A 288,358-nucleotide genomic window follows, 5' to 3' on the forward strand; every position below is an offset into this window, starting at 1 on the left:
AATACTGGCAGCACTTTGTTTCTGTTTCCGGCTGATAGCTTTTCAATATTTTCTACTCATTGACTCTTTATATGGTCTAATAGCACTTTAAAACTTTTGCACCAGCCTGACTGGAAAGCCACTTCTATAAAGGAATAGCGAAGTGTTGGAATCGATGTGTCAAGAAGGCGATATCGATAATTTCGTTTGATTGAAATCATGCTGGCAATGAAGCTTTCGTCCACTTCGCGAAGGAAGCTGGCTGTGACGAGACACACCACCCGGACTGCAGTCGCCAGTCAAATTACCGACCTGTTACGCACAGGAGTTGTGGATTAGATTCTGTGCTGAGCTTGCTTTCAGTGAATGGCAGATTGTCGCATAGCCGGTGCCTTTCTACCAGATCCAATTGGCCACTTCTACGCTGCTCACTTCATTAACGGCTATCAGCTCCTTGTATGGTGCTATTTCCGCATTCAGACCTTTTCTTTCTTTTGGCTTGGGAGTTTCATTGTTGTATCTGATAAAGAACGGAACTTGTCCATTGTCCTCAATACGTTGCAAGAGTTCAGTCCATAGTAAGAACAGAGTCCTAAGTGTGTAGCTGTGAGTACTTCATGGCGGTTAAGTGAGATCGGAAAGTGACTGAGCTGAAGAGTTTTGGTGTTTTAAGATGCATCGTATTTACGACGTATAATTTATAAAGGGAACGCGCAATTTGGTAGGGTCTTGCTAAAAGAAATAACTTCCTAACTCGATCTGTAGATAGTTCCCATATTGTTGTCAAGATTCGTTTGATCATATATGGTTTAGCCGCTTTCCGTAACGCTTAAAATGGTTATAGTTGTCGGATACTTGTTTCCTTAGTTACACAGCTGCGCTGTGTCAAAGAGAAGCTTCATAGTCATATCATGGAGGCTGGTGTAACCCACTGTGGGGGAACAGTGCCCATCCAAAGAGAGAATAATGAACACTTAGAGGAATAATGGCCACCGACAGGGGAAGTTCTGCCCACTTAGGGAATGGTAGAAACGTATTACGGGAATGTTAGCCACCTAGGAGGAAAGGTGGCCACTGATAGGGACTGTTGGGAGAATGGAAGCCATCTAGAATGCTTATACGGTTGATTATTAATACGGTATATCGTCGTCGGTACTAGTCACGTAGTACACTGGAGATGTCTGTACATTCTGTGAGTGTGTGCATGAATTTAAAGGCAAGATGGTTTATCATACTAGGTGACGTCTGCTACATTTGCATAGCACTGACCAGTTCACATAATTTCTCGTCTCTAACTCAGCTGTTCACTAAATTTTGAACCTTTCCAATCTTGTACCCCATTTCTATTTTTTCATTAAAGTATAACGAGAATTTTTTATGTATGCTATTTCCACTGTTGGCCTGCAACAAGGTACAATGAAAAGTGTGCCTTGCCCGTCATTTTATAATGTTTTACTGTGTCTAGGTCTACGTACAAAACTGGCAACACATTTACTGTCAACATAAAGCACACTGCACTCGTGCTAACAACCGTTCCCTCTAAAATTATCTCTTCGCTAAAAGTTAGCCCATGGGGAACTTCATGTCACGCTATACAACATAACCCAAATAAGAGAACTCAGTCTTTAAACCATAGAAAGTTAAAAATGGAGCAGATTTAAGGGTATAATAAAGAACTGGAAAAAGCGGATTAAATATGCGGAGGAAATTGCTCCGAATAGTTTTGGTGAAGAATCTCGTTCAGTTTCAATTTAGTAAACTGCAGAATCTTGCATTGTACACAGGGAGGTAACAATTTGCCATTTAACTACTTGGAAAAGGTAACCATTTTCTCTTGATGCTTTGATTTAACTCATGTTCCCACATTCACTTTGGGACCCTTCACAATATATTGTACTTAACAGTCTGTGGTTATCTTATCAATCATGCACAGAAAATCGTGCTATTGTAAGTGACTTACCCTTCGGTTGCAGTTGGTAGCAAGAATACATCTTCAGTGAATTTGCATACAAGTAGAACTTTTTATCTGCCTGGACAAAAACGGTGTCGTCGTCTTCTTCCGTGTACGACGTCGCCACCAATGTTCTCACAGCCTGGATGGTGGCGAACGGTAGTTCCTCATTCTGGATAGTGACGGCGGTCGACTCTTCTAGTTGTCCGTGGACCACCGCAACTGCGACAAGTGCTGTTGAAAACAACGAACATTATTTCATATTTCAACTTTGTCTACTGTGACTGCTAGCTTTACAACGCCGAGATGCAGTACAACTCAACTGACTCGTGCCACAACACTGGCACTTGCTACTGGGTCTCCTCTGTATGGTAATTGTAGTCTGTCGTCTAATAGTCTCTAAGTTGTACATGAAATACAATGTAACTGATATTAGGGAAGCTGTAGTAGGAGAATACCGAATATCTGTGACACTTTTGTAAAATGTTTTTAGACGTACTGTACCACAACACAAGACTGTTTCCGTACCTAATTGCTGATATAACTGAATATATCGCTCTTAATGGAACAAAATAGGTAGTTGGAAAGATAATTTCAAGGGTACGATGAGGAAGTGTCACATGCCCACTACTGATCACAATACACACGGTGTAAAAGATAAAGTACTGCATATTTTGAGAGTTTATAGTTTAGATCAAACCATGAAAATATCCAGCACAAATGCGCTAAAAACTCTTACCGTAAGAGCTATGAGCAGTTGTTGAAACTGTAAATCGTATTCACAGTTCTCAATAAATTCACATACATTAATTCTGACGCAACCGGTATGTATTGTGAACAAATTGTGAAAACCATTTACATTGTAGTTTTATATCTGCAATTTCCAGCGTAATGGAAACCTGTTGTTACAGTCGGTGAATAGCAAACACCATATTGAGCACGTCCTTCAGCGATTACTTACAAATGCGGGTCGTTCGTAATATCCGATGTCTCATTCATTTTCCATCTACCTCCTTTCATGAGTTTATTATCATTTCTTGCAACTGCATATATTTATGAATTTAGTCACTAATTAGATTTTATCGATACGTAATACGTGCTCGATAAATAAATAAGAAATACACGCAACAAATCTTCTGTCTTTGGGGTGCAGTTGATTTTTTAGCAGCCCATATTTCGAAGTGAGGTTTCTAAGAATTGCACCCGTAGAACCAATTTGTCTCCTTAGATGAAATCATGGTACTGCACCCGAAAGCTCTGCATCACCCTGGTTCCAAGAACTCCTGAGGACAGACCTTGACTGTGGATATTGTATTAAAGACACAGTGCCTTTGGCTGTTTAGGGATGTCACTAAACCCGACCAAAGATCTAAACAACCATGCATGAGCAGCGCCTATTAGACGGAGGGGGTCCGACAGCCAATCTCTTCCAGTCATTTCACCAGGAAGGAAGTACACGGCTCGTCTGTAGTTCAACCATGTCTAGACAGCCAATACCGCGGCTCGATCGCGTCCGCATTTATAACTTTGGGCCAGGAAGGCCTCTCAACAAGGGAGGAGTCCAAGCGTCTCGGAGGGAACGAAAGCGATGTTGTTCGGACATGGAGGAGATACACGGAGACAGGAACTGTTGATGACATGCCTCGCTCAGGCCGCCCAAGGGTTACAACTACAGTGGATGACCGATACCAACGGGTTATGGCCCGGAGGAACCCAGACAGCACCGCCAACCTGTTGAATAATGCCTTTCGTGCAGCCACAGGACGTCGTGTTACGATTCAAACTGTGCGCAAAAGGCTGCATGATGTGCAACTTCACTCCCGACGTCCATGGCGAGGTCCATCTTTGCAACCACGAAACCATGTAGCGTGGTACGGATGGGTCCAACAACATGCCGAATGGACCGCTCAGGATTGGCATCACATCCTCTTCACCGATGGGTGCCGCATATTCCTTCTACCAGACAATCGTCGGTCACGCGTTTGGAGGCAACCCGGTCAGGCTGAACGCCTTAGACACACTGTCAAGCGAGTGCAGCAAGGTGGAGGTTCCCTGCTGTTTTGGGGTAGCATTATGTGGGGCCGACGGACGCCGCTAGTGGTCATGGAAGGCGCCGCAATGGTTGTACGATTCGTGAATGCCATCCTCCGACCGACAGTGCAACCATTTCTGCAGCATATTGGCAAAGCGTTCGTCTTCATGGACGACAATTCGCGCCCCCATCGTGCACGTCTTGTGAATGACTTGCTTCAGGTTAACGACATCGCTCGACTAGAGTGGCTAGTACGTTCTCCAGACATGAACCCCGTCGACCGTGCCGGGGATAGATTGAAAAGGGCTGTTTATGGACGACGTGACCCACCAACCACTCTGAGGGATCTACGCGGCATCGCCGATAAAGAGTGGGACAGTCTCGACCAACAGTGCCTTTATGAACTTATGGATAGTATGCCACGACTAATATAGGCATGTATCAATGCAAGAGGACGTGCTACTGGGTATTAGAGGTACCGGTGTGTACAGCAATCTGGACCACCACCTCTGAAGGTCTCGCTGTATGGTGGTACAACATGCAATGTGTGGTTTTCATGAGCAATAAATAGGGCGGTAATGATGTATATGTTGATCTCTATTTCATTTATCTGTACGGTATCTGGAACTCTCGGAACCGAGGTGATGCAAATCTTTTTTCGATGTGTGTAATTATGCAGATTGTTTTAGTAAATACGTTGTTAGTATCAAAGAAATTACATTCGACTAACACAAACAACATATTTGATGGAAAAATAACATCGTTGGCGAGAGAGTACGCAGTCCTATGACAAAGGGCAGAGATGAGTTGCGAAGCGTCTGTGGTGTGTTAGAGAAGTGTGAGTAGTCCCGAAAAAACCAAACGGAGATTGTTGTGGAAATTGTGTTATAATATGTATGCAACAAGGCAAAATATAAGTAAGGAAGCACATGTACGGACACGGAACTTGATCGCAAGAAGATTCTTCTGACTCTTTTGATGCGTCCCACCACGAAATTTCTCCTGGGTTAACTTTTTCATCTCAGAATAGCACTTGCAACCAATCTCCTCACTTATTTGCTGGATGTATTCCAATCTCTGTCTTCCTCCACAGTTTCTGCCCTCTACGGCTCCATTACAATGGAAGTCATTCCCTCATGTCTTAACAGATGTCCTATCATCCTGTCCCTGCTCCTTATCAGTGTTTTCCACATGTTCCTTTTCTCTCCGATTCTGCGCAGAACCTCCTCATTCCTTACCTTAGCAGTCCACCTAATTTTCAAAATTCGTCTGTAGCACCACATCTCAAATGCTTCGGTCCTCTTCTGTTCCGCTTTTCCCACAGTCCATGTTTCAATACGATACAATGCTGTACTCCAGACGTACATTCCCAGAATTTTCTTCCTCAAATTAAGGCCGATATTTGATGTTAGTAGACTTCTCGGGGCCAGGAATCCTCTTTTTTGCCATAGGTGGTCTGCTTTTTATATCCTCCTTGCTCGGTACGTCTTTGGTTATTTTACTGTCTAGGTAGCAGAATTCCTTAACTTCATCTACTTCGTGACCATCGATCCTGATATTAAGTTTCTCGTTGTTGTCATTTCTACTACTTCTCATTACCTTCGTCTTTCTTCGATTTACTCTTAGTCCATACTGTGTACCATTCCTCATAAAAACAGGCTTAAGACAAGGTGACTGCCTATCACCATTACTGTTCAACTGTGCACTGGAATACATAATGAGAGTACGGTACAAGGTCAATCCAAATATGATAAGAATTGGAAGTGCAAAAGATGATATTAGCTTAAACTGCTTGGGATTCGCTGATGATCTTGCTCTTCCAGCCAACACTGATCAAGAAGCCAGGCAACAAGTGAAATCACTACAAGAAATAGCAGAGACAGTAGGCCTTAGAATATCATTTGGAAAAACGGAGATTATGCTAACTGATCCACCACTTGCAAACAAAATTACAATAGGAGAACACGAAATCAAAATTGTTGATAACTTTAAATATTTAGGCGAAATAATAACATACAATCTAAATGAGAAGCCATCATGACAGAATAGAATAAAAAAACTGAACTACGTAAATTACATTACCAAAACTACATACAACAAAAAAGTCTATCTACAGATGCAAAATTAAAACACTATAAAATAGTTACACTACCAGAAATAACGTATGCAGCTGAAACTATCTTCAAAACAACTAATACAGCAGAATAGAGAGAAGAATAATTAGGACATGTATAAATAAACCATCAAATGAAACAATATATAAGAAAATAGAACCAGTCACGAGCACGATCAGGAAGAAACGCATCTCATTCTTTGGACATCTGAGGAGAACTCCAGAAAACAGAATTAGTAAAAAAATAATACAAAAATTGTCGAATAGCAAGAGCGACATTAAATGGATCACAGAAATTAAGGAAGATTTAAAAGAACCCCAAATTACAGTAGATGACCTAAAAAACAAGACAGAGAAATCTAGAATACTGCAAGACCCGCAAACCAGACATAAATAAAAATCAATAAAAGGAGTACAGGAAGATGGTCTAAGATGAAGAAAGAAAGAAAATATCTGAAAGAATTAAGAAATATTGAGCAGACAGAAGAGCAAAACATCTTTCATATAAGAATAGACTCTAATAATTATATTACCTAAATATCATATTAAGTTATTATTGAGCCAAATTGTATCCCTATCTAACAACTTGTTTACAACTTTGTATTTTTGATTAGAGTGATCCAATCAAGGCCATAAAATAATAAACAAACCATACTGTGTACTCATTAGACTGTTCATGCCGTTCAGCAGATCAAGTAATTCTCCTTCACTTCCACTCAGGCTATCAATGTCATCAAGGAATCGTGTGTTTGGTATCCTTTCACCTTGAATTTTAATTCCACTCTTGGACCTTTCTTTTATTTCCATCATTGCTTCCTCCATGTACAGATCGAGCAGTAGGGGCGAAAGGCTACATCCTTGTCTTACACCTTTTTTAATGCGAGCACTTCGTTCTTGCTCGCCCACTCTTATTATTCCATCTTGGCTATTGTACATGTTGTATATGGCCCGTCACTCCGTATAGCTTACCCATACTTTTTTCAGAATTTCGTACATTTTGCACCTTTTGACACTGTCGAATGCTTTTTCCAGATCGACAAATCCTGCGAACGTGTCTGGATTTATCTTTAGTTTTGCTTCCATTATTAGCCGCAACATGTGAATTGCCTCTCTCGCGCCTTTATTTTTCCTAAAGTCAAACCGATCGTCTAGCGCATTCTCAATTTTGTTTTCCATTCTTCTGTATATTATTCTCGTAAGCAACTTGGATGCATGAACTGTTAAGCTGATTGTGCGATAATTCCTGCTCTTGTCAACTCTTGCTGTCTTCGGAACTGTGTGTATAATGCTTTTGCGAAAGCCAGATGGTATGTCGCCAAACTCATTCATTCTACACACCTAAGTGAATAGTCGCTTTGTTGCCAATTCCCCCAATGATTTTCGAAATTCTAATGGAATGTAATCTATCCTTTCTGCCTTATTTAAGTCCCTCAGAGCTCTTTTAAATTCTGATTCTAATCCCGAGTCCCCTACCTCTTACAAATCGACTCCTGTTTCTTCTTACGTCATATCAGATCAATTTTCCCTCTCATAGAGGCTTCCAATGTATTCTTCTCACCTATCCGCTCTCTCGTCTGCATTTAACAGTGAAATTCCAGTTGCACTCTTAATGTTACCACCCTTGCTTTTCATTTCACTGAAGGTTGTTTTGGCTTTCCTGTATGCTGAGTCTGTTCTTCCTAAAATCATTTCTTTTTTGATGTCTCACATATTTTTCCTGCAGCCTTTTTGTCTTAGCTTCCCTGCACTTCCTATTTATTTCATAAAATAATCAGCAACTGTAATAAGATTACTACGACTATAACTAACACTGTGATATAATACGATGGGTTTCGTTTTCCTCACTGCCTCTCTGTTTACCCTTTTTTGAGGCAAGCTGGTATTTGGTCCACAGAGTGAATTTTTCTTTATGTTGATAGATCATCCGTGCAGTTGTTGTTGGTTCAGACGAATAATTGCTGAGTATACAGTAAGATATTACTTCTCTCATTGTCTGTTACATCGTTAACTTCTGTATTTAAAGTTCAGTCATTCGATTGGTTTGTAATCCTTCATCGCTCCCTATCTAGTGTTACCCTTTTCCTTTGGCAAGCCTGTATAATCTGGTATAGTCTGTTTCCCGTTATTTTCATCTTCACGTGGCACTACAAGCCTTCCCGTCTATTGCTCGCTACAATTCGTAGTTAACTACTCATGGGTATATAAGTGCTAGTCGCCGGCCGGAGTGGCCGTGCGGTTCTAGGCGCTACGGTCGCAGGTTCGAATCCTGCCTCGGGCATGAATGTGTGTGATGTCCTTAGGTTAGTTAGGTTTAATTAGTTCTAAGTTCTAGGCGACTGATGACCTCAGACGCTAAGTCGCGTGGTGCTCAGAGCCATTTGGACCATAAGTGCTAGTCCCTGACGCTTTACATTGGTAATTTCTCGAGTCCTACTACCAGACGACTCGAACTGTTGATATAGCCATCCTGAACACTTTTCGTCGATTATCTATGCGCTAGCACTGCTCAAGAGCACAAGCAAATGGAATAATGTTCCTAGAACCATGGCGATGATCAAAGATGTTTCCCATTTCTATTACTTTGCTAGTTGTGGCAGTGACCAATTCTTCGCCGAATGTATAAATAGTTTTTAACGCGAATTACTATCTCAGAAATTATGTAAAAAGAAGGTAGGAAATTTTTTTTTATGGTGAACGAAAATTTATAAATTCTGCCAATACTTGCCAGCATCGAACAACAGAGTAGCCTTCATTGTACTCGATAAGAAATAACTACTGCTCTCGGTCTTATATTTTCATTTGCATACATGGTCATTCATGAAGGTACGCAAATATTTTAATACGGTATTCCACAAGCGAAACTAAAAAAAAGTTCACATAAACATAGATCTGCAAACGTTTAACTGCTGAGTTAGGGCTAATAAAAGATTTGGCCTGAAATTTAGCGACTTCGCTTACGCTGTATGAAGCCTTCGCAAAACTGTACGAGTTTAAAGTAAAGCACGATTTCCACTTATCTCATTGTTATTGATCTGGTGAATCAAATAAAACATGTCCCACATGTTTATCTGCGGTCGTTTTCTAGAACATTCACAGAAGCAAAGACGTAATTTCGTAAAATTTTTAATTTATTAACTGCTTGGTGCAATGTGTTTTTTTAATTCCAGGTAATTGCACAAAGTTTTCAACGGAAGTTGTAGAGAATTTAATTTGGAAAAATGATGGTAATTATGTCAACTAAAACTGTATGAATGTGTCGGATAATCTGCATTTATTATTACCATAGAACACATGAATTCATGTTAATCCGGAAAAAAACAAAGCTCAGTGTTAAGGAAGCGTACATGCAATTTCACAATACATTCACAATAAATGTTCAAAAATGTCCTCACCGAGTTCAATGCATTTATCTGCACGTGTGTGAACAGATTTTGTTGTTCGTTTCAGTCTCACACGGTTGTTCTTTATTTCGTCTATTACATTCACAATGGGAGCAAGTAATGCCTCACGTGTATTGACTTTGTCCTCATAAACTATGTATGACATCCATCCTTGACATGTTTTATTCGATTCACCAGACCAATAACAACAAAATAAATGAAAACCGAGATTTACTTTAACCTCGTACAGTTTTGCGATTGCTTCATAATAACGAAATTGCTAAATTTCGGGCAAAATACGTTATTAGCCGTAACTCCGTAACTAAAAATTTACGGACCTATGTTAATGCGAACTTTTTTCTTTAGTTTTACTTGTAGAACAACATATGAAAATATTTGCATATCTTAGTGAAACACCCTGTGTCCGTAAACACCCGATGGCATCATCGAATGTTATCGTACCGTTCCTTGATTTTTCGTTCCAGGAACTGTGGTTGCAGCAACAAGCAGCAGATTGACTTTCCTTGTATTTGGAAAGATGTATAATCGTCCTCTCTGCCATAATTATTATCAAAACTATTTCAATAAACGTTGTCAAAAAGACGGGTTATCATACTGCACCGTTCACTTCTTTCTCAGTGGAAGGCGTGGTATACCGTCATCAGAGCCTATTCTGTTGATGGTGCGAATGGAGCGGTCTATTGCCCGTTGAATCTCTGGACCACTTCTGATGCGAAAGCCACGAAGTGGTTCCTTCATCTTCGGAATCAAGTCAAAGTCACAAGGACTTAAGTCCGGGGAGTATGATGGATGGTACAGCACTTCCCAGACCCATCGACCGAACAGGGCAGGCCACTGCTTGAGCTGAATGCGCCATCGCATTGTCTTGCAAGATGATGGGTGAGTTGAGCAAAGAGTGTCGCCACTACTTTCACAAAGCTGGTGGCAGGTGATGTTCCAAAAACGAACAGTAATAACGTGCATTGACGGTCTGCCGTGGAGGAACGTAATGCGTTAGGATAACACCATCACAGTCGCACACGAGAATTGTCATAACTTTCACCATACTGGGGCTCTGACGCACTTTCGACTTTTGCGGCGACCCATAGGAACCCCATTCGTTGTACTGGCGTTTCAGTTTTGGCTTCGTGGCATTCGCTTCAGACCTGTTCCAGAGATTCGACAGGCAGTAGACCGCACCATTTGCACCATCAACAGAACAAGCTCTGCTAAGGGTATACTACGCCTTCCACATCGCTGGCAACGGGCTCTACACAACACTGGTGACTATTTTGAAGGACAGTAACAGATGCAGACTTGTAACTCTTTTGTATTGGTTGCGAATAAATAGTTGCCACTATTTACGTTCCAACCCTCGTAGTATGTAAGTGATACTCTGACGAACTGAGAAGCCGGCCGCTGTGGCCGAGCTTGTCTAGGCGCTTCGGTCCGGCACCGCGCTGCTGCTACGGTCGCATGTTCGAATCATGCCTCCGGCTTGGATGTGTGTGATATCCTTAGTTTAGTTAGGTTTAAGTAGTTCTAAGTCTATGGGACTGATGACCTCAGATATTAAGTCCCATTGTGCTTAGAGCCATTAGAGTCACGAACAGAGAAAGGTGAGCTCTATACCGCTTTTTCCAAGTGTCATGGGTAAACGTGTTACAGCCTATGACATACCTGTCATGAAGTGACTGCAGTGAAAAAATCGGGGGTTTACGTGAAGGTTTCTCGATAAATAGACAAAGTATTGTCATTAGTTTCTATTGATGTGACCAAGATCTAGGTAATACTTCTTTAAAAGGTTTCACAAACAGAACAGGATGTTTTTTTCATGGGTTGTTAGAACCTAGAACTATCGGTGTTTAAATAAACACTCTTGTAACAAAACGGCAACACCCACCCCGAATGAAACACAGTTATGTGATACATTTCTTTCACCACTTGCATTCTTTCAGATAGCGTCAGACTAATATAGTCACCACTCAGCCCACTAACTGATGGCGGCATGTCATGAACCATTTCTTTGACATCAGACATTACTACTTTATATAATTAATTTGAGAAGTGGTATTGATAAGCCATTCAGGTAACTCTTTACTTAAATTAGCTTTGATTTTATTTACCTCTGACCTGACTGGTTCGTCTGAAGTTCCTCTCTCAGATAACAGATCAGAAGAAGATGTCTACACAACAGGTTGTAATTCTTAATATAGTGTTTCATTCATCTGAGTGCCCATATGTAAAACCAACATTGAAATTTGCTGTGTGTAACTTCCCCCTGTGGATCAAGCTGTTTCTTTAACTTAACCTCTTTTTCAGAAGTGAACTTATCCACTTTTCCATTTACCTCCCGAACATATAATTTTATATAAGTCTGTTCACTTGTTAATTTTCGTATGGCCTCGGCAATGTCATCGCATGCGATTTTCTACTTCAAAAATTCACTTGTGAGGGCATCCTGTTGCGATGACCATTTCGTCAGTTTAGACGACATTTTATATTGCTGTAATGATAAGTTCTCAAAATTCGTTTTTATCGTTGCCTGCAAATTTTGGCATAATGCCGTAAATGGGTCTTGTGTATGACTAGACTATTTGTTCACTCTTAGCCTTTGACTCCATTCCGCGCCCCTGAAGCGACAATATTTTTGACAGCAGCTTCACCGAATTCGCTAGCTTCAGCGTATGATTCTATCTTACTGTGTTCTTCAGATTCCTTTTTTATATATTTTTCTGTCTTTTCCGTAATACAGAGATGGCTATAATTACCTCCGTAAACTACGTATATTAGTTTAATAACAGCACACAAATAATATTAAAGCATAATGTGCACCCTTCAGTAAGAAGTTCAATTAATGTAACAGCGCTGTACCATGTTGCGCAGTTGCAACACAAAGTCAGCTAAATTACGCCATGTAACTTCATAAAAGTCGCAATTAATTCCCAAGAACTTTAAATAATGATACTTTGAAAGAAAATGGGTTGTCAACGAATAATTATACGCATATAATTAAATACATGGATACATGAGGTAAATAAGTAATGTTGTCCTTACCTCGAACGTTGTGTCGTAAAAAAAGCACGCATAATTTCAAAAAGTTTTAACATCTTTCGTTTCCGTCCATATTTTAGAATTTTCGTTCAGTACGGGAAACAGAAGAAACAAATTTCAATAACGTAAAGACAATAAAATTTCGTACACGATATATTTATAAAATTGTCCCGCAAGACTTTCGACAACGTAGTGTATCACCTCTCTGCCCCCGCATGGGTTTTGTTATTTTAAGACTGTTCATTAGAGTAAAATGTTATTTAGAAAAGGATACGTTACACTGCCAATAAGAAAAGAGAACATGTAATCATAAAAATTGGAAAGAAGATGTTGATTCTTTCACTTCTTTCTTACTAATAGATCTTGTAAAATATAGGGAGCTAGATTTCATTTTCATGAACAATTAGCAGCAGGCCAAGACGTCGTCGTTGGAATGAAGGGAGTTTGATGACAAGATATCGTCTTGTTGTTAACTGCCAACGTAGACTGATAGTTTTTGTAATAATAACTAGACTTCATTTAAAAAAATAGACTGCAGGTTCGAATTACTAGTGCTGAGTTCGGAAGATGATAGAGCATGTCACCATACTGGCTACAACAAACTGTGTGGAATGTAGAGTTATGCACTATACTGCAAAGTAATTAGGAAATAAATCAGACAGGATTACTGTTTCACAGTATAACTCAACTTACAGAAATGATACAGCCCTCTGGCAGCGAGGTTCAGCAAAGAAGAAAGAAACGACTATAATCTATTACTTTAGCATCAGAATGATTTTCACAGCAAAATGAGTACAAAGATGACGTTCATCATCAGCGATTTTATTTTTAGATTAAACGATTTTCTACAGATGCTAACACATAAAGAAATTAAGGGAAAAACCCTCACAACAGCATACTACCGAAATTACCTGACGAGGTTGTGGGAGGTTGTCGAGACAACGCAGGGTGGAATCATGTAGGTCGCTTCTTTTAGTTAATACAAGTGTCCTCCCCCTTGGTAATCTTCTTACATGGCAACCAGAGACTTGGTCCTCTTCGTTCGGATGAAGAAACGGTTCGCTGCAGGCATTGCCAGAGAGACGAAGAGTTGATTTTCGAGGTGTCAACGTTTCCTGAACAGCCATAAAGGAGACTTCTACAACCATACATCCTAGAGAAAACTGTGTCGCATCGAAGGGCGAAGTTGTTAAGGACGGACACCAAGTTCGAAATCGAAACATGATTTTTCGATGATGTAACTGACAATTTCGGACTATCCGTCATAGTTTCTGAAATTTGCATGGGAACCAATATATATCAGGACCGTTCAAGTGCTAGAATATAGTCTATATGCCTCTTCTAACTTTGTATGTGGATTCTATGTTACAGTACGAAAATTTTCTTGCCTTTTTGCCAATACAGACAGAACGAGGAGTGCTAGCAAATTAATGGGCAACAGAACTAGCGTTAAATAGAAAGAAATGGCAAGTGGCAGCTTTCATTTCACATATTTTGGTTACAGTACGTATTCATTCCAAAGACGTATTACACATTCTGTTAGAGTCCCGTCTCCAGATTGCTACCTACAGAGATTCATTATAATATTCGATGTCGCAGCCAACGACACATGTACTTTCACCGTTCCCAATTGGTGGACGGCGTGTCTAAGAGAGACAGCTTTGTCTCTTGGTCAGTGAGTCTGGTGGGTCTGTTTCGTAAAGTAGCTCGGTGACGTTGCATTGTGATAAGATGCCAAATGGTTGTACAAAATTCGAGTATAATCGAAATCAGGGTCTCCTCATCATTCGGAAACGTTGTAAGGATTACGAGAGTCTATTTTCATGTTTTCTACTGCAAGGCTTGTAGTGTTGAATTTCAGGACACTTTGAGAACTTTTAACATGTTTTTCTTCCTGAAATGTTACGCTCGTGACTTTGTGAATTCAGTCATGTACAGTGCACGGTACAGAATCAGAATATCCTTGCTATTATGTTCCAGTACGTATGATTTTACACCCAGCTGTTCTTGGTTAGCGATAGCAATTCATTCCACGTCCAGCACACTATGATTTCAGAAATGATAGCCGTGTCCCCGAGTTACTTTACGATCCACAATACACTACTCGTAGAGTAAGCAATCCTCTCCGTTCTTCTCAGCACGCCAGGACAGAATGTAAGTCAGTTCTTGTAAATGGCGGTGAAGTAGCGATTCACCTTTTCATATAAAGTGTAAGTACTTTACGTCTTGTATTGTGAGCTATGATAACAGCTTGAATACAACCTGCCTCGTACACAAAGCTGGGCTATAAACGCAGTTACATACATGTACTTCAAGTTAATTCAGATGTTTATTTCAACCTGTCAGTTCTGTGCAAACCAATGAATTCGTTACCATGCCCATTATAAATGTGTTGCGCAAGTGAGTCCCTCTGGTGACATGTCATATTTCCTTAACAATAAATTGAGACCGTGCTAACACACTAAGCTTTCTGTAAGAGAGGGCATTTCAAAATCATGAAATATTGTCGATGTACTTTAGTGTGTAATCTGGTTTCAGTTTTAGAAGAGTGAGCTCATATTGTTTAGCAAGTCATCGATTTATCTCTCATATGAGCAACTCAAACAAGCACTAGGCCATGAATGTTTTGTCCAGACTGTACTTTGCACAAAATGAAAATAACTCCAATACTTTGCTTCTCACTGGTAGTTCAGAAGGTTTTCATTTTTCGCTACTAGAGAGCCCTCTGCCACACTTGGATGTCGCGTGATAATTTCTCTAAGTCAACTCTGCTCCACAGTGTGTTGGACGTCTCACAAACTGCTCACACTTCGCAGAAGAGAATGAAAACCAAAGGAAAAAAAACTGCCCTTCCTGGGAGTGAATGAGACTTTTTATAAATATCTATCCCGTGACTTTAGATCACTGAGGTCTAGGAGTAGACTCCCGCTAGAAATCAAAATATCTTTGGTCCCAGTTTCTAACCCAGTCAGTGAGTAAAATTTGGATGAAAATCATCAGCGGAGACAGCCAAAGATTTCCAGTATAAAGCCCGACCTCGTTCTGCCAACAGCCTTGTCAAAAGTGGGTGGAGGAGCAAACAGAGATCTGGACATCACTTTGCCCTTTATGGCAGCAAGAGAGGGGAAGAAAACCAATGTGCACTCCATGTGCATACCGGGGGGAGTCATTCCAGATGTGGAAAGGGTCCTTCCGGATGCCATGAAGGGTACAGGGTGCACCCATCTGCAGGTGGTCGCTCATGTCGGCAGCAATGATGTGTGTCGCTATGGATCCGAGGAAATCTTCTCTGGCTTCCGGCGGCTATCTGATTTGGTAAAGACTGCCAGTCTCGCTAGCGGGATGAAAGCAGAGCTCACCATCTGCAGCATCGTCGACAGGACTGACTGCGGACCTTTGGTACAGAGCCGAGTGGAGGGTCTGAATCAGAGGCTGAGACGGTTCTGCGACCGTGTGGGCTGCAGATTCCTCGATTTGCGCCATAGGGTGGTGGGGTTTCGGATTCCGCTGGATAGGTCAGGAGTCCACTACACGCAACAAGAAGCTACACGGGTAGCAGAGGTTGTGTGGCGTGGGCTGGGCGGTTTTTTAGGTTAGATGGCCTTGGGCAAGTACAGAAAGGGCAACAGCCTCAACGGGTGCAGGGCAAAGTCAGGACATGCGGGCACCAAGCAGCAATCGGTATTGTAATTGTAAACTGTCGAAGCTGCGTTGGTAAAGTACCGGAGCTTGAAGCGCTGATAGAAAGCACCGAAGCCGAAATCGTTATAGGTACAGAAAGCTGGTTGAAGCCAGAGATAAATTCTGCCGAAATTTTTACAAAGGTACAGACGATGTTTAGAAAGGATAGATTGCATGCAACCGGAGGTGAAGTGTTCGTCGCTGTTAGTAGTAGTTTATCCTGTAGTGAAATAGAAGTGGATAGTTCCTGTGAATTATTATGGGTGGAGGTTACACTCAACAACCGAGCTATGTTAATAATTGGCTCCTTTTACCGACCTCCCGACTCAGCAGCATTAGTGGCAGAACAACCGAGAGAAAATTTGGAATACATTTCACATAAATTTCTCAAGATGTTATAGTCTTAGGTGGAGATTTCAATTTACCAGATATAGACTGGGACACTCAGATGTTTAGGACGGGTGGTAGGGACAGAGCATCGAGTGACATTATACTGAGTGCACTATCCGAAAATTACCTCGAGCAATTAAACAGAGAACCGACTCGTGGAGATAACATCTTGGACCTACTGATAACAAACAGACCCGAACTTTTCGACTCTGTATGTATAGAACAGGGAATCAGTGATCATAAGGCCGTTGCAGCATCCCTGAATATGGAAGTTAGTAGGAATATAAAAAAGGGAGGAAGGTTTATCTGTTTATCAAGAGTAATAGAAGGCAGATTTCAGACTACCTAACAGATCAAAACGAAAATTTCTGTTCCGACACTGACAATGTTGAGTGTTTATGGAAAAAGTTCAAGGCAATCGTAAAATGCGTTTTAGACAGGTACGTGCCGAGTAAAACTGTGAGGGACGGGAAAAACCCACCGTGGTACAACAACAAAGTTAGGAAACTACTGCGAATGCAAAGAGAGCTTCACTCTAAGTTTAAACGCAGCCAAAACCTCTGAGACAAACAGAAGCTAAACTATGTCAAAGTTTGCGTAAGGAGGGCTATGCGTGAAGCGTTCAGTGAATTCGAAAGTAAAATTCTATGTACCGACTTGAGAGAAAATCCTAGGAAGTTCTGGTCTTACGTTAAATCAGTAAGTGGCTCGAAACAGCATATCCAGACACTCCGGGATGATGATGGCATTGAAACTGAGGATGACACGTGTAAAGCTGAAATACTAAACACATTTTTCCAAAGCTGTTTCACAGAGGAAGACCGCACTGCAGTTCCTTCTCTAAATCCTCGCACAAACGAAAAAATGGCTGACATCGAAATAAGTGTCCAAGGAATAGAAAAGCAACTGGAATCACTCAACAGAGGAAAGTCCACCGGACCTGACGGGATACCAATTCGATTCTACACAGAGTACGCGAAAGAACTTGCCCCCCTTCTAACAGCCGTGTACCGCAAGTCTCTAGAGGAACGGAAGGTTCCAAATTATTGGAAAAGAGCATAGGTAGTCCCAGTCTTCAAGAAGGGTCGTCGAGCAGATGCTCAAAACTATACACCTATATCTCTCACGTCTATCTGTTGTAGAATTTTAGAACATGTTTTTTGCTCGAGTATCATGTCGTTTTTGGAAACCCAGAATCTACTATGTAGGAATCAACATGGATTCCGGAAACAGCGATCGTGTGAGACCCAACTCGCTTTATTTGTTCACGAGACCCAGAAAATATTAGCTACAGGCTCCCAGGTAGATGCTATTTTTCTTGACTTCCGGAAGGCGTTCGATACAGTTCCGCACTGTCGCCTGATAAACAAAATCAGAGCCTACGGAATATCAGACCAGCTGTGTGGCTGGATTGAAGAGTTTTCAGCAAACAGAACACTGCGTGTTGTTCTCAATGGAGAGGCGTCTACAGACGTTAAAGTAACCTCTGGCGTGCCACAGGGGAGTGTTTTGGGACCATTGCTTTTCACAATGTATATAAATGACCTAGTACATAGTGTCGGAAGTCCCATGCGGCTTTTCGCAGATGATGCTGTAGTATACAGAGAAGTTGCAGCATTAGAAAATTGTAGCGAAATGCAGGAAGATCTGCAGCGAACAAGCACTTGGTGCAGGGAGTGGCAACTGACCCTTAACATAGCCAAATGTGATGTATTGCGAATACATAGAAAGAAGGATCCTTTATTGTATGATTATGCGATAGCGGAACAAACACTGGTAGCAGTTACTTCTGTAAAATATCTGGGAGTATGCGTGCGGAACGATTTGAAGTGGAATGATCATATAAAATTAATTGTTGGTAAGGCGGGTACCAGGTTGAGATTCATTGGGAGAGTCCTTAGAAAATGTAGTCCATCAACAAAGGAGGTGGCTTACAAAACACTCGTTCGACCTATACTTGAGTATTGCTCATCAGTGTGGGATCCGTACCAGATCGGGTTGACGGAGGAGATAGAGAAGATCCAAAGAAGAGCGGCGCGTTGCGTCACAGGGTTATTTGGTAACCGTGACAGCATTACGGAGATTTTTAACAAACTCAAGTGGCAGACTCTGCAAGAGAGGCGCTCTGCATCGCGGTGTAGCTTGCTCGCTAGGTTTCGAGGGGATGCGTTTCTGGATGAGGTATCGAATATATTGCTTCTCCCTACTTATACCTCCCGAGGAGATCACGAATGTAAAATTAGAGATATTCGAGCGCGCACGGAGGCTTTCAGACAGTCGTTCTTCCCACGAACCATACGCGACTGGAACAGGAAAGGGAGGTAATGACAGTGGCACGTAAAGTGCCCTCCACCACACACCGTTGGGTGGCTTGTGGAGTATAAATGTAGATGTAGATGTAGGTGGAAACTGTCCCTAAAAGGCGGAAGAATCAGCGATGATCAACGTCATGAGAATGAAGAAGCCAATAGATATCACTGTGTTATGTATAGCCACAGAACATGTGGCCTTTAATTCAAAAAGTGTCATGATAATCTCTTCATTGAGAAGATATTCTGGAGCAGTCCCTTATGAGTCAGCGTGTGGAATGTCAGAATTTTGAACGTGAGGAATAGAAACCCTTATTCTAGGTACAGTGTGGGTCAGTGAAGTGAACTGCAAACACGAGTTTACGGTTTTATCAGCGGCAGTAGAAAATATTGTAAAGGTATTAGATTTCATCATGAATAGAGGACTATTCTCATCAAATGAGCAGCAATTCAGCGACAGCTAAATTATTTCTGGTATATATGACAACATCGCAAGGATAACAAGAAGAGACAGAAAAAGCACATGAGGACTTTGAACTGGTAATTCAGTATGTAAAGAGAGATGAGAAGGTAATAGTCATGGGGGACTGGAACTCTGTATTAGGAAAGCAAAAACAAGAAAGAGTTACTGGATAATATGGGCGTGGCAGTAGTAAAATGTGAAGTGAAAGTTTGTCTCACTTCTGCAATAAATAGCACCTAGTAATAACTAACACTGTTCAAGAATCTGTCGACTTACTCGTGGCATGGTGAGCAGCTCAAAAAACTGATATTAACTTCGAAGTGTGCACAGGAGCAGATATACATTCAGACCGTAACTTAATAATGGTGGATAGCAGATTGTAGTTTCAGCGTATTGGTCGCAGAAATCGAGGATGGACGAAGTGGGCTGCTGAAGTAGTGAGGAATGCTGTGCGTTTGGAATTCTCTATGACTGTAGATATTGTGACAACATATACGATAGTAGCTACTGCAATCAATGAGGAATGTGTAGCTCAATAATTGGCAAAGACAGATGTTGCACAAACATAGATACAAACAAGGTTAATGTAACGATAACTTGGGTAAGAGAAAAATACTTCAACTGATCAACGGAACAATCAAGTACAAAAATGATCTGGGATTGACCACACTTTCGTTAAATTAGTGACTTAGCAATGAAGGAAATGTGAAGGGCAACGGAGGTGACGTGAAATGGCTGCAGGAAAGATGTTAAGAAATCGATAAAGAAATAGTCGTCAGAGGGGCAGCTGCGTCAATCAAAAAGTGACAACAACCTTTGTTGTACTTAAAGGCTGGACGGAGTGGCCGTGCGGTTCTAGGGGCTACAGTCTGGAGCTGAGCGACCGCTACGGTCCCAGTTTCGAATCCTGCCTCGAGGATGGATGTGTGTGATGTCCTTAGGTTAGTTAGGTTTAATTAGTTCTAAGTTCTAGGCTACTGATTACCTCAGAAGTTAAGTCGCATAGTGCTCAGAGCCATTTGAACCATTTGATTTTGTACTTAAAGGGAAGAACAGTAACAATAACATGCAATGGAAATTCTACTCTCAAACACAGAGAGAAGAATGTGTAGGCGAAAAGACTACATTTAACCCTCTAGCTGACGCGCCTATGTATAAAGTGTACCAAGCACAAATAACATTGTCTTCTACTGTTCCATTGTTGTTGTACAATTGCGAGCTCATACCTTTTCCTACATTATTGCTTCACATAACGCAGTGATATTTTTTGTTTTCCTACGTCTAAGTGAGCACTATTAATATAAAATAGCAGCGAAATAGGCGAGAAAGAAATTACGGTCCGTGCAAGGAAAAGTGCTAGATTCTGAGCTAACAGCACAATACCACAGTGAGGCAGTTTTTTTTATGAGATACTGAGTAATGGAAGAAGCGTTTTTCTAGGATCTGATGCAATAGCATCGTTTAATGCTCAGCGTGGGTCACTACAGTGGGGTAATACTTGTACACAGCAACACAATTATACAATGAAAGTTTCTTTTATTAGTGTTTGGCTTAACAGTGGTGTTGTTTAACGAAAGTAAATTTTGTTTCAGTTCATACATGTTAGCCTGAATAACATAAAACAGGTATTCTACAAGGTGTACAAAATCCGCCAAGCACTCCCTCGTGTTTCAAAATGCGGCGTGCTAGTTCGAGTGTTAAGGCCTGTACTTCGATTGTGTGATGTGTTAAAAAAAAGACGTGGTAGCCAACGTGTGAGACGTAGAGGGTCAGTATTACAGTTCAACAGAGCTCTGCAAAATTTGACATCAAACGAGGTGGAAGATATCTATAAGATTCCATCCGAATTTCCAAAAACCTTAGGGTAATAATAACCAAACATATATTCAAGTTGATTAGTGGAAAATATTTCCTGTACATGTAGCATCACTTTCGGAAAAAGATCATCCACACTATGCCGAAGAAGTGTGAAAACCATGGTGGACTCGGGATACTGGGCCAATGTGAAAATTTCAACAATGTAAAACGATGCAACAGGTATGGAAATCTCAGAGCGATAGAAGTAAGCTATTTGGAAAGACGTATTGTATACAATATGTACAATAACCAAAGAGGAACAATAACAATGGAAGAACGTGAAAACAGTACTTGGATTAGAAACGATATAAGACGGGGATGTAACGTTTCTCCCGTCCTGTCCAATCTATACATCGAAGTTGCAATGACCGAAATAGAAGCAAAGTTCAAGTGTGGGATTAAAATTCAAGGTAAAAGAATATCAATGTTAATATTCGGTAATGGCATTGCTATCCTGAGTAAAAGAGGAATTAGAAGATCAGTTGAATGGAATGCACATTCTACTGCGTATAGATCATAGATTGAGAGCAAACTTAAGAAAGACTAAAGTAATAAGGAGTACGAGAAAGGAGATTGGCTACAAACTTCGCATCAGAACTACAGACCACAATGTAAAATGGCCGAAGGAACTTTGCTGTGTGGAAGGATATAACAATGAAGGAAGCAAGGAGGACATAAAAAGCTGAATAGCACTGGTAAAGAGGGTATTCCTGGCCAAAAGAAGTCTACCAGTATGAAACAGTGGTCTTAATTGGAGAACAAAATTCAGAGAATATATGTGTGGATCATAGCAGTTAATGGAAGTGAACCGTGGGAGATGAAGAAACTCAAAAAGAAGCATTTGAGACTTGGTGCTACAGAAGGATATTGAAAATTGGGTGGACTGGTAAGTTAAGGATTGAGGACGTTCTTTGCAGAATCGACAAGGAAAAGACTGTATGGAGAACGCTGACATAATGGACGATAGGACATCTGTTATTATATCAGGGAATAACTTTTGTGGTGCTAAATGCAGAGCTTAAAAACTTTAGGGAAAGACAGATTTTGTAAAATACACAACAACTAATTAAGAACTTTGTGTGCAAGTAGTACTCTGCAATGAAGAGTTTGGCACGGGCTATAGAAGGTATGCATCAAACCGGTTCTAGGACTGATGACCACAAAAATATATACGAGTTTCGTTAACCGCTGTAGTATGCATGAAGAGGGGTAGTTTGTACTCCTACACAGGTTATATGATAGGTGTCAGACGTATTTCATTGTGTACGATAGGTATCAGTACAAAAATTTATTAATGTGTTACGTGGAGTAGTTAGAAGCCATATTATGATATTGGTTGGTATAGACAGCTGAACACTCAACAAATACTGAGAGAGAGCTCTTCACATTGTCTAATAGGTGGTTTATAAATTTTACATTCAGGTCTCAGTCTTAAGAGAGCTTTTGTTGTCCTCCATAGCTTCAACATCTCTGAAGCTTATCACAGCAATCTACCACAATCACACTTTTTATCCTATTCTGAAGCTATTGATATAGACAACAGGCGTGCGCTAAATCTGGGATAAGGGGTTGGGCTGTAATCGCCAGCACTGTTTGTTTTGCCACGAGTAAGGGGCATAGCTGTCATAGTACGCTCCCAGTGTTCTGTTTTGCTATCAGGTTCTAAATATTACTTCATTGATTGTGGGAAATGAAATTATTACGACCGTCGTAGAAACAGTGATTTCATGTTAATCACTGTTTGAAATATAGTGTAATTGAGGTGATATTAAAAGAAAATTCTCTGTCATGAATAAATAATTGTCCTATATATTAAAACAATACATACCAGTGACAACTAACAGTACGACCTTCGTTGTATTCGGCAGGCTGTACTACTTCTCCTCAGTCATTTATAACCACTACCACTTTTTTAAGTCCCGCTGGCAATAACTTAGGCTGTAATACTTATTCGGTTATGTTTCATTGTTATTATTCTATTTCCCTTGGTAGCATGAAGTTCAGCAGACTACCCGTGAAATTAACAGAAAAAGACCTTCATCTACAGAAGTCATCCACCACAGCCAAGAGGAGTTACGATAAGCTGGCAGGTCACACGCGTGTAAGGGCAGTAGTTGGAACTGGTTGATTTCGCACACCTCCATTAATTTGCTAATGGCATTTCTGAACTCAGTGAAGTCAGTTAAATCTCCACGTAAATAGCAAATTACCTTGAGAAGTTTTACTCCTAATGTATCGAAAGATAATCAAAACGCTTAGATATTCGTTAAACACAATTTAGACAGAAACTTGAAAGTGAGATGTTGTTTCTACAAACAAAGCTGAATTTTCCAGTAAAACAAAGTTCAAATCATGGTGGATATTGATCATGCATTTCCTTCATTTTATGAATAATATTTCTACCATTTAGATTCATGGAAACCATCAGATAGTTTCACGGAATTAGAAAATCACTTTCCTACAGCCCAGTGTATTTGGTACAGGTAGCTGCCAATATACAGATAGTTCACCAAAGCAGTTACAACCTACTGGGGCCTTCGTTATGGCCATACAAGGAGGAAACGTTGCGCCAATGGTTTGCTCTTTAGAAACGGAGCATCATTTCAGTCTAAAGAAAAGGAACTAAACGTAGCCTAGTCATAATAACCACCGTAGTGAAACTACGAAAACAGTGAATTCACGTGGCTGGACGAGCATGTGAGCATCGTCCGTGCATTAGTTACTGAACCAGTTTGCATGTCTCCACTGGCTGTCAAATGCAAAAATTATGCAGATTGTTCTTCATTCTATATCGTATTATTGATTTTGAGCATTAACAACCTGTGCTTTTCCTGCTAGACAGACATACCATTAGTTCCATTTATCTGTACTTAAATCTCCTACAGTATAGAAATTTTCGATGTAAGAGAGATCGTTTGAATAAATTCTTTGTATTTAAAATAAGTTATTACAGAGCATTGCCTTTCAGGTTCATTAAAGCAGTTTCCACAGCTCGTCGATCCTATTGGCCTCTGTAGTTTATGTTCAGCTGTTGTTGCTTCTGACGAACGTTAATGACAACGAGAAATAAGGATGAACACCGTCAGTCTTGTAAATTCTTCATGTCTGAGCATCCTATCTAACACAGTTTCTATCATCTACAACCTGACTTCACTATAGCTACGTACCCAGCACGAGTAACAGTAGCCATATGGAACTCGTTTTTCTTGTTCCATAAAATGACATTATTGTCAGTTTGAACACAAAACGTTGATGAATATCGTTAGATAGGCCCAAAGACAGCACAATAATTTCACTTACATGTCTTTTCATTATACCAGGTCAAGTTTTAATATTAGGGCTTGTTGAAAAGTAATAGTTCCGAATTTTTCATGTGCAAACTCAAGCTTTCTAATTAAAACAAACTTTATTAACGTTCTATATGTTTATTCTTCATATCTACACGTTTACTCCTCAACATAGTCGCCCTGACGACAAACACATTACTCGTAACGGAAACCGGGATGTTGATACTGTCACTGTAGAATGTCTGACATTGTCGGAGTTATTACAATTTTTCCTGCACCACTTCATTGCTATGAAAGTGAAGTGCACAAAGATGTTCCTTTGGTTATGGAATCACATGAAGACAGGATGGGACAAAGTCGGAACTGAATGTACGATGATCGATGACAACGAGCCCGAGGCGTCGGCATGTTGCAGACGTCGCTACGCTCGTGTCTGGTCTGGCACCGTCACGATGAAGGGGAGGGTGCTCCGCGTGTCGACGAACACTTCGAATTTGTGATTTCATTTTTCTGAATTGTTGATCAGGCACTGACGAGGTTATGTCAGACAACGCCCTGTTACACATCACACTTCTTTGTCCTCTAGGGGCAGAAGGATGTGATTTCCATCAGCGAAGAGGAAAAGTTGACTAAATAGTATTCGTGAGGTAAATTTCTTTAGCTGATGTAGAGAATAGAATAAAAATTCTGGGAAATTACTTTTCAGCATGCCTTCGTAGCTGAGATTTATTGTCCATCTAAAGAAGGGTTACCATTCTGAGACGTTCTGCACTAGTTGGGTTGAATTTCGTAAATTCATTTTTCAATTTATAGCGCGACTTCTAATACAGTCTTCGAATACTGTGTACTCTCTCTGGGTTTCTTGTCTGTTTTATATACCGAATAAATCAAAACTGTTAGTAATCTGTCTTACATATGTTCAGCATTTATCTCCGACAACATTACTCAGCACGTGTTTAGCCAATTAGTATCTTCTTTCATTCATGGATTACAGCACTATTTTTAAACGTGTATTTCTCCTTTCTAAGTCTATAATTCAGGTCTACTTCATTTTTGACTGCTTTTAGTTATGTCTCACTCACATTAGAAACAATTCTTCATATACAATTTTCCACCTGTCATAGAATGCTGTGCTTTAGTCATCCAGTTTATGACTGTGATGCAGCTGTGATTGGTTCCGTATTTGTCCAATGGCCTTTAATTAAATAACAGCTGAAGAGTTGACAGAGATCCGTTATAAATACAACTGCATTTAAGTTTTCGTTAATTTCATAAACTGTCATTTAAGTATAGTACTTAAACACATGTGAAATGTAAAGAGAGAAATGCTAACTGGACCGCGTTCCCTGCCAAGGATGGGGGATGTGGAGAAAAGAAGGGGCGGGTCCTGTTGAAGATACAACGACTCTTTGTTAGATTTTTACTAATTCATAGAGCACAGACATTCTTATATATATACGCTCCATTTTCTGGCATGGTCCGGCGTTCACTCGAAATATTCCGGCATCTTAGCTGCATGTGTATACGTCTGCAGTTTGGGAGGCGACTTCTGATGGCAGGATGTGGCCACGTTGCTATCACGGGTGGCAACCAGGGGTTCTGTGACGCTGAAGATGGCGGCGTTCCAGTGGCACGGCGATGGCGTTGCCCAGAGTGCAGGTCTGGCCATCGGTGAGGAGCAGGAGCAGTCGGATGGCCACCCAGAGAAGACACCATTTTTCTGGCTTTCAACTATTTCATGTGTTTTCCAGGAAAGGCAAGGCCAAGCCACTGTGTCAGTCATAAGTCTCTGCTTTGACCATCGGCGTCATCGTTCCAGTCAACGTGTGAAGGCAGGAACCGGGTATCACATCCAAAGAAGTCATAATATCCCTGGTTGTAATTAAAGACAAGAGCAGTAAAAATACCATGCAATGGAAATTCTACCCCTAAACACAGAGAGAAGAGCGGGTGATGGAAAGACTATATTTAACCCCCGAGCAGGTGCGCCTATTTATAAAGTGTGCAAGGACAAATAATATTGTTTTGTACGACCCATTCTTGTTTTATAATTGAGAGCCCATACCCTTTCCTTCATTATTGCTTCACATAACACAGTGATAAACTATGTTGTCCTACGTCCAAGAGTGGGATTGAAATTTAAGACGAAACGATATCAATGACAATATTCACCAATTTCATTGCTATCCTGAGTGAAAGAGCAGGGGATTTACAAGATCAGTTGAACGGAATGCACAGTCCACTGCGTGTAGAATATGGATTGAGAGTAGACCGACGAAAGACTAAAGTAATGAGGAGTAGGAGAAATGAGATTTGCGATTATTTTCACATCAGAATTGCAGACTACAACGTAAAGAATCTGAAGGAACTTTGTTATGTGGAAGGATATAACAAACGACAGACAAAGCAAGGAGGACATAAAAAGTTGAATCGTATAGGTAAGGAGGGCATTCCTGGCCAAAAGAAGTCTACCAGTACGAAACATTGACCTTAATTGGAGAAAAAATTTCAGAGAGTATATATCAGGATTACAGTAGTTTATGGAATCGAATCATGGAAGATGAGGAAACCGAAAAAGAATCATTTGAGACTTGGTGCTGTAGAAGCACATACAAAATTATGTGTGCTGGTACGGCAAGGAAAGGAATATATGGAGATGGTTCAAATGGCTCTGAGCACTATGGGACTTAACATCTTAGGTCATCAGTCCCCTAGAACTTAGAACTACTTAAATCTAACAAACCTAAGGACATCACACACATCCATGCCCGAGGCAGCATTCGAACCTGCGACCGTAGCAGTCCCGCGGTTCCGGACTGCAGCGCCTAGAACCGCGCGCCACCGAGGCCGGACGAATGTATGGAGAATGCGGACATGAAGGACGATAGGAGATCCGCTATTACATCAGGAAATAACTTCCGCACTTCTAAACTCAGAGAGTAAAAACTTTAGGGGAAGGCAGAAATGTAAAATACAAAACTTCTAATTGAGAACTTTGTATGCAAGTAGTACTCCTCAGTTAAAAGTTTGGCATGGGCTATAGAAGGTAAGCATCAAACCGGTTCTAAGACTGATGACCACGAATATATATATATGTGTTTCGTTAACCGCTGTACTATACATGAAAATGGGTAGTTCGTACTGTTATCGTATCTGTGGTTTCCTATTGCAAGCTAGGGAGAAATGAGAATATTCCCTTGTAGGCATCGCCTGTTTTATCTTGCCGTTATGGATCCTACACAGCTTATATGATGGGGGCCAGACGTACTTCATTGTCTACGTTAGGTATTAGTACAAAAAAAATGTATATCAGTTACGTGGAGTAGTTAGAAACCATATTATGACACTGGCCTGCCCTCTGCCAAGTACACCATGTTCTGCTCAAGACAATTTTATGGAGCAGTATCAGGACATCGCTATAAGTTAACCAACAGTAGTTTACGAATATACCACTGAGTTCCTCATGCGTCCTGTGTATCTGCATATACTCGGTATGGATTGTCAGGAAATCAAAGACATCCGTTCGTATTTTTTTACGACAGGCCTCACATACACATTCCATTTCAGATATAGATATTACGGTACAGAAACAAGACTAAGATGCCTGAGGCTAGACGCTATAATATGATACGACAGATTTTTTACCACTCCGTTTCCCTTCAGGTATTTATAATTAAGCCGAGATGCCACCAACTCCACAAAGTCAGTTCTTGTTTATATCGATCTGACGTTGTTTATATTATTGGATGGCACAGACAGCTGAAGACTCAAAAAACGCTATGAGAGGGTTCTTCACATTGTCTAATGGATGGTTTATGAATTTTGCATTCACACCTCAGTCCTTCGAGTGTTTTGATGTCTCCATAGCTTCACCGTCTCTGCTGCTTATCGCTGGAATCTACCACAACCACACTTTTTATCCTGTTCTGAAACCACTGACATAGACAACAGGCGTGCGCTAAATCTCTGTTCGTTAGCACTGTTACTTTGGGTACAAGTAAGGAGCGTAACTCGCATCGTCCGCTCCCAGTGATCTGTTTTGTCATTAGGTTCTAACTATCGCTTCACTGAGTGTGGAAACTTCAAGTTTTACGTCCAATGTAGAAACAGTCATTTCATGTTTATAGCTGTTTGAAAAGCAGTGTAACTAAGAAGATACTAAAAGAAAATTCATTGTGGTAAATAAACAATTGTCCCATATATTCCGACAATACATACAAGTAAAAACTAGTAGTACGACCTTCGTTCTATTCGGTAACTTCTCCCCAGGAACTTATAACCACTACCACTATTTTAAATCGCTCTGGCATACGTCTACTTTTTTTTCATTGTTACTATTCTGTTTCCCTTGGTAGCATTAAGTGCAGCAGACGAGCTGAGAAATAAGAGCTTCAAACAAAGATGTCATGCACCACAGCCTAGAGCATTTCTGTTGAGCTTCCATGTGACATGCGTGTAAGAGGCCGTAGTTGGAACAGGTTGGTTTCGCAAAAATCGTTAAACTGCTAATGGCATTACTAAACGCAATGAAGTCAGAAGTAGTAAATTATCTTGAGAAGTTTTACTCTTACTGTATAGGAATGATGCAAAAGCTCTTTTTACGATTAACCATTGGTCGCTTATGTTGTCACCACGTTATATAAGTAACTGGGAAATATCCAGCCACTGTTTAAGCCTTATTCATATAATCAGTTATGGAGACTGGGCCCCTCACAAAAAGTAAACAAGAAAAAATGCTATTTGTAATTGAAGCTTTCACCCAAAATTACTGTGGAATGCATAAAAATGCTTTTGATGTCCTTGCACTAACCACACATATTTGGAACGCAGTTACAACCTACTAGGGCCTTCGTTATGGACATACAAGGAGGAAACGTCACGTCAATGGTTTTCTCATTAGGAACGGAGCGTCACTTCAGTCTATGTTATAAAGGAATGGAACTGAAAGTAGCCTAGTCATAATAACCGATAATAACCACCGCAGTGAAACTATAAAAATCGTGAATTCGCGTGGCTGGACGAGCATTTCAACATCGTCCCTGCATTAGTTACTGAACCAGTTTTCATGTCTTCCACTTCTTGTCAAATGCAAAAATTGTTATGCAGATTGTTCTTCATTCTGTATCGTATTAATGATTTTGAGCATTAATTACCTGTTCTTTTCCTGCCAGACAGAAGCAGCGATAGTTCCATTTATCTGTACTTAAATCGTCTACAGTATATACATTTTAGATGTAAGAGAGTTCGTTAGATTAAAGAGCGTTGTCTTTCGGCTTCACTAACCAGCTTCCACAGCTCGTCGATCCTACTGGCCTCTGGAGTTTACGTTCAGCTCTTGTTGCTTCTGAGGAACCTGAATGACAAAGAGAAATAAGCACGAACATCGTCATTCTTGTGAATTCCTCATGTCTGAGCATCCTTTCTGACACAGTATGTATCATCTAATACCTGGCTTCCAGATTCGGATTCATTTATTTTACGATGACTCATGGTCCTCTGGAAGAACGGAGTTGACGGCAGGTAATAAGATTTACCCATGTCTTTATTGTAGAACTCGGCGGTGCGAAATGTCCGATAAGCGATGATGTCCCGGCTATTAAAACTTTCTAGCCCTGGAACTTTGTACACTTTTGGTTTACAGACGAGGGCCACGGTAACCAGCCGTTACCATGCTGCAGGTTATCATTGCTGCTAATGGTAAAGTTAAGAACTCCAAGACCGAAAACTGTTGGACCATGCAGGACGACTTGTGCACCTACGTGGTTAGAGGTATTAATAGCAGTATTGTCTATTGCTTTATAGACTGTTAGGTGCATACGCCCTGTCCTCCAGTAACAGTAGCCATATGGAACTCGTTTTTCTTGCTCCATAAAATGAAATTATTGTCAGTTCGGACACAAAACGTTGATGAATATCGATAGTTAGGCAGGAAAACATGGATACAGCTCAGTAATTTTACTTGTAAGTCTTTTCATTGTAGTATATCAGCAAAACTTTTAGTATGAGGGCTTGTTGAAAAACAATGGCTCCGAATTTTTCATGAGAAAACTATTAAGCTTTAAAATGAAAACAAACTTAAGTAACATTCTACATCTTTATTATTCATATCTAAACGTTTACTCCTCAACGTAGTCTCCCTGACGACGACCGCATTACTCGCAACGAGAAACCAGTATGTTGATACTGTCACTGCAGAATGTCTGACATTGTTGACGTTGCTACAATTTTGCCTGCACCACTTCATTGCTATGAAAGTGAAGTCCACAAAGGTGTTCCTTCGGCTCTGGAAGCAGATGAAGACAGACTCGGACAAAGTGGGAACTGAATGTACGATGATCGATGTCGATGAACCCGAGGCGTCGGCATGTTGCAGACGTCGCTACGCTCGTGTCTGGTCTGGCACTGTCACGGTGAAGGAGAGGATGCTCTGCGTGTGGACGAACACTTGGAATTCGATTTTTCTGAGGCACCGACGAGGTTACGTCAGACAACGCCATGTTACACATTACATTTCGATGTCTTTTACCGGCAGTTTGAATGTGCGAAGCGGAAAACTCGACTAAATGATATCCGTGATATGTATTTCTTCAGGCGATGTAAACAATAGAATAACAAATTCTGAGGAATTACTCTTCAGCAAGCCCTTGTAACTGAAATTTATTCTCCATCTAGGGAACGGTTACCATTCTGAAATGTGCCGCACTAGTTGTGATGAATTTCGGAAATTCATTTTTTTATTTTTCATTTACATCGCCACATTCAATAAAGTCATAGCATTCTGCCTACTTTGCATGGGTTTCTTGTCTGCTTGATATACCGACTATATCAAAACCGCCAGTAGTCTGTGTGATTTTTTTTTTTCAGTTTTTATCTCCAATAACATTACTGCCGACGTGGTTCACATCTACCTGAGCATGTGTTTAACCACTCAGTATCTCCTTATATTCATGGATTGTTAAACGTGTATTTCTATATTCTAAGCTTGTAATTAAGGTCTACTTAATTTTTGTCGGCTTTCAGTTGTTATAAAATGCCTTGCGGCAGACAGCCAACTGAAGATTGTGGTGCAGTTGTGACTGCTTCCGTATTTGTCCAATGGCATTTAATTATATAACAGCTGAAATGTTCACAGACATCCGTTATAAATACAACTGCATTTAAGTTTCCGTTAATTTCATAAATTGTCATTTAAGTGTAGTACTTAAACATATGTGAAATGTAAAGAGAGAAATGCTAACTGGACCGCGTTCCCTGCCAAGGATGGGGGATGTTGACAACAGCAGGGGCGGGTGCTGGTGAAGATACAACGACTCTTTGTTAGATTTTTACTAATTCATAGAGCGCAGACATTCTTCTGTATACGCTTCATTTTCTGGCACGGTGCGGCGTCTCCTAGAAATATTACGGCATCGCAACTGCAGGTGTATACGTCTTTAGTTTGCGAGGCGACTTCAGATGGCAGGATGTGGCCGCGTTGCTACCACGGGTGGCAACCAGGGGTTCTGTAACGCTGCAGATGGCGTCGTTCCAGTGGCACGGCGATGGCGTTGCCCAGAGTGCAGGTCTGGCCATCGGTGAGGAGCAGGAGCAGTCGGATGGCCGGCCAGAGAAGACACCATTTATTCTGGCTTTCAACTATTTCATGTGTTATCCAGGAAAGACAACGACAAGGCACTCTGTCAGTCATAAGTCTCTGCAGTGTCCATCGGTGTCATCGTTCCACTCAGTGTGTGAAGGCAGGAACAGGGCATTGGGGTGGTCCAAGGTTAGCATGAATGGATGTAATGTATTGTGTATAATTAATACGCAGTTATACTTTGCCACTATTTATGTAAAGCTACAGATCAGGAAATGTATTCTACAAGTGAAATATAACAGTTGACGACATGAAAGTACAGTTTGATTGTGTCAGAATAAAACTATTACAAGGCCAACAGAATGATAAAACAGGCAAAACCATGTTTCAAATAATAATTTTTCCACTCAGTTTCTAGCCTGATTGTAAAGCCGAATTATTACATATCGGGTAGCAATCAGAAAGTATCATAAAAGAAGATAAGTTCATTCCACCGGTCTCTGTTACTAGTGAAAGAGGTAAGTTCTAAACTCTCGGAATTTCTTGCTTTCTGTGAAAGTTGTTGATGTCTTCAGTCAGCAGCACAGCCATCTCTCTTCACTCAACCCAGACGAGTCAGCTCCCCCAGGATGAGCCGACACACTTGCAATACTTCTAGTTCTTGGGACAGTCTGACAGGACTGGTTTACATAGACTCTTGGGTTTCACCACATAAAGTACAATAAACAGAAGGAATATATTTTAATAGAGTTAGAAACTATTAATAGAAATTTATACTATTTCACATTTACTACTGATAACACAGTGATAAGTCATTAACTTTTTATGTGGCATGAATTTCATTTTTCGCGCCATTATGGTCGCAAAACATTGAGGTTGTGGAAGACCTCTGTAACAGATGCACTACAGAGAATGTCGTTTCCACATGTACGAGTGATAGCTCGGTGGGGTCTCGTATTCGTTTAGATGTTCCCAGAACGGTAAGTACCTCTTCTTGTTCATGTGTTTTTAATAGGCTTCCTTTCAATGGGCTGGGAATTAGCTTGTCTGTTCTGAACCCAAATATTTATGAAGACATCTTTTAATAAGCAGCGACTGTTGTTACGAGTACTATAATGCTGGAGCAGGTGTCCTAACTGGTGACAAACGCCCTATGCAGGCATGATAGTAGAAAGATCTTTGGTAGGTGGACCCTGCGTGTAAATCTGAAGCTTGGTGCATTTCGTGAGAGTTAGGATGTCACTAGAATCAAGTTCTTCAACGACGGTAATGGACCCCATGTGCACGGCATTCAATAAGATACAAGTCTATCCTCCAACATGACAAGTCATCACCAAAGCTGGGCCTCAGTTTTGCATGCAAGTAACGGATTTCGCAAACCCGGAATTTGAGAGTTGGGAAATGGTGAGCAGCGACAGCCCTTGCAACCGTACTGCCATGCACTACGTGCTCAACCTAATGTAAGAACCGCGCATGCTAAGGCTTCACTAACGTTGAAATGAGCCAACGTGAAGCGGTACGAAGCGGTTACTCTGATCTACACATGCAGCACAGCTATTGAATTCCCCCGGCCACACATCTGCCCACCTACTACAGTGTAGATGGACTAAAAATATTTTATATGCAAAATGCGTACATAAGGAACATGGCCGACGAAAAATGTGTGTAACCAGTAATATATACCTGGAAAAATTTAAGCGTAGAGAATTCCATCTTTCTCTTAACAACTGAAGTGTCATTCCTTACTATTCAAGGGGAAAATTTATTTTCACATGGATACAATTACAATCCAGCAATCTCAGTTCGATAGTCTCAACCTAGTCAAAAAGTATTTAACTGGACGCTTCTGGATCTCTATAGCTCTTCCCCCTCTAGTCCAAGCGTATTATGATAGTCAAGAGATTTCAGGCGTGATCGTTAGAGCATGTAGACTAATCGGTTTTAACATTCCTTTCCCAATGAGGCTGTCGAAGGTGAACGTAATATCTGGCATTACCTTTGACCACGAGTCTCATATTAACAACAAAACTTTTACGCAATTTGAAGACAGTCTCTATATATACGGACTTTTCTGGAAGAGCATACTGAATACCATGTTAACAGAAGTCTGGCAAAAGCAGGGCCAAATGTTAAAAAAGCGAAAATTGTCAAGATACTGGCAGTACTTCCGAACTGTTGTGCACAGGATCTCTGGGTGACATTCCATGCTGAGTTTGCTTTCAATGAATGCTGGATTTTCACATAACTGCTGCCATTCTAGTAGATCCAACTGGACAGTTCTACGTTCCTCACTTCATTAACGACTATAAACTCGTTGTATGGTTCTACTTCCACACTCAGACCTCCTTTTTCTTTTGCTTGTTGTACTTGATCTCGAACGATACCTGTCCATTATCCTAAATATGTTGCAAGAGTCAGTCTGTAGTAAGAACAGTGTCCTGTGCATGTAATTGTGAGCACTTTATGAGGGAGCTAAGTGAGATTTCTATTTATTCATTAACGTATAACGAGTATTTTTTATGTACACTACTTACGCTGAAAGTACAACAAGCTACACTGAAAAGAGTGCCTGGTACCAACCAGGCAACATAATTACTGTCAAAATAAACCACACAGCACGAATATCTGTTGCCTATCAAAGTATCTCTTCGCTAAATGTTGAAACTAAAGGTCATGTAGAACTTCATGTCGCGATTTACAACAAAATTCAAATAATAGAACCCAGATTCAACATTGCAGAAAGTTAAAAAATGCAGCACATATTAGAGTCCAATAACAGGAAAAAGAGAATGAAATATATCCAGGAAAATGCTCTGAATAGTTTTGGAGAAGAATCTTGATGAGTTGCAATTTCGTTAGTGCCGAATCTTGCATTGCTCAAAGGGAGGCAACAATTTGCCGTTTAAGTGTGAGGTAAGGGTAGCCACTTTCCCTTAATGGTGTGATTAACTCATATTCTCACATTCACTTTGGAACCCTTCACAACATGTTATACTTAATAGTCTGTGATTATCTTCCGCACAGCAAAAGTGCTATTGGAAGTAACTTACCCTTCGGTAGCAGGCGGTAGCAAGAATACAGCTTCAGTGAATTAGCATACAAGTAGAACTTGTTATCTGCCTGGACACAAATGGTATTGTCGTCTTCTTCCGTGTATGACGCCGCCACAAACGTTCCAACAGCCTGGATGGTGGCGGACGGTAGCTCCTCATTCTGGATGGCGACGGTGATCGACCCTACTGGTTGTCCGTGCGCCACCGTAACTGCGACCAGTGCTGTAGAATACAGTGAACATTATTACAGATTGCAACTTCTTCTACTGGCTGCTGGTGCAACTTTACCATCTAGCACTCTAATACTGCTGTATGTTAATGTGACTGCCAGCTTGACAATACGGAGATACAGTACAACTCAAATGACTAGTGCCACAACTCTGTCACTTGCTAATGTGTCTCCTCTGGATGGTAACGGTACTCTGAGTCTGATAGTCTTTAAATTCGACATGAAGTCCAATGTACTGATTTAAGAAAGCTATGCCATGAGGTTACCGCATATTTGTGGCATATGTGTAGAATGTTTTAAGACGTGCTGTACCACAACATGAGTCTGTTTTCGGTACGTAATTGCTGATATAACTCAACAAGTCGCTCTTAATGGAACAAAGTCGATACTTGGAAAGATAATGTCAAGCGTTTGACGAGTAAGTGTCACATGCCCACTACCGATCGCAATATACTCGCTATAAAACAAAAAGTACTGCATATTTTGAGAAGTTGTAGTTTAGATCAAACCAAGTGAAATGTCCAGTACAATTGGGCTCAAAAACGCTTACCTTTGAGCAGTAGTGGAAACTGTAAACCATATTCATAGTTCTGGGTAAGTGGAGCACATACATTAACCCTAACTCAACCAGTACGTATTATGAACAGCTTGTGAAAACCATTTACATTGTAATATTTTCTCTGCATTTGCCTGAATAATGGGAGCCTCTCATCACAAAAGGTGAATAGCAAACATTATATTGAGCACATCCTTTAGCGACGACTCACAAATGCAGGTCATATGTGATACCTGATGTCTCATGTGTTTTTCAGCTACTTCCTTTCATGAGTTTGGAACCATTTCTCGTAACTATGTATTTATGAATTTTGTCATGAATTAAATATTATCAAAATATAGATTATGCCGAATGAATAAATAAGAAATAATTATGCTGATAGTTGTAGTAAATACGCCGTCAGTGTCAAAGAAATTATGTTGAACTAACATAAAGAACATATTTCAAGGAAAAAAACATCGTTGTCGCGAACGCATGCAGTCCTAGAACAGAGGGTAGAGATGAGTTGCGAAGCGTCTGTAGTGTGGTAGAGACACGTGTGTCGGCCCGCAAATGCCAGATGAAGATTGTTGTCGAAATGGTGTTATAATATACACGTGGTATGACAAAATAAATATACGCCAGGACATGTATGGACACAGAACATGATCGAAAGAAGATGTTGGAATTAATGAAAAGAGCTGTGAGCATAACTTTTATTTAAGCTGTTGACTAATTAAGAAGAGCCTACCACCAATAATGAATGTCTTACTAAAGATTAGATCGTATCAGAAGCAAAACATATCAAAGTAAGATATAACCAGTATTTTAATAGCTCCGTGACAGGTATGCCAGCTTAACTGTAAATTTTTGGGACATTCTTCAGAGCATACTTCCCAGATCCAGTTCGTTAGCCATCAAGAGTGTACTACTCTCAAACCATAGCTTTCGAGAAAGTCATAAGTAAAAGAAATAATTAAAAGAAATTCGATCCAGTTAGTGTTACAATTGATTTTCAATAAAATATCAGTGTAATTAAAAGCTGTAGTATTTACGGTTGTTCATACAGTTTTCCACAACTACCAGTCACTAAAAATTAGAAGTGATTCAAATGCAACCATATTTTATTGACAAAAGAATGCTGGCTAACAGATAGTCAAAGAAAGTTTACGATTTTATGTTGCGTTCCGTAAATGACTTTATTGCATACGTCTAAGTAGCATTAGTATTGGCAAATAACAGTTGCCATAAATGACGGTTGCTATGGCATCATTTGCGAAGTAACCAGTAAAGATTTATACTCTGTTCTGGTCACAATTTAACATATTTTCAAACAGGCAACAGTAAATTTAGGTACGTAATACAGTATAGTTTCTATGGAAAGTTCATAGTCGTTGCAGATTTATAATTAACATTATTGCAGGCTAAATTAACGTCTTCAGTGTTCGTGCTACACATGTTTTCGCAACTAAACTGTGTGTATTTCATTAATTTGCCCCATTACCTTTCTTGCCCAGTATTTGCGTGATTAAGTACTTACCAAATTTAATTTTTGGCCCTTTCTGGAGCTGAAGACCTCTCTATTCTGGAATCTAAATTCGTTCAGACGAAATTGGCATACCCAACTACGGCTAACGACATCTAAACTATATTTATTCCCATTCTTTTACATTTGTATCGGTGTTGCACCCAGTAAATACTCGTTTGTTAACGATCAGGTCGTAACTACCTGCGCCTTACCAGTAAACATTTATATGCGGATTACATATCTCGTTTCCATTTACTATGGAACAGTAGCTACGCGTGTCACAAAAAACGTTTATTTAGTCCAGGGATAATATGAGGAGTACATGCTGCTATAAAACAACAAAATAACGCGATCTCATTTGATTACTCATTCTTTATTACATTATGTGGATGATTCGAGATAGCAAACAGCTTATGTATATTTGAAGTATTTCAAAGTAGTAACGATGAACAAGTGCTCACGCCTATTGAGGTGTGCATTTCATAGTTCATGCCCAAAAGAATTTTTTCTTGTTTCCTTCCATATAACCATCTCTCAAAATTGTGCCAGTGACCAACTCTTCGCCGAGTGTATAAACAGGTTTTCACGAGGATAACTACACTCCTGGAAATTGAAATAAGAACACCGTGAATTCATTGTCCCAGGAAGGGGAAACTTTATTGACACATTCCTGGGGTCAGATACATCACATGATCACACTGACAGAACCACAGGCACATAGACACAGGCAACAGAGCATGCACAATGTCGGCACTAGTACAGTGTATATCCACCTTTCGCAGCAATGCAGGCTGCTATTCTCCCATGGAGACGATCGTAGAGATGCTGGATGTAGTCCTGTGGAACGGCTTGCCATGCCATTTCCACCTGGCGCCTCAGTTGGACCAGCGTTCGTGCTGGACGTGCAGACCGCGTGAGACGACGCTTCATCCAGTCCCAAACATACTCAATGGGGGACAGATCCGGAGATCTTGCTGGCCAGGGTAGTTGACTTACACCTTCTAGAGCACGTTGGGTGGCACGGGATACATGCGGACGTGCATTGTCCTGTTGGAACAGCAAGTTCCCTTGCCGGTCTAGGAATGGTAGAACGATGGGTTCGATGACGGTTTGGATGTACCGTGCACTATTCAGTGTCCCCTCGACGATCACCAGTGGTGTACGGCCAGTGTAGGAGATCGCTCCCCACACCATGATGCCGGGTGTTGGCCCTGTGTGCCTCGGTCGTATTCAGTCCTGATTGTGGCGCTCACCTGCACGGCGCCAAACACGCATACGACCATCATTGGCATCAAGGCAGAAGCGACTCCATTCGTCCCTCCATTCGTCCCTCCATTCACGCCTGTCGCGACACCACTGGAGGCGGGCTGCACGATGTTGGGGCGTGAGCGGAAGACGGCCTAACGGTGTGCGGGACGTAGCCCAGCTTCATGGAGACGGTTGCGAATGGTCCTCGCCGATACCCCAGGAGCAACAGTGTCCCTAATTTGCTGGGAAGTGGCGGTGCGGTCCCCTACGGCACTGCGTAGGATCCTACGGTCTTGGCGTGCATCCGTGCGTCGCTGCGGTCCGGTCCCAGGTCGACGGGCACGTGCACCTTCCGCCGACCACTGGCGACAACATCGATGTACTGTGGAGACCTCACGCCCCACGTGGTGAGCAATTCGGCGGTACGTCCACCCGGCCTCCCGCATGCCCACTATACGCCCTCACTGAAAGTCCGTCAACTGCACATACGGTTCACGTCCACGCTGTCGCGGCATGCTACCAGTGTTAAAGACTGCGATGGAGCTCCGTATGCCACGGCAAACTGGCTGACACTAACGGCGGCGGTGCACAAATGCTGCGCAGCTAGCGCCATTCGACGGCCAACACCGCGGTTCCTGGTGTGTCCGCTGTGCCGTGCGTGTGATCATTGCTTGTACAGCCCTCTCGCAGTGTCCGGAGCAAGTATGGTGGGTCTGTCACACCGGTGTCAATGTGTTCTTTTTTCCATTTCCAGGAGTGTATATCAGATATCATGTAAAAAAACGTAACCAAAAAAATGTTTGTGGTGAACGAAAATTTATATATCCTGCCAATACTTACCAGCAACAAAGAACAGAGCAGCCTTCATTGTACTCGATAAAAAAAACTACTGCTCTTGGTCTTACATTTTCATTTATATATGTTTAAACACCCGATGACTTCAACGTATGTTGTCGTACTGTTCCTTTCTGATTTTCCGTTCCAGGAACTGTGTTTGCAGTAGATTGACTTTCCATGTTTTTGGCAAGATACATTATCGTTCACTCTGTCATATTTATTACCAACGCTATTTCAACAACTACTGTCAAAAAGACGGGTTATCATACTGCACCGGTCACTTTCTTCTTACTCGATGTAGCCGCGCTGGGTAGCCGCGCGATCTGAGTCGCCTTGTCACGGTCCGTGCGACTCCCCCTGTCGGAGGTTCGAGTCCTCCCTCGGGCATGGGTGTGTGTGTTGACCATAGCGTAAGTTAGTTTAAGCAGTGTGCAGGCTTTGGGACCGATGACACAAGTAGTTTGATCCAAAAGACGTTACCACAAATTTCCAACTTTCATTCGATGTCATTGTAAGAAGACGGGTATCCTTAACCCTTCTCTCATTCGGTGTCATTCTAGTAGGGCCGAGAAAACAAAAAGACGTGTGTCCACGTAAGACAACTTCAAGAGCTCACCAACACAGCTGAGTAGATATCTGACACGCATCTTACAGGCAGTACTTGTTAAATGTGCAGTGAGAAGAAAAAGCTCCAGTAAAAAAGTGAGTTCCTACAAATAACTCATAAAGCTTTCTTTTAAATTAATAATACATAGTTTAGGCACAGGCTCGAAACGAAGATTTTTTTCTGTCAACGAAGCTTCTGATAATGCAGTACGGCTCAAATCCTGAAGAAATTAAATGTACAGATGCCACTGATCGTGCACTTTGCGATCTAAACAGCTTTCCATTTTGAAGGTGAGAGCTCTGTACCTAGAGGATAGTACACCTACGACCTAGGTGCGCTGCGATATTAAATACATACACTAAAGCGCAAAAGAAACTGACGTAGGCTTGCGTATTAAAACACAGAGATATCTTGGCAGGCAGTACGCAGCGCTGTGGTCAGCAACGCATGTATAAGCCAACAAGTGCCTGGTGCAGTTGTTAGATCGGTTACTACTGTAAAATAGCAGGTTAGCAAGATTTAACTGAGTGTGAAAGCGGTGTCATATAGACGGCGCACGAGCGTTGGGACGCCGCATCTGCGAGGTAGTGATGAAGTGGGGATTTTCCAGTAAGACCATTTCACGAGCGTACTATGAATATCAGGAATCCGATGAAAGATCAAATCTCCGACATTGCGGCGACCGGAAAACGGAAACTGGAACAACGACTGAAGAGATTCTTTCAGCGTGACGGAAGTGCCACACCTCGGCAAATTTCTACGGATTTCAGTGTAGGACCATGAACAGGTATCAGTGTGCGAACCATTCAACAAAATTCATCGATAAAGCCTTTTGGAGCAGAAGACCCATTCGCATACCCTTGTGATTGCACGGCACAAAGCTTTACCCTTTGCCTGGGACCGTCAAAGCTGACATTGGAAGGTTTATGAGTGGAAAAATGATGCTTGGACGGACGAGTCTCGTTTCAAATTGTGTGGAGAGAATCTCATGAATCTATGGAAGCTGCATAACAGCAGGGGACGTTCAAATTGGTGTAGGCCGTGTAATGGTATGGTACGTGGGCAGTTGCAGTGATATGGGACGCCTGATACGTCTAGAAACGACTCAGTCTAATGCCGTGTACTAGTCACCTGCATCCATTCATGTCCATTGTGCATTCCGATGGCCTTGGGAAATTCTAGCAGGACAATGCAACTCCCTACACGTCCAGAATTGCTACAGCAACGCTCATCTGAGTATAAACACTTCCACTGGCCACCAAATGCCCCAGATATGGATATTATTGAGCATATCTGTGATGTCTTGCAACATGCTGATCAGGAAAGATCTGAACCCTCTGGTACTCTTACGGATTTACGGACAGCCCTGAAGGTTTTACGGTGTCAGTTCCACGCAGCAGTACTTCAGACATGCCATGTCGAGTTGAGGCACTTTTGCGTGCGGGGGGGGGGGAGGGGGGGGGTCTCCACGATATTAGGCAGAGGTACCAGTTGTTTGGCTCTACACTGTAATATATATATATATATAGATAGATTAAATCTGTGAGCACTCTGTCAGATGGGGCATGTTAGATTCTTTTACACACCTATTTTGCCTGTAACGGGAATGAAACAGACGCTTTCTGTCAACACTAAGCGTCGCATGTAAGTAGAGACGAGTACCACTCGTTTGGGCTGATTCCAAGCAAACAATCAAAAACGTAATTGCAAATATCAGTAGAAAAGCAGTAGATAATGCTCCTGACGACTCTTCGGAGATCAGTTACATACAAATTTTAAGCGGCGAATCGATAGAGCGCTCCTAGATTTAATCTAGTGCGACACCCATTTTAACGATATGTGTTAACAGGGTCTTTGAAACTTGAAGAACAGCAAATGCCTGAGCAGCGACAGTATGGCCCTGTCATGCTTGCTGGCCGCGGTGGTCACTGGAATGAACGCTCGTAAGGAGACTAGGTTCCTGACCATCGTGTTTGGCGTATGGCTGGGGTATCGAACTGTATGTGCGTCTGCAGCAGCAATTTGATAGTTGGTAATGCAGTGGTACAACGAACTGTTAAAAATCAATTACTTAAAGAACAGCTCCGAGCTAGACGACCTCTGACGTACATTCCATTGAACCCAAAACACTGTCATCACCGAAATCAGTGGTGTGAAGCGAGAGATAACTGAAAGCAGGATGCAGGTCTATTACGTTTTCTGACGGTGAATGCCGTTGCCAACCGGTCTGCATACTAAACGTACTGGGTCTATACTGGGGGTTATGGTCAGGGGTGCGAGTTCCTATGATAGCGGATGCACTCTCACGATTAGCCCACGCATCCAGAATGAAAACTTGTAAGTAATTTGTTGATTCGGCCAGTTATGCTGTGTTTTCCAACAGAATAACGCTCGCCTAGATACCGCTTTTGCACCACAGCATACTATACATACTGTCGTCTAGCCCTGGTCTATCACCATATCCGTCTCCAATCGGGCACCATGAGACACAAACTCCGGCTTCATTCACAGCCAGCATTAACCGTCCCTGTACAGACGAACCAAGACCATAATTCAAGCACGTTTGCGTATTCGCATTCAACATTCTGGCTGTTACACCGGTTTTTAATGTACCAGCAATGGCACATCTCGCGCTTACGTTACCCTGTCATCATACGAATACAGTCACTTCCATACGTTGTCTATTCAAATGTATTCCAGAATTTTATATACTCTACTTTTAGATTTAAGTGTATTCCAGAGTTTTCGATACTCTACTTGAAGATTTATGGGGTTGCGATTTTTTCCCTCACTGTATATTAGATGTTACTCCAATAGTAGATCATTATTTTGTATATACACTCCTGGAAATTGAAATAAGAACACCGTGAATTCATTGTCCCAGGAAGGGGAAACTTTATTGACACATTCCTGGGGTCAGATACATCACATGATCACACTGACAGAACCACAGGCACATAGACACAGGCAACAGAGCATGCACAATGTCGGCACTAGTACAGTGTATATCCACCTTTCGCAGCAATGCAGGCTGCTATTCTCCTATGGAGACGATCGTAGAGATACTGGATGTAGTCCTGTGGAACGGCTTGCCATGCCATTTCCACCTGGCGCCTCAGTTGGACCAGCGTTCGTGCTGGACGTGCAGACCGCGTGAGACGACGCTTCATCCAGTCCCAAACATACTCAATGGGGGACAGATCCGGAGATCTTGCTGGCCAGGGTAGTTGACTTACACCTTCTAGAGCACGTTGGGTGGCACGGGATACATGCGGACGTGCATTGTCCTGTTGGAACAGCAAGTTCCCTTGCCGGTCTACGAATGGTAGAACGATGGGTTCGATGACGGTTTGGATGTACCGTGCACTATTCAGTGTCCCCTCGACGATCACCAGTGGTGTACGGCCAGTGTAGGAGATCGCTCCCCACACCATGATGCCGGGTGTTGGCCCTGTGTGCCTCGGTCGTATGCAGTCCTGATTGTGGCGCTCACCTGCACGGCGCCAAACACGCATACGACCATCATTGGCACCAAGGCAGAAGCGACTCTCATCGCTGAAGACGACACGTCTCCATTCGTCCCTCCATTCACGCCTGTCGCGACACCACTGGAGGCGGGCTGCACGATGTTGGGGCGTGAGCGGAATACGGTCTAACGGTGTGCGGGACGGTAGCCCAGCTTCATGGAGACGGTTGCGAATGGTCCTCGCCGATACCCCAGGACTAACAGTGTCCCTAATTTGCTGGGAAGTGGCGGTGCGGTCCCCTACGGCACTGCGTAGGATCCTACGGTCTTGGCGTGCATCCGTGCGTCGCTGCGGTCCGGTCCCAGGTCGACGGGCACGTGCGCCTTCCGCCGACCACTGGCGACAACATCGATGTACTGTGGAGACCTCACGCCCCACGTGTTGAGCAATTCGGCGGTACGTCCACCCGGCCTCCCGCATGCCCACTATACGCCCTCTCTCAAAGTCCGTCAACTGCACATACGGTTCACGTCCACGCTGTCGCGGCATGCTACCAGTGTTAAAGACTGCGATGGAGCTCCGTATGCCACGGCAAACTGGCTGACACTGACGGCGGCGGTGCACAAATGCTGAGCAGCTAGCGCCATTCGACGGCCAACACCGCGGTTCCTGGTGTGTCCGCTGTGCCGTGCGTGTGATCATTGCTTGTACAGCCCTCTCGCAGTGTCCGGAGCAAGTATGGTGGGTCTGACACACCGGTGTCAATGTGTTCTTTTTTCCATTTCCAGGAGTGTAGTTTGGAAAAGCACGGATTTTGTTGATCGCTTATATAAAGGTCTTTCGCGTTTCATTTATCGACGGAGCGTAGGCGGATTATTGGTCGTATGAATCTCTGCCAGCAGACACAACCTTCACTTTATGCTCAAAGTATCTGCGGCGATACATATAGGGATGGCAGACATTCACAGATTCTTTTCTATCCCTACATAGGAGTGACTAGGTTTCCACGGAAGTCCTGGCGTCATTGACAGAACGTTTGCCAGCGGAGACTAGTGCAGGAGGCTTCTGAAATTCACTGATTATTTACACCACCTTTCATTTATGTATTATTGACAAAACTTTACCACCTGGTGAGCAAGATGTATGAGACAGGGGAAATACCCTCAGACGTCATGAAGAATATAATAATTCCAATCACAAAGAATGCAGGTGTCGACAGATGTGAAAATTACCGAACTATCAGTTTAATAAGTCACAGCTGCAAAATGCTAACGCGAATTCTTTACAGACGACTGGAAAAACTGGTAGAAGCAGACCTCGGGGAAGATCAGTTTGGATTCCGTAGAAATGTTGGAATATGTGAGGCAATACTGCCCTTACGACTTATTTTAGAAGAAAGATTAAGGAAAGGCAAACCTTCGTTTCTAGCATTTGTAGACTTAGAGAAAGCTTTTGACAATGTTGACTGGAATACTCTCTTTCAAATTCTAAAGGTGGCAGGGGTAAAATACAGGGAGCGAAAGGCTATTTACATTTTGTACAGAAACCAGATAGCAGTTATAAGAGTCGAGGGACATGAAAGGGAAGCAGTGGTTGAGAAGGGAGTGAGACAGGGTTTTAGCCTCTCCCCGATGTTATTCAGTCTGTATATTGAGCAAGCAGTAAAGGAAACAAAAGAAAAATTTGGAGTAGGTATTATAGTCCATGGAGAAGAAATAAAAACGTTGAGGTTCGCCGATGACATTGTAATTCTGTCAGAGACAGCAAAGGACATGGAAGAGCAGTTGAACGGAATGGACAGTGTCTTGAAAGGAGGATATAAGACGTACATCAACAAAAGCAAAACGAGGATAATGGAATGTAGTCGAATTAAGTCGGCTGATGCTGAGGGAATTAGGTTACGAAATGAGACACTTAAAGTAGTAGAGGAGTTTTGCTATTTGTGGAGCAAAATACCTGATGATGGTCGAAGTAGAGAGGATATAAAATGTAGACTGGCAATGGCAAGGAAAGCGTTTTTTAAGAAGAGAAATTTGTTAACACCGAGTATAGATTTAAGTGTCAGGAAGTCGTTTCTGAAAGTATTTGTATGGAGTGTAGCCATGTATGGAAGCGAAACATTTCGATAAATAGTTTGCACAGTAAGAGAATAGAAGCTTTCGAAATGTGGTGCTACAGAAGAATGCTGAAGATTAGATGGGTACATCACATACCTAATGAGGAGGTATTGAACAGAATTGGGGAGAAGAGGAGTTTGTGGCACAAATTGACAAGAAGAAGGGACCGATTGGTAGGACATGTCCTGTGGCATCAAGGGATCACCAATTTAGCATTGGGGACAGCGTAGAGGGTAAAAATCGTAGAGGGAGACTAAGAGATGAATACACTAAGCAGATTCAGAAGGATGTAGGTTGCAGTAAGTACTGGGAGATGAAGGAGCTTGCACAGGATAGAGTAGCATTGAGAGCTGCATTAAACCAGTTTCAGAGCTGAAGACCACAACAACAACATTGGGTTAAACGTCGCCTGGTAGGACGACCTGATATGAACAAGTGCTCATGCCTATTAAGGCCTGCATTTCATAATCCATGTGCAAAGGAATTTTATTATTGTTTCCTTCCACATAACCATCTCTCAAATATGTGGCAATGACCAATTCTTTTCCCCATTTCCTCCACTTGGGAAATCCCGCAGACTTCCTGTACACCCCTTCACATACCCCTCTTGTCCCCAATCAGGATATTAGTGGGAAAAAGACTCACTTTGTCCTGAGAGAGGGATGTAAGATAGCGTGTTTATTTGTTTGCTTTTTTTTGGGGGTGTTGGGTTGTCCTCCACAATCCTCAGCCCCTCAACCCCATCCTCACATATTCCAATCCTTTGTGTATCCGGAATCTCAGATATGAATGCAACACCCCCTTCCACCACCACATGTGAATAGGCGGTAAATTGGATGGAGTGGAAGGTACTGTCTTTACTTTTGGTGGGAAATGTGTTCAGTTAAGATGTTGGTGATGGACAGACTGGATTTTAATACGTGTATTACCAGTAAGCATACAACTGAGGACTGCATTCTAAAGTCTTCTACGGAACGGATGGAAGGAACTGATAATGAATGAATATAGTGGGAATACCTTTCAAGAGGATATAGGACGATAGACTGAGAATGTATTTCGCAACTCATAAAGAATACTGACTGTGCTAGAACTGCTCCTGTTTTTTAAAATGGCCGGTCAGTTCACAGTGTTTAAGACAGATTTGTCCTTCTCCACTACCACAGACTGAATGAAGCTCGGGTGCTCACCTTGGAGTATGGGCTCAACTGGGGACGCTTGAAACGGATTTTCTCTCAATTTCGTGTGAATATACGTTCACTTTGCTGTGGACTCTAATCCACAATACTAGTCGAAATTGGCGGGGAAGTCAGAATAATTATCTCCAAACGATCTAAAAATGTATATCGCCTAGGGAAGTTGTATACAGACCCACACATACGTGGTAAGATCGGACAGGACATCAAAAAGCCACTAAAGTGTAGGACAGTAGCCTCCTACCGATCTACAATTGTATAGCTACTCCGAAACTTGTACACAGACACATGTTAAGAAGGGATAGAATAGCTGACTATCATCGAAGTGTAAGAACGCCAATACACACTACCACAACTCTTAAAAATAGTTCACTTCTCAAATTACTTACAGAAATTGTAAGAAAAAAACCGTCACTTGTGAACAATATGTCATAGTGCAACATATGCGCTAATTGTTGAGTAAAATCGTTGCAATAACACAGCTACTATAATAACTGAGCGTAAAATATATCGCCAGGACAGAGACAGTTTAGCTGCACATGTGTTCACCCGGAAGTGTTCATACAATCCAACCACCTTAGAAAAAAATTTTATCTCCTTCCTTACCTCCCCTCTCCCATCACCTACTCCTCCGATAGCTAGATGTAATGGTTTTCAAGCCTGTGCTACAATTTCCCTGTTGCTGAAGGTACACGAAGCTGTTGCAGTGAGACTCTTTACAAATACGTAATGTGTGAATACCCAAGCACAATCCAACACTCTCATTTCGCACGTCAATCGACCGCAAAGCACCAAGTGCTAAATATATTCATGATGTTGTAGGGATTGACATTTGAGAATTGAAGCGCAGTACACACACCACACATACGAACTTCTGTCGCTGCACAATCAGCATACTTGCTAGATCGCTATTCAGCTATCCAGAGGTCTCTGTGAGCACAGCCAAGAGGATTTGACACCAAAATTGCACCCAACAGCCGACTAGCTGGATTCTCTCCTTGTACCCGTCTGTTGCACGACATTAAGCACAACTTCCGATCGCATAATACGTGAAAACGACTTTGGTCCTCTGGCCATGGCACACTGCATGACAAGCAGGTGTGTCATGCAGTTACACCCTGGGACAGACCCTCCAGGAGATGCTCTTTTCAAGGAACACTATGGAGAACTGATATTTGAAGATGACTACTAAATGATTCTACTTGTACCAACACATACACTCCTGGAAATGGAAAAAAGAACACATTGACACCGGTGTGTCAGACCCACGATACTTGCTCCGGACACTGCGAGAGGGCTGTACAAGCAATGATCACACGCACGGCACAGCGGACACACCAGGAACCGCGGTGTTGGCCGTCGAATGGCGCTAGCTGCGCAGCATTTGTGCACCGCCACCGTCAGTGTCAGCCAGTTTGCCGTGGCATACGGAGCTCCATCGCAGTCTTTAACACTGGTAGCATGCCGCGACAGCGTGGACGTGAACCGTATGTGCAGTTGACGGACTTTGAGCGAGGGCGTATAGTGGGCATGCGGGAGGCCGGGTGGACGTACCGCCGAATTGCTCAACACGTGGGGCGTGAGGTCTCCACAGTACATCGATGTTGTCGCCAGTGGTCGGCGGAAGGTGCACGTGCCCGTCGACCTGGGACCGGACCGCAGCGACGCACGGATGCACGCCAAGACCATAGGATCCTACGCAGTGCCGTAGGGGACCGCACCGCCACTTCCCAGCAAATTAGGGACACTGTTGCTCCTGGGGTATCGGTGAGGACCATTCGCAACCGTCTCCATGAAGCTGGGCTACGGTCCCGCACACCGTTAGGCCGTCTTCCGCTCACGCCCCAACATCGTGCAGCCCGCCTCCAGTGGTGTCGCGACAGGCGTGAATGGAGGGACGAATGGAGACGTGTCGTCTTCAGCGATGAGAGTCGCTTCTGCCTTGGTGTCAATGATGGTCGTATGCGTGTTTGGCGCCGTGCAGGTGAGCGCCACAATCAGGACTGCATACGACCGAGGCACACAGGGCCAACACCCGGCATCATGGTGTGGGGAGCGATCTCCTACACTGGTCGTACACCACTGGTGATCGTCGAGGGGACACTGAATAGTGCACGGTACTTCCAAACCGTCATCGAACCCATCGTTCTACCATTCCTAGACCGGCAAGGGAACTTGCTGTTCCAACAGGACAATGCACGTCCGCATGTATCCCGTGCCACCCAACGTGCTCTAGAAGGTGTAAGTCAACTACCCTGGCCAGCAAGATCTCCGGATCTGTCCCCCATTGAGCATGTTTGGGACTGGATGAAGCGTCGTCTCACGCGGTCTGCACGTCCAGCACGAACGCTGGTCCAACTGAGGCGCCAGGTGGAAATGGCATGGCAAGCCGTTCCACAGGACTACATCCAGCATCTCTACGATCGTCTCCATGGGAGAATAGCAGCCTGCATTGCTGCGAAAGGTGGATATACACTGTACTAGTGCCGACATTGTGCATGCTCTGTTGCCTGTGTCTATGTGCCTGTGGTTCTGTCAGTGTGATCATGTGATGTATCTGACCCCAGGAATGTGTCAATAAAGTTTCCCCTTCCTGGGAAAATGAATTTGCGGTGTTCTTATTTCAATTTCCAGGAGTGTATTTCACGTAACGACCACAAAGACCAGCTACAAGATACTAACGCTCGAATAGGGGTTTATAGCAGTCTTTTTCTCTCTCGCTGTTCTTGCAAGTGGAATCGGAAAGGAAATGCCTAGTAGTGATACAAGCACATCATCTGCCAAGGCTTGCGAAGTATACCGATATAGATGTAAATTTAGCCTACTTATTAAGATGTCGGTCCCACCATTTATAGACAGACAAACCTCATGTTGCCCGTTATTTGTCAAGGAAGCAAAAGAACTTCTCCTGCTGACTGTCTCTCTATAAAAACCTTTGGGTTATAATATTCATAACAATACAGAAACATAGCACCTAAATTTCTTTGCCAATAATGATTGTCTATACATATTCCCTGCACTTGTCCTACACTGCTTTTTCACAGTACTACGATTACTGTGCTAGAGATACGAAAGTGTAAGGGTGTCAGAATCATTTATGACTGCGTAGTGTTCCGTGAGAGAAATGTCACTTTTCTTCAATTTGTGCATAACTCCATAATACGAATCTATCAGTAACACAGAGCTTCCATTACACTGTTGCACGAAAACTACAGTATCACACATCATACACTGATCAGCCAGAACATTATGACCACCTAGTTAATAGCCAACTTTATCATGGATAACAATTGTTACGTTTCATGGCATGAAAGCAGTAAGGCGTTTGTAGGTAAATGGATAGAGTTGGCACAACTTCTGCCCATACAAGTCACCTAATTCCTGCAAATTCGGGTGATGGGGGCAATGAGCTCTGACGCCATGTTCAGTCACGTCCCAGACTTGTAAGATTGGTTTCAGACCTGGCACGTCGGTGGGCCGGCACTTCAACTTGATCTCGCCACAGCGTTCCTGAAACCACTCCATCACACTCCTAGTATTGTGACATGGCGTTTTATCTTGTTGAAGTGTGCCAATGCAGTTGTGAAACATGATCGTCATGAAGGACTGTACATGGTCAGCAACCAGTGTGGTTACTCCTAGGCCATCATGGTGCCTTGCACGAGCTCCACTGAACCCATGGATGCCCACGTGAATGTTTCCCAGCATAATGGAGCCGACACGGCTGGTCTCCAGCCCACAGTACAAATGTCAACGAGCTGGTACTCTCGAAGACGACTGATTCGTGTACTTCCATCAACATGATGAAGGTTATCGGGATTCATCAGACCAAGCAACCCTCTGCCAGTACACCAGCGTCAAGTGCCGATGATCACATGCCCATTTCAGTCGTAGACGCTGATGTAGTGGTGTTAACTCTGGAACATGCATGAGTTGTTGGCTGCAGAGGTCCACAGTTAGGAGCTTGTGTACAAGATCGCCAATCTAGGAGATCTCGTGTTCCTTTAACTTTAGCATGCTTTTTTCGTTGTTTCTGCAACAGGGATCTAATTCGTTTTATGTACCAAGCGTTATCAGCACCGTCCTTTGTTAAATTATTTGGCACGAATTTTTAAATTTCTCTCGAACTATTTCTTTGAATTCAAGACACGTCTGGTCTACACTTACAATGTTAATTTGGAACAAGTGAAGATCGACTCTGAGGAAGGCATTGAAAAAAGGTGACATATTTGTCACGAGACACTATGCTGTCAATGAAAACTCTGTCACCATTACACTGTCATATTTCTGGCGTAGTAACCATAGAAACATAATAAAGGAGATTAGGCCACGTACAGGGTGACATTTGTAGGCACTCATTCGATATCGATGAATTGTAGGTGCTATGTGTCTGAATTCCTTTGTGCAGTCCACATATAATTTACATGGCTGTGACTATCATCCTATAAGACAGTGCAGTAGTTTTCTAGTTGTGGTAGCTTTCTACATAGTCAGTGATGGGCAGAGGACTAGACAGCCTGCTGAAATGGTTCAAATGGCTCTGAGCAATATGGGACTTAACTTCTGAGGTCTTCAGTCTCCTAGAACTTGGAATAACTCTTACTCGTTTACTCGTTGAAATCAGGTGGATTCAAACGTTATATATCAAAGACAAGAAGAAACTTGAGCTCTATACCGCTTTATTCGAGGTTTGTGAGTAAACTAATTACAGCCTCTGACATACGTCTCATGAACTGACTGCAGCGAGAAAACTGGAGGTTCACATGACGTTTTCATTGAGAGACGATCTGCAGCAGATGTTCTGTCTTTTGTATTCTTGATAAATAGGAGACAATATATTTCCATTGGTTTCTATTGATCTGACGAAGACTTAGGCAATACTTCCTTAATAGGTTTTACAAACACAGCAGGATGATTTTTTCATGGGTTGTGATAACCTCGAACTGTCGCTGCTTCAATAGACATTCTTCTAACAAAACGGAAACTCCCACCCTGTATGGAACACAGTTATGTGACACATTTATTTCACCACTTTGCATTCTTTCAGACAGCGCCAGACTAATATAGTCACCACGCCCTACTAACTGATTGCGGCATGTCATGAACCATTTCTTTGACAGCAGACAATACTAGCTTATATCACTAATTTGAGAAGAGGTATTGAAAAGCCATTCAGGCAACTCTTTACTTAAATTAGCTTTGATTTCATTTAACTTTGACCTGAGTGGTTCATCTGAAGTTCCTCTCTCAGATAACAGATCAGAAGAGGACCTTTGCCCAACAAGCTGTAATTCTTAATATAGTTTTTCATTCATCTGAGTGCCTATATGCAAAATCAACTTTTAAAAGTACTGTGAATAATTTTTCCCTCTGCATGTGAAACTGTTTCTTTAACTTATAACTTTCCCTCTACTGTTCTAACTGTTTCTTTAACATAACGTCTTTTTCCAGAAGTGAACTTATCGGCTTTTCCATTTACCTCCTGAACATATCCTTTTATATAACTTATTCCACCTATTAATTTTCGTATGGCCTTGGTATTGCCATGGTATTCAAAAATCGTTTTCACCATTGCCTTTAAACTTCGACATATTACCGTAAATGGGTACTGAGTATGGCTAGCCAATTTGTTCACTCTCAGCCTTTGACTCCAATTCACGCCCCTGACGAGACAATATTTTTGCCGGTCGCATCAACGAATTCACTACCTTCAGGGTATGATTCTACGTGATTATGTTTTTCAGATTAAATTTTTATTTTTTTTTTCTATTTTTACCATAATACGGAGATGGCTATAATTACATGGGCAAATTACATATATTAGTGTAATAACAGCACACAAGCAATGTTAATTAAAAATGGGCACCTTTCACTAAGAATTTCAAACAATGTAACAGCACTGTACCATGTTGCATATTCGCTACACATAGTCAGCTAACTTGCACAACATAACTATGTAACAGTGGCAATTAATTCACAAATAACTCAAATAATGCAAGTTTGATTGAAAATGGCCTGTCAATGATTAATTATATAATTAATTATATGCATAAATTAAGTAAATAAGTAATGTTGTCCTTACCTCGAACGTTTTGGCGTAAAGAAAAACACATAATTTCAAAAAATTATAACATCTTTTTCTTCGACTTCAGTCCGTTTCCGCCAATATTTTAGAGTTTTCGTTCAGTACAAGAAACAGAGATAAAAAAGTTTTAATAACTTAATGGCAATAAAAATTCGTATACATAATATTTATAAACTGTGCTGTAAGACGGTCGACAGTGTAATATATCACCTCTCTTCCCCCCCCCCCCCCCCCCCCCCCCCCCTGGGTTTTGTTATTTTAAGATTGTTCATTAGACCTAAATGTTATTAAGAACAGCGTACATCACACTGCGAAGATGAAAAGAGAACATGCAATTATAAAATTTAGGAAGATGACGTTGATTCTTTCACTTTTTTCTTACTGTCTAATAGATCCTGTAAGATACTGCGAGTTTGATTTCATTTTCATGAGCAATTAGCAGCAGACCAAGAAGTAGTCGTTGGAATGAAAAGAGTTTGATGACGACATATCGTCTTGGTGTTAACTGACAAAGTAAACTGATAGTTTTTGTAATAATAACGAAACTTCGTTTACAAACATAGATTGCAGTTTCAACTTACTATGTTGAGTTCAGAATACGATAGAGCGCTTACTGGGTCCGATCGTCATGTTACTAAACAGGCTGCTTCAGTCTGAACAGAATGCAGGACTATGCACTATACTGCAAAGTAAATAGGAAATAAATCAAGTAGAATTACTGTGTCACAGTATAACTCAAGTTACAGGAATGACACAACCCTCTGGCAGCAAGGAAGAAAGAAACCACTATAATCTATTACTTTAGCAAAACAAAATATCAGAATGTTTTTCTCAGGCAAAGTGTGTACAAAGATGACGTTTATCATCACCGATTTCACTGTTAGGTTAAATAATTTGCTGCAGATGCTAACAGAAAAAAAAATCAAGGGACAAACCCTCACAAGAGCTTACTACCGAAATTAACTGACGACATTGCAGGACATTCTCAAGACAAAACTTCGCAGGGTGGATTTACATAGGTATCTTCTTTTAGTTAATACAACTTCGCTCTCCTCTGGTAAAATCCTGATATGGTAAGCACTGTCATGTTTCTCTTCGTTCGGATGAAGAAACCGTTTTGCTGCAGGCATTTCCAGAGACACGACGAGAGGATTTTCGAGGTGTTACCGTTTCATGAACAGCCAGAATGCAGACTTCTACAACCATACATCCTAGGGCACACTGTGTCGCAGATGTAGAACACGAACACAAAGTTCGAAATCGCAGCATAACTTGTGCTCTTCTTGTAGCGAAGGATTGTCGCGCTGTCTTGGGAGCCTTGTCACGCTCCATGCGGCTCCACCCGTCGGAGGTTCGAGTCCTCCATCAGGCATGGGTGTGTGTGTTGCCCATAGCGTAAGTTAGTTTAAGTTAGTAGTGTATGGGCATAGGGACCGATGACCTCAGCAGTTTGGTCCCATAAGACCTTACTACAAATTGCCAATTTTCGACTTTGTAACTGATAACTGTACTATCGTAGTTGCTGTATCCTGCGTGGAAACCAATAAATATCAGGACAGTTCAATTGCTGTAATATAGGCTACATGCTATTTGTAAGAGTATATGTGGATGCTTTGTTACAGTAAGAAAATATTCCTGTCTTTGTGCCAATACAAACAGAAAGAAGTATGCTAGCAAATGAATGGACAACAGAAGTAGCGTTATATAGTAAGAAATGATATCAAGTGTCAGTTTACATTTCACACATTTTAGATACAGTACATATTCATTCCAAAGACGTATTACAAGTTCTGTTAGCATCCTGTCACAAATCCCACTGTAATATTCGATGTTGCACACAACGACACATGTATTTTCACCGTTCCCAACTGGTGGACTGCGTGTCTGAGTGAGACAGTGTTGTCTCCTGGATAGTTAACCTTGCGGGTCTGTTTCGTAAAGTAGGTCAGTGACTTTGTGTTGTGTTAAGATGCCAAATGGTTGTACAAACATCAAGTACAATTGATATCAGGGTCTCCTCAACATTCGGAAACGGTGTAAGGATCACGAGAGTCTATTTTAATGTTTTGAGCTGCAAGGCTTTGTAGCCGTGAATTTCAAAACAGTTTGAGAACTTTACAACGAATTTTTCTTCCTCAAATGTTACGCTCGTGGCTTTGTGAATTCAGTGGTCTACAGTGCACGGTACAGAATCAGTCTTTTACCCATTGGAATATTTGTGCGTTTGTGTACATCACATGCCCATTCAATGAGCACAATTACGTTTTCGGTGAGACTGTAAGGTTATGTAATAAAATATTTTCAAATCATTGGAATTTCCTTGCTTTTATGTTCCAGTGTTAACCATTTTACACCTAGCTGTTCTTTGTTACTTGTAGCAATTCATTCCACTTTGATTCAGAAATGATGTACATGTCGCTGAGTTCTTTCTACGATCCAAAAGACGCTAATTGTACTGTAAGCAATCATCTCTGTTCTTCTCAGCACACCAGGGCACAATATAAGTCAGTTGTTGTTAATGTAGGTGAGGCACCGCTTTATGTTTTCATATAAAGTCTTGTATTGTAAACTACGATAACAATCTGAATAAAACCTGCCTCGTGCACAAAGCTGAGCTATAGCCGCAGTTACATACATGTACTTCAAGTAAATTCAGGTGTTTACTGCAACTTGTCGGTTCTGTGCATATCAATTAATTCGTTACCGTGTCCATTATAAATGCGTTGCGCAAAGTGAGTCCCTCTCGTATCAGGTCATGTTTAATTGATGATTAATTGAGGCAACGCTAGCACATAAATTCGTGGGTCTAAGCTTTCTATAAGAGTTTTAGAAGACGAAACTTATACTGTTTAGCAAGTCATCGACTTATCTCTCATATGAGATAATCAAACAAGCCCTAGGCAATGAACATTTTGCCCAGACTGTATTTTCCATAAATGAGAATGAAAATAACTCCAATACTTTGCTTCTGACCGACCGGGAGTTCAGAAGGTTTGCATTTTTCACTACTGGACAACGCTTTGGTACACTTTGTCGTCTCGTGATATTTGTTCTAAGTCAACTCTGCTCCACTGTGTGTTGGATGTCTTACAAACTGCCCACACTACATTGCAGAGAATAAAAACCAAAGGAAAAAAACTACCCTTCCTGGGAGTGAATGAGGCTTTCTTTTTAAAATATGTCTTCCATCGTTCTAGATCTCTAAGGCCTAGGGGTAGAGATTTTCGCTAGAAATCAAAGTATCTTTGGTTCTGGTTTCGAACCCAGTCAGCGAGTAAAATTTTGATGAAAATCATTAGCAGAGACGGCCACAGATTTCCAGTGTAAAAGTCAGCCTAGTTCTGCCAACAGCATTATAAAAAGTGGGCAGAGAAGAAAAGTGAGATCTGGGCAACCTCTTGTGTTTTGGGTGGAAGCTGTCCCTAAAGGTCTGAAGAATCAGCGATGAACAACGGCATAAGAATGGAGAAGCCAATAGAAACCACTACGTTATGTACGTCCACAAACACGTCGCCTGTAATTCAAAGAGTGTCATGATAATCTCTCCATCGGCAAGATATTCTAGAGCAGTCACTTATGAGTCGGAGCGTGGAATATCAGAAGTTTGAACATTGTGAATAGGAAGCCTAATTCTAGTTACAGTGAGGATAAGTGAAGAGAATTGCAAACACGAAAACAGTGTCATTTCAGCGGCAGCAGAAAATGTTTCACCATGAGCAGAAAGGACTATTCTCATCAGAATCAATAGCAATTCAGTGTCAACAAAAATATTTCAGGTATATAAGACGACATCGCAAGAAGAAGAAGGAGAGACAGTAAAAGTATATGAGGGCTTTGAACAGGTAATCCAGTATGTAAAGGGAAATTAAAATGTAATAGTCATGGAGGGCAGAACCGCTGTAGTAGGTAAGGAAAGAAAAGAAAGAGTTAAAGGAGAATATGGGTGTGGTAGTAGGAACGTGTCAAGTGAAAGCCCGTCTGACTTCTGCATTCAATATAAGTTTGTAATAGCTAATACCCGCTCAAGAATCACAAGTGGATTGACTCTAGTTGAATTACTCATGGTACGTTGAGAAGCTCCAGAAATCAGGTATTAGATTTGAAGTGTACACAGGAGCAGATATACATTCAGGCCGTAATTTAATAATGTTGGATAGCGCATTGTACTTTGAGCGTATTGGTCGCAGAAATCGTGGTTGAAACAAGTGGGCTACTGAAGTACCGGTAGTGAGGAATGGTGTGGGTTTGGAGTCAGTGAGCAATGTATAGTTCTAAAATTGGCAAACGCGGAAGTAGCACCAACACAGATACAAACAAGGGAACTGTAAAGAGACCGTAGGTAAGACAAAAAAAACTTCTTCTGCTCAACGGAACAACAAAGTACATAAATGATCTGGGAATGGCCACACTGTAGCAAAATTACTGATTTAGCAATGAAAGAAATGGCAAGTGCGGAGGAACTGCGGAGAAATGTCTGCAAGAAATATGTGGAGAAATTGGAAAAGAAAATGTCGTCAGAAGGACAGCTGTCACATCCAAAAAAGTCATAACACCCCTTGTTGTAATTAAATACAATACCAGTAACAATAACGTGAAATGGAAATTCTACACTTAAACACAGAGGGAAGAGCAGGTAGGTTGAAAGACTAAACTTATCCCTCGAGCAGGTGCGCCTGTGTATAAAGTGTGCCAAGGACAAATAATATTGTTTTGTACGACCCATTGTTGTTTTATAATTGAGAGCCAATACTTTTTCCTTCATTATTGCTTCACGTAACACAGTGATAAACTATGTTGTCCTACAACCAAGTGAGGAGTATTAATATAAAATGACAGCGAGCTAGGCGCGAAAAAAATTACGGTCCGTGCAAGGAAATGTGCCAGGTACACAGCTAACATCACAATACCATAATGAGACAATTTTCGATGAGATAGTAACTGATTAGGCGTTTGGCTGAGATCTGATGCAATAGCATTGTTTAATGCTCAGAGTGGTTTATTAATGTGGGGTAATACATGTACACAGCAACACAATTATAAAATGATAGTTCCTTTTAGTATCGTTAGGCTTAACAGCGATTTATCTCATATGTTTATTTTATCTTTGTTCAGTGAACTAAAATTAAAAAGTGTTTCTGTTCATACTTGTTAACCTGAATAACATAAAACAGATATTCTACACATGTGTACAAAGTTAGCCAAGCACCCCTTTGTCTAATGAAATATAGCATGCCAGCACGACGGTTAAGGCCAGTAATTCGAGGCAGGATTGTCTGATGTCATAAAAGAAGAGAGGGTAGTCGAAATGGGAGACGAAAACAAAGTTACTTGCTAGACTAATGAACTAAAGAACGGAGATAAAAATTGGGGAACTGTTAGACGACAACCAGTTTGGGTGTAGGGAAGGTAATGGCACCATTAGAAACGATATAAGGAAAGGGTGCGTTCTTTCTCTCCTACTGTTCAGTCTATACATCATTGATACAATGATAGAAATAGAAGCAAAGTTCAATAGGAGGATTGAAATTTAAGATGAAAGGAAATCAATGCCAATACTCACTAATTTCATTGCTATCATGAGTGAAAGAGCAGGAGATTCACAAGATCAGTTGAATGGAATGCACAGTCTACTGCGTGTAGAATATGGATTGAGAGTAAACCGACGAAAGACTAAAGTAATAAGGAGTGGTAGAAATGAGATTTGCGACAATCTACACATCAAAATTGCAGACTACAATGGAAAAAACCTGAATTAAGTCTGCTATGTGGAAGGATATAACAAACGACAGATAAAGCAATTAGGAACACAAAATTGAATAGTACAGGTAAGGAGGGCATTCCTGTCCAAAAGAAGTCTACCAGTACGATACAGTGGCATTACTTGGAGAAAAAATTTTAAAGAATGTATATCTGGATAACAGCAGTTTATGGAAGTGAATCATGGAAGTTGAGGGAACCGAAAAAGAATCATTTGAGACCTGGTGCTGTAGAAGCATATAGAAAATTAGGTGGGCTGGTAAGATAACGAATGAGGATGTTCTACCCAGAATCAGCAAGGAAAGGAATGTGTGGAGGACGCTGACATGATGGACGATACGAGGTCTGCTATTACATCAGGAAATAAATCCCACCGATATAAATACAGAGGGTAAAACCTTTAGGGGAAGACAGAAATTGTAAAATACACAAAATCTAATTGAGAACTTTGTGTGCAAGTAGTACTCCTCAATAAAGATTTTGGCATGGGCTATAGAAGGTGTGCATCAAACCGGTTCTAAGGCTGATAACCACAAAAATATGTGTCTCGTTAACCGCTGTACAATACATGAAAAGGGGTAGTTCCAACTGTTATCGTGTCTGTGGTTTCCTATTACAAGCTAGGGAGAAATGAGAATATTCCCTTATAGGCATCGCCGGTTTTATTTTGCCGTTATGGATCCTACACAGCTTATATGATGGGGGCCAGACGTACTTCATTGTCTACGTTAGATATTAGAACAAAAAATTATAAATCAGTTACGTGGAGTAGTTAGAAACCATATTATGACATTGGCCTGCCTACTGCCAAGTACACCATGTTGTGCTTAAGACAATTTTATGGAGCAGGATCAGGACATCGGTATGAGTTAACCAACAGCAGTTTATGAGAATACCACTGAGATCCTCAAGCGTCCTGGGTATCTGCATATCCTCGGTATAGACTGCCAGGAAATCAAAGACATCCGTTCGTATTTTATACGACAGGCTTCACATGCGCATTCCATTTCATATATAGAAATCATGGTACAAAAACAAGACTACGATGCCTGAGCCTAGACTTTATAATATGATAGGGCATATTTTTTACCATTACGTTTCCCTTCAGGTATTTATAATTAAACCGAGATGCCACCAATTGCACAATGTCAGTTGTTGTTTATATCGATCTGAAGTTAGTTGTTGTTTATATCGATCTGAAGTTGTTTATACTATTGGTCGGCACAGACAACTGAACACTCAACAGACGCTATGAGAGGGTTCTCCACATTGTCTAAAACATGGTTTATTAATTTTGCATTCAGACCTCAGTCTTTCAAGTGTTTTGATGTTTTCCATAGCTTCATCGCCTCTGACGCTTGTCGCTCGAATCTACCAGACTTTATTAACATTCTACATCATTATTCTTCATATATACACGTTTACTCCTCAACATAGTCGCCCTAAAGACGAACACAGTTCTCGCAACGAGAAACCAGTATGCTAATACTATCACTGTAGAATGTCTGACATTGTCGACGTTAGTACTACCTTGCCTGCACCACTTCATTGCTATCAAAGTGAAGTCCTCAAAGGTGTTGCTTCGGCTATGGAAGCAGATGATAGCAGACTGGGACAAAGTCGGAATTGAATGTATGATGATGGATGACGATGAACCCGAGGCGTCTGCTTGTTGCAGACGCCGCTACGTTCGTTTCTGGTCTGGCTCTGTCACGCTGAAGGGGAGGGTGCTCTGCGTGTGGACGAACACTTCGAATTCGTGATTTTAGTTTTCTGAGTTTTTTCTCAGGCACCGACGAGGTTACGTCAGACAGCGCCATGTTACACTTCACAATTCGATGTCTTTTACCGGCAGTTTGAGTGATCGATCCGAAAAGTCGACTAAATGCGTGATATGTATTTCTTCAGCCGATGTAGACAATAGAATAAAGAATTGTGAAGAATTTCTTTTCAGCAAGCCCTCGTAGCAGAAAATTATTCTGCATCTAGGGAACGGTTACCATTCTGAAATGTTCCGCACTACTCGCGATGAATTTCGTAAATTCATTTTTTTTATCATTTACATCGCCATATTCAATAAAGTCTTAGCATTTTGTCTACTTTGCATGGGTTTCTTGTCTGCTTGATATACCGACTATATCACAACCACCAATAGTCTGCGTTTTTTTTGTTTTCGGTTTTTATCTCCAATAACATTACTGCCCACGTGGTTCAGAACTACCTGAGCATGCGTTTAAGCAGTCTATATCTCCTGATATTCATGGGCTATCAGATGTGTATTTCTATATTCTAAGCCTGTAATTAAGGTCTACTTCATTTTTGTCAGCTTTCAGTTAAGTGTCACTGAAATTACTTACAATTTGTTCATATACAGTTACAGTTGTCATAAAATGCCTTCCAAGAGACAGCCAACTGAAGATTGTGATGCAGCTGTGATTGCTTCCGTATTTGTCCAATGGCATTTATTTATATGACAGCTGAAGAGTTCACATAAATCCCTTATAAATACAACAGCATTAAGTTTTCGTTAATTTCATAAGCAGTCATTTAAGTATAGTACTTAAATATATGTGAAATCTAAAGAGAGAAATGTAAACTGGACCGCGGTCCCTGCCAAGGATGGGGGATGTGGACAACAGCAGGGGAGGGTCCTGGTGAATATACAACGACTGTTTGTTAGATTTTTACTAATTCATAGAGCGCAGACATTCTTATATATATACCCTCCATTTTCTGGCGCGATGCAGCGTCCCCCACAAATATTACGGCATCGCAACTGCAGGTGTATACGTCTTTAGTTTGCGAGGCGACTTCAGATGGCAGGATGTGGCCGCGTTGCTACCACGGGTGGCAACCAGGGGTTCTGTAACGCTGCAGATGGCGTCGTTCCAGTGGCACGGCGATGGCGTTGCCCAGAGTGCAGGTCTGGCCATCGGTGAGGAGCAGGAGCAGTCGGATGGCCGGCCAGAGAAGACACCATTTTTTCTGGCTTTTAACTATTTCATGTGTTATCCAGGAAAGGCAAGGACAAGCCACCGTGTCAGTCATAAGTCTCTGCAGTGTCCATCGGTGTCATCGTTCCAGTTAAAGTGTTAAGGCAGGAACAGGGTATTTGGATGGTCCATGGTTAGCATGAATGGATGTTGTGTATTTTGTATAATTAGTATGCAGTTATACTTTGCCACTATTTATGTAAAGCTACAGATTAGGAAATGTGTTCTACAATTGATATATAACAGTTGAGGACATGAAAGAACAGTTTTATTGTGTCTGAATAAAACTATTAAAAGTCCAACAGAAAGATACAACAGGCTAAACCATGTTTAAGAAATAATTCTTCCACTCAGTTTGTAGCCTGGTTGTAAAGCTGATTTATTGCATATCTTGAAGCAATCAGAAAGTATCACAAAACAAGATATGTTGATTCCACCAGTTTTTCTTGCTAGTGAAAGAGGTAAGTTCTACACTCTTGGAATTTACTTCTTTCTGTGAAAATTGTTGATGTCTTCAGTCAATAGCTCAGCCATCTCGTCTTCACTCAATCCTAGATGACTCAGCTCCTCCAGGATGAGCCGAGACCCTTGCAATACTCCTAGTTCTTGGGACAGTCGGACAGGACTGGTTTACACAGACTCTTTGGTTTCACCACGTAAACTACAATAAATAGAAGAAATATATTTTAATAGAGTTAGAAACTACGAATAGAAATATATACCATTATACATTTACTACTGATAACACAATGATAAGTCATCAACTATTTACATGGCATGAATTTCATTTTTCGCTCTCTTATGGTGCCATAACAGTGAGATTGTGGAAGACCTCTAGGTACCAAACAGGCAACACAGTACTGTCAAAATAAACCCCACAGCACGAATATCTATTGCCTATTAAAATATCTCTTCGCTAAATGTTGAGACCAAAGCCCATGGAGTACTTCATGTAGCTTTATATAATATAATTCGGATAGTAGAACTCAGATTCTACATCGTAGAAAGATAAAAAATGCATCACATTTAAGAGTCTAACAAGTAACTGGAAAAAAGGATTAAATATGTGCTGGAAATTGCTCTGAATAGTTTTGGTGAAGAATGTTAATGAGTTGCATTTTCGTAAAGTGGCGTATCTTTCATTGTTCACGGAGAGGTAACATTTTACCGTTAAAGTGTAACGTAAGGATAAACATTTTCCCTTGATGGTTTGATTTAACTCATATTCTCACATTCACTTTGGAACCCTTCAAAAATTTTATAGTCAACAGTTTGTGGTTATCTTGTCAACAATGGATACAAAATCGTGCTATGGAAAGTAACTTACCCTTCGGTAGTAGGTTGTAGCAAGAATACAGCTTCAGTGAATTGGCATACAAGTAGAACTTGTTGTCTGCCTGGACACAAATGGTATCGTCGTCTTCTTCCGCGTACGACGCCGCCACCAATGTTCTCACAGACGGGATGGTGGCGGACGGCTGTTCCTCACCCTGGATGGCGGCAGTGGTCGACTCTTCTGGTCGTCCGTATACCGCCGCAACTGCGACCAATGCTATAGAAAACAATGAACATTATTACAGATTGCAGCTTTGTCTACTGGCTGTTGGTGCAACTTTACCATCTAGCGCTCTGATACTATTGTCAGGTAATCTGATTGCCATGTGCTAGCTTGAATATACGGAGATAAGGTGCAACTCAAATGACTAGTTCCACAATTCTGCCACTTGCAAATCTATCTCCTCTGGATGGTAATGGTACTCTGTTGTCTGGTAGACTCTAAGTTGTACATATATCCTAAGTAACTGTTATTAGGAAAGCTGTAGCAGCAGATTACGGCATATTTGTGACACTTGTGTAGAATGCTAAAAGATGTTTTGTACCACAACACGAGACTGTTTTGGTACCTAATTGCTGATATAACTCAACATGTTGCTCTTAACAGAACAAAACGGATACTGGGAAAGATAATGTCAAGGGTACGACGAGGAAGTGTCACATGCCCACTACTGATCACAATACACTCGGTATAAAAGAAGTGCTGCATACTTAGAGAGGTAGTTTGGATCAAGCCATTAGAAATGTCCAGTACAAATGGGCTCAAAACGCTTTCCGTAAGAGCTATGAGCAGTTTGGGAAACTGTAAACCGTATTGATAGTTCTGGGTAGGTGCAGCACATACATTAATTCTAACTGAACCAGTATGTGTTGTGAACAGCTTGTGAAAACCATTTACATTGTGGTTTTTTCTCTACTTTTGCCATAATAATGGTAGCCTCTTATTACAAAGGCCAGTACCAAACACCATATTGAGCATGACCTTTAGCGACGACTCACAAATGCAGGTCATATGTAATACCCGAAGTCTCATGTATTTTTCAGCTACTTCCTTTCATGAGTTTATAACCATTTCTCGTAACTACATCTACTTATGAATTTTGTCATTAATTAAATTTCATCGAAATATAATGCATGCTGCATGAATAAAGAAGAAATAATTACATAGATCGTTGTAATAAATAAGCTGCCAGAGACAAAAAAATTATGTTCAACTAACGCAAAGAATATATTTCACGGAAAAATAACATCGTTGTCGCGAACGCACGCAGTCCTAGAACAGAGGGCAGAGATGAGTTGCGAAGGGTCTATGGTGCGGTGGAGACATGTGTGACGGTCCGCAAATGCAAAATGGAGATTGTTATCGAAATGGTGTTACAATATGTATGTGGGCAGGCAAAATATAATTAAGTCAGGACGTGTATGGACACACAACATGATCGCAAGAAGATGTTGGAATTAATGAAGACTGCTGTACGCATCAATTTTTTATTCAAGCTGCTGACTAATCAAGAGGAGCCTACCGCCAATAATGAATTTCGTAATAAGCATTACATCAGAAGCAACGCATCGCAAAGTAAGATATAGCCAGTATTTTTATAGCTCCATAACAGGCATGACAGCGCAATAGTAACTTTTTGGGACATTCTTCAAAGCAAACTTTACAGACCCAGGTCGATCAAACTATCTGACAATAAGATCAAACTGGAAGTCATTCAAATTCAATTCATATTTTATTGACAAAAGTATGCTGGCTAAATGACAGTCAAAGAAAGTTTACGAGTTTATGTTGTGTTCTGTAAATGACTTTATTGCATATATGTACGTAGCATTAGCATTAGCAAATAACAGTTGGCATAAATGACGGTTTCTATGGCATCATTTTCGGGGTAACCGGTAAAGAACTGTACTCTGTTTTGGCCACGATTTAACATATTTTAAAACAGACAGCATTATCACGAATTACGTAATACAGCATAGCTTCTATGGACCGTTGCTAGTCGTTGCAGAATTATAATTAACATTATTGCATGTTAGATTTCAGTGTTCATGTTACACGTGTCTTCGCATCTAAGCTCACGCGAGTTCACTTCATTTTTTTGCCCCATTACCTTTCTTGCCCGGTACTTTCGTGATTAGCTATTTATCAAATTTAACTTCTGCCCCTTTTTGTTGCTGACTTCCTTTCTACTCAGCAATCTAAATTCGTGCAGACGACATTGGCATACCCAGTTACGGCTAACTAAAGCAAAACTTTATTTATTCCCATTCTTTTAATTTATATCGTTGTTGCACTCAGTAATCACTCGAGTGTTAACGATCAGGTAGTAACTCACTACGATCTATCAGCAAACATTGATATTCTGTGGATGATTCGAGATAGCAAACGACTTATGTAGAGATGATGTGTTTCAAAGTAGTCAAGATGGACAAGTTCTCATGCCCATTAAGGTGTGCATTTCATAGTCCATGTGCAAAGGAATTTTTTCTTGTTTCCTTCCATACAAGCATCTCTCAAAATTGTGGCAGTGACCAATTCTTCTCCGAGTGTGTAAATAGATTTTCAAGCGAATTGCTGTCTCAGAAATCATGTAAAAAGAAGGTAGAAAAAAAAATTGTATCGTGAAAGAAAATTTATATATTCTGCCAATACTTACCAGCAACAAAGAACAGAGCAGCCTTCATTGCACTCGATAAGAAATACTACTGCTGCCGGTCTTAGATTTTCGTTTATATATGTTTAATCACCCAATGGCATCATCGAATGTTATCGTACCGTTCCTTTCTGATTTTCCGTTCCGGGAACTGTGGTGCAGCAACAAGCAGCAGATTGACTTTCCTTGTTTTTGGCAAGCTGCATTATCGTTCGCTCTGCCTTATTTATTACCAACGCTATTTCAACAACCGGGATAAAAAAGACGGGTTATCATACTGCACCGTTCACTTCCTTCTCATTCGACGTAGCCGCGCGGGGTAGCCGCGCTGTCTGAGTCTCCTTGTCACGGTACCTGCGGATCCCCCCGTCGGAGGTACGAGTTCTCCCTCGGGCATGGGTGTATGTGTTGTCCATAGCGTAAGTTAGTTTAAGTACCGTGTAGGCTTAGGGACAGATGACCTCAGTAGTTTGGTCCCATAAGACGTTACCACAAATTTCCTAGTTTCATTCGATGTCATTGGAAGAAGACGGGTATCTGGCACTTCTCTCTCAATTCGGTGTCATTGTAGTAAAACCGAGAAAACAAAAAGACGTGTTTCCACGTAAGTTAAGTGCCACAGAGCATCAACACAGCTGAGTTGATATGTCACACACGTCTTGTGGGCAGTCCCCGTTAAATGTGGATTGAGAAGAGAAAGCTCTAGTAAAAAAGTTAATTCCTAAATCAGCTCATAACGCTTTTTTTAAAATTAATACAAGACAGTTTAGGCACAGGCTCTAAATGAAGATTCTTTTTCTATCAACGAAGCCTCTGATAATGCAGTAAGGCTCAAATCCTGATGAAATAAAATGTATAGATGCCACCGATCGTTCATGCTATGTACTTTGCGATCCAAACAGCTTTCCATTTTGAAGATGAGAGCCCTGTGCCTAGAGGATAGTACACCTACGAAATAAGTGCGGTGCGGTTATAAATATATGCACTGAAGCGCCAAAGAAACTGACGTAGGCATGAGTGTTAAAACACAGAGATATCTTAGGAGGGAGAATGCGGCGTTGCGGACAGCAACGCCTGTATAGGACAACAAGTGTCTAATGCAGTTGTTAGATCGGTTACTACTGTTGAAATGGCAGGTTATCAAGATTTAAATGAATTTTAAAGCGGTGTTATATAGCCGGCGCTTATGCGGTGGGCCACTGCATCTCCGAGGTAGCGATGAAGTGAGGATTATCCCGTGCAACCATTTCACGATCGTACAGTGAATTTCAGGAATCCGATAAAACATCAAATCACCAACATCGCGACGGCTGGGGAACTGGGACAACAATGACTGAAGAGAATGGTTTCAGCGTGACAGAACTGCAACAACTCAGCAAATTGATGCAGATTTCAGTGTAGGGCCATGAACAAGAGTCAGTGTGAGAGTGATTCAATGAAACTTCATCGACTTGGGCTTTCGAAGCCAAAGACCCATTCGCGTACACTTATGACTAAACGGCTCAAAGCTTTGCGCTTCGCCTGGGACCGTCACCACCGACAGTGGAAGGCTTATGAGTGGAAATATGTTGCCTGGTCGGACGAGTCTCGTTTTACATTTTATGGAGTGGATGGACGTGTACGGGTACGGAGAAAATCTCATGAATCAATGGAACCAGTATGACAGCAGCGGACGTTCAAATTGATGGAGGCTCTGTAATGGTGTGGGACGCGGGCAGTTGGAGTGATATGGGAGGCGTGATACGTCTAGAAACGACTCTGACGGGTACCACGTACGTAAGCATACTGTCAGATCACCTGCATCCATTCATTGTGCATTCCGATGGACTTCGGCAATTCTTTGGCTCTACACTGTAATATATATATGACTAGATGAAATCTGTGAGCGCTCTGTCAGAGGGGCATGTTAGATTCTTTTACACACTCATTTTGCCTGTAACGGGTATGAAACAGACGCTTTCTGGCGACACTAAGGGTCGCTTGAATGTAGAGACGAGTAATACTTTTTTCGGCTGATTCCAAGTAAACAATCAAAAGCGTAATTGCAAATATAAGCATAAAAGTCGGAGCAAATGCTCCTCACGACTCTTCGGAGATCAGTTGTATACACATTTTAAGTGGTGAATCGATAGAGCGTTCCCATATTTAATCAAGTGCGACATTCGTTTTAACGAAATGTGTTAACAGGTCAGTGAAACCCGAGCTCCGAGGTAAACGCCCTCTCACCCCAAACCACTGACATTTCGATTTCAGTGGTATGAATCGAGAGCTAATAGGAGGTCAGGAAGTATGTCTTTTATGTTTTCTGATGAAAGTTGGTTGTGCATCACTGACAATGATGGCCGCTGAGGGCCTGCAACCAATTTGTGTGAATGCTATACACCCTGGACCTATACCGGGAGTCATGGTCATGGGTGCGATTTCGTATGTTGGCAGGAGCACTCTCGCGGTTATTCCAAGCAGCCTGAATCAAAATTTGTATGCCGATCTGTTGATTCGCCCTGTTGTCTTGCTATTACTGAATAGCATCCCATGGGTGATTTCCAACAGAATAACGCTAGCCTACACAGCACTATTGCAATATAACATGCTCTACAGAGTGTCGACATGTTGCGTTGGCCTGGTCCACCACCAGATCCGTCTCCAGTCGAGCACCATGAGACGACAACTCCGGATTCATTCACAGCCAGTATTAACCGTCTCTGTACAAACGAACCAAGAGCATAATGCATACACGCTTGCGTATTCACATTCAACATTCTGGCTGTTACACCGGTTTCTAACTTATCAGCAATGGCTTATTTCGCGCTTACGTTAACCTGTGATCGTACGAAGACAGTCACTTGCGTACGTTGTCTAGTCAAATGTATTCCAGAATTTTTAATACTCTACGTCAATAATTTCCGGTGTCGCGACTTTTTTCGTCAGTGTATATTAGATGCTACTCAAATAGTAGATCAGTACTTTGTATATAGTTTGGATAAGCACGGATTTTGTTGATTGCTTATATAGTGGTCTTTCCCATTTCATTCATCTATGGAGTGTAGGTGGATTATTGGTCGTATGTATCTCAGCCAGCAGGCATGACCTTCATTTTATGCTCAAAGTATCTACGCCGATATATAAAGGGATGACAGACATTCACAGACTATATTGTATCCGTGCATAGGAATGACTAGGTTTACACGGAAGATCTGGCGTCATTGACAGAACATTTGCCAGTGGAGACTCGTGGATGAGGTTTTTGGAATTCACTGACTATTTACACCACCTTTCATTTATGTAGTCTATGGATTAGACGTCGTCTGGTAGGACGACCTGATATGAATTCTGCTGGCTTGTGCGGTATTTTAGTACACATTGTACAAGATTTCTGTGAGCAATCAAAAGCATACACAACAATGGACCAATAATTAAAACTCCAGAAATGAGCCAACGAGACAGACCCGCTTCAAATTCGTACAGGTTCTACTATTGACATATTTATAGCACATCAGAGACTCATATTATAGCCCATTAAGTGTGTAGTCTAGAATTTCGTTTTGTGAACTGCATTCCAAAGAGGGCTCACAACCCTTTTGTGAAAAAATGATATGCAAACATCGCGACCTGAGCCCTTGCAATACTACCGTTACCTCTGGCAAGCTTCCGTTTGCTCGACAGCCGAGTGTTGTTGTAAGGTTGTTACTTTGATTTGCTATGACAGGGGTACAGATATTCAATAATAGCGGGTTAAAAGCTGTGAGCTGTCTGGGGAAGTTAATCTTGCATTACTAAGCAACTGTTTCACCAGGTATCTTGTCTAGGTTTACCAAATTCCCAAACAGACTAACATTAATTATAATCTTTTAATAGTCATACAACAACCGGTAATATATATGTATATATATAAAAGAGAATTTAAATAAAAAGAAAGAAATCAGTTTATATTTGGAAATTTATTTTAAGATTGATCATTGAAATTTCAGCATATTAAACGTGAGTTATAACTGAGCTGGTGCCTTGTTTAGGACTGTGAAAATGTGAGTTTGTTATCTTATGGAACACATCAAATATAGAGCCAAGATTGGGAGTCTGCATACAACACTGCATTCATAAAACAACACACAAAGAACATTGAAACACATGCAACAGAAAATTAACCACTACCAACAGATTCAAATTTTCACCCAAAGAAATTACGTTTGTAGCACAATCCTGTCCGTCATGTAATTACCACACGCTGGTATACTAAATTCATATTAACTCTTTGTGAAATCTTCGCGAAAAGAATAGCTGAGGGGTACTTTGATGATTACACCACATGCTTCACGTGGTCAACTTGGTTTACACAAAGAGTGTAACTCCACAATAATTTTGATAATTAAAATAAATTAGATCGAAAAGCAATTTACAAAAGAAAAACCTCGAACTGGTTACTAACGTCTTACTATCAACCTGATGGGTCAAACAGTTATATAAGCACCTGGTACTGGTCTCGCAAAGTACACCCCACGTGGGTTGAACATAAAGAAAAGTTGCTATATTGAAAAATATTGTCGAGACGAGACGTTATAATCACACAAGCATTCGCATTTAAGATTGATCTTAGTTAGAGTTACTGATCAACACGTGGTTCCACTTTACGCACAAAGTAGTGACAAAGCAACTACCGGAAAATAATCTGAACTTCACACGAGAATTACACTGCGCAGCAATTTAAGATAACATTAGATATTTTAGAGCTAAACCTGAAATAAAGGTGATTAAATTTTCAGTTAGGCTGAACTTAAGAAATCCATTGTCCTACGGACTTAGCAGACACGCGCTTAGCCGGAGATCTTACCACTTCAGACGCTCGCCACGGACGGACTGCTTGGTCTCTTCCTGAGGGGTGGCTCACAAATACAAACGGAAGTGGCCAGAGGGGCAGCTTCCTATACCAACATGACAACGGACGGACAGGACCATACTAAGAATAGACACCTCTCTGCTTTAAGAAAGCGTAGCTACCTGTTTCGACGTTGGTCCTACTGTTCTCTAGCAGACAGGCTTGTCTGCTACCCTCAAGCATGCAACTACAAATACATTTGCTCATTCATCCTCTCACCCAGAAGGAAAGGGGGATGACAGTATCTTATCATATACAGTATATAAAAGAAAGCGGATGTAGGTTCCGTGTGAGACTGTGTGACATGAATTACATATGAACTCTGTTTTAAAGTGTAGTAGTGTGACAGATCGTTCTTGTTTATGCGTAAATGTAACACGTTTCACTACTCAGTCTCCTCCCAGATAGTCAGAAACGCCACAGTAAATTTAGAAGAGGTATTTATGCCGTAAATGGCAACAGATTTAAGAAATTAAACATGAAAGAAATCCAACAGAGACCTTTCATTGTATGCCACACATTTAGCAGACAGCTATTTAACCGAATGGATAGCAAAGTAAATACAAACCTATACAAAAAGTCGATTTAAATATGTCGATGAGGTAGGTGAATGTTGAAGCGAAACATTCGTTGGTGAGCAACAGTGTGGAACTTGTCCATTTCAGTTGCATAACACACACCCAGGTAATTGGGCTCTGCCTATGTGTACTCCGTGTTTTCATATGTATTCTTGGAAACAATGTGGGTCTCGATTTCTCAATCAGCAACACTCCCAGCAGAATGTGAACACCTCAGTGAGTAGAAACATTCAACACAATCGTAAAGTTACACTATACAGTTCTCCTTACCAAGCTTCTCTTAGAGATGGCAACAGGACACGTCCTATAATTCATATAATGTTAACAGCAATAACACGCGAAAATTATCTTTTCTTGCACCGTTCTACAGAAGCAAAGATTTTGAAGGTCTTCTTATCGTTTATTACACCGTTCTATACAAACAAACATTTTGAGGATCTTCCTAGTGTACTTAATTAAATTTGTTAACTGACCAAGAGCTGGTCTCTAGCTTAGCGGGAGCAAATCAACTGGCAATGAACTTTGAAAGTATTCTGTTAATCGCTACTGGCATTAAAACGTATTTCAAAAAAATGTTTTGTGACGTTTTACATCTTCAGGCAAACTTCATTTGACAGATAGAAACGTGTTTGTTTCCAAACTCCTCTAGAAAGTTTTAATTAGCGTACTGTTTCACAACACAAAGCTGTTAGAAATGCGGAACATCTAGTCTCTCTGTCCATGAACAACCAGGAATGCCTAAGAGAAGAAAATCCAAAAATTTAAAGTAAATTATTCTGTAGCGTAGAATATGCGTAACATAACAACTCGCCTCCAACACGTCATAAGCATCGACCTTCATTAGATCTGCAATGGCCACAAATGCTTCAAATCAAGCAAAGAGGGTTACCTTGCCACGAACACATATCTGTACAAATACAAACGTCAGGTTGCATCTGTTAAAAATCCGGGTAAAACTCTACACTAAGGCAGGGAACTGCGAGATTCGTGAGTCCACGGCTACAGCTCTACCAATCCCCTTCCTATCCCACCAACTATTCCCCTCAACCCTCCCCAACACCATCGTCACAATACCTGATGATGGTCGAAGTAGAGAGGATATAAAATGTAGACTGGCAATGGCAAGGAAAGCGTTTCTTAAGAAGAGAAATTTGTTAACACCGAGTATAGATTTAAGTGTCAGGAAGTCGTTTCTGAAAGTATTTTATGGAGTGTAGCCATGTACGGAAGTGAAACATTTCGATAAATAGTTTGCACAGTAAGAGAATAGAAGCTTTCGAAATGTGGTGCTACAGAAGAACGCTGAAGATTAGATGGGTACATCACATAACTAATGAGGAGGTATTGAACAGAATTGGGGAGAAGAGGAGTTTGTGGCACAAATTGACAAGAAGAAGGGACCGATTGGTAGGACATGTCCTGTGGCATCAAGGGATCACCAATTTAGCATTGGGGACAGCGTAGAGGGTAAAAATCGTAGAGGGAGACTAAGAGATGAATACACTAAGCAGATTCAGAAGGATGTAGGTTGCAGTAAGTACTGGGAGATGAAGGAGCTTGCACAGGATAGAGTAGCATTGAGAGCTGCATCAAACCAGTTTCAGAGCTGAAGACCACAACAACAACGTTGGGTTGGACGTCGTCTGGTAGGACGACCTGATATGAACAAGTGCTCATGCCTATTAAGGCGTGCATTTCATAATCCATGTGCAAAGGAATTTTATTATTGTTTCCTTCCATATAACCATCTCTCAAATATGTGGCAATGACCAATTCTTTTCCCCATTTCCTCCACTTGGGAAATTCCGCAGACTTCCTGTACACCCCTTCACATACCCCTCTTGTCTCCAATCAGGATATTAGTGGGAAAAAGACTCACTTTGTCCTGAGAGAGGGATGTAAGATAGCGTGTTTATTTGTTTGCTTTATTTTGGGGGTGTTGGGTTGTCCTCCACAATCCTCAGCCCCTCAACCCCATCCTCACATATTCCAATCATTTGTGTATCCGGAACCTCAGATATGAATGCAACACCCCCTTCCACCACCACATGTGAATAGGCGGTATATTGGATGGAGTGGAGGGTACTGTCTTTACTTTTGGTGGGAAATGTGTTCAGTTAAGATGTTGGTGATGGACAGAGTGGATTTTAATACGTGTATTACCAGTAAGCATACAACTGAGGACTGCATTCTTAAGTCTTCTACGGAACGGATGGAAGGAACTGATAATGAATGAATATAGTGGGAATACCTTTCAAGAGGATATAGGATGATAGACTGAGAATGTATTTCGCAACTCATAAAGAATACTGACTGTGCTAGAACTGCTCGTGTTTTTTAAAATGGCCGGTCAGTTCACAGTGTTTAAGACAGATTTGTCCTTTTCCACTACCACAGACTGAATGAAGCTCGGGTGCTCACCTTGGAGTATGGCTCAACTGGGGACGCTTGAAACGGATTTTCTCTCAATTTCGTGTGAATATACGTTCACTTTGCTGTGGACTCTAATCCACAAAACTAGTCGAAATTGGCGGGGAAGTCAGAATAATTATCTCCAAACGATCTAAAAATGTATATCGCCTAGGGAAGTTGTATACAGACCCATACATACGTGGTAAGATCGGACAGGACATCAAAAAGCCACTAATGTGTAGGAGAGTAGCCTCCTACCGATCTACAATTGTATAGCTACTCCGAAACTTGTACACAGACACATGTTAAGAAGGGATAGAATAGTTGACTATCATTGAAGTGTAAGAACACCAATACACACTACCACAACTCTTAAAAATAGTTCACTTCTCAAATTACTTACAGAAATTGTAAGAAAAAAACCGTCACTTGTGAACAATATGTCATAGTGCAACATATACGCTAATTGTTTAGTAAAATCGTTGCAATAACACAGCTACTATAATAACTGAGCGTAAAATATGTCGCCAGGACAGAGACGGTTTAGCTGCACATGTGTTCACCCGGAAGTGTTCATACAATCCAACCACCTTAGAAAAAAATTTTATCTCCTTCCTTACCTCCCCTCTCCCATCAACTACTCCTCCGATAGCTAGATGTAATGGTTTTCAAGCCTGTGCTACAATTTCTCTGTTGCTGAAGGTACACGAAGATGTTGCAGTGAGACTCTTTATAAATACGTAATGTGTGAATACCCAAGCACAATCCAACACTCTCATTTCGCACGTCAATCGACCGCAAAGCACCAAGTGCTAAATATATTCATGATGTTGTAGGGATTGACATTTGAGAATTGAAGCGCAGTACACACACCACACATACGAACTTCTGTCGCTGCACAATCAGCATACTTGCTAGATCGCTATTCAGCTATCCAGAGGTCTCTGTGAGCACAGCCGAGAGGATTTGACACCAAAATTGCACCCAACAGCCGACTAGCTGGATTCTCTCCTTGTACCCGTCTGTTGCACGACATTAAGCACAACTTCCGATCGCATAATACGTGAAGACGACTTTGGTCCTCTGGCCATGGCACACTGCATGACAAGCAGGTGTGTCATGCAGTTACACCCTGGGACAGACCCTCCAGGAGATGCTCTTTTCAAGGAACACTATGGAGAACTGATATTTGAAGATGACTACTAAATGATTCTACTTGTACCAACACATATTTCACGTAACGACCACAAAGACCAGCTACAAGATACTAACGCTCCCATAGAGGTTTATAGCAGGCTTTTTCTCTCTCGCTGTTTTTGCAAGTGGGATCGGAAAGGAAATGCCTAGTAGTGATACAAGCACATCATCTGCCAAGGCTTGCGAAGTATACCGATATAGATGTAAATTTAGCCTACTTATAAAGATGTCGGTCCCACCATTTATAGACAGACAAACCTCATGTTGCCCGTTATTTGTCATGGAAGCAAAAGAACTTCTCCTGCTGATTGTCTCTCTATAAAAACCTTTGGGTTATAATATTCATAACAATACAGAAACATAGCACCTAAATTTCTTTGCTATCTAATGATTGTCTATACATATTCCCTGCACTTGTCCTACACTGCTTTTTCACAGTTCTACGATTACTGTGCTAGAGATACGAAAGTATAAGGGTGTCAGAATCATTTATGACAGCATAGTGTTCCGTGAGAGAAATGTCACTTTTCTTCAATTTGTGCATAACTCCATAATACGAATCTATCAGTAACACAGAGCTTCCATTAAACTGTTGCACGAAAACTACAGTATCACACATCATACACTGATCAGCCAGAACATTATGACCACCTAGTTAATAGCCGACTTTATCATGGATAACAATTGTTACGTTTCATGGCATGAAAGCAGTAAGGCGTTTGTAGGTAAATGGATAGAGTTGGCACAACTTCTGCCCATACAAGTCACCTAATTCCTGCAAATTCGGGTGATGGGGGCAATGAGCTCTGACGCCTTGTTCAGTCACGTCCAAGACTTCTAAGATTGGTTTCAGACCTGGCACGTCGGAGGGCCGGCACTTCAACTTGATCTCGCCACAGCGTTCCTGAAACCACTCCATCACACTCCTAGCATTGTGACATGGCGTTTTATCTTGTTGAAGTGTGCCAATGCAGTTGTAAAACATGATCGTCATGAAGGACTGTACACGGTCAGCAACCCGTGTGGTTACTCCTAGGCCATCATGGTGCCTTGCACGAGCTCCACTGAACCCATGGTTGCCCACGTGAATGTTTCCCAGCATAATGGAGCCGACACGGCTGGGCTCCAGCCCACAGTACAAATGTCAACGAGCTGGTACTCTCGAAGACGACTGATTCGTGTACTTCCATCAACATGATGAAGGTTATCGGGATTCATCAGACCAAGCAACCCTCTGCCACTGCACCAGCGTCAAGTGCCGATGGTCACATGCCCATTTCAGTCGTAGACGCTGATGTAGTGGTGTTAACTCTGGAACATGCATGAGTTGTTGGCTGCAGAGGTCCACAGTTAGGAGCTTGTGTACAAGATCGCCAATCTAGGAGATCTCGTGTTCCTTTAACTTTAGCATGCTTTTTTCGTTGTTTCTGCAACAGGGTTCTAATTCGTTTTATGTACCAAGCGTTATCAGCACCGTCCTTTGTTAAATTAATTGGCACGAATTTTTAAATTTCTCTCGAACTATTTCTTTGAATTCAAGACACATCTGGTCTACACTTACAATGTTAATTTGGAACAAGTGAAGATCGAATCTGAGGAAGGCATTGAAAAAAGTTGACATGTTTGTCACGAGACACTGTGCTGTCTATGAAAACTCTGTCACCATTACACTGTCATATTTCTGGCGTAGTAACCATAGAAACATAATAAAGGAGATTAGGCCACGTACAGGGTGACATTTGTAGGCACTCATTCGATATCGATGAATTGTAGGTGCTATGTGTCTGAATTCGTTTGTGCAGTCCACATATAATTTACATGGCTGTGACTATCATCCTATAAGACAGTGCAGTAGTTTTCTAGTTGTGGTAGCTTTCTACATAGTCAGTGATGGGCAGAGGACTAGACAGTCTGCTGAAATGGTTCAAATGGCTCTGAGCAATATGGGACTTAACTTCTGAGGTCTTCAGTCTCCTAGAACTTGGAATAACTCTTACTCGTTTACTCGTTGAAATCAGGTGGATTCAAACGTTATATATCAAAGACAAGAAGAAATTTGAGCTCTATACCGCGAGAAAACTGGAGGTTCACATAACGTTTTCATTGAGAGACGATCTGCAGCAGGTGTTCTGTCTTTTGTATTCTTGATAAATAGGAGACAATATATTTCCATTGGTTTCTATTGATCTGACGAAGACTTAGGCAATACTTCCTTAATAGGTTTTACAAACACAGCAGGATGATTTTTTCATGGGTTGTGATAACCTCGAACTGTCGCTGCTTCAATAGACATTCTTCTAACAAAACGGCAACTCCCACCATGTATGGAACACAGTTATGTGACACATTTATTTCACCACTTTGCATTCTTTCAGACAGCGCCAGACTAATATAGTCACCACTCTCCCTACTAACTGATGGCGGCATGTCATGAACCATTTCTTTGACAATACTAGCTTATATCACTAATTTGAGAAGTGGTATTGAAAAGCCATTCAGGCAACTCTTTACTTAAAATACCTTTGATTTCATTTAACTTTGACGTGAGTGGTTCATCTGAAGTTCCTCTCTCAGACAACAGATCAGAAGAGGACCTTTGCCCAACAAGCTGTAATTCTTAATATAGTTTTTCATTCATCTGAGTGCCTATATGCAAAATCAACTTTTAAAAGTACTGTGAATAATTTTTCCCTCTGCATGTGAAACTGTTTCTTTAACTTATAACTTTCCCTCTACTGTTCTAACTGTTTCTTTAACATAACGTCTTTTCCAGAAGTGAACTTATCGGATTTTCCATTTACCTCCTGAACATATCCTTTTATATAACTTATTCCACCTATTAATTTTCGTATGGCCTTGGTATTGCCATGGTATTCAAAAATCGTTTTCACCAGTGCCTTTAAACTTCGACATATTGCCGTAAATGGGTACTGAGTATGGCTAGCCAATTTGTTCTCTCTCAGCCTTTGACTCCAATTCACGCCCCTGACGAGACAATATTTTTGCCGGTCGCATCAACGAATTCACTACCTTCAGGGTATGATTCTACGTGATTATGTTTTTCAGATTAAATTTTTATTTTTTTTTCTATTTTTACCATAATACGGACATGGCTATAATTACATGGGCAAATTACATATATTAGTGTAATAACAGCACACAAACGATGTTAATTAAAAATGGGCACCTTTCACTAAGAATTTCAAACAATGTAACAGCACTGTACCATGTTGCACATTCGCTACACATAGTCAGCTAACTTGCACAACATAACTATGTAACAGTGGCAATTAATTCACAAATAACTCAAATAATGCAAGATTGATTGAAAATGGGCTGTCAATGATTAATTATATAATTAATTATATGCATAAATTAAGTAAATAAGTAATGTTGTCCTTACCTCGAACGTTTTGACGTAAAGAAAAACACATAATTTCAAAAAATTATAACATCTTTTTCTTCGACTTCAGTCCGTTTCCGCCAATATTTTAGAGTTTTCGTTCAGTACAAGAAACAGAGAAAAACTAGTTTTAATAACGTAATGGCAATAAAAATTCGTAAGACGGTCGACAGTGTAATATATCACCTCTCTTCCCCCCCCCCCCCCCCCCCCCCTGGGTTTTGTTATTTTAAGATTGTTCATTAGACCTAAATGTTATTAAGAACAGCGTACATCACACTGCGAAGATGAAAAGAGAACATGCAATTATAAAATTTAGGAAGATGACGTTGATTCTTTCACTTTTTTCTTACTGTCTAATAGATCCTGTAAGATATTGCGAGTTTGATTTCATTTTCATGAACAATTAGCAGCAGACCAAGAAGTAGTCGATGGAATGAAAAGAGTTTGATGACAACGTATCGTCTTGGTGTTAACTAACAAAGTAAACTGATAGTTTTTGTAATAATAACGAAACTTCGTTTACAAACATTGATTGCAGTTTCAACTTACTATGTTGAGTTCAGAATACGATAGAGCGCTTACTGGGTCCGATCGTCATGTTACTAAACAGGCTGCTTCAATCTGAACAGAATGCAGGACTATGCACTATACTGCAAAGTAAATAGGAAATAAATCAAGTAGAATTACTGTGTCACAGTATAACTCAAGTTACAGGAATGACACAACCCTCTGGCAGCAAGGAAGAAAGAAACCACTATAAACTATTACTTTAGCAAAACAAAATATCAGAATGTTTTTCTCAGGCAAAGTGTGTACAAAGATGACGTTTATCATCACCGATTTCCCTGTTAGGTTAAATAATTTGCTGCAGATGCTAACAGAAAAAAAATCAAGGGACAAACCCTCACAAGAGCTTACTACCGAAATTAACTGACGACATTGGAGGACATTCTCAAGACAAAACTTCGCAGGGTGGATTTACATAGGTATCTTCTTTTAGTTAATACTCCTCTGGTAAAATCCTGATATGGTAAGCAGTGTCATGTTTCTCTTCGTTCGGATGAAGAAACCGTTTTGCTGCAGGCATTTCCAGAGACACGAAGAGAGGATTTTCGAGGTGTTATCGTTTCATGAACAGCCAAAATGCAGACTTCTGCAACCATACATCCTAGGGCACACTGTGTCGCAGATGTAGAAGACGAACACAAAGTTCGAAATCGCAGCATAACTTGTGCTCTTCTTGTAGCGAAGGACTGTCGCGCTGTCTTGGGAGCCTTGTCACGGTCCATGCGGCTCCACCCGTCGGAGGTTCGAGTCCTCCATCAGACATGGATGTGTGTGTTGCCCATAGCGTAATTTAGTTTAAGTTAGTAGTGTGTGGGCTTAGGGACCGATGACCTCAGCAGTTTGGTCCCATAAGACCTTACAACAAATTGCCAATTTTCGACTTTGTAACTGATAACTGTACTATCGTAGTTGCTGTATCCTGCGTGGAAACCAATAAATATCAGGACAGTTCAATTGCTGTAATATAGGCTAAATGCTATTTGTAAGAGTATATGTGGATGCTTTGTTACAGTAAGAAAATATTCCTGTCTCTGTGCCAATACAAACAGAAAGAAGTATGCTAGAAAATGAATGGACAACAGAAGTAGCGTTATATAGTAAGAAATGATATCAAGTGTCAGTTTACATTTCACACATTTTAGATACAGTACATATTCATTCCAAAGACGAATTACAAGTTCTGTTAGCATCCTGTCACAAATCCCACTATAATATTCGATGTTGCACACAACGACACATGTATTTTCACCGTTCCCAACTGGTGGACTGCGTGTCTGAGTGAGACAGTGTTGTCTCCTGGATAGTTAGCCTTGCGGGTCTTTTCGTAAAGTAGGTCAGTGACTTTGTGTTGTATTAAGATGCCAAATGGTTGTACAAACATCAAGTACAATTGATATCAGGGTCTCCTCAACATTCGGAAACGGTGTAAGGATCACGAGAGTCTATTTTAATGTTTTGAGCTGCAAGGCTTTGTAGCCGTGAATTTCAAAACAGTTTGAGAACTTTACAACGAATTTTTCTTTCTCAAATGTTACGCTCGTGGCTTTGTGAATTCAGTGGTCTACAGTGCACGGTACAGAATCAGTCTTTTACCCATTGTAATATTTGTGCGTTTGTGTACATCACATGCCCATTCAATGAGCACAATTACGTTTTCGGTGCGACTGTAAGGTTATATAATAAAATATTTTCAAATCAATGGAATTTCCTTGCTTTTATGTTCCAGTGTTAACCATTTTACACCGAGCTGTTCTTTGTTACTGGTAGCAATTCATTCCACTTTGATTCAGAAATGATGTTCATGTCGCTGAGTTCTTTCTACGATCCACAAGACGCTAATTGTACTGTAAGCAATCATCTCTGTTCTTCTCAGCACACCAGGGCACAATATAAGTCAGTTGTTGTTAATGTAGGTGAGGCACCGCTTTATGTTTTCATATAAAGTCTTGTATTGTAAACTACGATAACAATCTGAATAAAACCTGCCTCGTGCACAAAGCTGAGCTGTAGCCGCAGTTATATACATGTACTTCAAGTAAATTCAGGTGTTTATTGCAACTTGTCGGTTCTGTGCATATCAATTAATTCGTTGCCGTGTCCATTATAAATGCGTTGCGCAAAGTGAGTCCCTCTCGTATCAGGTCATGTTTAATTGATGATTAATTGAGGCCACGCTAGCACATAAATTCGTGCGTCTAAGCTTTCTATAAGAGTTTTAGAAGACGAAACTTATACTGTTTAGCAAGTCATCGACTTATCTCTCATATGAGATAATCAAACTAGCCCTAGGCAATGAACATTTTGCCCAGACTGTATTTTCCATAAATGAGAATGAAAATAACTCCAATACTTTGCTTCTGACCGACCGGGTGTTCAGAAGGTTTGCATTTTTCACTACTGGACAATGCTTTGGTACACTTTGTCGTCTCGTGATATTTGTTCTAAGTCAACTCTGCTCCACTGTGTGTTGGATGTCTTACAAACTGCCCACACTACATTGCAGAGAATAAAAACCAAAGGAAAAAAACTGCCCTTCCTGGGAGTGAATGAGGCTTTCTTTTTAAAATATGTCTTCCGTCGTTTTAGATCACTAAGGCCTAGGGGTAGAGATTTTCGCTAGAAATCAAAGTATCTTTGGTTCTGGTTTCGAACCCAGTCAGCGAGTAAAATTTTGATGACAATCATTAGCAGAGATGGCCACAGATTTCCAGTGTAAAAGTCAGCCTAGTTCTGCCAACAGCATTATAAAAAGTGGGCGGAGAAGAAAAGTGAGATCTGGGCAACCTCTTGTGTTTTGGGTGGAAGCTGTCCCTAAAAGGCTGAAGAATCAGCGATGAACAACGGCATAAGAATGGAGAAGCCAATAGAAACCACTACGTTATGTACGTCCACAAACACGTCGCCTGTAATTCAAAGAGTGTCATGATAATCTCTCCATCGGCAAGATATTCTAGAGCACTCGCTTATGAGTCGGAGCGTGGAATATCAGAAGTTTGAACATTGTGAATAGGAAGCCTAATTCTAGTTACAGTGAGGATAAGTGAAGATAATTGCAAACACAAGAACAGTGTCATTTCAGCGGCAGCAGAAAATGTTATCAAGGTAATAGGTTTCATCATGAACAGAAAGGACTATTCTCATCAGAGTCAGTAGTAATTCACTGTCAACAAAAATATTTCAAGTATATAAGACGACATCGCAAGAAGAAGAAGGAGAGACAGTGAAAGTATATGAGGGTTTTGAACAGGTAATCCAGTATGTAAAGGGAAATTAAAATGTAATAGTCATGGAGGGCAGCACCGCTGTAGTAGGTAAGGAAAGACAAGAAAGAGTTAAAGGAGAATGTGGGTGTGGTAGTAGGAACGTGTCAAGTGAAAGCCCATCTGACTTCTGCAATCAATATCAGTTTGTAATAGCTAATACCCCGCTCAAGAATCACAAGTGGATTGACTCTAGTTGAATTACTCATGGTACGTTGAGAAGCTCCAGAAATCAGGTATTAGATTCGAAGTGTACACAGGAGCAGATATACATTCAGGCCGTAATTTAATAATGGTGGATAGCGCATTGTACTTTGAGTGTATTGGTCGCAGAAATCGAGGTTGAAACAAGTGGGCTACTGAAGTACCGGTAGTGAGGAATGGTGTGGGTTTGGAGTCAGTGAGCAATGTATAGTTCTAAAATTGGCAAACGCGGAAGTAGCACCAACATAGATACAAACAAGGGAACTGTAAAGAGACCGTAGGTAAGACAAAAAAAACTTCTTCTGATCAACGGAACAACAAAGTACATAAATGATCTGGGAATGGCCACACTGTAGCAAAATTACTGATTTAGCAATTAAAGAAATGGCAAGTGCGGGGGAACTGCGGAGAAATGTCTGCAAGAAATATGTGGAGAAATTGGAAAAGAAAATGTCGTCAGAAGGACAGCTGTCACATTCAAAAAAGTCATAACACCCCTTGTTGTAATTAAATACAGTACCAGTAACAATAACATGAAATGGAAATTCTAACTTAAACACAGAGACAAGTGCAGGTAGGTCGAAAGACTACATTTATCCCTCGAGCAGGTGCGCCAGTGTATAAAGTGTGCCAAGAACAAATAATATTGTTTTGTATGACCCATTGTTGTTTTATAATTGAGAGCCAATACTTTTTCCTTCATTATTGCTTCACGTAACACAGTGATAAACTATGTTGTCCTACAACCAAGTGAGGAGTATTAATATAAAATAACAGCGAGCTAGGCGCGAAAAAAATTACGGTCCGTGCAAGGAAATGTGCCAGATACACAGCTAACATCACAATACAATAATGAGACAATTTTCTATTAGATAGTAACTGATTAGGCGTTTGGCTGAGATCTGATGCAATAGCATTGTTTAATGCTCAGAGTGGTTTATTAATGTGGGGTAATACATGTACACAGCAACACAATTATAAAATGATAGTTCCTTTTAGTATCGTTATGCTTAACAGCGATTTATCTCATATGTTTATTTTATCTTTGTTCAGTGAACTAAAATTAAAAAGTGTTTCTGTTCATACTTGTTAACCTGAATAACATAAAACAGATATTCTACACATGTGTACAAAGTTAGCCAAGCACCCCTTTGTCTAATGAAATACAGCATGCCAGCATGAGGGTTAAGGCCAGTAATTCGAGGCAGGATTGTCTGGTGTCATAAAAGAAGAGAGGGTAGTCGAAATGGGAGACGAAAACAAAGTTACTTGCTAGACTAATGAACTAAAGAACGGAGATAAAAATTGAGGAACTGTTAGACGACAACCAGTTTGGGTGTAGGGAAGGTAATGGCACCATTAGAAACGATATAAGGAAAGGGTGCGTTCTTTCTCTCCTACTGTTCAGTCTATACATCAAAGATACAATGACAGAAATAGAAGCAAAGTTCAATAGGAGGATTGAAATTTAAGACGAAAGGAAATCAATGCCAATACTCACTAATTTCATTGCTATCATGAGTGAAAGAGCAGGAGATTCACAAGATCAGTTGAATGGAATGCACAGTCTACTGCGTGTAGAATATGGATTGAGAGTAAACCGACGAAAGACTAAAGTAATGAGTGGTAGAAATGAGATTTGCGACAATCTTCACATCAAAATTGCAGACTACAATGGAAACAACCTGAATTAAGTCTGCTATGTGGAAGGATATAACAAACGACAGATAAAGCAAGGAGGACACAAAATTGAATAGTACAGGTAAGGAGGGCATTCCTGTCCAAAAGAAGTCTACCAGTACGATACAGTGGCATTACTTGGAGAAAAAATTTTTAAAAAATGTATATCTGGATAACAGCAGTTTATGGAAGTGAATCATGGAAGTTGAGGGAACCGAAAAAGAATCATTTGAGACCTGGTGCTGTAGAAGCATATAGAAAATTAGGTGGGCTGGTAAGATAACGAATGAGGATGTTCTACCCAGAATCAGCAAGGAAAGGAATGTGTGGAGGACGCTGACATGATGGACGATACGAGGTCTGCTATTACATCAGGAAATAAATTCCACAGATCTAAATACAGAGGGTAAAACCTTTAGGGGAAGACAGAAATTGTAAAATACACAAAATCTAATTGAGAACTTTGTGTGCAAGTAGTACTCCTCAATAAAGATTTTGGCATGGGCTATAGAAGGTGTGCATCAAACCGGTTCTAGGGCTGATGACCACAAAAATATGTGTTTCGGTAACCGCTGTACAATACATGAAAAGGGGTAGTTCCAACTGTTATCGTGTCTGTGGTTTCCTATTACAAGCTAGGGAGAAATGAGAATATTCCCTTATAGGCATCGCCTGTTTTATTTTGCCGTTATGGATTCTACACAGCTTATATGATGGGGGCCAGACGTACTTCATTGTCTACGTTAGATATTAGAACAAAAAATTATAAATCAGTTACGTGGAGTAGTTAGAAACCATATTATGACATTGGCCTGCCTACTGCCAAGTACACCATGTTGTGCTTAAGACAATTTTATGGAGCAGGATCAGGACATCGCTATGAGTTAACCAACAGCAGTTTGTGAGTATACCACTGAGATCCTCAAGCGTCCTGGGTATCTGCATATCCTCGGTATAGACTGCCAGGAAATCAAAGACATCCGTTCGTATTTTATACGACAGGCTTCACATGCGCATTCCATTTCATATATAGAAATTATGGTACAAAAACAAGACTAAGATGCCTGAGCCTAGACTTTATAATATGATAGGGCATATTTTTTACCATTACGTTTCCCTTCAGGTATTTATAATTAAGCCGAGATGCCACCAATTGCACAATGTCAGTTGTTGTTTATATCGATCTGAAGTTAGTTCTTGTTTATATCGATCTGAAGTTGTTTATACTATTGGTCGGCACAGACAACTGAACACTCAACAGACGCTATGAGAGGGTTCTCCACATTGTCTAAAACATGGTTTATTAATTTTGCATTCAGACCTCAGTCTTTCAAGTGTTTTGATGTTTTCCATAGCTTCATCGCCTCTGACGCTTGTCGCTCGAATCTACCAGACTTTATTAACATTCTACATCATTATTCTTCATATATACACGTTTACTACTCAACATAGTCGCCCTAAAGACGAACACAGTTCTCGCAACGAGAAACCAGTATGCTAATACTATCACTCTAGAATGTCTGACATTGTCGACGTTAGTACTACCTTGCCTGCACCACTTCATTGCTATCAAAGTGAAGTCCTCAAAGGTGTTGCTTCGGCTATGGAAGCAGATGATAGCAGACTGGGACAAAGTCGGAATTGAATGTATGATGATGGATGACGATGAACCCGAGGCGTCTGCTTGTTGCAGACGCCGCTACGTTCGTTTCTGGTCTGGCTCTGTCACGCTGAAGGGGAGGGTGCTCTGCGTGTGGACGAACACTTCGAATTCGTGATTTTAGTTTTCTGAGTTTTTTCTCAGGCACCGACGAGGTTACGTCAGACAACGCCATGTTACACTTCACAATTCGATGTCTTTTACCGGCAGTTTGAGTGATCGATCCGGAAAAGTCGACTAAATGCGTGATATGTATTTCTTCAGCCGATGTAGACAATAGAATAAAGAGTTGTGAAGAATTTCTTTTCAGCAAGCCCTCGTAGCAGAAAATTATTCTGCATCTAGGGAACGGTTACCATTCTGAAATGTTCCGCACTACTCGCGATGAATTTCGTAAATTCATTTTTTTTATCATTTACATCGCCATATTCAATAAAGTCTTAGCATTTTGTCTACTTTGCATGGGTTTCTTGTCTGCTTGATATACCGACTATATCACAACCACCAATAGTCTGCGTTATATTTTCTTCGGTTTTTACCTCCAATAACATTACTGCCCACGTGGTTCAGAACTACCTGAGCATGCGTTTAAGCAGTCTATATCTCCTGATATTTATGGGCTATCAGATGTGTATTTCTATATTCTAAGCCTGTAATTAAGGTCTACTTCATTTTTGTCAGCTTTCAGTTAAGTGTCACTGAAATTACTTACAATTTGTTCATATACAGTTACAGTTGTCATAAAATGCCTTCCAAGAGACAGCCAACTGAAGATTGTGATGCAGCTGTGATTGCTTCCGTATTTGTCCAATGGTATTTATTTATATAACAGCTGAAGAGTTCACATAAATCCCTTATAAATACAACAGCATTAAGTTTTCGTTAATTTCATAAACAGTCATTTAAGTATAGTACTTACATATATGTGAAACCTAAAGAGAGAAATGTAAACTGGACCGCGGTCCCTGCCAAGGATGGGGGATGTGGACAACAGCAGGGGAGGGTCCTGGTGAAGATACAACGACTCTTTGTTAGATTTTTACTAATTCATAGAGCGCAGACGTTCTTATATATATACCCTCCATTTTCTGGCACGATACAGCGTCCCCTACAAATATTACGGCATCGTAACTGCAGGTGTATACGTCTTTAGTTTGCGAGGCGACTTCAGATGGCAGGATGTGGCCGCGTTGCTACCACGGGTGGCAACCAGGGGTTCTGTAACGCTGCAGATGGCGTCGTTCCAGTGGCACGGCGATGGCGTTGCCCAGAGTGCAGGTCTGGCCATCGGTGAGGAGCAGGAGCAGTCGGATGGCCGGCCAGAGAAGACGCCATTTTTTCTGGCTTTTAACTATTTCATGTGTTATCCAGGAAAGGCAAGGACAAGCCACTGTGTCAGTCATAAGTCTCCGCAGTGTCCATCGCTGTCATCGTTCCAGTTAAAGTGTTAAGGCAGGAACAGGGTATTTGGATGGTCCATGGTTAGCATGAATGGATGTTGTGTATTTTGTATAATTAATACGCAGTTATACTTTGCCACTATTTATGTAAAGCTACAGACTAGGAAATGTGTTCTACAATTGATATATAACAGTTGAGGACATGAAAGAACAGTTTTATTGTGTCAGAATAAAACTATTAAAAGTCCAACAGAAAGATACAACGGGCTAAACCATGTTTAAAAAATAATTCTTCCACTCAGTTTGTAGCCTGGTTGTAAAGCTGATTTATTGCATATCTTGAAGCAATCAGAAAGTATCACAAAACAAGATATGTTGATTCCACCGGTTTTTCTTGCTAGTGAAAGAGGTAAGTTCTACACTCTTGGAATTTACTTCTTTCTGTGAAAATTGTTGATGTCTTCAGTCAACAGCTCAGCCATCTCGTCTTCACTCAATCCTAGATGAGTCAGCTCCTCCAGGATGAGCCGACACACTTGCAATACTCCTAGTTCTTGGGACAGTCGGACAGGACTGGTTTACACAGACTCTTTGGTTTCACCACGTAAACTACAATAAATAGAAGGAATATATTTTAATAGAGTTAGAAACTATGAATAGAAATATATACTATTTTACATTTACTACTGATAACACAATGATAAGTCATCAACTATTTACATGGCATGAATTTCATTTTTCGCTCTCTTATGGTGCCATAACAGTGAGATTGTGGAAGACCTCTAGGTACCAAACAGGCAACACAGTACTGTCAAAATAAACCCCACAGCACGAATATCTATTGCCTATTAAAATATCTCTTCGCTAAATGTTGAGACCAAAGCCCATGGAGAACTTCATGTAGCTTTATATAATATAATTCGGATGGTAGAACTCAGATTCTACATCGTAGAAAGATAAAAAATGCATCACATTTAAGAGTCTAACAAATAACTGGAAAAAAGGATTAAATATGTGCTGGAAATTGCTCTGAATAGTTTTGGTGAAGAATGTTAATGAGTTGCATTTTCGTAAAGTGCCGTATCTTTCATTGTTCACGGAGAGGTAACATTTTACCGTTAAAGTGTAACGTAAGGATAAACATTTTCCCTTGATGGTTTGATTTAACACATTCACTTTGGAACCCTTCAAAAATTTTATAGTCAACAGTTTGTGGTTATCTTGTCAACAATGGATACAAAATCGTGCTATGGAAAGTAACTTACCCTTCGGTAGTAGGTTGTAGCAAGAATACAGCTTCAGTGAATTGGCATACAAGTAGAACTTGTTGTCTGCCTGCACACAAATGGTATCGTCGTCTTCTTCCGCGTACGACGCCGCCACCAATGTTCTCACAGACGGGATGGTGGCGGACGGCTGTTCCTCACCCTGGATGGCGGCAGTGGTCGACTCTTCTGGTCGTCCGTATACCGCCGCAACTGCGACCAATGCTATAGAAAACAATGAACATTATTACAGATTGCAGCTTTGTCTACTGGCTGTTGGTGCAACTTTACCATCTAGCGCTCTGATACTATTGTCAGGTAATCTGATTGCCATGTGCTAGCTTGAATATACGGAGATAAGGTGCAACTCAAATGACTAGTGCCACAATTCTGCCACTTGCAAATCTATCTCCTCTGGATGGTAATGGTACTCTGTTGTCTGGTAGACTCTAAGTTGTACATATATCCTAAGTAACTGTTATTAGGAAAGCTGTAGCAGCAGATTACGGCATATTTGTGACACTTGTGTAGAATGCTAAAAGATGTTTTGTACCACAACACGAGACTGTTTTGGTACCTAATTGCTGATATAACTCAACATGTTGCTCTTAACAGAACAAAACGGATACTGGGAAAGATAATGTCAAGGGTACGACGAGGAAGTGTCACATGCCCACTACTGATCACAATACACTCGGTATAAAAGAAGTGCTGCATACTTAGAGAGGTAGTTTGGATCAAGCCATTAGAAATGTCCAGTACAAATGGGCTCAAAACGCTTTCCGTAAGAGCTATGAGCAGTTTGGGAAACTGTAAACCGTATTGATAGTTCTGGGTAGGTGCAGCACATACATTAATTCTAACTGAACCAGTATGTGTTGTGAACAGCTTGTGAAAACCATTTACATTGTGGTTTTTTCTCTACTTTTGCCATAATAATGGTAGCCTCTTATTACAAAGGCCAGTACCAAACACCATATTGAGCATGACCTTTAGCGACGACTCACAAATGCAGGTCATATGTAATACCCGAATTCTCATGTATTTTTCAGCTACTTCCTTTCATGAGTTTATAACCATTTCTCGTAACTACATCTACTTATGAATTTTGTCATTAATTAAATTTCATCGAAATATAATGTATGCTGCATGAATAAATAAGAAATAATTACATAGTTCGTTGTAATAAATAAGCTGCCAGAGACAAAAAAATTATGTTCAACTAACGCAAAGAATATATTTCACGGAAAAATAACATCGTTGTCGCGAACGCACGCAGTCCTAGAACAGAGGGCAGAGATGAGTTGCGAAGCGTCTATGGTGCGGTGGAGACATGTGTGACGGTCCGCAAATGCCAAATGGAGATTGTTATCGAAATGGTGTTACAATATGTATGTGGGCAGGCAAAATATAATTAAGTCAGGACGTGTATGGACACACAACATGATCGCAAGAAGATGTTGGAATTAATGAAGACTGCTGTACGCATAACTTTTATTCAAGCTGCTGACTAATCAAGAGGAGCCTACCGCCAATAATGAATTTCGTAATAAGCATTACATCAGAAGCAACGCATCGCAAAGTAAGATATAGCCAGTATTTTTATAGCTCCATAGCAGGCATGCCAGCGCAATAGTAACTTTTTGGGACATTCTTCAAAGCAAACTTTACAGACCCAGGTCGATCAAACTATCTGACAATAAGATCAAACTGGAAGTGTTTCAAATTCAATTCATATTTTATTGACAAAAGTATGCTGGCTAACTGACAGTCAAAGAAAGTTTACGAGTTTATGTTGTGTTCTGTAAATGACTTTATTGCATATGTGTACGTAGCATTAGCATTAGCAAATAACAGTTGGCATAAATGACGGTTTCTATGGCATCATTTTCGGAGTAACCGGTAAAGAACTGTACTCTGTTTTGGGCACGATTTAACATATTTTAAAACAGACAGCATTATCACGAATTACGTACTACAGCATAGCTTCTATGGACCGTTTCTAGTCATTGCAGAATTATAATTAACATTATTGCATGTTAGATTTCAGTGTTCATGTTACACGTGTCTTCGCATCTAAGCTCACGCGAGGTCACTTCATTTTTTTGCCCCATTACCTTTCTTGCCCGGTACTTTCGTGATTAGCTATTTATCAAATTTAACTTTTGCCCCTTTTTGTTGCTGACGACCTTTCTACTCAGCAATCCAAATTCGTGCAGACGACATTGGCATACCCAGTTACGGCTAACTAAACCAAATCTTTATTTATTCCCATTCTTTTAATTTATATCATTGTTGCACTCAGTAATCACTCGAGTGTTAACGATCAGGTAGTAACTCACTACGATCTATCAGCAAACATTGATATTCGAATTAGGTGCCTTGTTTCCATTTACTATGGAACAGTAGGTACACCTGTCACAAAAAATATTTTTCTAGTTCAGGGACAATATGAATAGTACATGCTGCTACAAAACAACAAAATAACGACATCTCATTTGATTACTCATTACTTTATTACATTCTGTGGATGATTCGAGATAGCAAACAACTTATGTAGACATGATGTGTTTCAAAGTAATCAAGATGGACAAGTGCTCATGCCCATTAAGGTGTGCATTTCATAGTCCATGTGCAAAGGAATTTTTTCTTGTTTCCTTCCATACAAGCATCTCTCAAAATTGTGGCAGTGACCAATTCTTCTCCGAGTGTGTAAATAGATTTTCAAGCGAATTGCTGTCTCAGAAATCATGTAAAAAGAAGGTAGGAAAAAAAATGTGTATCGTGAAAGAAAATTTATATATTCTGCCAATACTTACCAGCAACAAGGAACAGAGCAGCCTTCATTGCACTCGATAAGAAATACTACTGCTGCCGGTCTTAGATTTTCGTTTATATATGTTTAAACACCCAATCGCATCATCGAATGTTGTCGTACCGTTCCTTTCTGATTTTCCGTTCCGGGAACTGTGGTGCAGCAACAAGCAGCAGATTGACTTTCCTTGTTTTTGGCAAGCTGCATTATCGTTCGTTCTGCCTTATTTATTACCAACGCTATTTCAACAACCGGAATAAAAAAGACGGGTTATCATACTGCACCGTTCACTTCCTTCTCATTCGACGTAGCCGCGCGGGGTAACCGCGCTGTCTGAGTCTCCTTGTCACGGTCCGTGGGGATCCCCCCGTCGGAGATACGAGTTCTCCCTCGGGCATGGGTGTATGTGTTGTCCATAGCGTAAGTTAGTTTAAGTACCGTGTAGGCTTAGGGACAGATGACCTCAGTAGTTTGGTCCCATAAGACGTTACCACAAATTTCCTAGTTTCATTCGATGTCATTGGAAGAAGACGGGTATCTGTCACTTCTCTCTCAATTCGGTGTCATTGTAGTGAAACCGAGAAAACAAAAAGACGTGTTTCCACGTAAGTTAGGTGCCACAGAGCATCAACACAGCTGAGTTGATATGTCACACACGTCTTGTGGGCAGTCCCCGTTAAATGTGGATTGAGAAGAGAAAGCTCTAGTAAAAACGTTAATTCCTAAATCAGCTCATAACGCTTTTTTTAAAATTTATACAAGACAGTTTACGCACAGGCTCTAAATGAAGATTCTTTTTCTATCAACGAAGCCTCTGATAATGCAGCAAGGCTCAAATCCTGAAGAAATGAAATGTATAGATGCCACCGATCGTTCATGCTATGTACTTTGCGATCCAAACAGCTTTCCATTTTGAAGATGAGAGCCCTGTGCCTAGAGGATAGTACACCTACGAAATAAGTGCGGTGCGGTTATAAATATATGCACTGAAGCGCCAAAGAAACTGACGAAGGCATGAGTGTTAAAACACAGAGATATCTTAGGAGGGAGAATGCGGCGTTGCGGACAGCAAAGCCTGTATAAGACAACAAGTGTCTAATGCAGTTGTTAGATCGGTTACTACTGTTGAAATGGCAGGTTATCAAGATTTAAATAAATTTTAAAGCGGTGTTATATAGTCGGCGCTTATGCGGTGGGCCACTGCATCTCTGAGGTAGCGATGAAGTGAGGATTTTCCCGTGCGACCATTTCACGTTCGTACAGTGAATTTCAGGAATCCGATAAAACATCAAATCACCAACTTCGCGACGGCTGGGGAACTGGGACAACAATGACTGAAGAGAATGTTTCAGCGTGACAGAAGTGCAACACCTTCGCAAATTGCTGCAGATTTCAGTGTAGGGCCATGAACAAGAGTCAGTGTGAGAGTGATTCAACGAAACTTCATCGACTTGGGCTTTCGGAGCCAAAGACCCGTTCGCGTACTCTCATGACTAAACGGCTCAAAGCTTTGCGCTTCACCTGGGACCGTCACCACCGACAGTGGAAGGCTTATGAGTGGAAATATGTTGCCTGGTCGGACGAGTCTCGTTTTATATTTTATGGAGTGGATGGACGTGTACGGGTACGGAGAAAATCTCATGAATCAATGGAACCAGTATGACAGCATCGGACGTTCAAATTGATGGAGGCTCTGTAATGGTGTGGGACGTGGGCAGGTGGAGTGATATGGGAGGCGTGATACGTCTAGAAACGACTCTGACGGGTACCACGTACGTAAGCATCCTGTCAGATCACCTGCATCCATTCATGTCCATTGCGCATTCCGATGGACTTCGGCAATTTTTTGGCTCTACACTGTAATATATATATGACTAGATGAAATCTGTGAGCGCTCTGTCAGAGGGGCAAGTTAGATTCTTTTACACACTCATTTTGCCTGTAACGGGTATGAAACAGACGCTTTCTGGCGACACTAAGGGTCGCTTGAAAGTAGAGACGAGTAATACTTTTTTCGGCTGATTCCAAGTAAACAATCAAAAGCGTAATTGCAAATATCAGCATAAAAGTCGGAGCAAATGCTCCTCACGACTCTTCGGAGATCGGTTGTATACACATTTTAAGTGGTGAATCGATAGAGCGTTCCCATATTTAATCAAGTGCGACATTCGTTTTAACGAAATGTGTTAACAGGTCAGTGAAACCCGAGCTCCGAGCTAAACGCCCTCTCACCCCAAACCACTGACATTTCGATTTCAGTGGTATGAATCGAGAGCTAATAGGAGGTCAGGAAGTATGTCTTTTGTGTTTTCTGATGAAAGTTGGTTGTGCATCACTGACAATGATGGCCGCTGAGGGCCTGCAACCAATTTGTGTGAATGCTATACACCCTGGACCTATACCGGGAGTCATGGTCATGGGTGCGATTTCGTATGTTGGCAGGAGCACTCTCGCGGTTATCCCAAGCAGCCTGAATCAAAATTTGTATGCCGATCTGTTGATTCGCCCTGTTGTCTTGCTATTACTGAATAGCATTCCATGGGTGATTTCCAACAGAATAACGCTAGCCTACACAGCACTATTGCAATATAACATGCTCTACAGAGTGTCGACATGTTGCCTTGGCCTGGTCCACCACCAGATCCGTCTCCAGTCAAGCACCATGAGACGACAACTCCGGATTCATTCACAGCCAGTATTAACCGTCTCTGTACAAACGAACCAAGAGCATAATGCATACACGCTTGCGTATTCACATTCAACATTCTGGCTGTTACACCGGTTTCTAACGTATCAGCAATGGCTTACTTCGCGCTTCCGTTAACCTGTGATCGTACGAAGACCGTCACTTGCGTACGTTGTCTAGTCAAATGTATTCCAGAATTGTCAATCCTCTACGTCAATAATTTCTGGTGTCGCGACTTTTTTCCTCAGTGTATATTAGATGCTACTCAAATAGTAGATCAGTACTTTGTATACAGTTTGGATAAGCACGGACATTGTTGATTGCTTATATAGAGGTCTTTCCCATTTCATTCATCTATGGAGTGTAGGTGGATTATTGGTCGTATGTATCTCAGCCAGCAGGCATGACCTTCATTTTATGCTCAAAGTATCTACGCCGATATATTAAGGGATGACAGACATTCACAGATTATATTGTATCCGTGCAAAGGAATGACTAGGTTTCCACGGAAGATCTGGCGTCATTGACAGATCATTTGCCAGTGGAGACTCGTGGATGAGGTTTTTGGAATTCACTGACTATTTACACCACCTTTCATTTATGTAGTCTATGGATTAGACGTCGTCTGGTAGGACGACCTGATATGAATTCTGCTGGCTTGTGCGGTATTTTAGTACACATTGTCCAAGATTTCTGTGAGCAATCAAAAGCATACACAACAATGGACCAATAATTAAAACTCCAGAAATGAGCCAACGAGACAGACCCGCATCAAATTCGTACAGGTTCTACTATTGACATATTTATAGCACATCAGAGACTCATTTTATAGCCCATTAAGTGTGTAGTCTAGAATTGCGTTTTGTGAACTGCAATCCCAAGAGGGATCACAACCCTTTCGTGAAAAAATGATATGCAAACATCGCGACCTGAGCCCTTGCAATACTACCGTTACCTCTGGCAAGCTTCCGTTTGCTCGACAGCCGAGTGTTGTTGTAAGGTTGTTACTTTGATTTGCTATGACAGGGGTACAGATATTCAATAATAGCGGGTTAAAAGCTGTGAGCCGTCTGGGGAAGTTAATCTTGCGTTACTAAGCAACTGTTTCACCAGGTATCTAGTCTAGGTTTACCAAAGTCCCAAACAGACTAACATTAATTATAATCTTTTAATAGTCATACAACAACCGGTAATATATATATATATATATATATATATATATATATATATATATATATATAAAAGAGAATTTAAATAAAAAGAAAGAAATCAGTTTATATTTGGAAATTTATTTTAAGATTGATCATTGAAATTTCAGCATATTAAACGTGAGTTTACAACTGAGCTGGTGCCTTGTTTAGGACTGTGAAAATGTGAGTTTGTAATCTTATGGAACACATCAAATATAGAGCCAAGATTGGGAGTCTGCATACAACACTGCATTCATAAAACAACACACAAAGAACATTGAAACATATGCAACAGAAAATTAACCACTACCAACAGATTCAAATTTTCACCCAAAGAAATTACGTTTGTAGCACAATCCTGTCCGTCATGTAATTACCACACACTGGTATACTAAATTCATATTAACTCTTTGTGAAATCTTCGCGAAAAGAATAGCTGAGGGGTACTTTGATGATTACACCACATGCTTCACGTGGTCAACTTGGTTTACACAAAGAGTGTAACTCCACAATAATTTTGATAATTAAAATAAATTAGATCGAAAAGCAATTTACAAAAGAAAAACCTCGAACTGGTTACTAACGTCTTACTATTAACCTGATGGGTCAAACAGTTATATAAGCACGTGGTACTGGTCTCGCAAAGTACACCCCACGTGGGTTGAACATAAAGAAAAGTTGCTATATTGAAAAATATTGTCAAGACGAGACGTTATAATCACACAAGCATTCGCATTTAAGATTGATCTTAGTTAGAGTTACTGATCAACACGTGGTTCCACTTTACGCACAAAGTAGTGACAAAGCAACTACCGGAAAATAATCTGAACTTCACACGAGAATTACACTGCGCAGCAATTTAAGATAACATTAGATATTTTAGAGCTAAACCTGAAATAAAGGTGATTAAATTTTCAGTTAGGCTGAACTTAAGAAATCCATTGTCCTACGGACTTAGCAGACACGCGCTTAGCCGGAGATCTTACCACTTCAGACGCTCGCCACGGACGGACTGCTTGGTCCCTTCCTGAGGGGTGGCTCACAAATACAAACGGAAGTGGCCAGAGGGGCAGCTTCCTATACCAACATGACAACGGACGGACAGGACCATACTAAGAATAGAAACCTCTCTGCTTTAAGAAAGCGTAGCTACCTGTTCCGACGTTGGTCCTACTGTTCTCTAGCAGACAGGCTTGTCTGCTACCCTCAAGCATGCAACTAGAAATACATTTGCTCATTCATCCTCTCACACAGAAGGAAAGGGGGATGACAGTATCTTATCATATACAGTATATAAAAGAAAGCGGATGTAGGTTCCGTATGAGACTGTGTGACATGAATTACATATAAACTCTGTTTTAAAGTGTAGTAGTGTGACAGATCGTTCTTGTTTATGCGTAAAAGTAACACGTTCCACTACTCAGTCTCCTCCCAGATAGTCAGAAACGCCACAGTAAATTTAGAAGAGGTATTTATGCCGTAAATGGCAACAGATTTAAGAAATTAAACATGAAAGGAATCCAATAGAGACCTTTCATTGTATGCCTCACACTAAGCAGACAGCTATTTAACCGCATGGATAGCAAAGTAAATACAAACCTATACAAAAAGTCGATTTAAATATGTCGATGAGGTAGGTGAATGTTGAAGCGAAACATTCGTTGGTGAGCAACAGTGTGGAACGTGTCCATTTCAGTTGCATAACACACACCCAGGTACATTGGGCTCTGCCTATGTGTACTCCGTGTTTTCATATGTATTCTTGGAAACAATGTGGGTCTCGATTTCTCAATCAGCAACACTCCCAGCAGAATGTGAACACCTCAGTGAGTAGAAACATTCAACACAATCGTAAAGTTACACTATACAGTTCTCCTTACCAAGCTTCTCTTAGAGATGGCAACAGGACACGTCCTATAATTCATATAATGTTAACAGCAATAACACGTGAAAATTATCTTTTCTTGCACCGTTCTATAGAAGCAAAGATTTTGAAGGTCTTCTTATCGTTTATTACACCGTTCTATACAAACAAAGATTTTGAGGATCTTCCTAGTGTACTTAATTAAATTTGTTAACTGACCAAGAGCTGGTTTCTAGCTTAGCGGGAACAAATCAACTGGCAATGAACTTTGAAAGTATTCTGTTAATCGCTACTGGCATTAAAACGTACTTCAAAAAAATGTTTTGTGACGTTTTACATCTTCAGGCAAACTTCATTTGACAGATAGAAACGTGTTTGTTTCCAAACTCCTCTAGAAAGTTTTAATTAGCGTACAGTTTCACAACACAAAGCTGTTAGAAATGCGGAACATCTAGTCTCTCTGTCCATGAACAACTAGGAATGCCTAAGAGAAGAAAATCCAAAAATTTAAAGTAAATTATTCTGTAGCGTAGAATATGCGTAACATAACAACTCGCCTCCAACACGTCATAAGCATCGACCTTCATTAGATCTGCAATGGCCACAAATGCTTCAAATCAAGCAAAGAGGGTTACCTTGCCACGAACACATATCTGTACAAATACAAACGTCAGGTCGCATCTGTTAAAAATCCGGGTAAAACTCTACACTAAGGCAGGGAACTGCGAGATTCGTGAGTCCACGGCTACAGCTCTACCCATCCCCTTCCTATCCCGCCAACTATTCCCCTCAACCCTCCCCAACACCATCGTCACAATAGTGATGGGCTATAGTCAGATTTAAATTGGGGTCTAAATAATGTGGAAGTCCGCTGATCAAAACCATTAACAATCTCCGAATCTTCCCGGAGACTCACTACAATCACGAAGGGGGAAAAGAGTGTCACCCATACTAAACTGGCATTTGGATGACTGAAGGGCTCAGACAGAAAAATTAAAAGTCCTAGTACATACAAAAACTTTCTGTGTATGTGAGACCTGAGTTTCACCTGGCTTATGCAACTTTGAAATAATTTCCGGGAATTCAGGCAGGTAACACTTTCACCGACGCCGATATTTCGGCGGGAGAACACCCCGCCATTTTGAAGGCAAAATGCAACGGACAGACGACGTACATGCAAATTTAAAACCCTGGTTCTCGGACTGGTGCAGGAAAGATAACACACACACTGAACACTAGTGCCACCAAAGACGACCAAAGTCAGAGATATCGATAGCGAGACTACGGTGTAGCCGGCCGTAGTGGCCGTGAGGTTCTAGGCAATACAGTCTGGAACCGAGCGACCGCTACGGTCGCAGGTTCAAATCCTGCCTCGGGCATGGATGTGTGTGATGTCCTTAGGTTAGTTAGGTTTAATTAGTTCTAGGTTCTAGGCGACTGATGACCTCAGAAGTAAGTCGCATAGTGCTCAGAGCCATTTGAACCATTTGAACTACGGTGTATATTTCCACCAGATAGACACTTCAAACCCTTTGCAACCTAATGCTAAGCATAACTCTGAGGTAGAACAGCAAAAAGTGGAGTCGCTGTGCTGCCTTGTAAATTGTCAGTCACCACACATCACCCTTAGCATTTGACCACAGACTGTATCTGTGTATTCCAGACAATAACATAATGTCAGTGTACCGTATGCAGTTTCCCCATCATAAGAACTCAAAAATAAAGAGGACACCTTATTCAAAACCTTGCAGCAACGTTTCTTCGGACTACTTCTCAAGTGCATTGTGTCCATTACACATGTATGTAACACACTGAATGAAATTCCTTAGTAAATAGTCTGACAAAATGAAATTGTTCATGGCGGCATTTTTAACGTAATACACTTATTTTTAACAACTTTCTAGACAGTAATGAATAACTTTCGGCAGGAAATTTGTGGAGGGGTGCATGATACTAATAGTTCCCAAAACTGGAAGCTGTCAGGACACAAAATTGTAAAACTCGTTGAAATTTTGTGTAGAGAGGCCTCACGAGAAACCATAGCCAAACTATGTTTGATATTTATAGCATTGTGCGGGGGCACCCCATGATTTCCTTTAGTTTTTCACTTTATTGTGCTTTAAATAATGGTAATCCACAAGAACGACCACTTCAGAAGAGCTCATGATTGCAACTGAAAAAGAAACGTGATTCCTGCTGCCTTGTTGTAGTATGACGAGCTTGGGATAGGTGTCATTGCCGGCTTTAGGTTAGTTTAAGTAGTTCTAAGTTCTAGGGGACTGATGACCTCAGCTGTTAAGTCCCATAGTGCTCAGAGCCAATTGAACCATTTGATAGGTGACATTCAATGCATTATATTTCTGGTGTGCACTATTTATACTCGTCTGAAACGCTTTTGTTTTACAAAATCTTTATGAATAAATAGGTCTTTACACACTGTCTTCATTTTTTAAATCGTTTTATAACACAGGTAGAATGGTGTAAGTTAAGTAAAGTAAAAAATTTATAATGATTGCAGTTCATATTTTATGACATGGATATCAAAAGGTAGGAGATGTTGCACAATGATGGTTGACGGGTGGTTCTGCTGACGAAGACCAGGTAACAGTGACCCAAGGACCGAATCTCGAGACGGTTGTCGGATGCTCCAGAGCCTATCGTGAATGACAGCATCTGGACAGCGAGGTTGACGCCCGAAAAACGAGTACGATGCCTCAGCGTAGTTTGGTTGCATCTGAAACAGGCGTCACCTACTTGTCCATCGATATGAGGTTACTTGGAACCGTTGTGCAAAGGAATCAGAAAAATACAACACAACTTACATAGATTGTGCTGAAAGGAATGGCATTGGTAAAGCGCAAATATTCTTTCAAATAAATATAGTAATAATCCTTTAAATAAAAAAAGTGTCCACAGTCATCTGGGGCTGACTCCTTCACGGCACCGCGTAGCGTCCAGTACACCATGAATTAATGTTTTCACTTCGATCAGAATCTTTTTCTGGCAACAGTCAACTGCATCGATGTATGTGGGATAACGCATTATACACACACTTATGTCTTACATTAGATTTGTTCATTACCCATTTCCAAGATGGAACACGTTCACATTGGAAAAATACTCACTGTAACAACGTAACTGGTTACATAGCATGCATGTCATTTGAAATTGATACAGTAGGTATTTTTCCACTGTAAGTATGATCCATTATCAAAATTGGCAATGAATAAATGTGTTACATGGCAACAAAAGTATAACACGCTTTTCTAAATGTTCATCGCTTTGAATCAGTAGATGACCTCAACAGCAGCATTGTAAATTTAATGTTAGCAACATGCAGTGAGACAATGCCTCTCTGTTTTCTCTGCATTTCCAGTACAGTTAAGTCAATAACCACCACAAACACACAGCAATTCACATTTACATCTACATCCATACTCCGCAAGCCAGCTGACAGTGACCGAGCGGGGTGGCGCAGTGGTTAGCACACTGGACTCGCATTCGGGAGGACGACGGTTCAATCCCGTCTCCGGCCATCCTGATTTAGGTTTTCCGTGATTTCCCTAAATCGCTTCAGGCAAATGCCGGGATGGTTCATTTGAAAGGGCACGGCCGATTTCCTTCCCCATCCTTCCCTCGCCCGAGCTTGCGCTCCGTCTCTAATGACCTCGTTGTCGACGGGACGTTAAACACTAAACTCCTCCTCCTCCTCCAGCTGACAGTGTGTGGCGGAGGGTACCTTGAGTACCTTTATCGGTTCTCCCTTCTATTCCAGTCTCGTATTGTTCGTGGAAAGAAGGATTGTCGGTATGCCTCTGTGTGGGCTCTAATCTCTCTGATTTTATCCTCATGGTCTCTTCGCGAGATATACGTAGGAGGGAGCAATATTCTGCTTGACTCCTCGGTGAAGGTATGTTCTCGAAACTTCAACAAAAGCCCGTACCGAGCTACTGAGCGTCTTTCCTGCAGAGTCTTCCAATGGAGTTTATCTATCATCTCAGTAACGCTTTCGCGATTACGGAACGATCCTGTAACGAAGCGCGCTGCTCACCGTTGGATCTTCTCTGTCTCTTCTATCAACCCTATCTGGTACGGATCCGACATCGGTGAGCGTTATTCATGCAGTGGATGAACGAGGGTACTGTAACCTACTTCCTTTGTTTTCGGATTGCATTTCTTTAGGATTCTTCCAATGAATCTCAGTCTGGCATCTGCTTCACCGACGATCAACTTTATATGATCATTCCATTTTAAATCACTCCTAGTGCCTACTCCCAATAAATTTATGGAATTAACTGCTTCCAGTTGCTGACCTGCTATATTGTAGCTAAATGATAAGGGATCTTTCTTTCTATGTATTCGCAACACATTACACTTGTCTGCATTGAGATTCAATTGCCATTCCCTGCACTATACGTCAATTCGCTGCAGATTCTCCTGCATTTCAGTACAATTTTCCAATGTTACAACCTCTCGATATACCACAGCATCATCCGCAAAAAGCCTCAGTGAACTTCCGATGTCCTCCACAAGATCATTTATGTATATTGTGAATAGCAACGGTCCTACGACACTCCCCTGTGGCACACCTGAAATCACTCTCACTTCGGAAGACTTCTCGAACATAATACGTGTTCCAAAATTCTACAACTGATCGACGTTTGAGATATAGGTTCTGCACATCTGTTCGACATCCCTTCTTGAAAACAGGGATGACCTGCCCCCTTTCCAGTCCTTTGGAACGCTAAGTTCTTCTAGAGACCTACGGTACATCGCTGCAAGATGGGATTGGTGCTGGCAATTTGATAAGGCAAACCTGGCCGATTTTGTTTGTGCCTCGATGCATACATTTATGATCAAGTTTACAAACAATGCTAAATTATCAGCCTCCTCTTCCTGTTAACCAATTGTTTGTCTAATTTATTTATGGACCCCTGGAGTTGAATTGTGACCTCGAGGGATTATCCACCCTACTGAGAAAGCCCCACCCATGCCTCTCGCACTCCTCCTCTCCCAACCTCTGGAAGAGACACATTTCTCTTGTCATTCCTCCAAAGTCCAGTTTACAGTCACTCTTCCACGTTTCCTCCACTTGGGAAATCCCCCAGGCTTACTGTACACACTTTCACACGCGCCTCGTGTCTCCAATCAGTATATTGGTGGAAAAAAAAACTCACTTTTCGCTGAGAGAGGTATGTAAGATAGATTGTTTATTTGTTTACTTTATTTTTTTTGGGGGGGGGGGTTGTCCTCCACAATCCTCAGCCCCTCAACCCCACCCTCACATTTTCCATCATGTGTGTAGCCGTTGCCTCAAATATGAACACAAAACCCCCTTCCACCTTCACTTGTGAATGGGCGGTAAACTGGCTGGAGTGGAAGGTACTGTCTTTACTTTTGGTGGGAAATGTGTTCGGTTAACAAGGTGTTGGTGATGGATACAGAAGATTTTAATAAGTGTATTACCTGTAAGCATACAACTGGGGACTGCATTCTACAGCCTTCTATAGAACAGATGGAAGGAACTGATAGTGAATAATTATAGGGGGAATACCTTTCAAGAGGATTTAGGACGATAGACTGAGCATGTATTACGCTACTCATAAAGAATACTGCCTGTAATAGAACTGCTAATGTTTTTCTATTTTTTTTTAAAATGGCCAGTCAGTCTAGGGTGTTTAAGACAGATTTGTCCTTTTCAACTACCACAAACTGAATGAAGCTGAGATACTCACCTTGGAGTATGGTCTCAACTGAGGAAGCGTGTAACGAATTTTCTCTCATTTCAAATTGAGTGCACGCATATGGTCACTTTGCTGTGAGCTCTAGTCCACAATACTACTCGAAATTGGCTGGGAAGTCACAGAATAATTGCCTCCAAACGATCTACAAATGTATATCGCCTGGGGAAGATGTATACAGGCCCATACATACGTGCTGAAGAGTAGCCTCCTACCGATCTACAAATGTAGAGCTACTCAGAAAAGTGTACAAAAATACATGGTAAGAAAGCAAACTATCATTGAAGTGTAAGAAGGCCAATACACACTACCACAACTCTTGGAAAATGCGTCACTACTCCAATTACTTATCTAAATTGTAATAAAAAAATCATCACTTTTGAACAAAATGTCATAATGCCACATATGCGCTAATATTTATGAAAAATCATTGTAATAACACAACTACTACAATAACTAAGAGTAAAATATATCTCCAGGACAGAGACGATTTAGCTGCACATGTGATCACCCAAAAGTGTGCATACAATCCAACCATGTCAGAAACAATTTTATCTCCTTCCTTACTTCCCCTTTTCCAATAACTCCTCCTCCGATAGCTAGACGTAACGGTGTTACAAGCCTGTACTAGAATTTCCCTGTTGCTGAAGGTACACGAAGAAGTTGCGGTGTGACTCTTTATAAATATGTAACGTGTGAATACACAAGCACCCTCGAACACTCGTGGTTCGCACGTCAATCGGCTACAAAGTAGCAAATGCTAAATATATTCATTGTGTTGTAAGGATTGACATTTGAGAACCCAAGTGCACCCATACCACAGCGTTTCCAGTTAACGTATCCTGCAAAAAAAAAAAAAAAAAAAAAAAAAAAATGTGTTTACGCACACTCCTGATAATGACGAATGCAGTGTCACCAGACTGGAGGAGTGTCAGGAGCCACGGCCATACGAGCCGTGCCAGACGTTGCAGCCGCCTCTCCAAGGTATTCACACATCAGCTGCAGCGGGTACAATGAGGACAGAGAGGCAGTCACTGTGAAGTCCCAGAAGGCAAACCATCATTGTACACTCGAGAACAATCGTCTAACGCAAAAACTTATCATACTGAATCTTCTCAATATTTCATGTAAAAATCGAACAGTACACACACCACACATAACAGCTTCCGTCGCTGCACAATCAGAGTAATTGCTAGATCGCTATTCAGCTATCCAGAGGGGGCTGTGAGCCCCGCTACCAGAATTTGACCCCAATATAACGCCCAAGAGCCGACTAGCTGGATTCTTTCCTTGCACCCGTCTGTTGCACGAGATTAAGCACGACTTCAGATCACATAATGCGTCATGACGACTCTTGTCCTCTGCCCATGGCACACTGCGTGACAAGCAGGTGTGTCTTGCAATTACACCCTGGAACAGACTCTCCAGGAGGTGCTCTTTTCAGGTAACACTATGGAGAACTGATATTCGAAGCTGACTACAAAAGGATTCTACTTCTACCAACATATAGGTCCCTATCTCACGTAACGACCATAAAACATGCTACGAGATATTAACGATCCTATAGAGGTTAAAGCGGTCTTTTTCTCTCTCGCTGTATTTGCAAGTGGAATAGGAAAGGAAATATCTAATAGTGGTACAGGGATATCCTCTGCCAAGGATTGCAAATTATACCGTTATAGATGTAAATTTAGCCTACTTATTAAGATGTCAGTCTAACCACTTATAGGCAGATAAACCTCATGGAAAAATTTTACCCCATATTTGTCAAGGAAGCAAAAGAACTTCTGCTGCTGATTGCCTCTCTGTAAAAACCTTCGGTTTATAATATTCACAACAGTGCACAAAAAATTTCAGGAACATAGCATCAAAATTTCTTTGGTAATGAATGATTGTCTATAAATATTCCCTGCACATGACCTACACTCCTTTTTCACATTTCTATGATTGCTACGCTAGAGATACGAAAGTGTAAGGGTGTCATAGTCTTTGATGACTGCGTAGTATTCCGTGAGAGAAATGTCACCTTTTTTCCAAATGGTGCGTAACTCCATAATACGAATCTAACAGTATCACACTGCTTCCATTAAACTTTTTCATGAAAACTATAGTATCGCACACCATACACTGATCAGCCAGAATATTATGACCACCTACCTAATAGCCGGTAAGTCCAATTTTGGCATGGATAACAATTGTTATGTTTCATGGCATGGAAGCAGTAAGGCGTTTGTAGGTAACTGGACGGGGGTTGGAACTACATCTGCGCATACAAGTCACCTAATTCTTGTAAATTCTGTCGATAGGGGCAGTGAGCTATGACGCCATGTTCAATCGCATCCTAGACGTGTTCGATTGGGTGCAGACCTTACGAGTAGGTAGGCCAGCACTTCAGCTTGAACTCGCGACAGCGTTCCTGAAACCACTCCATCAATCTTGCTAGCCTTGTGACTTGGCGTGTTATCTTGTTGAAATGTGCCACCGCTGTTGTAAAACATTATCTTCATGAAGGACTGTACATGGTCTGCAACCAGTGTCGTTTCTTCTTGACCATCATGGTGCCTTGCACGAGCTCTACTGAACTCATGGATGCCATGTGAATATTCCCCAGCATAATGTAGTCGCCACAGCTGCTCTCCAGCCCACAGTACAAATGTCAAGGAGCTGGTCCTCTCGAAGAATACAGATCCGTGTACTTCCATCATGATGAAGGGTATAGCAGTTCATCAGACCATGCAACCCTCTGCCACTGCACCAGTGCCGATGGTCACATGCCCATTTCAGTCGAAGACGATGATGTAGGGGTGTTAACTCTGGAACATGCACGAGTTGTTGGCTGCAGAGCCCGATAGGTAGGAGCTTCTGTGAAAGATAACCACTCTTGGAGATCTTGTGTTCGTTTAAATTTGACATGCTTTTTTCGTTGTTTCTGCAACAGGGTTCTAATTCGTTTTATATACCAAGCGGGATCAGCACCGTCGTTTGTAAATTTATTTGGTACGAATTTTTCAATTGCTCTCGAAACTATTTCTTTAAATTCAAGCCACATCTGGTCTCCACTTACATTGTTAATTTGGAAGGAGTTAAGATCGACTCTGAGGAAGGCACTGAAAAAATGTGCTTTCTCAACATGTCTCTACCCTCTCCGTCGCTATCTCGAAGCATCTGGTGTTGAGGGAGCTGGCGATTGATGTTGGTGGCGATGTCCCTCTGATGCGTAGAGGTTTTTACAATTTTTATTTTCATATATTTGTTATTGTTATTTACAAAAAACTGATTTTATATAATGCAATTTTATTTTATATGATATATTTTAGATCATTTATCTATATTTATAATTATTTTAAATACTATATTTTATATAATTTTATTTTATATAATGCAATTTTATATAATGCAAAAAATTTCTGATAGTGGCAAAAATTATTAATTGATACATATCATATTATTCTAATTATGTCCTACCACTTCTTCGTCCTTTTATTTTAAAGCATTTGTGATAATTTTCGAATAGTACGTTTTTTAGATAATGGATTATTCGTTCTTCATCTTCAATGTTGATTTTCTGGTCCTCTACCACTCTCTGTGGTGAATGAGACAATGCATTGGCCAGAATATTTTCATATCCTAGTATGTATGTGATTGAAAAGTTATACTCCTGCAATACTTGCGTCCTTCTTGCCAAATGTCCTTGGGTTAATTTAGAAGAGATAAAAGACTCTAATGCTTTATGTTCTGTGTATACTTGTGTTTTTCAGCCAAACAGAAAATGTCGAAATTTTTGAAATGCCCATACTGTGGCTAGAGCTTCTAACTCCGTTATAGAATAATTCTTTTCAGCTTCCGATAGTACTCTACTTGCAAAGGCTATTGTTTTATGTATTTTCTTACCGTTTTCTTCAATTTGTTGAAATAATACCGTCGCCAGCCCGGTCTTTGCACTATCAGTAACTAGACAGAACTCCTGACTTAAATCTGGGTGTGATAAAATCGGAGCATTAGTCAGTGCCTCCTTCAGCTTACGAATTTCTTCTTCTGCCTGTTTATCTCATATCCAGGGTATATTTTTTCCCGTCAGCGTATATAGTCTAGGTGCTGCAAGAGTGTCTATCCATATAAATGTTTTGTAAAAATTTATCAACCCCAAGAATTCCCTTAAACTTTTCTTGTTGTAGGTAGTAGGAGTATTACGAATAGCGTTCATCTTCTGCTCGTCTGGCGTTATACCTTCTGCAGATATTTTATGTCCTAAAAATTTAATTTTTGACTTTCCAAAATGCGATTTGGTAATGTTAACGGTGACCCCATGTTTTTTCACAATTTGTAGGAAATTATCCAGTATATAATTACGTTCTGCCCAAGATGCCTCCTCCACAAGAACGTCGTCCACATAGCAAGTAATTTCCTGAAGTATGTCGAGATTCAGTGTAGAGTTCATACTGCGAATAAAGGAAGCTGACGAAATTTTCAGATCAAATGGTAAACGTTTGAATTGGTAACAACGACCAAAGACAATAAAGGCCGTGTATTTTCGACATAAAGTTTCCAATTCTATTTACCAAAAACTTGAACGCAAATCGATGGCTGAAAAGATCTGTACTCCATGAAACTTCTGAATCAACTTCTCCAATTTCTCCGGTCTATCTGTTTCCGAAATTATGATTGTATTTGTTTTTCTCGAATCGAGTACCAAACGTATGCTCCCGTCCTTCTAACTCACAATGTGTAAGGGTGAATTATATGGTGACTTGGCTGGTTCGATTATGTCATCATCCAACATTTTTCTGATCTCAAGAAATACTTGCTCTCGATAACTATATGGTATGGAATAATGTGGAACACAAAAGGGATCATGATCTTTGACCTCAAATTTGTATTGAAAATCTTTAATGCTACCCGTCTTTGGTGCAAATACCTCTGCATGTGAGCTCAATATGCCTTCCAAATTTTTCCTATCCTGGAGCGAAATATCATCTATTTCCTCTATCTTATTACTAATCTCTTGATGAATTTCTTCTATTATTTCTGGTGGGAGTGGGTCAGGGTTTTCCTCAAACTTATATCTAGGGTGTTTCTCCTCCTCTATTTCATCCCCATCTTGACTTAAATGCAATTGCGTTACTTTTCCCTGTTCTTTATCGTCATTCAAAGCCATTTTCATTTTTTCCTACTGTCGCCTGTTGGTATTTTACCGGTAACTTCATTCTACATAGACGTATCAACTCTCCGTTACTGTATGGTTTGTCTAGGCATTGATTCTTTTTGTCCATTGTCTCAAAGAATTTTACCATACTTTTCTCCCATGAGTTTTCATATGGTGTCATCCGAAGTAACTCGCATTTAATTTTGTTTTGCGCCAACATAGACCAATACCTGCCGTTCTGAACTGTAGGTAAGACGTACAGGTAGCAGCGGTCATTTGCATCACCTCCGCTATTGTTCCTGACATGTGCGCACAAATTAAGTCAAGTTTGTGAGCCACGCTCCAATGGTTTGTCAAGCGTACTTTGGAACTGATCTATGAATGTGCGTGCATGCAAGCTACAACCTTCTTCCTTGAAATGTTGAAATTTTCTAACTGTTAGGAAGTGGTCTGTATCATATCTACTCATAAATCCGGTTTTTGGCTAATTCCAGGACTCAAATAATCTGCCACTTCTTGTGTCATCTTGCCTATTCTCTGGTAATCTACTACCTGTCTGCATATCCTCAGTTTCCTGCCTCATAATTGCATCATATCGTAACATTGGTGAACAAAAGTGTTGTTCGTTTGTCTCTACTCTCGTTATTCGCGGTACTGTACCTATGCTACTGTTAAATTGTGTCAATGGTTTTACTGGTTCACTCGCCTGTCTTTCTATTGGTATCAGGTGACTGTATGTGTCCTGTTTTTCTAGATACTGTGCCTGGTTCTGTGGTATGTCATGTATTACTTTAATTAGGGTTTTCTGTTTCGATTTCTGGCCTCGGTTCTACTTGAACTTTCTTAGACGGCGCGTGTTCGTGTACTGAATTAATGCTTAACGTATCAGTTGTTTCGCTACACGTGTAATCGGTCTCGATCGTTTCTTCGAAAGTTTGTAACAACTCTGTTCGCAGCTTTTCAAACTGATCTTTGTTTTTAAGATCTGCCTTATTGATCCGCTGATCATATTTTTTCAGTGCAACTTTTGCGACCTTGCTTTGAATTGCTTGTTCTTCCGAAATTTTTATTGTTGTTTGAGTCGTTTTTTTTCGTAAAACGTTCCACCTTTTTGTCAACGTTTACGATGTCCAATTGGACCTTGTCCACGTCAGTGCGTAATTGCTGCTGACTTTGTGTTAGTACCTGAATTCTTTCTCTAGAGCTTTCGCGAGTTTGTTTATCAGTGCGATCTGACTATCAATTCTAGCGATCCCTTCTTCCATCTGGACTTTAACATGTTGAATCTGTATGTTTATCTCTTGTCTCAAGTTCTGATTATCCTGTTTCAATTGCTGATTCTCTTTCGTCATCTGTGTATTAATACCCTGATTCTGTTTTGTCATCTGTATATTCTGTTTCGTTATACTATCGTTCATTTTTTGTAACATCTCCATGATCGCGTCCTGTCCTGTAACACTGCCTTCAGCTGAACTGCTGCACTGTGTGTTCTCGTCTGTTGTTTTCTACTCGGTCATTTACGTCGTTTACTGGGCTATGCTGTGGCGTTTCTAAAGTTGATAACTGCAGCAATCTGTGCTATCCTCCCTTCTGCCTGTGTTGTTCTTCGTGTTGAGGACTAGTTGCGTATGTCACTGAACCATTAGGTGGCGCAAACAACTCCGCCCACTGCCCTCTCTATTGTGTATGTCTTGTGCTTGCAGGTACAATTGTGTCTGTTACGGTGCCCTTTCGCGGCGCTCGCAATTCCACAAAATTCTGTGCCTGTTGCTGAGGCATAATTAGAATGTGTACAAGAGGTTCGACGTATTCTAAATGTTCCCCCTCTTCCTCACTGTCTACGTCTCTTTGGACGTCAGCTAACTGCCGATTTATTGACTGTATTGACGCGTGTTCTGTCTCTGAATATGCGCCGAACAAACGCGTTTCTTTAGCTCGTTTCGCTGTTAATCTTTGCCATTTCTTGCGTGGGCTATCTATTTCTGGCTCAGAATGTGCCCTACACGGAATTTCGTACTCTGTAAATTCGATGTTCTCATCCCTTAGATTCCCATCTGTCTTATCTGTCTCAATTCTATCCCAATCTAACTGAGCCTGCTGATTCTGATACTCACCGGCTGTTCTATTCTCTGATTCACCGTCTGTCCTATTCTCAGGTTCACCGCCTGTCCTATTCTCAACAATCTCGTTTATTTGCTGTTTATCTGACTGATTCTTCCCCATCTTGTCTACTTGCTGTCTATCCCGTAACCTTTTCCCTTGTGCTCTTGTTAACATGGAAGTTCTTTCAACACACCACAACCTTATCTACAAAACTGTACGAGCACTTACCAGTTGGTTGAAACAACAACAACAACAACGTCATGACTTATCGGCTGTTCTGTCTGCTCTGCTACAGTCTCCAATCTCCACCTGTGAGCTTGCAAAGGGAGAAAAATGTTATTTCTTAATTCTAACTCATTTGATACTGCGTCTCTCTATGTTTCTGCATCTCCCTGCATCTGTGTCTATCACCTGAAATTCCTATGCCCTAACAGCTACTCAAAAATCGTAAAAATCCAAAATTTTCCAACACAATAGGACAAGATCTTATCCCTACAATTCTACTTGTATCTGTTCTAATCCATAATCTTTGCAAACAACTCTTTAATACATTAAGGAAAATTTTTTCAAAGTGATAATGCTGCTACCTGATGTACCTAACTACCATATATCACGTGTTATGACACTTTTCTATCTTGGTAACGTACCTATTTTACCTATACTGTCAGTTTTACCTATTCTGGCAATTTTGCCTATCCTGGCAGTTTTACCTATCCTGGCAGTTTTACCCACCCTGGCAGTTTTATCTATCCAGGCAGGATCGTCGTTTCCTGTGAGTGTGTGCGTTTTATTTTGTCAAGCTACACAATGGATTGATCCAAAAAGTACCCGTGGCTTCTGCAAGAAACAATTTCCACCTCACACTACTACAGAAGTCAGACACACGCTCCTAATGTACGAACAAGAACTGCTTGAAAAACATTCACCAACAAGTATCTTCTGGAGTTGTCCACTGCAAGGAAAAGACACAAATATATTCTATATTCTTATGTAACTAGTGGAATACTTGGGCACTGGAGTATTGCTAGTTAGTGTAAGAAAAACATTAAATGAAAGAAAAATATTATTTATTCCAAAAAAGTTCTGAGAAATCAAATGAAACTTTTTCTTGTAAAACAATAAATTTCCGGGTTCTTTTTGGAACAGTAGATTGCCTCTTATGGGCAGGAATGCTATTATTTTACAAAGTATGGAAAGGTTCTTTCTCCCTTATCTTTAAGAGTGTTATTTACTTGGCAGAGTGGCTGAGAGCTGCGCCTACACAACTTAAATAACTTTTCTAGGTATAGTCAAGGCTGTTGCGTGACAAATGTAATGAAGTGCACTGTTATGGAGAACATATGGAGCTCACATACGCTCTAGCGCACAATACCGTGAGCTGCGACGACTGCTGCCTGGGTCACTCGCTGCTGACAAATAACACAACTATCTCTTTCTATCTAGATTGACCTTCGCAAATCAAACTGTCCCTATGCCTTGATGAAGTCAAGGACTCCTATCCACCCCTAGTCTAACCGTTGGCATGGTACACCAGTCAGATAACCAGTCCACCGCAATGCCACTCAGTATTCACTCACAGGCGTTTAACTAGTGCTCTGTCCATGTTCACACCGCACAATAAGTGTGGTGGCCAAACACAGTGAACAATGCTTAATAGCGAGCGACTCAATATAGAGTATCACTCCGATTTGCTAACGACAGAGGTGCTCTCCCAGTGAAGTATTGAGGAAAGACTTTGTTTCCTGCTCTTTGCGTACATGTACGAGCGCACTCGCTATCATTACGTGTTCCCGCTCCAAGAGCGACAACGGAATGGCTCCCCTTTTTCTGGAAAAGTTGCAAGGGTATATCATTTGCCGTCTCCCCTCACTCCTCTGGCTCTTTGCGTCAGAAGATGCAAAAATTGTTATGCGGATTGTTCTTCATCCTGTATCGTATTAATGATTTTGATCATTAAGTACCTGTTCTTTTCCTGCTAGACAGACGTACCAATAGTTCCATTTATCTGCGTCAGACATATTCCGCCAATCAGCATTGCTCTTTTAAACAGGAGGATGATGTTTCGTTTAAGTATACCAATGCAGAAATATGTAGCACCTCCGTTAGGCATATACTGTCCTCCTGTGAGAACTCCATAATTACGCAGTCGGTCCATAAAAAAATGCATCTTCTGGGCACTCCCACACAATGTAGCGTAACTTGTTTTTAAGTCAAACGCGGGGGTCGTTATCCCTTCACTCTGGCAAAAGCTGTCCTTTCTGTGGGTGGTCGTTCCAGCCGAAGTAGGTGTGCGCTGACCCACCCTTATGAAGGGGCAGGCCTCCCAGTGAGCTGGTTGCCTCCCTAGAACGAAAATTCCTGTGGCCGTCATGTTGTGTATGCAAGCCTCGACTTATTCAACTTCAGTGCGCACTTGCGATTTACTTATTAGATTTGCATATCGCTTACATGAATTCATACAAAATTGACTCTACCTTATCGCGTTTGGGTTCGAATGAAGCGTCTTGATGTGCAGAATACGATTGTGAGGACGGAATATATACGAAATGAAGGTCAGGAGACCACGCCACCTTACAGCTTTCACAAAGGAAATTACTATGGAACGGGTAAAAAAAGCTTTCAGTGGCCCCACAGATATTTCAAACGCAGTTATAACCAACTAGGGCCTTCGTTGTGGACATACAAGGAGGGAACGTCACATCAATGGTTTGCTTATTAGAAACTGAGCATCACTTCAATCTATGTTATATAGAAAAGGAACTAAACGTAGCGTAGTCAAAATAACCACTGTAGAGAAACTACGAAAAACGTGGATTCACCTGGCTAGACGAGCATTTCAGCATCGTCCCTGCTTTAGTTACTGAACCAGTTTGCATGTCTTCCACTAGCTGTCAAATGCAAAAATTGTTATGCGGATTGTTCTTCATCCTGTATCGTATTAATGATTTTGATCATTAAGTACCTGTTCTTTTCCTGCTAGACAGACGTACGAATAGTTCCATTTATCTGTACTGGAATCCTCTACAGTATAGACGTTTTCGATGCAAGAGAGTTTGTTTGAATAAATTATTTGCATTTAAAATAAGTTATTAAAGAGCTTTGCCTTTCAGGTTCATTAAACCATTTTCCACAGCTCGTCGATGCTACTGACCACTGGAGTTTACGTTCAGCCCTTGTTGCTTCTGACGAACGTTAATGACAAGGAGAAATAAGCATGAACATCGTAATTCTTGTGAATTTTTCATGTCTGAGCATCATTTATGGCACAGTCTGTATCGTCTAAACCTTGCCATCACTATAGTTAATTACCCAGCAGCAGTAACAGTAGTGATATGGAACTCGTTTTTCTTTTCTCACAAAATGACATTATTATCAGTTCGATAAAAAAAAGTTGATGAATATCGTTAGTTAGGCAGAAAGACAACACAATAACTTTACGTACATGTCTTTTCATTACAGTAATCAGTTCAAGTGTTAGTATGAGGGCTTGTTGCAAAATAATGGCTAAGAATTTTTCATGTGAAATCTGTTAAACTTTATCATTAAAACAAACTATAGTAACATTCTACATCTTTGTTCTTCATATCTAAATGTTTACTCCTCAACATGGTCGCCCTGATGACGAGCGCATTACACGTAACGAGAAACCGGTATGATGATGCTGTCACTGTAGAATGTCTGACGTTGTCGACGTTACTGCAAGCTTGCTGCACCACTTCATTGCTAATAAAGTGAAGTCCACAGAGGTGTTCCTTCGGCTTTCGAAGCAGATGAAGACAGGATGGAACAAAGCCGGAGCTGAATGTACGATGATTGATGTCTCAGAACCCGAGGCGTCGGCTTGTTGCAGACGTCGCTACGCTCGTGTCTGGTCTGGCACTGCCATGGTGAAGGAGAGGGTGCTCTGTGTGTGGATCAATACTTCGAATTTGTGATTTCGTCTCTCAGGAATCGTAGAGGTTAAGTCAGACAACGCCCTGACGCACATCAAAATTCGATGTTCTCTACCGGCAGAAGGATGCAGTTTGTGTAAGCGAAGTGGAAAAATCGAGTAAATAATATCTGTGACATGTATTTCTTCAGCCGATGTACACAACAGAATAAAAAATTTTGAGGAAATACTTTCCCACAAGACCTCGTAGCTGAGATTTATTCTCCATCCAAGGAGTAGTTACCAGTCTGAGATGCTCCGCACTAGTAGCGTTTAATTTCGTAAATACATTTTTCCATTTATATCGCCACTTTTAATACAGTCTTTGAATTCCGTCTTCTTTGTATGGGTTTCGTCTCTGTTTTATACATTAAATATATCAAAACCATTAATAATCTGTGTTATAGCTTTTCAAATTTTATCTCTAATGACATTACTGCCGACATGGTTCATAACTACCTGAGAACGTGTTTAGGCAATCAGTATCTTCTTATCTTCATGGATTGTGGCACTAATTGTTGGATATGTATTTCTATTTTCTAAGCCTGTAATTAAGGTCTACGTAAGTTTTGTCAGCTTTCAGTGATGTGTCACTAAAAGTACTTACAATTTCTTCATATACAGTTGTCATAAAATGCATTAGACAGCCAATTGAAGATTGTGATGCAGCTGCGATTGGTTACGTATTTGTCCAATGGCATTTATTTATATAACAGCTAAAGAGTTCACAGACATCCGTTATAAATACAACTGTATTTAAGTTTTCGTTAATTTCATAAACTGTCATTTAAGTGTAGCATTTAAACATGTGAAGTGTGAAAGAGAGAAATGCAAACTGGACCGTGTTCCCTACCAAGGATGGGGGATGTGGACAACAGCAGGGGCGGGTCCTGGTGAAGAGACAACGACTCTTCGTTAGATTTTTACTAATTCATACAGCGCAGACATCCTTCTGTATACGCTCCATTTTCTGGCATGGTCCGGCGTCCCCTAGAAATACTGCGGCATCGCAACTGCAGGTGTGTACGTGTGGCAGGTGGCATGCACGCGTTGTTCGGGTCACAGAGCGCTTCGCTGGCGTCTGCGGTTTGCGAGGCGACTTCAGATGGCAGGATGTGGCCGCGTTGCTACCACGGGTGGCAACCAGGGGTTCTGTAACGCTGCAGATGGCGTCGTTCCAGTGGCACGGCGATGGCGTTGCCCAGAGTGCAGGTCTGGCCATCGGTGAGGAGCAGGAGCAGTCGGATGGCCGCCCAGAGAAGACGCTATTTGTTCTTGCTTTCAACTATTTCATGTGTTATCCAGGAAAGGCAAGGACAAGCCACTGTGGCAGTCATAAGTCCCTGCTGTGTCCATCGGTGTCATCGTTCCGGTCAACGTGTGAAGGCAGGAACCGGGCATTGGGGTGGTCCAAGGTTAGCATGAGTGGATGTTGTGTATTTTGTACAATTAATTCGCACTTATAATTTGCCAGCATTTATGTAAAGGCAGCTGATTAGGAAATGCATTCTACAATTGAAATATAACAGTTGACGACATGAAAGTACAGTTTTATTGTATCAGAATAAAACTATTACAAGGCCAAAAGAAAGATTAAAAAAACACGTAAAACCATGTTTTAAATAATAATTTTTGCACTCAGTTTCTAGCCTTATTGTGAAGCTGATTTATTGCATATCTTGAACCAATCAGACACTATCATAAAAGAATATAAGTTGATTCCACCGGTTTTTGTTGCTAGTGAAAGAGGTAAGTTCTACACTCTAGGAATTTACTGCTTTCCGTGAAAATTGTTGATGTCTCCAGTCAGAAGCACAGCCATCTCGTCTTCACTCAGTTCCAGACGAGTCCATTCCTCCAGGATGAGCCGACACACTAGTTCTCGGGACAGTCTGACAGGACTGGTTTACATAGACTCTTTGGTTTCACCACGTAAACTACAATAAACAGGAGAAATATATTTTAACAGAGTTAGAAACTATTAATAGAATTATTTACTATTTCACATTTACTATTGACAACACAGTGATAAGTCATCAACTTTTTACATGGCATGAAGTTCATCTGTTATGGTCGCAAAACAGTGAGATTTTGGAAGGCCTCTGGTAACAGATGCACTACAGAGAATGTCGTTGCCACATGTACCAATAACAGCTCCTTGGGGTCTCGTATTCGTTTAGACGTCACCATTACGGAAAGTATCTTTTTTCGTTCATGCGTTTTTAGTAGGTTTTCCTTCAATGGACTGGGAAGTAGCTTGTCTGATCTGGACCCAAATATTTAGGAAGACATGTTTTGACAGGCGGTGACTGATGTAATGAGTACTGCAATGCTGGAGCAGGCGCCCTAACTGCTGACAAACGCCCTATGCAGCCGCCATCCTATCCTTAGTGACAGATATTTGGTAGGTGGGCCCTGCGTGTAAACCTGAAGTTTGGTGCATTTCGAGAGAGTTTGGATGTCATAGAACCAACTTCTTCAAGGAGGGTTTTGGTCCCCAAGTGCACGGCATTCAATAAGCCACAAGTCTATTCTGCAACGTGCCAAATCATCACCAAACCTGGGCCTCAATTTCGCAACCCTTGGAGAATCCCGAATTTGGGAGTTGGGGAGTGATGACCACCCCGGTCCCTTGTAACCGTATCAACTTTCCCTACGTGAACGACCTGATACGAGACCGGTGAGGCCTGAGGCTGTACAATGGAATGAGCAACGTGAAGCGGTACAAAGCGGTTATTCTCTTCTATACATGCAGCACAGCCACGGAATTCCCCCGGCCACACACATGCCCACCCAGTACAGATCAGTCATTGCGGATTGACGAAAAATATTTTATATTCAAAATGCGTACAGAAGGAACATGGCCGACGAAAAAGATTTGTAACCAATAATATATACCTGGAAAAATTTATTCCTAGAGCAATCCTACTTTCTATGAACTACTGATGCGTCAGTCCCTGCTATTCAAGGGGTGAATTTATTTTCACATGGATTCAATTACAGTCCAGCAATCTCAGTTCGATAGTCTCAAACCTCGCCATAAAGTGTTTAACTGGACGCTTCTGGATCTCTGTAGATCTTCCCCATCTAGTACAAGCGTATTAAGATAGTCAAGAGATTTCAAGCATGATCGTTAGAGCAATTAGACTAAACAATTTTAGCATTCCATTCCCCATGAGGCTGTCGAAGGTGAACGTAATAACTGGCATTACCTTTGACCATGAGTCTCATATTAACAACAAAACTTTCACACAATTTGAAGACAGTCTCTTCAGGCAGTATATATCTACACTGACTTTGCTGGAAGCGCATACTGAACACCATGTTAACAGAAGTCTGGCAACAGCAGGGCCAAATGTTAAAGAAGCGGAAATTGTCAAGATACTGGCAGTACTTCCGACCTGTTGTGCATGGGAGCTGTGGGTGAGATTCCATGCTGAGCTTGCTTCCGGTGAATGCTGGATTCTCACATAACTGCTGCCATTCTAGTAGATCCAATTGGGCATTTCTAAGTTCCTCACTTCATTAACGACTATAAACTCGTTGTATGGTTCTACTTCCACACTCAGACCTCCTTTTTCTTTTGCCTGGGGGTTGCTTTGTTGTACATGATCATGAACGGCACCTGTCCTTGATCCTAAATATGTTGCAAGACTCAGTCTGTAGTAAGAACAGTGTTCGATGTGTGTAATTGTGAGCACTTTATGATGGAGCTAAGTGAGATTTCTATTTATTCATTAATGTATAACGAGTGTTGTTTATGTACACCAAGCTACAGTGAAAAGAGTGCCCTGCCTTTCATTTTATAATGTTTTACTGTGTATAGACCTAGGTGCCAACCAGGCAACAAAATTGCTGACAAAATAAGCAACACAGCACGAATATCTGTTGCCTATTAAAATATCTCTTCGCTAAATGTTGAAACCAAAGGCAATGGAGAATTTCATGTCGCGCCATCCAACATAATTCAAATGATGGAACTCAGATTCTACACCGCAGAAAGTTAAAAAATGCAGCATTATTAAGAGTCTAGCAAATAAGTGGAAAAATGGGATTAAATATGTGCAGGAAAATGCTCTGAATAGTTTTGGTAAAGGATCTCGGTGGGTTGCAATTTTGTGAAGGGCATAACCTTGCATTGTTCACGGGGAGGTAACAATTTGCCGTTTAAGTGTGAGGTAAGGGTAGCCATTTTCCTTTTATGGTATAACTAACTCATATTCTCACATTCACTTTGGAACCCTTCACAACGTATTGTACTTAAGAGCCTGTGATTACCTTATACACAGCAAATGGTGCTATTGGATGTAACTTACCCTTCGGTAGCAGGTGGTAGCAAGAATACAGCTTCAGTGAATTGGCATACAAGTAGAACTTGTTGTCTGCCTGGACACAAATGGTATCGTCGTCTTCTTCCGCGTACGACGCCGCCACCAATGTTCTCACAGACGGGATGGTGGCGGACGGCTGTTCCTCACTGTGGATGGTGGCAGTGGTCGACTCTTCTGGTTGTCCGTGCACCACCGCAACTGCAACCAGTGTTGTAGAAAACAATGAACATTATTACAGATTGAAACTTTTTCTACTGGCTGCTGGTGCAACTTTACCGTCTAGCACTCTAATACTGCTGTATGTTAATGTGACTGCTAGCTTGACAACACTGAGATATAGTACAATTCAAATGACTCGTGCCACAACTCTGCCACTTGCTAATGTGTCTCCTCTGGCTGGTTATTGTACTCTGTTGTCTGATACTCTCTAAATTCTACATGAAATCCAATGTACTGATATTAGAAAAGCTATAGCATGAGATTACCGCATATTTGTGGCATTTGTGTAGAAAGTTTTAAGACGTGCTGTACCACAAAACGATACTCTTTTCGGTAGCTAATTGCTGATATAACTAAACATGTCTCTCTTAATGGAACAAATTCGATACTTGAAAAGATAGTGTCAAGGGTACGATGAGGAAGTGTCACATGGCCACTACTGATCACAATATAATCGGTGTAAAAGAAAAAGTACTGCATATTTTGAGAGGTTGTAGTTCAGATCAAACCTTGTGAAATGTCCAGTACAAGTGGGCTCAAACCCGTTTGCCGTAAGACCTTTGAGCAGTAGCAGAAACTGTAAACCGTATTCATAGCTCTAGGTAAGTGGAGCACATACATTAACCCTAACTCAACCAGTATGTATTGTGAACAGCTTGTGAAAACCATTCACATTGTAATATTTTCTCTGCATTTGCCAGAATAATGGGAGGCTCTTATTACAAAAGGTGAATAGCGAACACCATATTGCGCACATCCTTTAGCGACGACTCACAAATGCAGGTCATATGTAATACCCGATGTCTCATGTATTTTTCAGCTACTTTCTTTCATGAATTTATAACCATTTCTTGTAACTACATCTACTTATGAATTTTGTCATTAATTAAACTTCATCAAAATATAGATTATGCGGGATAAATAAATAAGAAATAATTATGCACGCAGTTGTAGTAAATACGCTGTCAGAGTCAATAAAAATTATGTTAAACTAACGTAAAGAATATATTCAAGTAAAAAACATCGTTGTCGCTAACTTATACAGTCCTAGAACAGAGGGCACAGATGAGTTGCGAACATCTGTGGTGTGGTAGAGACATGTGTGTCAGCTCGCAAATGACAAATGGAGATTGTTATCGAAATGGTGTTATAATACGTATGTGTGAAGGCAAAATATATGTAAGTCAAATGGTTCAAATGGCTCTGAGCACTAGGGGACTTAACATCTGAGGTCATCAGTCCCCTAGAACTTAGAACTTAGAACTACTTTTAGAGACATTCTTCAAAGCAGACTTTCCAGACCCAGGTCGTTAACCATCAAGAGCGTACTACTCTCAAACCATAGCTTCCGTGAAAGTCGTAAGTAAAAGAAATAGTTAAATGAAATTCGATCCAATTAAAGTTACAATTGATTTTCAATAAAATGTCGCTGTTAGAAAAAGCATTAGTATCTATAGTTGTTCATACAATCAGATCAAACTAGAAGTGACTCAAATGCAATTCATATTTTATTGACAAAAGTATGATGGCTAACTGATAGTCAAAGAAAGTTAACGAATTTATGTTGCGTTCTGTAAAGGACTTTATTGCATATGTGTACGTAGCATTAGCATTAGCAAATAACATTTGCCATAAATGACGGTTTCTATGGCATCATTTGCGAAGTAAAGAATTGTACCATGTTCTGGTCACAATTTAACATATTTTCAAAGAGACAGCATTATCATGGATTATATAATACAGCATAGCTTCTATGGAACGTTGCTAATTATTGCAAAATTATAATTAACATTATTTCAGGCTAGATTAATGTCTTCACTGTTCATGTTACACGTGTTTTCACATCTAAGCTCGCGCGATTGCATTTCATTTATCTGGCCCGTTACCTTTCTTGCCCGGCATTTTCGTGATTAGCTATTTATCAAATTTAACTTTTGCCCCTTTTTGTAGATGACGACCTTTCTACTCAGCAATCTAAATTCGTGCAGACGACATTGGCATACGCAGTTACGGTTAAGTACAGAAAAACTTTATTTATTCCCTTTCTTTTACATTTATATCATTATTGCACAGAGTAAACACTCTTTTGTTAACGATCAGGTAGTAACTCACTACGATCTGTCAGCAAACATTGATATTCGGATTAGATTCCTTGTTTCTATGTACTGTGGAACGATAGGTACACGTGTCACAAGAAGCATTTGTCTAGTCCAGTGACAATATGAGGAGTACGCGCTGCTACACAACAACAAAATACCGTGATCCCATTTGATTACTCATTACCTTAGTGCATTCTGTGGGTAATTCGAGATGGCAAACAGCTTACGTAGACTTGATGTGTTTCAAAGTAGTCAAGATGAGCAAGTGCTCATGCCTATTAAGGTGTGCATTTCATACTCTACGTGCAAAGAAATTTTTTTCTTGTTTCCTTCCATATCACCATCTCTCGAAATTGTAGCAGTGACCCATTTTTCGTAGGTCTATAAATAGATTTTCAAGCGAATTAATGTCTCAGAAATCGTGTAAAAAGAAGGTAATAAAAAATGTGTATCGTGAAAGAAAATTTATATATTCTGCCAATACTTTCCAGCAACAAAGAACAGAGGAGCCTTCATTGTACTTGTAAGAAATACTACTGCTCTCGGTATTACATTATCATTGATATCCAATGGCATCACCGAATCTTATCGTGCAGTTCCTTTCTGATTTTCCGTTCCAGGAACTGTGGTTGCAGCTACATGCAGGAGATTCACTTTCCTTGTTTTTGAGAAGCTGCGTTATAGTTCGCTCTGTCTTATTTATTACCAACGCTGTATCAACAACCGGGATCAAAAAGACGGGTTATCATACCGCACCGTTCACTTCCTTTTCATTCGATGTAGCTGCGCGGAGTTGCTGCGCCGTCTGAGTTTCCTTGTCACGGTCCGTGCGGCTTCCCTTGCCCCGTCGGAGGTTCGAGTCCTCCCTCGGGCATGGGTGTGTGTGTTGTCCATAGAGTAAGTTAGTTTAAGTAGTGTTAGCTGAGTTGACATGTCACACATGTCTTACGGCAGTCCTTGTTAAATGTGCAGTGAGAAGAGAAAGCTCTAGTAAAAAAGTGAGTTCCTGCAAATAGCTCATAACGCTTTTTTTAAATTCATTTAACACAATTTACGCACAGGCTCGAAATGAAGGTTTTTTTTCTATCAACGAAGCCTCTGATAATGCAGTATTTCCCAAATCCTGAGGAAATTAAATGTATAGATGCCACTGATGGTTTATACTATGCACTTTGCGATCTAAACAGCTTTCCATTTTGAAGATGAGAGCCCTGTACCCAGAGGATAGTACACCTAGGATCTAGGTGTGCCGGCCGTTGTTGGCCAGAGGTTCTAGACGCTTCAGTCCGGAACCGCGCGACTGCTACGGTCGCAGGTTCGAATCCTGTGTCGGGCATGGATATGTGTGATGTCCTTAGGTTAGTTAGGTTTAAGTAGTTCTAAGTTCTAGGGGACTAATGACCTCCGCTGTTAAGTCCCATAGTGCTCAGAGCCATTTTGATCTAGGTGCGGTGCGATTTTAAATACATATACTGACGTAGGCATGCGTATTAAAACACAGACATATCTTACCAGGCATAATACGGTGCTGCGGTCAGCAACGCCTGTATAAGACAACAAGTGTCTGTTGCAGTTATTATATCGGTTACTACTGATAAAATGGCGATTATCAAGATTTAAGTGAATTTGAAAGCGGTGTTATATAGACGGCGCACGAGCGTTGCGACACCGCATCTCCGAGGCAGCGATGAAGTGGGGATTTTCTAGTACAACCATTTCACGAACGTACCATGAATATCAGGAATCCGATAAAACATAAAATCACCAACATCGCGGCGGCCGGACAACGGAAACTGGAACAACAACGACAGAAGAGAATCTTTCATGGTGACTGATGTGCCACACTTCCGCAAATTGCTGCAGATTTCTGTGTAGGCCATGAACGGGTGTCTGCGTGCGAACCATTCAACAACACTTCGTGGATAAGTGCTTTCGGAGCAGAAGACCCATTCGCATACCCTTGTGACTGCACGGCACAAAGTTTTACGCTTCGCCTGGGATCGTCAACGCTGACATTGGAAGGTTTATGAGTAGAAAAATGTTGACTGGACGGGCGAGTCTCGTTTAAAATTGTGTGGAGAAAATCTTATGAATCCATGGAAGCAGCATGACAGCAGGGGACGTTCAAATTGGTGGAGGCTCTGTAATGGTTTGGGACGTGGTCAACTGAAGTGACATGGGATACGTGATTCGTCTAGAAACGACTCTGACGGGTGCCACGTACGTAAGCATCCTCTCTGATCACCTGCATCCATTCATGTCCATTGTGCATTCCGATGGACTGGGGCAATTCTGGCAGGACAATGCGACACCCTGCACGTCCAGAATTGATACAGAGTGACTCCGGAAACACTCCTCTGAGTTCAAACACTTCCGCTGGCCACCAAACTCTCCAGATATGGATTTTATTGAACATGTCTGTGATACCTTGCAACAAGCTGATGAGGAAAAATCTCAACCTCCTGGCACTCTTACGGATTTACGGACAGCCCTGAATGTTTCACGGTGTCACTTCCACGCAGCAGTACTTCAGACATGCCACGTCGAGTTGAGGCACTTTTGCGTGCCCGTGGGGGGCTCTCCATGATATTGGGCAGGTGTACCAGTTCTTTGGCTCTACACTGTAACACATACATGATTAGATTAAATCTGTGAGCGCTCTCTCAGATGGGCATGTTAGATTCTCTTACAAACTCGTTTTACCTGTAACGGGAATGAAGCAGACGCTTTATGTCGACACTAAGCGTCGCATGAAAGTAGAGACGAGTACTACTTGTTTGGGCTGATTCCAAGTAAACAATCAAAAACGTAATAGCAATTATCAGCATAAAAGCCGGAGAAAATGCTCATGACGACTCTTCGGAGGTCAGTTATATACACATTTTAAGTGGCGAATCGATAGAGCGTTCGCCGGCCGAAGTGACCGTGCGGTTCTAGGCGCTGCAGTCTGGAACCGCGAGACCGCTACGGTCGCAGGTTCGAATCCTGCCTCGGCCATGGATGTGTGTGATATCCTTAGGTTAGTTAGGTTTAACTAGTTCTAAGTTATAGGGGACTAATGACCTCAGACGTTGAGTCCCATAGTGCTAAGAGCCATATTTTTGATAGAGCGTTCCCATATTTAATCTAGTGCAACATTCGTTTTAACGATGTGTGTTAACAGGTCAGTGAAATCCGAGCTCCGAGCTAAACGTCCTCTCACCTCACACCACTGACATTTCGAAATCAGTGGTATGAATGGAGAGCTAAAACGAGGTCAGCAAGTTTGTCTGTTATGTTTCCTGATGAAAGATGGTTGTGCATCACTGACAATGATGGCCGCTGAGGGCCTGCAACCAATCTGTGTGAATGCTTAACACCCTGTACCTATACCGGGAATCACTGTCATGGCCGCGATTTCGTATAATGGCGGGAGCACTCTCGCGGTTATCCCAAGCAGCCTGAATCAAAATTAGTACGTCGATCTGTTGATTCGCCCTGTTGTCTTGCTATTACTGAATAGCATCTCATGGGTGATTTCCAACAGAATAACGCTAGCCTACACAGCACTATTGCAATATAACATGCTCTGCAGAGTGTCGACATGTTGCCTTGGCCTGGTCCATCTACAGATCTGTCTCCAGTCGAGCACCATGAGACGACAACTCCAGATTCATTCACAGCCAGCATTAACCGTCCCTGTACAAACGAACCAATAGCATAATGCATGCACGTTTGCGTATTCACATTCAAAATTCTGGCTGTTACACCGGTTTCTAACGTATCAGCAATGGCTTATTTCGCGCTTACGTTAACCTGTGATCGTACGAAGACAGTCACTTGCGTACGTTGTATAGTCAAATGTATTCCAGAATTTTCAATACTCTACGTCAATACTTTCTGGTGTCGCGACTTTTTTCCTCAGTGTATATTAGATGCTACCCCAATAGTAGATCAGTACTTTGAGTTTAGATAAGCACGGATTTTATTGATTGCTTATATAGAGGTCTTTCCCATTTCATTCATCAATGAAACCTAGGCGGATTATTGGTCGTATGTATCTCAGCCAGCAGGCATGACTCATTTCATGCTCAAAGTATCTACGGGATACATAAAGGGATGCCAGACATTCACTGATTTTGTTGTATCCGTCCGTAGGAATGACAAGGTTTCCACGGTAGATCTGGCGTCATTGACAGAACATTTGCCAGTGGAGACTCGTGGATGAGGTTTTTGGAATTCACTGACTATTTACACCACCTTCCGTTTATGTAGTCTGTGGATTAGACGTCGTCTGGTAGGACGACCTGATATGAATTCTACAGGCTTGTGCAGTATTTTAGTACACATTGTACAAGATTTCTGTAAGCAATCAAAAGCATACACAACAATGGACCAATAATTAAAACTCCAGAAATGAGCCTACGAGACCGACCCGCTTCAAATTCATACAGGTTCTACTATTGACATATTTATAGCACATAAGAGTCTCATATTATAGCCCATTAAGTGTGTAGTCTAGAATTACGTTTTGTGAACTGCATTCCCAAGAGGGCCCCCAACCCTTTTGTGAAAAAATGATATGCAAACATCGCGACCTGAGCCCTTGCAATACTACCGTTACCTCTGGCAAGCTTCCGTTTGCTCGACAGCCGAGTGTTGAATGCCACACACTAAGCAGACAGCTATTGAACCGCATGGATTTCAAAGTAAATACAGACCTATTGAAAAAGTCGACTTAAATCGGCCGATGATGTGAATGTTGAAGCGAAACATTCGTTGGTGAGCAACAGTGTGTAACTTGTCGGGCTCTGCCTATGTGTACTCCGTGTTTTCATATGTATTCGTGGAAACAACGTGGTCCTCGATTTCTCAATCAGCAACACACCCAGCAGAATCAGGACACCTCAGAGAATAGAAACACTCAACATAAACGTAAATCTACACTATACAGTTCTCCTTATCAAGCTTCTCTTAGAGATCGCAACAGAACACGTCCTATAATTCAGATAATATTAACAGCAATAAAACGTGAAAACTATCTTTTCTTACACCGTTCTATACAAGCAAAGGTTTTGAGGGTCTTCCAGTCGTATATTACACCGTTCTATACAAACAAAGATTTTGACGGTATCCTAGTGCACTTAATTAAATTTGTTAACTGACCAAGAGCTGGTCTCTTGGTCAGCCCTCCGTAACTTACGAGCAGATGTGGATACCGTAGTCTTAAAATCTGACAAAGGAAACGCTGCTGTCCTCATGCCAAGGGATGACTATATTAATAAGATCAATGTTTTATTGTGTGATTCAACGTATCGCAAAATCGATAAGGATCCCACGAGCCGAGTAGTGCGAAAAACAGCAGAACTTTTATCAAATAGTTCTCTACCGAAGGAGGTTATCAAGAGACTGAAACCAAACAGTTCAGTTCCACCTAGGCTATATGGACTGCCTACGATCCACAAGGAAAACGTGCCATTACGTCCAATTGTGAGTAACATTCGAGCAGCCACCTACGACCTAGCAAAATTCTTGGCATCTTTGCTCAAACCAATGATAGGCAAGTGTGCACATCACATAAAGAATTCTGGTGATTTTATCAGTCGACTTCAGTCACTACAACTGCAAAGTAGTGACTTATTGGTCAGTCTTGATGTGGTTTCACTGTTCACAAAGGTGCCTCTGGTGGACTCACTACACCTCATTGGCAATATGTTTGGTGCAGACATTACAGCGTTGTTTGAGCACACTCTCTCCTCTATATATTTTATATTTAACAACGAATTTTATGAACAATCTGATGGTGTCGCCATTGGGAGTCCTTTGTCTCCCCTGGTGGCCAATCTTTTTATGGAGGATTTTGAGGAGAGAGCACTCGACTCTGCCACTTTTAAACCGACAGTATTTTGGCGGTACGTTGACGACACTTTTATAGTGTGGCCTCATGGTCTGGGCCGTCTCCAAGAATTTTTACGTCACATGAACTCCATACATGAAAACATAAAGTTTACCATGGAGATAGAGAAAGATGGTTGTCTGCCATTTTTAGACGTCTTGGTGCGACGGAAGAGTGATGGCACACTTGGTCACTCGGTGTACAGAAAGCCCACTCATACAGACCTATATCTACAAGCTACTAGTTGCCACCATCCAGCACAAACAATGGGCGTTCTCAAAACCTTGGTCCACCATGCCCATACTATCTCTGACGCCGACAGTCTTCAAGCGGAACTGGAACACCTGCAAAAAGTATTTTTGAAGAATGGCTTTTCACCTAGGCAAGTGAACAGAGTGATGAAGACCTACAAACGACGGAACAAGGAAGAGGAAGAGGCCTTCAGGTCGACTGTTTATCTATCATTTTTTGGGAATATTTCTTCACAGATAGGCAGAATATTGAGAAAGTATCAAGTGAGAGTCATCTTTCGTCCTCCTTCTAAAATTTCATCACTGGTGGGATCCGTTAAAGAAGACCTGGGCCTGCGTAAACCAGGTGTTTACAAAATTCCGTGTGAATGCGGCAAATCATATGTAGGGCAAACGACACGAACTGTGCAAACGCATTGTGGAACACCAACGGCATACTCGCCTTCTCCAACCCACCAAGTCCGCAATCGCCGAACATTGTATTTCCACAGACCATTCCATGAATTACAACGACACAAAAATTTTGGCCCATACATCAAACTTTTCGAGCTCGATTATCAATGACTCTGTGGAAATAAGATTGTCTGACAACGAGACTCTCATCAATCGAGATAGCGGTTATCAGCTAAACTCTGCTTGGAATCCTGTTATAGAGAAACTTCGTAGTCGAAGTAGTTATCTGCATAAAGATGGAAATCGACCTGATACCGATACGCCAGGCTTTCACAGTGGAGGGCGCGAGGCGCAGCGCACGGAGCCGTTATGAACGCGCACGTTGAGCAGCGCATGCGCAATGTCACCTCAGAAGGCTTTAAATAGCGGAGCTCAGCGCGTACTCGCCAGTACTACTACAGTGGCATTCACCTGAAGGTGGCTAGAAGACTCTGCGCCGAAACATCGTGGCAGAACGTTACTGATATCCGGCAGTTCTCCCGTGTTTTTATGGAACAAGAGGACATCTTATTTTAAGACCTTGCAGCAACATTTCTTCGGACTACTTCTCAAGCGCATTGTGTCCATTACATATGTATGTAACACACTGAATGAAATTCCATAGTAAATAGTCTGACAAAATGAAATTGTTCATGGCGGCATCTTTAACGTAATACATTTTGGCCAACTTCCTAGACTGTAATGAGTAACTTTCGGCAGGAGTAACAGGAAGTAGAAAATTTGTGTAGGAGTACCTGATACTAACAGTTCCCAAAACTGGAGGCTGTCTGGACTCAAAATTATAGAACTCGCTGAAATTTTGTGTAGAGAGACCTCACGAGAAACCATAGCCAAACTATGTTTGATTTTTATAGCATTGTGAGGGGGCATCCCAAGATATCATTTAGTTGTTCACTTTATTGAGCTTTAAATAATGTTAATCCACAATAACGACCACTTCAGAAGAGCTCATGAATGCAACTGAAAAAGAAACGTGATTCCTGCTGCTTTAACGTAGTATGACTAGCTTGGGATAGGTGTCACTGCCGGTCTTGGGTAAGTTAGATTTAAGTAGTTCTAAGTTCTAGGGGACTGATGACCTCAGCTGTTAAGTCCCATAGTGCTCAGAGCCATTTGAACCATTGATAGGTGACATTCAACGCATGTCATAAAATTTCTGGTGTGCACTATTATACTCGTCTGAAGCGCTTTTGTTTTACAAAATCTTTATGAATAAATATGTCTTTACATACGTTCTTTATTTTTTAAATCGTTTTATAACACAGGTAGGATGGTGTAAGGAAAGTATAAGTCGCTTCATAAGCACGAAATTTAGCATGCTTACAGTTCATATTATATGACAATGGATATCAAAACTTAGGAGATGTTGCACTATGATGGTCGATAGGTGGTTCTACTGACGAACACCAGATAACAGTGACCCAAGGACCGAAACTCGAGACGGTTGTCGGATGCTCCAGAGCCTATCGTGAATGACAGCATCTGGACAGCGAGGTTGATGCCCGAAACAATAGTACGATGCCTCAGCGTAGTTTGGTTGCATCTGAAACAGGCGCCACCTAGTTGTCCGTCGCAATGAGGTTACTTGCAACCGTTGTGCCAAGGAATCAGAAAAATACAACACAACTTACATAGGTTGTGCTGAAATGGATGGCGTTGGTAAAACGCAAGTTACACGGCAGCAAATGTGTAATACCCTTTTCTCTATGTTCCTCCCTTTGAAACAGCAGACGAGCTCAATAGCAGCATTGTAAAGTTAATGTTAACAAAATGCAGTTACACAATGTTTCTCTGTTTTCTCTGCATTGCCAGTACAGTGAAGTCAATAACCACCACACACACAAAGTAATTCACATCGACAGTCAAGTCGCAGATGGGATTGGTGCTGGTAATGTGATAAGGTAAACCTGTACGATTTTGTTTGTGCATAATTGCATACACTTAGGATCAAGTATACAAACAATGGTAAATTATCATCCTCCACTTTCTCTTAACCAATTGTTAGTATAATTGATTTATGGACCCCAGGAATTGGGGATTATCCACCCTACTGAGAAACCCCCACCCATGCCTGTCGCACTCCTCCTCTCCCAATCTCTGGAAGAGACACATTTCTCTTGTCATCCCTCCAAAGTCCAGTTTACAGTCACTCTTCCCCGTTTTCTCCACTTGGGAAATCCCCCAGACTTACTGTATACTCTTTTACATGCCCCTATTGTCTCCAATCAGTATATTGGCTGGAAAAACTCACTTTGCGCTGAGAGAGGGTGAAAGATAGCCTGTTTATTTGTTTACTTTATTTTAAAGGGGGTTGGGTTGTCCTCCACAATCCCCAGCCCCTCAACCACAGCCTCACATTTTCCATCATGTGTGAATCCGTTGCCTCAAATATGAATACAACACACCCTGCCACCTCCACTTGTGAATGGGCGGTAAACTGGGTGGAGTGGAAGGTACTGTCTTTACTTTTGGTGGAATATGTGCTCAGTTAACAAGATGTGAATGGGCGGTAAACTGGCTGAAGTGGAAGGTACTGTCTTTACTTTTGGTGGTATATGTGTTCAGTTAACAAGATGTTGGTGATGGACACAGAGGATTTTAATAAGTGTATTACCTGTAACCATCCAACTGGGAACTGCATTCTACAGCCTTCTACAGAACAGATGGAAGGAACTGATGATGAATGATTATAGGAGGAATACCTTTCACGAGGATATAGGACGAAAGACTGAGCATGTATTTCGCTACTCATAAAGAATACTGCCTGTAATAGAACTGCTCATGTTTTTCTATTTTTTTTTTAAATGGCCAGTCAGTCTACAGTGTTTAAGACAGATTTGTCCTTTTCCACTACCACAGACTGAATGAAGCTGAGATACTCACCTTGGAGTATGGGCTCAACTGAGGACGCTTGAAACGGATTTTCTCTCATTTCAAATTGAGTGCACGTATATGGTCACCTTGCTGTGAGCTCTAGTCCACAATACTAGTCGAAATTGGCGGGGAAGTCACAGAATAATTGCCTCCAAACGATCCACAAATGTGTATCGCCTGGGGAAGTTGTAGACAGGCCCATACATACGTGGCAAGATCGACAGGAGATCAAAAAACCACTGAAGTGCAGAAGAGTAGCCTCCTACCGATCTACAAATGTATAGCTACTCAGAAAAGTGTACAAAAATACGTGGTAAGAAAGCAAACTATGATTGAAGTGTAAGAAGGCCAATACACACTACCACAACTCTTGGAAAATACGTCACTACTCCAATTACTTATCTAAATTGTACTAAAAAAACCATCACTTGTAAACAACATGTCATAATGCAACATATGCGCTAATATTTATGAAAAATCATTGTAATAACACAACTACTACAATAACTAAGAGTAAAATATATCGCCAGGACAGAGACGATTTAGCTGCATATGTGATCACCCAAAAGTGTGCATACAATCCAACCATGTTAGAAACAATTTTATCTCCTTCCTTACTTCCCCTCTTCCAATAACTCCTCCTCCGATAGCTAGACGTAACGGTGTTCCAAGCCTGTGCTAGAATTTCCCTGTTGCTGAAGGTACACGAAGAAGTTGCGGTGTGACTCTTTATAAATATGTAACGTGTGAATACACAAGCACCCTCGAATACTGCTGGTTCGCACGCCAATCGGCCACAAAGTAACAAACGCAAAACATTTTCATTGTGTTGTAAGGATTGACATTTGAAAACCCAAGTGCACACCTACCACAACGTTTCCAGTTAACGTATCTTGCAAAAAAAAAAAAAGTGCTTACGCACACTCCTGATAATGACGAATGCAGTGTCACCAGACTGGAGGTGTGTCAGGAGCCACGGCCACACGAGCCGTGCCAGACGTTGCAGCCGCCTCTCCAAGGTATTCACACGTCAGCTGCAGCGGGTGCAATCAGGACAGACAGGCCGTCACTGTGAAGTCCCAGAAGGCAAACCATCACTGTACACTGGGGAACAATCGTCTAACGCAAAAACTTATCATACTGAATCTTCTCAACATTTCATGTAAAAATCGGATAGTACACACACCACACATAACAGCTTCTGTCACTGCACAATCAGAGTAATTGCTAGATCGCTATTCAGCTATCCAGAGGGCGCTGTGAGCCCCGCTACCAGAATTTGACCCCAAAATTACGCCCAAGAGCCGACTAGCTGGATTCTTTCCTTGCACCCGTCTGTTGCTCGAGATTAAGCCACAGCTTCCAGTCCAATAATTCGTCATGACGACTCTTGTGCTCTGCCCACGGCACACTGCATGACAAGCAGGTGGGTCTTGCAATTACACCCTGGAACAGACTCTCCAGGAGGTGCTCTTTTCAGGTAACACTATGGAGAACTGATATTCGAAGCTGACTACAAAAGGATTCTACTTCTACCAACATATAGGTCCCTATCTCACGTAACGACCATAAAACATGCTACGAGATATTAACGATCCCATAGAGGTTAAAGCGGTCTTTTTCTCTCTCGCTGTATTTGCAAGTGGAATAGGAAAGGAAATATCTAGTAGTGGTACAGGGATATCCTCTGCCAAGGACTGCAAACTATACCATTATAGATGTAAATTTAGCCTACCTATTAAGATGTCAGTCCAACCACTTATAGGCAGATAAACCTCATGGAAAAATGTTGCCCCTTATTTGTCAAGGAAACAAAAGAACTTCTGCTGCTGATTGCCTCTCTGTAAAAACCTTCGGGTTATAATATTCACAACAACGCAGTGTATATGAGGATTGCGCAAAGAAATAGAAACATAGCACACAACGTAGCACATAGCACAGAAATTTTTTTGGTATAGAATGATTGTCTATAAATATTCCCTTTTTTCAAATGGTGCAAAGCACTATAACACGAATCTAACAGTATCACAGAGCCTCCATTAAACTTTTCCATGAAAACTACAGTATCGCACACCATACACTGATCAACCACAATATTATGACCACCCAACTAATAGCCGGTATGTGCAACTTTTGCATGGATAACAATTGTTACGTTTCATGGCATGCAAGCAGTAAGGCGTTTGTAGGTAACTGGAGGGAGTTGGCACCGCATCTGCGCATACAAATCACCTAATGCCTGTAAATTCTGGCGATGGGAGCATGACTTCTGACGCCATGTTCAACCACATCCCCGACATGTTCCATTGGGTTCAGACCTGGCGAGTCAGTGGGCCAGCACTTCAGCTTGCCACAGCGTTCCTGAAACCACTACGTCAAACTCCTAGCCTTGTGACATGGCGCGTTATCTTGTTGAAATGTGCCACTGCTGTTGTAAAACATGATCGTCATGAAGGACTGACCATCGTCTGCAACCAGTCTGGCTACTCCTTGGCCATTATGGTGCCGTGCACGATCTCCACTGTGCCCATGGATTCCCACGTGAATATTCCCCAGCATAATGGAGCCGCCACACTGTTCTCCAGCCCACAGTACGAATTTCAAGGAGCTGGTCCTCTCGAAGACGACAGACTCGTGTACTTAAAACAACATGATGCACGGTATCGCGATTCATCAGACTATGCAACCCTCTGCCACTGCGCCAGCGTACAGTGCCGATTGTCACATTCCCATTTCACTCGTAGACGCTGATGCTGTTAACTCTGGAACATGCATGAGTTGTTGGCTGCAGAGGCCCATAGTTAGGAGCTTCTGTAAAAGATGGCCAATCTTAGAGATCTTGCGTTCGTTTGAATTTGGCATGCTTTTATCGTTGTTGCGACAGGGCTCTAATTCGTTTTATGTACCAAGCGAGATCAGCACCGTTGTTTGTTAATTTATTTGGTACGAATTTTTCAATTGCTCTTGAAACTATTTCTTTGAATTCAAGCCACATCTGGTCTACACTTACAATGTTAATTTGGAAGGAGTGAAGACCAACTCTCAGAAAGGCGTTGGAAAAAGGTGACATATTTTTCACGAATTACTGTGTTGTCAACGAAGACTGTATACGATCAGAAGAAGACCTCTGGACAACAGCCTGTAATTCTTAATACAGTTTTTCATTCATTTGGGGTCCAGATACAAAATCAACTATTAAAAATGCTTTGAATAACTTTCCCTCTGTGGGTCAAACTGGTTCTTTAACTTATACTTTCCCTCCATCGTTCAAACTATTTCTTTAACTTAACGTCTTTTTCAAAAGTGAACTTATCCGCTTTTCCATTTACCTCCCGAACGTATCCTTTTGTATAAACAATTTCACCTGTTAATTTTCGTATGGCCTCGGGATTGCCATGGTATGCGATTTCAGTTGTTAGGGCATCCTGTTGTAATTTTTGTCTGTTTAGATGACTTTTTGTGTTGCTATAGTGATAAGAGTTTAAAATTCGTTTTCATCATTGCCTGTAAACTTCGACATAATGCTGTAAATGGGTATTGAGTATGACTAGCCAATTTATTCACTCTCAGCCTTTGATTCCATTTCACGCCCCTGAAGCGATAATATTTCTGATACCCGCATCAACGAATTCGCTATCTTCAGCGTATGATTCCACCAGATTATGTTTCTCAGATTACTTTTTTATATATTTTCTACCTTTACCTTAATACAGAGCTGGCTATAATTACCTGGGTAAATTGCGTATATTAGATTAATAACAGCACACAAATAATATTAGGTGAAAATGTGCACCCTTCAGTAAGAATTTCAAACAATGTAACAACGATGTACCATGTTGCGTACTCGCTACACAATGTCAGTTAACTTGCGCAACGTAACTTCATAACAGTCGCAATTAATTCACAAAAAATTAAAATTATGAAATTTTGAAATAAAATGGGCTGTGAACGACTAATTATATGCACATAATTATTTATATCTACAAATGCGGTAAATAAGTAATGTTGTCCTTACCTCGAACGTCGTGTGGTAAAGAAATACACACAATTTCAAAAAATTATAAGATCTTTTTCTTGACTTCCATCCGTATCCGCCAATATTTTAGAGTTTTCGTTCAGTACAAGAAACAGAGAAAAACAAGTTTTAATAAAATAATGACAATAAAATTTCGTACACATAATATTTATAAACTGTGCTATAAGACGGTCGACAGTGTAATGTATCACCTCTCTTCCCCCGCATGGGTTTTCTTATTATAAGATTGTTCATTAGAGTAAAATATTATTAAGAAAAATACACATCACACTGCCAATAAGAGAAGAGAACATGTAATCATAAAAGTTAGAAAGAAGATGTTGATTCTTTCACTTCTTTCTTACTGTCTAAGAGATCCTGTAAGATATTGCGAGTTTGATTTCATTTTCATGAACAATTAGGAGCAGGCCAAGAAGTCGTCGTTGAAATGAAGAGAGTTTGATGACAACATGTCGTCTTGGTGTTAACTGCCAAAGTAAACTGATAGATTTTGTAATAATAACTAGACTTCGTTTAAAATTGTAGATTGCAGTTTCAGTTTCAACTTAATAATGTTGAGTTCAGAAGACGATAGAGCGCTTACTGCGTGCGATCGTTATCTCACCAAGCTGGTTGCTTCAATCTGTACGGAATGCAGGATTATGCACTACACTGCAAAGTAAATAGGAAATAAATCAGATAACATTACTGTTTCACAGTATAACTCAAGTTGCAGAAATGATACAACCCTCTGGCAGCAAGGAAGAAAGAAATCACTACAATCTATAACTTAAGCAAAGGACGAACACCAAGTTCGAATTCGCAGAATGACTTTTGATCTTTTTGCCGCGAGGGTTTGTCGCGCGGTCTTGGGCGCCTTGTCACGGTGCGTGCGGCTCCACCCGCAGGAGGTTCGAGTCCTCCATCAGGCATGGGCGTGTGTGTTGCCCGTAGCGTAAGTTAGTTTAAGTTAGATTAAGTAGTGTGTAGGCTTACGGACCGATGACTTGAGCAGTTTGGTCCCATAAGACCTTACCACAAATTTCCAATTTTCGACATTGTAACAGAGAATTTGGAACTATCCATCGTATTTGCAGTAACTTGCATGGAAACCAATAAATATCAGGACAGTTCTAGTGCTGTAATATAGGCTATGTGCTATTTTAAGAGTATATGTGGATGCTCTGTTACAGTAAGAAAATATTCCTCTCTTTGTGCCAATACAGACAGGACGAAGTACGCTAGCAAATTAATGGGCAAAAGAAGTAGCGTTATATAGTAAGAAATGACATCAAGTGGCAGTTCTGATTTCACAAATTTTAGATACAGTACATATTCATTCCAAAGACGTATTACAAATTCTGTGTCATCCTGTCTCCAGATTGCTACCTACATAGATCCATAATAATATTCGGTGTTGTAGACGACACACATACTTTCACCGTTCCCAATTGGCGGACGGCGTGTCTGAGTGAGACAGCGTAGTCTCGTGGACAGTTAGTCTTGTGGGTGTGCTTCGTAAAGTAGGTCGGCGACGTTGTATTGTGATAAGATGTAAAATGGTTGTACAAACATCAAGTACAATTGATACTAGGGTCTTCTCAACATTCGGAAACGTTGCAAGGACTGTGAGAGTCTATTTTCATGTTTTGTACTTCAAGGGTTGTAGTCGTGAATTTCAAGACACTTTGAGAACTTTACAACGAGTTTTTCTTCCCGAAATGTTACGCTCATGGCTTTGTGAATTCAGTCGTCTACAGTGCACGGTACAGAATCAGTCTGTCCTTTATCCATTGGAATATTTGTGCGTTTGTGTACATCACATGCCCATTTAATGAGTCACTGAGGCACAATTACGTTTTCGGTGCGACTATAACGTTATATACATAACGTCTTGTATTGTGAGCTATGATAACCTGCCTCGTACACAAAGCTGAGCTACAGCTGCAGTTACCTACACGTACTTCAAGTAAATTCAGATGATTATTGCAACTTGTCAGTTCTGTGTATATCAATTATTCGTTATTGTGACCATTATAAATGTGTTGCGCAAAGTGACTCCCTCTTGTATCAGGTCATGTTTAATTAATGATTCATTGATGCCGTGCTAGCACACAAATTCGTGGGTTTTAGAAAAGGAAACTTAAGTCATCGACTTATCTCTCATATGAGATACTCAAACAAGCCCTAGGCCACGAACCTTTTGCCCATACTGTATTTTCCACAATGAATGAAAATAACTGCAGTAGTTTGCTTCTGACCTGGTGTTCAGAAGGTCTGCATTTTTCACTACTGGAGAACCCTCTGACACGCTTTGACGTCGCGTGATATTTGTTCTAAATCAACTCTGCTCCACAGTGTGTTGTATGTCTTAACAAACTACGCACACTACATAGCATAGAATGAAACTCCCTTTCCTGTGAGTGAATGAGACTTTCTTTTTAAAATATGTCTCCCATCGGTTTGCAACACTGAGGTCTAGGAGTAGAGATTTTAGCCATAAATTTAAGTATCTTTGGTTTTGTTTTCGAAACCAGTCAGTAAGTAAAATTTTGATGAAAATCATCAGCACAGAAGACCACAGATTTCCAGTATAAAAGTCAGCCTCGTTTTTCCAAAAGCATTATCAAAAGGTGGCAGAGGAGAAAACTAATATCTGGGCAACCTCTTGTCTTTTGGGTGGAAACTCTCCCTAAAAAGCTGAAGAATCACTAATGAACAACGGCATGAGGATGGAGAAGCCAGTAGAAAACACTATGTTATGTATGTCCACAAAACACATTGCCCTTAATTCAAAAAGTGTCATGATAATTTCTCCATCGGCAAGATATTCTAAAGCAGTCGCTTATGAGTCGGATCGTGGAATGTCAGAAGTTTGAACAAGAGGAATAGGAAGCTTCATTCAAGTTACAATGAGGATAAGCGAAGTGAATTGCAAACATGAGAATAGTGTCATTTCAGCGGCAGCAGAAAATGTTTCCAAGGTAATAGGCTTCATCATGAACAGAAAGGACTGTTCTCACCAGAATCAATAGTAATTCAGTGCCAACAAAAATATTTCAGTTACATATGACGACATCGCAACAAGAAGAAGGAGAGACAGAGAAAGTATACGAGGATTCTGAACAGGTAATCCAGTATGTAAAGAGAGACTAAAATGTAATAGTCATGGAGGGCAGGATCGCTGTAGTAGGGAAGGAAAGACAAGAAAGAGTTAAAGGAGAATATGGGTGTGGTAGTAGGAACGTGTGAAATGAAAGCCTGTCTGACGACTGCGATCTATATCAGACTGTAATAGCTAATACCCTGTTCAAGAATCAGAAGGGGACTGGCTCTAGTAGAATTACTCATGGTACGGTGAGCAGCTCCAGAAATCACGTATTAGATTCGAGTTTACACAGGAGCAGATATACATTCAGACCGTAATTTAATAATGGCGGATAGCGGATTATACTTTAAGCGTACTGGACGCAGAAATCGAGGTTGAAAGAAGTGGGCTACCGATGTAGTGAAGAATGGTGTGCGTTTGGGAGTTACAACACTGTAGATACTGTGACAACATATACGACAGTAGCTACCGCAGTCAGTGAGCAATGTATAGCTCTAAAACTGGCAAACACGGAAGTAGCACAAACATAGATACAAACAAGGGAACTGTAAAGATACCTTAGGTAAGAGAAAAAAATACTTCAACTGATCAGAGGAACAACAAAGTACAAAAATGATCTGGGAATGGCCAGACAGTAGCAAAGTTACTGACTTAGCAATGAAAGAAATGGCAAGTGCAGGACACCTGAGGAGAAATGGCTGCAGGAAAAATGTTAAAAAATCGAAAAAGAAACTGTCGTCAGAAGGACAACAGCTATCACATCCATAAAAGTCATAACACCCCTTGTTGTAATTAAAGACACGAGCGGTAACAATAACTTGCAACGGAAATCCTACCCTTAAACACAGAGAGAAGAGCGGGTAGGTGGAAAGACTACATTTATCCCTCGAGCGGACGCGCCTCTGTATAAAGTGAGCCAAGCACAAATAACATTGCAGTATACTGTTCCATTGTTGTTTTACAATTGCGAACCCATACCTTTTCCTCCATTACTGCTTCACGTGACAGTGATAAACTATGTTGTCCTACATCCGAGTGAGAAGTATTAATATAAAATAACAGTGAGCTAGGCGAGGAAAAATTTATGGTCCGTGCAAGGAAATGTGACAGATACAGAGCTAACATCACAATACCATAATGATACAGTTTTCTATGAGATAGTAACTGATTAAGTGTTTGGCTGAGATCTGATGCAATAGCATTGTTTAACGTTCATAGTGGATCATTAAAGTGGGTTAATACATGTACGCAGCAACACAATTATACAATGATAGTTCCTTTTAGTATCGTTATGCTTAACAGTGATTTATCTCATATAAGTTTATTTTATCTTCGTTAAGTGAAACTAAAATTAAAAAGTGTTTCTGTTCATACTTGTTGACCTGAATAACATAAAACAGGTATTCTATACATGTGTACAATGTTCGTCAAGCACACCCTCGTCTTATGAAATAGGTTATGGCAGTAATTCGAGGAGGGATTGTCTGATGTGATGAAAGAAGACATGGTAGTCGACATGGGAGTCCAAGACAGAGTTACTTGCTAGACTAATGAACTAAAGAACGGAGATAAAAATTGAGGTACTGTTAGACAACAACCAGTTTGAGTGTAGGAAAGGTAGTGGCACCAGAGATGCAATTCTGATTTTGCGGTTAATAATAGAATTGAGACAGTAGAAAAATAAAGACTCCTTCATAATATCTATGAGAACAGGGAAAACTTTCAACAACGTAAAATGGTGCAACAGGTTTGAAATTCTCAGAGAGACAGGAGTAAGCTATTTGGAAATCCGGATTATATACAGTCTGTACAAGGATACTACCTTTCTCTCCTACTGTTCAGTCTATACATCAAAGATGCAATGACGGAAACAGAAGTGGGATTGAAATTTAAGATAAAAGGATATCAATGGTAATATTCACTAATTTCATTGCTATCACGAGTGAAAGAGCAGGAGATTCACAAAATCAGTTGAATGGAATGCACAGTGTATTGCGTGTAAAATATGGATTGAGAGTAAACCGACGAAAGACTAAAGTAATGAGGAGTGGGAGAAATGAGATTTGCGACAATCTTCACATCAAAATTGCAGACTACAATGTAAACAACCTGAAGGAAGTTTGCTATGTGGAAGGATATAACAAACGACAGAGAAAGCAAGGAGGACATAAAATTGAATAATAGAGGTGAGGAGGACATTCCTGGTCAAAAGAAGTCTGCCAGTGCGATACAGTGGCATTACTTGGAGAAAAAATTTTAAAGAATGTATATCTGTATAACAGCATCATGAAAGTTGAGGGAACCGAAAAAGAATCATTTGAGACCTGGTGCTGTAGAAGCATATAGAAAATTAGGTGGGCTGGTAAGATAACGATTGAGGATGTTCTTTGCAGAATCGGCAAGGAAAGGAATGTATGGAGAACGCTGACATAATGGACGATACGAGATCTGCTATTTCACCAGGAAATAAATTCCACAGATCTAAATGCAGAGGGTAAAAACTTTAGGGAAAGACAGAAATTGTAAAATACACAATATCTAATTGAGAACTTTGTGTGCAAGTAGTACTCCTGAATGATGATTTTGGCATGGGCTATAGAAGGTATGCACCAAACCGGTTCTAAGGCTGATGACCACAAAAACGTGTATGTATCGTTAACCGCTGTACTATACATGAAAAGGGGTAGTTTTTACTGTTATCGTGTCTGTGGTTTCCTATTGCAAGCTAGGGAGTAATGAGAATGTTCCCTTGTAGACATCGTCTGTTTTATCTCGCCGTTATGGGTCCTACACAGCTTATATGATGGGGGCCGGACATACTTCATTGTCTACGTTAGGTATTAGTACAAAAAATTATAAATCGGTTACGTGGAGTAGTTAGAAACCATACTATCACATAGGCTTGCCGACTGCCAAGTTCAAATGGTTCAAATGGTTTTGAGCACTATGGGACTTAACGTCTGAGGTCATCAGTCCCCTAGAACTTAGAACTACTTAAACCTAACTAACCTAAGGACATCACACACATCCATGCCCGAGGTAGGATTCGAATCTGCGACCGTAGCGGTCGCGCTGTTCCGGACTGAAGCGCCCAGAACCGCTCGGCCACAACGGCCGGCGACTGCCAAGTACACCATGTTCTGCTTAAGACAATTTTATGGAGCAGTATCCGGACATCGCTATGAGTTAACCAACAGTAGTTTACGAATATACCACTGAGTTCCTCATGCGTCCTGCGTATCTGCATGTCCTCGGTATAGATTGCCAGGAAATCAAAGACATCCGTTCGTATTTTTCACGACAGACCTCACATGCGCATTCCATTTCATATATTGATAATACGGTACAGATAAAAGACTAAGATGCCTGAGGCTAGACACTATAATATGATACAACAGATTTTTTACCATTCCGTTTCCCTTCAGGTTCTTATAATTAAGCCTAGACGCCACCAACTGCACAAAGTCAGTTCTTGTTTATATGGATCTGACGTTGTTCATATTATTGGTTGACATAGACAGCTGAACACTCAAAAAACGCAATGAGAGGGTTCATCACAATGTCTAGTAGGTGGTTTATGAATTTTGCATTCACACCTCAGTCTTTCGAGTGTTTTGATGTCTCCATAGCTTCATCGTCTCTGATGCTTATCAGTGGAATCTACCACAACCACACTTTTTATCCTGTTCTGAAAATACTGACATAGACAGCAGGCGTGCGCTAAATCAGGGATAATCGGATGGGCTCTGTTCGTTAGCACTGTTTCTTTGGGCACAAGTAAGGAGCATAACTCGCATAGTACGCTCCCAGTGATCTGTTTTGTCATTATGTTATAACCACCGCTTCACTGACTGTGGCAACTTAAAGTTTTACGTCCAATGTAGAAACAGTCATTTCATGTTTATGACTCTTTGAAAAGCAGTGTAACTAAGAAGATACTAAAAGAAAATTCCTTGTGGTTAATAAAAAATTGTCCCATATATTCCGACAATACATACCAGTAACAACTAGTAGTACGACTTTCGTTGTATCCGGCAAGCTATACTACTTCTACCCAGTCACTTGTAACCACTACCACTTTTTTAAGTCGCTCTGGCATATGTCTACTGTTTTTTTTTTTCATTGTTATTATTCTGTTTCCCGTGATAGCATGAAGCACAACAGGCGAACTGAGAAATAAAATAAAGAAAGAGCTTCATCCACAGAAGTCATGCACCACAGCCAAGAGCATTTCTGTTGAGCTTGCAAGTGACATGCGTGTAACGGCCCATAGTTGGAACAGGTTGGTTTCGCAAAAATCGTTTAAACTGCTAATGGCATTACTGAAAGCAGTGACGTCAGACGTAGTAAATTATGTTGAGAAGTTTTACTCCTACTGTATCGAAAGATACTCAAAACGCTTGGATATTCGCTAATCACAATTTAGACAGAAACTTGAACGTGAGATGCGTTACTGCAAGCAAATCTGATTTTTTTCAATAGAACAAAGTTCAAAACATGGTGGATACGGATCATGTATTTCCTTCATCTTATGAATAATATTTCTACCATTTAGATTCAACTAAAGCCTCAGATAGTTTCATTGAACTAGAAAACCATTTTCCTACACCCCAGTGTATTTGATCCAGATAGTTACCAATATACAGATAGTAGGGTCATTGGAGAAATTTGGTTTGCCATCGCAACGAACCATGAAGAAGCAGGCAAGTAGGAATGATGCAAAAGCTCTTTTAACGATTAGCATTTGGTCGCTTATGTTTTCAGCACGCTATGTAAATAACTGGAAAAGATGCAGCCACTTTTTAAGCCTTATTCATATAATCAGTTATGGAGACTGCACCCCCTCCCAAAAAAGTGTCCGCAGCTCGTGGTCGTGTGGTAGCGTTCTCGCTTCCCACGCCCGGGTTCCCGGGTTCGATTCCCGGCGGGGTCAGGGATTTTCTCTGCCTCGTGATGACTGGGTGTTGTGTGATGTCCTTAGGTTAGTTAGGTTAAAGTAGTTCTAAGTTCTAGGGGACTGATGACCATAGATGTTAAGTCCCATAGTGCTCAGAGCTATTTGAACCCAAAAAAGTAAACAAGAAAAAATGCTATTTGTAATTGAAGCTTTCACCCAGGAAATTTTTATGGAATGGATGAAAACAGCTTTCGATGATCGTGCACTAACCACAGATATTTGAAACGCAGTTACATCCTACTAGGGCCTTCGTCATTGACATACAAGGAAGAAACGTCACGTCAATGGTTTGCTGATTAAAAACGGAGTATCACTTCAACCTATGGTATAAAGAAATGCAACTGAACGCTGCGTTGTCAAAATAGCCACTGCAGAGAAACTATAAAAACTTGAATTCGCTGGCTGGACGAGCATTTCAACATCGTCCCTGCATTAGTTATTGAACCAGTTTGCATGTCTTCCACTAGCTGTCAAATGCAAAAATTGTTATGCGGATTGTTCTTCATTCTGTATCGTATTAATGAGTTTGATCATTAACTACCTGCTCTTTTCCTGCTAGACAGACGTACCGATAGTTCCATTTATCTGTAGTTAAATCCTCTACAATATACACATTTTCGATGTAAGAGAGCTCGTTTGAATAAATTCTGTGTATTTAAAATGAGTTATTAAAGAGCGTTGCCTTTCAGGTTCATTAAACCAGTTTCCACAGCTCGTCGATCCTACTGATCATTGGAGTTTACGTTCAGCTGTAGTTGCTTCTGACGAACCTGAATGACAAAGAGAAATAAGCATGAACACCGTCATTCTTGTGAATTCTTTATGTCTGAGCATCAGTTCTGACACAGTATGTGTCATTCAAAACCTGCCTTCAATATAGTTAAGTGTCCAGCAGGAGTAACAGCAGCCATATGGAACTTGTTTTTCTTGTCCAATAAAATGTCATATTGTCAGTTCGAACACAAAATGTTGATGAATATCGTTAGTTAGGCAGAAATATAGCACAATAACTTTACTTACATGTCTTTTCATTAATCAGTTCAAGTGTTAGTAGGAGGGCTTGTTGAAAAATAATGGCTCCGAATTTTTCATGTGAAAACACTTAAGCTTTCTAATGAAAACAGACTTTATTACATTCCACATCTTTATTCTTCATGCATCCACGTTTACTTCTCAACATAGTCGCCATGAAGAGGAACACAGTTCTCGCAACGAGAAACCAGTATGTTGATACTGTCACTGTAGGATGTCTGACATTTTCGACGTTACTACAACCATGCCTACACCACTTCATTGCTATCAAAGTGAAGACCACAAAGGTGTTCCTTCGGCTCTGGAAGCAGATGAAGACATGATGTGGACAAAGTCGCAACTGAATGTACGATGATCGATGACGATGAAACCGAGGCGTCGGGTTGTTGCAGACGTCGCTACGCTCGTGTCTGGTCTGGCACTGTCACGGTGAAGGAGAGGATGCTCTGCGTGTGGACGAACACTTGGAATTCGATTTTTCTGAGGCACCGACGAGGTTACGTCAGACAACGCCATGTTACACATTACATTTCGATGTCTTTTACCGGCAGTTTGAATGAGCGAAGCGGAAAACTCGACTAAATGATATCCGTGATATGTATTTCTTCAGGCGATGTAAACAATAGAATAACAAATTCTGAGGAATTACTCTTCAGCAAGCCCTCGTAGCTGAAATTTATTCTCCATCTAGGGAACGGTTACCATTCTGAAATGTTCCGCACTAGTCGGGATGAATTTCTTAAATTCATTTTTTTATTTTTCATTTATATCGCCATATTCACTAAAGTCATAGCATTCTGTCTACTTTGCATGGGTTTCTTGTCTGCTTGATATACCGACTACATCAAAACCGCTAGTAGTCTGTGTGATTTTTTTTTTTCAGTTTTTATCTCCAATAACATTACTGTCGACGTGGTTCACATCTACCTGAGCGTGTGTTTAACCACTCAGTATCTCCTTATATTCATGGATTGTTAGATGTTTATTTCTATATTCTAAGCCTGTAATTAAGGTCTACTTAATTTTTGTCAGCTTTCAGTTATGTGTCACTGAAAGTACTTACAATTTCTTCATATACAGTTACAGTTGTCATAAAATGCCTTGCAGCAGACAGCCAACTGAAGATTGTGGTGCAGCTGTGACTGCTTCCGTATTTGTCCAATGGCATTTAATTATATAACAGCTGAAATGTTCACATACATCCGTTATAAATACAAATGCATTTAAGTTTCCGTTAATTTCATAAATTGTCATTTAAGTGTAGTACTTAAACATATGTGAAATGTAAAGAGAGAAATGCTAACTGGACCGCGTTCCCTGCCAAGGATGGGGGATGTTGACAACAGCAGGGGCGGGTGCTGGTGAAGATACAACGACTCGTTGTTAGATTTTTTACTAATTCATAGAGCGCAGAAATTCTTCTGTATACGCTTCATTTTCTGGCACGGTGCGGCGTCCCCTAGAAATATTAAGGCATCGCAACTACAGGTGTATACGTCTTTAGTTTGCGAGACGACTTCAGATGGCAGGATATGGCCGCGTTGCTATCACGGGTGGCAACCAGGGGTTCTGTAACGCTGAAGATGGTGCCGTTCCAGTGGCACGGCGATGGCGTTGCCCAGAGTGCAGGTCTGGCCATCGGTGAGGAGCAGGAGCAGTCGGATGGCCGGCCAGAGGAGACACCATTTATTCTGGCTTTCAACTATTTCATGTGTTATCCAGGAAAGGCAAGGACAAGCCACTGTGTCAGTCATAAGTCTCTGCAGTGTCCATCGGTGTCATCGTTCCAGTTAAAGTGTTAAGGCAGGAACAGGGCATTTCGATGGTCCATGGTTAGCATGAATGGATGTAATGTATTGTGTATAATTAATACGCAGTTATAGTTTGCCACTATTTATGTATAGCTACAGATTAGGAAATGTATTTTACAACTGAAATATAACAGTTGACGACATGGAAGAACAGTTTTATTGTGTCAGAAAAAAATTATTACAAGGCCAACAGAAAGACAAAAAACAGGCAAAACCATGTTTTAAACAATAATCTTCCAACTCAGTTTCTAGCCTGATTGTGAAGCTGATTTATTGCATATCGTGAAGCAATCAGAAACTACCATAAAAGAAGATAAGTTGATTCCATCGGTTTTTGTTGCTAGTGAAAGAGGTAAGTTCTGCACTCTTGAAATTTACTTCTTTCCGTGAAAATTGTTGATGTCTTCAGTCAACAGCACAGCCATCTCGTCTTCACTCAATCCCAGACGAGTCAGCTCTTCCAGGATGAGCCGACACACTTGCAATACTCCTAGTTCTTGGGACAGTCTGACAGTACTGGTTTACACAGACTCTTTGGTTTCACCACATAAACTACAATAAATAGAAGGAATATATTTTAATAGAGTTAGAAACTATGAATAGAAATATATACTATTTTACATTTACTACTGATAACACAATGATAAGTCATCAACTATTTCATTTTTCGCTCTCTTATGGTGCCATAACAGTGAGTTTGTAAAAGACCTCTATGTACCAAACAGGCAACACAGTTACTGTCAAAATAAACCCCACAGCACGAATATCTGTTGCCTATTAAAATATCTCTTCGCTAAATGTTGAAACCAAAGCACATGGAGAACTTCATGTCGCGTTATACAACATAATTCAGATAATAAAACTCAGATTCTGCATCGTAGAAAGATAAAAAATGCAACACATTTAAGAGTCTAACAAATAACTGGAAAGAAAGGATTAAATATGTGCAGGAAATTCCTCTGAATAGTTTTGGTGAAGAATCTCAATGAGTTGCAATTTCGTAAAGTGCCGTATCTTGCTTGCATTGTTCACAGAGAGGTAACAATTTGCCGTTAAAGTGTAACGTAAGGATAAACACTTTCCCTTGATGGTTTGATTTTACTCATATTCTCACATTCACTTTGAAACCCTTCAAAAATTTTATAGTCAACAGTTTGTGGTTATCTTGTCAACAATGGATACAAAATCGTGCTATGGAAAGTAACTTACCCTTCGGTAGTAGGTTATAGCAAGAATACAACTTCAGTGAATTGGCATACAAGTAGAACTTGTTGTCTGCCTGGACACAAATGGTATCGTCGTCTTCTTCCGCGTACGACGCCGCCACCAATGTTCTCACAGACGGGATGGTGGCGGACGGCTGTTCCTCACCCGGGATGGCGGCAGTGGTCGACTCTTCTGGTCGTCCGTATACCGCCGCAACTGCGACCAGTGCTGTAGAAAACAATGAACATTATTACAGATTGCAACTTTTTCTACTGGCTGCTGGTGCAACTTTACCATCTAGCACTCTGCTACTATTGTCTGGTAAAGTGATGTGGTAGCTTGACAATCCGGAGATAACGTGCAATTCATATGACTAGTGCCACAACTCTGTCACTTGCTAATGTGTCTCCTCTGAATGGTAGTGGTACTCTGTCGTTTGGTAGACTGTAAGTTGTACATGAAATCCAATGTAACTGTTTCCAGAATGAGATTCTCACTCTGCAGCGGAGTGTGCGCTGATATGAAACTTCCTGGCAGATTAAAACTGTGTGCCGGACCGAGACTCGAGCTCGGGACCTTTGCCTTTCGCGGGCAAGTGCTCTACCCGTTATTAGGAAAGCTGTAGCAGGAGATTACTGCATATTTGTGATATTTGTGTAGAATGTTAAAAGATGTTTTGTACCACAACACGAGACTGTTTTCGCTACCTAATTGCTGATATAACTCAACATGTTGCTCTTAACGGAACAAAATGGATACTGGGAAAGATAATGTCAAGGGTACGATGAGGAAGTGTCACATGCCCACTACTGACCACAATATATCGGATAAAAGAATAAGTACTGCATACTTTGAGAGGTAGTTAAGATCAAACCATTAGAAATGTCCAGTACAAATGGGCTCAAAACGCTTTCCGTAAGAGCTATGAGCAGTTTGGGGAACTGTAAACCGTATTCATAGTTCTGGGTAAGTGCAGCACATACATTAATTCTAACTGAACCAGTATGTATTGTGAACAGCTTGTGAAAACCATTTACATTGTAGTTTTTTCTCAGCGTTTGCCAGAATAATGGGAGCCTCTTATTACAAAGACCAATAGCAAACACCATATTGAGCATGACCTCGCCGGCCGAGGTGGTTTAGCGGTTCTAGGCGCGCACTCCGGAACCGTGCGACTGCTACGGTCGCAGGTTCGAATCCTGCCTCGGGCATGGATGTGTGTGATGTCCTTAGGTTAGTTAGGTTTAAGTAGTTCTAAGTTCTAGGGGACTGATGACCACAGATGTTAAGTCCCATAGTGCTCAGAGCCATTTGAACCATTTTTTTTAGCATGACCTTTAGCGACGACTCACAAATGCAGGTCACATGTAACACCCGATGCCTCATGTATTTTTCAGCTACTTCCTTTCATGAGTTTATAACCATTTCTCGTGACTACAGCTACTTATGAATTTTGTCAGTAATTAACTTTCATCGAAATATAATGTATGCTAGATGAATAAATAAGAAATAATTACATAGATCGTTGCAGTAAATAAGATGCCAGAGTCAAAGAAATTATGTTGAACTAACACGAAGAATATATTTCAAGGAAAAATAACATCGTTGTCGTGAACGACGCAGTCCTACAACAGAGGGCAGAGATGAGTTGCGAAGCGTCTGTGGTGTGATAGAGACATATGCGTCGGCCCGCAAATGCCAAACGGAGATTATTATCGAAATGGTATTATTAATATGTATGTGGGAAGGCAAAATATAATTAAGTCAGGACGTGTATGGACGCAGAACATGAACGCAAGAAGATGTTGGAATTAATGAAAACTGTGGTGCGCATAAATTTTATTCAAGCTGCTGACTAATCAAGAGGAGCCTACCGCCAATAATGAATTTCGTAATAAGCATTACATCGTATCAGAAGCAACGCATCGCAAGGTAAGATATAGCCAGTATTTTTATAGCTCCGTAACAGGCATGCCAGCGTAATAGTAACTTTTCGGGACATTCTCCAAAGCAAACTTTACAGACCCAGGTCGATCAAACTATCTGACAATCAGATCAAACTGGAAGTGATTCAAATTTAATTCATATTTTATTGAGAAAAGTATGCTGGCTAACTGACAGTCAAAGAAAGTTTACGATTTTATGTTGTGTTCTGTAAATGACTTTATTGCATACGTGTACGTAGCATTAGCATTAGCAAATAACAGTTCCCATAAATAACGTTTTCTATGGCATCATTTACCAAGTAACCGGTAAAGAATTGTAGTCTGTTTTGGCCACGATTTTACATATTTTCAAACAGACAGCATTATCACGAATTACGTAATACAGCATAGCTTCTATGGACCGTTGCTAGTCATTGCAGAATTATAATTAACATTATTGCATGTTAGATTTCAGTGCTCATGTTACACGTGTCTTCGCATCTAAGCTCACGCGAGTTCACTTCATTTTTTTGCCCCATTACCTTTCTTGCCCGGTACTTTCGTGATTAGCTATTTATCAAATTTAACTTTTGCCCCTTTTTGGAGCTGACGACCTTTCTACTCAGCAATCTAAATTCGTGCAGACGACATTGGCATACCCAGTTACGGTAACTACAGCAAAACTTTATTTATTCCCGTTCTTTTACATTTATATCATTGTTGCACACAGTAAACACTCGTGTGTTAACGATCAGGTAGTAACTCACTACGTTCTATCAGCAAACATTGGTATTCGGATTTGAATTCCTTGTTTCCACATACTATGGAAGAATACGTACACGTGTCCCAAAAAGCGTTTTCTAGTCCAAGGACAATATGAGGAGTACATACTGCTACACAACAAAAAAATAAAGTGATCCCATTTGATTACTCATTGTTTTATTGCATTCTGTGGATTATTCGAGATAGCAAACAACTTACGTAGACTTGATGTGTTTCAAAGTAATCAAGATTAACAAGTGCTCATGCCTATTAAGGTGTGCAATTCATAGTCCATGTGCACAGGAATTTTTTTATTGTTTCCTTCCATACCAACATCTCTCAAAATTGTGGCAGTGACCAATTCTTCGCCGAGTGTATAAATAGATTTTCACGCGAATTGCTATCACAGAAATCATGTTTAAAAGAAGGTAACAAAAAAATGTGTATCGTGAAAGCAAATTTATATATTCTGCCAATACTTACCAGCAACAAAGAACAGAACAGCCTTCATTGTACCTGATAAGAAATACTACTGCCGTCGGTCTTACATTTTCATTTATACATGTTCAAACACCCAATGGCATCATCGAATGTTATCGTACCGTTCCTTTCTGATTTTCTGTTCCGGGAACTGGTTGCAGCAACAAGCAGCAGATTGACTTTCCTTGTTTTTGGTAAGCCGCATTATCGTTCGCTCTGTCTTGTTTATTACCAACGCTATTTCAACAACCGTTGTCTAAAATATGGGTTATCATACTGCACCGTTCACTTACTCATCATTCGATGTAGCCGCGCTGGGTAGCCGCGCTGCCTGGGTCGCCTTGTCACGGTCCCTGCGGCTTCCCCCGTCGGAGGTTCGAGTCCTCCCTCGGGCATGGGTGTGTGTGTTGTCCATCGAGTAAGTTAGTTTAAGTAGTGTGTAGGCTTAAGGACCGACGACCTCAGTAGTTTGGTCCCATAAGACGTTACCACAAATTTCCTAATTTCATTCGATGTCATTGGAAGAAACCGTGTATCAGTCACTTCTTTCTCATTAAGTGTCATTGTAGTAAAACCGAGAAAACAGAAAGACGTGTTTCCACGTAAGTTAACTGCCACAGATCATCAACACAGCTGAGCTGATATGTCACACACGTCTTGTGGGCAGTCCCTGTTAAATGTGGATTGAGAAGAGAAAGCTCTAGTAAAAAAGTGAATTGCTGCAAATACCTCATCACGCTTTTTTTAAAATTAATATAACACAGTTTACGCACAGGCTCGAAATGAATATTCTGTTTCCATCAACGAAGCCTCTGATAATGCAGTAAGTCTCAAATCCTGAAGAAGTGAAATGTGTAGATGCCCCCGATCGTTCATGCTATGCACTTTGCGATCCAAACAGCTTCCCATTTTGAAGGTGAGAGCCCTGTACCTAGAGGATAGTACACCTACGACCTAAGTGCGGTATGATTATAAATATATGCACTGAAGCGCCAAAGAAACTGACGTAGGCATGCGTATTAAAGCACAATGATATCTTAGCAGGCAGAATGCGGTGTTGCGGTCAGCAACGTGTGTATAAGACAAAAAATGTTTGGTTCAGCTGTTAGATCGGTTACTGCTGTTAAAATGGCAGGTTATCAAGATTTAAGTGAGTTTGAAAACGGTGTTATATAGCCGGCGCTTATGCGGTGGGACACTGCATCTCCGAGATAGCGATGAAGTGAGGATTATCCCGTACAACCATTTCACGAGCGTACCGTGAATATCAGGAATCTGATAAAACATCAAATCACCGACATCGCAGTGGCTGGGGAACTGGAACAATAAAGACTGTAGAGAATGTTTCAGTGTGATAGAAGTTTAACACTTCCGCTAATTGCTACAGATTTCAGTGTAGGGCCATGAACAAGTGCCAGTGTGAGAACGATTCAACGAAACTTATCGATATGGACTTTCGGAGCCGAAGACCCATTCGCGTACCCTTATGACTAAACGGCACAAAGCTTTACGCTTCGCCTGCGACCGTCACCACCGACATTGGAAGGCTTATGAGTGGAAATACGTTGCCTGGTCGGACGAGTCTCGTTTCACATTGTATGGAGTGGATGGACTTGTACGGGTAGGGAGAAAATCTCATGAATCCATGGAACCAGCATGACAGCAGGGGACGTTCAAACTGGTGGAGGCTCTGTAATGGTGTGGAACGTGGGCAGTTGAAGTGATATGAGACGCGTGATACGTCTAGAAAGGACACTGACGGGTGCCACGTACGTAAGCATCCTGTCAGATCACCTGCATCCATTCATGCCCATTGCGCATTCCGATGGACTTCGGCAATTCTAGCAGCATAATGCTACACCCCACACGTCCAGAATTGCTACAGAGTGGCTCCAGCAACACTCCTCTGAGTTTAAACACTTCCGCTGGCCACCAAACTCCCCAGATATGGATATTATTGAGCATATCTGTGATGCTTTGCAACGTGCTGATCAGGAACCCCTGGTACTCCTACTGATTTATGGACAGCCCTGAAGGTTTCACGGTTTAAGTTCCATACAGCAGTACTTCAGACATGCCATGTCGAATGTCGAGTAGAGGCACTTCCGCGTGCTCGTGGAGGCTCTCCACGATATTAGGCAGGGGTCCCAGTGTCTTTGGCTCTACAGTGTTTTATAAATATATATACACTACTGGCCATTAAAATTGCTACGCCAAGAAGAAATGCAGATGATAAACGGGTATTCATTGGACAAATATATTATACTACAACTGACATGTGATTACATTTTCACGCAATTTGGGTGCATAGATCCTGAGAAATCAGTACCCAGAGCAACCACCTCTGGCCGTAATAACTGCCTTGATACGCCTGGGCATTGAGTCAAACAGAGCTTGGATGACGTGTACAGGTACAGCTACCCATGCAGCTTCAACACGATACCACAGTTCATCAAGAGTAGTGACTGGCATATTGTGACGAGCCAGTTGCTCGTCCACCATTGACCAGACGTTTTCAGTTGGTGAGAGATCTGGAGAAAATGCCGGCCAGGGCAGCAATCGAACATTTTCTGTGTCCAGAAAGGTCCGTACAGGACCTGCAACATGCGGTCGTGTATTATCCTGCTGAAATGTAGGGTTTCACAGGGATCGAATAAAGGGTAAAGCCACGGGTCGTAACACATCTGAAATGTAACGTCCACTGTTCAAAGTGCCGTCAATGCGAACAAGAGGTTATCGAGACGTGTAACCAAAGGCACCCCATACCATCACGCCGGGTGATACGCCAGTATGGCGATGACGAATACACGCTTCCAATGCGCGTTCACCGCGATGTCGCCAAACACGGTCGCGGCCATCACGATGCTGTAAACAGAACCTGAATTCATCCGAAAAAATGACGTTTTGCCATTCGTGCACCCAGGTTCGTCGTTGAGTACACCATCGCAGGCACTCCTATCTGTGATGCAGCGTCAAGGGTAACTGCAGCCATGGTCTCCGAGTTGATAGTCCATGCTGCTGCAAACGTCGTCGAACTGTTCGTGCAGATGGTCGTTGTCTTGCAAACGTTCCCATTTGTTGACTCAGGGGTCGAGACGTGGCTGCACGATCCGTTACAGCCATGCGGATAAGATGCCTGTCATCTCGATTGCTAATGATACGAGGCCGTTGGGATCCAGCTCGGCGTTCCGTATTACCCTCCTCAACCCACCGATTCCATATTCTGCTAACAGCCAATGGATCTCGACCAAGGCGAGCAGCAATGTCGCGATACGATAAACCGCAATCGCGATAGGCTACAATCCTACCCTTATCAAAGTCGGAACGTGATGCTACGCATTTCTCCTCCTTACACGAGGGATCACAACAACGTTTCACTAGGCAACGCCGGTCAACCGTTGTTTGTGTATGAGAAATCGGTTGTAAACTTTCCTCATGTCAGCACGTTGTAGGTGTCACCACTGGCGCCAACCTTGTGTGAATGGTCTGAAAAGCTTATCATTTTCATATCACAGCATCTTCCTCCTGTCGGTTAAATTTCAGGTCTGTAGCACGATGGCCTCGGGAGAGCCAGTCATGACAAAACTCTACCATCTGGTGAGCACGATGTATGAGACAGGCGAAATACCCTCAGACTTCAAGAAGAATATAATAATTCCAATCCCAAAGAAAGCAGATGTTGACAGATATGAAAATTACCGAACTATCAGTTTAATAAGTCACAGCTGCAAAATACTAACGCGAATTCTTTACAGACGAATGGAAAAACTGGTAGAAGCGGACCTCGGGGAAGATCAGTTTGGATTCCGTAGAAATGTTGGAACACGTGAGGCAATACTAACCTTACGACTTATCTTAGAAGAAAGATTAAGAAAAGGCAAACCTACGTTTCTAGCATTTGTAGACTTAGAGAAAGCTTTTGACAATGTTAACTGGAATACTCTCTTTCAAATTCTGAAGAAGGCAGGGGTAAAATACAGGGAGCGAAAGGCTATTTACAATTTGTACAGAAACCAGATGGCAGTTATAAGAGTCGAGGGGCATGAAAGGGAAGCAGTGGTTGGGAAAGGAGTGAGACAGGGTTGTAGCCTCTCCCCGATGTTATTCAATCTGTATATTGAGCAAGCAGTAAAGGAAACAAAAGAAAAATTCGGAGTAGGTATTAAAATTCATGGAGAAGAAGTAAAAACTTTGAGGTTCGCCGATGACATTGTAATTCTGTCAGAGACAGCAAAGGACTTGGAAGAGCAGTTGAACGGAATGGACAGTGTCTTGAAAGGAGGATATAAGGTGAACATCAACAAAAGCAAAACGAGGATAATGGAATGTAGCCAAATTAAGTCGGGTGATGCTGAGGGAATTAGATTAGGAAATGAAACACTTAAAGTAGTAAAGGAGTTTTGCTATTTAGGGAGTAAAATAACTGATGATGGTCGAAGTAGGGAGGATATAAAATGTAGACTGGCAATGCCAAGGAAAGCGTTTCTCAAGAAGAGAAATTTGTTAACATCGAGTATAGATTTAAGTGTCAGGAAGTCGTTTCTGAAAGTATTTGTATGGAGTGTAGCCATGTATGGAAGTGAAACATGGACGATAACTAGTTTGGAGAAGAAGAGAATAGAAGCTTTCGAAATGTGGTGCTACAGAAGAATGCTGAAGATAAGGTGGGTAGATCACGTAACTAATGAGGAGGTATTGAATAGGATTGGGGAGAAGAGAAGTTTGTGGCACAACTTGACTAGAAAAAGGGATCGGTTGGTAGGACATGTTTTGAGGCAGCAAGGGATCACAAATTTAGCATTGGAGGGCACCGTGGAGGGTAAAAATCGTAGAGGGAGACCAAGAGATGAATACACTAAGCAGATTCAGAAGGATGTAGGTTGCAGTAGGTACTGGGAGATGAAGAAGCTTGCGCAGGATAGAGTAGCATGGAGAGCTGCATCAAACCAGTCTCAGGACTGAAGACCGCAACAACAACAACAGCACGTCATCTTCGTGGTGTAGCAATTTTAATGGCCAGTAGAGTGTTCTCCCCATTCAGTGCATGCACTGACCATTTAATGTCCTCCACTTCGCATAAGGCCCCTACTCATCGCAGAACACGGATTTCAGTGCTCCAGAAAGAGACAAACTGAGTGCGAGAATTGGTACAGCGTTATCAGTTGCTGTCTGCTAGCCCAACTTGGAACATTCGAGCTGACAGCCGTCAATGACATCGAGAAGCTGTACTTCAGATGTCTTGTTGTCCATGTCAACAGCATTGCATACCAGGGAGAGTTTTAGCTGACCTGTGACATCAGGGAACCTGTATGGGATCAGCATTAAAACCACAACTGAACTTATCACTGTAACTCATGCAAGGACAAGTGACCTACATTTATCAAGTGTAACATTTACGAGCGCTCTTCGAAAAGTGAGGTCCGATCAGTCACGAAATGGAAACAACTGCGAAAATCCGATAAAGCTTGGCACACATGTTTTGGGCAGTATCTCCAGTAGGCCCGTCGATCGCGTCACGTCGCTCTTTTCAGTTCTGAGCACATAGTGAGCACATAAAGATGCATAGAAAAATAGTGCCTCCCCCCAAGTACGGGGGCGTGGTGAGAAATTTCGCCTGAAGCAATGCAGCCCACATAACATAACTATCACGCGTTTCCTTCTTCGAGACAACTGTCTGCCGCATTCTGCCAGGGCATTGAAGACGCTCCTGCAGAGTTTCCATTTGCAGCACTTTCAACTGAAACAGAAACAGACTCGAAAACAGATTGAAAACAAATGTAAGATTGGCAGTGTCCTCATAACGTTTAGGAAGCTATCCTTGTAATTCTTTCAAGATCACGATGAATTCTTCAAACTTCATGTTTTCTTTAGTGAGGTTAGGGCACAGTCCAACATAAGACTGTGGTTAGGGAACTGGACTGTGTGTCACAATGTGTCCCTTTGTTTTTTGAACGCATACTGGTACCCATCAAATCAGAAATACGTTGTTCCTCTCATTGCAGTGTTTTACTGTGGAGAGTGTTCAGTCAAGTCCACTTAAAACTTGAGGTCTGCAGTCCATTCCAGATGTTGTAATTTTCGTTCCTCCACTCTTTTTTTCTTTCATAAATTCAACAATAGTGAGTTCTCAAAGGAAAAATCGCTCCACGCAAGCCCCCCTGACTTAATCAACGTACTTTGCATTAATATACAGGTTGATCAAAAAGTCAGTATAAATTTGAAAACTAAATAAACCACGGAATAATGTAGCTAGAGAGGTAAAAATTGACACACATGCTTGGAATGACATGGGGTTTTATTAGAACCTAAAAAAAGAAAAAGAACGAAGTTCACAAAATGTCCGACAGATGGCACTGGACAGCAAAATTGCTATCGTGACAGGTGAGAGGTATGCCGATATGTCACAGAATCGCATCATCCCCAGCCTGGCTGATAAACACCTACTGGAACGTACGATGTTTATGCAGGGTGGTGCTCCACCCCATATTTCTAGACTCGTGAAAGATCTCTTGCGCGCGTCGTTTGGTGATGAACGTGTGCCCAGCCGCCACTTTCGTCATGCTTGGCCTCCCAGATCCCCAGACCTCAGTCCGTGCGATTATTGGCTTTGGGGTTACCTGAAGTTGCAAGTGTATCGTGATCGACCGACATCTCTAAGGATGCTGAGAGACAACATCCGATGCCAATGCCTCACCATAACTCTGGACATGCTTTACAGTGCTCTTCACAACATTATTCCTCGACTGCAGCTATTGTTGACGAATCATGGTGGACGTATTGAGCATTTCCTGTAAAGAACTTCATCTTTGCCTTGTCTTACTTTGTTATGCTAATTATTGCTATTCTGATCAGATGAAGCGCCATCTGTCGGACATTTTTTGAACGTTTGTATTTTTTGGTCCTAATAAAACCCCGTGTCATTCCAAGCATGTGTGTCAACTTGTACCTTTATTCAGTTTTCAAATTTATACTGACTTTTTGGTCACCCGGTATGTAGTTTCCATACTCTTCGTGTAGTTCTATTGAAAACAGTTGCAACTGACAGCAGAATAATGCGTACGACATCAGAAATTTAACTATGTGTATCACCAATTTCTTCACGTGCTTCATGTCTCCAAATGTACCATAGCTCAAAGTGCTTCTTCATCTACAGAACAATGAATTCTGTCTGTTGGTTGTAGTTTTTTGTTTCCTTTATTGACAACTAAACCTTTAAATTCATTCTGCATGCTACTGCAATATCACTTTGTAGCAAATCTGGAGTACTCGTCGCTTATGCGACTGCATAATATATTTTGAGAATTCTCATCCCTCTCTTCTATCATTCCCACTCATTTTAAAAGGCTTGTAGGATAGGTCAATAGACTAAATCTTTTTGTATCGACAGCCACTGGACCTGTGAACCATCTTCCATAATGCAAGAAAATGGTGAAAGGTAAACAGCACTGACACCACGATTCTGCCAAATGGAAGAGAGTTGTACCAACTGAAAATGCTACACCACAATAGTCAATTAATTGTCACTCTGTTATGGGTACTTAATGCCAAGTCAGGCTAGGCTTCGACCTGTCCGTGGCCTGCATTTCATGCATGCATGAAGATTGGCACAATGTGGCCAGCCCTGATTTACATGGACACATATATTTCTCTTATGTGAGTATTTATGTATTCTTCAACAAAAGTTTTAAAAAGAATGGACTGCAGGGCCATTCAGAATTATTCTTAAATAGAATCATTTTGACATGTATCATCAGTGGTGTTACAATTTGCTATGTGTTTCTAACTTTATGATACTTCATTATGAACGGTCTAACATGAAAGTAGTCTTGTTCTGTGTTGAGCATGTCACTGTTATATCTTGTTTGGTTTAATGACACAACTATAACAATAATTTACAACTCTGCTCTTGAAACCATTCACACAGTGACACCAGAGTTGTTATATGGATATTTGCTTATGTTTTCATTGTTAATTACTTTCACACACACACACACACACACACACCTCTCTCTCTCTCTCTCTCTCTCTCTCTCTCTCTCTCTCTCTCTCTCTCTCTCTCTCTCTCTCTCTCTCGTGTGTGTGTGTGTGTGTGTGTGTGTGTGTGTGTGTGTGTGTGTGTGTGTGTGTGTGTTTTGCCATAAACCATGTTGTTCAATTGTAATACATTAAAGGTGAATGTAGAAATAGTAACCTTGCAATGGACTTTAAGCAGAAGTGTGTGTGTCACATACTCAAGAAATTAACTTCTCTTATAAATTTTGCAAAAACAAATAGTAATTAGATGTGGCATTTAGCTGGTGCCTCCTTATTTACATGTAACCCAAAAAATTTACTCTTACACCAGCAAAAATTATTGAGTGTGAGGAGATTTATCATTAAGAGTGTACATTAATTTTACTGCTTGTCACTTAGACACCAGGTTAACCAATCCAGCCATAATATTTGCCATGAAGTTCATCAATCGATGACAGGCTATAATAAATGAAATATAGTACCCATGACACAACAAAAGTGACTTTGACGTAATTGTGCTGCAGATTGGTCACAGCAGCCATTTTGAAAACACAGAATGGTGTGATATTACAAGCTACGCTCATGCTCATAAATTAAGGATAATTGTAAAATGTGGTGCCACACAATGTGGCACTACACAAAACTGGCATTAATGTCATAGGTACATAGGGAACACACACGACACAGAACTGTAAGTCCACGGTATTGGTGATACATTGAGAAAACCATCGCAAAACACATCTGCTACAAAACGCCACTGTTTCCTGTGCATGTACCCCAACATCAGTATGGGACATGATCACCATGCACACTTACACAGGTCACGCGACGACTTGGCATACTCTGGATCAGGTGGTCGAGCAGCTGCTGGAGTATAGCCTCTCATTCTTGCACCAGTGCCTGTCAGAGCTCCCGAAGTGTCCTAGGGGTTTGAAGACGTGCAGCGATATGTCGACCGAGAGCATCTCAGACGTGCTCGATGGGGTTTAGGTCTGGAGAACAGACAGGCCACTCCATTCGCCTGATATCTTCTGTTTCAAGATACTCCTCCACGATGGCAGCTCGGTGGGGCCGTGTGTTGTCATCACCAGGAGGAAGGTGGGACCCACTGCACCCCTGAAAAGGTGGACATACTGGTGCAAAATGACGTCTTGATACACCTGACCTGTTACAGTTCCTCTGTCAAAGACATGCAGGTGTGTACGTGCACCAATCATAATCCCACCACAACCATCAAACCACGACCTCCATACAGGTCCCTTTCAAGGACGTTAAGGTATTGGTATCTGATTCCTGGTCCATGCCAGATGAAAACCCGGTGAGAATCACTGTTCAGACTGTACCTGGACTCGTCCTTGAACATAACCTGGGACCACTGTTCCAATGACGATGTACTGTGTTCTTGACACCAGGCTTTACAGGCTCTCCTGTGACCAGGGGTCAGTGGAATGTACCTTGTAGGTCTTCGGGCGAATAAACCATGTCTGTTCAGTCATCTGTAGACTGTCTCTGGAGACAACAGTTCCAGTGGCTGCGGTAAGGTCCCGAGCAAGGCTACCTGCAATACTCTGTGGCCGTCTGTGGGCACTGATGGTGAGATATAGATCTTCTTGTGGTGTTGTACACTGTGGACATCCCATTCTGTAGTGCCTGGACACGTTTCCAGTCTGCTGTAATTGTTGCCATAATCTTGATATCACACTTTGTGGCACACGGAAGGCCTATGCTACGACCTGCTGTGTTTGACCAGCCTCCAGTTGCCCTAGTATTCTACCCCTCACAACGCCATCAATATGTGTTCTTTGAGCCATTTTCAAAACACAGTCACCATTAGCACATCTGAAAACGTCTGTACACTTACTTGCTGCACCATACTCTGACATGCACCAACACACCTCTGCATATGTGGACTGCTGCCAGCACCACCGTGCGATGACCGCAGGTCAAATGCACCACATGGTCATACTCAGAGGTGATTTAAACTCACAAACCACCCACCAGAGCACTGTGTCACCACGTATCAGCATTATCCTTAATTTATGAGCATGAGTGCAGTTCTTTTCTGAAACTCTCCCGTAATCTCTTCAACAGCCCAGTATGCATACATAAATAGTAAATCAAATGTAATCACTGAAACTGCAAACAATAATAACAAATACCAATGATTGCATTTCAAATTATCTCTGTCTCTTTTCCTATCGTTGCAGTGAAGGAGTCTTGTAATGTGTTGTATCTTGGGCCTTTTAGGTGGCTAGCAAAATGTGAAGGTCATTAGGGAGAACCACACAGGTCATGAAGATGTTTCTACTGAAAGTGAAAGTTTCATGGAGGTAAACACAGGGAAGAATAGTCTACTACCCGAACACAGCAGGAGCACTTAGTGAGGACAGCCACCCCATAAAAAACCTTCATTGTATGCAAAGCATAAAGAATGCATACTGGTCTATTCTGGGGATGATGGTGGAGTGTAATCTACTGGTATAGCATAGAGGATGACATAAAAATTCCATTCCAACAGCATCAGGGGGGGGGGGGGGGGGGGAGATGAGGAATTCCAGTCCTTAGATCACGTCAGGAAGTCTCATTCACAGGTGTATACCATACCATTCAATATGAAATATAGGAGTGAGTACATAAAATACTCTCTATAAACAATTAAAAATAAACTTTTGCTTGTAAAATGTAACAAAATTAGTAATAATTTACTACTGAAGATGAGTTTTACTTTAAAAAATATTCTGCAAACCCTCAAACTGTGACATAAAATCAACTGATGCTTTGCATCTCAGTACCTCACCATCACCAAAATATGGCTACAGTATTGAAAGCAAGTATTGTTCAATCTTCATTACCTTTATACCATTAGTTTCTCACAATCAACAATAGATAGCTGCAATGTTTAAAGCGCTGACTGTTTGATCTTTGTACCATGAGATTCTTACTGACACCAACAGACATGTGCATGGTAAAAAACGATAATTGTTTGTTCTATGTACAATGCTTGGTTTAAGACAGTAAAGAGCCTTAAATGGATTATTTTCCATAGCTATGATGCTTCTCAAAAATGCCACAATTTTCTTTCCAAGTATAAAATTTCTGTAAAAATACAGCTTCAATGCAAGAAAGTGCAATGTTAATGTCAATTCTCCTACTATTCAAGTCCCAGTACACACATAGTAGCCAAATAAGTAAAGACAGTAATCCAATGATATTTCCAAACAACATTTTTGAAGGTAGACATAAGGCATTGATGTCTCAAAACTAACATAACCAGGCTTATAATTGTAGAAAAATATAAGTGCTAGTGAAAATACTACACTAAACAGGTTACTGTGCAAGCAGACTGACAGTTTGAATGAGATTAATTAAGCATACTCTTGATGAAAGTCACAATACATCCACAAATATTTCCACTTTCAAATTCGTTCTCAAGCACAATTTTAGGAGTGATAGAGATAATGTACCATGTTATATAACAGAAAAATATAATCAAAGATATTGATTGTCAGTTATTGCTATTGTTATAAATGGCCCAAGCCTACCGAAGGTTATGTGTAATAATAGCTTTTTATGAATTTTGCAATCAGAACTATGGTGCCAAGGCTCTCTGAAAGTCTTATAGACTATAATCAACTATTGATTAACACCATGATCTAATAATAAAAAAATCTGTCAACCTGCAGAACAACATGCTGTCCTTATACACACTCATGAGACAACCAAGGACAGTAACAGAAAGTGATGTGACATCACCAAGGATGATGACACAGGCAATATTTTGAAAATAAATAAAATTATTTATCAGTTATTGTGTTAAATGTAAGGTATCACACTTGCAAGTTCTCCAAAACTTTAAACTAAATATTTCTGCTTCTAAAGTGTTAGCATAACTTAAATATATGGAGCTTGGATGCTTATCATAATATCCAAGACCTCTGCAAAAACTCGAGCAAAAATTTTGTATAATACGTAAAATTTCATAAGCTCTACAAACACAATGAGAACACAAAATTACCGCACCTAGATCATCTGTATTACTTACGTAAATTATAGGTCAGCAGATGACAGTAGTTTCATCGAACTAAATTCATCTGAATATGTAAGAGTTAGTTGCACAAAGTCACTTAGCCTCATTATCATCCCATATTCTCATTTAAAGTGCATTAAGAGTTTATGAGGTTGGGTGCTCAATGTAACTCACTGAGAACTGTAGCTGATTCATGAATAAAGGCCTATACGAGCATGAAGTGAAACAGTACATTAGCATTATGTCACCAACAGGCAGAGCTACATTCATCACATGTTTTTTTTAAGAAAAAAGTCATTTATATTACAAATATTTGATTATTGTCAGTTATTAGATATTTTTCATTTCATATCCTACAAAGTGGAGGAAATTGTTAGACCTCTAGGAAAAATCGTGTGTGACTGAGGATATCCTACTTAGAAATGGTAGCCACTATTACCATGAGCAATACTTCAAAATGGCCGTGTTCAAACTTTGTATCTTAATTAACACAGTTAGCAACAAAGTATTGAACATGTTTTCTGTTCACACACGCTCTATGTACCCAACATGCAGCAAATGAAATACTGCTATGCACAAACACATCCTCCAGAATTTTTGTGCTCTCTCTGCCAGTCCTTCTGTGTCCATCACCTTGGTAAGATTGGTCTGGAGGAAACAAACATAGGCAGATGGGGCACAATGCACTTGGAATGACATTTTTTTCCATGGGCTAATCTACAATGGGCTGCACTCCCATTGTGTCTCCAACTTTGGCATTCAATATTTAACTTTGGCATGCAATATTTGTCTGTGACCACATGCAATATTTGTCTGTGATCACCAACAGCTGTGGAGCACAATCTGTACAGAAACAGCACATTTGGCTCGGCATCCTGTGAGGTGTCAGTTGTGCAGTTTATGATACTGTAAGATCCTACAGAAGATGTTTCCAGTGATGTACAGTGATAGACAAGGGGACACCAGCTAAGAAAATGCCACACATTTGTTGTTACAAAAGTTGTATGAGAATTGGTCCCTTCAGTATGTCACACGCACATAGATGGTTTGTTGTTCAAATACAATTCTACTTAAAGTCAAATGCAAGGTTATTGTTTACACATTCACATTTATTGTATCACAGTTGCAAATCTTTCATCCTTTTAGAAAATTATCCTACCAAATGTTTTACAACAAATACACAGTATGTGTATTTGTGTTTTCACATAGAATTGACATTCAGAGCATCAGAAAATAAGTCTGTACAGCACTTGGGTCACTGTATACCACTAGATGCAAATATAAATTTGAAAACGATCAACCACCTTTTTTTTATAATATGTATCTACATAGCTAAAGTCACTGACATTGAAAATATAAGAAAATACTCATATAACATCTCTCACATCACTGTGTGAATAGATTCAAATGCAAAGTTGTAAATTATTGTCACATTTGTGACATTAAACTGAACAAGATGTAACAATGACATGCTCAATGAAGAACAAGATTACTTTCATATTAGATGATTCATAATGAAATACCATAAACTTACAAACATATACAAGTTCTAACCACTGAAGGTATATTTCAAGATGATTCTATTAATCAGTAACTCTGAGTGGGCTTGTAGCCCAGTCTTTGAAAACTCATTTGTTGAAGAATACATAATTATTCAAATAAGAGAAATGGATCTGTCACCGTAAATGCACAAATAAAAACATAAAAAATTAATACAATTCACTGTTCTCAGGCAAACACACTGTTCATCACACTAATGGTCTTGGCCAATAGTTTTACACAATAAATTACATGTTCACAGAGTTTCTGCAATATTGTTGGTGGAAGTACAGCACAATTTACAAGCTTGAATTAAGACACCATCTGATTAACTTGTGGTTCATCTCAATTTTAATCAACAGACTGGCTTGCACTGAAGTTTAACTTCATAGCCTGCATGCAATCAACAGTTGGATCAGTTTCATCTACACTACTGTCAATGTCTGTCATCATAAAGTTAACAACTTCCAGTTTTAGTTTATGACCAGTGTTTAACAGTTTTAGTGGGCAATATGAATAGTCTACATGCCTGACTCATGAAAACTGATAATGAAGTGAGTGGTAAGGTAATGGAAAAGAAATTTACTTTGTCAGCTAAATCATTGTGATTACATTTGTGTCACTTTCCCCAGGGGTTATGTGTACAGCCACGTAAGAGTCCAGGTTGTCATGGCTACCACACCTACGTGACTTGAAAGCCAGAACGCTGAAGGCACTGAACATCCTCAAGTGGCTCAGCCACAGATCTTGGGGTGTGGACAGGGCGCGTCTCCTTCAGTTTTATGGAGCTTTTGTGCATTCACAGCTGGACTGTGGGTGCACAGTATATGGGTCAGCGAGGCCATCTTGTTTGCGGGTCCTTGACGCTGTTCACCATGCTGGGATCCGACTGGCCACAGGTGCGTATTGGACCAGTCCCGTACCCAGCCTCTGTGCTGAGTCTGGCGAACCGCCACTTACCATCCGGCGGCAGCTCCTGCTGGTGCGCCAGGCTTGTAAATTTCTTGCAGCTCCCAGATCGCCTGCTCACGATCTTGTTGCCCATCCACCTCTGGACCGCCTTTTTTCCCGCCGTCCCCGGGCTACGTTGCCGTTTGGGATCCATGTGCAACGTGTACTAGAGTCCCTCGGTGTGGAGTCTGTACAACACCAAATCCAAGGTTTTAACCACCTGCCACCCTGGTTACTGAAGAGGCCCAGAGTGATTTTAGATTTATTGCAGTACAAGAGAGATTGCACTCCTGCCACCGTTTTTAATGCAGCATTTTCTGCCATTTTATCTGAGCACCACAACTATGTAGCTGTTTTTACGGATGGGTCGAAACAAGTGGATTCTGTTGGTTGCTCAGTTGTTTTACATATCGTGTCCTCAAGGTACGACTGCCTCAGACTTTTACTGTCTTTGATGCAGAATTGTTTGCGATCTTGCGGGCACTGGAGCACATGAGACATTCTTCCTCTCCTAAATTTCTTGTCTGTTCTGATTCACTCAGTGCCCTTCACTCATTGCAACGTTTGTAACCCGCAGACAAAATTTTCCAGACCATCCAGGATGCCCTCCTCCGACTACAGCGACTGGGGAAGGTTGTAGCTTTCTGCTGGGTTCCGGGGCATGTTGGCATTGCTGGGAATGAAAGGGCAAATCTCGCAGCCAAGGAGGCGTGTCTTGCCCCACAAGTATCTCAGTGTGCTATCCCCTTGCACGCACTCACCTCGCTGTTGAGCTCATGGGTCATGCGTCGGTGGGAGGATGAGTGGCTGGAAGTGACTGACAATAAGCTCTGTATAGTCAAGCCCACAACGCGTGTGTGGTGTACTTCCTTTCAGCCCCATCGATGGGACAAGGTTCTCCTCACTCGGCTTCAAATAGGCCACAGCCCTATGACGCATGGCTTCCTGCTCCGGCGAGAGGACCCTCCAATGTGTGGTGCTTGCGGCGTCCAGGTCACTGTGCGCCATGTTTTATTGGATTGCGTTTTATTTTCTGACCAGCGGGTCACGGCTGACTTGCCAGCGGACCTGCCATCTCTTTTAGGCAACACTCGGACGAATGTGGTTAAAGTTTTAAAGTTCTGTGCCCTGTCAAATGTTTTTACAAAGATTTTAGGGAGAGGATTTTAATTTGCTCACTGTGTGACAAGCTCGCCCATATTTTATGTAAGTGGCCAGCCAATAACAATTTCCTGTGACATTCTTGTTGCTATGTTTCCCCTTTCCTTAGGTTTTACTTTCTTATGTAGCATTTTCCTTCTTTTCCTGCTTTCTTTGAGTGTGTGCTTTAGTTTTCTTAGGTCTGTCCACATTCGTTCCTTTTAATGTGTGTCAGGGCACTGATGACCTCGATCTTGAGCGCCCATAAGCCCCAACACACCACCACCACCACCACCACGTAAGAGTTCAAAGTAAATGTTACACATGTTAAATATTGGTCACTTGTCATTGCATGGGTAACACAATCATAAGTTCAGTTGTGGTTTTAGTGCAGATCCCATACAGGTTCCCTGATGTCCCAGACCAATGCAAAAACTCCCTGGTATTAATCCTGAGGACACAGACAACAAGACAGCTGAAACATAGCTTCTCTGCATCATTGTCAGCTGTCAGCATGGATGTTACCAGCGGGGTTTTCAGACAGTAATTGATACTGCTGCATCAATTCTCATGCTCAGAGTGTCTCTTTCTGCAGCACTGAGTTCTGTGTTCCATGGTGGGAAGGTTTTTTTGCATCCAATGGAGGACATTAAAGGGTCAGCACACACACTGGATGGGAACAGTACTATTGCTACACAACAAGATGCCAGTGGAGGGGTTCCACATTAAGTCAGTGGGCACAACAGGGCAACGTGTGAAGGGTGGCATGCTGTTTGGCATATCAGGAAGGCATGCTCAATGAACACAAGAGGATTGTCACTGACAGTGGTGTGTTGGTGCACCATTGGGCAAGTATGTGTGAGCCTGTCTGTTCCTTGTTGCTCGCCTACAAGTGCACCAGCACATACGGAATTCAAGTTTACAAACAGTGAGTGTCCTTGTTAAACTATGCTCCAAATTTCTTTATAGTTTGGTAATTACACTTTCTCAAACAAGGGTAATTGTAGTTGTAAGGTGGGTGTTTTGCCAGTGATCAATTTAATTATGCAATACCTTTTGTGCTGTGAATGACTGTGTTCTTTGGGGTAATCAGTGCTAAGGTTTTCTGAAGGTAAGAGGCTCACCACTAGCAAAATTGATTAGGTAGCACTCTTTCCATGCACTCAGTAGCTATACTCTTGTAATTAATGTTCTCACTCAAGGCAAAGACTCACTGGCGGCATGCATGGACTACCGGATGGAAGATCTGTGGTCACGAGGGTGCATGACATCATCATAAACTGGATCCAGCAAGCTTTAATACGAGTGCATTTCAGTCCAAGTACAGAAACCTCCACCATTGTAATAACTCGCAATTCTGCAGTGACGGGTTTGTGTTGCTGCTCGTAGTGTCCCCAAGGTGAAGAGCAGCAAGTGGAGTGTTTGGGGAAGGCAGATCTGATTAGCTTTCCTCAACTACTTATTACTGTTTACTACATTCAACTTGTTACAATTTGTTAAGTTCAACCTGTGGTAATTTTTCTTGCCTGGTGCCCCAGTTACCTGCTCTGGGAGTTAGTGTATGTAACGGCAGTGTACATTTCCTCACCTTGTCACTGCTGTCTGGTAAGGCATGTAGTTTTGACAGCTTTCTTGATTGTAGGCCGGTTGGCAATTCTTCTACTCTGGCGGTAGTGATTCCTTTCTCGTTCCGGACGCTCTAAACACAGTATTCTGGGGACGTAGCACAGACCGCCAGTTCCAGCTTTGGCGTATCATTCCAGCATTGCATTTGGTTTATTGGACATCAGGTAGCTTCAGTAAGATTATCATTAGTCATTCATTAGACTGCCACTAGTCTGAGTTATCATCTTGTGAAGTGAATGCTACTCTTGGCTACCTATCTCATCACTCATGAAAGTGTCAGTTCCTGGAGCACCATCTGTGGCCGCTTGGTTCTTGTAAGATATGTGTGTTCTAAAACGAGGTCTGATGGCCAGTAGTTCAGTGTAACTCTCCTTCAGCCCATGCCTTCTGCAGTTATAATCTTCCTTAGTACCCTTTAAGGAAATTACGTACTGGTCCTTGTGTTTTATTATTGTACTATTTATTACAATACCTTGTAATGCCTACATTAAAAGTTATATATGTCTTAGTTAATAGTTCTGGTCGACTTCTTGAAAAAATCTAGCATTGTAGTGTTCAGTGGATGTTAAGAGTTGGGTTACAAACTTTACCATCATCGTATTTCACCAGTTTGGTGATCAGTTGCTTGTTTTTTTAATTAACCTTTGCTACTGTATTTGCTGTTTTACAGCGGGTTTCTAAATGTTTTATATTATTGCCATTCCTGGAGTGTAAGACCTACAGCCATGATTGCGGTCATTTGCCTTAAAATTCTAATTTGGTACATGTATTTTAACAGTGAGCCTTTACACCTTATTTACTGCCATTCCTGGCATCTGATGCCTTATGCTGTGTCTGTGGTGACTTACTTTTAATATTTCAATACCTGTAAGTTGTAAATTTCAGCAAGTTTTAAACAGTTCTTAATTTACTGCCATTCCTGGCATGTAAGGCCTTCTGCCCAGATCACAGTGGCTTGCTTTTAAAACATTATGTGCTGTATCTGTATTTGATGGTCATTTGCTAGATTGTAACTTATTGAAAACACTATTATTTACACAGTTGTTTATTCCTTCATTAATAATGTGTGGTATCTTTATTTATTGTTGGGTCTGGAATTACTGGTTTAAAATAAATTGTGTGTAACTGTAAAAGGCAACCAATAGTAACTGATTACGGCCCCGTCCACAATCGTAACCGAATCCTGCCTTCCCTTGACTACCAGGTTTCAATACTTAGTACACGACTTGTAATTTCATAAAATGTTAATTTTGAACCTGTACTCTCATATAGAGTAGAATACTTCTCTGATGTCTGCTCAAATATTTTGGCTGTGTGAATGGTAATTAGTTTCCTATGTGTTAATTTAAAGAGCCAAGAACACATTGCTATTCTTAACATACATATTTATGCTGACCAAAATTCAACTAGGATTATGTAAGTAATAATGATGATATGGAAATTTGAGGGAAATGCATTATTACATGCCTTATGGTGAGTTGAAGGAGATGAGAGCCATAACAGACCAAAAATGGGAGTAAGCGGTAGTATAGAAGTTAGCCTTCTGCCGCCGAGCAGTGTGTCAGCAGTGCGCAATTAGCAGCAAGTGGCTTATTTAGTGTTCATATAAGTGTCGTAGTCAAGTTGAAAATTTGTTTGAGTGTTCTTAGCACACTTGTTTAGTTAAATCTGCCAAATCATTGTGTAATTTCGTAGCAGGGGCAGATTTGCATTTTAGTATCTGTGACGTGTAAAGCCGGGTAGTCATCTGTCATTAGTTTATTTCTTTCAAATAGTCTTTGTACATTACTAACAGTACAGTTAGCCTTCTGCCGTCAAGCAGTGTCTCAGCAGTGCGCAAGTAGCAGCATTACTGCATTCACTAGGCGGTCTTTTATTTTAATAACCGTTTAAATTTTGTGTCGGATTGTTCGTGCTCTCTGTAGACTAGTTCAGACGTTCTTTGCACAACAGTATTTAGCATGTATGGGACTGTGACTACTGTGTTCGGATGCGGGCTGAGTTGGCATCCCTTCACTCCCAGCTTCAGGCAGTGTTGGCTTTGGTCACACAGCTTGAAGCTGTTGCCAATGGGCATCACTGTGGGGGTCCGGATGGGGGTTTGTCGGGGCGGTCAGCTCGTCCCACACATCCCGCAATCGGACTATGGCTGTGGTTGCCCAGGATACTGCCCACATTGAGGTTGACCCCTCACCTGTGGTAGAATGGGAGGTTGTCTCGAGGTGTGGCAGGGGGCGAAAGACATTCTGGAGGGCTCAATGGAAGGCCTCTCCAATTTGTCTGAGGAACCAGTTTCAGGCTCTGTCTGCGGATGATACCGATCTTCGGCCACACATAGCTGCTTGTCCTGTTCCAGAGGTTTCCCCTCAGTCTGCAAGATCCGGGCGGTCACAGAGGGCGGGCTTACTGGTAGTTAGGAGCTCCAACATCAGGCGCGTAATGGGGCCCCTTAGGGATATGGCTGCAAGGGAGGGGAATAAAACCAATGTGCACTCCATGTGCATACCGGGGGAAGTCATTCCAGATGTGGAAAGAATCCTTCTGGATGCCATGAAGGGTACAGGGTGCACCCATCTGCAGGTGGTCACTAATGTCGGCACCAATGATGTGCGTCACTATGGATCGGAGGAAATCCTCTCTGGCTTCTGGTGGCTATCTGATTTGGTGAAGACTGCCAGGCTTCCTAGTGGGATGAAAGCAGAGCTCATCATCTGTAGCATCATCGACAGGGCTGACTGCAGACCTTTGCTACAGAGCCGAGAGGAGGGTCTGAATCAGAGGCTGAGACGGTTCTGCGACCATGTGGGCTGCAGATTCCTTGACTTGAGCCATACGGTGGTGGGGTTTCGGTTCTGCTGGATAGGTCACAAATCCACTACACACAGCAGGCGGCTACACAGGTAGCTGGGGTTGTGTGGTGAGGATTGGGCGGTTTTTTTAAGTTAGATGGACTCGGGCAAGTACAGAAAGGGTAACAGCCTCAAAGGGTGCGGGGCAAAGTCAGGACATGCGGGGATCAAGCAGCAATTGGTATTGTAATTGTAAACTGTCGAAGAGGTGTTGGTAAAGTACCAGAACTTCAGGTGCTGATAGAAAGCACCGAAGCTGAAATCATTACAGATACGGAAAGTTGGCTGAAGCCAGAGATAAACTCTGCTAAAATTTTTACAAAGGCACAGACGGTGTTTAGGAAGGATAGATTGCATGCAACCAGTGGTGGCGTGTTTCTCGCTGTTAGTAGTAGTTTATCCTGTAGTGAAATAGAAGTGGATAGTTCCTGTGAATTATTATGGGTGGAGATTATACTCAACAACCAAGCTAGGTTAATAATTGGCTCGTTTTACCGACCTCCCGACTCAGCAGCATTAGTGGCAGAACAACTGAGAGAAAATCTGGAATACATTTCACATAAATTTCCTCAGCATGTTATAGTCTTAGGTGGAGATTTCAATTTACCAGATATAGGCTGCGACACTCAGATGTTTAGGACAGGTGGTAGGGACAGAGCATGAAGTGACATTAAACTGAGTGCACTATCCAAAAATTACCTCGAGCAATTAAACAGAGAACTGACTCGTGGAGATAACATCTTAGACCTACTGATAACAAACTGACCTGAACTTTTCGACTCTGTAAGCACAGAACAGGTAATCAGTGATCATAAGGCCATTGCAGCATCCCTGAATATAGAAGTAAATAGGAATATAAAAAAAAGAGAGAAGGGTTTATCTGTTTAGCAAGAGTAATAGGAGGCAGATTTTAGACTACCTAACAGATCAAAACGAAAATTTCTGTTCCAAAACTGACAATGTTGAGTGTTCATGGAAAAAGTTCAAGGCAATCATAAAATGCGTTTTAGACAGGTACGTGCTGAGTAAAACTGTGAGGGATGGGAAAAACTACTGTGAAAGCAAAGAGAGCTTCACTGCATATTTAAATGCGACCAAAACCTCTCAGACAAACAGAAGCTAAACGATGTCAAAGTTAGCGTAAGGAGGGCTATGCATGAAGCATTCAGTGAATTCGAAAGTAAATTTCTATGTACCGAATTGACAGAAATCCTAGTAAGTGGATCGAAACAGCATATCCAGACACTCTTGGACGATGATGGCACTGAAACAGAGGATGACACACATAAAGCTGAAATACTTAACACCTTTTTCCAAAGCTGTTTCACAGAGGAAGACTGCACTGCAGTTCCTTCTCTAAATCCTCACACGAACGAAAAAAATGGCTGACATCAAAATAAGTGTCCAAGGAATAGAAAGGCAACTGAAATCACACAACAGAGGAAAGTCCACTGGACCTGACGGAATACCAATTTGATTCTACACAGAGTACGCGAAAGAACTTCTAACAGCCATGTACCGCAAGTCTCTAGAGGAACGGAAGGTTCCAAATGATTGGAAAAGAGCACAGGTAATTCCAGTTTTCAAGAAGGGTCGTTGAGCAGATGCATGAACCTATAGGCCTATATCTCTGACATCAATCTGTTGTAGAATTTTAGAACATGTTTTTTGCTTGCTTATCATGTCATTTCTGGAAACCCAGAATCTACTCTGTAGGAATCAACATGGATTCTGGAAACAGTGATTGTGTGAGACCCAACTCGCTTTATTTGTTCATGAGACCCAGAAAATATTAGATGCAAGCTCCCAAGTAGATGCCATTTTCCTTGACTTTCGGAAGGTGTTCCATACAGTTCCACACTATCGCCTGTTAAACAAAGTAAGAGCGTACGGAATATCAGACCAGCTGTGTGGCTAGATTGAAGAGTTTTTAGCAAACAGAACGCAGCATGTTGTTATCAATGGAGAGACGTCTACAGACGTTAAAGTAACCTCTGGCGTGCCACAGGGGAGTGTTATGGGACCATTGCTTTTCACAATATATATAAATGACCTAGTAGATAGTGTCGGAAGTTCCATGCGGCTTTTCACGGATGATGCTGTAGTATACAGAGAAGTTGCAGCATTAGAATATTGCAGCGAAATGCAGGAAGATCTGCAGCAGATAGACACTTGGTGCAGGGAGTGGCAACTGACCTTTAACATAGACAAATGTAATGTATTGCAAATACATAGAAAGAAGGATCCTTTACTGTATGATTATATGATAGCGGAACAAACACTGGTAGCAGTTACTTGTGTAAAATATCTGGGAGTATGCGTATGGAACGATTTGAAGTGGAATGAATAAATAAAATTAATTGTTGGTAAGGCGGATGGCAGGTTGAGATTCATTGGGAGAGTCCTTAGAAAATGTAGTCCATCAACAAAGGGGGTGGCTTACAAAACACTTGATCAACCTATACTTGAGTACTGCTCATCAGTGTGGTATCTGTACCAGGTCAGGTTTACAGAGGAGATAGAGAAGATTCAAAGAACAGCATGTTTTGTCACAGGGTTATTTGGTAAGCGTGATAGCTTTACGGAGATGTTTAGCAAACTCAAGTGGCAGACTCTGCAAGAGAGATGCTCTGCATCGCGGTGTAGCTTGCTGTCCAGGTTTCGAGAGGGTGCCTTTCTGGACGAGGTATCGAATAGGTTGCTTCCCCCTACTTATACCTCCCGAGGAGATCACGAATGTAAAATTAGAAAGATTTGAGCGCACATGGAAGCTTTCCAGCAGTCGTTCTTCCTGCGAACCGTACGTGACTGGAACAGGAAAGGGAAGTAATGACAGTGGCACGTAATGTGCCCCCCGCCACACATCATTGGGTGGCTTGCGGAGTATAAATGTAGATGTAGATGTGGGTAGCAATGACTGGGACATATGACACAAGGAAAAAAGCTGTTTAAATAAAACTTAGGTATTTGAAGAACTTGTTACAAAGACAATTTGTGAAAACTGATGTTTATTGTGCTACAAAATTACTCACTGGACAGTTGTCATTCTTTATGCAAAATAATGATGTTATATCAGATGTTCATAATTCTGTTCTGTATTTGTTAACACTGATGTTATTTTGCTTTACATTTCTTTTCTAGGTATTGTTGATTTCAATTTGATGAGCTGTAGAGAAAGTAGTTAGAAATTCCTAACGGGCATAGTTTGATGAACCCTGTTAAAAAATTATCTTAAATTCAGTTGACACAATTTATTTGTCCATAATTAGATTACACCTTAAACCATTTCTGATTTCAATACTATTTAAAAGTAAATGTTGATTAGTTCTGTAAACTCTTGTTACTTCTGGTTAGAGTAGATGCATTTTCCACATCTTTGGTACATTTCACTTGTATTTAAAAAAATAAATTATAACGCATTTCACAAGCTTTGCAACTTTGTCATGAAAAAGCTGCAAAATTTTTTATTTAGTTTCGGTTTTTTAGGACACTGTTGAGCAAGTACAAGCTGCTACAGATTTGTGATTAAATTCATGAATTTCAAATTATTTAAGAAAGGTACTGGTTGTTGTGTTAAACGAATATCAATCAATACGTTAACAGTTTGTCAAATTTCATTGCAATAGAGTTTCTTGATTACAAATAATTATTGACATGAGAAATATATGCTTCCATGAAGGCTTATCATTCAAAATTTGAACTTGATGGCTAATGTCTTTTGGGAGGCTTAAGTGTTTCATAGGGTCACAAAATATCATGCATTTTCATGCATGACATTCTTCAAATCAGGTAGTTGTAATAACCCAAGGTTTATGCCCTATAACTTTTATGGCATCCATCAACACCCATTCTCTCAACTGAAGTTCCTTGCTCCATTTTGTGTAAATTCATGTGTATCTTGATTTTTGCAGGAGAGCTCTTTGTATCCATATTATTTACAGTTATTAACATTCCTTTGTCATATTTGAAGATCATTTCAGCATTCTGTATATACTCAGAAGACATAATTATGGTAACTCTGGAAAGGTTACTCATCCAAAGATTCCTACTTTCAGTTAAAACAGGACTGGTTGGAACAATAATTGTAAATATTAATATAAATAATATTCTGCAATCACAGATTAATTTCTATTTTTTAATGTGCCAAAAATTATTATCAGAGTATACATTTTAATATCACTGTAATATCTTTCATAACTGTCTTTGTCACAGTACTGATTTTGGTAGAATGTTGGCACCAAATAAGGCAGAGCAAGTGTTCCAAGTTATTAAGCTGTGGACTGTTTTGCAATGTAATGGACTTATTATGAACAGTGTTTGCTGTTAATTTAACAGATATATCAAAATATATTTAAATAAAAAATTATGGAACTAGATTTTGTAAACAATTAGTAGAGGAAATCATGTAAAAATGGGCACAGTTGTAATTAAGGGCGCCTCTCACAAAGAGGACATGGGAAGTGCTACGATCTAGCAACCAGGACTGAAAACAGTGCCTGCTGTTGATAGACAGTGACAGTGAACAGTTGGAAGCATTGTTTCAAGCAGTGTAGTTACAGCGTTGGTTACTGTGTGATTTGGTGTTTGTTAAGGACTGCAAACATTTGGCAAGCATGAGAAATCTTTATCTTTTTATATCCAATTAGCTGAAAATAATTTCTCAGTGATGTCCAGAATAATGGAATCCTAAGCTACTTTTAGAAGCATGATTCATGTTACACACGCTTTTAAGGTTAGATGCAATAGTGGCCATGTTGCTTAAGAATGGTTGGTGTAAATATGGCCCATTGGGTTGGTTAAAAATGGGCCTCTATTTAAGGAGAGCCCATAATTACACCATCTCTTATCTTAAACAATGTAAAACATTTAAATAATTTTATGGGGATATGGTTAGTCGAATTGTTTTTAAAGTTCATATATACAACTCACACAGCAACAGACAAACAAATAGAATTTTCAAATTGCAGTAATAGACCCTAGTGCTTTTATTTGTCCTTGCAGAATGCCAAGAATGAAGAACTGCTGTGAATGTAAGAACTATCAGTGGGATAAATCTTAGATGGTGTGTGCCACAGCAGCTTTGAAAGCAAAGGAGGCTTATGTGAAAGCTGCTCCAAAAACATTCAGAATGCCTCGTACCTCTTTGCAGAGATTTCTTAAACTTCACAGAATCCCTGATAAAGTGGTTCAGAGACAAAGCTTGGAGGAAACAAATTTTACATGCAGACCTCGACACAGAAATGGTTTCTTATCTCCATGAGCTGGAGCAAAAATTCTTTTAGTGCCCTTTGGTGGATCTGAGAAGAATGGCATTTTTCCTTGCCCAGAGAAACAGTTTGACAACCCCATTCAAAGGAGGCTGACCTTTTGCTTGAGAGATACAAGGATCGGCTGTCAATTTGCAAACCTTGTGAAACTACATATGCCAGAGCTTTAGGCTTCAATAAACAGAATATGACGTTTTCTTTGATTTATTGGTAGACACATTCAACAAACACTCATATCCAACAGACCAAGTGTATAACATGGATGAGGCAGACCTGTCCATTGTCCAAATCAAAATTCCAAAAGTGATAGGGATGAAAGGGAAGAAACAAATTGCAGCTCTAATGTCTGCAGAAAGAGGGCTGTAATCACAGTTATCACATGCATGATAATTTTCTCTACAATCAACATGTCCCAAGCTCTACTGAGAGGCTTCCCCCTACTGCAATTGATAGGGCCCATCCTTCAGGATGGGTTCAAGACAATTTCTTCACTGAATGGTTCATTCACTTAATTGAGAAAACATGTCCATCTGAACAAAGGCCTGTTCTCCTCATCTTGGATGGTCATTAAAGCCATGTTTGAAATCCAGATGTGATTGACTTGGTGAAAGAACACCACATGACCATCATCTCACTTTCTCCACATTGCACCCACAAACTGCAGCCTCTAGACAAGACATTCATGTGGCTTCCGAAAACATACTACATCGAGGCAGTGAGAGAATAGTTTCATCACAATGGGCACCCTCTCACACCTTAGGAAGTTATGGAGGTTTTTGGCCATGGCTTCCTTTGCACCCAATTAGTTGAGATAGCAATAAACAGATTCAAAGCAACTGGGCTATACCCTGTGAACCATTACATTTTCATCGATGCTGATTTCATAGCTGCTGAGTTAGTTGTAGGAAAAACTTGCTCCACAGTGGAACATAGACCTAATGTTTCTGAATCACATACTCCTCAACTTGCTATCTGTGGACCATCGACATCATCTGCTTCTTCTTCGAGTTATCCTGGTGTACAGTCACATCAAGCTCTAGCTGTGCCAGTTGATGAAGCCATTGAAACACTGGAAAGTTCTCCAGGGACTTTGACAAATGCAGTTTCACCATTCAAGATATCTCCCGTCCCCAACATTAAGAAGAGAGCCACAGCATCGGGACAAAAAGCACCAACTGCCTGCCATATCGCTGGAATGCCATACAAAGATCAGTTGACAAAGTCGCATGACAAAAGTGCTGTCAAGAAGAGGTTGTTGACTTTCTCTGGGCTTAGAGGCTGACCTGCAGACAGAGGTGCAAAATCCAAAGGCCTTCAAGAAAAGAAACTTTTTTTCACAAAACTATCTGATTCATCATAGAACTCTTTGGGCTCCTGCAGCCCTCACTTTGGGACAGCGATAATGACCTTGATGTGAATGATGGGGATACACCAAACTCAAGTGATGCAAGTTGCATCTTTTGTGATGAAAAGTTCTCTCAAGACAGGAGATGAAAGGTGTGAGTTAAAAGTGTTATCTTCCAAATGTGGGCACACTTAGATTGTGCTGGTGCTGAAGGAGCTACTTATGTTTGCGATTACTGTAAATAATTTCAGATTTCATGCACAAATGTACAAAAGTTTCTTTTTGTAGACTAGTCTACCATTTTGTATTGTTTTAACCAATTTTATTAAAATATTTCAAAAGATTTCTTGCACCTTTTTGTGGATGCCCGTATTTGCAACCCATTTTTTTAAGTTCCATTTTACAAGCTCTTTCTAAAGCTTTGTTTTCGAATAGAAATAATGTATACTAATCATTGTTTTGCCTCTCATCATTTCTTAAATTTGTTATAGTTGTTAATATGGTATAAAATCTAGAATTTTTACAAAAGAAGGTACCTTTAAGTAAAAAACAAATGAGATTGTCCATATTGACACCTTTACCTCTACAGAAACAATTAATTTACATTTTAGTCACACAGTTATTTTGCCTGTTGAGATTCTGCCTGGCTCTTTCAATCAATGTTAACAAATGCATATAGTCAAAAGTTTTATAGAAATTTTGTAAGTACTTAAAAGCTTAACTTGTGTTGCTATAATGTTTTCTTGAACTTTCTAAAACCAGTTTTGATGTAAAATAGTAATTGTGACATCTGATAGAATAGTGTTTACAGTAATTACATTTGCACCTTGATAAGACATCAGAATTATTAATCTCAAAAAATTAACAGTAATTACAAATATTATCAATCCCACAATCTATGTACTGGTTCTATATTAATGTTAGGCGATTAGGTTATATACTAGTCTACACCATTGACCAGTTCCACTACAACAAAGTAACTAATCTGAAGATGGTGGTGGTGGATGAGAATCATGTGAAGTGAAATCTTATTTATTGATGTATTCTGCGAACTTTTGCATAGCACCTCATATTTCACCGAGACATTGCTCATGCAAATGTACACCTCTAATTAAGATGTAAAAAAGAACGACAGTGAGTATTGCAAAATTCCTCAGAATATCATAAAAGAACAAATATCATAGACTATTCACAAAAATTCAAAATACATAGAAGAAGGCAAGGCATAGACAATTTGGAGCATAATTTTATTGGGCATGAGACACACAAACTTGGCAAGACAAATGATACTGAACTGTCTGATGAGAATGGCAGTGAGATATATGATACTAAATTCAAATCATTGGCTACTAAATTTTGTGAATTTATATGTGCTAAAAGATAGATAGATATTCAACGATCCCAGGCCCTCCAGACCATGCGCTGCTTCCACAAAGTGCCTCCATCCCTTCCTGTTTTGTGCCTGGCTCCCACAGGTGTCTTCAATTCCCACGGCTCCTAGGTCCTTCACCAAGTCGTCCATCCAGCACTGCCTTGGTCATCCAATGGAGTGTTTGGTGTTTGGTTTCCCCGCTAGTGTCATCTTCGCCTGTCTTCCATCTGGCGTACAGGCTATACGGCCCACCCATTCTATTCTTTTGCTCTTTATCATCTGTAGGATAGTTGGTTGTCGCATCAGAAGGTAGATTTCCTCGTTTTTCCTCCTCCTCCATTCTCTGTTATCTAAAACTGGTCCCCATAACTTCCTCATTACTCTTCTTTCAAATGTTAATAGTTTTTCCCTTTCTCGCTAAAAGACAAGGAAAATAAAAAAGGGAAAAAATTGTATCACTGTAGATGAATGTATAACACATCTAAATGCCACAAGGATGGAAGTGATGTCAAAAATGAAAGAATTTGTAAACATATAATATTTTGCTATGAAAAATTAGTTGCAGATTTACAAATTTTCAGTTTAATCATTTGAAATTACTGAAAGAATGGTTTAAAATATCTGTAAATTAAGTCTCAAACTATGGAAAGTCCAAGATGGAATAAAAACACTAAGGGAAGGATAAATCAAACAATGGAGAGTACAGCATGGAATAATAACAATATTATGAAAAGTATTGATTGCTATTCATCACAGAGGAAGTATCGAGCTGCAGACAAGCAATGCTACAGTAACATGAGACAGTTTGTATTTCATGACCATTGGATGGTCAGTGAGTCAGTGTACTAACTGCTGTGGAGCCAGAGACGATGCACCTGGGGCAGTAGCAGCTTCTGTTCTGTACATAGTATTTAGTTTAGTTTGTTTTCTTGCACTTCTACAAAGAAGTTAATTGTACACATGTATTTTACTGTGTAGATTAGTGTTCATTAACTTACTATAAGTCTTTTTTGTATAAATTTTTGGTGCATCAGCTTTGGATTAACCACCTTTGGAATGTTGTATGCACTAAAAATAGCATTGTTGTAGAACTTAGAATACATCTTATAATGGGGCATCCTCATCTAGCACTATTTTTCCCCAACAGTAGTTCTCGATACCAGTATAATTTTTGTAATCCTGGACAGGTCAATATATCTCAGTTGCTTTACAGAAAACTTTCATAACATTTTATACACGGTACGTTATATGTCAAGCTAAAATTTATGAAAAGGAATTACTTGGTAAAATATTTTAGTTTTGATGTTATAATTGATAGGTACTAGTTCTATTCAGAAATAATTTTTTTAGGAACATTTGAAATTACGAAATATTTGCACACTTAAAATTTCTATTATCAATTACCCAATCCTGTGCTGTTTACAATGTTTATTTCTGGATTCATTTATGAAATAATAATCAAAATTAATAATGTAATGAAAGGTAGTAGGAATTCATTTGTTGAGAAAAACTGTAAACCGTTTGGAATATTGTTTTTTCCACACAATGAGAGATTTGTAAGCTTTCCTCTGATGTGATCAGACATATTTTTGTATAATAGGTGTGAATAATTTAATTTTGGCTTTGATAATGTGAAACATCAAAAGACTGTATGATATGCTAAAATGTGAGAAAATATATTTACATAAAAAATTATGCAACAACAGTCTTCAAATTTATTTAGTTCAAGCCAACCATGAGTAGCTGATGTGAGATTGTCAGCTTCAGAATCAGCCCCTAGACAAGAAGAACTGGACCCATCTCAACATCACAAGCTAAGTAAACTTGAAAGTTTACTGTAATCTTCACTCCTCTCAAAATCTTCATAAAGGCTTTGCTTATTAATTACTTGGACTGAGCATTATTTAATTTGGACAATACATGGAAGAAGGAAGGAGGGGGGATGGGAGATTACAAGTGAGTGGAGGTTCATATGAGATGAAATGACAAATAATGAAGTTCTGTCTGTTGCAGAAATTGTTTTATTCCATTGATTTTTTTAAATTTATGTCCCCCCCCCCCCCCCCCCCATGAACCATGGACCTTGTCATTGATGGGGAGGCTTGCATGCCTCAGTGATACAGATAGCTGTACCATAGGTGCAACCACAACAGGGGAGTATTTGTTGAGAGGCCAGTGAAGGCAGCAGAGGACAAGTAGGTAAAAAGATAATGGCTAGTAGAAATCCTTGGGTAAAAGAAGTGATACTGAATTTAGTTGATGAAAGGAGAAAATGTAAAAGTGCAGTAAATGAAGCAGGTGAATAGACACACAATCATCCCAAAAATGAGACTGACAGGAAGTGCAAAATGGCTAAGCAGGGATGGCTACAGGGCAAATGCGAGGATGTAAGGGCATGTATCACTAGTGGTAAGATAGATACTGTCCACAGGAAAATTAAAGAGACCTTTGGAGAAAAGAGAACCACCTGTATGAATATCAAGAGCTCAGAGGGAAAACCAGTTCTAAGCAAAGAAGGAAAAGCAGAAATTTGGAAGGAGTATATAGAGGATCTACACAAGGGCGATATACTTGAGGGGAATATTATGGAAATGGAAGAGGACGTAGATGAAGATGAAATTAGAGATACAATACTGCATGAAGAATTTGACAGAGCACTGAAACACCCAAGTCAAAACAAGGTCCTGGGAGAAGACAACATTGCATTAGAACTACTGATAGCCTTGGGAGAACCAATCCTGACAAAACTCTACCATCTGGTGAGCAAGATGTTTGAGATAGGTGAAATACCATCAGACTTCAAGAAGAATTCAATAATTCCAATTCCAAAGAAAGCAGGTGCTGACAGTTGTGAAAATTACTGAACTATCAGTTGACTGATCTGGCCTTGCAACACTAACCAAACGGCCTTGCTGTGCTGGTACTGCAAACGGTTGAAAGCAAGGGGAAACAACAGCCATAATTTTTCCCCGAGGGCATGCAGCTTTACTGCATGGTTAAATGATGATGGCATCCTCTTGGGTAAAATATTCCGGAGGTAAAATAGTCCCCCACTCGGATGTCCGGGCGGGGACTGCTCAAGAGGATGTCATTATCAGGAGAAAGAAAACCAGCGTTCTATGGATCGGAGCGTGCAATGTCAGATCCCTTTATCAGGCAGGTAGGTTAGAAAATTTAAAAAGGGAAATGGATAGGTTGAAGTTAGATATAGTGGGAATTAGTGAAGTTCGGTGGCAGGAGGAACAAGACTTTTGGTCACGTGAATACAGGGTTATAAATACAAAATCAAATAGGGGTAATGCAGGAGTAGGTTTAATAATGAAAAAAAATAGGAGTGTGGGTAAGCTACTACCAACAGCATAGTAAACGCATTATTGCGGCCAAGATAGACACGAAGCCCATGCCTACTACAGTAGTACAAGTTTATATGCCAACTAGCTCTGCAGATGATGAAGAAATTGATGAAATGTATGATGAGATAAAAGAAATCATTCAGGTAGTGAAGGGAGACGAAAATTTAATAGTCATGGGTGACTGGAATTCGAGAGTAGGAAAAGGGAGAGAAGGAAACATAGTGGGTGAATATGGATTGGGGGAGAGAAATGAAAGAGGAAGCCATCTGGTAGAATTTTGCACAGAGCATAACTTAATCATTGGTTCAAGAATCATAAAAGAAGGTTGTATACATGGAAGAATCCTGGAGACACTAGAAGGTATCAGATAGATTATATAATGGAAAGACAGAGATTTAGGAACCAGGTTTTAAATTGTAAGACATTTCCTGGGGCAGATGTGGGCTCTGACCACAATCTATTGGTTATGAACTGTAGATTAAAACTGAAGAAACTGCAAAAAGGTGGGAGGTGAAGGAGATGGGACCTGGATAAACTGACTAAACCAGAGGTAGTACAGAGTTTCAGGGACAGCATAAGGGAACAACTGACAGGAATGGGGGAAAGAAATACAGTAGAAGAAGAATGGGTAGCTCTGAGGGGTGAAGTAGTGAAGGCAGCAGAGGATCAAGTAGGTAAAAAGACGAGGGCGAGTAGAAATCCTTGGGTAACAGAAGAAATATTGAATTTAATTGATGAAAGGAGAAAATAGGAAAACGCAGTAAATGAAGCAGGCAAAACGGAATATAAACGTCTGAAAAATGAGATCGACAGGAAGTGCAAAATGGCTAAGCAGGGATGGCTAGAGGACAAATGTAAGGATTTAGAGGCTTATCTCACTAGGGGTAAGATAGATGCTGCCTACAGGAAAATTAAGGAGACCTTTGGAGAAAAGAGAGCCACTTGTATGAACATCAAGAGCTCAGATGGAAACACAGTTCTAAGCAAAGAAGGGAAAGCAGAAAGGTGGAAGGAGTTTATAGAGGGTCTATACAAGGGCGATGTACTTGAGGACAATATTATGGAAATGGAAGAGGATGTAGATGAAGATGAAATGGGAGATACGATACCGCGTGAAGAGTTTGACAGAGCACTGGAAGACCTGAGTCGAAACAAGGCCCCGGGAGTAGACAACATTCCATTAGAACTACTGACGGCCTTGGGAGAGCCAGTCCTGACAAAACTCTACCATCTGGTGAGCAAAATGTACGAGACAGGTGAAATACCCTCAGACTTCAAGAAGAATATAATAATTGCAATCCCAAAGAAATAAGGTGTTGACAGAAGTGAAAATTACCGAACTATCAGTTTAATAAGTCACAGCTGCAAAATACTAACGCGAATTCTTTACAGACAAATGGAAAAACTGGTAGAAGCCGACCTCAGCGAAGATCAGTTTGGATTCTGCAGAAATGTTGGAACACGTGAGGCAATACTGACCCTACGACTTATCTCAGAAAATAGATTAAGGAAAGGCACACCTACATTTCTAGCATTTGTAGACTTAAAGAAAGCTTTTGACAATGTTGACTGGAATACTCTCTTTCAAATTCCAAAGGTGGTAGGGGTAAAATACAGGGAGCGAAAAGCTATTTACAATTTTTACAGAAACCAGATGGCAGTTATAAGAGTCGAGGGGCATGAAAGGGAAGCAGCGGTTGGGAAGGGAGAGAGACAGGGTTGTAGCCTGTCCCTGATGTTATTCAATCTGTATATTGAGCAAGCAGTAAAGGAAACAAAAGAAAAATTCGGAGCAGGTATTAAAATTCATGGAGAAGAAATAAAAACGTTGAGGTTCGCCGAAGACATTGTAATTCTGTCAGAGACAGCAAAGGACTTGGAAGAGCAGTTGAATGGAATGGACAGTGTCTTGAAAGGAGGATATAAGATGAACATCAACAGAAGCAAAACAAGGATAGTGGAATGTAGCTGAATTAAATCAGGTGATGGTGAGGCTATTAGATTAGGAACTGAGACACTTAAAATAGTGGATGAGTTTTGCTATTTGGGGAGGAAAATAAATGATGATGGTTGAAGCAGAAAGGATATAAAATGTAGACTGGCTATGGCTAGGAAAATGTTTCTGAAGAAGGTAAATTTGTTAATCTCGAGTATAGATTTAAGTGTCAGGATGTCTTTTCTGAAAGTTTAGACTAGAGGAGAATAGAAGCTTCTGAAATGTGATGCTGCAGAAGAATGCAGAAGATTTGATGAGTAGATCATACAGCTAATGAGGAGGTACTGAACAGAATGGGGAGAACATGAATTTGTGGCACAACTTGACTAGAAGAAGAGATCAGTTGGTAGGGCACGTTCTGAGGCATCAAGGGATCACCAATTTAGTACTAGAGGGAAGTGTGAAAGGCAAAAATCATGAAGGGAGACCAAGAGATGAATACACTAAGCAGATGCAGGAGGATGTAGGCTGCAGTAGTTACTCGGAGATGAAGAAGATTGCACAGGATAGAGTTCTATGGAGAGCTGCATCAAACCAGTCTCTGGACTGTAGACCACAGCAACAACAACATGTATGAAGAAATTTTTGAAGACATGGAGCAAAACTGAAGGCTGCCCAACAGTGGTAATGCACTAAACCTAATGATGGACCAGATCTAATGAAAGTGAGGAGGACTTTACAACTACAACCAAGGACATTTGTGAAGGTAATTTGTTTGTGGACTCTTGTGCTTGTTAACAAAATGGGTAGGGAAAGAAAAGTGAGGTAGATATGGTAGCTCCAGGATCCAGTGAGGACCAGTTTGAGCCGAGTGAAAACATAGACAGTACAGAAACAGTAAAGACTGACATTTGGCAGTTAATTTTTTCAAAACTAGAGGAAATGAGGACAGATAACAATAGCAAATTTAGTGCAGTTAATGATCAGTTAATTGAAATAAGTATAGGTGACAATAGTAAAACAGACAGGGTATGAGATCAGATAGGTCCACTTAGTAATCAAATTTCAGAGTTAAAAAATTGGTTGTCAGAGGGGTTAAAAAGTTGATGTTTTAGAAAATAAATTTATTGTTTCAGAAAGTGAGTTTATAGATGAGTCAGCAAAACAATTAAAGAATGTTGATGAAGTCAGAGTTGAACAGAAGGCCGTAGCGGAAAAACTTTGTGAGTTGGGAGCTACCACCCAACAAAATGTTGCCAATTTAAGCCAAAAAATTTCAAATGTAGGAAACAATGTAACTTTTTAGACCAAAAAGTTTCAGAATTTCAGCGAAGTTGAATTAACAAACGTCTGTGTGCAAACAATGGTATTGCCTGGTCAAACACTCCAACCAAAAGTTTTCCATCAGATAATTTACATCCAGTAGATTTTCTGCACCACTGCAGAGATAGCTTTGTGTCAGGCATGAATAACAATCAAAAAATTAAATTTGTTAAAAGATTTCTTGAAGGTGATGCTCTGTCATGGGTAAATTTAAATTTAAGTCAGTGGGAAACATATCAGAGCTTCTAGAAAAGTTTTTTAAATAAATTTTGGTTGGAAGCAGAACAGGGGAGAATCAAAAGTGAATTTTTGAATGATCCTAATTATGGGAATATGGACAGCACTTTGAAATAGTTTTGTAAGAATCAGCTTAAAAAATTAGCACATCTTGACAAACCATTGGATGAAATTACCTTGATTGATACACTTAAAATAAGATTATCAGGAAGATTGCAAGGGGATTCGGAACACAGACCTGCCAATTGTCTTGAACAGTTTTTATGATAAGTTGACAAGCTGGATAGGGCAGTAGAAACCAGTATGTACCATAATAACAGGAATTATAGAAATCACAATGGGAGTAATCATAGTAACAGAGATAATGATAACTTCCACTGAGATCAAAGTGACAATAGGGAGAGAAATTTTGAACAGCAGCAGGATAGGAGTAATGGGAATAACCATCGGCATTTTAATAGAAGAAACAGCCACAGAAGTAACTACTTGGAAAACAGCAGTTTGCCTCAATGAAGGTCCACAGTTTTGGGGTGAGAAACATAACAAGCACAGGACCCCTAAGTTACACTTGCAATTAGACAGTAATAACAGTGTTAACAATGTGGCACATGTATCTGAAATTGAACAGAAAGAATATCAGATTTCTCATTTATGTTTTGATCAAAAGTTTTGGGATACTATGTTTAATTATGGTGATGTAAGTTCTAATCACAAACCAAAGTATGAGAGTAGTGAGAAATTTGGTGTAGCATGTGCCAGAGATAAGTCCCTGCAGTTGCACTACCCTCTATGTCCTCGGTGGCTCAGGTGGATCGCCGGCATGGTAGCTCAGCGTGTTCGGTAGAGGGCTGTGTGCTCTCAGTAATAAAAAAACTGAGTCAAGGAACCAACGATCTACTTGAACGGATGTCTTGTGACGTCCGCCCCGACCAAACGCAACAAACTATATTGGAAAAAAAAAAGAGATGGATAGAGCATCTGCCATGTAAGCAGGAGATCCTGGGTTCGAGTCCCGGATGGGGCACATATTTTTAACTGTTCCCGTTGACTTATATCAATGCCCGTATGCAGCTAAGGGTATTCATTTCACTGTAAAATGAATAAAGTTCATAATCATACATCAATAAGTTCAGTCATATGTAAATAATAACTAGCTCAGCCTAAACTGTGCATGCATGTCTTTAGTTGTTAAAAGAGTTGTGTGAAATGGACAAGGCAGATATTCCTTCTGTTTCTTTTTTTTTCTAAAAATGAGACACAGAATTCTGATGCACTTGTTTTGAAAGAGAGTGGCATGTCACCACATGATGTGGAATCCCAGCATGAAGAAGCACGACCATCCAGGAAAACTAGTAGGGATGTCGCCACTGAAGCATACCAACTGCAGACTGCCTGCCATGGAAACTAGCCAGTTTATCATGTCGCTTGTTATATTACAAAAAGTTTTTTCATATACAGCGAACCTGAATAAAGCAGTGCAGAAGGTCAACGTTGACCTGACGAACACTTGCAGTTATGCAAAAACAGTTAAAATTACTCTACAAAATATTCGGAATGAAAATGAGTTCTCAGTCCTTTTTGAGCAGACAAAGCAGACGAGCTCAAATGACATAACTGTTCCAAGAACGACTGGAAGGCAAACCCAGCGCAGCAATGTACCAGAGAAACCGCTGAAATATATTATCATCAAAATGTATTTTACCCTTTTATTGAACATGTGATCACAGAACTTGATGCTTGTTTTAAACCAAAAAAAAAAAAAGCAACAATCTTCAAATTTATTTAGTTCAAACCACCCATGAGGATCTGATGTGAGATTTTCAGCTTCAAGAATCAGATCCCTAGACAAGACGACCTGGAGCCATCTCAACAAGAGAAGCTAAGAAACTTGCAAATTTATTGTAAACTTTGCTCCTCTCAAAATCTTCATAATGACTTTGCTTATTAATTACTTGGACTGGGCATTGTTTAATGTGGACAATAGCTTGAAGAAGGTAGGAGGGGGGAAATTACAACCTGGAGACTTCTTGTGTTAGTGTTACATTACTTGTGATATAGACAAAATATGATTAAAAGTGGATAGAGAATATGCCAGTTGTGAACAGATGCAGGTGGAAATGGCCCCTGTCTATAAACTGCCACAAGCTGCATGGGCCATGGTTGACAAGCTTCTGGCTCCTGCCCTGCACTGTGGTAGCATTTGGGCATCTGAAACAAATGCTTTGGCATCTCTGGAGCTTACATCATTGCCACTGTGCCTCCTGATTCACATGTTGTGTGGTCGGAACTCACCTGACAGTGTCTGGTAAACAGTGGCGTAGTTGAACATCCCTGAGCAGAAGGTGAAAGTGGGTACCAGCTGCAAGGCTGTCCCTTTATACCTCAAAAACAGTGATGAGGTATTGTCCATTGCTGGAATTGTATCTGAGTCGGCACTTCATGCCCCAACTGTTAGGATTAGGACCAATCTTTCTCACAGCTCTGGACAAGTACTGAGGATGGTACTGCTTGTTGCTGGGAGCTCCAGTGTTAGGCAGATGATGGAGCCCCCTAGGGAAACAGCAGGCAGGTCAGAAAAGAAAGCTAGCATTCAGTCTGCTTGGCAGGCATTCTTATCTGACTTATGGAGGAGACAATGCTGGAAGCAATTGAGTGCACTGGGTGCATCCAGCTGTAAATTGTGCCTCATTTTAACATGAATGACACTTTCTGCTGCGTTCAAAGGCTATCCTCGTTCCTGTGATGTGCACATACAGGTGTTTTAGGATAGATAGATCCTTTCACAGGCCCAATAAGAGTCTTCCAATTCCATACAGGGTGGTATTCATCATAGTAGATCAGAGAAAGAAAATGTTAATATACTATTAGTTAACAGCAGAAGCATCTATGGAAGGGTCACAGAACTAGTCTCACTTATGAAAAGTAACAGTGCCTACATAGTACTAGGGACAGAGAGCTAGCTGAAGTCTGATGTTAATAGCAGTGAAATTTTAAACTTCAGCTGGAATGTTTATTACAAAGATAGGTAGAACACTGGTGGAGGAGACATGTTTATATCCATAAAAAGTATGGTAAAATCTAATAAAATTAGTACAACTGATTATGAATGTGAAATAATTTTAGTGAAGGTAAGTGTTTTAAAGTGGATGAAACATGGTCATCATGTAGCCAAAGCCTCACACACAAACAAAAACTAAACAAAGCCAAAATTAGCATAAGGAGGGCAAAGCATGAAGCATTCAGTGAATACCAAAAGTAAAACTCTTTCCACAAACTTGACAGGAAATTGTAGGGAGTTCTAGTATTATATTAAATCAGTAAATGCATCAAAGCCAACTTCCAAAGTTGTTTCACAGAGGAAGAGGAAGATCACTCTGTAGTTCATCCTTTAAATTGTTGCACAAACAAAAAAATAATAGATATCAAAATAAGTGACCATGGGACAGGAAAACAACTGAAATCACTCAACAGAGGTAAGGCAACTAAACTGATTGGACACCAGTATGATACTGCATAAAGCATGCACATGAACTTGCCCCTCTTCTAGCAGCTGTGTACCATAGGTCTCTGGAGGAGCGAAGTGTTCCTTATGACTGCAGAAAGCACAGGTCATTCTCATTTCAAGAAGAGTCATCAAATAGATGCACAGAACTACAGTCTGTTGTAGAATTTTGGAAAATGTTTTATGTTAGCATATTATGACATTTCTGGAGACCAAAAACTATCCTCTAGAATGACTGTGTGAAACCCAGCTCATTCTTTTCATCTCTGAGGCTCAGAAAGCATTAGATACAGGCACACAGATAGATGCTGTGCCCCTTGACCTTCAGAAGACATTCAGTATGGTTCCATGCTGTCACCTAATGAACAAAATTTGAGTGTATGGAATGTCAGAACTTCTGTGTGAATGGATTGAAGATTTTCTAGCAAACAGAATGCAGCATCTTGTTTCAATGGGGAGATGTATTCAGAAATAAAATTAACTTTGAACACACCTCAATGGAGCATTATAATACCTTACTTTTCATAATATATGTAAATTACCTAGTGGATAACATCAGATGTTGCACATGGCGTTTTGCAGATGATGTTGTTGCATACAGAGAAGTCGCAACATTGGAGTGTTATAGCGAAATCCAGGAACACTTGCAGAGTATTGAAACTTGGTGCAGGGAGTGGCAGTTGACCCTCAACATAAACAAATGTAATATATTGCATATATATAGACAGAAATACCCATTATTGTATGATAACACAATTACAAAACAATCACAGGAAGCAGTTACTTAAAAAAATATCTAGGAGCAATTTGACATGAAGAACCATGTAAAACTAACCATTGATAAGGCAGGTGCCAGAATGAGATTCATGGGAAGATTCATCAGCAAATGTAGTCTGTCAAAAAAAGAGGTAGCTTATGAAAAACTGTTTGACCTATACTTGAATATTGCTTATACACTTCTGATATTGCCAGCATGGGAGTGATATGTAGTACTGTGAACACTAATTAAATTTTCATCTGCCAAGACCACTAAAATCATTTATTCATATGGATGACCAGTTCTGTTAATCCTCTGTTGCCATTTTCAGACTTAATGAAGGAGGGGATTACTTAATGATGCAGACATAGGTCCAAAGATGGTAACAGGGATATGTCGAAACCAGCCATCTGTATGAATAAATGGACTGAAGTGTCTTAATATTGCTTGTCAGTCTGGGATCAGTATCAGATACAATCCCTGTGCAGAGCAGCATATTTAACTAAATGCTCATTTAGTAGGTATGAAAGTGTCATGGAGATGCTCATCCAGCTCCAGTAGCAGAGAATACTGCAAAAGAGGTGTTTTGTATCATGGTGTATTAGCTGTTAAAGTTCTGAGAGTATACATTCCTAGAAGAGTCTATCAATATACAGCGCCTCCTATGTATATCTCACAAAAAAACACAAAGATAAACTCAGAGAAGTTTAATCCCACATGGAGGCTTATCAGTGATTGTTCTTCCCATGAAACATTTGTAACTGGATGAGGAAAAAGGGAAGTGACATTCATACATGCAGCACATCTTGAGTTGGCTTGCAGAGTATAGATGTAGAAGTAGAATGAAAAAGAGTGCTAGAAACATTTATGCTTTAGACAAAGTCCTTCTTCAGAAGCAGAAAACGCATACACATTCTCACACCACCACCTGATACACACCTGTTCACTGTCTCCAATTGCCAAGGCCTGACTGCAACTGTATCTGATGTGAGCAGTGGTCTGGCTCAGGTGGGTAGTCGAGATAAGGGAGAGGCATGGGTCAGGGAAGGGGAACAATAGCAGGGTACGAGTGGGATAAGACACTAGTGTTGTCCATGAGAGCATGCGAGACATGGTAGGGACATGACAGGGCTGCAAGTGCAGCACTGGGAGGCTGTGCTTCGCAGAAGGGGGGAGAGGGAGTAGGAGGGAGGAAGGGAGAGGAGAGAAGTTTAGAAGAGGGAAATACTATATATAAGATGTGTTAACAGGATAGAAGGTGTGTGTAGTTCCGCACTGGGAGCAGCAAAGGTGACAGGCAGGTGGAAGACAAAGACTCGTGAAAGTTGAGGCCAGGGGGTTCTTGTACCCCAACTGCCCATCCCAGCTAGATTGCGGCTCATCAGATGAGGTGGTAGCCAGGTCTCAGCACCAGGAGATGGTGGCCATGCGTGTGCTTGTGTGTGCAGGAGGGGGGGGGGGGGGGGGCATGAGGGTAGGCAGCTCGGTGGCTGAGTATAGGAATGCAGTCTGTATTTCAGAAGAAGGACTTTGTCCAGAAGGTGAAACATTCTAGCATTTTTTTGCTTGTGCCTGTCCACAACTTAATGCCTCCTCTTGGTGGTGAGTATAGATCTACCCTAAACATATAGGTAGGAACCGAGTTTCATGAGATAGATAACAACTATGAGAATTTGTAAATGTAAATTATGCAAAAAAAATCATATATTTGTTAAACAACTCTTTTTGAATCAAACTTATGAGAGGTGAGCTTCCCAATAGTCATAATGTCTGCTGAAGAAGCACTCAGCTGTGGAAATGACACATTGTCTTCCCATGTTGGTGGCCCATAAATCATACTCCAACAGTGTAATTGCCACTGTAATTGTCCTCTTGGAAATGGCTACTTGTGTGCCGATGCAGTAGAAAAATTAAATAGTCATATTACATTACTGGCCACGAGACCCTGTCTAAGGTTATTCAGCCACTTCGTGCAAGTCTTTATATTTGATACCACTTCTGTGACTTATACATGAAGATGAGCTGAAGATGAGATGAAATTTACAGTCTCCTCACTGATTGAAGTGTGAACAGTAGAACAAATGAGCTTCACACAGGAATATGTAATGTTTATCAACGTCATTGCACTGAATAAACATTTCTCACCAACATTCAAATGTAGTTTCTAAATTATTTTCTTAGATATTAGTTCATGATGAGAAGCACTTCAATACACTATTTTATACTCAAAGTTCACACATGAGCAAATTTTCAAAACATTTCACTTTGCGGTGTTTCCCTTTTGTATGTGTGTATGGCAACTCGAATGTAACATCATGAATAGGGAACACTGCATGGTGGATCTGTCAGTTTGATGTGGTCCAAGTTACCTTTTACTGTTCTTCTTCAAATACAGCTGCCTTTTGGTTTTGGCCAGCCGGGGTGGCGCTACAGTCTGGAACCATGCGACCGCTACAGTCGCAGGTTCAAATCCTGCCTTGGGCATGGGTGTGTGTGATGTCCTTAGGTTAGTTAGGTTTAAGTAGGGGACTGATGACCTCAGAAGATAAGTCCCATAGTGTTCAGAGCCATTTAAACCTTTTTTTTTTCTTTTTGTTTTCATGGTCCGGCCACTCTGTACCACCGCTGTGTGTGACCTTATTCTCCTCGACTTCATCTAGAGTCAGGCTGATGCTGTAAGAGAGTGCCTCACTCTTTCAAGCTACTGGATGGTGAACACATCTTCAACAAGAAATTGGTGTATTGTTTCAACTTTTTACATCAATTGTGAAGATAGATCCAATTATTATTCACTCATAATTTCAAATACATCATTAGTATGTCTGACCACACTGAACTTAAGATATAAGATTTACAGTCTTCATTTCTTTTGAGCATTCACATTCTAATATGCCTGTTTTCTCTAGAGTGTTCATGACACCTTCATGGAGCATCACAAAGGCATAAATGTCCATGTCCAGCAAGTGCTACTGCTCTCATCATGCCATGACTTGCCCCTGTTGTGTTACGTCACTGCATACACACCATCTGCACAGATCAAAGATCGGGTGGTGTGCAATATACTTTTCACATCATATAAAATGTCTATAAGAGACATGACCATCTTTTGCCAGCATGAACATCTTAAGTGGAATATAGGTCATTCGCACTTACGTACATCTCACTTAGTACACTCTTTTCTCAATTATCCAAACACAATAGCTGTCAGATTACTTTGAGCAAGGATAGAATATATTACCTTGTGAAATATTATTCCTTGAGAAGCTGCACTTTGATATATTCTACACTGACTTCATAAACTGACTATGCATTAAAAACTGTTCACTTAACAAATCTGCCTCTTGATTGTTCTGATGTCATAGCTTTTCACACTATCATCATCTGAGAAAATAGTTTAAGATAAGAATCACTTTAATCTATATGTCCATTAAATTCTGAGTCCACATTTTTCACCAAAAAACTGTCTATAAAGCTCCTACCATAAACACGTAATTCTTTCGCTTAAATTTTTCATTTGAAAATACAATTTTATGCATATGGAAATATTTTGTTTAAAAGTAACAATGTATTAAGAAATATTTAAACACTCACAGCATACATAAATTGAAAAACAATAATTCCACAGAAGTCAGATACAGAATATATATAGGATGAAAGTTAAGAAAATGAGAAACCGCAGGGGTGGCTTCCTGACTGGAAATGGACACACAAACATGTGTCCAGAAATGCATCATTTTCACAGAAGATGTTTATGAGGAATGAAAGTTCCTCCAACCACGTGCCCACAGATGACAACTATGCACATTTACGATCCCAGTTCTGGTAAGGGTTGGTCTGTCAGTAAATAGGACAGATGACAAAAGTCCCACTATTGTGATGGTCTGCTGCAAAAATCGTCAACAAAATCCTTTCTGTAGAGGGAAACTTGTTGCTGACAATCCTTGCACTCATTGCAGGTCATAGGTGTAGTAGTGATTGTCATACAGGATACACATAATCATACTTTGGCTTACACAGTGTTGGCATCCCACTTGGCTCGAACTTTTACTGGGGTTCATCACAATAACCTGTAGAGCCTGGTGCTCCAAATCTGGTGTATGCACAGTCTGCCACTTCCCTGCACATTCACCTGTGTGAAAGGACCCATGGTTACACAAACTCCTAAGAAGGGACTAAAATGTTGTGTGATGGTGTTGGTGTCTGTAAGGGTACTTGTTTTGGTATAGCAATGCTGCCTCTTGACCATTTCCATCTGCTTAGCCATACACAAACACCATATTGGCTTGTTCCTAACATTAATACCAGACCATTCTCCTGCTTACAGTATGCTGCATCCTACAGCCTGCAACACATGAGGAAAACATGGAATGTGATCAGAGGAAGCGTATACTGTGGCAATGATGCATTTCGGGACACATGTTCATAGGGCCTTTTTCCTACATTTGCAGACAGGAATCCACCCCCGCAGTTTGTCAGTTTCATTACTGTTCACACTGTATACAAACAAACAAAAAACCTGCACTGTCGTAATTCCGTTTTCCATGTGAAGAGAAAAGAAAAAAATTTGTATCGCATTACAGTAATACCTTACATTTTATGGTAATATCTTCACAGTATTTATGGCTTTATACACTTGTCTGTTATGAGCAGCTTTTGTCAGCCATGAAAAGAATAGGAAATGAAGAAAGGTCAATTCTTCAGAATGCTACATTAATGCAGAAAACACTTTGTCACCTTTTATTTCCATTCTTGGTTTGAAAAAAGATAGCTCACAGGGAGCTGTCATGTTACCATATCCAACACCTGGTGAGCTAGCTCTCCACTTTCTGCTTACCTGCCAGGATGAAGATCACAGGTGAGCTAAACCCCACCAGCTGCTCGCTGGTCCTCTATCACTCCTGACTCCACATGGTGACTCAGCATTTACCTAATCTCTTTACTCACCTAATATCTTTACTCACCTCTTTCCTGGATTGTACTGAGTGCTTTTGACTCATTCACTGATTCAGCTTGCAGCCCAACATGATTCCTTCTTGACTAGCATTCTCCATTCATGGCTCACTGTTTATACTGTTCATCACAGTAGGTCCCATGAGTGTCAGCACTGTGGGGTATGTAACCACCTAGCTCCAATAGGAGAAGAGATATGGACAAAAAAGGTTTTTTTTTTACAGCCCCTGCAGAACATTCATGTTGGGTGAGAACAGTATCAGCCCGCCAAATCAATCTTCTTTGCAGGGCAGCCTACAAGTCAAGAGCAACATATCTCTTTCAGGGCCCAGGCTTGTAGGCTGCTCTGCATGATCAGCCTGCTTTATCAACATACTTTGCATGGTGACAAATACACCAAGAGCAAATAAATGATTTTCAAGATCCTGATGTGTAGCTTGTCCTGAATGGCGTCTGTCGCGTGCATCTCCCCCTCTTCCCCTCTCTCTGTCTCTTTTCTCTGCCCTCTCACTCTGCCCGTTCTGTTCATAAATATGGTTTGCCCAAATTGTAATTTATAAGCCAATGTTATCAAACTCTCTAATACCCAATTATTTAATAAAATTAAAAATTATTTGACCAAGTAAATGCAATGAAAGACCACTATAAATAATGTTAGTTTCTATGCACTTGTGGCACATTTTATAGATGAGGAGGTTCAATTCAAGTCATACTTTTTACAGTGCTTTCAACCTGGAGAAACACACACCACTAAAAATATTTTAACTGGGGTAAAGTTTGTTACCACTAAATATAATTTCAAGCTAGGTCACTGCCCATAGTAATGGACAATGCTTCAAACATGAATCAGCTGCCATGTTTTTGAACCTTGCATGCTTAGCACATTCTTCAAATTTCACTGTGCAACATGCAGCACAGAAGTGTTATAGACAATTGTTGCTGATGTTAAAAGAGTAATTATGTTTTCCATGAAGAGTTGATTTGCTTTACCCAGGCTTACTGAAATATAAGATAATTTTTTAGAAAAGATGAATCATCAACCAATTACTGCTCTAAAAGGGAAAGGGGGGGGGGGTCCTTTAAATTCAGAGGAGGTTGATGATGTTATATAAGCTCTAAGAAAGCCATGACCTGGACCTGCAGTGATTCACTAGATGGCGATTTCTTAAATTTGTGGGAATCTAGATACTGCTGTGCCAAATACTTCACCAGTTGCTTCTGAAAAAGTTATGTATCCGAGCTATTTTGGTACCGTGTAAGCGTATATTTTCAAAACATCGACAAATGTTCATCAAGAAAGAAACCAGTTTACTTCAACTAATATTGCTCAAATTTTGTTTGCAAATTGTAACACTGATTAAATTCATGAAGGAACATACCAGTTTTGTGATAAGGGTAGTTTCTACTCACCATATAGTGGAGATGCTGAGTCAGAGTTAGGCACAATAAAAAGACTGTCAGACAGTGAGCTTTTGGCCTTTGTCTAAAACAGACAACATACACGCATACACTCATGTAAATGCACCTCACACACGCATGACAACAGTTTCTGGTTACTGAAGCCAGACTGTTAGCAGCAGCACATGATGGGAGAAGCAACTGGATGGTGGGGTCAGGACGGGGATGTGGGAGGGGTGGGGGATGGTAAAAAAGTGCTTCTTATGGGAGCGTACAGATATGAGATGGAGAGAGAACAGGGCAGCTAGGTGCAGTCAAGAGGTTAGACGAATGGTGGGCAGGAAATAAGTAAAAAGACTGAAGGTGTGTGGGGGGCATAGAGGGTTGAATAGTGGTGGAATGGAAACAGAGAAGGGGCTAGATTGGTAAGGACAATAACTAGCAAAGGTTGAGGCCAGGAGAGTTATGGGAACATAGGATATATTGCAGGGAGATTCCCCAACTGCGCAATTCAGAAAAGCTGGTGTTGGTGGGGAGGATCCAAATGGTAGAGGCTATGAATCAGTTATTGGAATGAAGAATACCATGTTGGGCAGCATGCTCAGCAACAGTGTGGTCCAGCTGTTTCTTGGCCATGGTTTGTCGGTGGCCATTCATGTGGACAGCCAACTTGTTTGTTGTCATACCCTCATAAAATGAAGCACTGTGGTTACAACTTAGCTTGCAGATGACGTGACTGGTTTGCAGGTAGCCCTAACTTTGGTGGGATAGATGATGCTTGTCACTGGACTGGAATGGGTGGTGGTGGGATAATGTGTGGGACAAGTCTTGCATCTAGGTCTATTACAGGGATATGAGGTATGATGCAAGAGGTTGGGAGTGGGAGTTGTGTAGCGATGAACAAGGATATTGTGTAGGTTCGGTGATACAACAGTGCAGTGGTGGTGGCAGGGGTGGGAAGCATAGTGGGAAGGACATTACTCATTTCAGGGCATGATGAAAGGTAGTTAAAACGCTGGCAGAGAATGTGATCCAGTTTCTCCAGTTCTGGGTGGTACTGAGTCAGGAAGGGAATGCTCTTCTGTGACTACAAGGGACTTTGGAAGGTGGTGGGTGACTGGAGAGATAAGCTACAGGAGATTTGCTTTGCTACAACGTTGGGAGGGTAATTATTGCCTGTGAAGGCCTCACTGAGACGCTCAGTATATTTTGAGAGGGATCACTCGTCACTACAACTGTGACAGCCACATGTGGCAAGGCTGTATGGAAGGGACTTCTTGGTCTGTAATGGGTGGCAACTGTCAAAGTGGAGGTATTTCTGGTGTTGGTAGGTTTGATATGTACTAAGGTAATGATTTAGCCATCGTTGAGGTGGAGGTCAATGTTGTCTCTCCAGCCACCCACCACCTTCCAAAGTCCCTCCTTGCAGCGACAGAGGAGCATTCCCTTCCTGACTCAGTACCACCCAGAACTGGAGCAATTGGATCACACTCTCTGCCAGCATTTTGACTACCATTCATCATGCCCTGAAATGTGGAGTGTCCTTCCCACTATCCTTCCCACCCCCACCACCACTACCACTGTGCTGTGGTATCATCGAACCTACACAATATCCTTGTCCAACCCTACACAACCCCCACTCCCAACCCCCTGCCTCATGGCTCATATCCCTATAATAGACCTAGGTGCAAGAATTGTCCCATACATCTTCCCACCACCACCTTCTCCAGTCCAGTCACTAAAAAGTCCTAATTCTTCTAGCTATGCTAGTACTTACAGCAGAACCCTAAACTCTTGTGCTTGCTTTGTGTGACTACTTACTGCTGACAGACTCATGTACTTTGTCTGTAAGATTTCAGATAAGTAAATCAATCCTTCCTATCACTTCTCAAGCTCTTAAGAATGAGGACTATGATAGAATACTCAGAACAAAACTTTTTAACCACCTCTTAATTTGATCTTAATGCGGATTCTCTGCAGGAAAAAATTAAGTACTGGCAGAGATCCAGATGAAAAATTAACCTGTTGTTATATTCAGCGACTTTGCACAAGTTTCTGACTGTTTGAATTGCAAAATCATAGTGTTATGGCATTACTGGCATCACTACAGCTTCAGCTTCAGTGGATTCTTACATTCATAACAGAAAGCAGAAGGCCTCATAGTGTGTCACAGATAGGAAACTAAATATAGAATTGGGGAATTATAGCATGTGGATTCTCACAAGAAATGGTACTTGGCTCAGACTTGGTGTTAAACTAGGTATTGATATGATGTTAAAGGATAGTAAAATAACTGTAATGTTTGTTGATGACAAGCATTTCAGTTTTAAGGTCAAAACTAAACTGTGGCGGACTTAAATGGATAGTCGATGGGAGCAGGTGCAAGCATTGATTCATGAGTTAGCTGTAATATAAAAATGAGGTTTATCTTTGTTTTGGATTATATGACTTACGTTCTTAAGTTCTTTGTTGACTACTATTGTGTTGACACACTATTGTGTGAGCTGCATCATTATTTTATCTATGCTGAGTAAATGCAATAAAATGTTGACTACTATCATAATTGTGTTTAAAACAATAGGAGGTAGAGATCCTCCTAAAATGGTGACCTGGTAATGAATGATACAGAGCATTCTATTCAATTGGGCATGTAGCACAGTGGACCCCAATGCAACCACTACTGTTAAGATGGAGTACCAGGACCCACTGTCCACACCAAGCCCCAGACTACTGCACTGAGTATTAGCACAGACTCAAGCAATGGCAATAAGAACTATAACATAAGAACTCCATCTTTCTGACCTACTAGGGTGCAGCTTTGGTTAACACAGATGGAGGCCAGTTTTCGATTAGATGGACTAATATCTGAAATGGAACAGTTTACACTTACACAGTTGGAATTAAATGTGATCAAACAACTGGACAGTGTTTTACACTGACAATCTTATGCTGTGTTTAAAGAAGCTGCACTCCTATGTTTTGTGCTATTGCTAGTATCAAAGCTACAAAAAATTATTGAGAGTGAAGCATGTTCCCCATCCCAAGTGCTTCACTCATTACATGCAATGGTGGGTAATGAATTGCTATCAGAACACTCTTCAAAAATTTTCTGTGTTCAAAGACTGCCAAGAAACATGAGGGCAATTCTTTGTGATTTTACAGATCCTTCCCTTCACAAATTGGCACACAAAGTGGATGTGGTCACAATAGCATGGATGGATAACACAGCCACGGCCACTGTGGATGAGGTTACGGCAGGAGGGCCCAGATTGCACGTTCACCCCATTTACATCGCGTTCTCAAAATTGTGTTTCATAAACCGATTTCCCAATACCACTTCTAGGTGTTAATCACTATGTTTACATGCAATACATCTTCTGAAAGATGAAAACCAAATTTCAGAAACGATATTTTTCCATCGTGTTTACATGTTAAGGTATGAAGCTGATTTGCTAGCCAAGTTAAACATGTTGTTGGGAAAACAGCTGCCACAGTTCATGATTTAGTCAGCAGAATCACTATTTCTTTTCAGTTAGACAAGATACAAACAGCTTTAGTCTAATATTTCTACCTATCCTCCATTGTACAAAAAGTCACTCCGTCCACATTAGCCAAAATTTTTTAGAAGCAAACAAAACCTGACAATCCAAGCACAAACCAGTGAAAATCAATTGCAGAATTGGAAAACCTGCAATCAGAAGTGTATTTCCAGAATTGATTTTGAAGTGCTTACATGCAGTATTGGGGAGCTGATCTACAAAATCTGGTTTTGGGAGCCCCATGTAAATGGCTGGCAGTTGGCATAATTTCATCTTGGGTGGAGGACTGCACACAACTTGCAGCAGAGGCAGTAGCAGAAACAGTTTTAAGGTTAAGTGTTTTGGTTTTCAAGAGGTAGTTTCATTGTCAGAATGACTGTAAAGGAGGGAAAAGATGAAGTGTTGGTGATGTGGAACTGTTGATGGACATTAAACAGGAACATTCTGATGAGATTTTGTTTGAGGACAAAGAGGATGAACTTAATTTTGTATGTGATAACAAGACAGTAGATAAGAGTGAACCAGAATATTAGAGTCAGTTTCCATCTGGACTATACTTAACTTTGTACAGTGAAATGGATGATAGTTTTGTATTAGATGAGATGCTAGGTCTTCACCTACTGAATGTTATGGTGATAAAATAGATGGGCAGGAAGGTGAAAGTATAAGTAAGGGGGAAGTTTGGGGTAAAAACGCAGTCAGAAAAATATGCAGAGCAAGGGCTATGGGGTGTAATGAGTAATGAGTGGCTGTTGAAAGCTCTGGGTGAACTACGTAACTATGGTATTAAATAAGGCATAGTCAGCAGTGGGTACAAAAATAAACAAAAGCATTAATGATCTAAAAGGTGAAATCAGGAGGGATATATATGCTGTAGATGGTACTGGGGTTGTAAAGAAAGAAACTGGTGCAATTAATGCTGACCTTAGTGGTTTGAACAAAAAAGCTAATGCTGTAAAATTTGAGCTGGAAGGTAGAATTGACAAGCTATCTCAAGATATGGATGAAAGGATTAAATTAGTAAAGAAAGATTGTACTACTAATGCAAACAGAATTATGTGAAAAGAGAGCAGAAGTGTGACAGTAACTTAGTGAACCCCAAATAAATTTTGTTCTGGCAATGGAGAAGATGTTGAAAGTCAAATTAACTAATTCAAAACTGATTTTCAGGGTAAGATAGAAGTAGTGGGGTCAGAAGTAGGGGATAAATGTGTGGCCATAATTAATAAAAAAAAAAAATTAGAGAAAGTTAATGACAAAGTGGATTGTAAATTTGTGGAGATAAAGAAAGCCAGTGAGGTAAAGTGTGTTTCATATGGTGCATGCATTGTGTCTATTGTAAATTCATTTGAGAGTTGTAGGAAATTTGATAATTTTGTACCACATAGCCAGAGCACCCTCTTGACTTCATTGGAAAATTTAATAGCTTGTCGATGTATGGAGTGATAAAGAAAAAAATGTCTTTTGTTGGGGGATTTATAAAATGGGGACTCAGTTGGGTAGCAGGGGTGGCTGGATCTTGTAGTTCATGGGAAGAATTCTGATTGTTATTTTTGAAAGAATATTGGTCTAAGAGTAAACAACAAACTATATTAAGTGACTTTTCATCAGATGAAAGATATGATTCTAGGAGAGGCATGATTAAAGGGACGGTACTAACAAATTGAAATATTTGGGCAGTGAAGCCATACTTATGGGTTTAGAAAATAAGTTACCACAAAAGGTTAGAAATTTTGATGAGAGAAACCAGAACACAGGTGATTGGCTAGTGAACAGGATGAGCAGGTCAGACCCGGGTAGAAGGAATTGGGGCCAAAGAAATAAATGATTAAACAGTGGTAATGATGGACAAAGGGTAGTAGAAGGAATTCCAGAGGCTGGGATGTGGGGAATTATCAGCAGGGTTATTCTGATCATTTAAACTAGGGTTTGCTCTGATTACTGCTCAAACCTGGGCAGGAAACTGGAGAGATCCACTTGTAAATAACAGTAATTTATTTCCAAGAAGTGTACATATGGATAATAGTAATAAGGCAGGTACAAAGTGTAAGTCATGTTCTGTTATAAGTGAAACTGTTCCAAGTGATTTTGAGGATACTAAGATTATGAAGGAATTTGGCATTATGATGGAACCACTACTGGTACACGAGGAGAGGAATGTTATAACTCTTCAGTATATAGAGCATCATAAAGTGGCTGGCATTTCATGCCAAATGGTAGCCATTTAGGTGAGGTAAAGAGTTTTAAGTGTCTTGCATTGTGGGCTAATTGTGGAGATAGAGAGGAGTTGATTCGCCAAGTTTTTGAAAGTGGTGGCAGTGGCAGTACTTCTGGTTCAAGTGACAGTTCAGATAACAATGAACCTAGTAGTGAGTCAAGTAGTAATGAAGATGAACAGGATGAGAAGTTATCTGATTTGTGTTTGATGAGGAAGATAACACAATAAGTAAAGAAAGGATTAGATAGGTAAGTGGACAAGGTCAGAAGGAAGAAAATTTAGAAGCTGATGATGAAGTACATAACAGAGAAGAACAAACTGTCTGTCACTTCTCTGTAACTGAGAATAGATTTGGTGATCAAGATGACAGTTTCTGTAGAGATGAGATTAATGAAGATCTACTGTACAAAGAAGAACACGAGCTAAGTACCAATTAGGTATGTCATACTGTAGCTGTAGTTAATGTGTAAGGTATATCTGTTAAATGTTTGTTAGACAATACGTGGTATCCGAATTATAGGTGCAATTGGTAAAATGTCAAAGCATATTAAACAAGAAGTATTACTGACCACAGAACTTGCTGGTAGCAATTAGAGTGTAATTTTCTCATGATACTTGATCTCACAAACACTGTCCTGTTTGGGACTGAACTTTTATGTGTAAAGATGGTTATATGAAGTGTCTTTTTTTGAAAACATGAGTGCAACAGCATATGAGGAGTTAGACTTACATTAAGGTAGCTACTGAAATAGACTCTGTGGAGTCTGAAGAGGAAAGTATTAAAGTGAAGATAAGGAACAAAATAGAATAACTTGAAGGAATAACGACTAGTCAGAAACAGGATTTGGAAGAAATATTGTTACAGAATAGTAAGGCACTTTCAGACAAGCCTGGAGTGGTAAAAGACTTCAACACAAATTGAAATTTAAAGGACATGAACCATTTTTAAGAAACCATATATTATACCATTGGCTAGTAGAGATTCAGTAAGTGTGAAGATTAGAAATATGTTAGAATGGGGGATTATTGAAAGGTCAAATAGCAGGTGTAGTAATCTCTTGGTGCTTGTAAGGAAAAGGAATGGGGGTGTCACGGTTGTCCTGGATGCCAGGAAATTGAATGAAATTATTTCAAAAGAGAGTAGGAGACCAATACACATGGATGAAATTTTACAAAAATTCCATGTAAGTAGATTTTTGACTTATTTTGTTGTAACTTGTGGGTATTGGAATATCAGGCTGGTAAAGTAGTCTAGGAAGTTGTACAGCATTTTTACATAAAGGTAAATGCTATCAAAATTGTGTAGTGCCCTTTGGGTTAAACATATCTATTTGTGTGTTCGTTAGGGCAATTGATGAAGTGTTAGGGGATGAATTATGTAACAAGATAAGTATTCATCTTGATGTTATCTAGGCAGATAATACTGACTGGTTTGAGCATTGCAAAATTTTGGATGAGGTCTTGAAAGCTATGTTGAAATGGGGAATGAAATTACAATTGAGTAAATCTGAATTTGGTAAAATTGCCTTTTCGGGTCACAAAATTAATGAAGAGGATATACAGACTGATCCAGAAAAACTTTGTGCTATTGCTGACTTTCCACCACCAAGAAATAAGAAGGAACAGAAAGTTTTTGGCATTCTTGGATATTATCAAACAATCGTGACAGATCAGCCTTTCACCCTCCCTTGCCTAGCAAATCTACTAAAAAAGAATGTAGCATCGAATTAGACTAAAGAGTGTGAGGAGGCTTTTCAAAGTGCAAAGAAAGAATTGGTTGAAAGCAAATTACTTTATCATTCTGATTTGTCATAGCCTTTCTGTACGAGCATTGACTCAAGATTTTGTTGTCTGGGGGTCAAAGCTTTTCAACTAGTAACAACTGAACATGGAACTGAATACAGAAACATTGCATTTGAAAGTATAACTTTACATGCACATGAAAAGAAATACTATTATTTCAGAATTGGAAGCTTTGGTAATTGCTTTTAGTTTTCAAAAGTTTGAAACTATCTGTTGGGGCACAGAACTGTAGGATATAAAGACCACAAAGGTTTGAGTTTTCTATAGCAGTGTAGACTGAAACATCAGAGGTTGACAAGGTGGGTCATATCGGCAAAAGTTTGATTTTTGAGATTTGTTATGTGGATGGGGTCAATAAAAGTGACCTGAAGAACAGAGTTCCAGGGTACAGAGAATCACAGCAGAGGAAATGAAATACAGTACTAATCTGACTATAGTGGATGCGAAAAGTTTCCACAGTTCATCTCTTGGCGCTTCTGGTCCCTGACCAGTAAAGTTTCTGAAGGCGAATCAAAGCTGGGCTGCAGTCTGAAGTGTTCTGCTGCAGTTCTTGAAGACTATAAGGGTTGTTGTGATTCACATTAGACTTGAAAACTCCCAAAACAATGTAATCACACACCAATGGATCACACCTAGGTGGCCAGCTAGGGCTGTGACCTGACTGGCCTCTACTAACAACTCCGTCAGGTGTAAAGATTGTGTAAACGTGCTCCAAGGTTTGGCCAGCTTTATGGGCAGTTACTCCATCCTGTTGGATGTAGCTGTAGGTCCTTTCCTCCTTTGTTAATGCTCCCACAAATGGTCATCTAATCATATCCACTCAGTCAGGCCACTTTTATTTGCCTCACCCTACATTAAATGAAAAGACAACATTATAGCTGATGCTCTTTCTAGGATTCCAGCAGATAGAAAAGACTGTGGCGACCCTGAGGATGATGGTGATCACATTAGGTTAACATGTAAGTGGTAAAAGACAAAAAAGTATTTAGAAAAAATTTGTAAACAAAGGAGAAGGGAACAGACATCAGAAATTTGTGGTAAGTTCCTATGGGACCAAACTGCTTAGGTCATCAGTCCATAGGCTTTCACACTACTTAATCTAACTTAAACTAACTTAGGCTACGGACAACACACACGCTCATGCCCGAGGAAGGGGTCAAACCCCCGACGAGGGGAGCCGTGTGTGCCATGGCAGGGTGCCTCAGACTACATGGATCCCCGTGAGGCGAAGGGAACAGAATGAAGATCAGGTGAGTCAAACTGTAGTACAACTCTGATAATGAACCAAAACTAAAACAGTACTATACCATACACAAAGGTTTACTATTTACAAGAAAAACTTTGGACAAACAGGAGTTGAAGCTGTGCTTCACAGAAAAGCATGTAAATAAGGTGATTGAATATCTTCATGAGAGCTATGAACATTATGGGATGAGGAAGACAGTAGCTAAGAGTCAGGAGACTGCATATTTTTAACAACTTTTGGAGGAGGGTTAAGCAGAGGTTGGAAGGGTGTGACAAATGTCAAAGGGCAGAGACCACTGGTGTACCTTCTAAAGGGCTAATGCATTCTCTTTTGCCTAACAAACTGGTGAAACTAATCGCTGTAGACCTCCTGGGGCCACCTCCGGTGGCTACAGGGAGTTGCAAACACATTTTTGTGGTGCTAGATACTTTCTCCAAACATGTAAAAATGCATCCAATCGAAACGGCTAATACCAAAATCATAGTTGAAAAATTGGAGACTTATCACTTTCCCATTGTGGGGAGTACCAAATTCATTATTGTCAGATAATGTGTGTCAGTTTATTTCAAGAAGATTCTTGCAGTGTATGGGGATGTATAAAATTAAACATATGAAAATTTCAACATATTTTCCACAAGGCAATATGAGTGAGAGGGCAAAGAAGGAAATCATTAGTCTATGTAGAACCAGTTGTAGCAAAAAAACATTCAGCATGGGCTGGCCATATTCATTAGTTTGAAAATATTAGCAATAACTTATGGAATTAGTTTAAGCCCTGGAGGCTTCTCTTCTTTGGTGAAAGATGCATTATCAGAAAAGTGTAATTTCCAGCAATTACCATACTTGCCCAGGATGAAAAGATTAGGTTGCCAAAAGAAATGAAGGAAAAAGCATAAGGGAGAAAGAGAAGGCATGACGAGAATATTACACTGACTAGATTCAAGATTGGGGACTTGGTCCTCGTTAAGACAATAGAAAAACTGAGCAGGGTAAATGATGAAATCAAGAAGTTTGTCCATGCAGATCTTGGACCATTTAAAGTAATAATAGTTGCCCATGATAATGCAAATCTGCTAGCTTACACATAATCAGACAGAATTTTCAGCTTGAAAAATATAATTGATTTGAGGCAGTAAGGTGAGAGTGTGGACTGAGCAATGAACATTATGGGATGAGGAAGACAGTAGCTAAGAGTCAGGAGACTGCATATTTTTAACAACTTTTGGAGGAGGGTTAAGCAGAGGTTGGAAGGGTGTGACAAATGTCAAAGGGCAGAGACCACTGGTGTACCTTCTAAAGGGCTAATGCATTCTCTTTTGCCTAACAAACTGGTGAAACTAATCGCTGTAGACCTCCTGGGGCCACCTCCGGTGGCTACAGGGAGTTGCAAACACATTTTTGTGGTGCTAGATACTTTCTCCAAACATGTAAAAATGCATCCAATCGAAACGGCTAATACCAAAATCATAGTTGAAAAATTGGAGACTTATCACTTTCCCATTGTGGGGAGTACCAAATTCATTATTGTCAGATAATGTGTGTCAGTTTATTTCAAGAAGATTCTTGCAGTGTATGGGGATGTATAAAATTAAACATATGAAAATTTCAACATATTTTCCACAAGGCAATATGAGTGAGAGGGCAAAGAAGGAAATCATTAGTCTATGTAGAACCAGTTGTAGCAAAAAAACATTCAGCATGGGCTGGCCATATTCATTAGTTTGAAAATATTAGCAATAACTTATGGAATTAGTTTAAGCCCTGGAGGCTTCTCTTCTTTGGTGAAAGATGCATTATCAGAAAAGTGTAATTTCCAGCAATTACCATACTTGCCCAGGATGAAAAGATTAGGTTGCCAAAAGAAATGAAGGAAAAAGCATAAGGGAGAAAGAGAAGGCATGACGAGAATATTACACTGACTAGATTCAAGATTGGGGACTTGGTCCTCGTTAAGACAATAGAAAAACTGAGCAGGGTAAATGATGAAATCAAGAAGTTTGTCCATGCAGATCTTGGACCATTTAAAGTAATAATAGTTGCCCATGATAATGCAAATCTGCTAGCTTACACATAATCAGACAGAATTTTCAGCTTGAAAAATATAATTGATTTGAGGCAGTAAGGTGAGAGTGTGGACTGAGCAAAGAGAGAACATTTTTTGGAATTACGAAACTTGAATTTGGCTATTAGACTAGGGAACATGCTGAATCATAAATACATCTTCATCTATCTGGGCTTCAATCTCAAAATATTTGGTGTTAGGGTTCTGCTCCCCAACAGTTGGCTGTCTTGTAGAAAAGTTGCGAAATCTTTCATTTGGTGAATACCCCATCATGCTCTTTTTAACATTTACCTTCTTGCAACAGTTGTGATGCTTTTTGCCTCATTGAAGCAACTGTCATGCTTTGTTTTCCATACCCAGGCTTGTTTATTTGTTTGTTCAGGAATAGAGACAAATTTTTCTGTGGCTGTGGGTAGAAGATTCATTATACTTTGATACAGTTATGAAAGATTGGTGAAAAGATAATGTAATGAAAGGAGAGAACAACATCTAAAATGTTTTTATAGTATTAAGTGAAATGTTTATCCTCTGAGTAAGTGTCTGCAGAAGTTAATCTGTGTCAAAGTGTGTCACAATGTAGATGTCGTAAGATCTAATGAGTAAAAAGGTAAAATTTTTCTAAGTCAGTTGCATGTGATAGTGTTTAGAAAGTAATGTGTGTGTGTGAGAGAGAGAGAGAGAGAGAGAGAGAGAGAGAGAGAGAGAGAGAGAGAGAGAGTGTGTGTGTGTGTGTGTGTGTGTGTGTGTGTGTGTGTGTGTGTGTGTTTCCTACGCCTTTTAGTTCACAATTATGAGTAATACGATGGTGTGCAGTTAGTTAATGAAGTGATAAATAATGAGTGTCTGCTAAGTGATGAAGAGCAAACTTTTTGTAAATCACTTTAGGGTAAATTACTGAGGAGTATCATTCTTTGTAGTATTTTGCCAAGAAGCAAGGCGGATCTTTTTTTTTTCTCTAGTTAATGAAAGGAGGAAATAATGAAGTAATTTGTTATATATGAGGTAATGAAGTAATTTTAGAATCATGAATATGAGATAGTGAATCAACACTTAATGAAGTGGTAATGAGGAATGACAATGAATGTAATAAGTGAGGAATAAATGATTAGGGAGCCTGTCTTTGCAGTAGAATCATGTTGGTGGGTGCACTCCTCTAGTTAAAAAGGCTCTTAAAGAAAGTGTATGGTTTCGTTGCATCGATGGGTCATATTGACCATGATTAACACCATCTTTGAACTCTTATTGCTCTGCTGAGCCTCCATGTTAGTTTTTAGTTCTGTTCTGTAGCTCAAGATGTGTACACATTTATGACTAACTACGAAATATATCTCTATGTGGAATTTAATGGGGATCGTTATTGCATTCGACCAATAATCGTATCCTTTTCCCATACTGGTGACCCCAAAGTTTCTACATCTTCCGTGACTTCCATGCTGGGTGTTGTAAACCAACAGGTTATGCGCATGATGCTCACCCAATGCTTTGTTCGAAGATTTGGAGGCCCAACTATAACAACCAGGCCACTCCAATCCTTCGCCAACAGCCAGCTCTCCACTAATCTACAGTGATTCACGATCTCAAACCAAGTTAACATCAAACTTTGTTGTTCTACAATGGTTGAGTCCTTCAACATTAACTCAAACAAAGGACTCAGGTTTCGTGTCGCCGGACTGTGCTCGCCAACATGTGAAATGCGAAGTGGATAATTTCCAGAACTGTGCAACTACCAATCAATCATGTAGTGTTCAAAGTGATCTACATTCACACATGTACTTTGACTCTCAACAGGCCGCAATGTCAGTTACAATCGTGCTGTGTGCAATGCTGCCATTTGTGCATAACGCACATGCTGTCAACTGCTACCAACGTATTCTTAATTGGACTCACTCACAAACTAATGATGGACATTTTCATGCACCAAATTCCACTTGCCCACCCACCAGATCTGTTGCTCAGTTTTTCGACCACATGGGCTCGAGCACATCTTAAAGCACTTCACCTTCCAGGAACATTTTACCACAACAATGCGATCTTCAGCAAGTTTCTCCAGTAATTTATAGTCCGACCACATGGAGTGTGTTCTCAATGTGCACAGAAAACTCACACTGTTGTCGCACGAAGTACCAACCCCCCCCCCCCCCCCCCCCCTGCACAGGGTCCCCCGATTCTGACTGTTTTGTCACTCGCCTCTCCCACAGTTCCGCCTGTGTCTGCTGTCCCGGTCTTCCATGTCATTTCTGAGGTGGACAATTTCAAATCTGTACCTCTAACCTCCAGTCCAATTTATGAGACCACCACACATGCTGCGCAACCACTCAGGTCCATGGTACCAACAGTGCCAGCCGCATTGTGTTTTCTCGACACGTCAAGGACAATCCAACCTGCTGTTGCTTCGGACGTGCTTGCCAATAACACACCTATGCCTATGGTGCCGGGATGCAGTATGGCCCCTTCTACCACGGACCAGAAGGGCTTCCAAGATACACCAAAGCCACCTCCATCCCCCCCCCCCCTACCCCCGTCCATCTGCCCCCTTTATACAAGGACAACCCCGTATCATAGTTTGCACTTGTGGAGCATCTGTTCGAGTTACATCATGTGTCCGATGACAACTCTAAATTCCTATGACTAGTCACGCACCTCCATGATCAGTCAGACTTAATTTGTGATCTACTCCTACATCTACATCTACAATTATACTCCGCAAGCCACCCAACGGTGTGTGGCGGAGGGCACTTTACATGCCACTGTCATTACCTCCCTTTCCTGTTCCAGTCGCGTATGGTTCGCGGGAAGAACGACTGTCTGAAAGCCTCCGTGCGTGCTCTAATCTCTCTAATTTTACATTCGTTATCTCCTTGGGAGGTATAAGTAGGGGGAAGCAATATATTCGATACCCCAATCAGAAACGCACCCTCTCGAAACCTGGCGAGCAAACTACAGCGCGATGCAGAGTGCCTCTCTTGCAGAGTCTGCCACTTGAGTTTGTTAAACATCTCCGTAACGCAATCACGGTTACCAAATAACCCTGCGACGAACTGCGCCGCTCTTCTTTGGATCTTCTCTATCTCCTCTGTCAACCCGATCTGGTACGGATCCCACACTGATGAGCAATACTCAAGTATAGGTCGAACGAGTGTTTTGTAAGCCACCTCCTTTGTTGATGGACTACATTTTCTAAGGACTCTCCCAATGAATCTCAACCTGGTACCCGCCTTACCAACAATTAATTTTATATGATCATTTCACTTCAAATCGTTCCGCACGCATACTCCCAGATATTTTACACAAGTAACTGCTACCAGTGTTTGTTCCACTATCATATAATCATACAATAAAGGATCCTCCTTTCTACGTATTCGCAATACATTACATTTGTCTATGTTAAGGGTCAGTTGCCACTCCCTGCACCAAGTGCCTATCCACTGCAGATCTTCCTGCATTTCGCTACAATTTTCTAATGCTGCAACTTCTCTGTATACTACAGCATCACCCGCGAAAAGCCGCATGGAACTTCCGACACTATCTACTAGGTCATTTATATATACTGTGAAAAGCAATGGTCCCATAACACTCCCCTGTGGCACTCCAGAGGTTACTTTAACGTCTGTAGACGTCTCTCCATTGATAACAACATGCTGTGTTCTGTTTGCTAAAAACTCTTCAATCCAGCCACACAGCTAGTCTGATATTCCGTAGGCTCTTACTTTGTTTATCAGGCGACAGTACGGAACTGTATCGAACACCTTCCGGAAGTCAAGAAAAATAGCATCTACCTGGGAGCCTGCATCTAATATTTTCTGGGTCTGATGAACAAATAAAGCGAGTTGGGTCTCAAACGATCGCTGTTTGCGGAATCCATGTTGATTCCTACATAGTAGATTCTGGGTTTCCAAAAACGACATGATACTCGAGCAAATGACGTCAGAGATATAGGTCTATAGTTTTGCGCATCTGCTCGATGACCCTTCTTGAAGACTGGGACTACCTGTGCTCTTTTCCAATCATTTGGAACCTTCCATTCCTCTAGAGACTTGCAGTACACGGCTGTTAGAAGGGGGTAAGTTCTTTCGCGTACTCTGTGTAGAATTGAATTGGTATCCCGTCAGGTCCAGTGGACTTTCCTCTGTCGAGTGATTCCAGTTGCTTTTCTATTCCTTGGACACTTATTTCGATGTCAGCCATTTTTTCGTTTGTGCGAGGATTTAGAGAAGGAACTGCAGTGCAGTCTTCCTCTGTGAAACAGCTTTGGAAAAAGGTGTTAAGTATTTCAGCTTTATGTGTGTCATCCTCTGTTTCAGTGCCATCATCGTCCAAGAGTGTCTGGATATGCTGTTTCAAGCCATTTACTGATTTAACGTAAGACCAGAACTTCCTAGGATTTTCTGTCAAGTCGGTACATAGAATTTTACTTTCGAATTCACTGAACGCTTCACGCATAGCCCTCCTTACGCTAACTTTGACATCGTTTAGCTTCTGTTTGTCTGAGAGGTTTTGGCTGCGTTTAAACTTGGAGTGAAGCTCTCTTTGCTTTCGCAGTAGTTTCCTGGAGTGAAGCTCTCTTTGCTTTCACAGTAGTTTCCTAACTTTGTTGTTGTACCACGGTGGGTTTTTCCTGTCCCTCACAGTTTTACTCGGCATGTACCTGTCTAAAAGGCATTTTACAATTGCCTTGAACTTTTTCCATAAACACTCAACATTGTCAGTGCCGGAACAGAAATTTTTGTTTTGATCTGTTAGGTAGTCTGAAATGTGCCTACTATTACTCTTGCTAAACAGATAAACCTTCCTCCCTTTTTTTATATTTTATTAACTTCCATATTCAGGGATGCTGCAACGACCTTATGATCACTGATTCCCTGTTCCGCACATACAGAGTCAAAAAGTTCGGGTCTGTTTGTTATCAGTAGGTCCAAGATGTTATCTCCACGAGTCGGTTCTCTGTTTAATTGCTCGAGGTAATTTTCGGATAGTGCACTCAGTATAACGTCAACTCAATGCTCTGTCCCTACCACCCGTCCTAAACATCTGAGTGTCCCAGTCTATATCTGGTAAATTGAAATCTCCACCTAAGACTACAACATGCTCTCACCACCACCTCCAATAAAGTACGAGTTCACAAAGAAAACAATATTGGACTGACTCACCTGCTCACCACAAGAATTAATCATCAAGCTCTTGTACGAGGAGCACCTGAGGGACCAAACGCCAGCATAACTCAGGCACCAACTTCGATTACTTGTGAGTGAACATACGATGCCGGACATTACTCTGTGGGCAGTATGGTCCGCCAAGTTGCCTACTGACCTGCAGATTCACCTGCTACTGCACTCCTTTGAGTCAATCGGCTCTCGTCTTTGCATTGCAGACCAGCTGTATGCACTGCTACAACAACACCACCAGCAAACCACTCACCACTGGTTGCACAACTCTCCTGTTTACCGGCCATCTGCGGGCAGAGGCAGAGCTTGCTCCAGCTCCGCACTGTGTACACCGCCTGGCAGTATCCACTCGATCTCTCCTCTGTCTGAGCTCTCAAGAATCGCCCACGCACCATACGTGGCAGTATACATCCTGGAACAAATCAATGAGAACAAGCCTCCTCCACTACCGCAGTCGCCGCCACCACCACATCTGGCTCATCCATATTGTTGGTACCACAAGATTTTCGGCAATGATGCCAAGAAGTGTCAATTACCTTGCCAGCACCCAAACGCCGACTGCAGGATCTAGAAGATGCCGACTCCTGTGGGGAACCTCACAGGCATCCTCACACATTGCACTCCGTCCACTCATCCACTGGGCAAGCGGCATTTATACATGACCGACATTTCATCACGACTCGTCTTCCTAGTTGACACAGGTGCTGACATGTCTATCATACCCACATCATTGGCTCCTCCCACCTTTTCACCGACAAGGTCACTTCTACGAGCTGTCACTGCATCAACATTACAAACCTCAGGCTTTGTCAAAGTTATGGTGCACCTATCTCATTCTCTGTGCTTTCCAGGACTTTCTACAATGCCGACAATGATGAACCAATTCTCAGTATGGATTTTTTGTCACATTACAAACTCTCTCCAAACATGGTTTAGGGCTCAGTGCTACAACATCCCACTAACACTCAGATACTGTGCTCCCACACTTACGCTCCATGTTCTGTTTCTCTTGTGACATGTGAGTTAGTACACGAGTGCTCTGCCCTCACGGGCGACATTGTGACTTGCATCACTAACCTCTTATCAGAATATGACTCGGCAGCACAATTCCGCTGAGAAAACAATGAGCTGAAACAACGAACAGCACACACAAGAAGCTCGTCGTGGCTCGTACCTTGCTGCTGAAACTGCAGTCCACAGTGCTGCCACCTAATTGTGTTTTTCCAGCAGACACCAGCTCGGACACTCAGCAGGTTACTCCAAAAACATTTAATTGCGTGTGAAGATTCGCATCTGATAGACACCGTACCCCCGACATGCTTGCCACGTTCAGTGCCATGCATTTCAAATAGTGCTTCTAACGACAGTCGTGCACGATACAACCACGCCCACCATGCAGGCAGCCGCCCCGCGTGTTGATAAACATTCCTCCTCTCTTGCATGCCAGCCATGTGACTCGGTGGCCATTGCTGTTCCCCACGTGATGCCAACGACTCTCACACCAGTGCCGGTTACCCACGGCAAGGCTGACAACAGACAGTCGCTGCGCGTCCGCTCCGTGCGGCATGGACAGCTGACCTCTCCAGACAAGCGCATGCCGCACTCACGTAATAGGCATGTGACTTTCGTGCTGCCTTTCCCCACTTGCAATGAAACAGTTTGAGGATGATCTTTAACCATAATGTTGAACATTGTCTCGCCCCACCAGAGTACTTAAAAGGTGCCTATGTAGGGTGATTGCAGAGGTCGTCTAATGGGATCATCCCTGAGCATAATGTGGGAGCAAGTGTTGAGTGCAGTTGGAACGTAAGTGTCCGGCGGGGAATGGCCGATAGGCGGGTGTACCCGCGCATGTTTGAAGTGAGTGCTCATGCAACTAATGAAATCTGGGGAGGGGGGAAAATCCTCGGGTGCTTGAGGCAGGATAAGTTCCCCTGGTAGGACTGGGTTTTCCCCGCAAACGAATTCAGAGATGGTTCCCTGTAATCTGGTTTAAAGGTCGAATGGAGACCAAGTAACACCCAAGGAAGCACCTCAGACCAGAGGCACTCGTGGATCCTGAGGGCAGGTTTGAGGGTGCGGTGTCACCGTTCAACTAACCTGTTTCTTTGTGGGTGGTAGGCTGTTGTATGAATTTTTTTAATACCACAGATGTTACATAAAATGGTGAAAAAGGCAGACTCAAACTACTGACCTTGGTCGGTGGTGATGGTTGTCGGGCAACCGAACCTGGCGATCCAAGAGGAGACGAAACCTTGGCCACAGTTTCAGCGGTGATTTTAGGTAAAGGAACAGCTTCCACCGAGCGAGACATTCCATGCAAGTATGTGGCAATTTCGAGTAGTAATAAGAAAACATTTGAAAATGTGAGCAGGTATCATATTTTAATTAAAGAACTGTTTTTTTTTTATTTTTTTACAACAAATGTGAAAATTTTGGATCTAATTTCCATGTATATAATTTGTATTACAGTAATCTGTGATTATGTACTGAACAGACACTTGCTATCTTATACAGAGTAAAGAAATAGGTTAATGAAGCTTTTTCTTACACGTGCAAGTGTAAGGAATGTTAGTGTACTAAAGTAGACATTTGTTTGCTTCTGTTTTCCATGTACGTTGACGAGGAGGACCTACCTGCAGAGAGTAGGACAGACTTGGTACAACCAGTTGGACCTGTAAGTTGTGGAGGACTCTGATTCAGCCAGTTGAGTTTGTTAATGTTTCAGTGGAAATGTTAGCTACTATAATGAATAACCATCCTCTAATGGAAAAACTGGTATCAGCCGACGTTGGGTAAGATCAGTTTGGATTCCGATAAAATGTTGGAACACGTGAGACAATACTGACCCTACGACGTATCATAGAAAATAAATTAAGGAAAGGCAAACCTACGTTTCTAGCATTCGTAGACTTAGAGAAAGCTTTTGACAATGTTGGCTGGAATACTCTCTATCAATTTCTGAAGGTGGCACGGGTAAAATACAGGGAGCGAAAAGCTATTTACAATTTGTACAGAAACCAGAAGGCAGCTATAAGAGTCGAGGGGCATGAAAGGGAAGCAGTGGTTGGGAAGGGAGTGAGACAGGCTTGTAGCCCATCCCTGATGTTATTCAACCTGTATATAGAGCAAGAAGTAAAGGAAACAAAAGAAAAATTCGGAGTGGAAATTAAAATCCATGGAGAAGAAATAAAAACTTTGAGGTTCGCCGATGACATTGTAATTCTGTCAGAGACAGCAAAGGACCTGGAAGAGCAGTTGAACGGAATGGACAGTGTCTTGAAAGGAGGATATAAAATGAACATAAACAAAAGCAAAAATAATGGAATGTAGTGAATTAAGTCAGGTGATGTTGCAGGAATTAGATTAGGAAATGAGATACTTAAAGTAGTGAATGAGTTTTGCTATTTGGGGAGCAAAATAACTGATGATGGTGAAAGTAGAGAGGTTATAAAATGTAGACCGGCAATGGCAAGGAAAGCACTTCTGAAGAAGAGAAATTTGTTAACATTGTGTATAGATTGAAGTGTCAGGAAGTCGTTTCTGAAAGTATTTGTATGGAGTGTAGCCATGTATGGAAGTGAAACGTGGACGATAAATAGTATAGACAAGAAGAGAATAGAAGCTTTCGAAATGTGGTGCTACAGAAAAATGCTGAAGATTAGATGGGTAGATCACATAACTAATGATGAGGTATTGAATAGAACTGGAGAGAAGAGAAATCTGTGGCACAACTAGACTAGAAGAAGGGATCGGTTGGTAGGGCATATTCTGAGACACCAAGGGATCACCAATTTGGTATTGGAGGGCAGCGTAGAGGGTAAAAATCGTATAGGGAGAACAAGAGATGAATACACTAAACAGATTCAGAAGGATGTAGGTTGCAGCAGGTATTGAGAGATGAAGAAGCTTGCACAGGATAGAGCAGCATGGAGAGCTGCATCAAACCAGTCTCTGGACTAAAGACCACAACAACAAGAATAAATGAAATTACAAAATTTCTGGCCTACTTCACATTATTAATTGCACAGTCTAATGCTAATTATTATATTTGCTTCTGGATTTATTTGTAGTGTTCTCCTGTTGAGAAAGTTTGTAAATTCTTTAGCTTTGTAAATTCTTTAGCTTTGTAAATTCTTTAGCTTTGTAAATTCTTTGGAAATTGTGAATACTGCAGAATGTAAGTAGTGGTGGGCATGCCTCTGATGGAAATGCACATGTTTAGCTAAACATGTCAACAACAATGTAAGTTTTGGTGTGATTTAAGTGAAAATTGCTGGTGTGATTTAGAAGAATGGGATAAAATAAAAAGGATATCATAGCAACAGGCAATTCTTCATCAGTTATTTAGTGCAACAAGAACCCACTACATTAAATCAAAATTTTCAGCAGCAAGAATGTACTCCTAGACACAACAAGATTTCGAGCCAGCAACAACAACAACAACAACAACAAGATAATCAAGATAAGTAAAAAAAGTTCTTTTGTAATGCTACTCCTCTCGAAGTTTTCAAAATTTGTGCATAGAATGAGAAATTTAATAGTGATGTGTGTGAGTGTAAGATTACAAGTGGGGACATCAACCATAAGAATTTCATATAATATCAACAATGACAGACCAGATGAATTGAAAGGACATCAAAAAAGCTGAGTACAAACGATTTGTGAAATTAATACTTCTTGGTGGACTTGTGTGTTTGCTAGCAAAACGAATAGAGGTGAGGGTCATGGAGATGAAGTGAAAGTGTAGAAAGCAAAGAAACAGTGAACACCAATATTATGCAGTTGATTCTGGCAAAATTGAGTGCAGTTAATGATCAGTAAATAGAAATAAAAACAGATAACAATAGCAAATTTTGTGCAGTCAATGATCGGTTAATGGAAATATGATCTGAAAACAACCATAAAATGGACAGGGTACAATACTAAATAGACCAACTAAGTAATCAGGTTTCAGAGCTAAAAAGTGGATTGCCAGATGGTTTAAAAAGTGTGAATGAAAAAGTTGATGTATTAGATAACAAATTTATTGTTTTGGATAATGAGCTAGTTGCATAATCTTTGCAACAGGAGAAGAATGTTAATGATGTCAGAGTTCAACAGAAGGTCATGGAGGAAAAAATGGAATAGAACTTCAATAGTTTAGATCGAAAAATTTTAAATGTTGAAAACAGTATGCTAACTAATGTAAATATTTTAGGACAAAAATTTCAGTACTGCAGGAGAATTGTATTCACAACAATCTGTACTCAAACAATGCGTGATCCAACATTCCAATTAAAAGTTTTACGTCAGACAATTTACATCCAGTGGAGTTTTTACACCACTGTAGAGACAGTTTTGTGTCAGGCGTGAGTGATGACCAAAAGATTAAATTTGTTAAAAGATGTCTTGAAGGCAAAGCTCTGTCATGGGTAAATCTAAATTGAAGTCCGTGGGCAACATACTAAAGTTTTGAAAATGTTTTTTAAATAAATTTTGGTCAGAAGCTGAACAAGGGAGAATTAAAATGGAATTTCTGAATGGCCCAAATCATAGGAATAGGGATGGTACACTGAAACAGTTCTGCAAGAATCAACTTGAAAATTAGCACACTTTGACAGGCCATTTGACAAAATGACATTAATTGATGCACTAAAAAGGAGATTACCAGAAAGGTTGCAGTGGGATTTAGTGCACGGATCAGATGATTGCCTTGAACAATTTTTAGAATATGTTGACAGGCTGGATACGACAGTAGAAAGGAGCATGTACCATGATAATCAAAATGATAAAGATCACAATGGTAATAGCTACAGAAATGGAGATCAGGGTCAAAATGGTATAGAGACAGAAATTTTGAACATCAGCAGAATAGAAACAATGGGGATAACCATGCACAATTTAATAGGAAAAACAACCATAGAGGCAACTACTTGAGAAATGGCAGTCTGCCTCAATGAAGGTCCATAGTTTTGGGGTGAGGAAGCACAACAAGCACAGAACCCGAATTTACACTTACAATTAGACAATAATATCAATATTAATAATGTGGCACAAGTATCTGAAATTGGACAGAAGGAACATAAGATTTCTCATTTATGTTGTGATCAAAAGTATTGGGATACTATGTTTAACTACAGTGATGTAGGTACTAATCACAAACCAGAATGTGAGAGTAATGAGAATTTTGATGTAGTGTGTACTAATGAAAAACAGTCTTATTGATGTATGTAAATCAGGTGATGACTGTATTGCATCCGAATTATGTGGTATTTTTTATGTAGATATGAATGAGAGCTGTGAAATAACTGAGATTGGTAAGTCTGAGACTGATAGCTTACTGCAAATGAATGTAGGTGAGGTGTGTGACTTTGATAGAGATAAGATGTGTGCTGTTGTTGAAGAAGTAATTTTGGAAGAATGACGATGACGATGACGAGTATCAGGTATTTGTGGAGTTTAAGAATGATGAAGTTTCAGAGTTATTTGTGAATAAAGGTAAGGTAAGTAATGTATGTTTTTCATTAATGTCATTCGGAGTAATGGTCCAAACAGTAAAGGTGAGTTATCTGCATGCCTGGAGAATAAAGGTGAAAACATTTTGAAGTTAGTTTGGGACCAGATCGATGATAACATAGATAAACATGCATTCTGGAATAAGTTAGCTGTGGTTTGTCAAAATTTGTATCCAAATTGGTGGAATGGAGTGAAAGAAGATTTAAGCAGGAAGTGTAATTTTGACAGTAATGGATTTTGTGTTCCTTCTGTAATAAGTGATTTTAGTTGTGCTATGTAATCCATTCTTTGTGTTCAATCTATACCCGATAACTTGAGTAACCAAAGTAATACTATGATACCAGTAAAGTTGATAAAGTCCTGTAAAAACAGTTTGGATGTAGCATTTGATGGAGTTGAAAGTGATCTTTTACATTAAGTGTCTAATTACAGACATGATGATTCAGACTTCGGGTGTCCTTACATTAAGACTGATCAATGGGAAGGGAACTGTTTGATTGACACAGGTAGCCCAATTTGTGGCATATCTGCACAATTTAGAGACAAGATTAAGTATAGTAAGAATATTGTGGAAATGTTCACTGCATGTGTAAAGATGAGAGGAGCTACTGGTAAGCAAAGCAAGTACATAAAATGTCAAATACTGTTAATGTTTAGTATAGAGGTCCAGACGGTTGAACACGGATGCTTAATGATCCCACCCTAGAAGAAAATACACACCACATTTGTAGATTTTAAGACTATATAATTGTGTTTTGTTTGTCATGAATGTAGTATGTAAGATCATGTGATTTCTAAAGTTCTACCTTATCTATTGACTGAGTTTAAATCTATGATACAGTATACGATTACGTTTTGTTATAGATTTGTGATTTAGAATTTGATACATATATGCCATGAAACTAAGTGAGTAGATCCCTTTAGAATTTTGAAATGGGAGAATGGTGACAATTTGTACTGTAAAAATTAGGAATAGGATTTTAGTACATCTGTGTATCTTTTTTTCATTGCACTTAACTCTGTTTCATATGTTAACACCTTTTAATCTCACCTGACATAAATACCACATAACTGATTTTGGAAAATGAAGAGAGAGAGAGCATATGCCGTGAGATGTGAAGAAGGTATTGAACAGAATATTTAGTTCACAAAACAATGTTTCAGGATTTGATGTGAATGCTAGACAGGAAGTTACCTATCAGTTCAACTGCATGATGAGAACTCTAGGGAGGAAGTTGAAAGATGTGGGTGGATCCACTCACCACACTGCTGTATGCTGCTGGACCAGTCGACTTACAAGAGATCATAGGTGCTGGGTAATGTAATTGAGCATCTGCGAACTACATCAGTGTTGTGTCTGAAATTTGTAAATTGTTAGCCGAGACTGCCAAAATGTAAATCTATATTTTTTCAAATAGGGTGATTGACTCCCCATTACATTACGTCACTTTAAATAAGTACTTTTTTTAAACATTTGTAAACGAACCTTCTAGGTCACTATGTACGTAGGTTAGTTTGTATGGACAATTAATAAATAGTTTGAAAGATGTTTACTAATATAGACAATATAACAAGATGTAAACATGTCAGCTTTCATACACTGATTTTGGTCCTCAAGCTGCTAGATCATGTCATAATTCAAAGCTAACTATGACTCTGTTTACCTGTATTTACCGTGAGTACTGCTATATTGTATCTGGTTGTAACTTGGGGCAAACGTGTGTGTGTGTGTGTGTGTGTGTGTGTGTGTGTGTGTGTGTGTGTGTGTGTGTGTGTGTGTGGGCGCACACACTGTGTCAAAACATTTTTTGCTGGTTTGTACCCAGAGTGGTTTGGATTCATAGGTCAGTCCCCATACCATAAGCTTAGGCCCTAATAATTTTTCATTATTTTGTCCTTTCATGAATCAACATACCCTTAAATTCTCTTGTTTTTTGTGGCTGACTGATTTTGTACCCTCTTCCTACTCTTGGTCGAGTATATTCTTCTGGTCTGTGCCCATTGTCGTGAGTTTTTTTAGTCGGCTCACTCATCATAACTTAGGCTCTGAAATTTCTCTCTTCTCTTTTGAAGATTTTGAAGGTGTGATTTTATGGATGTAAACTTACAATTTGTAATTCTAGTAATTTACATTGTCTCTATATTTATTTCTATAGTTTAGCATTGCAATGTTGTAGTTTTGACGTAGTGTTAATTGTCTTGTGACAGGCTGTTCAACAGATCTGGAAATCTGAATACCATGTCCTGATATATGTATAGATTATGACTCGTATAGTACATATTTCTCTTATGTTTTCTGTAACATGTGACTTATCAGATATCTCTATACATCTATATTCTATCTTTTGGCATCAATTTGTACACTGTTTTCAGACCCTATAGTCTTTCACAAAATATTGTAAACACATTGTTTCCAAATTTCGTGAGGGAGACATTGTAAACGGACATCCTCCTATAATATTACCCTTACTCAACATAAGTTATCGATACCGAAAATACTTTCTACCTTTTAAACAGGTTAATATTATCTCAGCTGTTTAACTAAAAGAATTTCATCTGTTTTGTGTACAATGTATTATATTTCAGGCTATAATGTATAAAAAGAAATTATTTATTACAATCGATATGTATTAACTCTGTATGTACAGTTAAAACAGTTACAATTACTTTTCTTTTAGAAACATTTGAAATTACGAAATATTTGATACACTTAAAATTCAAATTTTTAATAGCACAATCTGTTGATATTTATTAAATTTATTTCTTGATTCATTTATGAAATAATGATATAACATGGTGAAGATTCTTCTTTTGTCAAGAAAGTTTGCAAATGCTTTTTGTTTTGTAAACTCTTTGGAATATTGTTAGTACTGCAGAATGAGTTAGTGGTGGGTGTGGCTCTGTTGGAACCGGACGTGTTTTTGTTTGGCAATAACAATGTAATTTTTGGTTTCATGGAAGTGGAAATTGTAAAGACAGTGTGATATAGAAAACTATGACAAAAAACCAGCAGGATTACTTAAAACAAAACCATTCATTTGGAACCTATAATGCTATAAATTTCAGCCTCAAGAATCAACCTCTAGATGTAACAAACTGTAGCAAACTACGAGAAAATGAGGATAAGTTAAAAAAGTTTATTTGTAAATCTTACTCCTCTCGAAGCTTATTAAATGAAGTTAATTATTTTGAAGAGTCACAAGCAACAAATGATGTGAGGGAAGGTACGATTACAGCCCATACAAAGACCCAATTTTTACACCATCCAATCTAGCCACTGTCATGAATAATGATAATGATGATGAAATTATGATGACAACACAAACACCCAGTCCCCGGGCAGAGAAAATATGTCCACGGTGTGTCACTGTTCTGCTATCACACCTCCAGTATCACATTTCCCAGAACTACATCACTCGTCCTACGCTCTGAATATCTGCTGTCATTGGCTGGTGAGATCACAAGAATGAGCTGACTGGCTGACGAAACTGCATCCCACACGCACAATCTTGATTTCACTGCTTTGGAAGCTACCCTTCTGTAAATGGTGGAATTCGTCTTTATACTTTCGTAATACGAAAACATGCTGCACATCAAAGATCTTTTCAGAACACATTGTTTTTAGCTGGGTTTTGTTTCTGAAAGTGCCAGGAAGTTCTATGCTGGTGTATAAAACCTTCACCATGCAAAGGATTGATAAGATTTACAGCTCTGAGGGAAAGTAATGTCAAATGGGGTTACTTGGGACTGCAGCCCGACTTGAGAGAGTACAAACCCATACTTTGGAATATCTTTAACATGAATTACATGAGTGAGAACTTTCCAGAACACAACAGGCAACTGCAACTCAATGTTCATTTGCAAGATATACACTTCTCCACAAAATATCAAGGTGGGGGTGTAACTGATGTTGGATTTATGTGATGCACTTTATTTTCTTGAAAAATACACTTAAAAAGTTTGTGTGCTTCAGCTGAGTTGATGAAATTATAAGGCTGAACATATCATAGTTTTGTAACCCCACTTTCCATCAACATCAAAGATGCCTTGTATTTTGCATTGCTGCCAGTCTAAGCCAGTAAAATTTATTTAAGGACTTTTCAGATGATAACCTGCAACTTGCTTGGGATGCTGTGAAGAAGAAAGAAATGTCAATAAGGATAGCTGCTGAGATGTACAGTGCACCCTAGAGTACTATTGCTCATAGAATACCTGCCAAAAATACCAAAACGTATGTGTATCCATGTGTTTTATCAACAGATGATGCAGAAATATTGACAGATTCCTCACTCCTGATTGCAGACTGGGGTTTCCCTTGGACTGAGTATGATGTGCTACTAGTTGCTGAAAAATAGGTCGACAACATCGGTATGCAAGATCAAGATTCAAAAGCAACATGGCTGGTGTTGACTGGATGAAATCATTTCTGAAGGCACAACCTGTAACTGAAAGTGAGATTAAGTGAGAACATCACGCAAGCCAGAGCTGCCAATAACAAACTACTTTAAAACATCAGAGGTAACACTAAATGACATACCTATTGAGACCAATTATGATGAGACCAACTTTTGTGATAATCCAGGAAGGATGAAATTTATTGTTCGGCTGACCTGCAAACATCCAGAACAATTGGTAGACTCTTCCATGTCAAACACATCAGTAATGTTTGCTGGAACAGCTAGTGGACATTCACTACCCTCTTATACTGTTTGTAAAGCAGATTGCCTACATTAAACTTGGATGAAAGGAAGACCTCAGGGAGCAAGATGAAATATATCAAAATCTGGGTGCTTTGATGGTCCAATTTCTGAAGATTGATTTTTTTACCTTAGCTTTACCATATTTGAAATCCTTAGGAGATGGACGAAAGGATAGTATTGTTGACAATCTCCCAAGTCATATTTCCATAAGAGTGATGTAAGAATGTGAGAAAAGCTATATCAAATTTGTTCCACTGTCTTCCAATGCAACACACGTCAGCCATTAGACCTAGCTTTCTTCATACCCTTAAAAGCTGAATGGCGAAATGTACTAGAAGAATGGAAAAACGAACATTGTGGAACAATTCCTAAGGACACCTTCTTACATCAGTTGAAGAAGTGCTTAGATTGTCTTCCTAAGGAAGCAGGTGAGTATGTAATAAGCGGATTCTGGGCAAGTGGAATCAGGCCTCTAGATGCACAACAAGTGCTGGGGAGGCTATCAAAAAGAGCTCTGAAGAGAGTTACTGGAAAGCATCACTGCAAGAATTTTTGCGTGAAACTCAGACTTCTGAAACTGAAATACCGAAGAAGTGACAGACACTTCAGAACACTACACATCAAAGGTGTCCATACTGAGGAGTGTAGAATTGCTGACTCCACTGAAGTAAAAAATGGGGAGCAGCTCCTATTTAGTTCTGCCTGAGACCCAAAAACAGAAGCAATGGAACAATAATGACTCAGAGTATGAATCTAATAATGAAACAGTCTCAGTTCATGACATTTGTGATGAATTAGATTTTGATAATTCTGAGGCATAAGGTGAAGAATGTGATGAATGGTTTTGGGGACCCAATGCAAATGATGACAATATTTGAAGAACTCTCTGGAAACAACCAACCAAGTGTTAAAGATTTTGAGATGATTAAACTCATACATGATGCAAGTACCAAGAAACAAAAGGAAAAGTTTTTTCTAGGGCAAGTGCTTTCAATAGAAACTGATGGAACTCATCAGTGCAAATTTCTTCATAGCTACCAACGAATGAAAATCACTATATTTGTATTTCCTACAGTTGATGACATAGACTGTGTTACAACACATCAAATAATGAAGGTTATTGTGCCAATTAAAGTAATGAGTTGGGGTAGATATGTATCCAGTATGCTTGGCCATATTTGAATCAAGTGTGATAGTCTGTGTTTAGATCTAAAGTGTAATAAAGGTGTTTTAGATTGGCAATTAATCAATGATTTCTCTTATTGATTGTTTCTGCAATGCCTCAAATGACCTAAATATAGTTTAACTTGGGACTCAGACATCAAGACATAGGAAAACTATCGAGATTAAGTTTCTGTCCCAAGTCACCCCATCTCAAAGGTATCTTGGGACAGCAAGAAAAATGTACTTTTCAGGCATAAGCAAAAGATAAACATTCATTTCATGATGAAAACTAACTGGAGTCTATACACAATCAATGTGTTGGTGCTTCTTAATTTCTAAGGTGTACAGTAATTTGAAAAATGAGACTGTCTCAAGTAACCCCGTTTGAAGGTATATTGTCACTTAATACAGAAAAAAATGTAGTTTCATCTGGGAAAAGTGTATTTTCACCCAAGAAAAAGTGTATTTTTAACAATGAATTTTTTTCTTGTCCACAGATACACACTAAATCTACATCTGTCAATTACTCTCAAACCAAAGTAACATACTGTATCCTCCCTACCAAGAAATCGTCAATCTAGTCATAAATTTAACTTGATACACCACACAACTGTGCCTTCAATAATGGGTATAGGAGTGGTACTAAGTCAAATGCTTTTTTGAAGTTAAAATGTACTGTGTCTACCTGACTGCCTTTATCTACAGTGTTCAGGATGTCACATAAGAGTGGCACAAGTTGTGTTTCATGTGATAGATGTATTTGGAATCCATTCTGGCTGTCATGGAGGAGCTTGCTATGATCAGAATACCTCCTTATATTTGAGCTCATAATATGTTCTAAGATTCTACAACTAATGGATGTCAATGATACTGGACAATACCCTGCGGATTATTTCTGCTGCCCCTCTTGCAAACAGGTGTAACCTATGCTTCCTTCAAACAACTGGACACCATGTTCTTTCCTTGGTATCCGTACTATATTTTGAGTAAAAGATAGGTAATGCAACTACGGATTTTGTGCAGAACTCATTTTGCACACCATACACTTCACAGCTGTTGAGAAGAATAATTTTCAAATACATTGTCGCTATTTTCATCCACAAAAAAAAACAGCTACTGAATTAAAGACTGATGTGGCTTTGTATAGAACTGATGATGCTGCATACCTGCAACTTCGTACTCAGCTGTCAACATTTAAATATAACAAAAGGACCTTATTTTTTTAAATACATCTGAAAACTTTATGAGCAAATGCACAGTACAGTTTTATAAATCCGTAAGATGTGAAATGCATTCCAAACTCAGGTAACAATTTTCCCAGTCAATTTAGCTGATAGAGTGATACATACATAAACCTGCCATTTTTGAAGCAACCACTTAGAAAGCAACTGTTACATTCAGTACTTTCAATCCTTAATTAAGTATGTTTGATGGTAATACAGTGTCAACAGTGATCCATTTTTTAAAGTGTGGAAGACTAACTTAGTATGGATGAGATTGTTGAAAAATTAGAAACTATGGGGGTTTAAAGTTGCGGATTCATTGCCATAATAATTTGTTTGTAGTTGTATAACCATATAATAAAGAAGAAAGAGTATAATACATGAGTTGTTTGGTGGAAAGTAAGTTTTAGTTGTGATAACGACATAACATGACATGGCTAGTAACATATACTGCTTCAAAAATGCACTTTGTCAGAATTTTAATGATTCAAAATGCAGATACATACCAACTGTCAGGAAGGTTATCCTCAGCCAACTACATCGGTCTAGGAAAGGAATTACAACAATTTAGTGTATCTTGAAATCTAGATCATACCTTGTTTGCATACAAGCAGTAGCCTTGAGCACTCACTTTCCGTATAAGAGAGACATCTAAGTTGAACTTTGTTGGGTAAATCTTTCTAAGTAATTATATGAAAACAAAAATAGTTAAAACAATTATGAAAAGTATAGATTGCTATTCATCATAAAGATGACACATTGAAATGCAGAAAGGCACAATGAAAAGGCTGCTACACACTGACCTGTAAGCCAAAGTCTTCTTCAGATAAGAAATAAAAACATACACAATCACACAAACAGGTGCACCTCATGCACATGACAGCTATCTCCGGCTGCTCTGGCCACACTGCCAGCACAATAAGGACAGGTAAAGGAAAGAAGATTATGTTTAACAACCCACTGACAACAGGGTTATGTGAGATTGGGAAGAAGCACAGACTGGGAAAGGATAGGAAAGGAAATCAACAATGTCCTTAAAAAAAGTACTGTCATTCACCTTAAACAATTAACTGAAAGCACAGAAAACCTAAATCTAGATGGCTGGACAGGGTTTTGCACTGTCATCCTCTCAATCTTAAGTTCAGTGTCCTACCACCATGCCATCTTCCAGGTTAAGTGGACTGGCAATAAGCAAGTTATGAGAAGCAAATATCTGGGAGAGGCTAATGATACATGTATTGAGCAACTTGGTGTTAGAGAGGCTACATGGATGGGGTGACAGCTGAAGTGGAGATACCGTTGCTTGGTAGCTGGTTTGGTGCAACCAAGCTTAGATGAGGGCTTAATGACAAGATAAATTTTAGTTGGGAAAAAGACGTAAGCTGCTGCAGGAAATGGAAGAGTTCTTCTTCATAATGACTCCGGATCACAAAGATGTAATCAATGAATCTGTACCAAGCTGTATTGTTATCAAAGCTATCAGCTCTGTGATCTAATTTGTAATTTTATTGGCAATACAGCAATTATGCTCCCTGTAGGTAAAGGCTGGCTAATTTTTATCTCTGATCCATTTTCTAACTGGCTGTAAAGAGTAATTAATTTATTGCACAAGCAGTTGCTTACATTAAGTGACCAAAGTAGTTTCACACTTGCCTAACAACTGTTGAGAATATTTCACCCGCCCATCTGCTATACTAAGGTGTATTCAACTTTGTTCTGATATCATAGCAACATATCTGTTTCACAGGCATACTTTTAATCACACAGGTAAACATTTTAAGCAGAATTACAGCCTGTTTTAGTAAAATATCTGCAGTGATATCAAATGTTGGTGTAGGTCTTTTTAATAAGATGTGATGCTCATGTTTCAAAACATATGAACATAAAGTATCACTCAATTCCACATTTCAAAATGCCCAATTTATGGCTAGTGAATGAAATGACTCTTCAACAGGCCATGCCACATCAACAAATACTCTTTCATATTAATGTGCTGAATCGTCTTCAAGCTGACCTTCAATGCCAAACAGCAAGTAACTGGTCACACCATTTACTACTTTGGGACTTCCAGTTAGATTAACATGAACTCCAAGCTGTTTACCATAAAAAACAAAATCACACTGCAACTGCTACATGCTTCTCTCCCAAGTTGTGATTGGAGACGTTATAAATTTGTGTCATGCAACAGACTCTTCTGTTCACTCATTGTTTTCTGTAGATCCTATCAAAGAGAATCTGCAACAATGGAGGTACAAGTCAAGGTATACATTAACAAAAGACAAGAAATAATACGAAAATAATGTGTATACAGAATCAACAATAAATTACCAATGTACTCAAAGTGCTATTCATACTTAACACTGTCTAAATGCAATTGAAGAGATTAAAAAGAAAGCTGCTACTTTGGGAAAAAAATCTGATGTCTCGTGTTTTATTATATCATTTCTGTTTTTCCGCTAGTAGTAGCTAAATTTACTAGATTACAGGAGTATCTTTCAAAGAATGTATTTTCTTACATCTATAAATACTGAGACTACTTGCCACATTGCTTAATAAGAAACACTGCTGCTTGCTGTGTAGCTATCATAACTTTTCAGTTTCTAATTCTAGATACTCATGACTATTAAGGTCTGTTTCTGGTGCTAATACAAGGAGTGTTTTTAAAGTAAATACCATTTTTAAACTGAGCCACTGCAGCACTGCAGTCAGCATTTGGTGCATGCGCACTGCATACTGCACTCTGTTGGCAAGCCACCAATGTCATTAATAGAGTCATTCGACATGTTTATGTTTGTCTGTGAGTATTTGAAATGCCTCCTCTGATTGAGAATCCATCCAACTGTGAAACGTGTGCTGTGATTCCCGTTTTCTTAGTGCTAAAGGCATGCTGAAATTCATCGTCGGATCAGTGAAGTGCATGGAGGAAATATTATGAATGATGGGATGGTGCGGAAAAGGGTGAGAGCTTTCAACTATAGCTGCACCAATTGCATAATGAGGAACTACGTATGCGAAAAAAAGTAAGAGAGAATAGACCCTTTACAATTTTGACATTATATGAGGAGTTTCCTCAAATGTCAAGAAGTGCGCTTTATGCAACACTTACAGAGTGTTTAAACTATTAAAAGTTATGCTCACACTGAGTAGTGAAAATACTGACGTCATAAAAGCAAACATTCAGTTTCCTAGAGTGGCACAGTAGGATGAGATTTTTAACTAAACTGTCACAAGTGAGGAAACATGGATGGTTTACAATACACCTGAGTAAAAGCAGGAGTCCATGGAATGGCAAAATTTGGTATCACACAAGAAAGTGAAGCTCGGGCAAACAATTTCTGCCTGGAAAAGCATAAGATGATTTTTTTTTGGGGGGGGGGGGGGGGGGGGTAGGAAGGGGATGCTGCTTATAGAATTTTTTTGTCTTGTGGTGACCATAAATTCTACACTTACTGTGAGACCCTACAAAACTGTGCAGTGCAATCCAAAACAAAAGGCATAAGATGCTGATTAAGGGGATTGTTTCACTTCATGACAATGCTCATCCCCATGTGGCCAATTGAACTCTAGAGCCAATCAGATCGTTTGGCTGTGAGCAACCTGAGCACCCTCCATACTGCCCTCACCTAGGGTCCAGTGACTGCCACATGTTCCTGCATTTGAAGAAGCACCTGTGTGCTCAGTGCCAGGATGACAACGAAAATGTCAAAATGTTTTGCAGTGGTTGTCTAATCAGGTGGAAGATTTCTACACTGATGGTTGTGATACAATGACTGCCTTAATATTTGTGGGAATTATGTAGGAAAGTAGATTAATGTGCATGCTTTCATGTAAAAATAAAACTGCTAAGAAAAGCCTACTGTTTTATTTTTATTTCAAAATGGTTCTTCCTTTAAAAAACATATCTCATAGATCATTAGTGCTTCTTTGCACGAGGGGACTACAAAAAGTATGTTACACATTATCATGGCAGGTCATGTAACTTTTATGGAATGCTACACTACACTTCAGAGTGTCACTGATGCATGACAATATGTTTCACATATTCACAATCTCTCTAAACAGTGGTCAGAACCAATTGCAACTCCCTGAAAATACACGCCAGCACTTCCATCTTGGAGGCATTTAATAAACCCTGTGTGGCCCTATCTTTGGAAAACCTCTTTCCTCTGTTGTTCTTCCAGCATGCCAAAAAGATGGAAATCACATGGTGCCAGATCTGGACTAGATGCAGATCAGCATCACCCACATCTGTGTGTCCTCGGTCAAACTGTTGGCACCATTTAACTATGGTTGGATGCACTCTTACATTTGGTCCATGTGCTCTTCAGTTCGAAGACCGGTGTGATGCAGCTCTCCTCACTACTCTATATTGTGCAAGGCCCTTCACCTCTTAATTAACTACTGCAATCTACATCCTTCTGAAGCTGCTTACTGTATTCATCTCTTGGTCTCCTCCTACAATTCCCCCCCCCCACACACACACTCTTCCCTCCAATACCAAGTTGGTGCTTCCTTATCTCAGGATGTGTCCTATCAACTAATCCCTTCTTTTGATCAAGTTGTGCCATGGCTTTCCTGTTCTCTCCAATTCTGTTCAGTACTTTCTCATTAGTTATGTGATCTACCTATCTAATCTTCAGCATTTTTCTGTAACACCACATTTTAAGGCTTCTATTCTCTTTCTGTTTTAACTGTTTCTCGCCCATGTTTCACTTCCATGTATGTCTACACTCCAGACAAATACTTTCCTTCTAAGTCCTTTTCTGCCTCTGTCAGAATAACAATGTCATTAGTAACCCTCAAAGTATGTATTTCCTTTCCCCGGTCTGTAATTCCTACTCTAAATTTTGCTTTAGTTTCTTTTACGGCTTGTTCAATGTACATGCTGAATAACACCGGGGATAGGCTACAACCCTGTCTCACTCCCTTCTCAACCTCTGCTTTCCTTTCTTGACCACTGACTCTTATTTCTGTCTTCTGTACAAGTTGTAAATAGGCTTTTGCTCCCTGTATTTTACCCCTTCTATCTTCCGAATTCCAAAGAGAGTATTCCAGTTATCATCAAAAGCTTTTTCTAAGTGTACAAATGCTTTCCTTAACCCATCTCCTATGAAGGGCGTTTGAAAAGTCCAAGAGTTGGCACCACCAACACATATCAGGGTCATGTTTAGTTAGTAGCATCTTTGGAAAGAACGCACATCAAGTTTTCAGCCATATTGGTCTATTTCCTTGTGTTTGGCATTTGTGTGAATCAAGAACGTCAAGTGATTGTCAAAAAGTGGATGAAAAAGACTTCAGTGTGGTGATTAAACATTACAGTGACTCTGCACCTTCGATTAGAACAGTTTATAAGGGGTTTCAAAATTTTCGGAGTGGCCACATGGGCACAGGTGATATTGAACATTCTGGATGCCCTGTGGAGGTTACGACTCCAGAAATCATTGATAAAATCCATGATATGGTGATGGATGACAGAAGAGTCAAGGTGCTTGAGATTGAACGAGTACATAAAATTTTGCATAAACATTTGGACATGAGAAAGCTATCCGCAAAATGGGTTCCACGATTGTTCACACTTGAACAAAAACGGAATAGTGTGAAGTGTTGCAAGAATGGTTTGCAGTTGTTCAGGAAGAATCTGCAGGACTTTAGGCATTGTTTTGTCACTGTGGATGAAACATGGATACATTACTATACTCCTGAGACCAAACAACAATCTAAACAATGGGTTACCAAGGGAGAATCTGCATCAAAAAAGGCGAAGACCATTCCTTTGGCCGGAAAAGTTATGGTGACTGTCTTTTGGGATTCGCAAGGGATAATCCTCATCAACTATCTAGAAAAGGGTAAAACTATTACAGGTGCATATTATTCATCATTATTGGACCATTTGAAAACCAAGCTGCAAGAAAAACGCCGGCAATTGGACCACAAAAAAAGTCCTTTTCCATCACGACAATGCACCAGCGACCACCTCAGCTGTCGTGGTCGCAAAATTAATGGAAATAGGATTCCAACTCATTTCACATCCCCCAAGTCTCTAGACTTGGCTCCCTCGGACTACTATTTTCTCCCCAATATGAAGAAATGGCTGGCGGGACAAATATTTTATTCAAACGAGGAGGTGATTGCAGCAACTAATAGCTATTTTGCAGACTTTGACAGTTCCTATTATTTGGAAGGGATCAACAAATTAGAACAGCGTTGGACGAAGTGTATAAGTCTAAAAGAAGACTATGTCGAAAAATAAAAAAGGTTTACAGCAAACATGTAAGTAGTTTTTATTTTTGCATGGACTCTTCCTACAAGTCTGTTACTTCAGTACTTTTCACACCTGTCAGCAACTGCTTTCTTTGGAATTATTACATTCTTCTCTAAGTTTGAGTAGTCTCTTGCACACTAGATGGAAGAATTTTGCCATGGCTGGCTCTCCTAAGGCCATCAGTAGCTCTGACTACTCCCGGGGCCTTGTTTCGACTTGATCTTTTGGGTCACACTCAAATTCTTCTCGTGGTATTGTTCTCCCATCTATGTCTGCTTCCCTATCTATTAAATTGCCTTCAAGATTGTCTCCCTTGTATGGCCCCTCAATATACTCCGTTCACCTTCCCCTTCTTTGCTTACTTATTACTGGTTTCCCATCTCAGCTCTTGATACATATACAGGTGCTTCTCTTTTCTCCAAAGGCCTCTTTAATTTTCCTGTAGGTGGTATGTATGTTTCCCCCTACTGATACCTGCCTCTAAATCCTTATATTTATCCTCTAGCCATTTCTGCTTAGTTATGTTGTACTTCGTGCCAAAGTGATTCTTTTAAATGTTTCTATTCCCTTTCACCTGCTTCATTTTTATATTTTCTCCTTTCATCATTTAAATTCCATGTGTTTTGCATTATCCATCGATTTCTACTAGGCTTTGTCCTTTTACCTACTTGATTGTCTGCTGCCTTCACTATTTCATCACTTAAAGCTACCTATGTTTTACCAATCAATCTGAAACATTCCAATGTCTCTTGGTCTCTTCCAAGTGCACAACCTTCTTTCACAATTCTTAAACCAAGCATTAGCTATGATTTAATTATCCTCTGCACAAAATTCTACCAGGCGGCTTCCTCTTTCATTCCTTTCCCCCAGTCCATATTCATCTACTACTTTTCCTACTCTTCCTTTGAAGTCCAAGACTTGAATTTTCATCTCCTCTGAATAATTTATTTTATCATGTCATACATTTCTTCAATCTCTTCATCATCTGCAAAGCTAGTTGGCATATAAACTTTTACTATTGGGGTGGGTGTGGGCTTTGCATCTGTCTTGGCTAGAATAGTGTGCCCACTATACTGTTCATAGTAGTTAACCTGCATCTTATTTTCTTATTCATCATTAAATCAATTCTTGCATTACCCCTATTTGATTTTGTATTTACAGCCCTGTATTCACCTCACCAGAAGCCCTGTTTCTCCTGCCACAGAACTTGAACAATTCTCTCTGTATCTAACTTCAATTGATCCATTTCCCTTTTTAAATGTTCCAACCTACCTGCCCAATTAAGCGATTTAATATCCCACACTCCGATCCGTAGACTGCCAGTTCTGTCTCTTCTGATGATGAAGTCCTCCTGAGTAGTTCCCACTGGTGAACCAAATGGGGAGACTATTTTACCTCCAGAATATTTTACGCAAGAGGATGCCATCACATCTGACCATACAGTAGAGCTGCATGACCTTCAGAAAAATTATAGCTGTAGTCTCCTATTGCTTCAGCTGTTCACAATACCATCACAGCAAGGCCGTTTTCGTTGATGTCACAAGGCCAGACCAGTCAAGTCTCCAGACTGTTGCCCCAGCAACTACTGAAAAGGTTGCTGCCCCTCTTCAGGAACCACACATTTGTATGCACTCTCAACACGTACCCGTCTGTGTTGTGTCCTGTATGCGACACCGAGGCATGCAAGACTGCCCACCAATGGTGAAGTCCGTGGCACACACGCGTGCACTCTCTCTCTCTCTCTCTCTCTCTCTCTCACACACACACACACACACACACACACACACACACACACACACACACACACACACACACACACACACAGAGAGAGAGAGAGAGAGAGAGAGAGAGAGAGAGAGAGAATAATTTTTCCTGTTTAGCTCTGCCAGCAATTGGCAATTTATTTGAGAGTCCTGTATTACTTTCTCCATGGAGAATCCTTTAAGAAAGCCACAGTGACAGGCTATTAATAAATTCTGTGTCATTAAATTGGTCAGCAGTCTATCATAGATAACTTTCTCAAACATTTCTGAAAAGATTGGAAAGTGAAGTACAGCTCTGTAATTAGAGGTGGCTTGCTTATCTCCATCTTTGAAGAAAGGTGTTACTACGTCTTATCCAAGTCTGTCGGGCAATGTGTTTGGAGTCACTGACTGATTACAAAGATAGCTTAAACATAATACTTTCAAGTCAGTGTAAGATTTTAACTGTCTACAAGAAGCAACATCATAGCCATTAGAATTACTAAAACACATTTTTTATGTTGTCTGATACATTGGCGGATATTTTTTTCCATAATGAAAAATAAATAAAACACAGAACAGAGTACAAGAAATAAGTCATGTTTTGCAAATGTTATAACAATATTAAAATTTAATACATTTTGTGGACACTGAGTACAAACATCTAGTACCAGTATTAACTGGTTTCTGCACATCATCCAATGAACAGACTATTAAACAAAGGCACATCATTCACAGCTCTGAGGTTTATCCGAAGATTTTATAGTACTACAAACTTAAAATTAATCATTGTTGAGATGCTAATTTTCAACACACATGAAAACTGAATATTAACAATATCAAAACAATGTAAAATTTTTTACTAAGTCTATAATATTTGCTACTCCCCAGATGACTAATATGTATCTCTATATTATACATGAACAGCTCACACATTTTTATAATAAATACAGGATCATTATAATTAAACTTTTGCTACTTAATAGGGCCACATGAAAAACAAGTGATTGTGGGTCAATGAAACTTTATGGAAAAATTTGTGTGAACACATGGAAGTGAAATAACAAATAAATCACTGAAAGTAACACATTTTGATTTCCACTTGAGAGGGTTCAAATCTGGTGATCTAGGTGGTTACACAGTTTGGAATGATCGGCAAATGATTCGGTTAGCTCACTGGAGAAGTGACTGCCAATTGCACTACAAATTGTTGAAAAAGTTACTGTTGCCAAAGCTGAGAATGCTGGAGGCAATGTGTGAGCTCCAATCAGTGCACAAAATGTGTTACAATAGTTGAACATTGCATGCTCCATCACTCAAAAAGTGCTGTGATCAATTGTGAAATGGTATATGTACAAACCTCACATTACTCACCAACTTTTGCCATGTGATGCAGACATTCAAGTAGATTTTGTTCCTATGTTTCTTGCAAGGGTTAAAGTTGACGACCTGTGGCCTTGGAACACTTTGCGGAGTGGTGAAACACACATTACACTCAATGGGACAGTGAACACACTCAAATTTGGGGACAGTCATTGCCCACAAACATTTTTGAAGTTGCCCTGCATACTGAATGCATCACTGTGTGGTGTGGCTTCACTGTACAGTTCATGATTGCTCCATTTTTCTTCGAGTAACTCCCAAAGGACCAAAGACATGCAGTCTGAACAGCACATGTACTGTGATATGCTTATCAGCAAGTGGTACCTCTTTATGGGAGGTAGGTGCTTTGGCCTCACATGTTTCAATGTACTATAGAACTCCAACTCACACTGCTTGTGAGGTCACTGTCTTAGTCTGTAATACATTTAAAGAAAACAGAACCATTGGCTAATTGTTCCAAACTGTGTAACCAACAAGATCACCAGATTTGAAGCCTCTCATCTGGAAATTAGTATGTGTTTCTTCCAGAGGTTTATTCATTATTTTCCTTCCACAAGCCCTTACAAATGTTTCCACAAAGTTTCATTGCCCTACGATCACTCATTTTTCATGGGGTTGGGGAGGGGTGGGGCTTCTGTACTAATAACATGGATGTGAGAATGCCCATTTGTTGAGTACCAATAATATAATTACTGTGTACAACTTCAAAATATCCATGGGATACTCTGTAACGCCACAACAAATATATATTCTTGATGTAAAAGCTCCAATGAATTTAAAACACACATTCCATTTTCTTTAGCATTTCAAAGAAAATGAAAATTTCGTCACTCTGTTGCAAGGCACACAGCAAACATTACCTTGCACAAAAATTGAGATACAAAATGGTGGCTGTAACTCAGTACTTAAACTAATTCAAAAAACTCACATAACATGCAAACATCTCTCAAATTCAACATTAAAGTCGAAAGCTGCAACATTCTTGAACTCACCATTAAAGCTCAAAATACAAATGCCAATACTACTGAGATGGTACAGTCCACAGGAATACATACTGGTTTCTAATTCTACACATTCTGACGATTATTACAAAATGTATGTAATTGGACCATTAACTGACTTGAGACAATTCCTTACTTATTCTTGACTTTATAACCTGCATTTTCTTTTAATATTACAAAAGTTATGAGCAGTGGCACTTTTTAAGTGAATGAAAATTTAATAAAAACCTCATTACAATGCCTTTTAACTATCATGTATAATTTCCATCACTCTTCAACATTTATGGACTGAAAATATGCCCATATCTAAAACTTATCATATGTGTTTTCAGAATATGAACATGTTCTAACATCTGTTTCATATACATACACAATATTGAGTTTTTCAGGAATGGAGTGTGATAGAGTGAGCAAAACTGTTTATTTTATTGCAGTCTTTTATCAACTCAAAGTACTTGTGCACATTCCTCTTTCTTCTGAGAATTCAAGTAAATACAGTTCCACTAGCGTGCAATGTATCCATGCTCCTTGAAATAAGGATGAGCTAAGGCTTTTGCAGCACTGATTCTCTGACAAGGGTCAAACATCAACAAATTCTGCAAAAGATTCAGACCATCTGGGGAGCAATCAGGCATCATCCCTTCCAGGTCAGCAGCTGTGTAGTTTTTGAAAACAGACCAAGGTAATGGTGTCTGCTCTGGCCAACTTGTTTCAGGAGGTGTTCCTAAGATGCTGAATATCTTGTCCAGTTGATCAACTTCTGATGTTCCACAAAATATAGGACGCAGAAGAAACAATTCAGCCATAATACAACCACATGACCAGATATCAACTGGTGTAGCATATGTTGAGTTGAGAAGAACCTCTGGAGCACGATACCATATGGTTACAACAACAGAAGTAAGTAGCATTTCAAAGTCGTAAGTCTTAGCCAGCCCAAAGTCTGCTAACTTCACTGTTCCTGAAGAAGAAATCAGGATGTTCTGAGGTTTCAGATCTCGATGAATTACACGCTTACTATGGAGAAAATCAACACCACTCAGAGTCTGGAACATAATGTCTCTCACCAAGCTTGCTCCCATGCCAGACCGGGGACACTTTTCAATGTAATTAGACAAATCCTGCTCCAAATGTTCAAACACTAAAAACAGATACAGATCGGTTTCTGTTCTATGACCCGTGCAGACATCCAGTAGTTTCACTATATTCGGATGTTCATACTGAGCCAATTCCTTCAAAAGAACAACTTCCCGAAGTGTAGACAAAGGTATACCATCAGCAGAAAGGTTCACACGGACTTTCTTTACAGCCACAATTTGGCCACTCGCTGAACGTGCACGGTAAACAGTGCCGTATGCACCATTACCTATCTGGGCCAACATCTCAAAATTGGGATGACTCTGAATTCCTGCATCCATCATTATCACAGAGATGAGTCTGAAAGAGAGTCACAGTATAAGGAAAATCATTTTTTAAAAGAGGGCATTAAGTTGAAGCTTGAGAAATATGTTTTACTAACACGCTACAATCTATTCATAACTACAAATAGAGAAGTTTTCTTAAGTAGATATCAAGGCAGATTAGCTACAGATGACACATAAAAATTACTTAGCAGCAAAATACAAATTATTCTGCAGTCTGTCTACAGTTACTACCTTTATGTACATTTAACCTATGCACAAAGTAGGTGGCTTGCCATCAAAACTTTTGTCTTCTTGAAAATGACAATGATATCTGTCATAAATGACATTAAATGATGATGTACAAAAAATTTCAGGAAGGAAAACATACTGGCTCTAAAACTTAGCAGTAATGGATTTTACAACATGGCAATACTGTCCATTCACTCTTTGTCTTCAATAGATCCTATACCTTCCACGGTGTGGAATAATTTTTAAAAAGTCATTAATAATTAACTAGTACTACATGACTATAAACTATACTGATTTTTTAATTAGTGACAAATAGCATTATGGAGTAAATGTATTTGAAAATTACTGTAAGAACTATAAGACTTTTGAAAAGCCCTCTGCAGCGTAAGTGACCATCTAATTTGTACAGTACTCAAACAATGGAAAATCAGATGTAGAACTGAACATCTCAATTAATTTATCTAATTGCTAACTCTTCCTTATTATCCAATAGGACCACTACGGAACTATATACACAATGTTTCATTTGCTCTATGACCATTAATCCCTATTCCTGACATTATCAGGTTATTTTCACTTCTTTAACTGTATGAGTCTCTCTGACAATAAAACTTAAAATGCTCCCTTCATCAACTTGTAAACCTGTATCATTTGGGATACGACTTTTGTAGATGAATTTGGGTCCTCATATCATAGGAGGGCATTACAGTTCCTAAGTACATCTTTAAAATCACTGGAATGCAATGTGTACAGATCTGAAAAAGAAGTGGCCCTTGGTCAAACAGTGTAGCGGTTCACATACTAAGTTCTCCCAGTCTGAATTTCGTTTTTTTTTTTTTCCCTTTCTTTTTTTCCATGTGGGATAATTAGTCAATTTGCTACTTTATGCTACCATGTTATGAGTAATGTCCTGACAGGGCTTTATTTACAGATTGCTCTCCAGAGAAAATTCCATGAAAGCATAACTGAGTAGCAGGCAGCCAAGTAGGGTAAGAAAAATGGGTCTGTATTCTTCTTTGATAAGTGTATCACTTTATCAAAAAAGTTGAGAACTGGAAGGAGTGAACTTTTCTGTAATCAGAGACAACTGTTTTACATTGGTGTCACACCTTCACATTTAAATCAATAAGGAAAACTTCTTTTCATTCATTGGCTGATTACAAACATAACAAGAATGTTTATATCTTGTCGGCACAAGAGTTTAAAGCACTGTTTTAATGTAAATGATTTTGCAATAGGATAGTGGATACCATTAGCTTGTGCAGTGACACTGAACTCTTATAAAAGCAAACTTTTATTATGACAGGGTGATCAATTAATCAGTTTAGATTAATATTTTAAATTCTTCTGACTGAAGACTGATGAACGGCTCTCTTAGAAGTATTAAATTCAAGTTCTTATAAAGGAACCAAAAGCATCTATCTCTACTACAAGAATAATTTCTACTGTATCTTGACAATGAAACAAGCAACTTGTGAACTTTACATTCTTTCACACCATTATACTTTCTATGCTACCATATTTTGAGGCAACTCTGTGCATTCGCTAAACATACTTTATCCCACAGAAGAGCAGACTGAATGATCTGCAGTGACAGTTCGCAAACTTTGTGCATGCTGTTAATGAAGTCTCTCAGAATTCTAACTCTGTCATCTGCACATGTACTACTTCATGGTATTTATGGTTAGTAACATGAATTCATTCAAAACATTGTGCTACATTTCACACCAGATGAAGAAACAAATTGGACTTGGATAATACAGTGTGTCCACATAAAACATCCGTGATTTCCAAATGCATCTAAAAAAATTTATAAGACAGAGACTTGCTTCTTCCAGTAATTTTTGGGTTTGCAGCCAGATCCCATCAACATTCTGCCACGATATTTCGGCCCAGAGACGTCCGGCCATCCTCGAGTGAGTAGACGAAGTACTGAAGAGACCTGATACAGTCATGGTATTTACAGCGAATTCTGCGCATGCAAATCGTACTGGCGGTTCACAGCGCATGCATTAGGAGGTGACATGCGCGCAGCAGCCAAGTTGTGTGTGCAGCGCTCAGTGGTGAAGTAAGAACAAACTAGTCACTAAGTATCGAGTGAGCATGTCGATTATGTTGTGACTGCATCATTTTATTAATAGGATTCCAATTTTCATCAAGCTGAAAGCCACTGACATGATTCATTAAATTATCAGCAAAACATATTTCCATGGATTCTTTAGTTACAGAGTCCCAGAAGCTGGAAACCAGTGTTAAAATTTTGATGTTGTTGTATTCCATTGACCATTGACCAAACAATAGCAAGAACCATTTATTTGGAAATGCTTCAGCAATTTGCTGTCTTTCAGCTTCTTCACCTTCAGTGAAATGTCATTTTCCAGCAGGATAGGGCACCACTGCAACGGAGTTTGTTTCATGACATCCTGAACTGGACATCTGCACAACAATGGTTAGGACACAATAGACCAACCAAATGGCCACTTTGATCACCAGACTTAACACCTCTGGATTTACTCCTGCGGAGTTTTGTGAAAGACATTCTGTGTGTGTCTCACTTGTAGATGCCATTGGTGATTTCCACAGAACTGTGGGTGCAATAAGCTCCACCATCCCTGATATGCTTGTTCACACAAGGGTTGATATACGAGCATTTTCTAGACATTTTACATGCCATGAAAAGAACCCATGTAGAAATGTATTAATTTTTTGTAAAAAATGTTTACTTACTTTACATGATGCTGCAAACCGTAAGTATCTCTTCCTAACAGGTTTCTTTTAAATCACATTTGGAAATCAGGGAGGCTTCATGTGGACACTTTGCACTTTAAGCATTGTACAGAAAGGTGTTCTCTACAGCGTTTGTTTGATTTTTAGCAGGCTTGCAGCAGTAGTTTAGAGCCCTGTACTGTTACATTAGTATATACAGTAAATCATATGTTAAACTTTTTGTGCTTTTTCTACTTTCGTCATCTTTAAATTTTTATATAATCTTTCTAAGAGTATATGGTTCCTTTACCACACTGATTTGGTTCACATGGTATCACACAATAGTATGAATTAAATGAAAGACCATCACAATCAGAAGAATTACCACTTTTTAGTGACAATGGATTTCTTAATCCCCTTAGAATGTTAGTTTTCCAACTAATGTCTATTAGTAGTGAATACAATACCTGGCAGGTTAGATCTCTTGTGTTTGCATTTGGTTGTCTACTAATGTGTTTGCTGCCACTGGGTCATTCCATGTCGATTCAACACACCTCTCAACCTGACCCTCTCGGATTTCTTTCAAATTTGGAGCATTACAACTGCGAAGAAAGTTACAGGTCTGGAAAGTTTGGAATTTGTGCTAAATTTACATGTGTATGTCATAACATAAATGACTGTAATTTTGGTTCTAATTCAGTTACAGCAATGAAAATGGTACCATTGGAAAGCTAACAAATAGACCTTTACATTGTACGTCACATGGCAGGTTTCTGATAATTTTCATACTAAAGGTCATTGACCATGAATATCTCAAAACACCCCATCTTCAATTTTTTTTGAAAAAAAAAATGTATTCAATTGCTCCATTATGTTACTATAAATACGGTAAATATCAAGATGGCACACCATAGGCATCATGCACAAAAAATTTTTTTGTCAACTTAAGTACACAGTCAACTTGCAGTAAACAGCTATGTACCCAGTTTTTTCTGTAACACCAGCCAACAGCAGTCACTTTTATTCAGACCAGTTCTTTAATATTTCTAGCTGTGAACAGGCAATGAGAGACACTTTCATTTCAACCAATCAACATTAGCCTGTTTTAGTGAACAGCCAATCAGAGAGAGACTTATTTCAAATAGTTCCATTAGTCCACTGATCTCCATATATTTCGCAATGCTGTGGCTTGTTTAACGAAGTGCAGTGTAAATGTGTCGTAAAGTAATATTTAGTAAGAAATGGATTTCAAGTAAAAATTGTATTGTTGCAACCCGTTTAGGGAAGAAGGTCATGCAAGAGAGCAGAAGAATTCAAAGAATGTTCAGGAGTGGATGATAAACAAATATCCTAATGTATTGTTAGGTGGAAAATTTTGAAGTAAATGTAGAACAAAAAAATTATTGCAAAACCCAACAATCACTGCAGATGTTGCCTCAGTTGTAGCAGGTATTTCCATAGAAGATTTAAGTGAAGATGGAAGTAGAATCAGATCTGGCACTCTATATTTTAAATAGTAGCCTTCAGTATTTAGGTGACTGTAAAGAGATTAGCAAGACTTGCCAGCCTCAAGTGACCTTAAGAAAATCATATTTTGACATCACAACAGTTTTTTGAGTGGTGCAAGGAAAATATTCCTTTATGTGTCTTCCATTATACATTGGTTTCCTATCATGATGAAGATACGGCCAAGCTAAAACAACATTTCAAAAATACAAGGATGATTCCAAGTACCCAAAAGCTTCATTGTGTAATACTGTTAACAAAGGTTTAGACAAAGACATATTCTGCTTCTTTAGTGAGAAGAGAAGTGTCAGTGATTGCTATGATGAATGAAACACTGTTAACAAACATACATGGATTTGTTGCCTGTTTGTATGACAGTCATTGGCAGGTTGCATATGTCTTACAAACATGTGAAGAAACAGAAGTAAATGTCCACTTCTTGCATCCACATGGATCATCTGCGTCATTTGTGTTTCCTGATAAACCAGACACTTGAGTCATCAGAAAATGTGACAAGAGTGGATCCAGTGACACTAACTGGAAGGACATACGATCTCCCTGCATCAGATCTGGCAAACATTAACAATTTAGTTGGAGAATTGTGAGGAGAGATCTAAAAACTTTTCATTGCCTTTTCATTACAACTGTAATGTAAATAATTCATAATACCACTATAATAATGTAAACCATATTTTGGTACAATACCTTCTTCATTTCGGTAGTGTACTGATACGAACAAAATAATTTTTTGGGCATGATGCCTTTGGTGTGCCATCTTGACATTTACGATATTTATAGTAACTTACTGGAGCAATTAAATACATTTTTTCAAAAAAATTGAAGATGGGGTGTTTTGAGATATTCAAGGTCAATGTCAAGGTCAATGACCTTTAGTATGGAAATTCTCAGAAACTTTCCATGCAGCATGTCAATGTAAAGGTCTATTCATTGGCTTTCCAATTGTACCATTTTCATTGCTGTCATTGAATTAGAACCACATGTACAGTCATTTATGTTGTGACAGACGCATGTAAATTTTGCACGAATTCCAAACTTTCCAGACCCGTAACTTTCTTCACAGTTGTAACACACACCTGCAAATTGGTATTTTTCCATCTCTTATCTGGGTCACTGAATGCACCAAATTTGAAAGAAATCTGAGATGTTCAGGTTGAAAATGTTACTTTATGGCATTGAATTGACATGGAATGACCCCACTGTTAGGAAGTTATCAGTGGAATGGGAGCCCCATGAATTCATTAATTCATTATTTATGCCACTGCTTTTATCTGTCAACTTAATGTCATGTGCATTATGCTTACTTTTTAGTTTTTTTAAAGAATTCTCCATACTATTTTTCCTTTATTCTTTGAGTGTTTTCTTCCTTTTTGTGACTGTCACACGTGCTTTACTTTCTTGATTACAGACAGGGTTATATTACTTTACTTAAGCAGCAATGGTGTTTTAATTCGTTTGTTACAGCTTCTACCTTGTGATTCTTGTTATTTTGTATGGGTTTGTGGCTTGCTGCACTGTAGTAGAATGAGAGATCATGAAGATGGATATTGCATAGCCTAAATCGGTAATTTTATTTAAAAAAAAAAAACCTTATGCAAAGTGCTAAAGGTTAGAATTGAATTGAAAAAAAAAAAAAAAAAAAAAAAAAAAAATCCATCAACATCGTCAGCTATCTCCTCATTACGCCACAGAAAGTTCTGGTAGTGGGATTATGCAATAGATAGTATATGCACACGCTGCCTCCCCTCCCTCACAACTGTTGGCTGCAGTTCCGTAACCCTCTCAATCACTCCCCACATCCTTTGACTCCACTCCACCACCACAACCCCTCACCCCACTCAAGATGCAATACACAGAGATGCACTGGAACTGTGCATTCAACTGTAACACTATGTAATCATACAGTCATTTGCTTGTGTTTGTGTCTGGAGAGGGGATCAGGAGGGGGGGGGGGGGGGCATAGAGTATTCAGCCAAAAACCAGCAAAGTTCTCAGTTCTATTTATGGGTCTATCAATGACTCAGCACCTCCACTACTTGGTAAGTTGTTATCTTCTATGGCTTTTTTTTTTTCTTAAGAACTGAACTGAGATCCTTCTTACATTTTTCATAGTTGATGTTCATAATATGCACGAAAACACTCAACGATTAATCTATTATATGATACAGCTATTTTGATTCACCCTGCTGCTTTAGTTATTTGTAATGACTAGTGCATTAAGTGTGCAGTGAATGTAAAGCTCAATTTACCCTTCAAGGGACGATTTACATATGTTGGCTTTGCTGACACTCAACAAATGACCACTTTTCAATGTGACATATACCCCAACCTGCACTACAGATCAATGCTGTTATCACAACCAAAATCTCCAGGCAAAAATGGAAGGGAGGGGGGTTATCATGATGGAACCTCACTGTTCTCTATGTAAGTTTTCTCCAAAACCATTCCATCCTTAGGTTATATTTACTTTATTTAATGATAAACAGAGTGCATGACTTTTCAAATAGGCCTACTTCAGATACTACTGGATCAATCTGGTGGAATTAACTGCTTGGTAACAAACATACAACACTGAAAGTTTCAAACTGAGATTAAAATTTGCTACGCTGACAAACTCCAAGCAACTCCGTCATAAATATTCCGACCAATCACTGCCATTCCAATACAGCTTACAGTATCATTACACGATGTATAAGGGGCATTCAAAAAGAAACAAGCTGGAGACATAATTACAGAAACCTGTACATTAGAAGTACTGATCCTGGCTGTTGAGAGACTTGTCCACTGTGGCATGAGGCAATGAATGTCCGTCTCATAAAATTCCCAAGGCTGCAATATTAACCATTTCCGCACATATAGCTGGATGTCGTCGTCCAAGGTGAATCGCTTGCCCCTCAGAACCTTTTCAAGGGGACCAAAAATGGGGTAATCACAGGGACTGTATGGAGGGTGGCCAAGAAGCTCTGATTACAATTTCTGCAGGAGTGCCATGACTGTGTTGGCTGTATGAGGCTCTGCATTGTCGTGGAGCAGAATGACCCCACAGGTGAGATTGCCCGGTTATTCTTTTGACTTCATCACTTGGCGAAGGGTGGTGAAGGTTTGCGAGTAATGCTGGGCATTCACTGTTGTCCCATGCTGCAGGAAGTGACTCACAAGGGGGCCACCTTGGTCAAGATGTCCAGTTGTCCGTGCGGAACTGGTTAACAATGCAGCCCTGGGAATTTTATGAGACAGCCATTCACCATCTTGTGTCACAGTGGGACTAGTTTCTCAACAGCCACAGTCAATATTTCTAACATATAGGTATTGGTTTCTGTAATTATGCATCCGGCTCGTTTCTTTTTGAACATTCTTTATAAATCATTCTTCCAAATTCTGCAGATATAAAGGACCTATATCTTGAACAGAAATCATATTGTCACTATTAGGTGAAGGACAAGATTAAGTGACACTCGTGGAACCGATACACCACATTATTCAACACCAACAATAAAGGAAACTGTGGGCAAAGTAGGAAACAAAAATGTATAGAGAAGAAGTAAATTTTTAAGTTCGTTTACGAAACTGTAATTCTGTGAGAGATCAAAAAGCATTTAGAAGATAATTAGAACTGAATGAACAGCATGTTGAAAAAAGGTTACAAGATGAACAGTTATAGCAAAAGTTGGGCAACAGGGTGTACTTAAATCAGGAACAGAAGACATAGTAAAAATTTCTATCTGGTCAGCAAAATAACTGCCAACTGCAGAAGAAAACAATACACAAAATGCAAACTGACTAGAAAAATATTTCTTAAAACATAAATCTGCCAACAACAAATAGAAATGTAGGCCCTAAATGTTCGGATGTGTTGTCGAAAGGGCAGATGTTTTGAAATCAGGTATTAATTAATTATGTTGAGTATTAGGTGTGTAGATTGAGGAACTAATGAATAGTTACTGAATCAATTTGGGGATAACAGATTTACGGCACAACTTGAGTTAAAAGATGGGATAGGTTGATAGGATACATCTTGAGGCGTTGAGGAAATTTGGGGGGGGGGGGGGGGGGGGGGGGGGGTTAGTGAGAGATAAAAATTGTAGAGGGAAAGCTTGAATACAGTAAGCAGTTTCGACGCTTTAAAGATTGTAGTAGATATGCAGAGCTGGAGTGAATTGAACAGGGCAGACTATTATGGAGAGTTGCGTCAAACAGGCATATGGGCCGAATACAACAATATAAGACTATCAAAAAGTTATCGCTGCGACGTACCTAAACAGAAAAACTCAAACGGTGAGTTTTTCAGTTATAAACTGTTTCTCTTGATTTAATTCAACAGTAAAATTTACAAAACAGTTTACGTCCAAACCTGTATGAATGGCAATTCTACAATGCTTGAAAAAAAAAAACGCTTTCCTTTGCTAATGTTAGTACACCTCATAACGCTCCTTAAACGTTTTTTCCTCCGTTCTTGGCAAAACGTAGTAAAAATGTAAATTAGACTATGACCCCCATAAAGAACGTGGACATCAATATTCGTAAAGCTTGTTTTGAATTTTCCAACACCACGACATCACGTCTCATGGTTAAGAAAACAGAGCTACTGGAAACTTATCACCTCGCAACAAGGAGTTTCAGCACTACCTATTAATATTCTTGGTACACAGCTACACTAAAGTTTCTTAAGTTACCTTTATCTCATCAAATGCGGTAATACAAATAACATACGGCAATAAAGCGACAAACAACTGACAGCTCAAACATACCGAAGACACCGACTGTAAACTTTACCACGCGCTAATCAACAAACTGAACAAAGCACTTCTACAGCTGACGCCAAAAATACACCAGTTTTACATTTTAACCACAGATTACCTTTAAGCCGGGTTCATACACGCAACAAAAGTGTCGCCACAGCTAGTGGCATACTGTAGTAGCAGTGCAGTTGCATGTGTGAACTGCCAATTTCCACTGATGTACCTTAAGACATTAAACTTTAGTCATGTCACAAAAAGTTCAACTTATTTGTACTCCCTTACACCATTTTGCATCCTCCACTGCTCCACCATGCCTCTACTTCGAAACGTGATAGTTATCTTGGAGTAATTGCTACCGTGCTCCAGCCGATTTCTGTGTGATTCTACTTTATTACTGAAAGAGCCAAACAGCGGTCGACAGGCATATTTTCGCACCCCCTGGAACTATATATAATCTATGTTTAAATTTCTCTCACTCTCTCTCTCTCTCTCTCTGTGTGTGTGTGTGTGTGTGTGTGTGTGTGTGTGTGTGTGTGTGTGTGCCAATATTTGTAAACCAATGATGTAGACCCATACCACAACCTTGAAGGGTTTTTTGGATGACTAAATAAACTTAATATGTAACCAAAAAAGTGTGTAGTACAAACTTCATGAATTATGAGACAAAGTGCTGTATAAATTTTTTATTATGTGTGGGAGATAGCTCCCAAGTGTGATTTGGCAGCTGTTAAACTAAAAATTAGTTACCTGAAATGCCTAGATCTGCGAATACAGTAAGATATTAAAATCTTGGAAGAGTGGCATATCTGCAGATGATATGTGTGTTCTGTTGGTTAGTTTGCCATAACAGACAGCATTTCCGTTTTCAAGTGTTATTTTCGTGTAAATGTTTTATGTGTCCCTTATTTATTCCAGTACAAATTCTATTTCGGGGTTTGTCTCTCTCGTATTTAACTCTTGTAGTAGCTCTAATGCCATATAGCATTAATACCCTCCTTATTATTTAAGTTGATGCCGCTTTAAAAGCTGTGCAACTACATAGAATTTGTGGTATCCTGTATGAGAGGTAGCTCGTGATGCCTCTACAGAAAGCCACAAGATGTGGCATCTCATTAGTTGCATGTGTGAACCTGGCTCTGTAAGCAAGATGGTATCAGCGGAAAACGTCCTAAGGTTTAACAGCTGCTGTGTCAGCCAATGCTCCAGCATCATCTTGTTCCCGATAAACTAGGCTTTGGATCCACTGAAGAGGATTTCTGATTTTTGAGTTGCTGGAACAACACTATCTTCTTTTAAGAACAAGGTTGTTTTCATTTGTGAATTACAAGGAGGATCCATTGGAGTCTACATCATTAACGAAAATCAGGAACAACAGAGGCTGGATCTCTGTGGCACACAGCTCTGGATATTTCCGAACTGAGGCAAAAACTTGATGATGGTGCCCCCCACCCCGCTCAAGTGTTTGAGAAAGGACGTAAAATTTTTTTTAAAAATCGATTTTTCAAAAATTTGTTCATTTTGTAGCTCTTTCTGATGAGTTCGATATATAAAACATATATGTCTGAGGATATGTAGGGCATGTTATTTGGTCTTAAATGTACCAAAGAACAGTGCCACGCCTCTTCACACAGCATTTTTCTATCGAATTCAAATGAGCATATTTTGTTAAAAAAAACTTGCAATTAATACTGGAAGGGAGACGAGGATCAGGAAATTTGAGCTCTTTATTGCCTGTTAGCTGATAACTCTCTCTTTTGTGTGACACAAAATGAAATAAAGGAGACACAAAACCAGTAAAGACACGAGACAAGCAAGACAATATGCATTTCTTCAATCTTTAGATCCCAGAATTTCTTCTCTCTTATCTTGAAACAGCTTTACATGGCATTCTATTCTTTCTTTGAACGAATCTATTATCTCATCAAGGTTCGTCAAATGTTTTGCTGCATCAAAAATCAAAATACCATTGTCTAATACCGAAAAAGCTGTTAATACAGATAGTACCCAAGACTGGTGTTGTTCTTCGATTTGATTACGTCTATTTTGATACTGTCTGCTGCATAAAACGAAATAGGCCTTTCTAATATTGTAACAATTGTACCACATGCCAAATAAGCGAGACTGTTTTCGTACAAATGTTCATTTTTACATACCTCATTTACGTAAATAACATGACAGAATACAGTTTATGATGCACCAACATCAAATACCTATTAGGTCTACAACAAGAAAAAAGTTTTATATTGGAAAATAGTTTCACATTTAATTCATACGGGGCCAGTTTCTCAAGCATGAAGTCAGAAAGTAGTAGTACGAAATTTTTATATAAATTTGGAATTGTCATATTCTTGTATATAATTGGTGTGATGTCCCCATTTCTTCTCCTTCCTTGTTCTAAAAAACAATCTTATCATCACTTATTCTATAACTGTCCCTGCCACTGTCAAAACTTATTCTCCAATTAACTTCGCTAACACTTCCAGAGTCACCAGTTCAGTTATTCCCCATTTATTATCTGGTCAGGTATTATTATGCGTTCGTACAACGTGTTTTCCGCGCTATTCCAGCTATTCCGAGAAAAGACATTAAGCAGCTGTTAACCAGGGATTGTTCAACTGGTCGTTAGTAGTGCAGCGATCCAGCAAAAATTATCCGTCTAAATTTCATTTTCTCAGACACAATGAGAAGATAATGTGTAATATTTCTTGCCTGTTATTCCTGTTAGTCGTTCATTTCCACTCTGGTAGTCTGAATCTATGGATGTCACTCATAATTGTAATAATGCTGATCATTCACACACCCAATCAACCACATAAACAAACAGCGATTGGCATTCACCTGTTTGGGGTTATTCAGCTCAGCTCATATAGCTCAGTCTCCTTCCGTGTGCAGGAAAGTTTTTTTACATCTAGATGAGACATGTACACTGTGCACACATTCAAAATTTGACTTACGATTCGTTCAGAAATCAACTTGGAATGTGTTCAAATGTTCGAAAATGAACTGGGAAGCGTTCCAAAACCATATGAATAATACGTAGATCAACACACAGAGATCTTCACATCACTTTGAAATCTTATAAGGTCTGCCTCAATGCTTTTGCAGCTCCTTTCAGAAAGCATTTCGTCACAGATAACTGCATCACCTTCAAAAAGTGTGAGGTTACCATTAATATTGTCCACAAGGTCATTAGTATTCAATATGGACAGCAAGGAGTATACAATATGGACAGCAAGGAGTATACAATATGGACAGCAAGGGCCCCAACACACTTCCCTGGGGCATACCCTAAGTTATTTCCACATCTGAAAATGACTCTCCATCCAAGATAGACTGCTACGTCCTCTCTACCAAAAAACCCTTAATCCAGCCACAAATTTCGCTTGATGCACCATATCATCATACTTTTGAGTATAATTGTAGATGCAGTACTGAGTCAAATTCTCTTTGGAAATCAATAAATGCTGCACCTACTTGACTGCCTTGATCGAAAGTTTTCATTATTTCACGTGAGGAAAGCGTTAGTTAGATTTTGAATGATCGATGTTTTCAGAATCCGTGCTTGTTGGCATGGAAGAGGTCGTTCTGTTCGATATACCTCATTATGTTTGAGCTCAGAATATGTTCTAAGATTCTACAACATATTGATGTAAAACATGGCAGTTTTGGAGATTACTTCCACTATCCTTCTTGCAAACATGTTTCACCTGTACTTTCTTCCAACTACTGAGAATGGTTTTTGTTTGAATGATCTACAATAGGTTATAGTTGGAAGAGGGGTAACTGAGCTGTAGATTGTTTGAAAATTGTATTAAGTGTTTCAACTTTTGCTTTGCTACCCTCAGTTTCAGCTCCCGTCTCATTTGGGAGTTTTAAAATTTTCAACATTTTGTGACCCGATCAGCAACTGTATAAATATTAATTTTAAATAACCAACAGCTTCAGTTGAAATATTTATGTAGATAAACACTGCAGCTGAGGCTTTTGTTTACTTAAAATTAATATTATTTGGGAGTGATTGCACACTAACTTCGGTGCCATGAGTATCCTTTATATACAACCAGAATTTCTTTAGATTTTGTGAAAGATCATCTGACAATATTCCGCTATGGCAGTCACTGAAAACTTCACACACTGCTCTCTTGACAGCCAAATGCACCTCATTCAGCATCTCTCTATCTATAGCCATACGCTTTGTTTTCCATCTGTTATGCAGTAGTGTCTGCTTCTTTAAAGTGACTCTATACCATGGAGGATACCTCCCATTATGAACTGTTCTGCTAGGTACATATCTATCCATTGCATGCTCAACTTCCTTTTAAACTTGAGTCATAGTTCCTCTTTATGCTCCCAGCCTGTGCTGAAAGTTCCAAGTCCTTCCTTCAGACGAGACAGTACTGCTTTCTTATCTACTTTACTGAATATATAAATACACTCCTGGAAATGGAAAAAAGAACACATTGACACCGGTGTGTCAGACCCACCATACTTGCTCCGGACACTGCGAGAGGGCTGTACAAGCAATGATCACACGCACGGCACAGCGGACACACCAGGAACCGCGGTGTTGGCCGTCGAATGGCGCTAGCTGCGCAGCATTTGTGCACCGCCGCCGTCAGTGTCAGCCAGTTTGCCGTGGCATACGGAGCTCCATCGCAGTCTTTAACACTGGTAGCATGCCGCGACAGCGTGGACGTGAACCGTATGTGCAGTTGACGGACTTTGAGCGAGGGCGTATAGTGGGCATGCGGGACGCCGGGTGGACGTACCGCCGAATTGCTCAACACGTGGGGCGTGAGGTCTCCACAGTACATCGATGTTGTCGCCAGTGGTCGGCGGAAGGTGCACGTGCCCGTCGACCTGGGACCGGACCGCAGCGACGCACGGATTCACGCCAAGACCGTAGGATCCTACGCAGTGCCGTAGGGGACCGCGCCGCCACTTCCCAGCAAATTAGGGACACTGTTGCTCCTGGGGTATCGGCGAGGACCATTCGCAACCGTCTCCATGAAGCTGGGCTACGGTTCCGCACACCGTTAGGCCGTCTTCCGCTCACGCCCCAACATCGTGCAGCCCGCCTCCAGTGGTGTCGCGACAGGTGTGAATGGAGGGACGAATGGAGACGTGTCGTCTTCAGCGATGAGAGTCGCTTCTGCCTTGGCGCCAATGATGGTCGTATGCGTGTTTGGCGATGTGCAGGTGAGCGCCACAATCAGGACTGCATACGACCGAGGCACACAGGGCCAACACCTGGCATCATGGTGTGGGGAGCGATCTCCTACACTGGCTGTACACCACTGGTGATCGTCGAGGGGACACTGAATAGTGCACGGTATATCCAAACCGTCATCGAACCCATCGTTGTACCATTCCTAGACCGGCGAGGGAACTTGCTGTTCCAACAGGACAATGCACGTTCGCATGTATCACGTGCCACCCAACGTGCTCTAGAAGGTGTAAATCAACTACCCTGGCCAGCAAGATCTCCGGATCTGTCCCCCATTGAGCATGTTTGGGACTGGATGAAGCGTCGTCTCACGCGGTCTGCACGTCCAGCACGAACGCTGGTCCAACTGAGGCGCCAGGTGGAAATGGCATGGCAAGCCGTTCCACAAGACTACATCCAGCATCTCTACGATCGTCTCCATGGGAGAATAGCAGCCTGCATTGCTGCGAAAGGTGGATATACACTGTACTAGTGCCGACATTGTGCATGCTCTGTTGCCTGTGTCTATGTGCCTGTGGTTCTGTCAGTGTGATCATGTGATGTATCTGACCCCAGGAATGTGTCAATAAAGTTTCCCCTTCCTGGGACAATGAATTCACGGTGTTCTTATTTCAATTTCCAGGAGTGTATTTCTATTTGTTTTAGTTATCCTTTGTCCTTTGGTTATCATTGTTACCATAACTGCATCAGGTACCATAATAACAGTTTCAACGTATACATCCTAAAGGAGTTTAGGTCTATTTGTTGCCATTGGATCAAATATATTTCCACTATGAGTGTGGTTCTAAACTATCTGTTCTAGGTAGTTTTCAGAGAAGGTATTCAGTAATGTTTCACAAGATGTCGTCTGATGCCAACCACTAACAAAACTGTAATTTTCCCAGTTGATTGTTGGATGACTAAAGTCTCCACTGATGATTGAAGAACGATTGGAGAACTTAGGTTGTGTGTTGATATTTGTAATTATAGACACTCTGGAAATATTGATTATCCTTGAATTAATGTTTTATATTCTTTGATATATGTTCCTCGGAGAGAAACAAATTAATGTTGTATTGGAATCATGATGTTGTGTGTCCGTAATATTTTGGTGCCGAAACTCGGGAAGAAATTGCGATTTCCTGCTTGATTTCAACAATTAACGGCTTATTTCACGCTGTAGGAAACAAGAGACGAGGTCGGACCGCATCACAAGCTAAGTCCATTCCAATCTTCGACCATAGATACTAATAGACTGGGCAAGCAGTGCAGCGGCTATACATCTGGCGTGGCTGCAACATAGAATCACGTAACTGTTGGCAGAACGTCGGCGGGAGTTCAAGGCAGCATTCGGATTCCTGATTTCACTTCCAGTATTTCTCAGTGGATTTCCTGCTAACTTCACCACATTAAATGTAGCTTATGTAAACACAGCTAGAAATGATAAATTATTGCGTAACCACTGTACAAATTTAGTTTTACAGCCATTACTTCACAATGAACTTTGTGAACTGCTGAAACACTTTCGATGTTCGGCAATATATTCGCCGCGAATATTTCAGTGTTACCAATTATGAGATGCATTCTCTACTGACAATACGCGTTATGCACTGCATAAAATGTAAATATTGTGTGTGTGTGTGTTTTAGTGCCTTGGTTGTGGAAAGTGTTATAGACTTCATAAATTGGCATAAACAACGAAACCTGTAACGTAAACACACGTGTTCACATCGAATGTAACGAACTCAATTGTGTCGTTCACCCACAAAACGTAAAGCAGTTTTATTTGAAAGCTCTTTTTTGGTTTAAACAGTTTGTTTCGTAGATGTATCAAATAAGATATCTAGAAAATCAGTACCTACTTACATGAATACTTGTTCCACAGATCATGAATATGATAGTTCACAATGATGTGTCAGATTAATGAAAGGTAGACCTATCATTACATGACAATTCTTCCAATCACTTATTTATACCTAAAAAATCGTCTACTGAGTAGGAGCTGTCATTCATAGATTCTTTTAGTTTGATTCTAAATGCTGGTTGGCTATCTGTCAGGCTTTTAATGCTTTTTGGTAAATGACCAAAGATTTTTGTAGCAGCATATTATTTATCCCATACATTACAGCTTATTATCTGGAAACTAACATACGCCATACAACTACCTTTTTGCAAATGGTATTCAGTATTTGTTTCTGATATTCGTATGTTTTGTAACTAGGAAGTACAAAATAAAACTAAACCCTGATGAGAAATCAAACCCCTAACTTGTTTTTGCAAATTGTTCTTTAAAATAATACCAGCATAATTCACCCCTTTTTGTACCAAAGTCAGATTTAATCCAGGATAGTAAAAATCATCCTTTCTTCTTATGTAGTAGCAATGCACATTGCCATTGCTTTTGGAGTGGAAAGGGTTATTGGTAATAAATATATATATCTCTCTCTCTCTCTCACACACACACACACACAAATATGTATATACATATATATATATAGGTGTATATGTGCAGATGGATATGTGTGTGTGTGTGTGTGTGTGCGAGTGTATACCTGTCCATTTTTCCCCCCGTAAGGTAAGTCTTTCCGCTCCCGGGATTGGAATGATTCCTTACCCTCTCCCCTAAGACCCACATCCTTTCGTCTTTTCCTCTCTTTCTCTCTTTCGTGACGAAGCAACCGTTGGTTGCGAAAGCTTGAATTTTGTGTGTATGTTTGTGTTTGTTTGTGTGTCTATCGACATGCCAGCGCTTTCGTTTGGTAAGTCACATCATCTTTGTTTTTAGATATATATATCTCTTCTTCAAAGTGCTTCGAACAGATGCGTGTGTGCGCAGTAGACTTGAAATCTTTTAGTTTCACTGCCTGTATCCACATCTGCCTGCGCCCTTCATCCTTTGGAAACCTATACGAAAGAGAAAAAGCAGCTTTGTAGCTTACCATTTCAACAAATATATACGATTGCAATGTGGGCCTGGAAACACACACAGCACTTCAAACCGCCAATTTACGTAACTGTGGCGTTCTGGGTAAGAATATGATACACACAATAGTATATCAGTATTCAAGAAATGCCGCTAAATTATACTAATAATACTTACACGTGAAATTTAATGTTACTTCCCTTCACAAAACGCTCGGTACAACCATAAGCACAACAGGATACCACCATTGTTTTGCCAATAGTCGCGTGGTATAGCAGTAGAGATGTTGGAGCCACGAAATATACGTCATGACCAGTCTACCAATATCTATGGTCGAAGATTCCAATATAATATGATCGCATGAACTGGTTGCTTCAAAACAATATTTGCGGCTTTGTATCACAAGCCTGAAACTTGAACTTGTAGCTAGTTTTGTTAAAAGTTTTTCGTTCACTTACGTTTGCGCATACGCTGCTTATTAAACGTTTAAGCTATTCACAAGCGCACTCGTAAACAATCTTAAAACTGCCGTCTTTAGTAAGAAATAATGCAGGACGAATCAGAGATACAGTTAGCAAACTTCAAAAGAAAGCGAACTAGGGAGAGGACTAATGCTACGCGGTTTTGTGCGGCTGTTGATGCTCTTCCCACAGAAAGCCCGTTTGATGATTTTGAACATTACAGGGAGCGCCTTCAAGAAACTCTAGAGAAGCTCGTTTCATTAGATGACGCTATTCATAATTTTCTCTCTGGCGATGAATACAATGCAGACGTGCTGAGCTGTGAGGAATATATAGACAAAGTCAAACGCGCTATACAGAAGGCTACAAAAGTAATTGATTACAAGCTTTCAGCCACAACGTCGCAGATGAATATCACGTCACCACCAGCGCTCACACAACCAACTGTGTTCCACTCTGTCAAGCTACCAGCAATTAAGCTTGAGTCATTTTGTGGAGATGTCGAAATGTGCTCCCGCTTCTGGGAACAATTTGAATCGACCGTTGATAAAGACACATCCCTTTCTACAGTAAACAAACATGTTTTCCTACGAGGGTATCTGTCAGGCGAACCGAAGTTGCTAGTAGATGGAATACCTATAATGGCTAACACGTATGAAGAAACAAAGAAAATTTTATTGAATAGATACGGAGATAGCAATCGCATTATACAGGCGCACCTCGATTATTTGGATGCGCTAAAGCCTGTACAGTCAGCGACACCTGAAACGCTGAACAGTACATTCCTGGAATGTAACCGTCGTATTCAAACACTGCGTGCTTTAGGAGAAGACGTCGTGGCATACGGTAAAATTCTCACTCCGAAAATTCTGCGTGCATTTCCCGCTGAAATGTGCCAGAAATGGGTCATTCATGCTAGAAGAACCGAAGTAGTGGAAGGAGATGTACTGAAACTACTTAACTTTTTGGAAGAAGAAGTTCGTGGTGCTCTCTCTGCACAAAAGATTGGTACAGAATATCAGTCATCTTCTAGCTTCACGCCCACTGCAGCAGCGCTTCACATAAATTCAAAGCAAGCGAAAAATCCGCGTCAGCCTAAACGAGAAGTACCGGTACAATCATATTGCGTATTTTGCGAAGCTCGCTCTCATTGGTCCCAAGACTGCAACATAGTAACTGACAGCCAGCAACGTATCGATAAACTAAAGCAATATAATCGCTGTTTTAGATCTCTAAACCGAGGTCATAATGCTAGAAACTGCAGTAAGAAGGGCAAGGTCTCGTGATCCAAGTGCAAGAAAAGTCATCACAAAGCTATCTGTACTGACATTGCTACCTCTTCTTCATCATTTCCAGCAAAATACTAAAAGCTTGTTCTCAACAGATAAGTAAGATTCTCAGCCACCTGTGTAATAGCTCTCTGGAACAGGGCATTTTCCCTGATAGACTGAAATATGCTATTGTTATACCTTTGCATAAAAAGGGGGATAGATCTGATGTCAACAATTACCGTCCAATCTCCCTTCTAACAGCTTTATCAAAAATTTTTGAGAAAGTAATGTATTCAAGAGTAGCTTCACATATCTGTAAAAATGAAGTACTAACAAAATGTCAGTTTGGTTTCCAGAAAGGTTTTTCAACAGAAAATGCCATATATGCTTTCACCAGTCAAATTTTGAATGATCTAAATAACCGAACACCACCCATTGGGATTTTTTGTGATCTCTCAAAGGCTTTTGATTGTGTAAATCATGAAATTCTGCTAGACAAGCTCAAGTATTGTGGCATGAGTGGGACAGTGCACAAATGGTTTAATTCGTACCTAACTGGAAGAGTGCAGAAAGTTGAAATAAGTAGTTCTCGTAACATGCAAAGATCAGCACATTCCTCAAACTGGGGAACTATTAAGAATGGGGTTCCACAAGGGTCAGTCTTGGGTCCTTTGTTGTTCTTATTATATATTAATGACTTGCCATTCTATATTCGTGAAGAGGCAAAGTTAGTTCTCTTCGCTGATGATACAAGTATAGTAATCACACCTGACAAACAAGAATTAACTGATGAAATTGTCAATACTGTCTTTCAGAAAATTACTAAGTGGTTCCTTGTAAACAGACTCTCACTGAATTTTGATAAGACACAGTATATACAGTTCCGTACAGTGAATGGTATGACGCCATTAATAAATATAGACCTTAATCAGAAGCATATAGCTAAGGTAGAATATTCCAAATTTTTAGGTATGTCCATTGATGAGAGATTAAATTGGAAGAAACACATTGATGATCTGCTGAAACGTTTGAGTTCAGCTACTTATGCAATAAGGGTCATTGCAAATTTTGGTGATAAACATCTTAGTAAATTAGCTTACTACGCCTATTTTCACTCATTGCTTTCATATGGCATCATATTTTGGGGTAATTCATGACTGAGGAATAAAGTATTTATTGCACAAAAGCGTGTAATCAGAATAATAGCTGGAGTCCACCCAAGATCATCCTGCAGACATTTATTTAAGGATCTAGGGATATTCACAGTAGCTTCTCAGTATATATACTCTCTTATGAAATTTGTTATTAACAACCAAACCCAATTCAAAAGTAATAGCAGTGTGCATAACTACAATACTAGGAGAAAGGACGATCTTCACTATTCAAGATTAAATCTAACTTTGGCACAGAAAGGGGTGAATTATACTGGCACTGAAGTCTTTGGTCACTTACCAAATAGTATCAAAAGTCTGACAGATAACCAACAAGTATTTAAGAAGAAATTAAAAGAATTTCTGAATGACAACTCCTTCTACTCCATAGAGGAATTTTTAGATATAAATTAAGAAAAAAAAGAAAAAAGAAACAAAAATATTAAAAAAATAAAATAAAATAAAGTAAAATAAAAAAAATAAAAATAAAGAAAAACAAAAAAACACAAAAAAATAAAGTTGTTATATTAACTTAAGTATGTTGTTAAATTAACCTAATTATGTCATGTATTGGAAAATTCGACTCGTTCCACATCATTACGAAATATCGTATTCATGATCCATGGAACTAGTATTAATCTAATCTAATCTAATCTCAGCAAATTAGCTCTACATCTGTAGGGAGAATCGACGTAAATGCAGCAAGTTTTACTTATCTTCAGGCAGCTCGAGTTTGGGTCAGTGGACCCGCAGGATTAAGCAAACTTACTCGCTGCGTTCTGGATAGCGGTAGTCAGTCAAGCTTCATTTCCAAGTTCCTGATTGATGAGCTAGATTGAAGAACTATAGAACATCGTGATCTATCTGTCAACGCCTTTGAAATGCCGTCCGCAACTTCAACGCATCGTAGAGTCGTAGAATTTACACTACAGGGTACATGGACTAATTCCAACACGTCTATGACTGCGTTTGAAAGCACATACTCATTTTCCGCACACCCAACTGTGCCTTCCGATTTAAGAAAACTTGAAAGCACACGGGGACTTCAGTTTGCGGACCTAAGGGATGGTACAGAAGATCTTCCCATCGACATTCTTATCGGAGCAGATTACTATTGGAAAATTGTTAAAGATTCCTCTCCGATTCGACTAACGTCATCAGTTGTTCTGATAGCTTCCATTCTAGGTTGGATTCTTAGTGGAAGCAAATCAAGCACCACGGCTAACCTTGTGGCGGCAAACTACATCAGTTTAGAGACAGCGACAACAACAGACGATACTTTACGACGTTTCTGGAATTTACAAACAATGGGAATCACAAAAGATGAAACAACAACTCTGAATCAGAATGAATTGGCGTTGTTGCAAGATTTCTCAAAATGCTACTGCATCGAAGACAATAGAAGAGTGGTGTCTTTCCCCAGAAAACCCAACGTTATGTCACCTAATAACCTTCAGCAAGCAGAGAAGAGATTTGCTTCAATGGAGAAAAAATTTACGAAGGACGAGAAACTGAAACAAATTTACGAGGCGCAGATGATTGAACACATCAAGAAGAAACATGTGGAAGTCACCCCTTCTGGACAGAAATTGCGTGACACTTTTTATCTGCCACATCATGCAGTAAATAAAGAAAAGTTAGGTGTCACCAAATGGAGGATTGTATTTGATGGTTCGTCGCACGACCAGAATGCACGTTCATTGAATGACTCTTTAGAAATAGGTCCTAATTTACTTCCTGACATTCTTTCAATATTACTGAGATATCGTCTACATCAAGTAGCCTTAATTGCCGATATCAAACAAGCGTTTCTACTGTTAGTTCTTCACAGGAAATATAGAGATCTCACGAGGGTTATTTTGGTACAAAGTAATCGTAGATCAACAAGGAAACTATATTACAGCTGACGAAAGGATTACATACCGCTTCACCCGGCTACCTTTCGAACTTACCTGCAATCCATTTCTTCTTGCAGCCATGCTGAAAGAACTTGCTGTAATGCACAAAACGAATTTTCCCAAGCAGCTTTACTTGTTGAAGATAATATGTACATGGATTATTTTGTAGCAGGTGCTAAAGATAACAATGCTGTAATTAACTTATATTATGAGCTTACATCACTCATGGGACAGATCAGTTTACCAATGGCAAAGTGGGCCACAAATTCAAGCCAACTGATTGGAATATGGTAATCAGAAGGTGTCATAAACACTACATATACGGAGGTACTGGGAGTACACTGGAACACACAGACTGATACGCTGAGTGTTGTTCACAACAATGTTACCGACAATGTTATAAATCGTCCTGACACTAAGCGGGAAGTACTACAAAACACTACTAGATTCTATGGCCCACCGGGTTTGTTGTCGTCTGTGTCCCTCACAGAAAAAATAATTTTTCAAGAAATTTGGTCAACAGGAATTGAATGGGATGAGCTTTTACCCCTTGATCTTAGCAAACGCTGGCGAATGTGGGTATCAACATTGCCATCATGTTCACACATAAAAATGCCCCGATGGGTTGGTGTATCTGAAAACACTGAGCCAGTAATTCATGTCTTTTGCGACGCATCAGAAAAGGCCTACGGAGCAGTCCTTTATGTTCGGTGCTCCACAACAAATATGGTATCAGTCCATTTAGTTTACAATAAAAATCGAGTAGCTCCCATAAAAAAAAAACTCTTCCATGGCTGGAACTTCTAGCTACACTTCTTGGATCAAGACTACTTCATTATTTCTGTAAGGCCACGAGCTGTAATGCAAGTCGTGCAACATTGTGGACTGACTCAACTGTAGCCTTAGGATGGATACAACATGATCCTAATCGATGGAAAACCTTTGTGTCAAACCGTGTTACGGAAATACAACGACTAACGAATCCGTCACAGTGGAGGCACTGCCCTGGTGACGAAAATCCAGCTGCTCTAATCTCCAGAGGTACCACAGCAGATAAACTTTACCATGCTTCTGTATGGTTCCACGGACCTACTTGGTTAACAAAGAACAGAACACAGTGGTCTCGAATTTTACAGACGGAAGTGCACTCCTTGCCAGGAAAGAAGAAATTAACAGACCAAGTCTTCATGGTACAAACAACGATTCCTATTTTAACAGCTACACGGTACAGTAGCTACTTCAAGCTGTTAAGAGTTACAGGATGGGTACTTCGCTTTAAACGGCACTTATTGAAAGAAAACAGAACATCTGGAGAACTAACAGCATCAGATTTGGGCGAAGCACGCACTTACTGGACTCAAGTTGCTCAACAGCAACATTTTGCGCTCGAACTGCATGCACTATGCAACGACATGCCACTACCACGTAATTCTCAGATAGCTCGCTACAACCTATTCTTGGATAATAGTCTTATTCGTCTCGGTGCACGGCTGCAGTTTGCAGAAGTACCCAGAGATCAACGCCACCCGATTCTTCTTGAAGGACATCATCATTTCACACGCTTACTGATCCAGCAGACTCACATTCGTTTGCATCACCTTGGAGTAAACATAGTGTTATCTGAACTGAAAACAGAATTCTGGATCCTTAGAGCTCGACAGGCAATTAAACATGTTCTACACCATTGCCTACCTTGGAAGATGGTGAAAGCTCACGTTGTTCAACAAACTGAAGCTCCATTACCAGCTGAACGAGTCTCACCACTGAAACCATTTACAGTACCAGGTATTGACTTTGGTGGTGCATTATATGTCAGACAAGGACATATTACGAAGAAAGCGTATATTGCTCTATTCACATGCACAACAACACGAGCCATACACCTGGAACTATGCTCATATATGCCAACTGAAAGATTTCTTCAAGCCCTACAAAGGTTTGTCGGGAGATGAGGAGTGCCCAGAAAAATTTACACTGATAATGTTACTACCTTCCATGCCATGCACTTAGAGCTGAAGGAGTTTTGACAGGCTCTCATTGCAAGCAAGACGCACAAGTACCTCGCCCAGCAAGCCATCACTTGGAAATTCATCGCCTCACACGCGCCTTGGTGGGGAGGATTCTGGGAACGGATGGTGGGATCTGTCAAACGCTGCCTGAGAAAAGTTTTAGGACAGTCACAGTTGGACGAAGAAGGTCTCAACACAATCCTGGCCAGCATAGAAGCAGCACTAAACTCTAGACCAATTACGCAAGGGGGAGAGGAATCTGAGCCACTGACACCTGCACAACACTACCTACTGGTCCAGAATCATTAGTTAGAAAGGACTTGTCCAAGGAATTTCAACGGCTGCAGAAGATGGTAGAACACTTCTGAAACAGGTGGAAAAAAGAATATCTGATCCTGCTCAAAAACTTCCATGAAACTCATCAACCAAGGCCAGGTTCAGGAAGACTCCAGCTGGGTGATGTCGTTCTTCTACAAGAGGATATTCGTCCATGACACATGTGGAGGAAGGCGCAGATAGAAGATCTTCAAGAAGGAAGAGATGGGAAAATACGAATTGTAACCTTACGAACTTCAGAAGGATCCATAATCTCACATCCTGTTCAACTGGTCATTCCTCTAGAAGTTGACCAGGGTGTTGCAGGTTGCTGGTTGATATTTGTAATTTTAGACACTCTGGAAATATTGATTATCTTTGAACTAATGTTTTATATTCCATGATGTACGTTCCTTGGAGAGAAATAAATTAATGTTGTATTGGAATCATGGTGTTGTGTGTCCGTAATAACTTATGTACAAGCAATGTGTGCGGAAACTTGAGACACTCAAGTTTTTGGTTGCATTAGGAGATGAGTCTTCAGGGCAGTAGAAGGATCCAGTTACCACTTTATGCTCACCCCTGATGCTGAGATATCCCAAAAAAACCTCGCATGCAATTTAAGTTTCTGTCTTGGTGGATATGAGTTTCTTATTTACAGCAACAAATACACCAGATCTTTTTCCAGTTAGTCTATCCTCGTGATATGCAGGGTGAATCACTAATTACTGCCTCCTAGAATAACGCAGAAAGTATGATAGTAGCTGAAAAGTTTGTGGGACAAATGTTCCATCGTATAAATGGGGATCATAATATAACATTGGTTTTTTGTTGCTAGGTGGGGTCGAATCAGAGATATGGTCAACTTTGCTTTATTTTTTAAAATGGAATGCTATAGTTTGGTACTTATTTCCTGATAGCGGCTATCAGGATGATCCAATGATGTGTAACAGTAAGATCTTTGAAGGTCAACGAAGGTCAAAAAGGTGGCATGAACGTCCAGTTACAGAAGGTGCTTGAAGTGACCATAGGTATCAGTGCAGTGATGCAATCTTCTTATCATGGATTGAGTAGTATTCCGTATCACTTCGGCAACTATCGAAGCACATGCTATGACAATTCTCTCTAGTATATCGTGCAAATAATAAATATTCGCCGAATATGGCGTATCCATCTAATGTGTCATTGACATGTAAACACCATTCGACAGTTTCGCAATACAATACTAATAGGAACGGTAAGACTAGTATCCTCGCATCAAGAGAGTATGAATGATGTATTCCTTCGAAGAACAAGTCGATATGCTTCTCATTTATGGAGAATGCCAACGAAATTCAGTGAGAGTTAAATACTTACTCGCAGAAAGATATCCTCAATATACTCAACCTACATGTTGTACACGTAAATATGTGTATGACACATTTGGAACAAATGGATCTTTAATACATCGGAAACATATTTGGCAAAGGAGAGTTGCTAACGAGGAAACGGAAATTGCCATTCTTGCCACTGTGGTTCGAGATCCTTGTGTTAGTTCACGTCAAATCGCAAGGGAATCTGGCATGAACCAGAGTAGTGTTGGTTGTGTTCTGCATCGCCATAAACATCATATTTACCATATCAGTCTCCACCAAGAATTAACTGGTATGGGTTGTACGTGTCACATTGAATTCTGCTGATGGCCTCCACTTCAGATTCAGAGGGGAGACACATTTATTAATTTGATTTTATTTAATGACGAGGCTACATTCACAAGCCATGGAAATGTTAACTTGCATAAAGTGCATTATTGGGCAACTGAAAATCCATTTTGGCTGCGGCAAGTTGCACACCAAAAACTGTGGGCGGTGAATGTATGCTGTGGAATTCTGAAGGACAGAATTATAAGTCCCTATTTCATCGAAGGAAATCTTAATGGTAGGAAGTACACCACATTCCTGCAAGAAACATTAGGTCTGTTATTGGAAGAAATATCTTTAAGAACAAGGAACAGAATGTGGCATCAACATCATGGGTGTCTGGCACATTTTTCTCTGATGGCTAGAAATGAGTTGCAGAGGCAATTCCAAATCGTTGGATTGGATGCGGAGGATATGTGTCGTGGCCGACTCGTTCTCCAGACTTGACACCTCTGGATTTTTTTCTTGTGGGGATTCATAAAAGACTTTGTTCATAAAGGCATTCCAACTACACCTGAAGATATCCATGAGAGAATTGTCACAGCATATGCTTCGATAAGTGTCGATTTGATAAGGGATACCACTCAATCCATGATAAGAAGATTGCAGCACTGAATTGATACCAATTGTCATCACTTCGAACACCTTCTGTAAATAGACGTTTATCCCACCTTTGTAATCTTTGTTAATCTTTAAAGACCTTCCTATTACACATCATTTGATTCGTCTCGATAGCTGCTATCAGAAATAAGTACCAAACTATAGCATCCCATTTAAAAAACAAAGTTGACCTTCATAGTTCTGAAGCGACCCCACCTAGCAACAAAAAAAAAACAACAACGTTATATTATGGCCCTCATTGTCCCATATAACTTTTGTCCCACAAATGTTTCAGCTCCTATCATACTTTCGGAGTTATTCTAGGTGACAATAGTTACTGACTCACCTAGTATACTCAAAGTTACTACAAAAGTCGCAATTGGTGTCAATTCCAGGTTTTAACCAGCTTTCTGTACTTAATATTATGTGAACTTCACTGCTCTTCAGGCTCACTTAAAACGCTGGCATTTTGTTGAAATTCTTTGCAACTATTGGGATTTCAATATTCTCGCCTGGGATGGGGACATTCTTTTGGATCACGCACCTGTATTTTTGGGTGTCCTATAGCTATCATTATCTGAACTTTACTGAGAATCACCTGATCTAAAAATACCCTTATGTTGTAACGTTAGGCATACATAGGCGAGATAATCGGCCACCTTGAATTAGTACAAGGCAAAGTGAATTTGTCTGTGAAACAGTGCAGACCCAGAGCTGAGAGCATGTCACGGCCTGGCGGGTTGCCGCAACTGCTCCATGTGAGCCAGGTGCAGAGAGGAGCAGAGAGTCAGATGCAAGGAAAATCCCAGTATGGGGAATTTGGATGACATGTTGATCGCTTAAAAGAGCTGGTATGCTCCCAACAATAGTGGGCTTTGAGACAAACTGCAAGATGGCTTCTTACAGCTCTCTGAACTTCGACAATTAATAACAATTCCATATTAATGCAAATGTACACCGGCGATCATGGATAAATGACATAACAATATTTCAATATTATTAAAACAACAAAAGTTAATATTTCACAGTGAATAAACAGTTACATAATGAACCTCTGAATTAACAGCTTTGTTCACTTCATGTAATTTCAACAAACGATATTTCAGATGATAGCATTGCTCTGCAGCTATCATCCCTGAAAGCTTCATATATGTTTCTATTTTATTTATTGATTTACCATGTCCTTTGTGTCTTTTGCTTTATACAAATAGTTTTCAGAACATTGTGTTTTCCACAATTATGCAGTGAAACAATACAGCATGAATACCATACATATTGCCACACTTGTTTAGTTATTTAATGCACAGTTTACTACTTTGTCTGTTACTTTATTTAAATGTCGACTGCAAGTGCCATTAAAATAACTGTTCTATTTTAAAAGTGGTCAATCGCACGTGTTAGTGGATACCATAATTGTAAAGAGAACCTAAAGATGTTTATGTCAACAAGACATAAATAATTGATCAAGTAAAATTTAGTGACAATTCGTTGTCATTTATGTGAACAGACTTGTGCAAGAATAGTGGCTTATTTATTTATAAACAAATCTTTGTTTGTAATCATTTTACATGGTCTGAGTGTCACCAGATGTTCATAATATTTCTTTTATTTAAATATTGTTTTAATATGTTAATTTAGTCCAGGAAATGATCACATTGAATCAAACTAATGTCTGTAGAGTGTAATTGTGATGTATTTTTGGTGGGATAGTCTTCAGCCAATAGAAAAGCAGACAGTAGCGCAACACTGTGGGAGTCAAGTTGAGAGTGGGACTTTTCGAGTGGAAAACTTAAGGAAATAATTCTGGACACTTTTACGCTAGTTCTGGTATAAGACAGACCTGTCTAGAGCAGCATGTGCAATTCCATTGTCTAGATGATTGATTGTTGGTGGTGAACAGCCACTGCTACACTTTAACTTCTCAAAGGACTTTATATTTCAAGAGGTCTGAATGTACTACATAGTAGGACTTTAACTTTTTCTGCTTGAACTGCACTGAAGATAGACAGAGTATGAGCTACTATTCTTTGTATCGTGTGTGTTAATTTGTGAATATTCATGGCAGACTTTGAAGTGTTTTGAGCTGATGAATGATTCATTTACCTCTCATGAACCATGGGCCTTACCACTGGTGGGGAGGCTTGCATGACTCAGTGATAAAGATGGCTTATGTAGGTGCAACCACAACAGAGAGGCATCCGTTGAGAGGCCAGAGAAATGTGTGATTCCTGAAGAGGGGTAGCAGCCATTTCAGTATTTGCGAGGTCAACAGTCTGGAGGATTTTCCGATCGGAGCCTTGTGACATCAATCAAAACGGCCTTGCTGTGTTGGTACTGAGAACGGTTGAAAGCAATGGGAAACTATAGCTGTAATTCTTGCAAAGGGCATGCAGCTCTACTTTATGGTTAAATGATGATGGCTTCCTCTTGGGTAAAATATTGTGAAGGGAAATGGATAGGTTAAAGTTAGATATAGTGGGAATTAATGTAGTTTGGTGGCAGGAGGAACAGAACTGCTAGTCAGGTGAATACGGGGTTATAAATACAAAATCTAAATGGGGGTAGTGCAGGAGTAGGTTTAATAATGAATTAAAAAAGTACGAAAACAGATGAGCTACTGAGAACAGTATAGTGAACATATTATTTTGGCGAAGATAGACACGAAGCCCACACCCACCATAGTAGTACAAATTTATATGCCAACTAGCTCTGCAGATGAGGAGGAGACTGAGGAAATGTACGATGAGATAAAATAAATTATTCAGATAGTTAAGGGAGACGAAAATTTAATAGTCTTGCGAGACTGGACTTCGACAGTAGGAAAAGGAAGAGCAGAAAACGTAGTAGGTGAATATAGACTGGGGGAAAGGAATGACAGAGGAAGTGGCCTGGTAGAATTTTACACAAAGCATAATTTAATAATGTTGTAAATGTGGAAGAAACCTGGAGATACTAGAGGATTTCAGATTGATTATCTATTGTTATGAACTGCAGATTAAAACTGAAGAAACTGCAAAAAGGCAGTATTTTAAGGAGATGAGACCTGGATAAACTGATAGAATCACAGGTTGCAGAGAGGTTCAGAGAGAGGATTAGGGAATGATTGACAAGAACAAGGGAAAGAAATATAGTAGAAGAAGAATGGGAAGTTTTGAGAGATGAAGTAATGAAGGCAGCAGAGGATCAAGTAGGTAAAAGTTGAGGAGTAGTAGAAATCCTTGGGTACCATAAGAGATATTGAATTTAATCTATGAAACCAGAAAATATAAAAATGCAACAAATGAAGCAGGCGAAAAAGAATACAAACGTCCCTAAACGAAATCGACAGGAAGTGCGAAATGGCTAAGCAGGACTGGCTATACGACACTTGTAAGGATGTAGAAGCATCTATCACTAGGGGTAAGATAGGTGTTGCCTACAGGAAAATTAAAGAGACCTTTGGAGAGAAGAGAACATCCTGTATGAATATCAAGAGTGCAGATGGAAAACAAGTCCTAAGCAAAGAAGGAAAAGCAGAAAGGTGAAAGGAGTATACAGAGGGTCTGTACAAGGGAGACGTACTTGAGGGCATTATTTCGGAAAAAGAAGAGGATTTAGATGAAAATGAGAAGGGAGATTTGATACTGCGTGAAGAGTTTGACAGAGCACTGAAAGACCTAAGTCTAAACAAGGCACAGGGAGTAGATAACATTCCATTACAACTAATGATAGCCTTTGGAGAGGCAACCCTGACTAAACTCTACCAACTGGTGAGCAAGATGTATGAGACAGGCGAAAACCGTCAGACTTCAAGAATAATATAATAATCCCAATCCCAAAGAAAGCAGGTATTGAAAGATGTGAAAATTAGCGAACTATCAGTTTAATATGTCACAGCTGCAAAATACTAACACGAATTCTTTACAGACGGATGGAAAAACTGGTAGAAGCCGACCTTGGGGAAGATCAGTTTGGATTCCGTAGAAATGTTGGAACACGTGAGGCAATACTGATCCTATGACGCATCTTAGAAGGTAGATTAAGGAAAGGCAAACCTACGTTTCTAGCATTTGTAAAATTAGAGAAAGCTTTTGCCAATGTTGACTGGAAAGCTCTCTTTCAGATTCTGAAGGTGGCAGGGATAAAATACAGGGAGCGAATGGCTATTTACAATTTGTACAGAAACAAGATGCCAGTTAGAAGAGTCGAGGGGCACGAAAGGGAAGCAGTGCTTGAGAAGGGAGTGGGATAGGATTGTAGCCTATCCCAGATGTTATTCAACATGTGCACTGAACAAGCAGAAAGGAGACAAAAGAATTAGGAGTAGGAATTAAAGTCCAGGGAGACAAAATAAAAACTTGGAGGTATGCTGATGACATTGTAATTCTGTCAGAGACAGAAAAGGACTTGGAAAAGCAGCTGAACGGAATGGACAGTGGCTTGAAAGGAGGATATAAGATGAACATCAACAAAAGCAAAACGAGGATAATGGAGTGTAGTCGACTTAAAACAGTTGATGCTGAGGGAATTAGATTAGGAAAAGAGACACATAAAGTAGTAGATGAGTTATGCTATTTGGGAAACAAAATAACTCACGATTGTCGAAGTAGGGAGGATGTAAACTGTAGACTGCCATGGCAAGGAAAGCTTTCCTAAAGAAGAGAAATTTCTTAACATCAATTATAGACTTAAGTGTCAGGATGCCTTATCTGCAAGTATTTGTATGGAGTGTAGCCATGTATGGAAGTGAAACATGGACGATAAACATTTTAGACAAGAAGAGACTAGAAGCTTTTGAAATGCAGTGCTACAGAATAATGCTGAAGATTAGATTCGTAGATCATGTAACTAATGAGGAGGTACTGAACAGAATTTTGGAGAAGAGAAGTTTGTAGCACAAACAGACTAGAAGGAGGGATTGGCCGGTAAGACATATTCTGAGGCATTAAGGGATCACCATTCTGGAACTGGAGAGAAGTGTGGGGGGAGGGGAGGGGTAAAAATTGTAGGAGGGGACCAAGAGAAGAACACAGCAAGCAGATTCAGAAGCATGTAGGTTGCAGTAGTTGCTCGCAGATGAAGAAGCTTGCACAAGATTGGGTAGTGTGGAGAGTAGCATCAAACCAGTCTTTGGACTGAAGACCACAACAACAACAACAACAACAACAATGATTCATGTATTGTGAGCACAAAATGGACAGAGTTTTTGCATATCTGTTGAGTGAAAACATTACTTATTACCTACAAGAAATGAAGCAAATACACAAATGAGAATTCTATTAATGTATCAGTAAACCTTGATAAAAACTGATGGTTTCCTAAGACTTTTGAGGGTAATTACAGTCATTAAAAAACTGAAAAATGTGTTAATTTACGATATCTGTAGATAATATATGCCCCTCTTAAAGGGAAAACTAACTATAACATAATTTATTAGCAATTGTTTCAGCTGCAGTAGCTAAATCACAAATGCCAATTTATTGTGAATTAATTTATGCACAGGAAAATAGCAACTTCTGAAAATTCTCAGAGGTGTGCATTTATTTGGGTTGATATACACTGAAATTCGGGGTATTTATTCCTTAGCAGTAACTGTGAATCGCAAACGATGATTTGTTGTGAAATAAGTTATCCACAACACTAAAACCTGTAACTTACTAATATTTTCGAAAATGTAGTTTTGTAAGCATCCAACACCTCTCAAAATAAAATGTTTCTTACGTAATTATGCAATGAAACTAGAGAACTATTGTTTTGATCTAGGATACGCCTACTGTTCTCACAAATTTTAAAAGAGCACAAATATGTCTAAACCTGCGAATGAGGATGAAATTACTTTATCGCAACACTAAAAAATATTCTAAACTTCATAATACAAGCAAGTATTGATACACTCTGTGAAAGATTACGTAGAACCAACGTAAACAATGAAATATATCAATCTATAATTTCAAATTGGCACAAAAATTTTACACATGTCGTCTCACACACGGGAAAATTCCGAATTCGGTTGTAGTACAGATTACTTCTTAGCTGATTCTGTGACACCTCCTACCCTGGCGTGCTATAGACTCTTTGTCATCAAAAATCTTACTTATATTTGTAAATAAGTTCCTGGTGGGCAAGAGTTTCTGTGTGTGAAACGTGATCCAAGATTGGGTACTGCATAGCAGGTGAATTATGTGGATGGAGGAAAGGCACTGCAATAGGATTTATGCCTAAAGTGATATAATTTTGCAGGTCTATGTTTCTGAGGGTTAAGGTTTGGCAGAATCTGAACAGTTGGAGGTCATTGTGAAAGGAAGGGTGGCAGCGAGAGATGACTAATGTGACTGTAAGCAATTTGTGGGGATTCCACGAGCCTAGCAACAACGCAGGAACAGTATGTGGGACTGGGTCCTGGCTAGGGATAAGGAAATTTTTCTGTATTGACGCATGTGTAAGGAGTATGGATCCATGCTGGTGGATAAAAATATAACAAAATACGTAAATAACGAAGAATTACGCCCGAAAAAATTCGCAAAAATACACTATAACAAGTGGGAAAAATCATAAAAAGAATGACACAGTTGAAGTAAGGGGAAACAAGATGAAATATGAGGGAGTAGGCCCACAGTGCCTACGGCCTTGCCACACTGACAATACCGGTTCCTGTCAGATCACCAAAGTTAAGCACTGTCGGGCTGGGCCAGCACTTGGATGGGTGACCATCCAGTCTGCCGAGCGCTGTTGGCAAGTGGGGTGCAGTCACCCCTTGTGAGGCAATCTGAGGAGCTACTTGATTGAGAAGTAGCGGCTCCGGCCTCGGAAACTGTTATACGGCCGGGAGAGCGGTGTGCTGACCACATGCATCTCCATATCTGCATCCAGTGAAGCTTATGGGCTGAGGATGACATGGCGGCTTGTCGATACCGCCCGGCATTCATGGCCTGTTCGGGTTAGTTGGGCTGGTTTGTTTTGGGGGAAGGAAACCAGATAGTGAGGTCATCGGTCTCATGGGATTAGGGAAGGACGGGGAAGGAAATCGGCCGTAACCTTTCAAAGGAACCATCCCAGAATTTGCCTGGAGCGATTTAGGGAAATCACGGAAAACTTAAATCAGGATGGCCGGAAGCGAGAATGAACCGTCATCCTCCCAAATGCGAGTCCAGTGTGCTAGCCACTGCGCCACCTCACTCGGTTCCTGTTCAGGAGGAGGCGAAAACCAACTGAAACTGGAGTGGAGAGACAATGAGATCAATGAAAAAGTAAATTAAATGATTACAATGTGTGTTGCAGGTCTGTGGGAGGATAAGTGTGCAGAAGAGGGATGGCAGATGTGATTAGATTAGGTTAAGTTAGAAGACGCGAACTGGAAGAGAGGAGAAGCAGTGGGTGGTTGGGAGGGGCTGGTAGTATGAGATACAAGTTGATGTGACTCAGGAAAGGTACGGGAAGTAACATGGAAAAAGCCTTGTTCCTATTTGCGACTCATCATCCATGCTGTACGGCGAGTAGCAATTATCCTTTTCATAATTTTGTTACACCCTGGATTTCACACTGTTTGATTCTGCCTGACAACTTTTCTTCCATCCCGAAACTCCGTTCTGGTCTCTTTTGTTACTATTTTCTAATACATTACTATACTCAGTGTTCGTCCATCTTTCTCATCTGTCTTGTGTTCGTCTTGTCGCCTTATCTGTTTTTCCTTTTATATCATTGTGTCTTCACGTCAGTTTCAATTGGTTTTCGCCTTTGACTATCAGCCTATTCCCTCACATTTCATCTTGTTTCCGCTTACTTCACCCATCTCATCCATTTCGTGATTTTTCCCGCGGGTTGGGGAGCATTTTTGCTATTTTTTCAGGCACAATTCTATATTTTTATGATCCATGCTTCTTCCATCTGTGTCAATACAGAAAAATTTCCTTATACCTAGCCAGAAGCCAGTCCCACATACTGTTCCTGTGTCGTTGCTTGGCTCAGGGAATCCCCACAAATGGCTTAACCATTACATTACTCAATTCCAGGTACCACACTTCCTTTCACAATGACCTCCATCTGTTCAGATTTCGACAAACCTTAACCCTCACAAACACAGTCCTGCAAAACCATATCAGTCAGGTACAAACCACCTTGCAATACCTTTTCTACATTCACAAAATTCTCCTCTTGTGCAATCTCTAATTCCTTGTTCACATATCACACATCAAATCTCGTGCCCTCCAGGAACTAGAGCAACATGTCAACATCACCTCAAAAAACATTCCATACTGTTCACTTCCTGTTCCCTTCTTTAACTACCACTCTTCACCACCTCTACAAAAATCTCCAAGACTTTCCCACGTCTTTTCATAGCTGACAAACCCTGTCTCGCAGAAGTACTACATTTATTCCACCCTCAAAAACTCTTTCCCACAAGCATGCAGAATCCAGAACCTAAATAGACCTGAAACACGGTCATAAACCTGTCCTCCAGAAGCCTTAACCCCACAGAAGTATCAATCCTTCTCAAAGGCCTCAATTTTTGTCCCAGTCCCAAATTTATTCAGGCAGGACTTGTTAAAGACTTCCTCTCCTGCTCCCAGTCCCTACTGTGGAAAAAATTTTTCCCCACCAACCCTATCAATCAGATTCAACCAATGAGCAATGTTAAACCCTGCCTGAGGTCAGTTCACTCCTCCATCGTACTGTGATCCAATGTCACTACCCCTAAATCACCCCCTGTCAACTTCCTAGAATTTCTTAACCTCAAACTTTGGCTCACAATCATTCCCCAAATCCCACAACATGCAAACTAACCTTACATCTGCAGAAACAATCACAGGGGGTGCACCACTTAAAAAATAATCATGACCAAATAATCCTATCTGCTGACAAGTACTGTTGTTTTCAACAGCAGGGATTACCTGGCAGAAGGACCCCACCTCCACCAACTGTCAGATTTATCCACCTAAAAGACTTGTAACAATGGTCCCATTCCAGAAATACAGCAGGATCCATAACAGGATCCTTAGCCACATACCAGAACCTCTCCCCAGAGACCATCTCTCTCCTCACCTCTACCACTACGTGCATTCCTACCTTCTACACTTTCTAAAGTCCATAAACCAAACTACCTAGGAGTCCCCTTTTTGGGCAATTAGCGTGCCCCACTGAGAGAATCTCTTGTCTTGTAGATCTATACCTTCGCCTATTATCTGCAACCTGCCTTCCTTATAAAAGATACCAACCATTTCTTCCACTGACTCTCCATAGTTCCTGTCCCTTTACCACAGGATGATCTGATCATCACTAATGATGCTACCTCCATTTGCAACATCCCTAATGCCTATGGTCTTACAACTACTGCACACTTCCTTTTCCAATACCCAACAGATTCCAAACAAACAACCTCCTTCCGAGTTGTCACCAGCAACTATACCCTCACCCACTATTACTTCTCCTTTGAATGCACGCTGACCAACAAATCTGGTGTATGGTCATGGGCACCTATGGCACCATCCTATGCCAACCCATTCATGTGCCAGTTAGAGGAATCCCTCCTAAACACCCAGAATCAGAGCCCATCACCTGGTTCAGATTCATTGATGACATCTTTATGATCTGGATCGAGTGTGAGGATGTCCTACCCACATTCCTCCTGAACCACAACAACTTCTCCCACATTCACTTCACCTGGTCCAACTCAACCCAACAAGCCACCTTCCTCCAAATTGCCTCTACCTCAAAGATGGCAACATCAGTACCTCTGCCCATATCAGGCCAACCAACTGCCAGAAATACCCCCACTTCGACAGTTGCTACCCATTCCATACCAAGAAGTCCCTTCCATACAGCTGATCCACCTGCTGCCATCATATCTGTATTCATGAATCATCCCTCTCGAAGTATACTGAGGGTCTCACTGAGGCCTTAACAGATAGCAATTATCCTCCCAACCTTGTATGAAAACACATCTCTCGTGCCTTATCTCTCAGTCACCCAACACCTCCCAAACTACTAGTGTTTGCTCACAGAGGAGCATTCCCTTTGGGACTCAGTACCACCCAGGACTGGAGCTACCGAATCACATTCTCCAGAAGGGTTTCGACTACCTCTTGTCATGCCCTGAAATGATGAATGTCCTATCCACTATGCTTCCCATCCCTCCCCACAGAAGTTTCAGTCCTTTTCAAAAACCTCACCTTTTTCCCCAGTCCCAAATTCAATCATGCAGGAGTTGTTAAAGACGTTTTTCTCCCAGTGCCTGCTGGGTAAGCAGTTTTTCAGCACCAAGCCTATCAATCAGACTCAACCAACGACCCATGTCAAACCCTGCCTGACTCAGTTCACTGCTCCAGCTAAGCGTGATCCACACCCACTGCCCCCAAATAACCCTCTGTTAACTTTCCAGAATTTATTAGCCTCGAAACTTGCCTCACCCTCATTTCCCTAATCCCTCAACTTGCATGAGCCGTGGCATTCTCTGTGAGGGTGCGCACGTGATCTTGCTGGTGCCACTTGTAGGCGCATTCCATCAACTCTGGCCCTCGTCTTACCATTCGTACCATTTGTGATGGGTTATGTGCTCCCTTTGGGGCTGTGTGGTGGCGAGTAGTGTATTGGAGACGGATCTGGATGAGTGTGCCTGAGTACTCGGCATCCTGGCGAGTTAACACCATTGACCATTGGGCTATGGGGGTCCGTGCTTTCATGTAATCTTGACCGTTGCTACTGGCGAGTTTGATGGGCAAGGAGCGGCTCTCATCGTGTGCAACCTGGCTAGGACGTGCATCAATCAAATCTTGTGTGGTAAACGCGCTGCGATGTATGGAACAATTTGTTAGCAGCCATGAGCAACAGGGAAGCGTTATCCAGTGTCTACCTGCAGTCCCGAAACTGTTAGCCTCGTTGGAATTTGTTTGAAGTTCTGTACTTTACGATTGTTAATTCTGTCTGAATTGAGCTGGCCAGGAATCCAGTTTCTCTTTGCCTTTCGGTGACACCTATGGGTCTGTGTATCTCAGTCTGGAGTTTCTGTATGCTCCAAGCTAGTGTTTCACAATGTTAATCTTGTATCTGATATCATGGTATATTATTATTGCGTATTTGATTTTATTATTTGTTGTAGACTTCATTCCCCTTCCTGAGGTAAGTTTTGGATATGACCTGTAACTAAGGTTCGGCACACTCAGCCTAAAGGTACACACACATGGGTCATTTGTGTGTGCATGCTTGTATTTGCACACTCTCTTACTCTGTGTTGAGGACCTGTTCAGGTTATAGGTGTACAGGTTAACTGGCCATCTGCCATTTAGTGCATATCCCAATTACAGTGTCTTTCAGCCCCTAAGAGGCCCCAGTAAAGATGTATCCTGATTTTTAAAATCTTGTTTGAAGTATTATGTAATTAGTTTTTTAAACAACCTTGTACATTGGGCTTCTTGTTACTGGGAAGGCTAAGTTACAATGTTATCAGCGAGCCTCTCCCATACTGAAGTTTCAATAGTTGAATTTTCAATTGCTCATTTAAGTACTTCTGTGAATGATAATATTTATCAAAGTTGTTTGCTGTTTGTGGCTTGGTATATGTTGACAGCCTTGTGTTGGCGTTGGTTGATAAGTTGCTGTTCTGCTGGCCTGGGGCAGGGATGTGTTTTCCTTCTGCTTCAGTGGTTTTCTCATCATTGCACAAGGCCTAAGTGTTGGCAGATCACACGCAATTCTGTGGATCTCCCGTTCCAGCCTCAAGATGAGTAGTTTGTTGTTACGCTTTTGATATCACGCCATGTCAGAGGTATTGCATGATTAGGAAGCAAGTGACTCAGTATTTCTGTTATTGTAAGGCCCTTGTGGGCATGTCATGGAAGTCTTTGGGCAAACTGAGCACTGAGTTTCCTGATTTCAAAAAATTTAAAGGTTTAATTGTCAATATAGTTTTAATTTTGTTTTAGAGGGCCATTAGTTTATTTAAGCCCTTAACATCATTTATGTGGAACAGGCTTGTGACCAATCGGTGAAGTACAACTGTTCCTTTTGCCTTACATGTGAGTAGCCTTTGGGCAGGTTGGCCACATCTTGTCTGTATGAGAGCAGATAACCAGTGGAGATGTATGCATATTAATGTTCTGTATTTAATGAACTTATATTCAAGTCCTGTTGCGGAATTAGCACACAGTCATGATCTAGTTGTGGGGACAGAGTGCCACTGCGGGTTTACTAAATTGATTAACTGTTTATAATCAGGCCACTACTGTGTCGCACAGTTGACATTTTTTTAGTACTATTTGTAATTTTATGTATAATGCAAATGTCCTTATATGTTGTGAATCTAATTTAAAAATTTTAAATATTTGTATGTATTTCACAAGAACCTTGGTAACTGTCAGTTGGTTCATGATAGAATTGTTATTAAATAATAATATTTGTTGGGAATTATAAATGATGCATTGATTTGGGTTACCATTTTTTTCTTAAATTTCTTTAAATTTATCCCTATTCTTGTGATTGGTTTCAATGCAAACTAACCTTACAAGCGCAGAAAGAATGGCAATCCACCACTTAAAAACTGATCATGGTCTTATATTCTTACCTGCTGACAAAGGCTCCACCACTGTTGTTTTGATATGCAAGGATTACCTACAGAAGGACTTCACCAGCAGTGAGATTCATCCACCCGAAAACCCTGCAACAGTGACCACATTCCAGAAATCCAGCAGGATCTCCAACTCTTCTCAGTTCCTTAGGTCCATCCCAGAACTTCATCCTGGAGTCCATCTCCATCCTCACCACTAACCACTCCCTACAATTCTACCTCCTATATGGTTCTTAAAGCCCATGAACCCAACCACCAAGGATGTCCCATTGTGGCCAGTTACTGTGCCTCCACTGACAGAATCTTTGCTCTCAGAGATCAACACCTTCAACCTATTACCTGCAGTCTACCCTCCTACATAAAAGATACCAACCATTTGCTCCACTGACTCTCCACAATTCCTGTTCCTTTATGACATAGTACCCTGCTCATTACTATTGATGCTATCTCCCTTTACACTAACATCCCTAACAAGTGTGGTCTTATTGCTGTTGAACAGTTCCTTTCCCAATGCCCCACAAATTTCTTCCTAGTCGCAATGGGCAGCTATATCCTTACCCACAATTACTCCTCCTTTGAAGGCATTACCTACAAACAAATCTGGGGTACAGCTATGGGTCAACCTGTTCATGGGCCATTTAGAGGAGTCCTTCCTAAACACCCAGCATCCCAAACCCCTTATCTGGACATTTCATTGATGATATCTTTGTGGTCTGGATTGAGGGTGAGGACACCCTACCCACGTTCCTCCAGAACTTCAACAACTTTTCCCATATTCACTTTACCTGGTGTAGCTCAACAAGCCACTTTCTTCAATGTTGCCTCCACCTCAAAGACGGATACATCAGTACCTCTGTCCATATCAAACTTATCAACTACCAGTAATACCTCCACTTTGATAGCTGCCACCAATTCCATACCAAGAAGTCAATTCCATAGAGCCTAGTCACCCATGGCGGTCCCTCTTGAAATATATTAAGGGTCTCACTGAGGCCTTCACAGACTGTAATTATTCTCCCAACCTTGTACAAAAGCAAATCTCTCATGCCTTACCTCTCCATTTAACCAACACCTCCCAGAGTCCTAGTGTCTAATCACAGAGGAGCATTCTCCCTGTGACTCAGTATCATCTAGGACTGGAGCAACTGAATCACATTCTCTACTAGGGTTTCAACCATTTCGCGTCATGCTTTGGAATGAGGAATCTCCTACCCACTATCCTTCCCTTCCGCCGCCCACTAAACCTCCATGATGGATTATATTAAATCCTCCTCAATCTCTACACAACCCCTGCTCCCAATCCCTTGCCTCCTTGCTTATGTCCCTGCAACAAACATAGGTGCAAGGCTTGTCCCATACAGCCTTCCACCACCACCTACTCCCGTCCTGTCACAAGCATCACTTATCCCACCAAAGGCAAGGGTATGTGTGAAAACAGTCATCGATCTAACAGCTAAGCTGCAACCACTCGACGAAATCCAGATAAAAATGTATTTCGTCATCTGGAGCTTTTCCTTTGAGAAACAGATGATCTTCTCCCACCTTCATTGAAATGAGACTTGTGTGGGCTCCAGCTAACGTTGAAGCTATTCTAGAAGCTACATACAAAGCACCCTATCGAAGTACACATGAAGTGCCAAGGCAATAGTGTGCCTCGCAAATCATATCCATTAACATATTACATGATTCCAGAATGAGATTTTCACTCTGCAGCGAAGTGTGCGCTGATATCAAACTTACTGGCAGATTAAAACTGTGCGCCCGACCGAGACTCGAACTCGGGACCTTTGCCTTTCACGGACAAGTGCTCTACCATCTGTTTCGTATTACATGATGACCAACACCAGTATCCTGAAGACCTATTTCTGCAGATACAGTTTTCCAAATGATTCAAATGGCTCTGAGCACTATGGGACTTAACATCTGAGGTCATCAGTCCCCTAGAACTTAGAACTACTTAAACCTAACTAACCTAAGGACATCACACACACCCATGCCCCAGGCAGGTTTCGGACCTGCGACCGTAGTGGTCGTGTGGTTATAGACTGAAGCGCCTATAACCGCTCGGCCACTGAGGCCGGCGATACAGTTTTGTAAATGGTTCCAACAACAACAGAAAGCCAATGATTACCTCATAAAAATTTTAATAACGTCTGATGGAGATGCATTCATACTTCAGGGTACCTTCAGTCTGCACAAAATTCATCATTGATATGAAGTAAACCCGCACATCGCAAGTCTGCTTTAGCATCAGTTATGAGCTGGAATACTGGGAGACATAATATTGAGTCCTTATATGCTGCTGAACCAGTAGACTGAGCGATGGTATTGTGCATTTAACACAAGGAATTTGTCTGAAGTACACTAAATTTTCCACTTTAAGTTCACCAGAGGTTGTGGTTTCAACACGAGGGTGAACCTGCGCACCTGGGAAGAAACGTGCTGTGATATTTAAGGTGGGACTTCGCAGGAAATGGATCGTCATGGAGGTTCTGTTCTATGGCATCTGCATCCGCCTGACGTTAATCCTCTGGATATATTCGTGCGGAGACGTTTGAAAGATCATGTTTCTCCTAACCCCACCGAAATGTGGGAGACCTGGTAGCACGCTTTCATGTGACACTTGCAACTGTGATGTAGCTATGCTCAGAATAGTTTAGAGAAGGGTGATCCATTGAGTAACTAAGTATTTGAAGATGTAGAGGGGTCACTTTCAGCATTGCTATGAATGCTGTGTATGTCTTGTGATAGGCATACTGTCTCTGACAGCGTATTTACAATATTGCTACTGGTTGCTCCTGCTGAATGCAGAATGTTCATTATGTGATCGGAAGTATCCGGACGCCATACATAATGTAGATTTGACCACTAGATGTCTCGAGAGGTGGACCCGCCAGCACAAAAGTAGGTGGGGAGTATTGCGTGGAGAGTATTGTGTTGTCAGTACAGGAGCAGTAACAGCAAAATGGGTCGGTTAAGAAACCTCAGTGGCTCCAAATGTGGACTTCTCAACTGGAAGTGACCTGCATAACAAATCGATCAAGACCATTTCAGCCCTTTTAAAGGTGCGCATGTTGATTGTTGATGATGTTATAGTGAAGTGGAAATGAACAAGAACAATTACACCTAAGACTAGATCAGGTAGACCTCCAGTACTGCCAGGAGGAACCATCGGGTGGGGTGTGGCAGAAGCTGATTGTAAAAAATCCCATGAAATCAGTGGAAGAAGTCACTCGTGAGTTCCAAAGTGCTACCAGCAATCCAGCTAACACAATGACTGGGAGTAGTGAGTTAAAAAGATTTGGGTACAGTGGTCAAGCAGTTACTTGTAACCCACACAGTTCTTTAGTCATTGCTAAGTGCCGCTTGAGGGGTTAAAGAGTCACGCAACTCGACAGTGGAAGACTGGAAACGATTGGAGTGATAAATTACGCTATATTCTGGGGCATTCTGACATAAGAGCTTTGGTTTGGCGAATGCCTGGAGAGCGTTACCTTTCATCATGTGTAGTACCAACTGTGAAGTACAGAGAAGTTGGTACTAAGATAAGGGGGCGTTTTTCGTGGTTACAATGTGGTACACTCATTGCCCTTAAGAAATCTCCAAAAGCAGAAGGATATGAAAATACTTTACAACATTGCATACTGTATGCATTAAAGAAACAGTTCGGGTAAAATGATTGTAAGAGTATGGCAATGCAACCTGTCATAAGCAGCATCTCTGAGGAATGGTTTATGGACAATAACATTCCTGAAAGGAATTGTGCGGCCCAGAGTACAGACTGGAAACGAATGGAACATCTTTTGGATGCGTTAGAACGTTGATGTCGCTTCAGAGCCCAGCGTCCACAAGGCCGCCTGGTGTGGCCGTGCGGTTCTAGGCACTTCAGTCTGGAACAGCGTGACCACTACGGTCGCAGGTTCGAATCCTGCCTCGGGCATGGATGTGTGTGATGTCCTTAGGTTAGTTAGGTTTAAGTAGTTCTAAGTTCTAGGGGACTGATGACCATAGATGTTAAGTCCCATAGTGCCCAGAGGCATTTGAACCATTTTTTTGAACCCAGCGTCCACCACAACACCACTGTCTCTGGTTTAGGGTCTTGAGGGAGAACGGGCTGCTTTTCCTCCACAGACATTCACTGAAAATGTTCCCAGCAGAGCTGAAGCTGTCGTAAAGCCGAAGGAGTACACACCGCATATTAATATTCGGAATATGTGTCCAGATACTTTTTATCAGATAGTGTATGTTTAGCATGTCTACAGTAATAAGTTTTGTAGTGAGTTCTGTCCCATGCATCTAATTTATTACTAACATATTATTACTCTGCATTACAATTTGTGAGATGTCTGATTAATGATTGTTATATTAAACGCTAAAAAATTGAAATTGTAGGATGTGTAGTGTACAGCATTATTGGACATATCAAAATTAGAAAATTATACGTAAAAATTATTCCACTATATTGGGGTAAACTATGAAACAAATATTCTATCATGAAACTCTAACAAATGCACTAACTTTTCTTTTCTATATACTTTTTAAAAAATACAGCGTCAGTAAACAACCTGCATCAATTTCGTATCAGTATTTAAAGTTATGAAAATTCTAATGGAGGAATTTCAACAATGAACATGGAAAATGAAAAGTTAATAAGTGAAAACAGACAGGTAACAGAATTCTGTAAGACCAGAACAAGGTCAGATCTAGCTTCCTGTCTCACACAAGTCCAGTACTCTATCACTGTGTCATCTTACACGCTCTGACATCGATAATAACGCGTATAGGCCTCATATCATTATTTTAAAATTGTGAATTTCAGAACAAAACATGGGAATAAATCAAAATTTAAAGAGTAAAATCTATCAACAAACGAAACCCTAATAAAGCTGCGTCATCTTAGCTCTGTTAGTTTCTTTATTTTTTCTCGATCTCGATTCTTCTAGTGTGGCGCGAAATCTGACGCTTGAAATTTCATTCTTATGGAAGAGCAAGCACCGTAAACGATGGGGAGGGGCCAAAAGTACAAAGATACTCTCTTTAAATTGACTGGCTGTAAATATTAACAGTATTACTTACTCTTAATGTTCGGTGTTACCACTAACTGGGCAATGTAAGTAGACATCATTGAATGGAGATACTTGTCGTACATTTGATTACAGTGTTGGCAAATAATGCTACTACGTCGTTCATTTTCCACAGAAAATATGCAAGAGGTGAAATACTGTAAAGGCATTTTTGTTCTGTTAGTATTCAAGGAAGGTGCTTAAGTCCGCGAATTTTGTTTCACCCTAAATAGGGTGTCAGGACAGGATCATGTAGCAAGCGATGTTGAGGATATGTCGGATGCCCGAAAGCGTTAAGGAAACAATACTTTACGCATTTATTAACTATAAGTGCAGCTTTCTCTTTCTCACATCGCAGGCAGCCAGGTGAGCCAGTGGAGCGCTCGCTAGCAAGTATTTGTTGTTGCTGGTACCCCCTCGTGTCGGTGCGGGGGTGCTAGTTCACGTACCAGTAGCCGTGTCACGGACAATCGTCCATTAAGTAGCACAGCAAATTTAGCTAGTACTGCCTGGTGGCCTGCGGCTCTGCTCGCTAGATTACCAGGGTACTGTAACCGACGTTGTAGACGGAGCCTCCGTGAGGCAGCCGGCAGCTCTGCACGAGGCGATCGTAGTTGTGGAGAGTTACGTCATGACCTGTCTGCAAGAGACTATTGAAAATAGTCTCTGTTGAAGTTCTCCGGGCGGATTTCCTTGGATTTCGCTGAATAACTCCAGAAATCCTTGGTGACATTTTCAGAGGTAACTACAGTTTGGCGGCAGCCAACATTCCCCTCTATATCACCGGCCACGCTACCCGTACGTTGGAATTTGGCGAAGAGCTTGCGAATGGTTTTCGCGTAGATTCTTTTGGAACATTAAATCGTGTCTGACAACTCCACCTTTTTATGGTAGGACAGCGTTCTAACCTGTGGCATGCCAGCACCAGAAAAACACGTTGTTGAATGGAATACATGACTTCTACTTATTCCTTCGTTATTCTAACTTCCTTTCACGTTTCAGCTGTGGAACTGATCGCTCTGAACTGTGGTGCACTATTTACAGGCACTAAGCATTGCGATTACAAGGTTATCTGTTCACAGATTTTCCAAATATTTCGAAACTTCTGCACAATTTCTGTATAAAGTTCTTACAGCGTTCACAATAAACGTACTTTTTTGTTACACTCGTCTGTCGATCTTAATTTTCGGAATACTTAGCCGACCGCTGTGATCGAGCGGTTCTAGGCGCTTCAGTCCGGAACCGCGCTGCTACTACGGTCGCAGGTTCGAATCCCACCTCTGGCATGGATGTGTGTAATGTCCTTAGGTTAGTTGGGTTTAAGTAGTTCTAAGTCTAGGGGACTGGTGACCTCAGATGTTAAGTCCCATAGTGCTTAGGGCCATTTGAAACATTTTTTTTGGAATACTTAATTTTTACATCAGCGACTCCTTCGCTTGACACTCTGTATGTTTCCCAAATACTTGTAAAAGGATAATAACATCTCACCCTAATTCAGACAGTTAAGGTGGTTAAGCTATTTTTATACAAAGAAAATGGCTATTAAAATTAAAATAGTTACTGAGTTGAAACGAGTGTATCTGTCAGCATCAGTTTGGACTACATTGACACGTCAGCGTGAAACTGAGTTAAACATTATTCAACAAATTAAAGTTAACATGGGCGTTACCATGGTGTGATTTGAGTAGTTACACATCTGTGCAAAAAATGTACAAGTATTACTAAGTGGATCAGTGTAGGAAAGTACTTCAGCGTGGCCTCTCTGTGGTCTCAATTGAAAGTGAGTAAAACTCAACAGCTACCATTTATATTTCTGCACATATTAAAAATCAGACGTGGAGTTGTCCCGATGAGCTTAACAGCTTAAGAACGGAAGTTGTACAGCGTGTTCAGAAAGTTGCAGTGCAGTAACGAAATATGTCGGAAATGACGTCCACAGGTGGCTACACAAGAATTTTATTGGAAAACACTTTTTGGAAATCTGATTGTGGTATTCTTACACATACGCCATTATTTCAGTTTCCAAGTCGCAAAGTGTCGGCGGGTAATTGCGACACTCTAAAGATTTTGCTTTTCCTCAAAGAAAACTGTAAGTTGGAGTGAGTGAACCAGGCGACCATAGGTTTTTTCGAGATCAAACTTTCCCCGTAAACTCTTCCAGGAGATGCATAGTGCTGTGTGTGCAGCAGCCCCATCTTGTTGAAACCATGAGTAGCTGACCAATGAAATCGTGAGTCATTAAATCGTAACGTTCACCGTTCACGATTTCTTTAAAAAACAGAGGTCGAATAGTCCAACGTAATTTGCATCCATAGTCCCTATTCCAGTACACAGTGATTTTCCGATCACAATGTACCTTATTTTATCCAAGAATGGAAACGAAAAGCAGAGCAAGACTGTTCAGTATCCTCATTATTCTCATAAATTTCATGGTAAGTATTATAAACATAAAAATTTGCTTTCTAGGTGAAAGAAGTTGACTCCACAGCTCAGTTAACATACCGAATTTTCTTACAATGGCAAGATTGTTATTTGTCCATTGGATTTCTTAGTGTGGGGATGTGAAGTTACACTTGGCACATTTTGCACAATTTATTCCTTACATTATTGTAACACACAGAGGATCTTCATAATGAACTTTCAAACAAAATTGTATCTCTTAGTTCACTTGCTTAGGATGGAGAACATAATAGAAGCACGTAGTACAGCATGAATAATCTTTGTAGAATTGGATTTGGGCCGACATTAATTCTGTTCTCAGCTGCACCTTTTCTTGTTCTCAGTACATCAGGTGAACTTCCTTCATAATAGTCCAGCTTTTGGATTGGATTGAGTATTAATTAGTATGTTTGGTCTCCTCTCATGAGTCTTCTATGTCAGCTCAGTCATTCATCTCCACCCTCAAGCAATTTTTTTTCCAGAGAAAATATTCAAACAAGAATAAGAAGAATAGTTACAAAATATCTAAACCAAAGTTTAAATCAAGTCTCTCATAGGCAGCCCCTCATTCTATATAGTGCGAAAACTGGTTCATTCGACCATTCCTCAACAATCACACGCTTCTCAATAATTTTAGCCTAAACAATTAATGAGGAAAACATCAGATGACGATTTCATAACATCTTTAATTAGCATTACTGATATTTTCCAACATAGATTGATATAATTTCAGCGCACCCTTGTTACATCAAGTGCTTTGCTAATTTGTTCATTAACATAGCTTTTCAACTATATTTTTACAATACTGGTCAGATTTCCTGCAACCAGGGTATAAAAAGAATGCCTTCCACCATACCAAACCCATTACTCTATCTACACCAGCTCACAACATCTGACTACATGCTCCATCTTTTTCTTACTGTATCCACTACTGGGTCAATACTCCATTAATTGCCATAATGTACCATTATCTGTCACAATTCATACTTTCCTCTTCTGTTTTAAGGGGCATTTTATTTATATAAAAACGTACACAGGACGCTAACATAAAGCATTATCAGTAAGCTATTTAGGAAATTTCTGCTCCACCTAAAGCGGAAATGTTCACAGTAATGAAGAAATACAAGCTTAAAAAATACTCCAGTCGTTGATAAAATAATCAGATGACTTAATCTTTTCTTGAGGAAAGAGTATTCATAACACACACACACACACATACACACACAATAATAATAATAATAATAATAATAATAAAACATACAACCTAGGTGACGATATACACAATTTTAACATTGCAGTACTGTCTTGCTGCTTCATTCTGCTTCATTTTCTCAAGCATGCCTGTGTGCCTACAATCAAGATAAGCATGTAACTGTTCGCATTTCTACTTCCCTACATGTCCCTGAAAAAGTATTAAGCATTAGTTTAAGTTACTTTCTGGGCTCATTCCTTGTCCCTTACATACTCTGCCAGAAACATTTCATAATACACCAATGGAATAACCTATATAAGCACACAAATCAAAAGATACTCAATAATCAGGGCAAAGGCGAAATCTCAGTCACAATCAGAATTGACTCTCCCATCACCATTTATTTACAAAAACCTACATCAGAGGGACAACGAAAGTTAGCGACAAAACGAAAAAACCGAATACCTTGAAATGGCAGTGGGAAAGTCAGTCACTCGAAGAAAAGATGACAGATGCTGCAAACGAATACTATATTGGCATCTGGTTTGACAAAATTGATTATAGGGAACACTACCAGACAGATGGGACAGAGACTTAAGGAAAACAACCGGACTGAATTGGCAGTGGGAAGCTCAAGATAAAAACTGATGAACTTGCTGGGATCCTGTGTCCCACGCCCACTCAGACCACATCACCAAGAGATTGAACTGGTTGATGATGATGACGATGACCTGTAGTTCACATGTAATACACATACTACATGAATAATTCTCCTATCCTAAACACAATATAAAAAGGTTCTGTGATCAAAACACAACACAAAAGGATCATGAAGAAGCAGTAAAAAAGGAATAATAGATATGGGCATGTGCATTTCTAGTAAGATAATCACTATGTAAGAAACTCAACAATTTAAGTATTCACCGAAAGAGATTAATTTAAGTACGAAAATATATTGAGTTGTAAACTTAAATCAGGAAACTGGCATTTCAAATAAACACTACTACCTAAACATAATTAAATCATCATTCTGTAAGGATTGTTGAATCACATACACACAAAGACAGATAGACATTCTGGCTGGCCGGAATGGCCGAGCGGTTCTAGGCGCTACAGTCTGGAACCGCGAGACCGATGCGGTCGCAGGTTCGAATCCTGCCTCGGGCAGGTTTGTTAGGTTTAAGTAGTTCTAAGTTCTGGGGGACTGATGACCTCAGAAGGTGAGTCCCATAGTGCTCAGAGCCATTTTTTTTTTGGACTTGCTGATTCACCAACGCCCCCACAGTAAAAACGTATACGACTGCGAGAAGAAACAAAAAAAAATATTCAGACACAGCACCTACCATGCTTCCACAAACAATCACCTCACAAAAATTGCCCAAAAATCTTAGTCTTAACAAAATTACCTTTAGCTTATCAAAGAACTGTCAGAAAGCGAATGTAATCTCCTCAATCCCATTTCTTCAAAATCCAATTTTCTGTAGTGACCATATTACTTCTGTCATCAATTCTTCTACAACTCTTTGTAATAAATACACTCCTGGAAATGGAAAAAAGAACACATTGACACCGGTGTGTCAGACCCACCATACTTGCTCCGGACACTGTGAGAGGGCTGTACAAGCAATGATCACACGCACGGCACAGGGGACACACCAGGAACCGCGGTGTTGGCCGTCGAATGGCGCTAGCTGCGCAGCATTTGTGCACCGCCGCCGTCAGTGTCAGCCAGTTTGCCGTGGCATACGGAGCTCCATCGCAGTCTTTAACACTGGTAGCATGCCGCGACAGCGTGGACGTGAACCGTATGTGCAGTTGACGGACTTTGAGCGAGGGCGTATAGTGGGCATGCGGGACGCCGGGTGGACGTACCGCCGAATTGCTCAACACGTGGGGCGTGAGGTCTCCACAGTACATCGATGTTGTCGCCAGTGGTCGGCGGAAGGTGCACGTGCCCGTCGACCTGGGACCGGACCGCAGCGACGCACGGATGCACGCCAAGACCGTAGGATCCTACGCAGTGCCGTAGGGGACCGCACCGCCACTTCCCAGCAAATTAGGGACACTGTTGCTCCTGGGGTATCGGCGAGGACCATTCGCAACCGTCTCCATGAAGCTGGGCTACGGTCCCGCACACCGTTAGGCCGTCTTCCGCTCACGCCCCAACATCGTGCAGCCCGCCTCCAGTGGTGTCGCGACAGGCGTGAATGGAGGGACGAATGGAGACGTGTCGTCTTCAGCGATGAGAGTCGCTTCTGCCTTGGTGCCAATGATGGTCGTACGCGTGTTTGGCGCCGTGCAGGTGAGCGCCACAATCAGGACTGCATACGACCGAGGCACACAGGGCCAACACCCGGCATCATGGTGTGGGGAGCGATCTCCTACACTGGCCGTACACCACTGGTGATCGTCGAGGGGACACTGAATAGTGCACGGTACATCCAAACCGTCATCGAACCCATCGTTCTACCATTCCTAGACCGGCAAGGGAACTTGCTGTTCCAACAGGACAATGCACGTCCGCATGTATCCCGTGCCACCCAACGTGCTCTAGAAGGTGTAAGTCAACTACCCTGGCCAGCAAGATCTCCGGATCTGTCCCCCATTGAGCATGTTTGGGACTGGATGAAGCGTCGTCTCACGCGGTCTGCACGTCCAGCACGAACGCTGGTCCAACTGAGGCGCCAGGTGGAAATGGCATGGCAAGCCGTTCCACAGGACTACATCCAGCATCTCTACGATCGTCTCCATGGGAGAATAGCAGCCTGCATTGCTGCGAAAGGTGGATGTACACTGTACTAGTGCCGACATTGTGCATGCTCTGTTGCCTGTGTCTACGTGCCTGTGGTTCTGTCAGTGTGATCATGTGATGTATCTGACCCCAGGAATGTGTCAATAAAGTTTCCCCTTCCTGGGAATTCACGGTGTTCTTATTTCAATTTCCAGGAGTGTATAATGTCGCTTCACTTTTTCAAGTAATGTGATCTTCACAGCATCTACTACAACCACTAACAGAATAACGACATCATTCATTTCAAAAATTATCCAGTACTACCAGGTCTAAAGACATCGTCAATCATCACATAATCAACATTTACTGAGCAACAGCCATCTGATTACTTCATTCAGTATTCTACATTCACCGACGCAACTTTCAAAGTTTTACAGCCTGACTCATAATCTGTTTATTTTCATTAATCATTGGCACATTCAAATCTGTCACTTTAACTCAATCTTCGCAATGTATTCCTGAATAGGTGGCATTAATTCAAACACTATCAAATTCTTCACTATCAAATCACTTTCATTAAACATTGAACTACACACAGTTTCATAACAACCTCACTTCATCTCATATTCACAGACACCCCCACAGTGCACTCATAATAATGCATTGATGATGAGACAGGCAAACGATTATTCTCACCAGATCTACATGTCACACAAGAAGCGTCCAGCTATGGAACCAAAATTCACTCAAAGACCAACAAGGGTGAAACATCAGCTCATCTGAACAGCTGAACAACCGTCCATTCAGAATAAGAAAACTGTAAACCTTCACAACATATTAGGCCATGCTTACATATATTCACACTAAGTAATAAATGCTACTACAAGTAAACAAAACCTAATTATGAGTACATGCCATAAATAAAAATCCACAAGCAGCAATAACTATCCTTCTATGCCATCTCACTACACCGTGAAACATTCACGAACCATCCATTATCAGTGTATTAATTCATCTATTAAATTTCATGTGACACACAGTAAAATCTTTTTCTTGTATCTTTCATTCCACTAAGGTTCCGAAACATTCATTCATCGTCAGTATCATAAGAAACACTGATAATAAGAAACGCACAAAGAATTATCTACATGAAGTAGCTGTATGAAAAACACTAATCAAACCTCACATCATGCCACACATACAGGCAAGTAAACGTATCACTACACAAAAAAATCATTGTCAAGGGAACGAATTTTTGACACAGAAAAACACACAGAAATACTTAATTGCACACAAAAGAAAACTATGAAGTGAAACATTATTAAAATCACCATATATGGCGTTGTTATAACTAAATTTTCGTTACTGAGAGGGCTTCCATGAAACTTATTCAAGAATTGGTGGCGCAATTTGCTGTCGACGTCTCCCTGAAGCAATTCACAAATCACCAGAAAATTCAATCTTTCGCAGCATTTTCTGGAAGCCTGGTGTGGAAAGAAAACCTCTGGATATTCCTTTAATGCGTTGATTCTAGCGAAGACAGCAACACTATTGACACTGTTTTAATAAAACAGCTTTATGAGTTAAGCCCTGCT

The 288,358-nt window shown here is 40.5% G+C and overlaps 4 protein-coding genes across 8 annotated transcripts; all 4 read right to left on the reverse strand.

Annotated features, from left to right (window-relative positions):
• Nucleotides 1-1,415: 1,415 nt before the first annotated feature.
• On the reverse strand, nucleotides 1,416-65,843 carry LOC126457711 (uncharacterized). Of its 3 annotated transcripts, XM_050094243.1 has the most exons (3): nucleotides 65,714-65,843; nucleotides 63,049-63,273; nucleotides 62,072-62,382 (listed from the first exon to the last, which is right to left on the reverse strand). In XM_050094243.1, the coding sequence occupies exons 1-3, from the start codon at nucleotides 65,739-65,741 to the stop codon at nucleotides 62,321-62,323; spliced, it is 315 nt and encodes a 104-aa protein (XP_049950200.1). In that variant the 5' UTR covers nucleotides 65,742-65,843; the 3' UTR covers nucleotides 62,072-62,320. The 3 variants fall into 3 exon arrangements, with proteins under 3 accessions (XP_049950202.1, XP_049950201.1, XP_049950200.1); XM_050094245.1 differs by lacking the exons at nucleotides 62,072-62,382; nucleotides 63,049-63,273 and adding an exon at nucleotides 1,416-2,164 and having other exon boundaries at nucleotides 65,714-65,757; XM_050094244.1 differs by lacking the exons at nucleotides 62,072-62,382; nucleotides 63,049-63,273; nucleotides 65,714-65,843 and adding exons at nucleotides 1,416-2,164; nucleotides 39,506-39,635.
• A 21,403-nt stretch (nucleotides 65,844-87,246) lies between these two features.
• LOC126457712 (uncharacterized) lies at nucleotides 87,247-118,217 on the reverse strand. Of its 2 annotated transcripts, XM_050094247.1 has the most exons (3): nucleotides 91,029-91,129; nucleotides 88,210-88,434; nucleotides 87,247-87,553 (listed from the first exon to the last, which is right to left on the reverse strand). In XM_050094247.1, exons 1-3 carry the CDS (start codon nucleotides 91,054-91,056, stop codon nucleotides 87,492-87,494), a joined length of 315 nt encoding a protein of 104 aa, XP_049950204.1. In that variant the 5' UTR covers nucleotides 91,057-91,129; the 3' UTR covers nucleotides 87,247-87,491. The 2 variants fall into 2 exon arrangements, 1 of the variants encoding a protein (XP_049950204.1); XR_007585512.1 differs by lacking the exons at nucleotides 88,210-88,434; nucleotides 91,029-91,129 and adding an exon at nucleotides 117,999-118,217.
• A 26,625-nt stretch (nucleotides 118,218-144,842) lies between these two features.
• LOC126457713 (uncharacterized) lies at nucleotides 144,843-149,156 on the reverse strand. Its single transcript, XM_050094248.1, has 3 exons — nucleotides 149,085-149,156; nucleotides 145,918-146,142; nucleotides 144,843-145,260 (listed from the first exon to the last, which is right to left on the reverse strand). Exons 1-3 carry the CDS (start codon nucleotides 149,110-149,112, stop codon nucleotides 145,199-145,201), a joined length of 315 nt encoding a protein of 104 aa, XP_049950205.1. The 5' UTR covers nucleotides 149,113-149,156; the 3' UTR covers nucleotides 144,843-145,198.
• Nucleotides 149,157-232,869: 83,713 nt separating this feature from the next.
• On the reverse strand, nucleotides 232,870-245,337 carry LOC126457714 (cyclin-dependent kinase 6-like). Of its 2 annotated transcripts, none has more exons than XM_050094249.1 (2): nucleotides 245,225-245,337; nucleotides 232,870-236,106 (listed from the first exon to the last, which is right to left on the reverse strand). In XM_050094249.1, the coding sequence occupies exon 2, from the start codon at nucleotides 236,088-236,090 to the stop codon at nucleotides 235,173-235,175; it is 918 nt and encodes a 305-aa protein (XP_049950206.1). In that variant the 5' UTR covers nucleotides 236,091-236,106; nucleotides 245,225-245,337; the 3' UTR covers nucleotides 232,870-235,172. The 2 variants fall into 2 exon arrangements, with proteins under 2 accessions (XP_049950206.1, XP_049950207.1); XM_050094250.1 differs by having other exon boundaries at nucleotides 245,300-245,334.
• Nucleotides 245,338-288,358: the final 43,021 nt, after the last annotated feature.

This window comes from Schistocerca serialis, chromosome 2, assembly GCF_023864345.2.
Source record: "Schistocerca serialis cubense isolate TAMUIC-IGC-003099 chromosome 2, iqSchSeri2.2, whole genome shotgun sequence".
Classification (NCBI taxonomy): Eukaryota; Metazoa; Arthropoda; class Insecta; order Orthoptera; family Acrididae; genus Schistocerca; species Schistocerca serialis.

Excerpts from the sequence above, each read along its gene's own strand:
- LOC126457711 (XM_050094243.1), bottom strand. The coding sequence starts at position 65,741 with ATGAAGGCTGCTCTGTTCTTTGTTGCTG. Across the intron at positions 63,274-65,713 it reads TGCTCTGTTCTTTGTTGCTG|CATTGGTCGCAGTTGCGGCG; the intron begins GTAAGTATTGGC and ends TGTTTTCTATAG. Across the intron at positions 62,383-63,048 it reads CTACAACCTACTACCGAAGG|TTTACGTGGTGAAACCAAAG; the intron begins GTAAGTTACTTT and ends TATTTATTGTAG.
- LOC126457712 (XM_050094247.1), bottom strand. The coding sequence starts at position 91,056 with ATGAAGGCTGCTCTGTTCCTTGTTGCTG. Across the intron at positions 88,435-91,028 it reads TGCTCTGTTCCTTGTTGCTG|CATTGGTCGCAGTTGCGGCG; the intron begins GTAAGTATTGGC and ends TGTTTTCTATAG. Across the intron at positions 87,554-88,209 it reads CTACAACCTACTACCGAAGG|TTTACGTGGTGAAACCAAAG; the intron begins GTAAGTTACTTT and ends TATTTATTGTAG.
- LOC126457713 (XM_050094248.1), bottom strand. The coding sequence starts at position 149,112 with ATGAAGGCTGTTCTGTTCTTTGTTGCTG. Across the intron at positions 146,143-149,084 it reads TGTTCTGTTCTTTGTTGCTG|CACTGGTCGCAGTTGCGGCG; the intron begins GTAAGTATTGGC and ends TGTTTTCTACAG. Across the intron at positions 145,261-145,917 it reads CTATAACCTACTACCGAAGG|TTTATGTGGTGAAACCAAAG; the intron begins GTAAGTTACTTT and ends TATTTATTGTAG.
- LOC126457714 (XM_050094249.1), bottom strand. The coding sequence starts at position 236,090 with ATGATGGATGCAGGAATTCAGAGTCATCCCAATTTTGAGATGTTGGCC.